This window comes from Xiphophorus couchianus, chromosome 11, assembly GCF_001444195.1.
Source record: "Xiphophorus couchianus chromosome 11, X_couchianus-1.0, whole genome shotgun sequence".
Taxonomy (NCBI): domain Eukaryota; kingdom Metazoa; phylum Chordata; class Actinopteri; order Cyprinodontiformes; family Poeciliidae; genus Xiphophorus; species Xiphophorus couchianus.
This window is the reverse complement of record NC_040238.1, coordinates 19,596,609-19,824,585: the sequence shown is the minus strand read 5'-3', so window position 1 is coordinate 19,824,585 and position 227,977 is coordinate 19,596,609. Positions and strand designations below refer to the sequence as shown.

Below are 227,977 nucleotides of genomic sequence, written 5' to 3'. Positions count from 1 at the left end.
CCTTTCAAACCCGGTGGTTGGGAGCTTGGCAGTCATTCATCCTGTGGACTGGTGTTTTTGAGTTAAGCATTTTTTAAAGTTGACTGAAAATTAGAAAATATCACTTGATAATTATGTGTTATTGGACGATTAATACCTGAACACCGACTATAATGCAAACATTATAAAAAGACAAATAAATAAACAATATTTAGTCTGGTGGGGCACAAGTAAAGCCTGGTGGCCCGCCAGGCTTATAATGCAATGGGAGAAATCCTGTACATCTCAGAGAAAATTGATCCATCCTCTTTTTGCAAAGGTTTTATGTATTTTATTTTAAAGCTTTAAAAAAATTTATATCTTTAAAATTTAAACTGTCTATAGTAGATATTAACCAAAAGATTCTAAGTTGTTTTTCTTCAAAAAGTCATGTAAAATTTGCAGCTCTCAAGTTTTATTTTACACCGCAACTTTTAACAGTTGTGGTGTCATTTGCACTTGCTTTCAACTTGGTTCTGATTGCAGTGAAGGCAAAAACAGCTCTTTGGTTTGTAAAGGTTGCACAGTCCTGGGCTAAATATTAATTTTGGCTGTCATTTTCAAAGGTCAAAGCCCTAAACATTTTGTTTTAGAGCTAAACTCTTCAAATCAAAGATCATCAGGTCTGTATTACACATCTCAAACAACAAATCAATCAGTACCCTATAATAATTGTCACATGACAATGATTGTGTATAATGTATGAACCGCACGTTTGCAGGGTTTCCACTGAATCACCGTGCGTAACAACATAGAGTCAACCGTAAGTCTCACACAATAGAAAACTGTTGACCTCAAGCAACATAAATGTCCAAAACTGTGAGGAAATCCCCCGACACTGTGTGGGTGGAGGGGAAGTGTGTACAGCTATATAACGGGATCCCTAGTTGCATATACTGCAGACGGTAGATGCTTACTGGACAGATCAATATGAAGCTGCAATCTGCTATCAAAGGTAATTGTGCATATTGATGAAAATACATTGTATTTTTATTTGTGGTTCCATTTTTGTGATCATTTTGTGGTCTGTGCAACAGCTTTTGGATGTCTGTACCTGGTGTTGGCTCATGGATTTCCAGGTAAGGAGCAATTAAATATGACAGGTTTATACGTATGTTATTATATTGGCTCATTTCAGCTGTTCAGTTTCAGAGTATGACTCTCCAAAGATTATCGGGCCTCTACACAGCCAAATAAAGGTGGATCCAGGTAACTCATGTGTTATCCTTTTATTTGTATCCCAACATTCATGTCCAACAGGATCTGTTGTTTGCTGTTTAAAATTCTTAACGCTGCTTTCAAGTAACGTCTACTGAAAGCAACATTTCAACCCTGGATTGTGGATCTTTCCCTCCAGGTGAGCATCTGATTCTCCACTGTGACGCATTACCGAACTGCGACGAGGACGAGGCTCTCATCTACTGGCTCGTCAACGGCACTTTCCCCGAAGAATCACCCAGCCATGACAGAATAATCGAATCAAACGAGTAAGGATCACTTCAACATTTTAATAGACGTTACACCATAACATTTAAATCATTTGCATTTCTGCTTTCAACTTGGTTCTGATTGCAAACAAATCTTGTTTTAGATCATCTTTAATGGAGGGATTGGTCCTACAGAAGAATTTGCTCCTGAAAAACGTCGCATTGGAGGACTTTAGTTCCAACTTTAGCTGTGTTGTAATAAATGCAGTAGGAATGGCACAGAAGTTTATAAAGTTGGCAGACACTGATTGTAGTGGGAAACAATAGAGGCACTCAAGGCACCTGCTGAGCAAAGTTCATTTTACAATATGCACTTTTAACATGAACTGTATGTCGTTCTGGTAGAAGAGTTTCTTTACCTACAGAAGTAGTGTGGAGAAGAGAAAAAAGGTACAATGCAAAACACTGGCTGGAGGCTGAGAGAAATATCTAGAGGACTTTGAAAGGTAAACAAGCGCTCATCTAAATGCAGCACTGAGGCACTTTACATTGACTTCTGTGTAAAAACAAAATATTACAAAAATAAATCACTAAGCTTTTCACTCTTCTGTTTTGTTTGCTGATATTATGCTTTTTTAAAAATTTAAATAAAACCTTAAATATGTGTGAGATGGAGACTTGGGTAATGTAAAACATGCTTTTGTCTCCCACAAGTTATTTCTTTATTGCATTTAAGCGGACATTTTTGCAATGCTTGCGCATAATTAGGCCAGAGTAGTCAGGTACATGTACCAAAAAGAGTAAGAAATGGTTGTAAAGACATGTGTTTACTCTTCATTTTATTTCCTCTAAAGTGTATATATTTATACTTTTATGTTTGTATGCTGTGAGTGCTTTAAACCAAAGTCAAATTCTTTGTTCACACAATCTTCAATAAATTCTGATTCTGGGTATTTTGTCTTGTCTGTTATTTTACAACAAATACATGCTATATGTATTTTTGTCACTAAATGTGCCACAGATTATATGAAATTTAGATATTTATCATAAATTTAAAATAGAAAGTTTTATAGTCTTATTTTATCAAACACACGATGGGACAAAGAATAAAGACTTGAGATAAAGATTTCTTTTCAGTAGCATTGCTTTCATACAAACACACACACACACACACATATATATATACACAACAACACAAACTTTCAGACAGCAAAGGATACACACATGTAATGTACATACATGTAATAATGAGTGTTGAATCAGTTTCCTAATGGAACATTTTATTACTTAATGCAAAGAGGAAGGGAGGAGGCTAAAAGACAAAATTACCCTAAAACACCAGATTCCACTTTAGTTTTAAAACGTTTTCAAAATAATTACATGCCATGAGCTCCTCCTTCAAGGTCAATCTTTAATCTAACAGATAATTATGTTATTACAAAAAATAAATTAAATAATGAATCAAAACTTAGAGACTGTCCAGATCAAGTTTTCTGAAAATTTAAGTACCGTTTTGCCTGAAGGACTAAACTCTTACATATTCTGATCTTTAATTTAACAGCATGCTTTCAGATGTATTCTAAGACTCGTGTCCAAAATCCATTCCTGTGTGACTCAAGCTGTTTACCATTTTTATAATTACTCCCTATGTGATCTTGCAGAGCTAGCAAAAAACTAAAGCGTCTGAAAACCTATAAATGGCAGCAAGAGACATTGGATGCACAACTCTGCCACAGCCTTTAGAAGAGAAAACTCACAGTGATAGAGGGCTGCCTTTTCCAGACCTTTCATTTGGACTGGAAATTTCTGCTCAGTAATATTCGGGGTTTCTGCAGATTAATCAAACATAGCACCTTGCAAAAATGTTTTATTTCACCTTCAACTTGATCACATTTTGTCACACTGCAACCTGAATGCATTTTATTGGGATTTTGTGTGACAGACACTAAGCACAACATAACTGTGAAGCTAAAGTATTAAAAAAAATAAATAAATATTGAAAGTGTGTGTTTGCATTCAGCCCACCTCCAGAAATTCCCTGGTTAGAAAGTGACGTTATTTTTTTTATATACATAAAAACGGTGCTATGATGGGATGACTTGGTTTATATCATATTAATGAAGGGTAATGGCTCAAAGTCCAACCCTAAATGAAATTGGGAGTTTTAAATCATTTCTAAAAGAAAAGGTCAACAATGATTAATCAATTTCCTTTCCTCAAAACTGTTACTCCTGTTTGGTTGTTGTGTGTAACAAAATCCCAACAAAAAGCACTGGGGTTTGGGGTTATGACATGTTAACATGTCGGAAAAATCATGAAGCTACTGAAACCACTGAAGATGGGAGAAAACATGAAGATCTGATAACTTAGACAATATCCTGATAGTGTTTCGCATAAATTAGCAGCTTTTCCTCATATGCTCCTAAACTATATGAATAGGCTTCCCACTCAAACATAAATTGCCAGTGGGCCTTACCCATGCATGCAACTTTTCTCGGATACTAAAGTGCACTACTTTGTTTTCTTGCGTAGTGATCGGCCATTTTATTTACTTTGACTTGGAGCCAAGTCAAAGGCTCACATCTCCAACTCCTTCAGGCAACACTGCAAGTTCTTACTCCGATCTGGATGCTGAGATCCTTGGTTCTTTTTGATGAGAGAGGCACAGTCTTTAGCTAAGTCTAGGATCTTCGCAGGGGGCTTGTGAAACGGCAGGAGAAGTTCTTGGTTGGTTTTGCATCCCATCCCAAAGAGGAAACGCAAGAACATGTCCAGTTTGCCATCTGGGCATTGCAGGCTTTTCTCCACTGCTGCCTTGTACAGCTCCATTATTTTGTGTCCCTTGGTGCTCAATCTGAATTTGGATTTTATCGGTTGATCAAAAATGTTCTTGTCGTGGTTCCTAAAGGAGAGGTATGCATAGAGAGCAGCCATGTACTCCTGCATGGTGGGGTGGAGAAAGCACACCACGTCCTCATGGCACAGGACGAATGGAGTTGTCATGTACTGCGTGCAAATGCCACTTCTGTTCACTGCCTCTATGTGAGAGATCTCAGGACATTTCGTCCTCTTGATATGAAACTGACCCTTTTCCAGCAAGGTAAAGGCAAATTTCCCAAGATCCATGAGCAACTTCAGCTCTTCCTCTGGACTGAAATCCGGAGCTCTTGTTCTACGAATGTGAACAAGCTTCAGCAGGAGCTTTGTGTACATGTACGTAATGTTCGTGGGGAGTTTTTCTTCCGTTCTCGACTCTCTGAAGACGAGTTGGCACTCGTCTGCCAACAACGTGCAGAACAAGGGCAGGCAGCACATGATATGGAGAGTTTTCACCGACTTGACGTGCTCGATGACACGGGTTGCCTGAGTTGGGTCCTTAAACCTCTTCCTGAAATACTCGTCTTTGTTTTCGTCGGAGAAACTGCCCATTTCGATCTCGTCATAATGCCCATCCCACGGGGCGCAGCGATCGGCATGAGGCCGGGACGTTATCATGAACCGGGAGCGGCTGAGAAACCGGCCTCTGAGGAGGTTAGTCAGGAGAACCCTCATGGTCATGGGACAAGTGGCATCAGAGTGAATCTCTGTTCGATTAAAGTTAAACTCCTCAGGGTACTCGTCAAGACCGTCAAAGATAAATAAAGCTTCATTGTTTTCATACCTCAAGCCCTCTGTTTTTATCCTCTGTGCCATTGGGTACAGTTTGTTCACTATATCCATCAGAGAGACCTTAGTTTCTAAATACTCGTTCATCTCTCTGATTGCTATGACATAGACAAAGGAGAAATTCTGGTGTGATCGCCCTCGAGCCCAGTCAAGGGCAAGCTTTTTGACAAACATGGACTTCCCCGATCCTGCCAGTCCATAGAGATACACCTGCCTTGCATGAGACTTGGTTACCCATTCCTGAGAGACTGTTTCTGCCAACGACTGCCGTTTGCCTGGGTTCTTCTTGGTGTACGGCTTGGCTATTTGCATGACCTCATGTTCAATATTTGGGCCATTGTCAAAACATGACAAAGTAGAGACGTCTACATAGATGTCATCCAGTGGCATTGTTTGTCCTTCAGTGATCGACACTTCGCTATACTTCTGTATCATCAATTCACATAATTCATGACGTATTTGATCTGGAAGAGAAAAAAAAAATCAGGTTAAGATCAAAACATGATCTGTAGAGCTGCGAAAAAAGTATTTGCATCCTTCAAGACTTCTTGTCAATTTTTAATAGAGGAATATGTTCTGTTCTTGGATTTGTTTAGATTTTCTCAGATGTGTTGCTTTTTGCGCATTTCATGCTGTCAGATTCATTTTGTTAAAATTATTCAAGAAACCTGTTTTTGGCTAATAAAACTGACCCAAAAATAATGTGGTCATCATTTGAAAACTGTTCACTGCGTTTGTTCAGGTTATCTGATATTAACATTTGTTTCATCTAAGAAAAGAAGAAATCTGAAAAGCATCAAATTCTTTTTCACAGCGATGAATCATTCGCGTTACTTCTAAATGGAAATGAACATGGTGAACGCTCTCACTTTTGATGTACAACATCCGCAGGTGTTCAGCAACATTTTTTTTACTGACGCTGACGAGAATGGTTCTGGTGATCTGCACAGACATTTCACAGGTGAAGCTCTCCAGCAGTCGGTCCACAAGGTCCACGATGTCCATGCTTTGAGAGGCGCTGAAAGGCTGCGGGTAATGACTCCACAGCTTCCACTTGAACATCCTGAAATCATTTTCCTGCAGCTTCTTCAGGGTCTCACACAAAGCCTAAGAGGAAAAAGAGCAAATAAATGGATCACTTCCAGCTTGAGCTGGTTTTGAAGGCCTGGTGAAGGTGAATGCCACATAAACACACCTTAAAAGTGAATTGTAGGGTCAAAGATGGATGCTTGATTTCCTCTGGCTCTTGGATTAATTCGAGCTGGTTCGAGGGCTCTGTGACTTCCTCTTTGTTTTTTTTCCTGGTCAAAGTCCAACACACAGGTTTCATTACATCTTAGGGCCACGTATCAAACACCCGCATGCGTTAAAATCTAATACTGTGGTCACATGTCTTACTTAGGAATCGTCTTTTCACAGTCATTGCTGTCAACGGAGTAGCAGCTGGAAAATGAATCCACTCTTTCCAGCCGGACGCTAAAACCAGGAAGACAATGACGCTTTAACATTACAGTGAGGTAATGAAGATGGAAATATTGTTCTATCAGCATAACGCTCCGATATGAATGTGAGCACCTAAAGTGATCATCATGCTTAAGCTTTTTGTGAGTCTTTAATGCTGCTTCTACCTTGTATAGGGGGGCTCCTCCTCGACTGCCACGCCTTCTGGTTCCTCTTCACTAGTCAATTTTTCATAGCTCTGAGCCGGAGTCAAGGCCTGATCCACAAAATACCTGAAGGGAGCAGAGTTAGAGTTTTTAGATGAAGTGATGCACAAATCAGTCATCCAATAGTTGAAAAAAGAATTTGGTCGTTGGTTAGCCATTGGTGGGTGATCACCAGGAAAAACAGAATAGAAATCTGGAGCCAGAAATCAAGCAGTTTCTAACTTCAGCTGCCCAGAGTGTTGACCAGCCAGCTGAGAGATGTGGGTAGATGACCCAAAAGTAAGAATTGTACTACTTCAGCATCAAAACCTCACAGGACAATCTGAAGGTGTTACAGCAGTGTGACATTGCCTCTAATGGCAGCAGGAATATATATTTTAGAAACTATAATTTATAGTTCTTCAAACTGGAATCAATAGAATGATCCTTCATAAAAAGCAGAGATTAAAAAATAGAATATACTATAAATTTGGTTTTATTCCTGAGAAAGAAAATCTTAATTAGTAGGTCAGAGAAAACTAGAAATCTGCGTTTATCAATAAAAGCTCATCTGTGCATCTCGAGTTAGTTGCTTGGTTTTCACAGAGCAATACGCACAAGATCAGCAGTTCAGTCTGACCTCAATGAACTCCTGCACCTAGCATCAAGTCAGGCATTTTAACTGAAATGCCTTAAAGTTGATAGACGAGTACAAATTTGAGCTCCATGTGAGAATTTTTCTTTTTGTGGGGAACTTGCACTAACTCTACTTTCCTCCAGGAGGCATATTTTTGTTACATTTAAACATCTGTAATGACATTTATATAGCCTAATAACAAATGTAATTACAAAAAAAATCTTTTTCTTACAGATTTTTGTGTGCATTCTGCTAAAGTTATGCACAATGCTTTAGTAATTAAATTGCATTCAAGTGTAAGTTATAAGTTGCAAGGTTATGAAACTTTGTCTTAAAGCAGACAACAATAATCCTAAAAGCTCTCATGCTTTATTTTGTCCACAAGTACAGGCTGCTTTCATTACATTTTAAGTTAGACTAATTTAGGTGAAGAGAAACCTTAGAATGTACAGTGATGACCTTTGCCCTTCTCCACCAACGGCACACATTTTTTCCATCTCTGTGTTATTCAAAGTGATTGCATTGTATGAATCTTTAGCTCGTTTGGAAAGGCTAAAAAGTCATAGATCTTAACGTACCATTGACTGGTGTCCATAGGAGACGGTCCAAGGTCAAGAGATGGTCTCCTCTCAGGAATGTAGTAAAGACCCTCATCCTCAATGGATTCAACATCTTCTCTACTAGACACTGCATCCCCAATGGAAGAGTTGTCTGACAACATGGTGCTCGATTCAGCCATTATATCACGCAGAAGTGTACTCAGCGACCGACTCGGCAAAAACTACCAGTGAACGTTTTTTCCGCCCAGCGTGAACACAGGGTAATCTGCCTGAACCTGCACAACAGCAATTAAAAAAAAGAAGAAGAAATACCTGTGAGGACCAGATATTCAGGTTTTTTCAGAGCCATTCTGCTCCAGCGCATATCATGTTGCCTTCTTAACAAAAAAGCTTGAGCATTCAAAAGAAATTAAGTAATTAGAGATAAAGTGAATTTAGGTAAAAAGGCGAAGCAATTGTAGAAAAGACCTTAAAGGGCAAAAATATATTAATACCTGGTTTTAACTTTAAATACTTATGTGTGACTTGCATTTCTGGATGGACAAATGATGATCAGATGAGTATGGAGTACTCATCTGATCATCATCATCTCCTTAGTTATGGGGTGGTGTAATGGAAATAATTTTTCCGATAATCTATTTTGCATTTCAATAGTCATCCAGATCTGAAAAAAATGATGCAATTCCAAACTTTTCCACACCGTCAGCGGTGGGACATAACAGCACATAAGGTGTAAATTCACACGCCACGTCATGAATCTAACTTATTATCTGAGAGGTTTATATGTTTAGGACACTCAATTCTAAATGTGGACAAAGCGGCATGTTGGAAAACACTAGTTTTAAAAACCGCTTCTTTTTTTTCCCATAAATTGAGAGTTTCTGTCTATCTAGAGCAAAATCATGGCTTATCATATTACGTCGTTTATGTGATATACAATTAAACGCCATGTGTTTGCAGCTTGACTTCACTGTTCTACATACCAGAGATAAAGAACGTGTTCTCCTTTCACTGAAGCTAAATTAGGTGTGAGCGTTTAGCTAACTTTCTCGGTGTCCCAAAGACAACATTAATAAATCCAGTGTTGTCAGAACTTTCACTAATATGTTCATAAACCATGTAACCATGTAAATGAGTTGGCTCGGATATAAAATGTCATTGTTAAGAAATAATTACGGCTCTTTTGACAGAATAGTTACCTTACCTCAGGAAATCTTTGCTATCAGGAAGTTTATTTTCTTGTTCGCTGTCAAACTGTAATGGAGGATTGATAAACTCGACTGCCCCCTAGAGGATGAAGTCATTAACAGCACACTCCCGTCAGCTACTGAACGTTGGTTATTAGGTCATTTAATCTCAAACCTGCTTATTTCTGTCATTCCTTGGAAGAACAGCTAAAATATCTTATTGCTCTTTTAATGTTAAAAACAGTTAGCACTTGAAACCCCTCACCCCACTATGTTTAAAATAATAAATTAATTCAGGCACATGTAAAGTTTCCAAAATGCTTTCTGTCTGATAAAAAAAAAAGCTATTCTTGTAGACTAAAATTTATAGATAATTTTAATGTTACATTATAGATGTTCCCAATTGCATTTAGGGTGTATTTTTGTCTGTATGCATAAAGATAATAAGTTGTTTCAACATATTTTACTCCACCGCCATGAAGAAAGGCTTTCATGGCTAACACACATTTTAATGGTTTAGTAAGACTTAATTCACAGCACATTTTGAGCTTCCTTATGAAAAGATAAATCATTCAGTTTTAGTCTATATCATGATGCTGCTGTTATGTAAGACTGGAACTGAATGTCAATCCCCTGCATCAGAGTTTTTCTTGGACTGAAAAGTATGATTCACAGAGATAAAAAAAGAATCATGATTTATAGATGCTGTATCAAGTCACATTCTCACATTTCCCACTGTTCCTCTCTTTGTATTTATGATTATTGATCTTTTTGACGGTCACTGCTAACAGACTTGGGTTTCGTTGTGCTGCACTGGCTTTTATGTAGATGATTGTGAATAAACATTTAAAGACCAATGAGTGTGAAAAAAATCTATTCCTCTTTTTCCCGTTATTTCATTTTATTGAACACTATTGTTCCAGCATACCGTGGAACTCGGCTGAAAAATTAAATTATGTGACAGTGAAAAAAAGGATGATAAAATTTATTATAGTCTTATTTCTTATTATTAGTAAGGCCAGTATTATTGACCCTTTATTACTAGATGCTATAAGTTTTCTTGACATGTTTCGGACCATTTCTGCCATTTCAGCTCTGTTTCTGTTTGATTCATGCACATTACATTATCTTCCTTCCTCTTCATATAAGCTCACCAGTAACTTTTTTTTTAAATTATCAAGTATTTTTTTAAAGCTCAGTTTCACATTGATGTGCTCTGTTCATGCAATTTCTAGCCTTTATAATCTGCATTAGGAATAAATTTATTGTATGACTGTTTCTAAATGCAAATTCATCACATGAAATCAAAAACGGACCAATTTCCTGCTTGACTAAAGAGCAAAACAGGAATGCAGCATCCCGCACCTGGCCACAAAGCAGCTTTTAAGTTAATACTCAATTACATCTCTTGAAAAATGGTTTCAATGTATATGTAAGTAATATAGTCCTGATTCCAATACTCTTTTGACAATTTTGGATGTAAAGTCCTGTAAGACAAAGCTGAATGTTTGCAATTAAAGCCCAACTCATCATTATTTGTAAAATCATTATTTTTTTAAATGCCTTTGAGAAAAGGCCTCTTCACTACAACTTAAAAATAAAATAAATTCAAATTTAGTTATAAGGTGATTTAAAGCCCCTCAAATGTAGCATTTATTTACTTAATTACAGTGTATTTTAAATATGGCTTAATACTGAGCCATGAAGGAATACGAAAAGGTTTAAACCCTGAAGCTGTTTAGTGGTATATATAAAGATCATGACATGTCAGCATCCTCTTTTCCTTGGTGACCACTGTTCCACTACAGTGCGCTTTGTGTGATGGAGGCGAGCAGCGACAAAGACAGCAGGAGAAAACAGTGGCCAGTATGGAGGGCGATCAGTGCCCGCAGGCTTAGAGAAGATGTAGAGGAATTAGCATCAGAATACACCACACTTTCTGTTTCTATTTATTGGAAACACGTTCAAAGTCTAATTTCATATAGTTTCTTTTAACCACATGTCAAAAGATCTTTGTTATTTTGTGTCAGAACAAAGATCACAAACAGCGATCTTTGTTTTAGCAGCATGTGTGTGTCATCATTTGTGTAGTCCATGCATATAAACACACACAATAGGGACGGAGGTGATTAAACAGGCAGGTAAACAAAGACTCATTCATGATTGTATTGTCTCCTACCTGCTATTCATTTGTTGTTGTTTTTTCCACTGGCAATGAATAAGTTAATTTTAAATCAAATAATGATCATGTTTTTTCAGTCACTGAACACAGATGTAATTCGTAGTTGTTAGATTACACACTTTGGATTACTGTACAGTACAGTTGGCAGATTTAGATTTAATCCTAATTTTGTTCAACCTGGGTCGTTTTTCATAACGAAGTAGGCGTCTCTCAAATTTTTAGATTTTAATCAAGTTGACTTGGCAGTGGCTAGGCTAGCCTCTCTATCTTAAAAAGGGCTTGAAATAAAGCTCAGAGATTTAAAAAAGGAACATGCTAAGAGATCCAGTTAAAAATATTAATGCCTTATAAAGTTTAATCGAATTCCACGTCAAATATCCCGAGTCAAACTTTAAAAAAAGAATTTCTCAAGAAATATTAAGCTTGAAAGCACTGTCTTAAATTCCTTCAAGGGAAAAAAAAGAGCCTATTCACAGACAAATGACCAGCAAACATAACAATACTACACGCTGAGTCTTCGCGGTTGTCGCTCCTGCGGCATTAATCACCCGTCATACAGAAAGACCTCGCCTGCTGAAGGCAGCGAGGGCTGTGACTCCATGTCTGGGGAAGGGGAGGGAGGATGCTTAGAGCCAATGCTACCTCTCCAGACGGCAGGATGAAGTAAACAGTCTGCGTGTTGTTCGCCGCTCTGGACGGTACCAGGATGTATTTAGGCAGAAGAGCCGGGCAGCAGAGACCCAGCAGCATCACCGCCTCTGAGCCTGACATGAATGATAATTGAAAGACCTCATTCAAAGGACTGAGCAGCGCTGGAATCTGCAGAAGCCTGCCGGGCTTTACTCAGTCTCCGCTCCACAAAAAAAAAAAAAAAAAAAAAAAAAATAGACATCTTGGACCAATACCTACCTCCATTGACGTTTAAAGGCAGTTAAAGCCATTGGGCGTCTTTTCTTGGAAGAGGAATTTTGAATAGATTTTGCGTGCTTATTTATTTATTTATTTTTTTCTAATTTTGAGAAGGGAGTTGGTTGAGTTGGGTGTGTTTTTCTTTTGTGAAGCTTGAGGACAAACTTCTACCATGGCACTGATTATGGAGCCTGTGAGCAAGTGGAGCCCAAGTCAAGTGGTAGACTGGATGAAAGGTGGGTTTTTATTGCCTGATAAATGTAACATTTTCACAAAACTGCTCAAGTGAGTCAAGTGTTGCGCAGCGATTCAACACATTCCGACACAAACTGATCCGAGGTGTCGGAAAGAAAGCAAAACACCTGCTGATCCTCGCCTTTCCACGTCGTAGTTTGGGTTTATGCAAACCCGATTTATTATCATTGATTTTTTTTTTTTTTGGAACAATAGCGACGTGAATGGGGATGTTCTCCAGAAGAGAGCGCATCCAAAGATCTCCAAGCGCTTTGAAACCCATTGTGTCCATTGTTAAATTAGAGCTTCCTCCTTGAGGAGGCTGGGGAAACAGCAGAGATTTAGTAATTATGCCCAGATGACACGGGCTCATGGGGTCAGAATCTGCGTTCAGATGAAAACGGGGAAAGTTATCTTGGGAAGTGTGTGTGTGTGCATAGCAATCATTGCAGCATCATCTGCTAAATGTTCATCCACAGATGTTTGGAAGGACTCTCCGAGTAAGCTGACAGAGAGGGACACCAAGACCGACAGGAGTTAAAGCTTAAAGCTTTTCCTCATTACTTTTCAGTAAAATCAACGTACTTTAAATATAGTTTGTTTTATATATACTGTATATGACAACGTATTTCGGTCAGTTTTTCTATTTGTTTTTGTATTTATTTGCTATGATGGAAGCGAAAAAAAAAAAAAAAAAACCAATAACGAGCTTGAGATGCTCATACTTCCTAATGACATCACAAAAGGCACAGCTGATCAGTGCTCTTGCAAAATCCATTCCTATTTCCCCTTTTATTCACATGTTTTACTTTCCTTTGAATAAATTTACTTGGATTCTGTGAGCACACAGCAAGGAGTTCAGGAAAACTTGGACATAAGGAACAAAGAAGTGGTTAGTGAAGATGAGTAGATGAGTCAAAGTAAGTTATAAAAAAAATGCTCTAATCTCTGTGTTCATTTCCTCCATCACCTGTGACATCCAACCAAAACAAACAAAAAATAATTGTTCTATTCCTTCCTCTTGTGTTGTGTTAACAGAAATCCACATGCAGCAAAAATGATTAGTGTTTACTTCATTCTGTTTTTGTGAAATCTTCTTCTTCTTTACCCTACTGTGTTTTTACTGTTAGTGTTTAGCAGAAGTTAACACATAGAAAGAGATAAATTTCAGACAAGTAGTAGATCCCTCCTGAGGCCATTTTCCATCTAAGAAATGTTTATGCTTAAACTAATCTGACGTGCCATTACTAAAAGCCTGGAAACTCAGAAATGTTGAAGTTGTTGTGATTAATTTGTCTCTCTCTACCCAGCTTTGGTCGCTGTGTCAGATTAGTGTTTGCTTTGATCTAGAGATCTGTAAATGTCCCCAAACAGCTGCTGTTGTTTTTTTTGTTTTTTTTACATCCTCGGCCCATTCCCACTCTCTTCACAGATTCCTCATAAGCTATGCTTATTTTTGTCTGTTTGCATTACAAAGATATTCCAGAATTCAAATGTGATAGGAATGTAAGTGGAAACATTCGTTTAAACTTGGAGGGAATTCTCTGCCTGTCCAGATTTGTCTTTTTCTCCCCAGTTCTTTAAATAGTAATTGTCTCAGTAATGTGTTGCTTTGTGCTCACGTGTCAGACCAGGGGCCTTCACATCCACATCCATACATCTGTACCGCTTCAGTACACATTGTAAATATAGCATTGTAATTCGCAGCCTGTTGGTCGCTGCTGCTGCTACATGGAGCTGCGTGAGATGCTCATCGTATTATAAACATTGCTGTTCAATGTCTATTAAAAACAAAATTGCGAAACATTGTACAATTACGTTGACATTTGGAATTCAAAAACTATATTTCAATTATCACAGTTGAAGTATTTGACCCTCTCAAAGATGAATTCTGTTTTGGGCTTTGTGTCACATTGAAATGTTTCACATCATCCAATATTGACACAAGACAAATACATAAAAAATACATGAAGCAGTTTTCAAAACAATTTTTCATTGATTAAGGGGGAGAAAACTATCCAAGCCAACTGGCACTATGTGGAAAAAGTAATTGCACCCTAGTAATTGCTTGTGCCAGTCTTGGCAGCAGAGACGGACATCAGGGTTTTGTGATAACTGGCAATCGGTCTGTTAAATCCTCGTGGAGGAATTTTGTTCCCTTCTTGTTGCAGAAGTGTTTTAATTCTGCCTCATTTTGAAGGTTTGGGACATGAATGGCCTGTTTAAGGTCAAACATTGGCTTTCAGTTGCAGGTGGCTCTTCGTCTGATGTTGATGAGCTGACATATTTACGTGAACAAAAAATAAAAAAGAAGAAGAAATCCCCAGGGGGGTCATTTCTTACCAACATTTAAGTTCTATTTTTGTGGGATATTTTGATTTGATACACAAAAATTTGGAATAAAAATCATCCAGTAAATAACATATTGAAGTAAACATTTTATTTACGACTGTGTAAGTAAATAAAATGCAGGAGGTTAGCTTTCCTTCAGCCAGCTGACTGGCAGTGTGGAGCATACATATGAAGGATGAGGAACGTTATTTTAATCTATGATTGATATGATCATAAAAAACTACTTTGGTATTGTATGTTAGCCGTCTTTCATTCAACTTATGGCACTTGGTGATGTAGCTTAGCTTTTTATCCAGCCACCCACAGGTGGAGAAGGGGGAGTTCTGGGTTTATTGTAATGTCCAGACAGCTGGACGAATCTCTTTTCAGTTCGTCGCTTTCTTTGTTATCGGATGCTAGCGTTTTTATGCAAGGTGACTGGCAGCACACAGCAACCTGCGGGGGAGGGGGACTGCTCAGTTACTTCATTGTTCTTTTGCTGGCGTCTCATTAAAATGAGTTTAAAGCAAATGAACTTTATGATGGAAAACTGCAGCCACTGGAAACATTATAAAGCCTTAGGTTGCCTTGGTATCGGTCAGCAGCCTGTGGTAACGACAAGGGCCCCCTTGAAAATGAGATGAAACATCTCAATGGGTTATCCTTGAAACAAACAAATAAATAAATGATCAAATCTCTACTAGTATGAGTGGTATAACTAGCTGCACTTGAGTCTATTGAATATGTGTTTGCAGATTCGTTGAAGAATCAAATTGGAGAAATAGGAGCTTTAAATGTAAGCAAAAAAAAGATGCAGAACCAGGCAGAAAGGCGGCGAGGCTGGCTGTTCAACTTTAAGTCTGTGAAAAGACTTAAAGAACAAATGAGAAAAGTAGGAAGAACGACTGTATTGGACTCCTCTGTGTCCCATATCTGACAAGTGGAGCAAAGAGCATTTCTGTGGCCAGCGCTCCGTAGTGGTAATGTGAAGTGAGGGACAAAAGTGACTTTGAGAGACACTGAGGAAGAAGAAACGGCTGCAGGGGGTGGGGAGTCCTGTTAAATATCCATCCTCGAGCCCTAGCGACTGGCACTGTTCTGTTTTCAGGATTCCCAGGTTCCTTTATTTCTTTGTGCCCCGTGATGTCACAGGAGGCCAGAGAAGGGGGGGACCCCGTGACCTTCCCACAGCCCCACTCCCGTCTGCCGTCAGCTTTGTTTGAGCGAGGCGCTTTGTTCCCAGCTGTGATGGAGCTGTTTAAACACTCAACGTTAAAGAGAAACGATACACAAAACGATTCCCTCCAAGTTTGTTCTCAATGTGAGCAGCATCTTCTGCAGCCTTTTTTTAATGCTGGAGACCAAATTCAAGCTCACAGTCTGAACATTGTCAAACCTTCCCTATTAACAAAGGGAACCACTTTGATTTTCCTCCTCTTGTGTTCCCCCTCACCCAATTGTCTGACTCAGCCACTCAAATTGTCATATATCTGTTTCGAATTGCTTTTCCCCCCGGTCATTAAAAGTGGATTATCCATAACGGAGATCAGCGCATGTCGGCACTGTGCTTTTAATTTCTCCTCTAGGTGCTTAATAATCTGACCCATACATGTAATGGGCAGGAAAACCGATGTGGCGGAAACTATCATGTGCATTCAATGAATGGTGTCCTGTTTAAATGTGGACTAAATGCCAAACAGAATAGGAAAAATATCTGTGTTTAATATGTAGCGACTAATCAGGATTTCAGTGTCTGTGACAAATTAAATCTAAAAATCAAATAAGTTGGATCACTTTCAGCTGAAGATGACCTTTTCAGAGAGTTTAAATAAAACTTCAAAGGAAGAAGAAGAGATTGCTTAATTTTTTTTAGAGATTTCTTTTCAAATGAATGCAGGAACTATAAGTTTAGAAGATTAAAGGGGGAAATATCACACCTAAAACCAATGGAAAAAAAAAAGTTATCTATATTTCAAACTATTTTTCATGTGGGCCAAAATTGTCAAATCAAAAGGAGTCGCAGGTCCTTGTATAAAAACACACATTTTATTTATTTTCACTTGTATGTTCAAAATTAAAGCATGCAACTCATAAAAATGGATGTGTAAGTTATTCCAAAACTTAAAAAGGGTTTACAGCATGCAGGAGCTCAGCGTATAAACAAAATGATACAAGAACCGTTTGAAACTGCCAGAAGACTTCATTATTTTGAGAGATTAGCTTAACATTTAGACAGACGATTTGTTTGACTGGCATAGATGCCCACACACATAAATCTAGCAGGTCATTTGAAGTGGGCAAGAAAGCCAAAAGTCAAAGTTCAAAGGTTGGTTCATGCTACATTTGATTGTCATTATTAGCCTCCTACACCCACCAACATAGTTCTACGCCAAGCTATCAAATATTTAGCATAATTTATTTAATAGGAGAATACAGAGAGATTGGTTGCATATTTCACCGTCACAGTTATAGAGATTGATTAGTAAAGCCTTAAAGTGTTGAGCTCTCTATAGCCTTTCCCTCACACACCACACACACACACACACACACACACACACACACACACAATTAGCTGCTAGCTGAACCCATCTTGAACGCTTGATCAAGTCTGCTCCAAGTCCCATGTGAATGATTCGTCCACCACAGCAGAGAGATGAGATGGGGGGGGAGTTGCACGTGTATGGGGGAGGGAAAATAAGAGAAAGTCGCTACATAAGCTATACAAAAGCTGACTTCCCTGTCTGGACTGCTAAAAACGAAAGCCAATGAGGTAGAAAGCAGACACTCTCTAGTCCCACACAGTATTGGTAAAGGCTGCGTGAAAAGCATTCAAGTGAAAAGCAATAGAATAAATTAACATTTCCTTCCTGTAGAACAATCTTACAATGAATCTTTCTTGGACTTTTTAAACGGTTTTAGTGTTAATCTAACTGTACATTGGGGAAATTTACTTCAAGCCAGACATATGATCAACATTGTCCTTACTTGAATGTTTATGTTCTTCTGTCTCTCCCCTTCTGAAGAATGACTCCTGTGTCACATTATAGTTACACCCGAAGGAAACGGGGTCACTAGATATTCCCAGACAATATGATCCATAGATATAGAACAATAGACACTCCATTGGCTCCGTTGCAGAGTAGAAATGAGACGTTAGCATGCCAAAATATTGTGAGTGGTACTTTGAAATATAAAACACGTATCCTAGTAAGCTGGGGTTTTTATGCTCTTCAATATGAGCTAATTTGTGTGCTAGTAATAGAAAAAAAACCCCACACAATATACAGCTATGATAAAACACAAGGCATTCAAATGCTTGGATCATTATTTATCCCCATGCCAAAGGATTATATTAAGTTTCATTTATTTGCATTATTTGATCTGCAGTATTTTAGCTACATTTTAAACTAAAAGGTATTGCTGAAGAGAAACATGTGGAGCTCTTTATTAATCTACTACAACATAATTCTTATTACAAATATAAAAAAGCAGGGATTAAAAAAATAAGAATCAGATTATTAAATGTCCTTCAAATAAATAAATTATCTTATGATTAAGAAATTGACTCAATTTCTCAGAAGAGTAACTAAGGAAGAAAAACAAAATCTATTTCAAAAGGTAATTTATTTTGAGCTCTATAAACATTTATGCATCCAAATACTTACATAGAAATGAAGGTTATGACGCTATGCCTTATTTAAGACATAAACTAAATAAAAGTGTCTCGATCTGTTCTGCTTAAAATAAAAAAGCTGCTTTAGTCGAAAATCCAATTCACAGGAAAAAGAGGGAATATAGTCAAAACCAAAATAATTTACAGGGCAAATAACAACTGCCTTTGATTCTTTTCAAGAAAGTCCAGTGAATTTGGTTGCTTTAGATTTTGCATTTTTATAGCAGCGTGAGCCATAAAACTGCAGTCAAAGCCTAAGCGCTCCATAAGTGTCCCATCAGAATGCAATTGTGTTGACTTCTGCGCCAGAGATTCTTAATCTTGCCTGAGAAACGATTTTGAAGGTTTTCTGTGATGCAATAGCAATAGATTGAGTTCCTTATCAACCTGTTTATTGCGTGAACAAAATAGAAGGATGAATTCTTTGCAATTTCAGATGTAAAGCACAAGCCGTCGGTACAAATGAGTGTTCAGTTTCTTTTAGTTTGCTGCCTTTCATCAAGTATTTCTTCCACAAGGATTTCACACCTGCTGCGGTGCTAAAACATGTAAAACAAGTCGCGCGCAAACTCATAACCCTGTTAAATTAAACGCTTCTTTTCAGGCTCGGAGCTGAAAATGTAGCTGGAATAATGTTGTGGAGGGGGAAATGTGTCACGTTTCTTGTGTCACACAGACTGTTATCATGCTTGAATGCGGCAGAACGCGACCTGTGTTCACACGAATAACAGATTCACATTGCATATTCTGGAATATGGAAGGCAACGTCGAGCCCACTTAGCATGTAGAAAGTAAAAGCAGATTTCGCAAGAATTCACAAAATCGGACTCAACTGTGTTTTGTCGTCTCAGGCCTGGACGACTGCCTGCAGCAGTACATCAAGACTTTTGAGAAGGAGAAAGTAGGGGGAGACCAGCTGCTACGCATCACCCACCAGGAGCTGGAGGATCTGGGCGTGTCCAGGATCGGCCACCAGGAGCTCATACTGGAAGCTGTGGACTTACTGTGTGCACTGGTGAGTCCAAGGCTTCACTGCTGCTGCCTTTGAGTCACAGATTGAGCTTTCAAACAAATAATGTGTGTCTCTGTGAATCACGAAATAGGAAAACTAGTTTATTTGTTGTAAGATCAATAGAAACATAAGAAAATATTGTGTCCTGCAAAAGCTTTTCTACGCTTTGAACTTTTCCACATTGTTTAGTAACTCTTATGAAGGCCGCTGGGAACTCCACATACTCTGGCCTTTATGGAACAGAGGCAATTAGAAGCCATTGTTGATCCAATATGTCCTACTTTATGCTTGCTATTTATGTATAGAGGACACTGTAAACTTGGGAAGCAGCTGGTCTGGTCAAGTGAGATCAGGTTAACTTCTTGACCTACCTGCAAAATGCTTTATTGGGTGGAAAACACTGAATATCCTCCCTAAGCATAACATCCCTGGCTTGAAACACAGTGGTGGCAGCATCAACTGAAAGGACTAATAAAAGGGAAAGCTTTACTTTTGGTTCAAAAAGTCCCTTAACTCTGTTAATCCTTCTGAGAAGAAGTCACATCTTATTTCACATTGGTCCAAAACGTGTGGCCATTACAGTCTGGCTTTGTTATCTCCATATTCTTAAATGGGCTAAATTTACTTTTGTGTCTTACAGGATTGCTCAGGTGGAGGTTGTTGTATTTACTGGATGCAACTCCAGTAAATACACTTCCTTGTATCCATTTGTGCACTGAGGGTAAAGCTAGTGCTGCAGGTATTAGAATTTGATTTGACCAATCAAAGCAGCTGAATTGCCACTTTAAGTCCTAAGATGTTAGAAATGTGAAACCGCTTTGGGTTCCAGTTTAAAAATGTCCCATGAGATAAAGTTATCAATCCAAACAGAATGTTTTCTTAAAGCAGGTAGATATTTCTGTTGTCATCAGTGCTGTCATCCTTTACTGGCTCATTTTGAAGTAGTTTATGCACTTACTTACTGTCAGAGATACAGACGTTTGTTGTGTGTCAGCATGAAACACCGTCGCTCTGCTGATTTGACTAATGAGCTGCTATAGTGTGAGAATGTATCCGACTCATAACCCTAACTCCTTCCTTGAGCTTTCTTTGTTACTGTTTAAATGATACTGGTGGGATTACATCAGTAATAACAAGAAATAAAATCATAAAACAGTATTCTGCTCAGAAGAGGAGCAACAAATTAAATGAGGACCATAAATGTAGCATTTTGTGCAGTAAAATTAGTTTGTAAACACGCACTGTTTGGTTCAGGCTGGAATGATTATACAACAGGCAACTTCAGTGAATTTTAAATACTAGAACTAGCTGAGATTGTTTGAATTTATGGAGGATTTTCTCAAAAACTGTGTAAATTATGTGCACACACCCCCTAGTGACAGTTGGAAAAATGTCACATAACCAAGTCATGGAGAAGCCACACACATTGTGCAGCCATCAACAAGCTTAGACTGAATATTTGACCTCATTAAAACTGGTTGGTTTCCAGGCATGGTTTTAACCTTTTAGTGAAGTCTGTTCATTTTCTGAAGATGAAAGTTGGGCTTTCGGGAGGCCATTGAACCACTTCTATGTTTTTTGTGCCTTTGTCCTGTTGGAACATCCATTTGTGTCCAAGTTTCAACCATTTAGCTGTTGATTTGAGATTGAAATGAAACAATTAGAGGTCGCCCTCACTCTTGTTCTGAAACATCCCGACCAGCTTCCTGTTCACCAGTTTGGGTCAGATGCTTCAAACTCCCAAACACACATCAGAACAGATTTTAGATGGACAGATTTTAGACTAACTTTAAGCTTCTGGACTGGCCCTTATCCCAACCCTAAAGAAGATTTTACCAGTATGTTTAAAAGCAAGATCTACGCCCGGAAGTTACTTTTAAGGAGCTTATTATTGATGAAAACATTTTGGCAGAGCGGAAAAGGTTTGTGTTAGCGAATCAGCCATCAGACATGACTCAGTTACAGCAGACCTGTCAGAAGGAATGGGCCAAACGTCCTGCAAACCTCTATGAGAAGCTTGGAGAGAGATATCCAAAACACTGTACATAAATAAACTTTATTATGTAATTTTATCAGTTAGGAAATGTATGTTAACTTCCCAAATTGAAGAATGTTTTAAAAATATTTATATTTTGTCATTATTCTGGTATTTAGCAAATAGACGTCATATTGGTAACCCCAACTGACGTAAACAGGAAATGTCTAATTTAATATTAAACAGTGAGGAAAGGTCATATGTATATATCTGCTTTCAAAAGTATATGTTTGTAAATTTGCATTTTAAAGTACTAAGAAATATGAAAACTGTAATTACTCCAAGCAGTGCATTTCCATTTTCTTTCTTTTGCAAATTCTGCAGGATAAAACACACATTTATTGATGAGATGACATATGAATTATGAATTTGGCTGTTGGGTAGAGTAAAAGAAATGCACATCGGTGTGAGATAATCCCAGAGATCAGTGGAGAAACTGGATGCAGATTTAGTGGGCTGAGGTCGTAGATGCTATCAGAATGTGAACTCCTCTCATCCTTCATCCCTGCCGGGAGGGGGGCACGCATCGGCTCCAAAGCCCCTTACGTAACTGGGATTTAGTTTTAAGTCTGTCAGGCTCTCCTGTATTAAATATGATTAGCAGCCCTCCTGCTGTCCCCTCTCATCCTAAGAAACCCTGACAGGAGAGACTCCACAGTTCTTGCACGTGCAATTTGCACCAAAAATGAGCTGTACACAATCAAAGCGACAGCTGGGTTAGATTGCTTTTTCATTTCTGCAGCGTTATTCTTGGGGACCCGCTCCCCCTATGGCTTTTATAGAGTTGTGTCAGGGTGACAATAAGTTTGAGTCTGATGTGTGAAAAAAATATTGCCGGAATGCGTCATCATCGGTGAAACAAACTCTGACAAACTGGTCAAACACAGAGATTTTACCCACCCCTCTCTCCTCTAGAATTACGGTTTGGAGACCGAGAACTTGAAGACGCTTTCTCACAAGCTCAGCGCGTCTGCGAAAAACCTGCAGAACTTCATCACGGGCCGGCGGCGCAGCGGCCATTACGATGGCAGAGCCACTCACAAGCTGCCCAACGACTTCCTCACCTCTGTGGTGGACCTGATCGCTGCTGCCAAGAGCCTGCTGGCATGGCTGGACAGGTGAGGTTTGCAAAATGATGCTGCTGGATAAAGTTATCCATCCATCCATCCACCCACCCACCCACTGTGAAACATAAGATCTGTACTGATATTTAAAGACATTATGCTTTTGCTAAACGTAAAAGACAAGATTTAGAAAGCAAAACTACAGTCAGGTGTTTCTGCACATTTAGATTCTCCTAAAATTATTCAACCCCAATTGCAAATTACATTTACTGGCACAATAAACAGTCTATAGCAGCTACTGTTTTAAATAAATGCGCCAACAATAATTGAAATAATTTAGCACAATTAAGATTACAAGTATTCTCTAAAAACCAAACCAGCCTTTATATTGACAACTGAAGTCTGTACATTATTCACCCAAACCCTGACAAGCATTCTTAGCATTTCCGCTAAGCAAGCCCCCTTTTGCTTTTATGACCTGCTGCATACGTGACTGCATACCCAACTTTTGGCATCATTCTTCAGAAATCTTGGCCAACCCCTCATGGGGAAATGCCTTCAGTTCCTTACTTAATATTTCTGGGTTTTGTTTGCTGCAAGCCTTTACTCCAGCCAAAGTCCAAACCTCAGGGACGTTTTTGTGTCTGACAACTTTTAGATCTGGTTCTGCTGCAACACACCTGAATCAAATAATCAGGTCATTAGCAGGAGAATTTGTCTACATGCTGAGGAGATAATTCAGCGACTTGATTCAGGTGTGTTGGACCCGCAGCACTTCTAAGAATAGCATCCCCAGGGCATCATCAAGCTACCACCATGCTTTACTGTAGGCATGTTGTTCTTTTCAGCAGCTGCTTCATTCTCAGGGTCTTATCTAAAATAATATATTTCTTTATGTTCGCATAAAAAATGTGAACAGTTTCTACATATTTGCTTGTATTGTCCAATATAAACAGCTCTTGTTATTTAGAAATTGCTTGTTATTTGTAACAAGCAATGAAACCATCTACAGTACAAGTATTTAAGATCCAATACGTGGGTCTCAGGTCACCTGATTTGGAAATGTGTGCTCTTATGGAGAACTCTGTTTCGAGGTGCGAATAACTTTTAGACTGCAGAAGTCATTGAAAGTAGGATTTTAATTTGAAGAAAAACATTTTTTATATCAGTTTTATTTTACTAATTAAATTATTCTTGAGTCGTTTGGGTGTTTTAACTCTAACACCTGGGCCATTTTTGAACCTTTTTGTGAAAGGGATTGAATTATTTTTTTTGTAAATGTTGTTCTATCATATCCATGACATATCAGCTGACAGGAAGATCTGACATTAGTCAATTCAGCCAGCAGGTTGACACAAAAAAACCTGAACAACTCTGTTTTTATGTGGCTTCATGTCTTGTTTCTCCATGTGCACATGCATAATTGTGGACAAAATTAGACAGAATAAATGCAGAAAACTGATTTAGCTTTCAAATCCTATGCAAATGTTTTGGTCTAAAAGCATAGAAACTGGAGAATTTCTATATATTTACTCATTTTGTGGATATTTGTTGATAGCAAGGCCGTTTCTTCCACCGTTGTGAGCATCGTTGAGTCTCCACCATATTAGCAGTGATTCAATCTGTGATGAAGAACGGTCTAATGGTTCATTTCAGGTGCTCTTTCTTTTTCAGGTCACCGTTTGCTGCAGTGGCGGATTACTCTGTGACCAGAAACAATGTGATCCAGCTATGTCTCGAACTCACCACGATTGTGCAGCAGGTGAATAAACTGTGCAGCATCACATCATGATGTACGTCTCATGCCCTCGGCGCAACTTGACCCACATATTACACTTCGAGCGAAATGAAGCCGTAGGACCTATTCCTGCCTTTTTTAGTGTATTTAGCTATTTATTATGTCCAATATACAAAGTTGAAAACAATTATCCTATCTTTTTGAAAAAGCGGTGTAGTTAAGCAGGGGTAAAAGCTCAATATAAACAATTTACTGCTTTTAGACTTTTAATTTAAATTATAAAAAGAAGACCCAAAGATTTAAGATCTTTATTTATTGTCAGAGACTTACTAATACTGTACTATCAACTTTATTCAGGTACTGATTATATAGGAAAATACATTGTCCAGGCAAGTATAAAAGCCTGATTACTGTCATGTTTTTTCTCAAATGTCAATAATTGTGTACAATGACTTTTTGTTCAGACGTCCTGTTTGCTGTTGGGACAAAGCAAGTATGCAGAAGAAGCAGCTCTGACCGTATAAGACAGAAAGTGACAGAGCCAGTTAGGCATGAGGATACAGTGTTAGTTTGTTTTTTAAGGGGGTTTATTTCCCCAAAATAACAAACTCAAACAATTAATACAGAGCACCTAAATATGTCAAAAGAAGAAACTAAACTCAAGTCATAATTGGGATTTAAAATAAATCAAGTTTACTGTTAAAACAAAAATAGACCGACTTAGCACACAACAACAAAAAAAGGGACTTAAATACTTGCTGATCACAGCAGACACTTGGGAGGGGAGAAGCAGAGCATCTACTTAAAAATGTAACTAACAAAAAGGTACTAAACACATAATTTGTTGAAGGATGTCCTTAAATAACTATTAGCTAAATATAAAGTTAACCAAATTAGCAAATCACAAAAGAACTTATACAAAACTTTAATAACTGACTCAATGGTTCTCCCTCTCGGTGGAGCTCTGTATGGCATCACCCAATCAGCACCGTAGTCCATCTTTTTGTCCTCCATGGTTTCAGCCCTCAGTCTAAGGAACTCCCCTCCACAGCAGAACAAGAAACACACACAGACCAGGGTTTCCCCCAGTGTTTTATAAGCCTGGTGGGCAACCAGGCTTTACTTGTACCCCCACCAGGCTAATCATTGCTTACTTATTTAAGTCTATGTAAAATGTTTGCATTTTTTAAGGCTTTATAGTTGGTGTTCAGGTATTCATTTTCCAATCTTTCAATAACACTTGATATTATCACTGTGATAATATCAAGTGTTATTTCAAATTTCAATAACACTTGATATTATCACAGTGATAATATCAAGTGATATTTTCAAATTTCCTGTCAACTTAAAACCTTTTTTACTCGACGGGCCGCTGGACGAATGACTGCTCTAGTACCCAACCACCGGGCTTAGCAAGTTTTCTGGGGGAAGCTTTGCACACACACCCCCACACACGCACCACATTTAGAGCTAATGTATTTCAATGTTTCCAAATGAATGATAATATCCAAACAAGCATTGTGTTAGAGTGAATAATGTATATAAAGAAAACTCCAATTATAAAGGTGGTTTTGGGTTACTGACTGTGTGTGGCTGCTCATCACCTTGAACACACAGTGAAACATGGTGGTGGCTGTATTATTCTGTGCCATCACTATGGGCAGGAAAGGTACTTAGAGGTGATAGATGTAGATGTACAATACAGACCAAACGTTTGGACACAACTGTGTGTCTAAACCTTTGGTCTGTACTGTATATGAGGCGATACTTGAAGAAAATCTGCATAAAACTTGAGACTGAAGTGAAGGTCCACCTTCCAGTTGGGCAAGAAAATGGTTTCCAAACATATGTAAATGTAGAATAGCCAAAAGTTTAAACCAAATAATGTGTGACAAAGCTTTAGATAGGTGCTTCTAAAGCTACCTGATCCCTACCTGATCTGCCTGACTTAGAGCTGTTTTGCTAAAGACTGTAAAGATCCAAGTTGGTTCTACAACATCTTAAGTTGGTGCTGAATAAAAAACGCACATCATACTTTTCACATTTTCAGGAATGTTGAAGGCATTTTTCCTCCACTTTATGTACTTATTTGTGTTGATGTATCACAAGAAAACACATCTAGGTTTGTAGCTCCAATGTCATATTATTGGAAAGGGTTCACAGAGAGGAAATAAATTTGAAGGCTCTACATTCGGTTATTTCTGTCACTGCTTCTGCTCACGGATGGTGAAAGATGGCCGTCACTCATCTCTGTCTTGGTGACTAATGAGAGAAGTGACAGTTAATGGCTTTTAACGTTGTCTCTGTGGAGGATTATGTTTATCTGGAGAAAAATTAAAGCGATAGAACAAATTGAAAGGAGGGGCGAAGGGAGTTAAAGAGGCCAAATTAGATGGAGCCGAAGACTGATAGAGAGGAAGGCTAGCAGAGAGCAAGAGAGAGACCTGCCTCCGCATTGGTGACTCATTTGTTTGGTGTTTGTGCATGCCTGTGTGGGAGGGTTGGTTGGGGAGGGGGGTTATGGTGTAGGTGCCAAGCTGCTCAATTTCTTCTTATATCCACCTACAGCAGAAAGGCCAATAACTCCATTTTAGTCTAATTCTCTTGAGGTAACAGATTTTTTTTCTTCTCTGAATATTCCCCAGGACTGCTCTGTGTACGAAACTGAAAACAAGATCCTGCATGTGGTGAGTTTCTAACTTTGTCCCGCTGCACTGAACGTGAAGTCACCTTACGTGGATTTAAAGAATGCGTCCGTCCCTCATCTGTCGCCCTCAGTGTAAAACACTGTCCGAAGTGTGTGACCAGATTATCTCCCTGTCCTCGGACCCCATGGTGTCTCAGTCCGCACACTTGGAGGTGGTGCAGCTGGCCAACATAAAGTCCACCGAAGGCTTGGTAAGACTCACCTGGAAAACACATAAAACTGCATGTAATGTTATATTTCCACACCAACTTCAACCTTTCATGCTTTGAATTTATCAAGGTTTAAAAAAAACTAGGCTGAGGTTGTAACAAGCAGTGCAAGAGCATTTTTACCAATGTTTGCGAAATACCCTCGGTTTTCTGAAGAACCCTTCTAGAGGCTAGTAATCATCTTCTGTGCTGTCATGTTAAATATAGAAATGAACCAATGTGACCAAAAGGATCCAGATGTCAGTCATGTCCACTCTACCCTGTCTACTGATTCGTCTGGCTTCAGGGATTTTTTTCGAATAAACAGCGAGCGCCACAGAAGGACTAACAATTAGCCGGTCAGCAGACTAATGCCGCTGTCAAGCTGCGTTCAAGTGGATGCATTTGTTTTAAATGATTAGTGGAGGGGTACTGAATCCCCTCCCCCACTGAAATGAATTGTGGGGGGGTTCACTAGCAAACATAAGTCATGCAGTGAGGCAGAGTGGGTTGATTTCAGCTTCGGTACTCTTACAGCAAGTTAATACGCAAGCTTTTTTTTTGTTTGTTTGTTTTTTGCAACTTACCTCTGCAGAAGTGCAGCTTGCAGACAGCAGCAACTGTCTTAACAGTCTGCAAATAGGAAGGTTACGCAAAATAAACTGCATAGCTCAGAAACAGGCAAAAATCAAGGTTAGCACCTTGAGCTCTGAGTCTGTGAATTTGTTCTTGTGGTCACAACCAAGGAGACACACACATCCCAAATCATGAAACAATCCGTAAATATATACGCCAGGTTTTTCACCATGCATCTGCTCAAACATTATTCCATCAGCTTGTATGGAAATAGACATGGATTGAGCTTTAGAGGATAATTTAACATTTCTGTTCTGGTTTGTTAAAAGGTTTTTTAGATGTTCATATTTGACCTGCAGTAGATAACTCCTTCTTTTAGTATCCAGATTATCTCGTCAGAGTGACGGGGTGGGCATTATGGGGTTGAGGGTTCAATACCAGAGCAGACTGCTGTCATCCTAAAACAGCTCCAGACTCAAAAACACCATAGTTGTTTATGTTAAGGTTGTTTTATATAGCTTACATTAGACAGTTATTTAAAAATAAATATATGGCTTTGAATAGGAAATTATAGATAGGAGTCAGTGCATCAAAAATAAACATGCCTGGCTAAATAACCACCTAGAGCAAATGTGACAGCAGTTTAAACATAAGGAAAGTTTGCAGAAACCGCAATGATTGTGTTGAGATTTAAATTGTTTTAAGAGTGTAGGAAGCTGCTGTGGTCCTAGTTTTTCTTGGAGATTCTTCACCTTATGGGACCAACTAGTCTGGATTTAAACTAAATGAAGACACCAAGAGTGTTATCTACTGTACTGCGGGTAAGATAATAACTACTATACAATAAATGCTTTGACATAATAATCCCTTTAATATGTAAAGTTGTGTTGAATTGTTTTCTAGGTTGGTGTAACAGACTCAGGAAAAGACTTCAAAACAATGTAAAGTACAACAAACAGACTACAATCAATGCTGGATGATCATATTTACTAATTATAAATATAGTAACAGCTTGACTCTCAGCAATATCTTTTTGCTTTGATTCAAATTTAGCATGATTGTCTTTCAGTGTGTATCTGACTCAGTGAAGGTATTCCCTTTCTGAACAACAGTACTAACTCTATCTTATTTCTTTATTACCCTTTTATGTAAAAACCAAAAATAATACATAGACATTACTGAATACAAAAAAACAAGCTAGTTATTCTTTATTAGCTATTCTCAAGCAAAGAAATGTCTCAATCTGTTGGTTATTTCCTCCAAAAAGGGAAGAGACATTTTTAAATTTGTAAAATAAATTTGTTTTTGAAATTTAAACATATCTTCTAGTTGGTTTGAATCATGGAAACCATTTTTTAAACTTGCAGAAACGTAGCTTTACTGGTTTGCTTGTTCCTCTGCAGCCTGGGGTTTCAGACAGGAGAAAAGTGTAGGTTGAAATATTGAGGTCAGTTAGAAACGCTTTACTGTCCAGTGTCCGATGCTGCTCACTGTAGTGGCTCCAAAACTGGGTTTTGCTCCGCTGATGGGCACGTGAATAATCTGTTAATATGAAACAAAAACAAAACCCAGCATGTTGGGCGCTTTTAAATTACACAGCTACAGTGTGTGTACTGCAGCTGCAACACTTGGCAAACATGTTTGTCTTTATTGTGGGTAATTATTTAGCAAAACAGTAAAAAAAAAAAAAAAAAAAGAAAAAAAAAATCCGTTCTTCCACTGCGTAGCCATGAGCAGTTTGTTGGACTTTATCTTTGCATTGACCTACACTCAGACACAAGCTCCCTGCTCGGGGCCACAATAAAAGCCCTGCCCCCCACACAAATGCCGGGACTGGGCATGAAAGTTCTCTCATCCATTCAGTGAACCCTGAACACAACAGCGGGCCAAGTGGCCTAAAAAACAAATCTCTTCCACTCATCTTGAAGCCTGGCATGCTGCTTCTCTGCGCCTATGTTTGTTTCTTAATCTGTTCTTGCCACTTTCCTTCGTAAAAGCTTGGAGTTTCAGCACTTTTGCAAACAGTATTTTTGCAGATTGATAATCTTTCGTGTTTGTCTTTGCACATCAGGCAGATTATTTCAAATTCACAAGTACAAATTGCTCCACTGTTATGCAGATATCCGTGAGGCTACACATTATTTTGAGTTGCTATGGTTTTCATATGTCCATTAATCCATATTGGTCCATTAATCCATATTGGTGCTATATTCTTTCAGGGTATGTACATCAAATCAACATATGACGGCTTACACGTGATCACCGGGACGACAGAAGGAGTGAGTACTCGCCTCTTTGTTTTTACCTTTGTCCATTTCATTGTTGGTACACATGTAGTGGATGTGCAGACTTAAATGTGCCTTTTTTAACTCCGCCTTCTCCGGATAAGAATTGCTCTTCTGAAATCGAGTCAGGTTGGAGGCGGAGCCTGATTTGACCAAAATGGTTGTAGTTTTTTGTGATTTGTCTTTGCAGTAGTTTTGATTATTATGAAGCTGTTATTACTTCCCTGATTGGCATTTCTGACAAAGAATATGATCCGTAATTGGTCGAGTAAAGTAAACATTTTCTGCTGTTATGAACTAATAGTGAAGGATTTTATTTTGTTGTTATTTTAAATAAGTCGTGTGTGGTTCTGCATACAGCAACAATGACCTCTGTCTCCTCATCAGTCTCTGGCTGATCGTTGTAAGAAGATCCATGCTGGAGACGAAGTCATTCAGGTCAATCATCAGACAGTTGTAAGTCCTGGCTGGTTTATATTATTTTCCTGTCTCCTGTTTGAATTTGCAGAATTTTCTTTTTCAATCTGAATTTTTCTTGCATATAATCAGTATGGAGGACTGATTATATTAAAAAATATATTATTTTTTCAATCTGCACACCATTTATGAGTTGAACCATAAAGCAATCATCTCTGCTGGCTGTGTCTTTACAGTCCTTCTATTAACGACTTTGTATCCATAGGGGTTGAAGCGCTGCTATCAAGTCATTTGATGATTATTGGGTCTTTTGTAATTAGACTTTGAGGGCATTCACAAGTGAACTGCTTGGATTTGTTTTGCTTGCTACATTGCCCATTACAGATTACTTTGCAATATCCAATAGACAACACTTTACAAGAGCATTCATAGACCTTGAACTTTTCCATATTCTAATATATATATATATATATATATATATATATATATATATATATATATATATTTTACCCCTCCAGGGGGTCTTTTGTGGGCTCTAGTGTCCTTTATATGACAGTGGGCTGACAGGAAACGGGGAAGGAGAGGAGGGAAGACATGCGGCAAATGTCGTTGGGTCCGGGAGTCAAACCCGCGACGGCCGCATCAAGGACTCAAGGCCTCAAGGCCTCCAAATACGGGTCGCGCTAACTGCTACGCCACCACGGCACGCCCCATTTTAATATATATTATTAGGAATTCATGTGATATAGCACTTAACTGTCTGAGCTGGTGGGTAACTTTAAAGTTACAAATCAAGCTCTTTAGGGTTTTATGGAAAGATTGAACTGCAAACGGGGCAATCGTGGACTAATACGTATAAAATACTAAATGACCTTTATAACCTCTCACATACAGAAACCCATGTGTCATTTTCACACTTTTCTTTGGTCTGTCCCATAAAATTGCAATAAAACACAGTAAGGTGGAAAAATCCAGTGTTCAAGCCAACGTGCTTAGTGGTGTTTCTTCTTAAGCAACTCTCAGTCCGCCCACGCAACTAATTTACATAACAGTGAAATGTCTCGGCTTACTTGTGATACACCTTAGAGTGATGACATAAACTGCACCCCCTCCCCCTTTGCTGCACGCAACCGTGCAAAGTAAAAGACAAACACAGGAAGGAGAACAACATGCTTTAGAAATGTTCTTTCCTGGATTCGACATAGGAGAAACACTGAGTTCTCTGGCATCTGAGTCATTTCCTGAGGAAAACATAGAATTATACATTACTTGGTCAGAAGAGGATATGTAGAAGTTGAATTTATTATATTAAAAATGACAGAGTTAATCAAGGTTTTATGAATTACTCAGGTAATTAGAGAAACTGAGCCGTTACAAGTAAAAATGCCTTGTTCGTCCTCTTGCTGTAACTTTGCCTAATCTTTTCTGAATGTGTCCTTTGACATGACTGTAAGAAGTGCCTCGTGATGAAGTGTACCAGGTTTATTTGTGAATGAAAAAGCCCTCCTGCAGTGCAGAGTTTAAATATAGCCCCTTTCGTGAAAAAAATAATTGCTGCCTGTGTGTGCAACAGCAAGATATGTAATAATTCCACAGCTGCTCATTTCAGTCAGCTCATCCACTGAATACAGTGGATGAGCTGACAATAATATTCTTATTAAGAACGTGGAGAGAAGCAGCACCGATTTGGGTGTCAGGACTCTTTTATGTCACTGAGGCATACAGACATTCAAAGCATCTAAAGGTTCAGAAGAGAGAGGTGTTAGATCCTCATTACCATCAAGAATCAACAGAAGTATCCAAACAATATTTAGTTTTTTAACCTGTCAGTGTTTTTAGCTGTTAGCTTCATGCCAACTGATAATCTATTAAAACAGAAAAACATCTAAGATTGTCATGAATAGTGGTTGTAGAGTGGTGAGGCAGACGCAGTGGGCCCAGGTAGTGATGAGAAATTATGAACTTAATGATGAATCAGTACAATGATCCAGGCAGCACAAATGAGCAGAAGGCTATTAGTTCAAAACTGGTAGCAATCACATAGACTACGGACTTTACAGCAGACAAGACAAAGACCAGACAAGGCACACAGGTGGGATTAAGTGCACAGTGGGTAATCAGGGAAACGAGACACAGCTGGGAACAATCAAGGGGTAGACAGGACAACAAGAAGACTCAATAGACACAGAAACTAGATTTGAAGATGTATAAAAAATAATTTCTCAAGTTAAATCTCCGTCCAGTTGATGGCGGTAATGCGCAAAGTGTGTAAACTGCCATAAAACGCAACATAAGAAGAAGAAGACACAGGAAACCTAAATAAACACAAAGAAAACTCAAATTCTCACAAAGGTAGGTTGTATAGATTACAGTTTCCAAATTGTAACAATGTTTTACAAACATTTCTAAATTGGCATCACAAAATCTGTAATTTTGATTAAAAAAAAACCCACCAAAGCAATCACAAAATCCTAGAGGAACAGCTATCTATTGATATTTTGACAATTTAATTGGTTTTATCAATACATTCTGGCACAACTGGCTGATATAAATGAATATTAAAATAAACTTTATAACAACAGAATTATGAGGAATGTCTGAGAAATCTGTTCAGAGGGAAGCTGATATTTTCTAAAATTCAAACCACAGAATCAAGCCTGGAAACATGAGAAAAGCAATACAACCAAAATATAGCATTTAAAGAAGATTCTCACAGTGGATAATAAAAACACTGTCAAGGAATCGAACCAAACAAACCCCCCCAAATTATAGTCTAATTTCTTTAGAGGTATAACAAAACAAACAGTAGAAGTAAAAGAAGTCTGCTTTACTTATGCTTTATAATGCACTCTCTGGAACAAATGTCGAGATAAAAAATGACTTTCAGAGAAACACAGTGATCTCCAGGTCAGAGCCTGAAAATTGTTTGGTATCTCAGGCTAGTTTGAAATATAGATTTAGCGCAGGCATCCAGCAGGTGAAGATTTCTCTCCCCAAACTGGACCTGGCATATTTAGTTCAGCAGCAGGGAGTGTTTGTCTGGGCAGGGTCTTTCAGTTGTACTAAATATTATTAGGTACCGCTTAAAGACGACTTGCAACTAGGCATGCAGCTGCTAGCATCACACAGCAGGAGACAAAACCACTGTAGAGGACAAGGCGGACTGGTTAGGTCTTTAATTTCCGTTTTGACATCAAAATCTACATGGAGCTTAAAGATTACTACGTCCTTCTGCATGTCTTAAGCATAAGAACCCAAAAAGTACTATTAAAAATACAGAAGCATGTAAAACAAAATGGCTTCCTTCCAAGTCAATGGATTAGACTTTCAAACATGAAAACGTTTTCACACCTGTTAACTTTACCACATTTTACTACATATTTCAGCTACTTTGGTGAGATTTAATGTTACAGACAAAGTACCATACTTTCAAAGTGGAAGGAAAATGAAATATACATTTTTCACTGTTTGGTAAAAATCATCATTTGTTTTCAGTAATTGCCTAATTACAAAATTGTCTAATGGTAAGTTAGCATGGATCTGTTTATGATCCATTCATTGAATCAATTCTTTGGAGACTCGCTTTCTTCCTCATGTTGAGATGATGGAAGAAGTAAAAGTACAGGGCAATCCTTGAGGAAAAAAGGTTAGAGGCCGCAAAAGACTTGAAAGAATGACAGTGAAATTGTGTGGATCAAAATATAGTCTTCTGCTAATACGGCCTAGTCAAAGTACTGACATAAATCCATTTGAGAATGTCAGATTCTGAGATTTTTTCTGTCTGGATCTTAAAAGCTGGTAGAGACATACCACAAAAAACAGTTGCATTTGTCATTGCAGATAAAGTATTTAGTCAATGTACAAATTTAAATTGATGACTATATAAAAATAATCCGTAATTTTCCTTACACTTCACAAGTATGTTACTTTGTGTTGATCTGTCACCATGAAGTCCATCTAAAATAGGCAGAAGTTTGTGTCAAGCGTTATGAGTACTTCTTCAAGGCATTTTAACATCTTTAAACTGAATTAAATCCCTTCCACTAATTGGCTGACTAGATTCAAATATGGATAAATCTGACACACGCCGATGCCGGTGCGTTTCAAGGCTATTCTTGTTTGCTAGGTGGGCTGGCAGCTGAAGAACCTGGTGAACCTGCTGCGTGGGGACCCTGCAGGTGTCACCCTAACACTGAAGAAACGCCCACAGAGCACGCTCACATCCACTCCGGCTCTGCTCAAAAACATGAGATGGAAACCATTAGCTCTGCAGGTACAACGACGGCTTTGACTCAGTCCTGTGAGATTATCTCTGTCGTTTATGTGTGCTTATTTCTGTGCATCCATCTTATTTGTCCTTAAAATAAGAGTTACCTCTAAAAGGCACAAATTAGAAAACAAGGAGGGGATTATGGGAACAGGAGAGACAAAAGTCGTGCAGGAAAACCCCATAGTGTTTGCCTTGGGGATCATTTTAGATATTAGAATTGCACTCTTTCATACAGGTATGTGCTATATTTAACACTCACAAAGCATGAACAAAACCGATTGTTGTTGCTAAATTTATACTTGTGACTAATTAGTTGAGTGCTGCGGCATCACTCATTTAGATGTCATCATTTCATCCCTAAGTGGCATCTGTTGTCCTACTTCAGCCAATCTAGTTAGATTATTAGGACAGTGTGCCAGCACCAGAATGGGTGGAAAAGAGAGGAATGAGCATTAAAGTGGTCCAGGCTTTCTTTGTGTCGCTTTCCAGAGAAAATGTTTTCTCTCCCCTGAGGCCACAAAGTACAGCCGTTCTCTGCCTCCTCCCTCTTAATGTCCTCTCTCCTCTTTTCCTCCAAAATTGATTTTTTTCTCCTCCTGCTGGCAGCATTAAAGACAGAAGTGAGAAAAAAATAAAGTCTGTCAGAGATTAAACAGGACTAAAGTGTAGAAGTTAATCGGCTGGGTTTCCTTCTATTGCAAAAACAGAAATTTTTATCTCAGCTTTATAACAGAACAGATCATTAATGATAGATTAAGATGCATACCATGGTAGCTCAGTTTGAGCAATGGGATATCTTCTTTTTTTAAAAATAGTTAAATAAAAAGGATATGTTGTTTGGAAGTGACAAAAAATGTATTTTGTAGCTTTAGTAAAAAGATGTATCATATTCAAAATCAAATATATTCATATATACATCTGAATTCATGTGAAAACGAAACATTTTGACTCCTTATTTTTGAGGAGTTGATCCAGAAAGTTGGACTGAAGGTACCACTATTAATACTGAAGTTGCACACCAACACCAAAAACCACAGCAGAATTACAGTAGTTTTACAGAAAAAGTTTTGTTTGCTTTTTTTATGGGAGAACTTAAAATTAGGATTGTTAGAAAGACAAAAGAAACAACTTTATTCTCATTAAAAATCTTTTAAACACTCTAACAGTCTGCAAATTTTAATACTAATCTACCAAAAACTCATTTGTTCAGAACTAGATGTTTTTTTTCTTGCAAAACTGAAATTGAAACACTAAAATCTTAATACTTTTTTAGCTGAATTCGTCTTGATTCTGAATTCTTCTTCTTGGGAGCAGGAACGATACACAACTAAAAAGGGGCTCAATAAAGAACACCGCTGTTTATTTTGTTAACTTAAATTACAATATTTTGCTCACTTCCAATACTTCTAGATGTGGTTGTATGTTTGGAAGTCTATTTTAGTAACTGTGCAGAATTTATGCTCTTTAAGTTAACCAATCTGCAGATTGTTTTATCGCATTGATAAAAAAAAATAAAGGTATAGTAACAAAAACAAACTAAAAAAATAGATATGGTCTATTAATTTAAAGTTCAGTAACAGTACTAACCAGACTGTTTAACCTGTAGCCATGAGAGCGATGACTAGGCTGCTCTCCAAACTGCCTCTTTCGGTGAACCAGTTTAAAGTGGAGCTCTGCAAACATCCTCTGCTCATTTCACAGCTGAGCTCCCCCGCCTCACTGTCTGACTAAAGTGAACAGTCACAGACTTACTCAGCTGTTGTGAGGTCCACATTTTCATTGTGTCATTTTCTGTAACTGTCTCTGTCTGTTTTTCCTCTCTGTCCGCCTGTCTCTCTGTCTTTTGCACATATTTAAACACGTCCTCTCTCTCTCACACACCCACGCCCACACACGCCCACACAATCACACACACACACACCCCCTCTCACACACAGCCTATCTTCCCTCAGAGTCCCAGCAGCAGCGTCGCTACGCCCACCAGCACATTAAGCACTCCCTCCAGGCGAAGTAGCTGCGCCCTGCAGGATCTGTACATCCCGCCTCCTCCAGCGGAGCCTTACACCCCCAGGTAAGCATGCGAAAGAATCAATCAATTACTGCACTGGCCGTACAAAATTCAAGGTTCAGTGTTTCCGAGTCAAACATTGTGGTGTTGATTTTAATTTGTAGTAACACAAACACAGCTTTCCTCCCTGCCCCTCGCTGACAATTTTTTTTTGTTAAAGTAACAAAGAAATCACAACAGGCGGAAAAAATTGGAAGAAAAGCAGCACAGAACTTTACTACAGTGCAAACAATAACAAACAAAACAGGAAAACATGAGGAGGAATACAGATTTCTGTTGCGATCCTTTTCAGCGAGGCATAAGAAAATTCATATCCACAGACAGATTTAAATTAAAAGCTGTTTTCTCATGTTTTGCCAAAATGTTTCTCCTGACTGGAAGTAATCTGAATATTTTTAAACAGTCCAGTAAGAATCTGGTCAGTATTTGGTTGCTGTACAGCCAAGAAACGGTTTTCCAGATATTAATGAGAAAGGTAAAAACTGTTTTTGACATGCTTTTTTTTTTTAATTCAACTATAAGTTAAAAATATATTTGAGGAAACATCTGATTAATTTTTTATCAGAATAAACTTCTTGGTTGAATTAAATAAAATGTGTATGAATATCTTTAATAAGAACTCTACAGAGTATTTGAGGTCTCTAATTTGCAACCAAAGCCAATAAAAGAACTAAATAATTGTTATTTCTGTTTAGTAGCTGGTTAATAAAGCCAAACGCCTGTGGGAATGGCAAGAAAAAAAGAAACCGAATGAGAAAAGAACCTGAAAAACCCATCACCTTGTTACATCTTTACAGAAAAAGTTTTGTGATGCTTCATCTTAAAGGAGTCGGTTTAATCTTTGCACACAAGAATCATTAAGAATGTAAACATTTTCACTTTCTTTGAGATGCTCTGACCATTTTCACCTTTTGCCACTTTGAAAATTTGCATTTTGATTGTTTTCTGAACCAAAAGAAATCTGTCTGCCACCGGATGTTTTTGCATAAATTTCTGCCCACCTTGGGGACATTTTGTTCCCGCTGTGACAACTGATCGTTTAAAATTTGCCGTAGTGAAATGCAGTTATGAAATACTTGCCACCGGTATGAGGGAGGGTGCTTCCGATGAGAGCGTCCAATTACTAAAGCACAAACAGAATTAACGAGCAGTCAAAGCCCGGTGGCTCCCCTGGGCAAATACTTGTGAAAATAAAATATAAATACATCTGTGAGTCACAGCTGGAGACTTGTTCCTTTTTTCCCCCTGCTGAATATTAAGACGTCCCTGTTTCTAATTAAAACCCACAATAAACATCGACTTAGGTCCACCTGTTTGCTCTACCTGGAAGCTTATTTGACCTTCTCTGAAGTTTTGCTTTCTTTAAAAGAGACGAAAAGGAAAATCTGACTGACGAGGAACCTCAGTCGGACGCCCAAGCCGCAGAGCGATCCGAGTCGCCCAACTCCTACCTGGACCAGGAGTGTCAGCGGCGATTCCCTCTGGTGGAGGAAGACTCCATACTCTACTGCTACGAGTACGACCAGAACCAGGAGGCCTCGTCGGTCCGCAGGGGGAGCACTCCCACCTACGGTAGGAAATCGTGACCAATAGCAGCTTCATGTCATGGAAATAAGCGGCGTGTGGGTTTCTGGGTGGGTTTTTTTTTTTTTTTGAGACATCTGCAGCTGTTTGATGTCTATGTGTGTGGACAGCTGTGTAATATTGACATCCCCCCCCCTGCACCTACTTGCTGCAGGCAGGCTCAGGCCCATCTCAATGCCTGTGGAATACAACTGGGTGGGAGATGACGAAGACCTGGCGAAGCTGAGGAGAGAGAGCAGGAGAGGTGAGTGGGAGGCAGTGGGAGAGAGAGAGAGAAGGACAGAGGGAAGCTGGGGCGAGGGGGTGGAAATCTTATAATACCCGCACCCTCTCAGATCTCTGAGCCAAGAAGTTGAAGCATGAGCTGGCCTGTCAACACCGATAACATGCTGGATATCTGCTCCTTCCTCTTTCTCCTCCATATGTTCAGAATCTATAGCTGCTCCGTTTTTTTTTTTTCCTCCTTCATCCCCGTCTCTCTCGGCCCTGCTGTTCTCTGTTTGAATATAAAAAGTACACTGTTGCTCTGGCAACGGTATAAATATATTTTCTTGAGGTGCTCACATTTCATTGGTGGCTGCTAAGTTAGGTGGTAAATGTGCCGGGAGGGGGCCGCGTTTCCTTTAAAATTTGACCCAAGAAAGGCTTGAGTGATGTGTTTGTGTCCTCTGGGAGGGATGCTTGCTTCTCTAGGCTTTTCAAAAAAAAAAAAAGAAAGAAAATTATGGGTCTATATTTATCTGCTTGAGACCTTTCATGGATGTTTGGAGGCTTTTCTTTTTCTTGACAATTGCTTCCTCTGTAGATTGTATAATGATTTTTCAGACATTGCAGTGGATTTTTTGTTGCACAGACAGCGTGCTGCTGTGGATTTGATAACGTCGCCGTGCCTCACTAATCTACTTGTTACAGGTTGTTTGAAGTAAACTTTGTTTTATTCTTTTGTAATCGGGCATCACTCGTCCAATCATGGTTAAAGGCTGAGGAATAACAGGGATTTTCACATTTTGTGGCATTATAGCCACAAACTTCAACATATGTTTATTGTATTTTATTCCATAAAACTACATAAAATAATTGGAAAGTGGAAGGAATCTGATATATGTTTCTTTTTTTTTTTTTTTTAAATAAAACTTAAGACGTTTTGTGTGCATATTTACCTTTTGGAGTGACTTTTTCTTTTGGCTCATTAATTTGAACATCTGGATGCTGACTTTGACTGGACCATACTGAAATTCGGTTTTATTTTTAAGGACATTGTTGAAGGTGAACCTCCGCTCTGGTCTGAATTTTTTAGCAGGCTAATAATTGCCCTGTTCGTAGAAAGGAGACAGACACTGAAAAAAACTGGATCGTCATACATACAAAGACTTTTAACAGGTGAATCAGTAACATATCAGCTGAACTGCAGCTGTATATAGAGTGTTAACTATCTTTGTGTCCTGGATCTGTGCTGTAAATCACAAGGCCTGCTTTATATTGCGTTTGCCCTTGTCCTCTACTGTGTGTTCTTGTATAAAAATAAACTTAAGTATGTAAAGAAATGCCCTGGTTTTAGCTCCGTCATCCACCTTCTCATCAGATCTGACCGGCTTCCTTGTCCCTGCTGACGACAAGCATTCCCACAGCATTATGCTGCTTTTAATATGCTTCATCATGGGGATGCAGTGTTCAGGGTGTTGGCTCTTTGTGTTAATCATTAATGTTCAACATCGATCCTATCACCTTCTTTCATGTGTTTGTTGTATCATCTACATGATTTCAAGTCAATTTAATTTAATTTAATTTAATTTTACTGATTCCAAATCAAAAGTTTTGTGGCAAACCAAAGAACTGAGGACTCAACAATTACTTACTTCCTGCCAGTAAGTGAGAATGGGCGACATTTCCAGTCCCTAGATGTGCACAGCTTGTAGAGGAACCCTCTGCAGGACGTGTAGCTCTAATTGCGGAAACATGTGGTTCTACAAGGTACTGACTCAGAGGAGCTGAAACCAAATGCATGCGACACCTGTAAGGAAAATGATGGTGGATTTTTCTCCCGCTTCGCAGTTGTGTTGCTCTGTCCTTTAAAAGGAAAATGATATGCACACAACTTGTTAAAAAAAAGGTAAAGTCATGAATACTTTGGCAGGACATTTTTTCAGGATAAATAATAATTGGGAAGTGGCGTGGATGCAGCTTCTGTTTATCACCCTAATAAGCAAGCCTCAGCTTCATGTCCCACTGAGACCAGCTGAGACGGAGTCTGTGAAATGGATCTGTCACTGCAGCTGCAGTAACATCTAAAACCTGTCTGCAGCTGACTGTGGACTGCTTAAAATCTGTGTACCTTCATTCACAACAGGACTGCTCAAAGTCTGCCTGGTAGATTGTGTCATTTTATCCCCACACAAATAAATTATACCCCAAAATGGAGCCTACTGGGTATTTCCAAAGGTAAATTAGAAAACTGTGACTTCATTTAACCATATTCCTTGCAGGCAGACATCCATCATTTTCTTTCAGAGAGACGTGTAGGTAAAATGGACCCCAAACTTTTAATTATTCATTCCTGAAGCGTATAGTAAATTCAGGTGTGTTCAGTCCTGAGTTGGCTTCTTTCTTGTCCCTGCAGAAAACTCCCTCCTGCGTTTCCCCAGTGAGGACAAACCCTCTGGGGAGAACTTCTTACTGGGCCGCAGTCTGAGTCAGAACAGAAGGAGGATGGAGCGAGGAAGCAGCCCCACCCACTACACGCTTGTTCCCGCCTTGGAAGTCGCCATGTCCACGTCCAGCTCAGACTCTGCATCGCTTTACCACGTCAGTCCCTCCAAGAAGCAAAAAGTAGCAATAGGAACATACTGTATATTACAACTAAAATCTGTTGCTGTTATTATTCATTTCTTCTTTTTTTAATTTTCAGGTGTTTGAGCGCTCCTCAATGCTGTCTAGATCTAAGAAGAAAAAGCAAGGTAGACGCACTTGCTTTGCCTCATTTTTATGCACGTGTACGCAAACATGAGCAAGTGCTTTTTTTTTTTTCATGAGCTGTTTTCTTCTTTTCTGCCAACTGCAGCTGCAAGCCCCATGTCCTCCATCAGTAAACGAAGGATTTCCTGCCGGGACCTGGGTCAGGGCGACTGCCAGGGCTGGCTGTGGAAGAAGAAAGATGCTAAAACCTATTTTTCGCAGAAGTGGAAGAAATACTGGTTTATCCTGAAAGACACATGTCTTTACTGGTACATGAATGAAGAGGTGAATAGGATTTTGATTTTTTTTTAACGTAGACAGTACTTAGAAATTCCTTGGATGTAACTTTACTTTTTCTTGTGTCAGGATGAGAAGGCAGAGGGCTTTGTGAGTCTCCCAGAATTCAGGATTGATCGTGCCACTGAATGCAGAAGAAAATAGTGAGTATAAATTTATATTGCTGCTCTGAGATTTGAAGATTTAAAAAAAATATATATTATAAAGTAAAGCAGATATACTCAGACATATCAGGTATCCTAAAATATTTAAACAAAAGTCAGACATTACCAATATACAATAAAAGTGTCTCAAAAAAGTATACATACTTACATGTACATATAAATATGTAATTTTTTAATTACCTTTGAAAATGATTGGAAGCAGTAGCACAAATATGTCAAATTTGCGATAAAAAACAAACAAACTGCATGTAACGCACATTGTCCGACAACATTGTGACCAAAGTCTCCAGCAGTTGTGTTTTTATTTGAACAGAGATTTTAGATGACGGAGGGGAGCTGAATAATTTAGGACTCAAGTCTGTCTCCAGAGTAAAGCTTTCTTCAACAGGTCTCTGTATTCCTATTGGCTGCGCGACTTCACGTCACGGCACGCTTTGGCCCAAACTGAGCGGATTGTGGTGCAGAGGTGGAAGCGAAGCAGAACAAAGAAGAGTTTGAATTAATAATTCATAATTCAGTGTGTTTTTTTAAATTATTAAACAGATCATTGTAGCAATACTTACAGGACATGTGCGACCTCAAACCACTTTTATAGCAATAAATATTTATATGAGATCAAAGTTCAAAGTGTAGGAAGTTACTGTAAAGATTTGGCCTACATGTGGTTTAAAGTTGTGTTCACCAATACTCTCACAATCATCATATATATATATATATATATATATATATATATATATATATATATAAATTTATTTTGAGTTATTAGCCAGTACATATAAAACAAATAATAAAAACAAAAATGTGAAAAAGTCAGTTTAAACTTCTTTAAATGCAGCCATGAATAATAACAAAATAAAATAAATAAATAAAATAAAATATTCAGCTCCGCCACATACATATTTTAAAAAATAAATGTAGCCAGGATTTAGTCTTGTATTCATATGTTAATCTCCGCTATACTGCTTGGCCTTGTTTGTACTCTCACATATAATTAAACTTCTTCTCTTTCAGTGCTTTCAAGGCTTGCCATCCCAAGATAAAGACCTTCTACTTTGCTGCGGAAAATGTAGATGACATGTCCCGGTGAGTATCCGAGGTTTTGATAGTCGTGCTGCAAACTCCTCCAGTGCTGCATTTCAAACCGTCTATTGTCCAAGAGCTGAACTGCCTTATTAAACCTCCCACTCTCTTCAAAACTGGGTAGTTTTGCAACGTAATTGGTCAAAGAGAGAAATATAAGCTTTCAAAAAAAAAAAAAAACGAAAAAAACATTACAAAATCATTAACGTTATGCGTCATCAGTGTTATTCTCCCCCACAGGTGGCTGAGTCGACTCAGTATGGCTGTTGCAGGCTACTCTGAGCAGGAGAAAATGCGCCAGGAACAAGGTGAGATTAGTCACAGAGCCTTTTCACGAAGCTGTAAAAAAAAAGATGCCAGCTAGGGGTCAAAAGCTGCTAAATGGCACAGTGGGACATCGGGTTGTGATGATCTGAACCTCCTTCGAGAATCATAGATGAAGTCTGTGTTCTTTAAACTTTATTCACATCGTTCAGTACCAAGTGATGTTGTCTTCGCACGTAAAGACGTCAAAGACTTTAAATTAACTCGCTGGTGCTGTTGCAAAATGTTCTCTGCTACGTGGATATCACATCTAGTAAAGCTGTGCACTCCAGGGATATGTCTAGTTTGGTTGTTATGGTAACTTAGTGACCCCCCAAGTTGTCAGTTTCTTCTGCAGGTTTCCCTAACAGTGTCACGGTTCCAGCTGGTTTAAAATGCTGAAGTATAGCTCTGATTAGGGATGTAATAAGATAAACATTTAGTATGATGGCTATTGTTTTAAAAAACTATAAGCCTTACCGTGGTTTTACAAGAGTGGGTCAGATATGTTTGCTACAAAGTATTATTGCATGTGGAGGGTATTGTTTCTGCACCATAAATGTTGTCAAGACTAAGGGTTAGCATGCTATCGTAATTATTTTTAATAATATTATGTTTATTAATTGTTTATTTTACATGATTTCACACAGATGCTTTTATCAGAACACTGACTGTGTTTCTGTTTTTATATTTTGGCTTAAGTATGAGACTTTGTGTATACAAACAAAGCTTAAGTTTTAAATATAAATCAGTAATATAGATAATATCCCAATGATTAATAATGCAATACTATAAAAGGATAAACATATAGAGTTGTAGAATGTTTATACTGTTGTTTTAAGATAGTGTATGATTCAATTGAAATTAAGCATGCCTAACACAAGAGAGATTAGTTCAGAAGACAGCATGTTTACTGCAGCGAATTAATGTGCAATTGAGTGATTAATGACAGCCAAAGTGTACAACATTAAGATTTTCTGTAGTGTTTTTACAAGCTGTGATTAATTAAATTAACAGTCATACACAAATTAGGTCTGCGACCTGTGTTGTGCTTTTACGAGTGGAGATGATGCTCCAAGCAATTTTAATTAGGTTATCCCAGAGCCAGAGGGAACAAAGGGCCCTGGGGTATCACTAGGCCACTGCCATGCTTCATTGTAGGCAGCAGGATCTTTTCAGTGTTTATGTCACTCTTCCTCCTCCGTACATGCTCCCGATCCAACTAATTAGCATTCGCTGCTAAGCAGCTAGTGACAGCCAGAGGCCGAGTAAAACTCGCGTACTTCACTTCCGCATGGAGTGAGGACTCCAACATGTTCGAAAAGCCTTCTGTGCACAGTTATGAAGTCCAAAATGCGGCTATATTTAACTCTTGAGGTTCTCTGTGGGTTGAAATATCCCAGCTTTACTTTCAGTGCCTCTGCTTGTATCTGGGGAAAACTGACAAACTGTATTTGATGGAGAATCTGGAGTTTTATAAAGTGTGCTAATCAAATATTTAAATGGCTTTTTCAGTTTTGGAACAACACCAACCAAGGGAAATTTGATCATAGCAACTAAAAACATTGGTAATTGTTTTCTGCCTTTAAAAAGAAAAAAAGAGCAAACCTTTCCCTAAATTCTGAAGATTAACACACGTTGAGTGGACGGCTGTCATGTCTTTCTTATTCTGAAGAAGAAATTAAATTAGCTTCTGTGTCAGAAAAAAACGAGGTAAAAAAATGAATCCACTCAATAAAAATAATTAAATATAATGTTGAACCCCTCTGTTTGGTTTTCTAATTGTACAACCAATTTGGGGAACACTCTAGCTTTTGTACCTAAAGTAAAATATTTATATCATTACACTTGTAGAAGAGCTGCCTTAGTTTTGCTTTAGTATAGTAACTTTTATGTTTTATACTTTTGGAAAAAGTCCAGAGTTCTTTACAGGTAAATTAAGACTGAAATAAGATGCACAATATATTGGCATTTAGAACGATATCAGCAGATGTTCTTTTGCATATTGTTATCGATCCCATAAGTAAAATTTGCTCTAGATTAACGACCAATGTTTTTTCCTTCTTGTTGCCATTTGGGTGGCTTTGGAGAGGGAGGGCAGTGGGCTGGCTATGCGGTATTTGCTGTGGCATGTAATATAATTGCAGAGCAAGATTATGAAGTGTTAAACTGAAGCAAAGACACTTTCCCTACACTGTCAACACATTGAATATACTTAATATATAAATGTTTACTGAAATATAAATAATATCAGTAAACATTGGCCATAACAGCAAGATTGAAATCCTATCTTGATTCCTAGTTTATCAAATTCATTCCTTGCAACAAGGTCCTTAGGCTTGAAATCAGATATTTCAAGTGTAAGGAAAAATAATTATTCACAGTGTGTTTACTTTTATCAAATAGTTTATTAAGCCATTTACAGGATTTTTCCCACTTATCACAAGCCTATCTGAAATATCTGATAGGCTTGATATGGCCCATCATAAATTCTTCAGTACTAACTATGACACTAGTTAAATAAATGTGTGCATAGTTTAAAAATAAACTGATAGGAACATAAAGATGGACTTATCTGATTTAATTAACATCAACGTTCTCTGCTTTTCTGAGTTAATTTGGGAAAATAAGATCACATTTATACGTTTCAGTTAAGACATTTTTGATTTCTTGGCCAGCAGCTGGCGCATTAGGTTTTTCCTTCCAGCAGAGTATTTTTTCTCCAAACCGAGGCAGGCTGGATATTTTTGTTATTCATATAGCTTAATGTTCTTTGGCTTCTAACAAACTGACAGGAAGTAATGCAACTAACCCTTCTGCTATTTGGAGGTGCCTACGTACAAACCCTGCCAAGGTGGGTGTGTGAGAACAATTTTATCTTTGGAGAGGGTTTTTTTTTTCATTATAGCCAAGTTTTGTTTTTTTTATTAGCTCCATAACACCTCCAGAAGATTTCACAGGAAGTTCTCACACCTTATATCTGTCCATCTTAATATTCAACTTCAACCCGATACAGCCAGAGCACTTTTTCACGACTACGGCTTTCTGGTGTATGAATATCTTGCGTAGCTTTCCTTGAATTTTATTGATATAAATGTGTGATTTATTGCAGATTACTGGAGCGAGAGTGATCACGAGGACATGGAGATGCCCCCCGGACCCAAACGGGACAGTCCACCGCCCCCTTATGACACCTATCCCAGAGCAGCCTCAGTGAGTTTTCACACAGTTAGCCTAAAAGATGCAGCAGGTATCATTTTGCGGCCCTGTTTTCTAGCTATAGCTGTCTGCTTTTATGTAGGTAAGTCCCTACCTGGAGCCAAAGCATAGCCACCTCTCCTCTTCGGACACATTCCAGTCCCGTTCCTCACACGAGGAGTTCCACTCGGAGCCTCAGGAAAGCAGCAGCAACAACAGCGTCTCCCCAGGGCAGAAGGCGAGCGGCCACCGAAACTCGTGGCAGGACCAGATGGAAGGCAAATCCAGGATGCACTACCTGCAGACGTATCCCGTGGAAGAATCCATGCAGTCTGAGGACAGGGATCAGCTGGCCATGGAGTACCGCAGGCAGTCCACTCTGCCTGCACAGCGCAGCCTGCTGCAAGAGCAGTACAGGGCGCTGCCGCTGCCCCTCAGGGCAAGCATAGATTCTGACGCAGGAGGAAAACCTCGCAGCTTTACGCTTCCAAGAGACAGCGGGCTCCATGCTATCCTGGCGGCCACTGCTGCATCGGACCAGAGAGAGACCCAGCACTACCAGCTGGACCGGGCCAGAGACACAGGTCAGACTCAGAGAGCCTAAACAATACATTTTACATACATATATACTGCTGAGGAAGCTGCTTCTTTGTTGCATCTGCTACACTTTGATCAATTTTCTTATCTTCCTCTTATTTTTCACGAGATTTCTTAATTAAACCGTTTCACAAAATCTGCTGAAAGCTGTTGTTCTTGACAAAAAGAAAAGAGAAAAGTTAGTTCTACTTGGGACTGATTGCTTGAAGAGAACAGGCAATTTAAAGATGACTGAACAGTTAATATAGACTTTTGTTTTACTCAAATTAGTCTCAGAAAAGATATTCAGAGTAGAAAGATGTGTCTTTAGAAACTACATAAAAGAGTGCAAAACATACAGCTCTGTAATGCACACATAATTTATTTTTTGTGTGCTTTACCTTTAACGTGGAAACATCTGGGGTTTATTATTTTTGCTCAGTAAACAACCAAAGTCACAACTGATGACACTGGGGCAGAAATTCAGTTTCTGTCACAGGGGTGTGAAACTCAGTTTCATTTTGGACCATATCAAAATAATGAATGTCCCCAAAAGGCTGGTTGTGGCAAGATGTAATAATAAAACTACCCATTAGCAAACCGGTGAAATATTAATAAATAGCTGTATCTGCATTTAATGAGAATTTCTTGACATTTAACATCTTTTCACATTGGTATAATTTGACAGTATCCATCCATTTTCTTACACCCTTGTCCCTAGTGGGTCGGGAGGTAGGGTACAACCTGGACAGGTCGCCAGTCTTTCACAGAGACAGACGGGACAAACAACCATGCACACACACTCACACCTAGGGAGAATTTAGAGAGACCAATTAACCTGGCAGTCATGTTTTTGGACTGTGGGAGGAAGCCGGAGTACCTGGAGAGAACCCACGCATGCACAGGGAGAACATGCAAATTCCATGCAGAAAGACTCCGGGCCGGGAATCGAACCCAGGACCTTCTTGCTGCAAGGCAACAGCTCTACCAACTGCGCCACTGTGCAGTTTTACTAATTTGATAGTATACAGAAAAAACAGCATAGCCTTGATTGCTATAATAATATTTAAGCATATAATTGCCAATTTGAAGGTTATTTTTATGTGACCCTCTGCAGTCTATAGGGTCACATAAAAAGTTATGGCGACCCTGATTTGGCCCCCGAGCCTTAAGTTTGAAACATGTACTCCAGCAGGACAGCAAGCCTAAACACACAGACAGAGCTACAGGGTTGTCAGCCACCGCAAAGTACGACTTTTATAAGTCCCTGCTCCAGAACAATTAAACAATTGTTTGACAGATCAATTAAAATGGCTAAATTAACTCTGCAGTCTGTCATCAAGTTTTGCAGGAACCAGCTAGTGGCCCATACATTTGGTGTGAGTGTATTTTACAAAAAAAACATCTAAAACATGCAGGACAGTGGCTCTTGAGGACTGACTTTGGACACCATCTGGTTCGATCAAAGCATATCCCTATGGTAGAATGGCCCATTTAAAGTCCAGGCCTAAATTTACCTAAGCTAAGGCATGACAAAACCACCTACATAATTTAATAAGACGAACTACTGTCCTTTCATTCTGTGTACACAAAAGAACAAACGTGTTGCAGTTTTCATCAAACACCAGCACCACCTTGTGACGTAATCAGAATAAATCGTGTGCGATTTCAGCGAAGAAATGTTGGAGTCATTGTTGATTCCTGAACAATATGGCTTAAAAAAAAGGGTTTGTAGTCCTTCAGTAGAACCAGCTTCATCTACAAAACTGGAGATAAATTACTCAAGTCTTCGCTGAAATCGCTCACAACTTCCTTCGCTTCTGTATGCTCACCCTAGATCAGGGGTTTCAAACTCCAGTCCTCGAGGACCGCAGTCCTGCAACTTTTAGATGTGCTGCACCACACCTGAATAGAATAATTAGGTCATTAGCAAGGCTGGGAGAACTGATCTACACAAGGAGGAGGTAATTAAGCCATTTCATTCCAGCGTTTTTGTACCTGTGGCACATCTAAAAACCCTAATGCTGCCCTAGATGCTTCTGGTTTGATTTACCCTGATTACGTCACAAGATGCCGGTAGCGCTTGACCCAGTTACCACAGACAAAAACATTGACACTACATTTATATTATTCTCTGAGAAATATTTATTATTAAAAGCTTTCACAGAATGAGCACATTCTGTGAAAGCACAGTAGTTCATCTTTTTAAATCACATAAGTGGTTTTATTGTGTCAGTGCCACTTAAAATAACACAGAACTGACAGACAATCCAAAGATTTATATTTATAGCATATTTGATCCCTGTGGTATCATTGCATTGGTTCTAGGGAGCAAAAAGCATCGACGTCGACGTCAGGGAACTACACAATAGATGTTGATGAAAATGTCTTCTCATTTTAACAGCAATGAAGTCTTTCATCTGGATTGGAGCACACAACTGCCCCTATTTGTCATCAGGGATGTTTTTAAATCCCAAATATTCAGTCAGAGCCAGCAAATGTCAAAGGTTTAATGCTCACTGTTGTTTCTTTACAGGGTTAGATTGGAAGTCGGCCTATTTGTCATACCCCCCTAAACCCTGAGGGCGTTTGTGTGTGGAAGATCAAATTCTGTTTCCTGTTTGATACTGATTGATTTCGGCTCTTCTTTTTCTGACTCTTTCTCCCCTCTATTATTTTGATTTCTCTCATGCTCAATCCAGATGCCACTGTAGCCTCTCGGCTCTGTTTGCACAGAAAAGCACAGAGTAATCCTTTCAGTCAATATTAATATTTTATTTTGGACAAAATAAAGAAACACCCCAGAGGGAGCCTGTCTTCATTTATCTTTTGCATTTCCCACGAAGATAAGAGGAGCACTAAACAGGTGTAAAAGTGATATGCATTTCAAAGCCCAGGCAGCCCCAAGATGCTACTTTCCAAATACAAAACAGGCATTTCACAGGATAGACCTTAATGTAGTGTGCCTCTCCTACCAGAAGGGGGTGCTGTATGTTAATAGAAGGTAAATAAACTTCTCCCGTTTATTTCTACCCCTAGCCATGGCCTATCACACATTATGTGTTCCCTTTTCACACATAAAAAGCAAATACAACTTAACATGTGTTTAAATTGTGTTTCAACAAATAAGTGTACTTATTACTTAGTAAAAGCACTATTTCTACATATTTTTAATGAATTAAATGTAAAAATGAGCTATTTCAGAAATTACTTAAGCCAAATTGGCACACAATGGAACAAAGGTTGTCTACAAACAGGTAAAAGTAGCAATACTTTATATTACTGAAGTAAAAGTAAAATGTATGGTGTTGTAAAAATTCTTCTACAAGTTTTTCTTCCAAATGTTACTCAAATAACAGAGTAAATGTAACTAGATACTATCCAACTCTGCAAATAAATATTACTAAAACATGGTTGCTCTGGTTTATAGCAAAATAAATATTGGATTTTTGTTCCATCATTTACGTTGCATCTGCTCAGCCATCCAACTTTAAATGCTAGCTCACACAGAGCATCCACATAATGGTGCATAATTATTAAGTTGAAGGAAAATCTGAATAGATTACAAACCCCTTTGCAGAACAACTGGATTTATACTGACTTTAAATTACAAACAGTTGGACTCAGATTACTAATAAAGTGACTTCTGAAGGCATTGGGTTCCATTGAATTTTATTTATGGGATCAGAGTAATGCCACACTTAGATTTTTATTTCTAAGAATTATTTTTAAAAAACTTGCTTAATTTTCTTTTCACTTTGTAACTACGCACCAGTTTGTTCTAGTCTATGAAATCAAATTTCTAATAAAACACATATACGGAGATTCATACAGGTGTGTGAACTCATTGCCCCGCAGATTTCAGATTTTATTGAGATGTAAACATTCTGCTTTTATTTGCTGATCTGTTTACTGAGGTCGTGGACGCGACTGTCGAATGCAGACGGACTCACTGGTGGATTTGTACCGGGCCCTGGAGCAGACCAGTCTGTCCACCTCCGCTGACCACAGATCAGCCGGTCGCCTCGAGTACAAACGCTCCTTTGTCCGCAGAGTTAACGACCCCCTCCTAAACGACAAGCTCCACCGCCTGCGGATTCTTCACAGCTCACTGAAGGTATAGAAACAACTTCCAAGAACCAATTTGTTTCCATCTGTGCCTCGTTTTGCTGATCAGTAATCAGTACTTTTGTTTTCTGGCAGAATGTTCCTCTTCAAGACACAAACCTGTCGCTGGGGTTTTTAGATTAGCCCCGCTGAGCGTCACCCCCCACAGCTTGGCTTCTGCTTGTGCCTCACATTTGGAGTCAAAGGCACCAAAACGCATCTTTTACCTCCTCAGCCATCCATCCATCCATCTATCCATCCTTTTATTTATTTCTGCTGCTTCTCTCAAAAGCAGAAACAAAAACTACTGATGTCACTTTTTGCCTCATCTCATTCTCAAGCAGGGTAGGGATCCAAACAAAGATTGGATTAATAAAGTAACTGAAAGCACTTTGTGTCCATTTCAAAGATTCATCTGAAAGCTTTTAAAAATCATCCCTTTCATGCATGGCAGCCTCCCCCGCTCTTCTGTTGAATTGTTTTTATACCTTTACGCTGGAGTCGTGTACAGCTGCTCTTTAAAAAGCATCTTTTTGGTTGTACCCCACTTTTCATTGTGCATGTACATTCGATCCATGGGTATGTTTGTTTTGTGACTGTACAGGGTGTTAAACATATTAACATATGTTGTATATTTAATATTACATTCCTACAACAGTGACCACACCACGTTTCTTTTTTTTTTTTGGCTACCTATTTAATCTGTACATCAAGTGCTGTGCCTCAGTGATAGTGAATGTACATTGTACCTTTTTAAAAAGAGAGAAAAGAGAAGATTTAGAGAGAAAGCTATTTCCTCAGAGCAGAGGCATAAAAATGTAACGCCTGGCAATAATGAACTAATGTATATTACAATGGAGCGATAAGAATAGTTGTCTATTTTTGTATGCATGCTGTCTACCTGATTGTTTGTACGGCAGTTTTGTAATTCTAAGTGCATTTGGTTCAGAGGATACTGGTGTTATCGCTCCCACCCTTCCACCCACATCTCATGCACACACCAGCACAGCGTGTTTTCTGTACTTATTATAGAAATTTGATTTTTTTTTTTTTCTCTTAATGTTAACCATAAAAAAAATTGTATTTAGTAAGTGTTTAATGGAGAAGCATGCTCTGTGAGACTAAAGTACATTACCATGCCATTTGAAGCTGACTCATATTGCACACCTGTGCCATATTGTAGCTACATATTTTTTTTTCTATTGATTAAAATATGGTACAGGCATAAACAAGGCTTGTTGTTTTATCTCATTCAGGTCAAAGAGAAACTGACAAAAGTCATGTTGTTTAACAGATGCAGAATAAAATATTAATTAATAACCTAGAATGAGAAAAATACACAGTATTATAAAAATACATTTTATTCTTAGTATCCCAATATTGACCCTTAAATTTCAAATAAATGATTATATTATAGTTAGTTATCACAGTTAGGCCAGCACAATATTGACAAACCTTGCAATTGCAGTAATATTGGTAAATATTGTGACGATAACATTAGCCTGTTTTCTTCTTTCCTCTTTTTCTAATCTGAGCTTCCTACTCTGTGACCTTTATCATTTTCGATAATGTCAGGACTCTTAAGGGAACACATTTTCTAACTTGGAGGACAGAAAATCTAATTTTAAGACTGAATAAACTTGAAACAGACTTTAGTTTTGAGAGAGATAGTCAGATTTCTCTGGAAAATAAAGTACCCTGTAGTTTTTAATTATATCAGACTTTGCTAATTAGTAAAGCATTTTTTTTAACAGGTTGTAGATGGTTCTGTGATAATAATATCTATAAAAAGTCAAAAGGAGCAGGGCAGAAACTAAAATATCACTTCAAGCATGGAAAAAATTCAACTTTATTGTTAAATAAACCCAGAAAATATTTTGCAAACTTAAACATAAGCATTGTGTTATTTTGATACAAGCTTCGTGAGATAAAATCACAAAATCCTTGTTCTATGTAGAGCTCAAAGCAGCAAAAATTGTGAATAGGATGTACAAATTTGGCTAAATATCAGAGGGGATAGTGTGTTTTTAAAAGCATTTGTGCATCTACTGAAATAAAACTAAACTGTGGATAAACATTTAAAAACCTGCAAGATTAACAGGACTCAAAGATAAACAAACAACATTATTTAACATGAATTCAGACTGCTGTAAATGTACAGTAAGTCCGACAATAAAGCCACATTTTGAGGACTTCTGAACACCATGCTGGATGCATATTTAATGAACCCAAATCTAAAATATCTTGACTACGTCACTTGCACTTGGTGAAAAGCTTGATGAGTCGGACTCTTATTATCTGTGTGCCCAAGCCGTATATTAGTGCATTTAGGAGCGGTGGGAATATCAAAAAGTACAGTGACAAAAACAGCTTAGTGTGATAAGACATGTGCCTGTTGTCGAGACGACCTTGTGCCAGCTCAAAAAAGCACCCAGTGGCGTAGTTGATTACAGCCAGTAGATGGGGAACGCACGTACGGAGGGCCTTGAATTTGGATTTGCCGAACGACATTATGCAAATCTTCAGGATGTGTCCGTATGAGTAAAAGATCATGATCAGCTGAGGAGCCGTGTATAGAGCTGCAGACAGCAGACCGATGGTGTTAACTATAAATGTATTTGTGCATGCAAGCTGCACAAGCAAGTAGTTGAGGCAGTAAAGCTTCTCTATGGTCCGGCCACAATATGGCAGCTGAAGAGTAAAAACAAAAACCACGCTCAGTGCCAGCAGGGGGTAAAGCCACATAAAAACAGTCAGCTTCACTATCCTCTGAGACATGATCACCTGGTAGGACAGTGGATGACAAATGGCTAGGTATCTGTCGTAGCTCATCACCGCGAGAATAGTGAATTCGGTGATGGCATATGTGTGTATAACAAAGACCTGCGTCTGGCAAAAAGAAATAGAAACCTCGTGTGTGTGAGAGAGAATGTTGATCAGCGTCGCCGGCAGCAAGGCGGTGCTTCCTACCAGCTCATTCACGGCCAAATTACACAAAAGCACATACATTGGCTGACGCAGGGATTTTTCACAATAAACCACCCTGATCAGCAAGACATTCTCGGTGATGATGGTGAGGTATACGATGAAGAAAATGCAGAAATACATGGATTTGAGCTCTTCCATTCCATAGTAAGCAGACAGATAAATCGATGTAACAAGAGAGAAATTCATGTTGAAACAACTTTATCTGAGTTGGTGACCTAAATGTGTTTACATGAATGGGTCTGAATGGCATTTAAGTGCACTGAGCAGTAAAACCGCAGCTTTATATTTGTTCTGCTGTGAGATAGAGTCACATCCTCTTCACCTGTGCACCAATAACTTCCCAGCACGTAAGCACTAGTTTTGTTCCTCCGAGACCAAAACATAAAACATTACATCATCTTTGTACAAGTAATTTATTCTTTTATCGAACTGGCTACCCTAAACTGAGACTCAATAATTATCTACACGTTATACATGAGCTACAATTAATGCATCAAAATGACAAATTTGTTATTTTTGTGAAGCATGCTGGTATTGTTTTTAAAACAAGAGTTGTATAAAAATCAAAGCAATGATGACAAAAGAAAGAAGAAGAATCTATTTTTTATTTGACTATTTAAATATAATAAAATTATACATTTTTGTGTGAAATCAAGACCAATTTATTTATAGACGTTTTACACACCTTTGCCTGGAGTGCCACACAATTTGACTGATTTAAATTTTGGGTTTTGCTTTCATTTGGTGATAGATTAAGGTGCTGTTCCCTGTATGCTCTACCAGCCCTTTCTCCTGTTTCCTCAGTTCAACTTTGGGTTCTTCCTTCCCTCACAGCTGCACCCAGTTTCTAATCAGCCACCTGCTCATTGTTTTGTAATCAATTCTCCTTATCTTAAAAGCTAAGGTTGTTAACTTTTGGTCTGACCATTCTGTTATTACCATAATTCTGGCTCCTTCTGAGGTCTTCTTGTGGATTATTATTTTGGAACCCTTGGTGGACATTAGTTTTTGTTATTTCTTAAGTAAAATTGTTTATTTTCACCTGCCAGGTTCCTTGCTGCATTTGAGTTCTTCACTATTATGTGACATTTACTAAAAAAATAAAAAAAAGGTTGCAGCTTTTTGGGAATCAACATGCTGGGGTATTGTATGCAGGGTTTCTCCCAGAGGATTATAAGCCTGGCAGGCTACCAGGCTTTACTTGTATGTAAAGCCTTACTTTAAACCCTTGTATGTATTTCTTTTTTTTTTTTTTTTTTGCTAAATTGTTCCAGGCTGGGAAATGGAATATAATAGACTTTATCATCCCAGTGTAAAATCTGTCGTGGTCAAAATGCTGCACAGTTGCCAATGAAAACTGTAAACAACACACAACGATAAAACTCTGGTTCAAAGCATTCAACAATGCAACAAATTGAGGGTATAATATGTGGAGTGAAAGTTTTTACTGGAACTCCGCAGTCTGATTGAGGCTTAAACAAATGACAGTCAGTTGGTCCTACACTGTGGCACCCTCACTCTCCATCCTAATGACCCCACTGCTCATATTCAGAGAGCAGTAGGGGTCTATAGTCAGGGGATATGATTTCTGCTGTTCTTATCATTGCTTGTTCATATGTAGCTTGCATCGGTTCGTAATCTCCTAAGCTGATTATTTTCAGAGCTGCTGCATAAATGTGGGCCAGCTTGTTCCTGAGTTGGACAGTTAGGCTTTGATTCTGTATTGTTTAATGCTTTCCAGTGCTTTTAATTAGTATATAATATTAAACAAAACACACTTAACACATTCACTTAAGTTGCCTTTATTGTGGTCATTTATAATTATCCAATCCGTAAAAGAGAGACATTTTCAAAAATCAAGATTATACAGAATCCACTAATCTAATTGATCATGTGATCAAAATCAATTTCTATGTTGTTTCTTTCATTTAAAGATCCAGGTTTTGGTCAAAACATTACGACCACATCAGATTGAACGTTCAATAAAAACTGGTTCAGCCTTTTGTGGCCCTTGACTTTTTATTGCAGGAAAATTTGATTAATATAGCTCTATTGTTAATGACTTGTATTGCAGCAACTGGATTTAAAAAAATCTCTGAAACTTTCCAATTGTCAGCTGTTTGTCAGGATGAATTTGTACTTTTCCACCAGAAACCCTCCAGTGGAATGAGTTAATGACCAATTAGTCACTGCATGTCTTTGTTCCTCTTGAAAGTAATTAAGACAACTGATTTACAACAAGGGACGCTTGTTTGGACAGCACCTGGAGAATAGAAATAAAGTCAGGAGACAACCATTAATGACTTCCCTTTGGAAAAATACTGATGCAACACTGATGAAACTGTCCAACGCGCTTGACCCTTCGGTGATGTCGGTCATCGCAGTATTGTTTTTGTTATTCTTATCAAGCTGGATTTGACAAATTAGACTGTTTGGCAACACCTTTGTAACCAGTCTCCAGTCTCTTAAAGTATCAAAAATCAATCTGAAGCAACTCTTTATATAAAAATACCACAAAACGTAAAAGTACCATGTTTGGTCTAATATGGACTGTTTAACTTTTGTGGATCCAGTCTGGGATAGATGGATTAAACTGACCCTAAACACTTCAGTCACATTAAGACTGGAGGTCATCCAGTGGTGACCTCTTCTGACTTTGGATGCCCAAAGGAGTGCTTTTAGATCATTACAGAATCAAATAAACAATATTTAAGGGAAATAATCCTCTTGATCAGTTTACTGGGTCAAGCTGATGGAGTCTTTATGGATTGTACAGAGGAAAAACACAAGGTCCTGCAGGAATTGTAAACAAAAATCCGTAACATGTGATGCAAGCAAAAATGCATGTAACACAACTGGATTTCTTCTTAAATTCAGCTTCTTGGAAACATTCACTTCCATGATTAGTGTTGACGTGTAGAACTAATCAGCCAATCAGAAGCAAACATAGGGTGACATAAAGAGACTAAATTCATTTGACACCTTTGTAGTCCAACTTACAACTTGACTTATTTATGTGGAAGCTTTAATTGAGCCCACAAATTTGGAACCCCCATTCAGTAAGTCAGAACTGTCACATTTGACAGATTTAAAGAAAAAAATTATATCAAGAGTCTATTAGTATAGCCATTGCAAGTTATCTTACGCTTTTATTAACAGTCTGACATGCTGATAAAGAAAAAGAAAATCAATAGAATTTGGATATTAGGACAATTTTAGAAACAAATGCATATGTGCTCTCCTTCTTTGAAACGTAAGGTCCAGTGACAGTTTTGGAGGCCGCGTTCATTTATCACAAAGAAGGCAACCTCGTATCCTCCAGGGAGTGAGAGCCAGGAAGAATGTGCAAAATCTGATTTAAAACTGGCTATTCTTCTTTTGGAAGATTTCAGTGACTTGTCCCATGACAACACTTGGATCACGGGTTAAAAACGCTGAATTTGTTTTCATGATGTAATTAGGAAAGGCATGTTCTCTTAAGGCTTCTAGTGCCGAGTCAATATTAACGTCTGGTGACCAGCCTGCTGCTTCATATTAACCTCACTCCACCTTGCTGACCAAAACTACGCAGATCCACACCAAACCATCACTTTGGAGCGTCACTGTCAGGCTCAACCATGTTTTCATATCGTACAGCAGCTTTCCTCATCTTAATGCTCTTACTTCTCCATGGTGAGTCTTGCTTTTCAAGTTCTACATGGTTTTCTGCAAATGGTAGGACTTAAAGATACTTTTCCACTCCATTGCTGTTGTTTTTCAGTTGTTGAAAATGAAGCCGTATCGTTTCCTTGGTCCTGCCCCACCCTCAGTGGAGTGTGCAGGAAGGTTTGCCTTCCAACAGAAATGTTCTTTGGACCTCTCGGCTGCGGCAAAGGCTTCCTGTGAGTAGAATTATGAAAATGCTTAATCTGAACACATTGAGCATGAATGGTAGCAAAGGAAATTCAGTAGCTTTTTCATTCTTAGGTGCTGCGTTTCTCATTTCCTATGAGGTGGACATATCTGATCAGTATCTGCAGAAATCCAGTCATGCTAGGAGACGCTCCATTCATCAACGATAAAGAGAAGCAGACATCGTGTTTGGCTTTTGTAACAGTATGTACCTTGTGACATTTTAACTGCTCACATCTTTATTCTTGCTTGATCATTTTAAAATGGCATAAATGTTTTGAATAAAAAATACAAATTATGTTTTCTTTTATTACTTCTTAAATTTTTTTATATATATATTTTTTTTTAAATTTAAGTTCAGATTTTGTTTTTGTTTTTTTTCTTTGCTCAATGGCAAAACAGTGTTTGTTGTTATCTGGTAATAAATATCCAAAAGTTAATTTTCCAAATCCTGTAATTAGGGATTTGGTCTGGTGTTCTGTGTCCAGCAATCATTGAGCATAGGCTGCACTCTAAAGGTCGCCGGTCCATTACAAAGGATCACAGAGATGCACAACTACACATTTCTGTTCTGGTAGGACGGCCCAGATAAAAATGAAGACTCACAGAAAAACCCCAGTCAAGATTTAACCTTTCAGACTTTCTTGCTGTGAGGTAATAGTGTGTAACAACTGCCCCATGGTGCAGCCCAGTTCTAAATATGCACATATATGAGTAGAAATTGTTCCAAAAGACAGTTTGTGTTTTATAAAGATCATATCTGACAAAAAAAAACATGCCTTCAAAATTGAAACTTTGTTTATTATGAGTTTCAAAAAAAGCAATGAAATATAAAAAGGTTTATTTCTTATTTAAGGATTATGGTACTTCCATAAAATGCAGCTGGGAAATTACAAAAAACATAATAGCTAATAATAGAAACTTATTGATTTAAGGATCCTCCTTCATTTTCTCAGGAAATAATTTCTGAAGTCAAACTTCAGAAGTGAAGGAACAAATACTTTTCACTTTTTTTTCCAGATTGAGGATATGGGACATATTAAATGAATATCTTAAATAGAAAAAGAAATTATGAGATTACAAGAACTGAAACATTGCCAGCTATGTTCATAGGCATGGACACAGGTACATATTGTTATAGACAGTATGTAGGAAACAGACAAAATGGTGCCAGAGACTCTGATAGAGAACTTATCTGAAATCAGGAAGAAGTGAATGGTTTTGTCGGCATAAAGCTCACAGAAGCTTGTTTCTGTCATCACAGTGCCAACTCATTATCAATTTATGAATGTCAAAAAACTCCATTCATTTAAGGCACCGTTATTTTCACAGTGACAGGGAAAAAAAGAAAATGCTACATCTACGTCTTAAACAATTACACTTTGTGACTGATATTCTCAGAACTATTTTTCTTTGTTTGCATTGCACCTACAGCTCTTGGTCTAACAATGAAGCTGAAGTTCAGCTTGAACAGGCTGTCAGATATACATCTAATTGTTGCATTAAGTTACCTCTGAAGTGTTTTAAATGTAAATTTCACAAATGTGCAGCCAATTCCTGAAGGCAAAGAAGAATGAACTGGTTTGTTTTTCTTTATCATAATGACCTTCAGCCTCGACTGGTAACTCAGTTTTTACAAAGACAGTAAACATGGCATCTTCAGGAGGAAGTAACGATAAGCCTCATGCAGGAATAACGACTTCTGTTCACACATACTTTATTGGACATAGATCATATCTGTAACTTTCTTCCTTCCTATTATTTTTCCATTAGCTACATTTATAGATTTGGATGTCGTGTATAACACTGAGAAAACATGCAGAATTTTCTATTAAACATTTTTTTTCATCCCCAATTCTAAGAGGGGGACACTGTCCCACCTGAACGTCCATTCTTTGATTTCTAAATAAAGAAGAAATGTTGTCATAAAGTTGTGGAAACAAATACTGCTGGTGACTTGGTGATAAATATGAGAATAACACCTCCAACAGGTCGATGATCTAAAATGTTTTATATGATTAAACCTCCAATTGGATCATGCCTCCAATTATCTCAAACCTATAAGACGTTTTTAAAGTCGTGACATCATTATCTGGGCTTGCCCTCATTGTTTAAAGAGATAGCAGTCTATATGTAAACTTCTGATTTTGAAGACATTTATAAATAAATATCTGATATATCCTTTCTCTCATTATTATGGCATTTAGTAAATCAAAATATCTTTGGTCTTTCTAACTGAAGTAAAACAAACATGCTAAACTATTAACTCAAACCTGTCAAAAATATTATGTTTTTTATGCATTTATTTCTGATTCTTTTCTAATAATGTCTCCCAATGTACAGTTCTTTCAGTTTATTTGATGTCTTTCTCAAAACAATTAGTACAAACTAATCTAGAAACTTTTTCCAGTGCACGAAAGTCAGATCACAATAACAGTTCCTGAAAATGCTCAAGACAACTCTATGCTTTATTAGCACAGCCATTTGAAATCTACAGTTACAGTAAGTTTTGTTTCACTGTTTTTAGTGAGGTAGATGAGTGCCAGACACATACATATGCAACACTTTTTTACTGCATACAATCTTTGCAATTCTAAGTTGTTCATAGTATCGTGCAAAGGTAAACTTATTTAAAACAAACTTAAGCAACACCCTTTGGGTAAAGCTGAGCACAACTGTAAATAGGGTAGATTCAGATTTTTCAGGAAAGAATGGAAAAGAAATGCATAAGACTGACAGACCTTTAGAACTAGTTCAACATTTTTGGATTGCCTCAAGCAATGAAATGAAGGCCATTTGTTTTATAGGAAATGACTATTCAGCCTTCATAAGTATACACTGACATGACATAAGCAAACGATGTTATAAAACAGCAGAGAATTGCATGGAAGCAATTGATGCACGTCCAAAAGCATGCAATTTGTTCGAAGGAATTGGAAACTGCTACTACAAGGCACTAATCTCGTTGATGATGGCCTAATATACACCAGAGAAATACACTAATACAATTGAGGAAAAAACTGTATTTTACGTAGGTCTAACGCCAGAGGGCACTGTGGTGTTAGACCACAGTGAACTGATTGTTGAGTTCAGCATTTGGGTATTTGACAAAAAGTGCTTTATTATTTAAAGGGTTTTTTTCCCTGCAAAAAGGGTGAGTTTTTTCACACGCCATGCCTGTATAAGTCGAAAAAGATAAATGTCTGAAACGCCTCATCACCACTGAATGCAGTGAAACTAGTCTTTCTGCCCGTGCTTGTTGAAACCTTCATTCCCTCCGCATTTGCTCTGACGTTCACTGTTTATCTTAATTACAACACGGAATTACTGTTATGCTGGTCTATTCATGCCTACTTCTTTTAGAATAAATATGAATTTCATGCTGGCACCTGTAATTGAAAGTGCCAGCATGGTTTATTTACTCATATCTTTTTGTAGGTGTGATAGAAAAAATAGGCAGATAATCAGTTGTCAGCTCCCAGGCTTTTCTTTGGTAGTGAGTACTTTTCGTAAGCAAGACCGAGGATTTATTTGTTTACTAGAACTCGGGGAAAAAAACCCCTCAAAATAATGCATTCTCAATTCATACCAACTAGTGGCGGTAGTGAGCATTTTTAAGTTGGCAGACAACTAAACAAACGCAAGAAAGACCACGAAGAAAAAGACAGAAACAGTAGCAAACAAACCTTAGCAGTAAGCGGCTAATGTACCTTGTGGAAATTTTAGGTTTTAGTTTCGTCGGTTTTACGTTGGATAGATCAGTTGTTTTTGTTAATCTGACTCGGTATAAACTATGTGTACGGGCTCCGGAAGGGAGACGAAAGTGGAACCTGTTATCTAACATTTGCTAACTCTAGCCAAACATCGGCAAACCTCAAGTTAATCCTTTCCGTTTGTGGTGTTTTCTGCCGGAAATATACACTGGTGGCGATAACGCAGCTTAAATTGTCCAGGAAGAACAGCCTGGCTCATTTAAGGATTTTTTTGTTAGACGGTTTGAGTTTCGATTACACCCCTCGGTGTGGAGGCATAAACAAGGAAATACGGTGAGTGCCTTATTAAAATATGACATGAACTGTGTTGCTTTTGAAATCTTAGTTATGTACTTTTGTCTCATTCAGCGATTCTCTGATTTCTTTTTGCAGGGGAAGCAGCTCAGGTTGATTCAAAAATATTTATTTCCCTAGGTAGCATTATTACCTAAAATACTTGGTCTATTAAAACATCCATCCATCCATCCATTTTCTGTTCACCCTTGTCCCTAATGGGGTCGGGAGGGTTGCAGGTGCCTATCTCCAGCTACGTTCCAGGCGAGAGGCGGGGTTCACCCTGGACAGGTCGCCAGTCTGTCGCAGGGCCTATTAAAACATATCTGTTAATTTGTAAGTAACTTTATGCATAAGTCGTACCTTTGTGCAGGTCAACATATCCATACTAACCTGTAGCTAGGCTATTTTTGCTAACAAAAATGCTTGTAAAGTGGAATGAAAATGCTATACTTTGAGAGCCACAATTTGAGCAGCTACTGCTACGTACCAGTATGTCTCTGTCAGCCTTGTACATCTATTTAAATCAAGCTTTGCTCATTTTTATTTAATTAAACCAACATGTCGTTATAATTGTATGTAACTCAGTGCATTATAGATCTGGCTGCTGTATGTTTAGTGTTATTTTCCTGCTGGAAGGCGAACTTCCGGTTTTCTTTCGGTAGGGTGTGTATGCATGTAGCAGTTTCCATTTTCTGTTCAGACCAACTTTCCTGTTTCTGCAAGCTCACACATCCCCATAGCATGATGCTCCATATAACTGTGTATTCAGGGAGATGTGCAGTAGAAGTTCACATTCTGGTTACAATGAGCACCTTGATCCATGTTTTGCTGTTCGTCTTGCGTAGTTTTTGGTCAAGTTAATTTGACTGCTTATGGTTTCCTTTAACAATGGCTTTTTTCCCACCACCACTCTTCCATAAAGGTTTAGGTTTATCATCACTCTGAAACTAGTTGTGGATTTTATTTGGTGTTGTCAATGTAAAGAGGGCTAAATGTGCACACCACTCAGATATAGTATTTGTAAAGCGCTCTAAATGCCCTGCCACTAATATGGACTATTTTCTATAAAATAGTTTTAGGTGGGCATGTTTGAAAAGTGTAATGTAGTAAGTTGTTTCCATGAGTCGTCCTTAAGATATAAATACCTGATCTCACGGCAACAATCATCACAGAAGTGGGTTTTTTTGTGTAAAACAGTCATTTGTCATTTAATTTGAAACAAGACGTCTAGAGAATATATTTACATACTGAAAAGCAGAATGTCAATACTGTCTAAATGACAATTGGTTCAAACTAAAGCCTGCTGTCCACCCACTTCACAGTTCATTGTTTGCATATCTGTGTTTATTTCCATTACTAAAAGACCTGAATTGTCTGTTTGCCTTCAAATGTTAATGTTGAGTGTAAGCACTTCAGTCTCCTACCTTCCAGCAGAAGAATCCTTAAAAGTTTTTATCCTGTGTTGGATTTTGTTTTAGATTTGATAGAATAATTTTTTTTTTTACCCCTCCAGGGGTCTTTTGTGGGCTCTAGTGACCCTTATATGATAGCAGGCTGACATGAAACGGGGAAGGAGAGGGGGGAAGACATGCGGCAAATGTCGTCGGGTCCGGGAGTCGAACCCGCGACGGCCGCGTCGAGGACTCAAGGCCTCCAAATACGGGTCGCTCTAACCACTATGCCACCACGGCACGCCCAGAATAATTTTAATCTATGTCAGAGCTTGTACAAGTGAAAAATAAATGTACAAAAAGAAGACGATCTCTTGGCAGTAAATATCTTGACAGTATGAATCTCACGCTGCCTTAAATTCTGTAAACAAAATCCACTCTTGGTTTTCTAGACAAGCACCTTTGACCTAAGCAAACAAGCTGCTTTCTACAAATGAATACATTCTCCTTTGTGCTTGTTAAGAACAAGACTTATGCTTTCAGCTGAAATTAAATTATTCGTCCACGTTACGAGCAAAAGATACAAATCGGAATAAACATGAACATTGTAAATGCCTTTATGGAACTAATATTACAAATGATTTATCCAAACAAAAGGCCAACTTTAATGATTACTGTAGTCTTAAAACTTTTCAACCCCCGTGAAACCAGTTTTTGACAACGTTCCTGCGGGATCTTTGCCTAATTTATCCCATCATGGATAAACACCTTCTGTTCATTGATATTCTTTGCTCTGCATGCTGCTTCTGCATTTTTCAACTTTCATCAGAGATTTTTAAAACTGTGTGACTATAGAGATCTCTAGTATCTTCCAGCATGTATTCTGGAGCCAAGACTTTTGAAACTTTGAGATGTGCTTTTGTTTATTGTTCAGTGTGAAGATGCAACAGCTTCTTGTTTAGCCACTGTTTACTTTGAACTTGCAAACTTTATAAACTCTACCTCCAAATGTATGGCTAGGAACACATGGCGACTTTGCTAAGTTTTTGTATCATTTTGCCTGTTGTGTTAGGAAATTCTCTCATCGTTGAAAATGTCGGATAATTCTCTGGACTTAGTATTTTCTAACACTTATTGAAATGTCAGTCAGCTGAACATGTATTTGAGGATTTCCATCTCAAACAACTAACAGAAAAGCTTGGATTGATTGCATCAGACTACACCTAATTTGCAATTAACATTCAAATTGAGACTGCAGTAGTTATAGAAAGTAGGATTTCTTGTTGAATTTGCCTACAATTATGTAACTGCTGTGTAATTTGTTATCATAATGGACATTTCAGGAACTTGTAGCATCTTTCCTGTTCTTGCTATTCACTTAAAATGAAGGCTCAAGTTATTTGATGCCAGATATTTTATTCCGTTCTCTTTTACTTAGTAAATATTTGTTTATGATTCTGTTGTTTTTTCTTGCAGTGCCACTGAAAACAACCGAGGATGGCCCACCTTGCTGTGTGGTGGAAGCGCACTCAGCTGAGTGTCTTTTTACTCGCTTTCAGCTGCATGTATTTCCCCTCACCAACACATGCATATATATTTGTTGTAAGTAAAATTAAAGCTTTACATTTCACTTCCTGCAATCATGTATTTCTATTCCACTCATGTTGTGCGTTCGCTTGGCAGCGTTATAAAAACCAGACCGACCTAATGTTTGAGGACCTACCTGCTTTGTTTGGACCTTCTCTTCCAAAGCAGGGATTGATGGTGAGGAGAGAGATTTTATTTATTACTGCTCCCAGATTAATATTGTTGATGTTTTTTTTGTTTTTTTCCTGACTTCCTGTTCCTTTCATTCTAAAAAGGGAGTTTTGGTAGTCTCCCATCCACTCAATGGTTGTACAACAATGGATCCTCCTCCTCCACTGACAACAAACTATGATGCCAACACCACTAAATTTATTGCTCTCATCAGGCGCTTTGATTGCAATTTTGACATAAAGGTGAGCCACATTCGACAAAGAACGATTAGTAATGTTTGTGATGGAGTCTGATCCTACGTATTTGTGATATTGTTCCAGGTTTTAAATGCACAGCAGGCTGGATACAGCGCAGCAATCGTTCACAACTTGAACTCTAACCTTCTTCTCAACATGAACTTTAGCAATGGTAAGTGTTTATCTCGCTGTGCTCCCCCTCACCCTGGAAGCTGAAACCTGGATAGGATAACAGTTGATTTCTATGACTTGTTTGCATTTAAATGCTAAAGGAACATGCTAACAAATGGATCTTAAATCAGTCATTTTGCGTGACTGATTTAATGATAAGCAAGGAAACAAATGTTTAATTTCAAGTCAAGCTGATTCTCTGACTACATTTAAAAATATGTGCAATCACAAATTTACCACACTTGCATTATTCTAAGTGGTTAAATGTTTTTTTTTTTTTTCCTTTTCAGAGACTATTGCAGATCAGATTGAAATTCCCTCTGTGTTCACCAGCTCCTATGCTGCAAGAAGGCTTAAGGAGGAAGTAATTCCAGAACACGGGTGAGGAAAAAAATAAAACCTTTAAAATGTTTTCTAGATAATCAGAAAAATGCCAAAGCAGATGTATAAAAGCCAGCAATAGATTTAGACATGATAACAATTACAGACTGTGGTCATGTTGTTGTATTTAACAGATGATTTTTCTCTGTTTCTCAAAAGGGCCTATGTGATACTCAAGCCGGATTTAGTTTTTCCACTTTCGTACTACCTTATTCCATTCACTGGGGTACTAGGGATGATTATTATTGTGATGTGTGTAATCCTAGTAAGTATGCACGGTTCTTTCTTTGAAATAGGTTATCTTACTGATCTTAAAGCATGTTTCTCTTATGCTTCCCTGAACCTTTATACCCCAAACTTATCTACAGGGGAGCCTCATTCATCCTAGTCTTGGCTGTTTGTTGAACAGTTTGGCTGTTGGTGTTGTTTATGTGAAATGCATCTCATACCCGTTTCTCCACCCACTGCTTACTGACGAATAATGTTCAGTGTCTGAGGCATAAAAGAAACACTTCCCTCGTAAAAGCAGAAGGAGTTTTCAGCAATAACGCTGTGACTGATTAATCTTTCACAACATTTTCTCTCTGAAAGTCATGTTCAGTTACATCAAGCTTTGCTATTTATTGACAAAGGTTTCATGTTTCAGGGCTCGACAATAAATCAATAACACGATAGGCATTTGATCAATATCAATGAAATATGCATCTGATACACTTTTCAATAATTTTCCTGAATTACTGCATTAATAGATGTTTGGTAAATCAGGCCAGATGCTGCAGACTGGCATCTTGTTTCTTTAAGCTAAAAAATTTACTCAAAATAACAAAATTTTTTTTTTTTTTTTGCTTTCTTAATAAGCTTTTGTGAAAGAGGTACGAGTTCAGTGTAAGTCGGGTAACCGTTAGGTTGTTAAATTTTAGTGTGTGTAATGTCTCCTGTCTGTGTTGCTCAGGTTATACGGTGTGTGCAGTACAGAAAACGTCTGAGGAAAAATCGTTTGACCAAGGATCAACTGAAGCGCATTCCAACTCACAAGTTCAGGAAAGGTAACACTGCTGTAGTCTTTGTACCGTCACTGAGATGCATTGATTTGTTCTGTATTATTTACATTTTGTGCAACTTTACTATAAGGAATTTTATCATTTGGGCCTTCTTAAAGATGTTATATTTTAATTTTTTAAGTCTGACAAAACAATTTAATTAGACTTTGTCAGTACTGTTTAATAAAAGTTACAGTTCTATCTCAAATAGCTACTTTTTCATTAATATTTTCTTTGAGAAAAGTTCTTAAGATCAGTGACGTTATTAATTTCTTCTTTTCAAGGCATAAGTGCATTTATCAGCTCCTTGCTTTCCTTTAATTACAGGAGATGACTATGATTTGTGTGCCATCTGTCTTGATGAGTATGAAGAAGGAGACAAGCTGAGAGTTTTACCTTGCTCACATGGTAAATAATTTGTGGGATGTTATGTTAACCTTCATGTTGTTTAAGAGATTACCAAGAAATCCTCTTAAAGTGTTTTTGTTAATAGCTTAAAAAATTTAGTCACCATATTGTTTTCTTTCTTGAATCTTCCCTTTTTTTTTTAGCATATCATTGCAAGTGCGTCGACCCGTGGCTCACCCTGACCAAGAAGACCTGTCCTGTGTGCAAACAACGCGTGACCCGAAACAACCCGGAGCATTCCGAGTCCGACTCTGAGGAGGAAGCCGGAGGCCGGGGAGAGGAGGAAGCAGCACAGGGCGAAGGAGACTCTGAGCGCACCCCTCTGCTGCGCCCGTCCAACCCCGGGTCTCCGTCTAGGAACCCGTCGGCCTACTCAGCCACCACCACCACTACTGCCCAGTGCCTCGTCTCTCCAACACAACGCGACTCCCCCGTCCTGGGCTATGATGGCTACTACTCCCCACAGGAGGACACTGACTCAGAAAGTGGTGACGGAGGAGCGGATGAGCACCACAGCGAGGACGACACAGCTCGGCTCATTGGTAGGAACGGTGGTCTGAACTTACCTGCCAGATTATTGGCCTAATTTTAAACCCAAAAGACGAAAAGCGAACGGGGAGGAAAGGTTTGCCTAAGCATTTTGCTTAGTCAGCTGCAAGATTTATAGTCGGCTAAAACTTTAGTATTATTTCCACATTTGTCGATTTCCAACAAATCTTTTATCCAGATGTTGACAGGAAACTTTTTAAGTGTCATAGCACAAATCTGTTTCACCAAAGTCAAATGTTAGGAGTCACTCCCCTTCGATGCACACAATAACTCTCGCTGAACTACTGCTTGTCTTATGTTGTATTCTGTGACTTTATCACACAAGACCTAAACTCTGGTGTAGCCACAGTGTAACATAAATCTGTGTGGTGAAAGTTACTGTGGTTGAAGTGGTTTATGAAGGAAAGTTCCCTGTTTTAAATCACCTCCTTTAGATGGTTGCACTACTTGCAGGTGGGTGTAGAGGATTGTTTATCTCTTTAATTTGACTTGTTTTTTTCAGAGGGAGGACTGGATTTTTCTGTTTTGATGATGGATTATAATATAATATAACATTGGAAACACTTTAATATCTCTCTGCTGCTTTTACATTGTTGTTCACATAGCTATGTGGGCGGTTAAGATTTTTAGCTTTATCCCATTTATTCAGTTGAGTGAACTCAGGTTTTTTTTTTTTTTCACAATTAAAGGTCAGTTGGGTTTGTAAGTGAAAAAGCAAGTGCAAAAAAAAAAAAATACAATTGGGTTTGGTTATGTAAATGTTAGGTTTTTGCTTCACTTTTAAGCTTTGAAAAATAAACCCTGAACCAATTAACTTTAGTTGAAAAGCGTTTTAGGGGAAAAGTGCGTTGCCTTACATCGGCCTTGATGTTCATGTGTGTTTAATGTTTTTAATCCGAGTGGTCGAGATAGACACTTCTTTCTCAGTTTTTATTTTATTCTTGTGTCTTGTTCTGTAATCTAATATGTTGTTCCCTGCCTTTGTGTATCTTTAGCATGGTTATGCTTTTACCTGTAGCCCAACATCAGGACAGGTCTAATCAAATTAAAGTTGGTGAAAGACGGCCTTTTTGGGGTTTTTACTGCTCATTTATGTAAAACGCCTCACAAGTGGAAGTCTTCAGTGTTTTTGGCCATAGTGTTTTTATTCCTAAAATAAAAAAAATAAATCATGAATTTTAGCTCTAAAGTTAAAACTATTCAGTACTGCTTGCTATATGTTGTTCTGTATGACTCTAAAAACATGTAAACAGGGTTTTTGTGATCAATTTTGCTTTATTTCTAACATAGTTGCACAAATATGCTTTACAAGTTTTGATTTTCTATAGAGAATTAGTGCAGTTATTGTATCATTTGATAATGCAAGTCCATCAATCTTAAGGCAGAGGAAACGCTACATATGATGGACATAAATTGTGGGGATTAGCTTTCAGTGGGCAGAGCATGAAGGTGCAACAACAGAACTGTGGATTATTAACATATCTTCACATTGTCCTGCCCAATGATCCCGCACTGTTAAGGATTGACTTGGATCTGTTTTAAGAATCACAATATGCTTCAAATTTTCTTTTGTACTGTACGTTTTTTCTGTCTGTTAATGGAAACAAATGGAAATGGCTGATCTTCAAATGTTAATTATTACACTAATACACTTTTTTTAATTTTAGAATGTGCCTAGGTTATCAGACTGTACATGCAGTGTACAAAATAAGAATGAGAATCCATAAATTGTCTAAAGGTCTGTGAGAAGCAACATTAAATGTTTATGACAGAGTAGAAAGAATAGAGATGGGACTGCTGCCATAATTTTATTGTAATAAGGAAGGTTGAGTACTTTCTCTTTACAAATGCTCATGACAAATGACACAATTCTTGATAATAAAGCCACTTTGAAAAATAATTCTTTGGAGAGTGTTGTTATTCAGGGAGTGGAGCTCAAAAGCCTATAAGCTAGCTCGCTGGCCGGGAGAGCCAAAGTACAGCTTTAGTAGTCTTGAACTTTTTCACTTCTTGTTTCCTGCCTCAAAAGCATTTCTCCATCTTCTACATTTGCTACCTTTTAGCTGCTGCTGATTGGCAACAAGTAAAAGTCCCTACAGTGGATAACCAAGAAACTTTAAGCAGCAAAACAGGAGTCACAGATCGACAAACCAGCCTGACACCATGAGAAACGGTAATGAGTAACAGTAGCATGCATTAACTCGACACCGTGCTGCAAATTAAAACATATTCATTATCCTCATTATCCTTGTGCAGGTCTGAGTCAGCTGAACCTGAATGAGTCACAGGTAGTTTCAAGAAAAGTAATAAAATGCTAAAGCTTTGTAAAGCACAGCTCACCTAAGAGAATATTCCAATTCATGGCCTTTGAGAGGAACTAATTAGAGCTTGGCACCTAGCTGAATGAAGCATGCTCCAAGTTATGAAACACCGGACAAACAGAAACAATATCAAACTATGAAAGCTAAAAATATGGTGTGTGAGTGAAAAACATATTGTACTGACATATAAACATGTTCTTGAATTTGTTATATTGTGATTACACGTAATTTACATATTTATTGGGTTTTAAAACTACTATGCAATAATTGACTGAACATCAGGTTTAATGCTGTGGTTTTTGCAAATAGTTCAGTGTATTTTTCTGGGATCTAACAAGAGCAACACTTAGTTGTACTTTTTTTCTAAAGAAAGGGCTCCCCTCCCCACCAGGCTAGCCTGTAAGCTAGCTCTCCGCCTAGCTTACAAGCTAGGCAAAGAGCTTTATTCAGAAAAGCAGTAATGAGAAACAGAATTATGATAATTTTGAAAAGCTTCAAATATTCCATGGCGAGGTTACTTCAGGTCACAGACATTAGCAATGGATGTCAGATACCAGGACCCAGCTAATCACGTGACGCAACCGTCATATTGAAGAAGTACCAGCATCACCGAGGCTGGCGACCATGGAGGCGAATGAAAACCCAATGGTGAGTTTAATGTTTTTATATTTCTATAGTATATTTTATTTTGCGCATGAAGTTTGATACATTATCTTAAAGCTTGATTTAAAACACGGGTTTGGGCCGTTGTTAATCTTACACCATGTAATTATGGCATATTACTTCTCGCTACCTCCTAGTCCCCCCAACCCCTCCCCGCTGTCCCACACCCAATTTACCCCGTTTTATTTTAAAAAGAAATACCACTTGCGCCAAGTCTAGAATCTTTAAAGAGAACTGATGGGTGGCGACTTTCTGGGTTGTTTGATGTTGTCTTAGGTGAGACTGAGACAGGCAGTCTTAGTAAAGTGTAATTTTTCAGGAGATGCTACCGCTAATGTACTAAGCTAATATATAGCTAATCTAAAACTCACTTGTCTCTCTCTTCTTTTTCAGTTTGAGAATGCTTAGGTAAATGAACGTGACTCTTCTATAAATGCATAAATGCAGAATTTCGTAAGCTATGAAATTGACTGTTACATTTTTGCTGTGTTGTGCAGATAATGTATCTTGGTACAGCTCCCAACAACCTGGCATCTACCACACTGGCTTTCTTTCAAGGTTCAGTGGAGAAGTTTTGGTTTCCCCCTCAGGTAAAGGTTTACAGTTCATCTTAATCCTTTTAAGCCAAGGAAGAAAGATTAAAAGTCAGCATCAACTAACTTTCCTCCAAAATATAGGAACTTGTTTTACATCAATAGGTTTTGAGTAATGATGAAAAAGTGAAACCTTACCATAGAACAAGACATTTTCCAATATTATAACTTAGAATTTTGGAATAACATCTACTGTAGTTCCACTGTCAGAGTATGTCGCTTATAACTATTACTTTTTCATCAATATTAAGAACTTATAGACTTAAAAGGAGCTTGCTGAAAAGTTATTTATAAGTTAGTTTTGTCTTGTGTCAAGTGTCCTAAGACATTTGCGCTAAAAACTATTCCAGATACTCAGTAAGATTTTTCACTTTTTACTGTGAAAGTCCCTGTAGCTGCAGTTGGTTCTTATACTTTAGATTAGTACACTGGCTTGCTTTCTGTTATAGAACAAATTTTGAAATGTTGCTGTTCAATAAATCTCTTAAGATGTATAGGGCAAAAATACATTTCTGAATCTACTAGAACTCTGTAATCAGAGTTAGAACCAAAAGGCAACAGCTTTCATCCATTATGCTTGTAATCTGGAATATACTCCATGAATTTAAACTTTAAGTAATGATTAAAACCCTATGTACTGTTGCATTTTAGTAACTTACCACTAGGTACTGCATTTTAATGCATCTGTTTTGTCATGTAAAACAATTTAAAATGTTCTGTATATGAAATATGCTATACAAAAAAAAAGTCCGTGTCTAAGAAGAAATATTTTCTAAATTTACATAGGAGGTGATCAAAGTTTTTGTTTTAGTATATGCAATATTGGATATACTGTACATAAAATTTAAACAGAAATTTTTATAAATTGTACCTGAGTCTTCAATGTTCATCTACTGAAGACTCAGGTACAATAATCCACACTATTTTGTATCTTGAAAATATATTTTTGGTTACAAAGAATGTTTGAGCTATGCTAAAATTTGTCGTTAATGTTGTAATTATAGGCAAATTATGAATACGTTACACACTTATTTTAGGGTACGTGCTGATCAAGGGGTGGAAAATGTGGACGTGACACGACTTATGTTTATGATTCGTGGAACAGGAAGAAGCAGTTTTATATCTGGGAAGAGTGTGTACAATCAAAGGTTTGTACAAATGACAAGTTTCAATATGTGATGCTTTTCAATGTCTATAGTAACATTAGCTTTGTGTGGTCTTCAATATGACAAGATTTGAAGGGCAGTTTTTAACCGTTTATTACTCCATAATTGAAGGATTGAGTGACTATGGAGAGATCTGTGGACAGCTGTAACGTGCATTTATTATGATGTGCTACGCTACCTTGAAAAAGAGGGATACCTGGACATTTCAAATGAAGCACACCTCTTCTGTTGCCATTATGTCTTCCTGCCACGTCTGCAGGATGATCTGGATACTTTCCGCAGTGGCTGGGACAATCACCCACTTCGAACTGAAAGCAACATGACTCTTAACCAGCTCTGGGTTCTTGGTCGTACACATCATCCAATTCCTGAACCCCACGGTGCCTTGACAGAGGCACATTTTAATTGGGACAATTTAATGTGTAGCATGTGTACTACCATTCACTTAATTTGTAAAATAGTAATCTACAATATCTTACTAAGTCAATTTTGAGTTCTCTTGATCCCTTCTTTGTGTTTTCCAGGGTGTACAGATTCCCAAAATTGAATGGGAGGACAGCGGGCTTCCTCTTCATGAAGAGTCAAATGTCACAGTACCAAACTCTAATTTGCAACTGACTGACGAACAAATGGCAGCCTTAAGAAATGCAGTAAACCCAAAAGCCACATCAGTGTCTTCTGGATGTTACATTTATATTGCTGCAGTTCAGTTTTGCAAGCAGTTTTTTACTATGTGAAAGTTATACAGTTTACGGAAGCGTATTGCTATCACGCAGGGAAAAAGATTCAAGAGCTATCACGTTGAGACGTGATAGTTGTCTTGTTAAAACGTGATACGTATCTTATATAAATGTGATAATTTTATGTCCAGGAAGTGGCGGTATTATGCTAGGCTAGTACAGTGGCTAACAGGAGTTGGTCAAGTTTCCCTTCATGTTTAGTCTAAAACACGGAGAGATACGGATGCTGCTTTGCACTGTGGTTGAAACCATTAATGGCATGCACACTCTGAGCAGGATCCTAAACAGAACGGGACTGCACAGAAGGAAACGTCAGTCCGATCCTCTAGCTGTGGCGGCTTTCCTAACTGACTCTGGATTGAAGCTGAAGTTGGCTTCCGATTGTAACTTCTGATTCGGGAAATGGCTAAAGGGCGATTATAACGGAGATGTATTTGCTGAACATTTTATGTTCAGATTTTTATTGAACAATACAATAGCTGAATAACGGCAAACGGCTGTTTGGAAAGGGGGGGAAGATTACACAAGGAGAAATAACCAAAATACAAACACAAAGGAGTAAGTAGACTAAAGGAACCTAATTAGAACAAAGGAAAATAACTAGAAACAAGAAATAAACATAATTAGAAACACCAATGAAGAATGTGGAAAACAAGGCAAAATGAAATGGAAACAACTTAGGAACACCAAAAGAATCTGAGGAGGACTCTGGCGGAACAGCAGCCTTGGGGGACACCGGCGGCGGAGCAGAAACCTAGGAGGATGCTGGGGATGTGTCCCATCCTGGCTGATCTCCTAAGCCTTGTCGCTGGTCCTGTTGACCTTCCAGCCAAACTCCTGAGCCTGGCTAGGAGATCGATGGGACCTGCGACAAGGGCAGCGGAGCAAGTACCTACCGGCGGCAGAGCAGGAACCAGGAGGGTAATGGGACCCGCAACAAAGCCCTGGAGGCAGGTCGGGAGACCAACAGTACTCAATACAAAGCCCTAGAGGTCAGCCTGGAGACCAACGGGACTCGCTACAAAGCCATGGAAGCAGGCCAGGAGACCAACAGGACTCGCTACAAATCCCTGGAGGCAGGCCGGGAGACCGACGGGACTCGCTACGAAGCCCTGGAGACCAGTACGGAGACCAATGGGACTCGGTACAAAGCCCTGGAGGCCAGTACGGAGACCAACGGGACTCGCTATGAAGCCCTGGAGGCAGCCCAGGAGACCGACAGGACTCAATACGAAGCCCTGGAGGTCGGCCAGGAGACCAACTTCACTTGCTACGAAGCCCTGGAAGTCAGCCCAGAGACTAATGAGACTCGCTATGAAGCACTGAAGGCAGCCCGGGAGACCGACAGGACTCAATACGAAGCCCTGGAGGTCGGCCAGGAGACCAACTTCACTTGCTACGAAGCCCTGGAAGTCAGCCTGGAGACCAACGGGACTCGCTACGAAGCCCTTGAGGCCAGCACAGAGACGGACGAGACTTGCTATGAAGCCATGAAGGTCAGCCCGGAGACCAACGGGACTCACTGTGAAGCCCTGGAGGTCAGCACGGAGACCAACAGGACTCGCTATGAAGCCCTGGACGTCAGGCCGGAGACCAACGGGACTCGCTTTGAAGCCCTGGAGGTCAGCCCGGAGACCGACAGGACTCGCTTTGAAGCCCTGGAGGCAGGCTGAGAGACCATCAGGACTCGCTACAAAGCCCTGGAGGTTAGCCCGGAGACCCACGGGACTCACTATGAAGCCCTGGAGGTCAGTACAGAGACCGACAGGACTCGCTACGAAGCCCTGGAGGTCAGCACGGAGACCAACGGAACTCGCTTTGAAGCCATGGAGGCAGGCCGGGAGACCATCAGGACTCGCTACAAAGCCCTGGAGGTCAGCACGGAGACCAACGGGATTCCCTGCAAAGCCCTGGAGGTCAGCACGGAGACGGACAGGACTCGCTACGAAGCCCTTTAGGTCAGCACGGAGACCAACAGGACTCACTACGAAGCCCTGGAGGCAGGCCGAGAGACCGACGGGAGGCTATTCTCCTGCTTCAGAGCACTGTTCTCCTGCTTCAGTGTGCTGTTCACCTGCTCCTGGGAGGCATTTATCAGCTCCAAATTCTTGTTTTTTTGCTCCAAGTAGGTTATTCTCTGCTGCAGGGTGATACTTTTTTGCTCCAGAGCGGTGTTTTCTTCCTCCAGAGCGGTCTTTTCCTTCTCCAAAGCGGTCTTTTCATCCTCCAGGGCAGTGTTTTTCTGCTCCAGGGCAGTGCATTTCACCTCCAGAGCAGTGATAGTTAGCATCTGGGAGGTTTTGTCCTGCTCGTGTTGCCCTCTTCTCAAATTCAGAACGTGATGCAGGTCTCTGTTCTCGTGCTCATAAACAAAGTTTTGCCGTTCCAAAAGCCTTGTTCTGTGCTCCAGGATGCCATTTACGCGCACTGTACGAGAGAATCTCTCCCTCTGAGCGGTGTTTTCCTCGTCTAATGTGGAAATTCTCTCCCTCTGATCGGTGTTTTCCTGTTCTAATGTGGAAATTCTCTGCTCCAGGTTGCTGATTTGAATGGTGTATTTCTGCTCCAAGGCAGTCTTTTCTTTTTCCAGGACCTTACTTTTCTGCTCGAAGAAGGTGTTTTCCTCCTCCAAGACGGTATTTACCTGTTTTAAAATGCTGTTTTCCTGATGTAGGGTATTTTTTTCCTTCTCCAGGGCAGTGTTTTTCTGCTCCAGCTTGTTTTTGTCCTCTTCCAAGGCGGTGGTTTTTTGCCCCAGTGTAGTGTTTTCCTGCTTCAATGCGGTGTTATCGTCCTTTAAAGTTCTGTTTACAACCAACAGCTTTTTTAATTCCTTGTCTTTTGCAAGTGCAGCTTTTTCTGTGTCTAGAACTTTAATCTTCAGCTCCTCATTTGCTTTGATCAGCGACTGTCTCTCAATGGACATCATGTTGACTTCTTCCAAGATGCCATTTAGCTTCTCTGACTCTCTAGCCAAGATCTGTTGTATTTCTTCATTCCCAGAATCAGAAGATGAAGCCTTATTGCGCTGACTCACTTTTGATCCTTCTTGTCTGAACAAATCCAAAATCTGCCCCATGTTTTCCTTTATTTGATTGTGAGGATTTTCCTTTTTATCTTGACAAACTTTCCTTTTCAATCTCTTGATAGGACACAATCCTTGTACTTGCTCTCTCTCTCTCTTCTGCAATGGTTATGACAGTAGAATTCAAGAGTGCAGCTTTTTGTGACTAGCTCTTTGTGACATCAATATGCGTGATGTCACAAGTTGATGACACTATCTCAGCAGAACAACTAGAAAACTGCTGAAGTTTGGGAAGGCAAGAACAACCGTGGCAAGCATCGGTTGAGTTTACCCGGAGAGCGGGAGTTAGCTCAGATCTTTTTTGGTCAAAAGCAGCACAACAAAACTTAATACGCCATTATTAAATGGACCCGGGTCCAGCGGTGCAGTGCAAAAGGGACTTAGTGTCCGTCTCTAGGCAACCGTGACATCATCATTGGTCAGAAGCATTCTGGGGTCCTTACTAGCTCCTGCCACAATTTAGCTGACCTTAACAAATCTTGTGTTTGAGTTTCATAATTATTGTTACACTAAATGTTTATATGTGTTATAGGCGTTACTGTCGGACGTACAGAAATACGGAACAAATCGCTTCCTGTATACGGGGCGATTCCGTATTTTAGGAAAAGGATGGCAATCCTACTGTGCTCTTCTCCCATTAAAATTGTAGAAACTATATCAAACACAAGTAAATCTACAGTTTGGTAGGTAACTGGTATTTTGGATGATGTTGTAATGACAATAAATTTCTTAATTAAGTCATAAATGAAGTCACCTGAACAATACAGTAGCTGAACAGAATGGGATTGTGGTTATAATTAATGTCGGAAGTGTTCACAGGCCCTCTTTGAAGCATATAAGGCAGCCATATTAGCTTACTACATTAGTGGTAGCATCTCCTGAAAAATTACGACTTTACTAAGACTGCCTGTCTCAGTCTCACCTAAGACAACATACAAACAGCCCAGAAAGTCGCCACCCATCAGTTCTCTTTCAAGATTCTAGACTTGGGATTTGTTCTTGAAATAAAACAGGGGAAATTGGGTGTGGGACAGGGGGTCGGGGGGGGACTAGGAGGTAGCGAGAAGTAATATGCCATAACTACATGGTGTAAGATTAACAACGGCCCAAACCCGTGTTTTAAATCATGTATAAATGTATAAAACTTCATGCACAAAATAAAACATACTATAGAAATATGAAAACATTAAACTCACCGTTGGGTTTTCATTTGCCTCCATGGTCGCCAGCCTGGGTGATGCTGGTATTTCTTCAATATGAGGGTTGCGTCACGTGATTAGCTGAGTGTTGGAATCTGACATCCATTGCTAATGTCTGTGACCTGAAGTAATCTTACCATTTTTACAGCAAATTTTTAGACGCTGAATTTGGGCAAGTTGAATTGGAGGACACTGAAAATATTGCATTTGAATGTTGAAAAGTTGAATTTTTTTATATGCTGAATTTTTTAACACTGAAAATTTAAACTGAAAAAAATATGTATATTGAAAATTTGATCACTTTGAAATAGGAATGTGAATTTTTTTAATAAATGAAAATTGCAACCATGTACAAATAATGACACTGAAATTTTTTTCATGTACAAATAATGATGCTGAATTTTTTTTAGGTTAAAAATATATTCTGAATTTATTTTAACATTGAAAAAGTAAGCACTAATATACAACATTCAAATTTCAGAGGCATTTTTTATTCAAATCCTGATGGCATATATTTACTTCCATAGAAGACCAATCCAATCTGAATTAGCTTGAACTATTTTGCAAAGAATAACAAGATGGATTTCAGTCACTTTTTAGATTTCCACTAGTAAAGATTACTAATTGAATCTTTACTAATGGAAAGCTCACTACTTTGTGTTTGCCTTTAAATCTCAGCAAAATACATTGAAGTTCATGGTTGTGGCATGACAAAATGTGAAAAGGTTCAATGCTTTTGCAAAAAAAACTATTTTGTGAATAAATTTTAATTTATTAAAATTAATTATATTAATTTTAAAATATAAATCCCAGCTATATTTTGGTATTAAAGCTGACTGTTATTAAAATATTTTGCTGTAAAGAGCTATACATAGCTTCATGTTTTATAGAAATTGTAATTCATCAAGACTTTCTGCACTGAAGAACCGACTCATTTTAATCCTTTTTCATTTTAACATTTTCTGCACCTTTAATGACCTCCTGTTGTGTTGAAGAAAATATAATTCATATTAAATCTGAATAAATGTGTTAATACTTCACATATCAAGCAGCTAAGTATAGCATTCTGGCTTCATGAACCCCAGGTTGGTTTTTCTGAGTTTTGTTCCATGCGAACTTAGAAACAAAAGCACAGCAGCACAGTGGACTGTGTCGTCATGCTACTAAACCTTAAAAGCCTATAAAGTAACAATTTGAGAGGACATCTCACAATTGTATTTTTGAATTTTCTCCTGTTAACACCAGATGCAATGTCTTCATATTCAACCTTCTCGATGAGATTTTTCTGTCTGCTCTTTACTGTAATGTCATTTCTGCCGCAAGATTCAAGAGCAATTTTTCTACAACATAACAAGGTAAATAATGGGATTTTTTTTTATTGATTTGGTTTAAGTGTTTGTGTTCTTTCTGCCTTGCTTTAATTACAATTTGTAAGATAAAGTGAACATCTCAATCTGGCATTGATTTAGCATAAATTACAGTTTTGCCTGTTTATTGTTTTGACATTTCTTCAAATGTACAACCATGCAACTCAGTTAAAAACATAATTTCCATCACCAAAAGATAAATGACAAGATATGAACTACTGCTGCACTTCACCATTGATGTGTTGCACTTTTACAGGGTTATTTGGATAGTGCTGACCCTAAGCAAATGAGCTCCACTCCCTGGGACGTTAATCTGGCAGTCGGAGACGACTCCACATTTGGCTCGAAAGATGGGCAGGAATTTCCAGACATGAAACCTGAATTCTTCCTGGACGATGACGCGCAGGCTACCCGAGTTTGGCCGCGCACTTTGCTGGACCACATGAGGCAGAAGCTGAGGTTCCGAGGAAGGACAAAGAAACAGGATATTTAGCACTTGAATGTATAATGAACGTGATGTGGTTAGAAATTATTACCCATTAAATTGTTGCTTGACAAAATGGCTACTTCTGGCTTTTTTGATCCTTATTTGAAAACAAATTGATGGTTGACTGCAAAGGGTCAGTAAAGATATGTGTTACAGTGTCAGCCAGTGTCAGTATTTGGGTGGTTTACTCCATTTTAATAATTTATTTCACAACAAATTTGCTTAGTGTTTGTTGCCAAAAGTCTGAAGTTTAGCCTCATTTGATCAGATTACAGTATATGGTTCCAGTTAACATCCCTGTACATTTTAGTTGACTTTGTAAGTTTATCTTTTTTGTGATTTGACAGAAACTATTTTTTCCTAACCCTAAAATGCCACTTCTTGCTACAGTTCTCTAATAGTGAACTTTTCCTTACCATACTGGCCACTCACCCGAGCGTTAAACATGGGTCTTTGTCCAGTGATGAATGGCTGTGTAATGTCATATTTATACCCCAGGGTAAGAGAAAATCATTGATTGCCACATAGATGTTACCAGAAACTCTGAGAAATAATTATAATATTTTATTATTATTATTAATAATAATATTATTAAATTAAATAAAATTAAAAACGTCCACAGTTACTTTCATTTTTAAGTGATTTGTTATGAGAACTAAAGATTATTCATTTATCTACTTCCCTGCCTATAGCATTTATCTCTTAAAGGCTGGGGTGTATAATTGTGGATGTTATTAATTACTCAGATAAGACAACAGGAAGCTAAAATTTTCAAGAACTTTTGATTGTAGTCCACCATTCTTAGTGAAGCAAAACATTTAATTTACACAAATCTCATACCATAAAAGATATTTTTAAAAAGGCATATTTATCAACAATGTTAAGATGCAAGATGGAAAAGCATCATCATCAAAATCTAAAAATAAATCTAAAAAATATATTGTGATATGTTTTTTTTTTATAATTTCAGTTTTATCACACATAGAGTGGAATATTTCAAGCTTTTATGTCTTGTAATTTTGATGATGATGTCTTATGGATACTGAAAACTCAAATTATTAATAACAAAAATTCAAAGAAGTAAAGACTCGAAATATTCCACTTTGTGCTTTGAATCTGTAACATACAAATTTCACGTTCTGAAATATGTGACAGAAAATACTGAACTTTTTCATGATACTAAAACGTTTGGAGATGTGTCTGTGCAGCCTTTAAAGTTGTACTATAAATTACATGAACTTGCGCTTATTGAAGCAAAATTAACTTTAGACATTTCAACTTCAGTTTTCACTTATTTATTTACTAAAAACTAAAATGTGTCAGCTAAGCTTTATCATTTTGTCTATAATAAATAGAAACATAATTTTTGACATGTATAAAAAAATCTGTACAGATTGATTTGGGCGGTATTGGAAAATAGTTAACGAACTGAATGAAAGTAAGAAATGTAAAAAAAACAAGAGGAAGAAAAAAAACAGTAGCACTCCAAAACACTAGATGGCGATATTTTTACTGGTATTGTCGAAAGTGATTTCCTGTTGCACAAGACTGCGAGACCGAGCAGGAAAAAGAGGTGAATATCATTCAAACATATGCATTGCAATATATTATTCTGTTTTGGTGTGTTTTATTATATTTACGAATTTTGTAATGATGGTTAGACAGCAAGCTATCTGTCTATTCAATTGAAAAAATAGCTAAGGTATTTGTATAGCTAAGTTTGAGCATGTTAGCATTTTAAGCTAAAGTAGCCTGGATAGCGTTAGCCTCAAGAAATTACTATTTACCTAGTTTTTAATTTTTAGGATGTTGGCTACATTTTTCTGTTATTCTGCGTCATATTATTATCCAGAATTATCTGTGGGGTTTTCAACTTATACGCTTGTATTTATTCAAGGAGAACTTTGCGCCAGTTTGGCTTTAGCTGTCGGCTTTGTGTAACCAGCTTCCTTTGCACCAGTTAGACTCGAGATCAGAGAGAGAAGCACGAGTTTGTTTAGTGTTTGCTTCGCAAATCTCTTTTGTAATTTGAGGCCCTGGTTAATAAATGATAGAGCTGGATAAGCTTGTGTGCGCTCCTAACGTTAGAGCTTATTGTCAGAAATGTCATTCATTCCCTCCGCTGTGTATGTTGAGAGGAGAGGTTAATTTGTACTCCTTTCCTATGAGATGGGAGACAGCGACGATGAATACGATCGCAGGAGAAGAGACAAATTCAGACGGGAGAGAAGTGATTATGATCGCTCCAGAGAAAGAGAGGAACGACGCAGAGATGACTGGAACGACAGGTATGACAGTGATGAAGAATAACATCGTGCTCAATAGTGTGTTGGCCCCACTTTTGCTACAAAAGCAGCTTTGACCTGCATCATGCTATGAGAAGCACTTTGTTTTTGGACGCCTTTAAAAACCAGTGCTACCTTCTCATATTTCCCTTCTCAATATGTCAGGGAGTGGGACAGGGGCAGGGAGCGTCGGAGCCGCGGTGAATACAGAGATTATGACCGTGGTCGCAGGGAGAGATTTAGCCCGCCCAGGCACGACATGAGCCCCCAGCAGAAACGCATGAGAAGAGACTGGTAAGACTGAACATTGACGTGTTGATAGTATAACATCTTTGTTACCATTTATTTAGGATGCTTACTGTGAGCTTGCAGGGATGATCATGGAGGTGATCCTTACCGTGGGGGATATGATTTGGGCTACGGCGGTGGAGGAGGGCCAAGCTATGGGCCACCGCAGCACTGGGGCCATCCTGATCTGCACCTGATGCAGCCTCATCAGGGCATCCCCATCCAGGCTAGGTAAGAGAAAATCAGGAAATGTCTTAAGAGTTTAATTTTGTTTATTGCTGCGTATTTGAACTATTTGGGTTTATGTCAGAGGAAAGTCTGACTGTAACTTTGATTTTCCAAAATTAGCTTTATGCAAGGTGCCATTTTGAGGTTTATACTAAAAACAAGCAAACGGCTTTAACAATAGTTTCTTCATTGACCTACAGTACAGACCAAACGTTTGGACACACCTTTCTAATTCAATGGGTTTTCTTTATTTTCATGACTATTTATAAGGCAAGAAATCCCACTTATTAACCTGACAGGGCACGTTGACCTATGAAGTGAAAACCATTTCAGGTGACTACCTCTTGAAGCTCATCAAGAAAATGCAGAGTGTGTGCAAAGCAGTAATCACAGCAAAAGGTTGCTACTTTGAAGAAACTAGAATATTAGGGGTATTTTCAGTTGTTTTACATTTTTGTTTAGTGCATATTTCCACATGTGTTATTCATAGTTTTGATGCCTTCAGTGTGAATCTACAATGTCAATAGTCATGAAAATAAAGGAAACTCATTGAATTAAAAGGTGTGTCCAAACCTTTGGTCTGTACTGTAACAAACGCTCCACCAAACTGCTTTCTTCCAATAGACTCGGGAACATCCATGACATGGATTTGGGTCCACCTCCTCCGATAATGAAAAACTTTAAAGAGTTCCTGCTGTCCCTGGACGACTCAGTGGACGAGACTGAAGCTGTCAAACGCTACAATGAGTACAAGATCGACTTCCGTCGGCAGCAGATGCAGGACTTCTTTTTGGCTCATAAAGATGAGGAGTGGTACGACCTGAGTTTACCTAATGATTGATGTCTAGTTTAACTAATCATTATGTAGACTTGCATTTGACCATTGACATGAAATGTTATAAAATTTAGCTTCACATTCAATCTATAATCAGTAGAATTTGATGGCACCTCTTGTAAAGATGTGGAGAACATTTTACATATTTTATTTCTCTAGCATAATCTCAAACTTGGATAAAACCAATCACATTCAACCCTGAAAAACAAAATCTGATATTAGGAAATAATAGAATGTTTTTAGATAATCCAGTCCTACATAAAAAAGTCACCCAATAGGTTTTCATAAAATTTAGATCTGCAGCCTGAGATGACTATGGAAAATTGTTGATTTTTGTGTCTTATAAACCATTTCTGTGTGTTCTAATTCACTCACAGGCCACTTACTGTCAGCACCAAATGTGCTGGTAGGACAGAAGAACACTCCCAAACAGTCAGTTGAATGTTGATGGTGGCTAACGTTTGATATGGAGTCTCAGTGAGGCCAAAATTACAAAAGTCTGTAACAGTTAGCTTGGAGACTTTTTTTGTTCCACTTATAATCCTGTTCATTGTTGATGGTGGGCAGGTGAATCCGGTACTGATCCTCGTCCAAACTGAAAGAAATAGGCTACTATGTGTCATCATATTTATACACCAAGAAAACAGAAAATCGAGAATTTGAAGTTCCTTGAAATTTTGATCAAGTCTAAAAAAAAAACAAAGTATGCTTTATTTTAAATAGGTGGTTTTGGATTATTCTTCCACTACATTTTTTTAGTGTGAGTTTGTGCTACTGCCATAAAACATGCATTTAAGATTTTACACATCTTCACCCAGGTTGCCATCAAATTTGTATTTTCATCTATATGAAGCATGTATTAAGGATTTTACCTGTCTTTGTCCTATGATTTTCTTATTTAATGTCATATTTGTTAATGCTTACTTCACAGGTATGATGCAAAAATTGTTCTGTTTTGACCTAACCCGTTCTTCTTCCCTTCACTTCTACTGCCAAGTTGACGACGATTTGTTTTCTCTCCCCTACAAGAAAACTGCGGGATTCCTCCGCCAGAGTCGGTCTTAGATAGCGAGGGCAAGCACTGCGCACAATGCAGATGCTCTTAGACACACAGTACCAGGGATTTTAGGTAGACAGCCAATCAGTCCTCCACACAAGGAGGATTTTTTTTTCTTTTTTTTTCTTCTGTTTTTGGCACCATTTTCTTTTTATATTTGGATCAAATCGAATCCCAAAACCGAGTTTGTGTGTGTACAGACACACCACTGGGGTGAAGTGGAGCACATTTTGACAGAAGAGGCCCCCTTCTCCCCCTCTGTAAATATTTGTTATTATACTGGCAGAGCAAAAGGTAACTGTGGATCACTCAATGATAAACTTTTTATGTGACATTCTGATTCTGTGATTGATTTTTCATAATCTGTTGTTTTTTTCCTAACATTTTTGGTGAGTTAATTCCATGTTTTTTCCTGCTTTTGCAATTCTAAAAATCATTTCCAGTCAACATCTGGGCTTAAATTAGCAGAATATGTGTAAGTGTATGTGCAATTTAGATTTTGTGTTGCTAAATTTGGCTTTTTACCTCGTCCACCAAAAAGCCTCACAGTCTGAAATTAAACTGTTCTTAAGAACGATCCTTTTAAACTCATCTATGCTTTTTGAAATATTTCTGACCTTTCAGCGAGGGATTAGATTTATAATATCTATTTTTTTCTGTAACTCTGCCAACCTGTTCATCCCATTCCCCATCATTCCCCCCTCTTTGGTGGACCCACACTCTGGACGCAGGTTCAGATCCAAATACCACCCGGACGAGGCCAGCCGGCTGAAGGCAGAGGCTCAGAGAGCTCTCTGCAATCGTCTGAACGTCTTTATGTTCCTGATGGAGAACGGCTGGTTTGAGAACGTTTCCCTGGACATTGAGCAGACTCCTGCTATCATCAAGGTGCTGGACGCAGGTGAGGCTTCAGAGGGAAACTTACTGAATTTTTATCCAGAAACTTTCTGATTTTATGGGTGAAACCATTACAACAAATTCACAATTCAGTTTGCTTGTATGTTTTTAATTTTGATGACCTTTTTACCTCTTTTTTTCTAAAATGTTAAAAGAAACCTGAATCAGCATTTGATGATCTCCAGTTATAGATTTTATTGTATTAGTAGTTCCCAAGAAAATCTCATATGATCATGGAAAATGTTGAAGGAATGTTTGGCTTTAGTTATATTTCCTTCTTTCCTTCCTTACTTACTGACTTACATTCTATTCTTCCATCCCTTCTTTCTAAATAAATATTCATCAAATCATGGTGAACTGTAGTATTTTACATTTTAAATGACTGAAACACAGTCAATTATGGAATTTAACCATATTTTTCTTGCTGCCATCTTGCAGAGACCAACAGTACAAAACTGTGATGTGCATTAAGTCAACATTACGGCCATTTATGAGCTCTCCCATCCGTGCTCAGACGAAATGCTCAAATGTTGTTGTTTTTTTTCCCCTTCAGCTGTGATAAAGATGGAAGGAGGGACTGACCACGACCTCCGCATTTTGGACATGCCGCCAGAAGAAGAGGAAGAAAGGGAAAAGTCCTCGTCTGTTTTAGCTGGAGGAGAGGCTCAGAGGAGGGAAGAGCTGAAAACAGCCGACAGAGAGCACAAGCCCTCGGGGGAGAAAAACAAAACTGAGAAGGTGTGTGAAGTTTTCTGTTAGCAAGCGATAGTGATCGCTTAGACCCGCGGTAATGACAGAGAACTGTGCTGCAGGAGGACAGCGACTTTCCCAGCGGAGACCGAGACGCCGCCGCAGACGGACAGGACAGGAAGCAGGAGGCAGAGAAAGAATCTGTCAGAGAAGAAATGCCTGAACCTAAGAAGGTTATTTTGACTTCAGTGGCTTAAAATATATATTTATATAAAAATATATTTATTTTAAACACAACTAAATCAGATGAACATCTCTGACTTTCTTTTTTTTTAATTGTCAGGCAAGAAGAAAGAGGAAGCGTAGCGGGGACAGCGACGACGAAGCGAGCGCCTCTGAGAGCGAGTCTGACTCCGACTCCGACTCCAATTCCGACTGCTCTGACAAACCAGAGAAGAAGGAGGAAGTGCAAGACAAGGATGACGAAGAAGAGGAGGGAGAAGGTGATGAATCGAAATCGCAGCATGCGGCTTTGAGTTTCAGAATGCCCGAAATCATCCAATGTTTGCCTCCGATGTCTGCAGGAGACAAACCGAAGGAAACCTCGGAGGAGGAGAAGAAGGAAGAGAAAAAACCCAAAGACGACTCGCCTAGACCACGACCGCTGCACAAGACTTTCTCCCTGTTCATGAGGAGCATCGCTCCCTCCATCTCCAAGGCTGAGATTATTGCTGTAAGTCAGAACAGCACAGACATTGTTTGTTGTCTGAGCCTTGAATATTGATTGTTGTATGATCTCAGGATCTGCATTGTTTTTACTTTTACCCCACAGCTTTGCCGGCGATATCCTGGGTTTCTGCGCGTTTGCCTTTCTGACCCTCATCCAGAGCGCAGGTTGATTTAAAGAACTATTCCTTCCTAATTTGTTAATCCTACTTAGTTTTGCACACATATTTATACACCTTAAGCTTTTCCACATTTGTTCATTTACACACATTTATTGTATTTTCATGTGATTTTAAGCATTGAACCAACACAAAGTAGCACTTACTTTTACAGTGGATGGAAAATGACATGTTTTTTGGATTTTTTTATGATAAATCAAAATCTGAAAAGTGTGGTGTGCATTTACTTGGATACCTCTATATCAGGGGTGCCCAAAGTCAGTCATGGAGGGCTGGCATCCTGCATGTTTTAGTGCTCTCTCTCTGGTTTAACGCAGCTGGATCAAATGATGGCTCGTTAGAAGGCCTAAGAAGAACACTGACATGCTGAAAAGGTTGTTACTACCACCAGGGAGAAAATTAAAACATGCAGGGTGCTGGCCCTCCAGGACCGACTTAGGACACCCCTGCTCTATATGAACAGAAGTCAAATACTAAATGGAGTCCTCCTTTGTGTAACACGGTATAAATAAAGAAGAGAGAACTGGAGGTTCAATCCTGTGCCACCAGGACAACGACTGTAAACAGCCAGCTGGATACAATGGAATAGTTTACATCATAGGAAATTCATGTGTTAGAATGGTCCAGTCAAAGCAAATGTCACAGAAAGGATCAAATCTGTGGTGAGACTTGATAATAGATATTCACAGATGCTCTTCATCGAGTCAGATCTTGGGCTGTTTTGCAGAGAAATATACATTGAAATTCCTCTGTAGATGTTTCGCTTTTTTACTTTGTAATTATTCACGCCTTTGTGTTGATTTGTCATATAAAGTCTCAGTATAAAACATCTGGATAAACTTCCTGTTGCATGGCACTTTATGAAGAAATAAAATGGACACAATTATGCTTGATGTTTAAATAGGCCTGTCGCGATAAACAAATCAATTAATCGCACGATAAATTAAAACTATCAACCTCATTTTAATTATCGGCTTTATTGTTTTTTCCGACCTTTTTGTCTTTCTGTTGATGACACTGAATAGAAAAAGGATAAACTCTGTGCTCTCCACTGACTTCTCCCTTCCTCATTTCCTTAGTTTCCATTCCATTCATTTCCATTCAGTGAGTTTTGCCCCCACAGCGTGGAATCAGTTGCAGTCTGAACTTAAGATGTCGGAAATGATTTCACTGGACTTATTTCGAGCGGTTCTTAAAGATAGGCAACAAGATTCTATGAAACAGTGTCATTGTTTTTAAATTGTTTTTATTGTTTTATACTTGTGCATATGTATTAATTGTTTTTATCTTGTAACCAGGTTGCTATGTATTGCAAATTTTTGCTCAGGTCCCTCTTGAAAATGAGATTTAGATCTCAACGGGGTTTACCTGATTAAGTAAAGGAATATATTAGTGTAATGCCTAGCTCACACTACACGATCTTAGAGCTGTCGGCCGATTGTCGGCCCATTTTCAAAACCTGACAGACCAAACATTAGCCGACAGAAATCCTAGGTATAACGGTTCGATCGGGTTCGTTCCTGCCGTGTGGTGTCCAACAATGGGCACAAAATAAAGGCTACAAGTCCAGTTAACTAATTATCAAACCAGGTATTAATCAATGCTTTACTACAATCTACCTGCAATGCATGTGGCTAGTGTCAGCGTAAAGTCCTGACTGAATGAAAATTATTAGAACCTATTTATGTCATGTTAACGAAGAACAGCTGAAAAGTTACCGGGTTTATCAACTGCGGTAGCAATTTTGCTCCAACTCCTCCTCTTGTCATTTCTATATTTTTTGCACAAAATGTTGAATAAACATTAATGTTGTTTCCACATATCATCTCCAATGTTGCTGGACTTCGGATGCCCTGTGTCAGCTGTTTGGGATTCCCTGCTGTAATTTCCCCTCAGAAAGCACTGAGAGGAATCGGTGCTTTCTGATTGGCTACCTGTCACATTCAACAGGCTGCATTCTCGCTCCCAGTCAGGGAAAATCCCTGATTTAGATCTGAGCGGCCAAGATGATCTACCATAACATACCACACACTACAGGGTGATCGGTTACGAAATCGCAAGCGACAATCTTAGAAGGCCCAACGTTCTAAGATTGTTGTAAGGGAAAAATCGTGGCAAAAAAACTATTGCATCAGGTAGTCAATGTGCCCATTTTCTCTATTTAAATCTAATTATTACTGAAGGGCAACATAATATACAGACTTCATAATCTGGACTCTTTTGGTTGAATGCAGTATTTATTTACACTTTGGCTTTATGTTGTTTAGTTTTTATTCAAGTGCGTTTTTTGTTAATGGAGACTAAGAATCCATTTTAGTTTTGTTTTTGGTTGTTTTGTTTATTTTGTTTATCAGTTCCAATGTTAAATGTTCTTTTGAAATTAAAGTGTATCTATCTTTGGCAAGAAATCACATGCATTATTACATAATTTCCATTAAATCAGTGTAAAAAGGTCTTCAAACAATATTATCGTTTATCGCAATAATTTTTTAAACAATTAATCGCGCAGCAAAATTTGTTATCGTGACAGGCCTATGTTTAAATCATATTTGTGTTTTTCAGGTTTTTCAGGCGTTGCTGGGTGACCTTTGATCGCAGTGTCAACATCAAGGAAATCTGTTGGAACCTCCAGAATATACGCGTGGGTGTTGCCTTAATTTATTCAGATCATTTTGTGTTACAAAATGACTGTATAAAATGACAGATTAGTTATTTTTATATCCTTCTCAATGACATATACGTCAGGGCCGGCTGTTTTGGTTGTTTTACTCCTTTACCCAAAAGCTTTCACTGCTTCTCTAAGGTTGGCTCCACTCTTCTTTCTTAAAAGCTCAGAGACTGCGAACTGGCACCAGGCGTGAACAGGGATCTGGCTCGGAGGGTCCGCAACGTGAACGGCATCACTCAGCACAAACAGGTGCTCCGCAACGACATCAAGCTGGCTGCCAAGCTTATCCACGCTTTGGACGAAAAGGGCGATCTGTGGAGCAGCAAAACTCAGGGCGCTCAAAGCACCGAGGTTCCTGTTGCAAAGATTCAAATTTCTTTTCATATGCGAGCGGAGTTCAATACATAATCTTCCCTCTGATGAGCTATTTGTGTGTTTGGATCTTTATTTTTTTACTTGAAGTTGCAGGCTCAGAACCCCATCTTGAAGAATATCACTGATTACCTGATTGAGGAGGTGAGCGCTGAGGAAGAGGAGCTCCTGGGGTCTAGCAGTGGAATGGATCCAGACGAGGGAGCTAAGGAGGGAAATCCTGCCGAGATAACTGTGGAGAAGGATGATAAATTAGCCAAGGTTTGCTTTTTTTCTGTCTTACACATTCTATGGTAAAAAAAAAAGAAGATCTAAACTGATGTTTATTGAGCATACCGAGCTCAAACGGTCAAAGTTAGTAAGTTAAAGCTTTACATGGATTACATTTTTCTTTTTATCTCCAGGTTTTGGACCGTTTGCTCTTATATCTGCGGATTGTGCACTCAGTTGATTACTACAACACCTGTGAATACCCCAGTGAGGACGAAATGCCTAATCGCTGTGGGATGGTCCATGTTCGCGGCCCAGTTCCTCCTAACCGCATAACGCATGGAGAAGGTCAGTGTGTCTGCTTGTCGCTGCTCAAGTGAGAGCAGCGACATGGAGCCACGTTGTTTGTGAAACTGTGAGATCACCTGAAAATGTTATGAACATGAAACAGCACACTGACATTATTTTAGTCTTGCTTCGCTGTTTTGAAAAATATTGAATTTGCTATTGTCTGCCACAATAAATTTTTCTAGACAATAAATTGTTCCAGTATTTATTGGGATAAATGATAATGTTGTTTTGAGACCATTTTCAAGTAAAATATTGATAATGGTATAATGATGCAAGTTCTCCCTCCCAAAGACCAATAAATGTTAGTTTTGTAAGAAAGAAAACAAAGGTTTTCTGTTTAACTGGAAGATATTTGAAATATCCAAACAAAAACAACAAATAAATGGAAATAACTGTAATCAAAACAAATTCTAACCTTCAAAAAATATTAACCATCAGAGTGAAAATTAAGTTTAATTTAATTCATCTTTGATTATTACTTATTGCCTATATGGAATTTCACTGTTTTCCTATTCTGAACGCATAGAGAAAACAGTGAGGTATAATTATACTTTCAGACTTTCCATTCTTTTAAAAATTATCTACAATTATCAAAATTACATGTGTTCCTGACAGATTACGCCTCAAAATATTACCTTTTTTAATTTCGAACATGAAAGAAGTATAAAATCACACATGAACAAGGAAGGCAAAAGTCATATTTTTGTACCACAATAATCTCAACATGCTTGGAAAGGAGTAGGAAGAAGTAAGAAACTTATGAACTCCAACCCCATAAACTCGTATCATATTTTCAGATGGACCCTCATTAATAAATCAAATAAAATAAATAAACATAGGTGAATTCATTTTCTATTTTATCTGGGTTTACATATGTCTAAATATATGCATCCATACATCGTTACCCACACTCATTCATAGCCTCAATTTACATATACACATTTGTACTAACTCTCATCCATCTTGTGAAAATGACCTTCTTATATTTCCTTTTAAATTGCATTAAATTTTGACCTTGTTTTAACTCCTCATTTAACTTGTTCCATAATTTTACACCATGAATTGAAATACAAAAGCTCTTTCTTTTGTATATTATGAATCCTGAAGTTTGAGTAACCCCTTAAGTTATATCCCCCTTCTCTTTCAAAAAACATTTTTCTTTATGTGCTCAGGTAACAGTTTATTAAACATAACTTGAGCCATTTGAAATTCCACCAGACCTTTCCCGTCGATGTGGTTACGTCTCGGCTGTTTCCTAATCTTGAGTTGAACTTTTTAGGCGCAATTATCCTGAAGTTTACAGTGGATGGACCTGAAAATGTTGAGGTGTTGGAGTAAAACAAGGAGCAAATTTGTATTTCATTTAGACCATGATCCCAGGAATGCAGTATTCATTTGTCTAAGTTCCATAACTCCACTCTGGCTTTTAAAGGCACTTGTATTTTTACATTTTTAAGCCTGCTAACTGTAAAATATTAGGTGTTTTGTGAATTTTTGTATTTATTCATATAAATGGGCTGAAAATTAACAAAGATATCTGAACATTTTGACTCTGGAATGGTGTGAAATTTTTAAATCAGTGGAAACTAGGATCAATTGGAGTGCATGTATGATTGAACTGAAATGATTCTTTTGTAAAGAGCCTTGAGATGACATCTGTAAATCGGCGCTAAATAAATAAACAGAAATTAATTGAAATAAATGTTCAGGAACTACTTTTTATAACTGATGTGGTGTTTAACCACTAGATGTCGCCACATTCCTCACTGACGAGCTTTAAAAGCCACAATTAATGTTTTCAGTGCAAAACAGTTCAAATTGCTCTAACTAAGCTCATATTTCTGCTTTGTCTGGTTATTTCCTTAAACAGTGCAACAGTGGGAAAAAGTGACGGAGGAAAAGTTGATGCCTTTATTTAGTTTAAAGGAAATCCTCTCTGAGGAAGAGGCAGCGAAGATGGGTCGTAAGGATCCTGACGATGAGGTGGAGAAATTTATATCTGCAAACACTCAGGAGCTGGGAAAGGACAAATGGCTCTGCCCTCTTAGTGGCAAGAAATTCAAGGTGAATGCTTGGAAGATTTAGTAAATGGCTTAAATGTTGCAATTTGATGTTTTTTCACAACACTAATTAGTGTAACCACATGAGTTTATGACATTTGTTTATCGCAAACTGTGTCTCAGGGTCCGGAGTTTGTACGGAAGCACATCCTGAACAAACACGGGGAGAAAATTGAAGAAGTTAAAAAGGAGGTTGTGTTTTTCAACAATTTCCTCATGGATGCTAAAAGACCGTCACTGCCAGAGATTAAACTTCCACCTCTTCCTGTCCCTGGCCAAGGTTGGCATACATCTTGTTAACCCTTCATACAGGACAACTTCCCCAACACAACTACAGTTAGAAAATTGGTCCATTTCGGTTTAAATATGAAAAATGAGTTCAAGTTCTAATTTCGTTCTGGTTTTGGTGAACAGGCTTGCTTTCTCCCACGCTGCCATTTCCTCCTCAAGGCCCTCAGGGTCCAATGGGCTTTGGTCAGCCTCGTCCGCCTCTGATGGGCTATGGTGGTATGTCGTTACGTCTTCTGGCACTAGAAACGACCCGTCAGGGTAAAATTCTGATTAATCTTTTAATTTTTTGTGGCGGACAGGTGCTCCACCTTACCCACCTAATCAGTTTGGAGGAGGCAGAGGAAACTATGACAACTTCCGTGGACAAGGTGGCTACCTGGGTAAGCCGCGAAACATCAGGTAAGACCACGACAGAGCTGGTGTGTATTTTGTTTTCAGAAAACTGAGGAATTTCCAAACTTTTGATTTAAGATTATGTAATATTTTTTCACAGAATGTCCCGGGGAGATCCACGAAATATAATTGAGTATCGTGACCTAGACGCACCAGATGATATGGACTTCTTTTAGAAGGTTAAACTGTTTTTTTTTTCCCCCTAGCTTTTTACTTGTGTTCTGTTCAGCCTGTTTTTTCTTTCCTTTTTTTGTAGGAATTACAGTATTTACTTTCTTAAATATTTCATTTTGTGATCATTGTGCAACAATATGAAACTCCTGTAAACTGATCATCAATAAAATTGTGTTCAAAAAAACATTTCTACGTGTTATAAGTAAATTATTACATCTAATGAGCCTGGAAAGGACGCAAACTCTGTCCTTTGAATCAGAATTACGACGATAACCATCCAGAAGGGCATAGTTATATTTTGTAAATCAGAAATGTACAAACTTCAGTTATAAAAAATAAAAATTTTCACTATAACAAAATAGTGAAAACAAAGTAGTTTTCACTATAACAAGTGAAGAATATTCACTTGTTATAGTGAAACGGGAATAATACAAATTATTTTGTATTTGTATTTTTGGAAAATACAAATTATTTTTTTCTATTTTCCAAAAAACAATTTTTAAAAATTGTATTAATTGCTTGAATTTTGGTGCATAAAAGCATCCACACAGCACACTGCTACTTCATACATTTTGATTTAGTGTAACTGTTAAATCAAAATCACCCTTTCTATTACTGAGCTTAAATTTGCTTTTATCTGCAAATACAAATGAAAAATGAGGCACAAACCAAAAAGAATTTAAAGAAAATTTGAACCTTGTGGCTCTTTTTATTCCAGCTATGTAGGTCAGGAGTAAATATAAGAAGCACAAATGTCAAATTATGTTGTAAATGTCATGCCCTATGCAACATTTTGGTAGATCTCTGTGGTTTACAATCTTTTAAAAAAAGATTTTATTCATTTAAAACATTATGCTTTATTCAGATCAAATACAAAAGAAGATGGATTTTTCGTGAACCTTCCTCGTTGCCTTTGAGGTAGATTTATGCATAATGTAAGGCAACTGTTTACATCACATCAATGCTGAATTATTCTCCACATTAAAACCAAAACTAGTTTTAATGTACATGTTTGATTATTGGAACAGCAGGCTGCACATAGAGGGCAGTGTTTAATAAGAACAAAATATTGTAATCATGAGCATAATGCTAAATAAATTGTACCCAGTTCTTTTTCCAAGTATGCATCTTCTAGTTGTGCATCAACACGAAAAAAAAAATAAGGCTGATTACACTTCCACTTTGTTACTCTTAAAAGCGCCCTTTCTCTCATTTTCTGGTAATTAGTTTCTGAAGTATTCGTGGTCTCAGCCCAGATCTGATCTCCACACTCCTTTCTCAGTAAAGCAATGCAATCAAAGATGTTTTAGAGAGGAAAGTTTAAATGATTTCAAGCTTGTGGCTCTCAGAAAGTCCACAGCTGACTTTGTGTTCATGAAATAACTTGGCCAAGGCCTCCATGTAGAGCGTGTGATAGTGATCAACCTGCTCCTCAGTCGGTGTGACACACTTGGGCACCGAGATTGGACTCCCAACTAAACAGAGACGGAACAAAAAGGGTTCAGATTGTTTTGCCATTAGTGCTTATTTTGGAGACGGGTGAAACACTCACCGACAGTAGTGACCGGTTTCCTGAAGGGCAGCAGAGCGAAGCGCTCGCCGACAAATAGACACGGAGCAAAACCCATGATGCTTTTAAACAAGTCCTGCAGCCGGCGGCCCAGGCTGTCGTCTGAGAAAATCACCTGCTGAAAGAGTTCGTTCTCCCCGAACGAGTAAACAGGAACCAGATCTGCTCTGTGGAGAGTCATCAGATATTACAGATGGTTTTCCACTAGAGAAGTTGTGTTTTCACAGGTCCTTTTTTTTTTTTTCCCCCTGTGTTTTCTCACCCATGCTCAAGAGCCGTCCTCACGAATCCTTTCCTCTGCTTCATGACCACTCTGTTGATTCCAGGAGAAGATGCTAAAGACTCTGCAGCTCCTCCAACCACAATCACCACGGCATTTCCTTTACCACTTTTGGAGAGGAGGTGGACAAGGCTTGGCTTGCTGACTGGACACAGGCCTTCAGACACAAACAAAGCGAGGCCATCAGCAAGGCACCTAATAGCAGCAAATGATTCAAGGTAAAGTTGAACAGCATATTTTTCTTCCACAGTGATTCAAAAATCTACCAGGTTCTTGAAGGACTTTTAGCTTCTTGGACATTTTGTACCATAAGATTAAAAATAAGAATTTTATTGATATTTTGTGTGACAGAAAAACAAGTTAGTCCGTATTTGTGCAGGGTAGGAAAGTGGAAAATCTGAAAAGTGTGGTGTGCATTTGTAACGAGACAATATGTTGTAAACCTACCTTTCTTACGATTGCTGCAATTCTCTTTAGCTGTGTAAATCTGGAGATTGTTTTTTGTGCCATGCATTATTGACGTTCAAGCAACAATTTGAACATCAATTTGAAAGTGTTGCTACAGATTTCCAATTTACTTTGACTTGGCCATTTAACGCATGAATATGTTTGGATCCGAGCCACTCCTTTGTAACTCTGGCTGCATGTGTAGGGTTGACGGAGAAGGAGGTGGAAAGGTGAATAATGTTTCCTGATCAAGTAAAATTTAATCATCAAACTCCATCCTGGGAAAGAAAAAAAATCCCACAGCATGATGCTGCCATCTCCATGGCATGCTGCCGGTTGCTGTGTAACAGATGTAGATACCTGCTGTCATCAGGTACTCTCTGAAGAGTGGTATCTTGAACAGGCCTGCCAGTATTGCCAGGGTGCTCTTCACTCCAGGAAATGTCTCGGCGAAGCCGCAGCTCACCGTGCTGAAGCAGGCAAAGGCTCCAAAACACATGATGCCGTGTGGATGGCTGCCGAGGATGTAGTTTTTATTCGGACTCAGGTCTGCTGTCTTTACCAGCTGAAAACCAAAAAAAAAAAAAAAAACGTTTTTTTTGTTTTTCTGTAAGAGCAAACTCACTTGAGTTGTATGTCTGACTGCATGGAGATTAGGGGAAATGTTTCAAGCCAACTGGAGAGATTTCGCTGTGAGAGTTAATGAAAGTATTATGATTCATGGCCACTGGGATGAATGCTCATTATAGGGGCTTTTATCTGATAAATGTATCGTCATATCTGCTGCGATAGAGAAGCAGATAATAGCAAGACTGGAGCTTTGTTATCATAATTAATATGTGCAGATTTCTCATCACATAAAGGGGATTTTTGAGGGAACTTCTCTGAAAGAACTAGCAGTTTGTTAAACAGGAGCAAACCAACATGATAAAAATCTGGGGTGCATTTTTTCCAAGTAAAAACAAATGTGATTCTTTTAATTTTGGCTCGTCTAATCTGAAGATATTTTCTTCTAAATACTTTATTTTGTGGGGATTTTTATCAAATAATACCAAAAGAGAAAATTTTTGAAACAAACTGTTTCATTTAATTTATCATCCATTCAGAGAAAATAACAATTTTTTGAGATTTTATTTATAATTCTTTGAAGAAATATCCCTCAGAGATTCCTGTTTCCTGTCATGTTGAAATTCATTCAAAAACTGAAGATTTTGTGCGTATAGAGTAATTTGCTCACTCAGATGTTGTACTATAAATTTTAAATAAAAATGTGATGGGAATAATCAAGTGTAAGATGTGGAGGCAAAGGAAAAACCCCAAATGAATTGACAACCTTTGAACGTGAGGTGTTGAAAGAAGACGTAGAAACAAGGTAAAAGCTTTGGAGTCTCGACTCTGTTTGAAATATTTTACACATTTTGAATGCAGACAAGCGTCAACCAAAAATATTCGGTTGGGAAAAACTATCTGGATCATGTGCTGAACGTATTAAACACGGCAGTGCTGAATTAAACTTACCTTAATTGGAAAATACTCTCTGAACTGAAACCAAACCTTCCACTTCCTCACAAATGCTGTTCTTCTGCCCCCTGGTGGACAGATGAAAAGTTGTTAAAAGACAGGACCAACTTTATTGAGAAATTAGAAGTCTAGTAGTTTCTCATTATGTAATTTTAGTAATTTATAGTGAGCATACAGGCGCAAAGGTAAAAAATAAATAAATCTGGTCTGTCAGTTTAGGTGGGCAGCCATGTTTTCAAATGTTTGTTGTTGTATCTTACTCTATTTTCACACCCTTGGTGGCTTTTATTAACAATAATCTGGCGAAAAGTTATTTTTGACCACAGGAGAAAAAACACAAGACTTATGAAAAAATTATAAATTCCACAAACTTATGTCTTTGATTTTACCTCTTTCTGGAGTTTTCCAGTCATTCACCATCCATATGAAGTAAAGAGTGGGCAGCGGCCACAGAGACGTAAACATAAGATACACCATCAAGATAATGCAAGCCAGTCCTGCAGAAGCACAATAATCCCGCCATGTTAGCTCCAGTTGTTGGGCATTCTTCATGAATGTCTTCATAAAGAGTCAGTATCACGGTGGTGCTGCTGCTAGATGCAACAAAGAGTTAAAAAATAAAGATTGATTAAGAGGGCCTTACCTAAGAAGAGAAAGCTTAGCACCCACTGCAGGACGCTTATAGCCTCTAAAAACTTCTTCAGCTGGGTTTTTTCTTTCGTCATCGTTGCGACCTAAAGGGTCAGAGCAATAATTTTCACCAATCAATAACATTTTAAACTTGGCATAAATTCAATAAGGTTTATGGGTCTTACAACACCATATTTATGCTTGTAGGAATTAATTCAAGTTAATAGAATCTATAACAGATCTCTTTATTATCGAAAACAAATTTTTTTATTTATTTTTTTGGTAATCAGCAGCACAGCTTTTGTACCCAGCCCTCCTCGAGGGCCGAAATAAACTCCTGAATGGGTATGGCATTCAGCAGCCTGATCAAATGACTCGCTCATGAATGAGCTAACAGGCAAACTCGCGCACGATTATTCATTTGCTCACAAATAAAGCTTTTACGAGTCGGGCTGGTAGGACCACATAGGAGCCTTGGCTAGGTGCCAGCGTGGCAACGTAAAATATCTTTTATGAGCATTCTGCTTATAGCATAAAAGCCAGTACCTTACCTTACTGGAGTTTATTCCGAGGATAATTTAAATGGATGAGTGTACGCTGCTTCCAACCACAGTTCACCACAGTGCACTTTGACCAGATCACCTACTGTGAGGCTGCTGATAACAAATCCACTCCCCCCGATACTTTGACATGCACGCTGTTTCTGAGATAGAGACATTGCAGAGATTTATAGTTGGGTACTTTGCATTTTGGATCCATAGAGCATCATCAGAGGCATGCACTGATTTTATGATTAGATTAGTGGTACTGTACTCTGTTTTTTCTCTCTGGCGATCAAAAAGATTACATGGTAACCTATTCAATCTAAAAGAATCCCTGTCACTGTCGACATGCTGTTTTTCTCTAATCTCTGCTCTTATTTTAGTATTAGTCTTTACTAACATATTACAAGTAAGGCTTGTTCAGTGTTTCTTTCTTGTGTTTCTGGTTGCTTCTACCTGATTTTTCTGACATAGGTATAATGAAACTCAGACCGTCCAGCTGGTGTGTTCACAAATCAGGAATTACAGGAAGTGAAAGTTTTCCACCTACTGAAAGAGATTTCAAATTGAATGGAAGACAACAGCACGAAAACAAAATACAAATAAAACTACGCCAGCATTATAAACAGACTAATAATGTTCCAATAAGATTTATTCTTCAGACCCGTGAATGTAGAAAATTGCAAGTGTATGCAAATTGTTCACATTTCCTAATATTTGTTCTTCATGTGAAGTTCATAAATAAGTACTTCCTGTTATCATTACTACTTAGTATGATCTAAGGAAATCCAAAAATGCCCTTATTCTCCAGCTTTTATCAAATATATTTCATTGAGTTGTGTTCTTTGTTTTTCATTGCACTCTAAGTAAAGTCGAAATGTTCTTCTGTTCTGCTGCTGAATATCTCATTATCACTTTGTTCTCTAAAGAAGGGTGCGATTATTTGAAGGCTGTGATTATTTTTGCAGAAAATTCCTCTAGTTCCTCCTCTGGGCTTTTCTTTAATGTTCTACCTCATTTTACCTTTCAATGTGTGCAATAATTTTTATTTAACTTTGGTGTTCAACTGAAGAATGCTGTGATCATGAGTTTGTCTTGTGACCTATTCCCGATATTTGACAATTTCTCAATAACGCCAACGCTGTAAACTCTACCTTAAGATGACTTCTAAGAGTAGAAAGTTGCTGTAAATTTATATAAATGCTTTACAATCCATTATTAATCATATTCTTATGTATCATGCTGGACAATATTAAACAGGCTGCTGTAAAGGGACAAACAGATGTCCTTTTATTTATGAGTGACTGCTCTCACCAGGTGGGACATGGGGTCCAGGCACAGATTTTATGCATAATCTCTTTCTGGCAGTTCACTTGCTCAAAAGTGTACGTTTTTATTTACCTCCATCCATACGTTGTGTTCTGGCTAAATATCCCGTCATTATTCATACAAGAAATAGCAGAAATTATTTCTGTTGGCTAGATCCAGCTGTTAACTATATTCCAGACATTTTCAATGAAATTGGGGTGGGGCTTTGGTGAGGCCAGTCAGGAAGTCATCGTTATTTACAATGATTTAACATCCTGTTGTGTTCAAGGTTCAACCATCAGCATCTCCTACCTGGAAACAGCCAGAAGTATGCCTGAGGCTTGTTGATGGCTGGTGCAGTTCAGCTGGCTAAGGGTCAATTAGTTGGGGTGTATGTATAATTTTGACCCCATATTTTTTTGTTTTTAGAAGTTGTTCCATCCTGAACAGATGATGACAGCCTGGAAACCACTGACTGACACTGTAAGATTGATTTATCTCATTGATTGGTTTGTATTTCAGGAAAAGCTTATCGACATACAGTTTGACATTTTATCATGTTACAACCACAAAGTTCAACACATTTCAATCTTATTTCATAAATCAATGTAGACTGGTGCATGGGTCATGTGCAGTTTTATTGTTAAAGCCAAAACTTTTAATTGGAGTCTCGTCTGATCACAGCACTTTTTTGCACTGCCTCCCATAGCTTGTGGTGAACTGCAAGCAGGACTTTCTTTGACTTTTTTTTTTAACAGTGGGTTTGTAGCGACTAATAGTTGTGAGTTAGCATGAACTTCTGGCTACTTCTCACATCGTGGTTCTCCTTGCCCAGACCACAGACTGTCAGGTCTTGGTAGGTTTGTACGTGTGCCATAACTTTTCCATTACCAGGTTATAGATTGAGAAGAACTCGTATTCAACGATTAGGATGTTGTTTTGCCGTCTTCATCTATTATTTGCACTGAAGTTTGTTTAAAAATATCAGAGTAAATGGGTCTGAATACCACTCAAATCGACTTACTTGGCGGTATATACATTTTCATTCAAATCTTCATTTCTGATTTTCATTGAAATAAGGGTTTAGTCCACCTTGTAGCACCCTTCTTGCTTTTATGGCAAGATTTCAGCTCTGAAAAAAATGAATGGTCCACTGCACTGAACCCCATTGAAAACCTTTTCCACCAAATATTGATTTCTGAGCTCTTCGTGAGTTAAAACATTAGTTTTGTTGTTTCTAAATTAATATGAACTTGTTTTCTTTGCATTACTTGATGTCTGAAAGCACTGCATCTTTTTTTGTTATTTTGACCATTTCTCGTTTAAATACTACATTTTTGCTTGGAATTTCGGAAGCATGTCAGTAGTTGGTAAAGTAAAAGAACAATGTTCCTTTCACTCAAACATAAACCTATAAAGAGTGAAATCAGAGAAACGGACCATTTTAAGTGGTCTCTTACTTTTGTCCAGAGCTGTATATTTAACCATTATTTTCATACCACGTGACATCACAGTGATGGTCCACCAAAATTATAATTAGCTTTATTAACAATATTGCTTTATTATTTTTATTTTATTTTTTACACAAAGCAACCCGCAGAGTTTAATATAAGTGCAGGTACACGTCGGACGAATCCGCTGCTATTATTAGTAGAAACACAGCAGCATCTCCCCACAGCTGGACCCAGCGCCCCCTCTGACGCTTCCCCCCCCTCCTTCCGAAAACACAAGCAGTCGTCTCCTCTGAGGAAGTAGCCCCGCTGTATGAATATTAATATAAATGCAAATGCACGGTGAGGATGCCCAGCGCCTCAGCCAACGCAGCGCGCTGATGTCTGCGCATTTTTGTTTTGACGTTTTTATTTACCCCTCTCATCTTCCTCCTCCTCCTTTTCCTCTTTCTCCTCTTCCTCTCTGAACCGTCTGAACTGAGCTGGAAGCATGGCTCCTTTTCCCTCGGAGTTGTCGGACCCTCGCCGAGGATCTGTTTGTGTACCTTCGTACTGAAGCAGCGTCATAGGCTGCGCGCAGACCGCACACCGGCCAGCCTCCGCCGCGCCTCTGCTTTAGTGGAAGACACACAGCGCGCTGTTTGTTATGAAAATGGAAGAGGTTTCGCGTCAGGAAAAGGCGTCACTCCGGTGATCTGCGTCTGAATTTCGGATTTTTCATCCCCGCGTCAATTGACACATCCGAGATTGGATTTTCTCCCTTCTTCCTCCTGTCGCTTCTGTCTGCCAAGACAGCTGTGTCATCAACAACCGGCGTGGTTTTGTTGTTGTCTGATTTTTTTCTTCTTCTTTTACTCCCCACTCTTACGAGTCTGGGCAACTGGCTAGAGTCTCTGCGCCAACCAGATCCTGTCCTCTCCCAGGTATGTATCACACCATTATTATACTACCGAGGCCCGTGTTTTGCTCCGTAAATCACCGCATGAGTCGCTTGCATCGCCTAACCCACATAGCCAGCTGTCAGCGTCCAAATGCGCCGTCCGTGTGTGTATGTTAAGCGGAGGAGAATTTGTGGCTGGATGGCGCAGAGACGTCCTGCCTAATTGGTGTGTTTTTTGGGGGGCCGGGGGGGTTTACGCGTAAATTTGAGCCCCGGGCTGACAGCGAGCCCGATGTGTGCTCACAAGCCGGATTTTTCAACCTTCAGGACTCGCAGCCTCTGACGGTAAAGATACGGGGCCTTTATTTCTTGACAACAGAGGGAAGATGTGCCAGCATGATCCCCGCGCAGCGCTTTTTCTGGGGGGGAGTAAGGGAGGGGGGGGGGGGGGGGGGGGGGGGGGGGCTTCAGTCGTGACAAGCCCTTATTAATATTTCACCATAAAACAAGCCACCAACCATCATCAGCTGGCTGGATATTTATGAACACGCTCTGCTTTGGGTTTTTTTTTTTTTTTTTTTTCATTTTAATTTTAAAGTCGAACCAAAATAGTGACAGTGATCTGTTTTTGGAAACCATTTCCATCGCGCGATGGAGGAAGGGGAGAAAAAAAAAAAGCATCTGCATGTTTGCGCTTATAGCAAGAGGAGTGGGGCTGTAAATACAGCAAGGTTGAATGTGTGTGCGGGGTAAATGGGCGGTATTTCTGCGATTGTGGAAAATACGAGTGACGTTGTGATGTGTATGCGCGTAAAGTGTGTGTGTGCGCAGCCAGGTGAGGACGTGTTGGCGCGTCTTGGGAGGTGCAGGTGTCTGGACATCTTTTGGTGATTTTTCTTTCCCCTTCAGCAAAAAAGAAAAGAAAAAAAGCCATTCGGTGATTATTGCTCCGTTAAATGCCGCAGTAAACCACGGTGGACCTTTAACATTAAAGCACGTTGATCAGTTGTGAAATACACACAGAATTTAGACGACTCAGCACCGTTTCAACCCGCTAATTTTTCCACGGGCGTGACTGTCACTCAGAATGAAAAAGCACACGTACAGAGAGATTTCTCTCTGCGTTCACACCCTGCACCGATCAAACGGATTGAATTTAACCCCTTTTTTGAAAGCAATTGTCTGTTTTCAAAAGCCTTTGATTTTATTGACCCTTACATTGTTGCCCTATTAAATCTGTCTATGTTAGAGGCTGCTGTTGAACCAACACTGGAAAAACCCCACCTCAGCTATAAAAGGGCAAAGGTATTTGCTTCTTTACTGATTTGTTGTTAACATCAAACAAATCAAAACATATCTAAAATGTGGTTTTAATTTGATAATGTCATTTATATTTGAAAAAAAAAACCTATTCAAAGAAAGTTGATCCAACTAATTGTCATCTTTGTTAACTCACAAGTCAACCACATTTTTCTTAAAAAAAAAAGTTGAATTCAGTATTACTAGCCACACCCTGACTACTACCAGCATTAAATATCACTTAAAAGGAACAACAAGAAGTGGGCTAAAGAATACCAAACCAGACAAGAGCCATTATTATCCACAAATGGAAGAAAAATGACTCAAAGACTGCATCAATCTCACCAAAAACAAGAAAAACTCTAAGGAACTGCAGGCCTCATTTGCCTCAGGAAAGGTCGGGTTTCATAATTCAACTGCAGGAATAGAAAAAGGGAAAAAACATTTGCATCCATGGGAGAGTTTTAAGGGGAAAAGCACTGCTGATTTAGGAGGACACTGAGAACTGTCGGGAGGTTTTGGACTGGCTTGAATCGGATTGCGAAGCTGTGGTGTGACCTTAAGCAGGCCGTTTATTCTCTAAAATCCTCTAAAATGGTAAAATGAAAGCAATTCAGCCATTCTTTGTATCTCCTTTTTTGTTTTATCAAGGTGACTTGTCGAGCCTTTCCCTAACAACAGCTAACACGCATCGATCATTTGAAAAGACCGGCTAAGCTCAGCTTGTTTCAAGTTAGTTTTCATTTTTTAACTTGTCAAAGCACAAAATGTTACTTAAATAACGATAAGATTCAAATCTATTTTGACGAGGTGATGAACCTTGTAAGTAGCTAAGATGTAACCCGTTACTAGCAAAGGCTGCCTCAAGGTTACAAAGTTAAACTTGCTACCACGCTAGCAAGTTTAACTTTGTAACTGCAAGTATAGTTTAGAAGTCTGGCTTGGTGGCAAGTTTGAGTTTTGCATTAGCAATTTCACTAAATTAAACGTTATTGCATAAAATGTTATTGTAATAATAATATTAAAACATTAAATCCAAGAGACATATAATCATTTTTTTCTGACACTGCTGTATAATTGTCAATGAGCCCCTTAAAGGTTAATGAACTTATTCTGAAAGTATTAATTTAACCTTTTAGCTAAAGCAAAGCATAAAATGATACTAAAATAAAAATGTTTTTAATTTACCCCACTAAACCTCCCAAATTCTCTTTACAGTGTAAAACATAGAGGTTAAAAATGTAGGTATATTCATTAGCTAGACTTCTTTCAAAGTGGTCACATTTGCGCGTCAGCTTTATATTGTCATTCGAAACATTCAAAAGCCTCGTGGTTTTCAAGGAAAATCCTAAATTCAGCCTACAAATCCAAAGCTAAGCAGTCATGTGACTCATTATCTGTTACCAAATGGAGAATTAAAAGCACATTTCATCCTGTTTGAATGTTAAAAGAGACATGAAGACATATCTTTACCGGTTTTGCATGTTCAGAGCTTGAATTTAGGTGAACTACCAGCAGGTCTGCTTTGACCTTGGATATGCAGATTTTAGAGAAGAAAAAAAAATCCTCCTATCCACGCCTTTTTATAATTCTTAAGCTAACACATGTTCAGGAGCAGGATGTGTCTCTGCGTGCAGTTTGGTTAAACCAGCGGAGCAGGGGTGGGTGAGAGCAGCTGTGAATCTGGGGTCACTGAGTGCGTGTGTTGAGATATACACGCTAAGCAGTGTGTCTTCAGCGCAGAGGGAGGAGGGGACGGGGACTGAAGCCTGCACCACCTGTCATTGTCTGTTGTGCTCACCTGGTGATCCTAAAATTCACTCCGGAGATTTGATTAAATCTGAGAACAGCAGCTCTGAGTTTGCATTTCAGTCGATTTTGTGTTTTTGTTTAAACCCCTTCGGTCCGCTGAAAAGAGCAGATAACGCAGACTGGGTGAGAGTGAACGGGCAGGTTGGAGCAGATCTGCAAATTGTCTTTATTATTCAGTTCTTGTGATTGCAGTGGATCCTTTTTAATTTGAAAAGAAGCATGATGATTACTGTTTGGAAAAAACGAGAGCGCTCTGATTGGACGGGAGGACGGGGATGATGCAGACATTTTAAGCCCAGGATAGCCATGCCTGGTGAGCATTAGAGGATTTCTTCTCTTTTTTTTTCCTGTGGATTTCCTAAAACACCCAAACAGACTGTGCCCTTGGAATTTGAGCAGCAGCAGGGCATTAGGTTAGTAATACTAAGGCACATATCTCCTGTTGACCATTGGTGCACTTTAAAAAGAAGACAGCTGCAGTCAGGATCCACTGGCTATAGTCTACATTGTATTTTTTCTTTTTAGGAGACTTCATTCTTCTTTTGTTGTGATTCTAAAACGACCTATATTTAAACGTTTTCACATCCGATGTGATTTATTTGAAATGATTTGTGAATATTTATATGCCCAGAAATTGTTGTAGTAAATCTCACCAACACGTTTGGCTTCGCTTTCACCAACATGCTGTACAGATTGAGAAGCGAGAGAAGACTTGATTAACTGATTTGATGTTTAAGTTAACCCGTTTTTAAAATGGGATCTTTCTCTTTTAATCATTGCTAGTGGAAACTTGTGAAACTGAACTTTTTATCCCAACCTTGTCAGTGCAAGTAAATGAAGGTCAAACAATTATTTGAAGATAAAACATGAGAACCTGATTAGTAAGTTTTGTAATTTCTTTTTATGTGTCATTTTAAGCTATTTTTGCAGCCTGCTCTCTATAAGGACATTATATAGTTTGGAAATGGAATCGGGCTTTTTACTTTTAACCCACCTGTTTACATCTTTATACATGAATTGTTTTGTTAATCTAACTAAACCTTGCATTTTTAAACATAAGAAAGGTAGAAAGGTTGATTTTCTCCTTTTCTGTTAGAGAGCTTAATAAACAGTTATTGGTCTGTTCTCAATAATATTCTAGGTTCTAAAGAATTGGGCTCCGGTCATTTTGCAGCTGTTTCATTTTCTAGTTTTGCAGTTTTTGTGGCTCCTAACACAACTTTCCCAGGCTAAAAACAAAGAAGCAGTTCATGATTGGACGATTAGTTTTAACACTGATCTGGATTATATTTTGCGTCATTTTCAACCCTCATTTGCAACCAATTATTTAAAGTAGAATGCCCTGGAATCTATTAATAGTTTACTTTAGAATGTAAAATGTGGTTATGTGACTCAAAGACATTTTGGAAACCAGCTTGAGTTACATATGTAGTGACATCTAAGTTGAAATAGAAAGTCTTCAGAAATCCAATACATGAAATATGTGGCCTCTTATGATCATTTGACATTAATTTGTCATAAAACACAACAGAAAGAAGAAATAAATGGATGTTTAGGTACACTGACATGAAATGTTTTGTTGATACAAAGAAAAGATTAGAAGTAGGAATAAAATGGCAACAAAAAGGTACAAAATTGGGGTACAAAAGAGCAAAATGGAGAATTACCTAATAAGCCTAATAATAGAGGATGAATCTGAACTGACAGCTACAAGTTCCTCAACCAGGAATATTCAATGTTGTGTTTAAAGTAACAAACAATTTATTTCTATTTCGTACTCATCAAAGAGTAAATAATGAAAGGAAAATGCATTATTGATGATGTCCAGTTGCTAATGGTAAAACAAATAGAATAGTGTGGATGTGTTTAATATGCATGCCTTTATGTTTTTAATGACGATGTTTCCTAGTGCTGAGCCAAAAAATTATTCATATTTAATATTAATTTTAATGTGTTCTATCAGCTTATCTTGAAGCAAATACAGTTTTTTTTATGTCAGTGATATTCACTAGTATAACAGCCCCAGTTTTAATCAAGTTCTCTGTAAGACTGCATTTTGTAGATTACTACTGCTACCTTTTCAGTGTCTCACATCGGTCACACCGCTCATTATAAATAGGTGTAAAGGTAAAGGTTCTTCCTGATGGTGCCTTGATTAAAGGGCACGCCATTTAACCAGCCATGTCCTGGTTACAAATGCTGCCTCAGACATCTGTAGATACTTTCCTCATTTGTCTGCTGTCTTCACTGGCTCTTCGCTTTGTACCTGCGCTCCCTAACACAAAACTCTGACTTGCATGCGCGATAAAAACATGGAGACTGTTTCAAAACCACAACAATTTTCTTTCTTTCTTTCTACAAGAACAAACAAATAGTTTATTTGACGGTGTGTGCATAAGACTGACATGACATGATTATAAACATGGCGTAACACATGTTGTGAACATGAAAGAGTCTTTATGAATGTTTATGACTTGTCATGAAGTGTCATTTGGTAAATAATGACACTTTTAATACAAAGTTGCTTTAAAACTTGTATTAAGTCCATCAAAATGGTCAACTTTGCATTAAAAGTGTCGTTAAACACCAAATGACACTTCATGTCAACAGTCATAAACAGTCATAAAGACTCTTTCATGTTTATGTCAGTCTTATTCACACCCCAAATAATGGCAACACTCAAATAAAGTGTTGCCATAGCTTCTAGTATTACTTTAATATACATATGACGTATGCAACATAATTTTTGTTGTGTTGTTTCTGATGCACTGGATGCATGATCTGATGGATGAAAAAAAAAGCATGGCATTTTGTGCAGAGGTCTCCTGCACAAAATGAGGATGAGGATGAAGGGGCTTCGTTTAGCTTTACAAATAGCCACTTACTTCTTTTGCTTCATCTGGGAGCTCCCTCTGCAGTCACATTATTGAATGTTTTTCTTTTTTTTTCTCCCAGAGTGCTCCGGCTTTTAAAAGCTCATACATGTCTGCTCTACGTCTGAGCTGAAGATGACTGGGATGCATGCGGACAAATTAACCAATGGGATTTCAAATTAAATGCTCCTTTTAAAGGCCCTTCTTTCTGGATAGTAAGCGTCTTATGGTATCCAGTTTTCACTGCAGAGTGTAGTCAAGGGTAATGATGTGTGGTAATGGTTTCCTTGAGGCAACTCATCTTTGTTCATTTCCCTCTGTTTTCCTCTCATTAAACCTTTCAAAGTCATTTGCATGGTACTATGCAAAATAAATAAAGTTGGGCACCAGCAGCTCTTCCCCTCTTGTTGGCACTGAGAGCCCAGTCTGAAGCCATTTTAACTACTTTGTGTTTGCTGTTTTTACAGGAGTATTCAATAAGATAAGGTACAGCAATTATTATTTTATTTTTTTTGTATATCTAAACTAAGCTTTTAGCCCTAAAGTACTTGTATAATTTTAATGTACTTGCTTAGAAATGCAAACTGCTTGGCCCAGCTTAGTGTGTTAATGTGGTTGCTCTCATTAATGTTCTACATTTATGCTAAGACCTTCAGAAGACCTTGAATGTTTTTCAGAAAACTTAGAAGAGGTGGAAACTTCTTCCTGGTGGCTGGCAGATGCTACAAACAGTGAAGAATATGTTGCCCGATCCTTCCTCCACTAAGATGTCACTATATTAAAACGTATCTGAAACTGATGGGGAGCAGAAGGCGCTCAGAAATCTCTTATAGACGTAATTTATTGTCTGCTAGTTTGCTAAAGGTCAGAGTGAAGCAGCGAAAGAACTCAACACAACAGGAGCAGTCTGTGAAGGAGGCGCCGGCACGCAGCAACTTAAAGAAATGCAAATCTGAACTGTAGTATATCTTCAGCATGCTTTGTAAATGTCAGAGCAATCGTGCCTCACACTGAAATGTATCCCACATGCTTGGCTACCTGTCAGCGAAATAAACTCTCCACTTGATTCTGAAAACAAGAATGTTTTAGATTTCAAATTTCACAGACCCTACAGGAGTTGCTGGGCCTTCAAAAGGTATTTATAGCTCTTTCACTTTTTTACCACAAACGTCAGTGGATTTTGGGGTATTTTTTCGTGACAGACCAGCATGAGGTGGCGCATGTTTTTATCTAAACTTGTAGCTGTGACATTAAGCGCATGATTTTGGCCAACTGCAAGCCGGACTTCTTATGGTCTTTTTGCCTCATTCATCAGAGACAGATTCGAGAAGTCTCTTAATGTTGTTGTTTTTTTTGTTTTGTTTTTTACCAGCAATACATTGCAAATAACACAGAGACGTTTCACTCTCGTACAACAGCCTGTTCACAAGACAAATGTGTTTTTAGAAGAAGACATTGCACAGAAGTTGTCTCACCGTTGAAGATCACATGGATTCATGCGTCTGATGACAATTCAGTCACATTTTTTGTCTGCCAGGTGTCCAATCCCACAATTATAGTAAAATTAGCTAAACACTGACACCTTTGGGTACTTTAATGTCTGTAATCTGTGATCACCTGACATTTGCCCCTTTTTTAAAATTTCTGTCAGTTGCCTGAACAATCTAATGACAAAAAAACAAATTGCCCGATTGAGGCCCTGGGCTGAGAACCTCTCAGTCACTCATGTAGAGCCAATAAAGCAGATGATTGACATTAACTTGTCTGATACTTTAAAAGCTTTTACAAGGCAGTCCAAACAGCAGAAGACACACAATGCAATGTAAAGTATTTACACTAATTTAAACTTGCCATATTTTCCAGACTGCAGTTCAAACCTCAGTCTGTTTTATTGGCATTTATTGCAAAATCACATATATTCAGCATATACACATGAAATGGAAGGATCAAAAACTTTAAAATACCATCCCCACTGTGAAGCATGGTGTTGGCAGTATCATGCTGTGGGGGAGAGTCTGTTAGGGTGTGCAAAAACAACAATCACTTTTCAGTGAGAAAACAACCCTAAGGATGCAGCCAGAGCTGCAATAAAAATCTTTATTTCAAACTATATTGATGTACGTATTGGAATGGCCCAAAATAAATCTAAGTGAGAATCTGTGGCAAGAGCTGAAAATTGATGTTTATATGCCGTCTATCCAGTGTGGTTGAGCTTGTCTTGGTTCTCAAAAAGAAAGAGAAAAAAATGTCCGTCTGCCTGGTTGTGTCATATCCCCAGCGATGCGTATCTCTGGTCGCAGTGAAAGGTGATCCTACAAACACAATCACATTTTTCAGACGTTTGGTTGTAAAAAAAAAAAAAAAAAGAAAATCATTTCCTGCTTTTTGCGTTATCTTGTGTTGGACTATCGCATAATGGGTTTTCTGTAGCATGACAAAATTTGAAAAAGTTCGAGCGGTGTGAAAGGCACTTCAAGTGACGCTGTAGTGAGTCTGGTGACTTTGTCCCATAGTCACGCTTTCATTTCACGTTCTGCACGGTCCCGTCTTTAAATTTAAAGTGAGCCACTTATAATCTACTACTAAAATGCTGGTGAATAGTGTTGGGCTGAAATAACCGGACCAGGAGAAAGAAAAGAATGAGGTGGGAGAGTGGTGTGTGGGTATGCGTTTGCTTATCCTAGACAGCCTACGCTGTGACCCGCTTAGCGGGGGATTTTTGAGCTGAAAGGAGGAGGTTGATTCAAACGTTGAACGACCACTCGTGGCCTACCTGGCTTTGCTAATCACACCAACGCTGCTGTGACATCACCAGCCAGTTAAAAGAAAAGCCATTCGACAAGGGGGCATAAAACTGAGCAGAAATGAGGTGAGTTCATGCCATGTGATTGTCTGATTCACTCTGTTTTTACAAGCGATTGGATGGATGTACTTAATAAATTGGTGGGTAGAGTGTGCTTGTTGCGCTGAATTAATGAAAAAATGATGATCAAACTCAAACGGCTTAATAAATATGATTAACTCTAGAAAATCGATCAGCTTTTGAGCTTGACTAACCCAGTTAAAGTGAGAACCAGTAACTGCACATTTGATTATTTCAACCAAACCCATAGACTGAAACCCAGATAAGTGTGGTTATATTGGTTGATTGTATATTTAAAAAAAGCTAATTTATTTATTTACTTATTAATTTGTTACGTGTCAGGGTTATCCACTAAGAACAATCATTCAACAGACTTAAAAACATTAGATTTTTGTTACGTCTAATTTCCTTTAGGTCAACAAAATAGCGCCTTGCTGGTTTTTCCTGTGTATTTTATCCTTTTCAAACACTGACAGCTGATTATTCCCCCTCAAATAAAGCTTTCTAAGGCTTGTTATGTTTTGTTTTGCTTGTGCCATCATCTCTGGGAAGATGTGAGTCAAGCCCATAAAGAACAGCTGTGAGGCAAATCGTATGTAAAGTGCACTGTGATGTTCATCCGATTCCTGTTTCGCTTTGGGCTATTGGACTTTGCCTAATTGTTGCTGAATAGTTTATGAGGTTTGTCATGTTGTGGCAGGGACAGCCTGGTGCTACAGGATATAGAGCGTTAGGCTTCTTATAGATGTATAAAAAAAATCTTTACATCATGTTGGTTCATAAGGAGTTGTTTCTGCATGGGTTGCTTTAATTAAAGATTTATAATGTTATAGAAAAAAACTCACGGATTTGTTCAGTTTTTGCTTTTTTGTCACACTTTTAATATTACAGATCATCAAACAACTTTAAAATTAGAGGACAGTGAAACAAATGGGCACAAAATGTACTTCTTAAATAATAAAATTCAATTATAAGAGGAAGAAGCATTCCAAACCAGTCTGAGCCTGTGTGAAAATTTAATTGCCACTTGTGAATTTATGATATAATTTTCTATTTAGAAAGCTGAATTCACTTCCACAGCTCACACCCTGATGAAATTACTGCCTGACCTGCAGAATCAAGAAATAACTTAACAGAACAAAGAGCAACATCTAAATTAGTGCAGACGTCACTTTCCTTGGTTAAGATCAGTGTTCATAATTTGACGATAAAAAAGAGTGATTGACTAAAATTGTATCAATGTGAGAGTTGCTAGGCACAGAACTCAATGATCTGCAAGACATTTGGCAAAAAATACTGCGGACTTGCATAAAACTAACAGACTTTGTATATATATATATATATGTAGGGGTGTGTGTGTGTGTAGAAACACAGAGGTGGTAGAGTGATGATGTGGGACTCCCTGTTGCTGAAAACAGTGGAGGTACAAATCCTGCTGTCCACTAGAATATCATCAAAGAGAATATCGAGCCATCAATTTTCGACAACGCTGAAATCCACTTCGGTTTTTCAACAGGACAATTATCCAAAGCACAAGGTCTAGTCAAAGTCCTGACCTAACTCATGATAAGACCTTAAATGGGCTATTATTGCTGTAAAAGTCTCCAAAGTGGCTGAATTACAAAGTTCTGTAAAGAAGACCAGGTCAAAAATTTTCCACAGTGATTTACAACAACTACGTTTGAGTGTTGTTGTAGTAAAATCAGTTATTTGGTTTATGAGACAATTACTTTTTCACATCAGGCCAGGTTTGTTTAGCTTTTTTTCCCTGTTAATAAATGAAATCCTTATTTGAAAGCTGCATTTTAAATCTATTCAGGTAATCTTTGCTTCATTAAAATTTGTTCAGTCAGCTAGTAAGTTTTACAGACCAGCAAAAACAGAAGGAGACCTTTTTCATGGCATTGTAAAGGTAAATGTTAATCTTTAAAGTAAAACCTGAAACTGGACAAAGAGAAACAGGAAGCACTGAAGGGTTGTTCACCCCCCCACACCCCCACCCCCAAAAAGAAAAAATCCGATCTTGGTCAGGAGAAGGATGCTGGCTCAGTGAAGCGTGTGCAGCTGCAGAGAGGAGCTTTTCTCCTCATGCACAAACGTGAGCATTAAGGAGTTTTTCAGCCTCGCTCTTTTCCCTGCAGCGCCATATACGATGCTGCTGTGTCTGGGTTTCAGCTAGCAGATGGAAAAAACACCCAACAAACACAAAGATGGACCATGGTTTTGTGTATCACGTGACATCTCGGTTATGTTTTTTTACTCTTTCGTCTGGAAATGTTGGTCGTTGTTGTTGTCCAGAGACAGAGCGGACGCTGCTCACACGCTGAACATGTTTCTTTTTCCAGCTTTATTGTTCTGGGTTTACTCCTTTTACTGTTTTCTGCTCGCATGTCATTCGCAAGCCTGCTTCTTTTCTCTTATATGATGAACGGCAGAATAAGAAGAAGAGGTTCGACATCTTTAAGCTGCTCTGAGCTCATATATGCTAAGTGCAGTAGGTCACCTTGGTTGCTGCAGATCCCAGCAGAAGGGGACAGAGGTGAGAGCAAGCCAAGGTGGGAAATGGAGATTGGGAGGTCACTGACACGCCTGTCTCTTTTGACCAGAGACAGAGATTACACATTCATCTCTTTCATTTCAAGAACTCGTTAGATTTTTTTTTTTTTTTTATAGCAGCTTCCTGCAACTCTCCATGTTATACACTATTCATGATCCACACTCGGTACAGGTGTTGACTTATGCACATACACGGTGGAAGTAATATGTGCATGCGTGCGACAAATACTGAGCATTTCAGAGAGTTTTTAAGTCTTTATCCTGGTCACACGGGGCCAAGCACGATTAGGGAAAGCTTTTTGGAGGATATTTCTGGTCGCGGTTCGTGAAAAATTTAGAGAGCACTCAATTTGTACAACGCTGAGGGAGGAAAATCTAAATACATGTATATGTGAGCGAATGTCTTTGGGGCTTCCTTTTGTTTCATGTTGTTAAACAAAACACAAGTCATTTCGGGGGTTTTTTTAAATTTATTTTTTAAACAGAAATAGCTTCTCAACTCATTCATCACATATAAAATGAAACAAATTCACTTGGTGATGATGATATTGCCCTTATATTATATCTAAGGAATATTTTTTTAAGCATAGGTGGGGCTGGATAGAATTAGTGGACAAAACTGTTTTGGTAAATTTGATGCAGCATAAATTATCCCACTGACCAAATGTTAAGAACAACAATTTCTCATTGCAAGTTTAGCTGCTGTAAACAGAAAGCGTGAGAAATCTGCCCATTAATATTTTGCAAACTTTTATGTACTTGCAAAAAGCAAAATAAACTTGTGTCACCATATAACTAGTGGTTTGTTAGGTTAGTTTTTTTGGTGAGTAAACTCTCCTCAGCAACTAGAAGGATGCATCCCCAAGTGGAGGTGAGATTTTTGTGTTTCTCTCAAATTCCCCGTTGGCCAAAACTAAACTGCATAGTTTGATTGGCATTGAATTGGTTTCCTTTGATGAGAACCTTCTTTTCTTTCTTCCCTGCTTCTGCATATGAGCCAAATCTCCGGAACATAAAGTCAAAACAGCAAGATATACAGCCAGACAAAGTGTGGGAAATCCTCGCAGTTTTTGCGACAAGGCTGTCAGGGCTGGCTAGAAACCATAACAAACTGAAGGGAGGCAGAACACCAAGTCATAGCAAAAGTAATTAAACTCTTATTTTTGTGAATGCTGGCATGAATAGACTCAGGTGATCCCAGTCTCCCCTAAGTCAGTGGATCCTGTGACATCCAAACCAGCACTCAAGGAGGGTGTGGTTGCTACAAGGCATAAAGGCATAAAAAAAGCTGGTATTCCCTGTTTGTCTAGCAAGCAATTTTTTTGTTGCAAAAAGGAGCAAAATATGTATTCCCTTTGAGAGCACCATCTGAACCGGTAGATAGTAACTCCTAAGTTACCATATGTGTGACTTTATTCCTAATAAAAGAGATCAACGTTGGTACTGCTACACAATAATGAACTTTAAAGTCAGCATAGTATGACTCAGTGCAGGTTTAAGAAGCCTGTGTGCTGTCTGGCCAGCAGAAGACTGCTCACTGCTGAAAGAGTGAATTTTGACTAAAATGATTCGTATAAGTTGTAGTGGTTTCTGGTAATATCAAGAACAAATAGCATGTACTCTAAGGTAGTGTCAGTTGTCAGAAAAAAATGTGGAGGAAAAAATGTTTTCGGTCATATTTTTACAATGTTATTAATCACTTATAAATGTCACAGTTTCAAACTAAATATTCACTTCTTTAAACTATTTAACTTGCTAACTCAATATTTAGTTTACAAATATTGAGTTAGCCAGCTAAATATTACCTTGCTAATTAAGAATTTAGTTTGAAATTGCCACCTATAAATACATATTTTGATGAAAATCTGTCTTTAAAAAAAATAAACCCCCATTTTTCTCTAATGTCAAGCTAAATAACCCAAATTATTGCTGTTAATTAATTTGAAAAGAGGGAGGCATCATAGACAAAGAGCATTTTCATAGATGTGACAGGACTTATGTCTTCATTTCTTCCTTTTTAAATCCACAATCAATAAGCACTTCACATCAGGACTCTCGTTCCAGTGACTAAAAGTTACTGAATAGTTGGTAATCCTTCATATCTTTATAAATATAGAGCTGAGGTGAGGTCAGGGGAATCACGTTGACTTTCCAGTAATCCAGATTTCAGATGGATCAAGGCGCTAAGAAACATTTTTATAACCATCTATTGCTGAGATATTTCTGCATGTTTAAAACCTATATGCCGTGTGAAGGTCGGAGCGTCATCGCTGTTTGCATCACTGCGGCTGATGAACGCAGATACTTTCATCACTCCAGAGTTGCGCACGCCATCGATGATGGAGGACGCGGTGCGACTGACGCTCCTGCAAAGTTTCACCCAGGTATCGAGCCGCACGGCGAGCCTGACGTCCTGCGTCGCACATTCAGCGGCGGAGGAAGAAATGCGAGTGTTGCTAGGAGACCACACACAATGTGAGCGGGTTGGTTTCACCTCCCTACCCCCATTCTCAGTCTGACTGCCTTTCAGTATTTCTTTATCCTCTCTTCCTCATGGCTCCCTCTGTTTTATTAGTCTCCGACTCAGGTACGCCTCGGAGTCAGTCTGGATGTGACACGGTTTTCACCAGAGTATATTAATCTTATTCTTGCTCTCCGTTTGTCGGCTTCCCCCATTTTTAATTTTTTTTTTTTTTACCAAACGCCCCTCCCGTCGCTGTGGCACTGCCTCAGTATCCCCTGCTCTCTGGCTGTCTCATTCTTCTCCTCAGTGTTTAGCGCTATTTTCTCCTTGTTTTTTTCTCACTTTATGACAAACTACACTTTTGACTGACAGGTTGAATTGCTGGAAATCGCTTTACATGAACTGTTGTGATATTTGAGCACGGCTAAATAAGCGCTGCCATATATGTTTGATTTTTTAAAAATTGTTTTTACGCTCACTGCAGCTTTTTATCACTTAATAATTTCCAAATTTAAATTGCAATAATTAATAATGTAAGCAACGACAAAATGCGAACCCAGCTGACTCTTTGAGAAGCTTGTCGCTCCTGGTACAATATGTCCTGTGCTGTTTGCTAGCCCTTTAAAGCCAACTGCTGTGTGAATAGGGAAAGTCTCATTTTAATTGCGCCATTTAAAGTTCAATTTCCACAAATACACAATGCAGCCCAGTGGAAATAAGTGGTTATTTTGAATGTGGTGTGACCTATTCAAGGTCAGGATGGTGCTATGATGTGTCCGTCTGCACAGTGGTGTTACTGTGCCACTCACAGCTTGGTGCTGCAGCTCTACTTGGACCTACAGCTGTGATGACTGCTGGAGGGCAGAGGTCCGCACCACAAAACCTTACCAAAGTGTTAAGTTCATTACTAGTGAAAGAAGAAGGCTAATATCATAACTGCATGAACATATTCTCTGCCTCCTGACGCTTTTCTCAACATAGAAAATGAACCTCCGGTCAAAAGTGCTACATTTCTCCACAAATCGTGTCCAGTTGTGAATGCAAACTTCACAAAGTCATGGATAATTGTGAAATGGAAGCAATACATGTTTTTTGTTGCTGTTTTTTTCCACACAAACTGAAATGTGATTCATATGAATTCCCCTATAATCTGATGCCCTTAAATTAAATGTATTTTGCCCAATTTCCCTCTGAATTTTGATTATTGAGAAATCTGATCATAATTAAAACTGTGCTGAAAACGAAGCAAACACAAAACATCTTGAAGACCAAGGAGCACAACAGACATGTCAGGGATAAAGCTGTGCCACACTTTTCAGATTATAGTGGCGTGACGAGTTAAATAAGTATTTTTACAAGGCACTCTTGATATTTTGTTCTCTGTTTTCTCTGTTAACATGAACTAACATTTGAATCAGATGCAGTGGATCTGCTGTTGTTGCTTCACACCACATGTAGATGTGTGTGTTTGGCATGTGAGGGGGCTTGTGGGGCGTAGTAGGTATGTGTATGCATTTGCTTATGTTCATGAATGAGTAGAATGCAGCATTGCATGCAGATTGAATTGCGTGAATCATGACTCCATCTGCCTTCTGGTCCTAACAAGGAATTCATGCGACTCCTGACCCTGCAGATGCCCCTGAAACCACTTGCTAAATGCTCCGAGTTCAGTTGTTTCATGAAGCGCAGCCTGTATTTTGGAGGTTTGTCTTAATACGGACATGTCTAATAAGGAATATGGAGTGTTGCATGTTCCGTCTGACTGGTTAATTGTAAACCAATCCCCCCCAGTGCATAATGCAACAATTGTGGGCCTGTCGGCTCAGCTGCCAGATCCCAGAAACCAAAATCAAAGCCACACTTAGCGAAAGCCCCACCTCCAGTCGCTGCTCTCTAACCTAATTAACATTGAGTCAGCAAGCATGGAAGCAGCAGTGGTCGAGGTTGTGGTCAGGGCTGTGGGATACAGGAATAGCAGAAGCAACGCTGTCACACTGGATGACACACTGTGGCCACGACAAAAAAAATCACACACAGATCAGCACTCTGCCTGGCCCCGTCGACGATGCCTGATGCTTGCACTGTTTAGCTTCTGTCTTTATGGAAAGTCACGGTTGACAGTTTATGTGTTTTTAAGATGGCATAGTAATGGTTAATATAAGTTAAACGGTCGTGATGATCTACAGAATCAAGAGGGTTGTCATTTAAGTTTTACGGTCTCTAAATGTTGTTTAAATATATCCTCAAAGGAGCATGATGTTATAATTCAGCCACTGGTTTAGCACAGAGTGCCTTGCAAAAACATTCACACACTGATTTTATAACTTTATAACAGACAAGTTTAAAATAAAGCCATAGCAAGAAGAATCTTTAAATTATTTTTACAAAAATGTAAAAAAAAAAAAAAAAAATTGCTTAAAGAAATCCGTGTTCACCCCCTTTACTCTGATATGAAAAATACCATTTAGCACAGCCAACTCTCTTAAAAAAAACACCTAGCTGGTAAATTGTTTTTGGCTGTGTGTAATTTAAATTGGTATAATTACAGATGGTCCACAAAGCCCTCAACAATAATGAGTAATGGAGACAGGTCAGAGTAAGCCTGTGCGAAAGTTTAAAACAGATGTGAAATATTTTATTGCATTGTTAAATGGCCTAGTCAAAGTAAAGACCTACATTTATTAGATAATCTGTGACAAGATTTTAAAATTCATCCGTCCAGTCTGACTGATTTTGAGCTATTTTGCAAAGTACTGAATGGACATTGCAGCTACAACAGCATCAAGGGTTGACTCAGGACAGCATCAATGTATGCCACACTTTTCAGATTTTTATTACAAAAAAAAAAATCTGAAAACCATGTACAATTTTTCTTCAACTCCACAATTTTACATCACAGAGTGTATCTTGCCGCATATAATCCCTAAAGTATACTTTGTAGTTGCTATGATATGAAAGGATTTGAAAAAAGTATCTTTTTTTTGTAGCTCTGCAGCTTACAAACTTTTATTTTCAGTTTCTCAAATGGAGAGTTTCAAATGTTCAGTAAAAGTTTTATCTGTCTGCGTGAGGAAAAAAAAAAACTTTTTTGCATCACTAAATCTTCTAATCACACAAGCTTCCACATCCGGTAACATATTCAGATTGACTTGTCAAAAGATTCTGCACAGCTCGAGTGGAACCAGCGAAAACACCTCGGCGTTCTCCACTAAGACACATGTGAACTCTGTTTCTGATGGAAAAACACTGGCATCATGCTGCATCAGCTGACAGCTGTTCCTTTCTTCACCAACTGCGCTGCAAACTCACATCCTCTGACATGAATACACTGTTGGACTCTCAAATATCTGCCCCACAACAAGCCTGTTTTCTCATAGGGTTAACGTGAATGGGAAGCTGTGCGTGCGCTACATATGACAAACCACATTACTGTCTGCTTAGCAGGCGAGCTTAGATAGGCCATCACAGGGCCTGCAGCCAAAGCTGCTCTGCAGCTGAGTTACCCTGCTTACTGAAATATTCATAACTGGATAATGAAAGTATAAATACACTTGTAGTCAGGGTAAACAAAACAGCAACTTTCATCATGCATGCATCGCTGTCTCCCCGCTGTGACGGCTGTCAGTTGCAGTAATGGACAGGATGGTTTAATATAACCCAATAAGCATTGTAATGAACTGCCTCTCTTCACGTGCTGCTAATTATTTGGTTTCACTTGGGTTTCATTTGTTGTTTCCACACACTGTGTGTAACAGCTGTCAGTCTTGTCGGCTTCAATCAGCCTGAGAAGCTACTAGACGAAGTTCTTTCGATGATTCATGCTCATACACATTGTTCTTGTTTCCTTCTCTTTTAGAGGGGAGCCGCCTTTGGCATACATCTGCTCCTCCAGAGTCTTCTCCTGTACCATGAGCTCTGGCTCTGCCCAGAATGTGGCAGTCGAACATTTCTTGCGTGACATAGAGAGGCGAAGCAAGCGGCTACACTGCACTGTGATAGGCTGCGAGGAGGAGCGATCCTGCAGCGACATGAACCTGCTGTATCGTAAGAGTCGCTTGGACTGGAGGCAGAAAGAGCAAGAGGGAAGTAAGAAAAGGTGAGTGGCTGAGCGCACAGGAGCGCCGCATGTTCGGGATTACAGCAAGGCTCCGCTTGGAGGAAACTTAAACCTCTTAGTGAGAGTGAAAGAGGTTAATTTTAAAATCCTTATTCCAAGTGCAGTTCATAAAGTCAAAGAGGTTTCATGTGAATTTACACCTTAGTTCACGCAGAAGTTAAAAGTGTACCGCAAGGTGAGAAATACTGTGTATAGTTCGAGATGAGATAGAACGGAGTCCAAACCAATGAAAAGCTCTATTATATAAGTAGATATGAAATTGCTGTTTTAACAAAAACATTAATATCCCTTTAAATTTTTACAAATTCTGTCATACAGCCACACACTTCAAAGTATTCTGCTGAGTGTATTTAGCAGAAGCAGAGTAAAGGAGGGAGGTGGTTGTAAGATCATGTATCATTTTCCTTTTGCTTTACAGTTATATGCTTTTTTTGTGTTGGTCTGTTTCATAAAATCACTATAAAATAAAACATTGAAAGATTTTGTAGCTATAAGCTTAGGACACATGTGTCAAACTCAAGGCCTGCAGCTAAATCTGGCCTGCAAGAAGTTTTGACATGATCCTCTAGACCACCCGTGTCAAACTCAAGGCCCGGGGGCCAAATCTGGCCCACCGTAGCTTCTTATGTGGCCCTCTAGACTCCAAATTACATCAATAAGTCCTTCCAGTTTTTTACAAATCTGCAAAATTCACACAAAATCAACCAATCTCCACATTTCTTTTTTGATTTATAATCCAAATTTTCTCAAAATTGGTCAAAAACATTGAATTTGAGTGACTGCTGCTTCAGCCTTACTGGATGTCAAATTATAATCCACAATTGATATGATATAAAAGGTCACATTTGACATCACACAGCAAAAATATCACAAAAATTCCTTATAAACATTTCTAAATTGGCACCACAAAATCTACAATTCTGATAGCAAAAAAACAAACAAACACTAAAACAAAAACAAGGAACAGTTTAATTGGTTTTATTAGTATATTCTGACACAACCGACCCTTTAAAGAGCGTGGCTCAGGGTATCTTTAGGTCACTTTTGTTCATCTAGGCAAGAAATGACTTGCCGCTTTATCAATGGCAAGCTTTTGTTCAATATCAGAATTAAGAGGGCTTAAAGTTTCACTCTTCTACCTTTGGTTTTATTGAGTCAGACGTTAGCTGATAACACGCCAGCAAATGCCCTGACACAAACACAAACAAGTGAAGTCTAGCGTCCTGCAGAGGGTGTTAACACTCTGTCATCACACTCACATGACAGTATTGTGTTGAACAGCGAATGCATCGCAGCGAATGAGTGTATCTTGTTTATCTGCGCGTCAGAGGAGAGACGTGACGTTCAAATGTGAGTCACCTACAGCTCAGCAGAGCGCACTCTGTGTTCACGGCTTGTTTGTGGAGGGGAATGAAGAAGAAGTCCCATCGAGTGGTTTGTGACCCCGAACGGGGAGGTAGAAGTCCACATGTCAGCAGCAGAGATCAGCGTTGTGGTCGGATCGGAATCAGCTGAGGAACAGGGCAGCGAGTGGGACGATTGGGACGCGATGAATGATTGTGGGATGTGAAGCCACAGGGACAGAAAGTGGGAATAACAGATGCAGGAGGCGTGGATGGAGAAAGGCAACATCCTGAAGGAGAGACGAGGACAGTGCAAAGTCTGACATCCTTAGGGCCTCCGGAGAGAAATCACATTATACGGCAGAGAGCTGCAGGATGGTAAAAAGGTGAGTTTCAGTATGGGTTTTAAAAATAGAGTCGATTTCTTATGCCGCTAATACAGGCAGACAGACTATTCCCAGTTGTGACGACTGGTGGGAGAAAACCTTGCTATCAGCCAAAGCTTTATTAATCCCAGCACAGAAATATGACCAAGAGTAGCAAATGTCTCTTCACTTTAAAGGATTCTAAGCAGACAACATACATATAAAATATCCTTAAAAAACACTTAGCCATATGACCAGAACAAATCAGTAAATAAAATAACATTTGTGAAGCAAGTTTGATGTTTGAAGTGACAGAATTGTATCCTCTTTGGTAACTTCAATAAATGACTCTCTTTGTGGTTACTCATTCATGAATGAGAAAGTTTATTTTTTGCTTTTTGTTGCTTCCGGATGTGTCTTCAGCTGAGGGTCACATGCTGGTAAACGCTACTCCAGCAGTGCAAGAGGAAACAGAGGGTGAAAGTTTTACTGTAAATAAAACAACCACAGCAGCAACAAAGAACGGGGATGGAAATAGAGTAAAACCCATAAAGGCATCGTGCACTGTGTCAGTAAGGCCTAACAGAATGAGGACAGCTGCAGACTTGATGTCACTGTTCACCCTCAGCTTTACACAGGAGTCAATGAAACTGTCGCAATTTGACCGGAAACCGTTTCCTTTTTTAAATTTTTTTTTAGATTTAACTGCTTAAACACACTTAAACTTTGACCCAGAAAAGTAAATTAGAAATGGGAACTTAGCAGCTACAGGCTGAATCATTTAAACTGGAATTAATATCATCAGAAAACTCTGCAAAGTCTGTATTTTTCACTCAAAAGAAAAGGTAGCATTCAGTATACTACATCTTTCAGTGAAAGAGTTTTAAACTGTAATTGTTTCATGTTGACAGTAGAGGTCATATGCTTTGACTAGGACAGGAGTGTTCAACTTGTGGCTGGTTTGACTTTCCACATTTCCTCCATGCAATGTAACTCTACAGAACTGAACTCTAGTAGTCTTAATATTTTTATCTGCACAGAATTTTTAAAAAACAGAATGGCAGAAAAAACAACAAATGTTTTGGGACATTAGGGCGAATAATAGATTATTTCTCTGACTGATTTTCTACAACAACGATAAAATGTTTTGTTTTTAAAGTTCATGTTTCTCTTTGTTCCGAAGATGAACAATTATGAGTTTAATAAAGTACATGTATTTGTACTAAAAATATCTACAAGAACACATGAAGTATGCTATATGATTAACTGAGCATGCAATTCAGCATTGTGTAGCACAACTTTAAAAAGCGACACCAAAAAACACTAAACTGTTGTGTTAGTAAGGATCTAGTTTCTGGTCTGTGAAAAACTGTAATTATTTTTTAGGGCCAATTATTAATAAAACTAGTAATTTAGATCAATATTACAAAGTTGAGGAAGCCAAGTAGTTCAGTCTCAGTTATTGGTCATACATTAAAATAATAGAGGAAGTCATAAGCAGCAAGATGCTACCGCTGTGTGTATAAATGCAGACAACTTCTCTTTTATATAGAAGTTTATTAACAAAATAATTCAACCTTACAGCTAGATAGTTTATTCAACAAACTCGCTAAGCTAGTAACACACAACTAATACCACTAAAAGTAAACACAGTAAAAAGCTCAACAAAGATAAAAATGGAACCATCAAAATGATGCAACTGTACTTGTATAGCAAGGAGGAATTTAGAAGCTCAGCACAAAGTTTATTTAGTAGATGTGAGGCTAGAAATTACTGATAATTAAATAGATAAAATCAAGTGCAACCAGTCACATAAAAACACAATGACGTTTGCACAATCAAGATGAAACAGCGTGGAGAAGTTTGAGGGAGTTGTGTTTGTTTCCAAATCCAAGGTTCTTGAGTTTCCTGTTAGATATTTGGACTTTATTAAAACGTCTCTTTTATTGGTTTTGATTTATCTGTTCTAGTCTTGTTTTCAAACTGGTTTCCACATAACAGTCAGACCACAGTAACCAAAGATCACCACTATGTTCCTCCAAACAATCCAATTCATTGTCAAGAAGATATTTCCAGTTGGAGTATGATTAAGATAAAGAGCCATGTGAAAAGCCCTCCAATCCCAATCTCTGTTTTCAGTATGTACGTCAGTTTATTCTTCTTGCCTTCTGGCTTTTATTTTATTATTGAAAAACACATATGAGGAAGCTATTGATCTTCTGATTTATCTCTACCTTAGCTACAGCAAATTATGCCGCAATAAAAGGAGGGCAAATAAAAAGGCATGAGCCCTGAAACTCTTTGAAGAGCCGCCCTTTGGTCTTGTTTTGAAGCTCCTGCCATTAAAAGAAACAAGGGGAGGAGGAAAAAAAAAAGAGCTCTTCAAGCAGCGAGAAGGCAGATGCTCAGCCTCTGTCCTGAGCTAAATTTGGCCTTTGAGTATCTATGTCGATTGCAAGGAGTCACTAGAACATCTCCACAGGCATTCAAGGGCACAAACATTCTTGAAGAGATGCAAATGAACTCTGGCGCTTCAGCACACATATTAGAACGCATGCATATGCACAAACTGTCTCCCACAGGAGGGGAAGATAAGAGCCGGTGTATTCCCTTGGAGATGAGCAGCCTCAACGCTCCTTCTGTTGATGCTCATGAAGTTTAATACCAACAGTAAGCTCCCATTGCCCGGCACTCTGGTCCTGTGAGGGCACTATATGTCTTCTCTTTCTTAAAATGTGTAATTTTATATAAAGTAGTTAGAAATGTAAAAATAATGCATGTTTTTTGGTTGTAGAACCAAGTGTTTTGGGTTACCTGCACTAGCCATCGAGAGATTGAAAGTGTTCCACATTCTTCTTTGCAAATTAGCTCTAGCTCAGTCTGTATCTCTGAAATACAATTTTCAAGTCTTTCAAAAGATTCTTTCTTGAAATTAGTTGTGCTCTTTGGACCACTCCAACGCACGAATTTGATTTGATGGAAACAATTACAGTGTAGCTCTGAAGCTTAACCCTTGCCCCACGTTTGCAGGATATTATTTAGCACTGTCCACATTTCTGTTAATTTGGACCAGATTTCCTGTCTCTACTGCAGAAAAGCTTCCCCACAGCATGACGATGGCACCACTCTGGCTCACTGTGTGGGCGTTGTTTACAAGGTGATTTTCAGTGTTAGTTTTTCACCTCACAAACCCTGGTCTCATTTTAGCAGAGCAACTTTTTTTTCACGCGTTTGCCGTTTTCCCGACAAACTGCAAAGTAGATTTTTTTCAGCGTTTTTCTCCCAACAAAAAAATGCATAAAAGACATTAGAGCTATATTTCTGGAATGAGCAGCTAATAGTTATTATTCTATTAGCAAAGTTTTCCATCGGTCACAGCAGGTGGAGGTTTCTTCCTGTTAAAAGGGAGAATTTTCTCTCTACTGTCGCTGGATGCATTCTCAGTAAGAGGGATTGCTGCAAGTCAGTGAGTTGATAGAAAACCTTATAAACCAGTTTGAATAACAAACTGAACTTGACTGCTCTGTTCGATAGCTGTGGTCAACTGGAATGTATGATTGGATTGTAATGAAATTTTTTTGTAAGGTGATTTGTCATGAACTGGCATTATATAAGTAAACTGAATTGAATTGAGCTGTGGATTTATGCGGCTCCTCCAGAGTAAATTATGGGACACTTGGTGTTTCTGTTGTTACTTTAGGTGAATGATCGTGCCTTGGTAGTTTTTAAGTGGCCCATTTTAACATGAGATGATCAGAATCTGGAATATTGCTTCATGACCAATATTTGCTTTAAGCTTCTCCTCAACTGCCATGTTATTTAATCTTCTTGATAGTGTTTGTTTTCCAATGTTCTCGAAGAAACCTCTGACGCCTTCATAGGACCGCTGGATTAAACTCCACACTGGTGGAGTCTACTTAATAAGTAGGTTTCTTCCAAGGCATTGATCACACAGGATTTTCTTTAGAGGTGTCATTTTTTAACATTTTTTAAGATTTCTTCTCTGTGAAAAAATAAAATTGGTTTCCACTTCCTACTTGTGTACCTTTTTGTGTTTTTCTATCACTTAAAATGCCAATAAAACACATTAAAGTTTGAGGTTGCAGCAAGACAAAATGTGAAAAACCTTCATGGTTGTTAACCCTTCTGCAAAGCATTGTATGTGAGCAACTCCAAAAAACAGAAAGGCTCTCACTCTCTCGAGCCCTGAATATTCACAGTAACCCTGTCGATAATGACCACAGGGACTTGTCTCATGCTGATGAGGGGTGAAGCAGTGTAACACCCCCTCTGAACAGCACAATACTCAACAGTAGTGGCAGTTTATGAAGCAAAGAAGCAAGCAGAAGCTTGTCAGAACACATTTATAAACCTTTGGTTAGCTCAGCGGGGCACCAATCCTCACAGTTTTGCTTTCACAGTTTGAACCACTGACCTGACAAGCTAATCTGAAATCCCTCCTCTCTATCCATAATCATTTTGTGTTTTATTTTAGTCTGTTTTGCTTTTTCTAAACCAAAATCCAAACTGAAAACCTTATTGTAAGCAAGTGGTAATATGTATGTCAACTTATTAAAGGTCCGATTATTGCTTTACTACAGCAGACAAATAAATAAATCTACAGTCTGCTTTATTTATGGCTGTCTGACATTGATTGTTTCAAAGACTGAAGTATCAAATGCAAGAATCACGGCTGTTACCACGGTAACAGATGAAATGATTCGGGAGATCCTCTGCTCAGGCGACAGGTCTGTGTTCTGGACGTAAACATGTAAAAAAACAGGTGGGTTCTAAGAGTAGTGTACATTTCCAAATTACTTTAGACAAGGGAATCGAATTTGTAACTTGGTGTGTTTTGAGTTCAATCAAAAGGAAAAGCATTTGAGAGGCACAGCTTTCCTTTTGCAGAGAAACCCCTGTGGGCATTTTTTCCAATGTAAAGAGAATTTTTGAAGAGCAATGAGAGAGAGAGAGCAACATAAGAGACAAGTCAGTACAAATGAAAAAAACATGTTTTTTACTTAACTTTGATTTTCCCTTGATTCAGTTTCTTTTTTTTTTTTGTTATCCTCCATACCCTATTCTGTAGCTCCACTCAGAACGATCCGTCGGCTACCGTGGGAAAAGTTCGGGACTTGGCTTCATTCCGACGGCACTTCCGGATGGGCTTCATGACCATGCCGGCCTCCCAGGACCTGTCCCCTCACACCTGTGCCTCGGCCATGGCGCCCCGCTCGCAGTCCTGCCACGCTGTTGGTGCGGGGGATACGAGCCTCGAGAACGGAGATTACTCTGACACCCAGTCGCAGCACGGCGGTCGCTGCCCCCCGGCCAAACCCAAACGCCATCCGAGTACCCGCCTGAGCTCCTCGTCCGCTGACAGCAGAGGACCTCCTGAGACCCCGCCACCCTCTTCAAGCTCCCACTCACAGGGAAAACACTCAGAGAAGAAAAATTGTAAACATAAGTGTGTTTTGGACACATTCTCTGTTGAAAATTGCTCATATTTTAACAAGACTTGTTATGTCTTGCAGCAATGAAGAAGTCCGACTCTGGAGAGATTGGAGCAAAGAAGGTGCCTCCTTTGAAACCCAAAAGGAGTCCCAGTACCCAGCTCACCTTTGACCCCCTTCCTCCACGTGTGCCTCCTTCTGCCACTCCCTTGCCCTTCCAGGCAGCAGACTCTCAAATTCAGACAGGAGATGGAGAGGATGAGCCGGTCTATATAGAAATGGTGGGCCAAGTGTTCACCAGAGAGAGCCAGACAGCCACGCCCCACCCCGTCACTCCCGTGGCCACCACGCCCGACTCTGACTCAGACCAGAGTGAGGCAATCTACGAGGAGATGAAATATCCGCATCAGGAGGACAGAGAGTCCCAGAGGCATCTCCTGCCGAAGCATGAGAAGCTTAAAGCCTCAAAGCACTATCACGTCACCACCTCGTCCTCCAGTAGTTCTTCTTCTCTCCCTCGCCCTTCATCTTCTTCTCCGTCCTACTCCAAACCCAAAGCTACAGTGTCCATCTCCCATTCTTCTCCGCTGCCTTCCTCTGCATCGTCCACTCCTGTTCCACAGGTCTTGTCCACCAGTCCCCACACTCCACGAGCTCCAACTCCTTATCTGTTGCAAGGAGGTAAATGCGAATCTGAGTCCAACACAAAGATCCCGGCACCGTTCCCCAATCTCCTGCAGCACCGGCCCCCACTGCTTGCCTTTCCTCAGCCTGCAGCTGCCTCCAGCGGGGTTGGGGTTCAAAACAAGACGTCCGCCTCTGCTAAAACTCAAACATCCACTGCAACAGCTCAAGCCAGCACCTTCTCCTCGGGTTCTTCTAATGTTTCCACCTCCCTGTCAGGGTCCAAGGAATCATCAGGTGGCACATCACAGCAGGATAAATACAGCCGAGACTCCCAATTAGGCCCTGCTCCCGGATTGAGAGCCAGGAGTCACTCCACACCACTACCTCCCTCCTCCAAATCCACTTCCCCTTTCTCCCATCATCACCACCATCCTCACCATCGCCCCTCACACTATCATCACTACCGCAAGCCAGACAGAGGAGATTCCCCTGCCCCGACCAAGAGCAGCTCTCAGTCATCCAACCAGGCAACAGTCCAGACGCAAACATCAAGTACAGGCAAGGAGGGAAAGAGTGTGAGCTTCCTCCTAAAGTCTGACAAAGGAGAGCGGGATAAAGACCGGGACAGAGGTAGAGACAGGGACAAGGAGCGAGATAGAGACAAGGACAAGGACAGGGATAGAGACAGGGATAAGGACAGAGAACGAGACCGAGACAGAGATAGAGATAGAGATAGAGATAGAGATCGGGAAGGAGGGCCACACTCATTACCGATAGAGAGCATCACCACCACTAGCAGCCAAACACCTCAAAGCAGCACCAGCTCCACTCCTACGCCACTATCCTCTTCCCAGCGTCCTCATTCTCGCCCACACCTCCGCTCTCACACACCCCACGGTCTGCCAGCATACAAGCCGCCCTCCTCAGACAGCCCGCTGCTGTGGACCTACCCGTCCAGTGGCTTCCGGAGACCGCCGGCCTATGAGAGCTTGAGAGCCAGCTCTCAGACACCATCTCTACAACAGCCTTTGAGTCTTACTGGTCTGGGCGAAGGGGTGTCCAAGAGCAACAGCGGGTCCTCATCGCAGTCAAAAGTTGGCTTCATGCCTTGGGACAGCAGCGCCAGCTTAGCTGCGGATGAGGCTTCTTACTGGCCCATGCAGAGGAAGCTGTCCTTTAGCCATGGGAGCAGAGAGGCAGAGAGTAAGTCATCAATTTGAATCAATAAGGCTTGAATTTTTGACGTGAGGTTTTGTGCAAAGTTACCATGCAGGAGATTTGTTATTGATGACTCTCTTAGCTAATACAGATTATCTTAGTTTTGTGGTCTGAGACAGACCAAGACCAAAGACTTCTACCATCTTTTAACAACTCCATCTTCAAAAATGGCGATTCTAAGAAATGTTTTCATATAAAGCAACATCCTGTAAAAACAATCAAAAGAAACAAAATAAAGTTTCACAGCAATTTAATTTAATGCTATGCTAAATTGTTGCACTGCTTTCTGCACGTTACATGCTGCATTCTCAGTACATGTTTCAAGCAGGAGGATTATTGGTGATACACCCACTCTCACTGCCATTTCCTGTACAAATAATAGACTCTTTAAAAAAAAAAACATAATACAATACATACGTATATTTTAATGTCTACAGACTTCCCAAATATTATTGCACAAACTGTTACAGGGACATTAAATGTTTTAAGTTGAATGAAGTCCACTTTAGCTTTGGCCCCTCTGACACTAAATCAACTAATCTAGTTTTAGTCTAAATTAAGACAAAACAACAATTACCTTCTACAGCATATTATCTGCTTATAACCTTTATAAGAATCTTTTGAACAATCACTCTAAGTTACTGGAAAAGAATAGAAGAAGAATACAGTGATTCTATATGTGTTTCATTTTTATTTACTTATGCTCCTTTCCCTGACTCAGAGGATGAAGGGCGGGCCTGGAATGGCAGTGCTGATGCACTGTTGAGGATGGACAAGGAGGATCTCGGTTTGGGCTCTCGAGGCGGCCAGTCAGGCATCCCAGTTCACTTTAGTGGCGCCACCAGCAGGGCTCTGGGTCACTGCGAGTCTTTAGCTGGTGTGGACTGCAGCCCGGGATTCAGAGCGCTGCCCAGAGGAGGACTTCCTCTTCCCTGCCAGACCTTCCCTGCCTGTCGTAACGGAGGTAAGCACATCTAATATGTTCTATCTTCTAGTTACAGTACTTTGTTTAGAAGGAATCCCCGATAATAGATGAGCGGTGACTTGCAGTTGTATTAGCATCCCTTGAAAATTACTAGATCAAATTAGAGGATCAAATATCTGCATATTTTTGGGGGCAGACTTAAAAAAAAAACAACTCTTTGCTTTCTTTCAACAATTGCTTTTCGTCCTGCCACACTTACATGAAGGATTGCAATTGTGCTGCATTCTTTCCTTTTTCAGACAATATCTTAAGAGTGTCAGACTAAAGATAATTTAATTCTAATATGTGACACACTCTTCAAATATCTACTGATAAAAAGTTATGAAAAGCATCTATTGTTTTCCTTCTGGTTGACAAGTCCTAGTTGATATCATGAAATCATAAATGAATGCATTCAAATGTTGTAACATTGCAAGGAGTATGAATACTTTTGAACGACGCTGTACAGTAGTTATTCTCTCCTGTTTCAGTTGTTGCATGAAACATGCTTAGAAACATTATCTCAGTTACTTTAAAATTTACTGTTGGACTTTGTGTGGGACATGAATCACCTAAGATTGTGGGAAATATATTTATTAATCACACAAGTGCATCTTCATTTCTTATCATTTCACAATTAATTAATTTACTTTGAACACTTCAAATGTAAAAGTGTTTATGTTCTATTTTTGGTTAAACGTTCATGGTTAAATCTTTTGCTTGGGTTAAAAATTAAATAATGTACAAGAAGTAAAAGAAATATAACACATATTGAGGGCACTGTCATTTCCTTCTAATATTCTGATAAGTTGGCATGCACTGTAACGTTTGTTTCCTTGCAGAAGTGGGGCGGCTGGGCCGCTCCTCCTCTGCTGCTGGAGTCAGACAGGTGGGTGGAGGAGATGTCCACAGACAGAGCAGTCTACCAGTACGAGAAGCCCTAAATCAGGTGAATATACATCACATCTGGCCCTACAGCTGCAGACGCTAGTAAATTTCAAACACAGTTTATTTTGAAGTCAACGTTAATATTGCTCCCATTACGACTTCCCCCTTCTGCTGGAGACACTGCTCCTCCAGATCTATTTATAGCTCGTAGTTATGCCCACTGAGCAGAATAAGGGTCTGGTTTGTCTGTGAAGGGAAAAGAGGGTATGTGACGACAGGACAAAAATGGAAGCAGTCAGGAAGGAATACATTGCGGATGTGAAAACACACTCAGCTGTATCAGGAGTGTGAACTGCAGTCTCCTAGCATCACATTTTTGCCCAGTTTCTGGCTCTATTGCAAGTGCTGACGCAGTTTGACTGTGCTGCAGAGGCTATCTGCATGCGTTTGAGCGTCAAACTGTTAAACATGCAGCCACAGCACATCCTGGTGGCTGTCTGTGGGAAGTGAACCTTTTTTTAACACTTGCAAAGATTCTATCCATTTATTAATGCACTGTGATGACATTAAAACCATAGAAAGTCATGTGCTGACGAACACCAATACCTTCTGCTTCACATGTAGCTGCACGGTGTGACCCCGGCTCAGGCTCCTTGCAGCCCCAGCGTGTCCCGGCAGCAGCTGCAGCTCCACCAGCAGCAGCTGCAGCTCCAGCAGCAGCTCCAGCAGCAGCTCCAGCAGCTTCAGCAACAGCACCACCTACAGTTGCAGTTCCAGCAGCTTGCCCAGCTGGCACAGGGACAGCCTCCCGCTGGCGGGGGCACCATGTCGTCTACGTCGCAGACGCAGAGGGACGGCAAGCTGCTTGAAGTCATCGAGCGTAAGCGCTGCCTGTGCAAGGAGATTAAGGCACACAGACGACCCGACAAAAGCTTGTGCAAGCAGGACAGCATGCCCATCCTCCCTAGCTGGAGACGGACACCTGAGCCTCGTAAGACTGGCACACCACCCTGTCAGAGGCCGCAGGCCGTCGTGTGGGACACGGCTATCTGACCCTAGGAGAAGCGGATTACATAATATCATCTTTCAAACGGTCTGGGGAGAGAATTTACTTAAGGAAGACGGATTGCATATTAAATGCAAACTTTGCTATTATTGTAATAGGGACTGGTTAGTTGAACTTTGACTACAAAAAGAGGTGAAGAAATGTAGTTATTACAATCAGACTAAGTTAATTTCTTACTCAGCTGATTTGTATTTTCTCTGTACTACGTACTGCACTGATGTGTTCTGATTGCCAACAAGTTATTTTTTGCCACTAAACACCACTTATTATTGCTAATACAGAGTGGGTTGTTTTCCTAGATTGGTGTTGCCAAATATCCTCCTGACTACTTGAGACACAAGGGAATCATGTACTTTCTTCAACAAAGCATCGAAACTACTCTGCAGAGGAGAGCAGACGAGACTCGTAGATAAGATATCGAAGTGTTTCTTGAAAATCGTGAATGTATATGAGATGTCTTGGTATCAATAGATTGTCATTGTGGATGCAAATAATCATCACTGAGAAGTAAAAGCTACCTACTGTGTCCGTTTGCATATTTGTAATGTAAATCTATTTACTTTCTCGGCCTTTCTGCAATTTTACAGCAATACGCTCTGAAAAAAACAACAACTCTCGAGCAACATATTTAAAAAAAATAATATATCTTGTGTCAGCTAGCCTAACATACATATCTGAGACTTGAAGAACTCATATTTACTGTGTCATACTCTGCATGTCACCAATATACATGCAGTGCTGTAACCGTAAGACAAAAAAAAAAAGAAGAGAGAAAACAAGGATCCTGTCCGACGGATCTTAACTACACGGTCCCGTGTGGTCGTAGGAAATAGATGAATCTACTGCGTAGGATGAGTCTGGGGCTGGGTTAGTCCAGCCGAGTATAGTCAGATACAGATCAGCGGTACACAAAACTCCAGTCATCGCTCATGCTTTTTACGCAGTTGCACATTAGCGCCCGTTCCACCGAGCACTGACACCCATCAGCTCAAAGACTGCGCAACACGGTGCAGCTGATGAGACTGTGAGCATCGATCACCTCAACCCGAATGCTGGAACAATCTGCACAAAGCATTGCTTAGAGGAGAAATTCAGAACCCTGATGTACTGTAAATAGACGTGTACAAGTGTATTGAAAATGTAGCAATTATCTCCATTTTCATACTTGTAATCAATACATATTATGTAGCATAGACTGTATAAACATAACTTTGTTCACTTTTTTTTTTCTTTTTTTTTTTACTAAGAGAATTAAGTACCTGATGCAGACAGCCCATGCATTACTTATTGTTCGACTTATAAACAATGAGCCCTCTGGAGAAAAAGACAAAACAAAAACAAACAGTTGTTTATATAATTTTATGCAAGGTTCCCTTTAAGCTCTGTTATTTATTCGATCCCCTTTTTCTACATTCACATTTATTTATGTACAGATTTTAACAGCTTTTTCGTCTTAACATTTTTAATACTTTGCTGCTATTTCAATACCCGTGTTGTTCAATGGACTACATAGTGTTGCCATGATAAACATTATTAATATGATGCTTATTGTTACATATTTTTTTTCTGGGGTTGGGGGTTTCCAGAAAGCCACGTGGAATGAAGTTTGTACCTTGAAGAGTCAGCTCTCCTGTAATAGTATTAAGGCGCTTGAATGTCTCTTGGTTGATGTTTTTTTTTTTTTTAAATAATAGTTATAGTACCAAACTGTACAGTGCAGTACATCCAGTGAAAAAAGACCTATTTAAAAATGTTTAAGACTCACTCTTTGGCCTTTTCCTTTTGTTTATGTCCATCTGCTCGTGTTGGACGTTTTCTTTTTCTTGTTTATTTCTTTCTTTTTCTAAGCCTTTTGAGTCCATTTTCATAAAAAATAAAAATAAAAAACACAGGCCAAGTTGGAGGAAATGGGCAAGTGCAATGCATGCAGAGATTCCTTACACTGAAATGCTCCAAATGATACTTCCTATTGTGCCCAGTTTGATTTTAAATACCAAGTAATCACCTTCTTGTCACGGACTGATGCGATACCCGAGGTACAGGCTAAAATTTCCAGAATAGTTTACAGAGGCTGTTGGTTTTGTGTGTCTTCTGAAACTGTGGCCATTATACGAGTGCCATATACTCTATTGATATGGTAAGATACGGTGTACCTTGGAAATCACTGTAGTGCTATATTTGCATTGATATTGTCATTGGAAATAAATTTTATATAATGAACTTTACACTACAAACAAAAGTGGTCCCTGTTCTTGTATGCATGCAGTGACCCTGCATGGATGAGCATGGATGGATGAACGAATACCTGGAAAAATCGATGGATCCTACACGCATTCTTGAAACAGTTTGGAATTTGATGTGATATTTTCCACAGTGGATGAGAAAAGTGAGAAATGCGTGAGAAGGAGAGAATGCCCTAGTCTTTGATTTGTGACGTTACGGCAGATCCTACTCCATTCATCCCACAGATAAACACAAATTCCTACAAAAATGAAATAAGGGCCATTGAGCGTTTTCTTTCGCCCAGTATGTCCTGTTGTTTCAGAGTTTTAAACTGGATCCACGTTTCTTGAATTATAGGCTCTTTCTTAGACTTCACCGGTGGTGGAGTTTGATCTGGGAATGCTTGAAACAATAATAATAAATATTAATCTACTCCATATTTTGTATGTCCGTTTAATGGGAAATAAAGTTTGTTTTGTTTAGTGTAAACTCTGCATACAAACTGTTGCTCTACTTTGCAGCTTGTGAATCAGAACATTTTATTGCAGCTTCAGATTTAGCTTAATTTAAAGGTCTGTTTCTTTATTTTTAAAGGAATCTTAACACATTTTTGTGCTCTAGATTTGTCACAAATCAGGTTTCAGTTCAGTGGTGATGCATGCAAAACAAATCTTGTTATGCTTGATATTGAAGATGATACAAGTGAATCAGTGCATCCAGATTGCTGACTTTAACTTCTATATGAAATATTTTTTTGTTTTTGCCAAAGAACTGACTTCACCAAGATTCGTTTGTATCAATTTTTATAGAAACAAGAAACAGAAAAAGGTGCATTCTGTTGGATATTTCTAATTCTTATGCCAGAGCAGAATTTCTTTAAGGACAAACAAGAAAAAAGTGTTTTTTATTTACTTTTCCTGTATGCCCATAAATCATAGAGTAAATTTGATTCACGCAGTACGTTTTTTGGTTATTGAGTGGTTGACATCGCTTTCCTGCTGTGTCATGATAATAACCTACAAATTTGATCATTATTACGAAACTGAATATTGGTTGAGCTGTGATGCCTAATTGTAGTTGGGAAACCCCCCGAATCAACTTGAGGTCCCGTGAAAACTTTGGACCAGCTCTTGGAAAACGTTTTTATGCAACATGCATTACACTGCAGCAGCTGCAGCAAAGGGGAGGAGCGGGACACCGTGTTCCTTCCGCACTCCTGTAGTACGTACTATTTCCAAATGAGGGCGCTATATTCACTCCTCATCTCACCCTTTGCGGGTCTGCGCAAAGCACCACATTCAATGGCCCCATCGGGTGACAGAAGTTTTAACTTAACATAGTTTTTTTTCTTTCTGTTTTCTTTGACATAATGTCTTAAGTTCCATCACGCAACAGGGCTTGAAAAGTTGTATATAAGTCACTGTAATGTACTGTAAAAACACAACCTCATTTAATACTCTATATTTAATTTGTAACCATAATGATTATCTAATTTAACTTAACTAAACTAGTAGACAGAATCTGATTGGGTATTTTAAAGTAGATCCCTTAGGGATCCCTGTGGGACTATCGGGTGATGTTATTTGTTGATTGTCGTGCGGATACGTGATGCTTCTGGCTTCGGATCCAATAATAATAATAAAAAAAAGGACCCCGGCTGGCCAAGCAATTTGCTTTTAGGCTTGTCTCTCATGACTCGGGACAGCGAGGAGTGAGGATGGAGAACAGATGATTGGCTAAGCCTGCAGATGGAGGGAGGGAGGATGAGACTCAGTGTGTGTGTGTGTGTGTGTGTGTGTGTGTGTGTGTGTGTGTGTGTGTGTGTGTGTGTGTGTGTGTGTGTGTGTGTGTGAAGCGTACAGAGAGGCGGAGGGAGTGCTTTACCGCAGTATCACTACATTTCTGCACCACTCATCAAAACTCTGCGGCATGCAGACTAGAGCTCGGGGGGAGGGCACTTATTATTAGGTCTGTCCTGCTGCTCTCTCATCAGACAGGCCACTGTACAGTTTTTCACTTTCATTTCTAACCAACTGTTTTGCACTGAGCGTTCGGGTCCATCACTTCTTTGTTTTTGTTTTTTTTTAAATATATATATTCTTTATTTTTCTTACCGGTGTTGCGGGCAGTTGTTGCAACCTTTCCCGTAGAACAGTTTTGTCGCAAACTTCTAGAGGCGAGAAAAACACCAATACATTTAGGACAAGATGGCAAAGGATGGAGAAAAAAGCGAATGGAAAGAGTTTCTGTGGAACCCGAGGACCCGGGAGTTTCTGGGCAGAACGGCGAGCAGCTGGGGTGAGTAAGTCCGTCCAGCTTACGGCAATGCAGCAAACAAGCTCCCCGGGCTCTGTAACGGGTCGTTCTTACGGAGTATAGCTACCCCTCAGGCGACGCGGAGTGCTTTTAAATCCCCTAAAAATATGCGTGACAGCGTTAGGATTGTAGCTTTGTAGAAGTTTATTCGTGCGAGTATTCGGGCAACGAGAAGACAGCCGCTGTCCAAATACCGTGGTGCTGAAATCTGACTGCGGCACAGCTCTGGCAGAAGCCGGCACATTATTCCCCTCATGGCGGGTTATTAGTAATATAGGACAGAGCTTTTCCTGGCTCATACGGGTGAAGTCATGCTCTGTCCTCCCTTTTGCATATGATTTGTCCAGATTAAAGCAGCTCTGCTTTGTCATTGCTTTACTTTGAACCCTGCTGCAGATAAGCCCTTTTTCTGGGAATTGAAACTCCTTTTCATACATGTATGTTCGTCAGATGTGGGTACACCATGATGCAACGTGATATGTGTTTTGTCAGACTTCTTCCTCAACTTAATTTAATGCCATTTAGACATGGGCGCTGCCAACGTCGGGGCCATGGCCCCTCCTATGAACTTGCTGCCCCCTGTCAGGAAGTCTTATATCTCTAGTTTTATTTATGAACATGAATTTAAAAGAGAAGAAATTAAGGTGCAAAACTGCTCGTTTTGATTTCTAACTTGACTTTTTTCCAAAATGGAGCCTTCTGAGGTGGGTCATTTGTTAGTTTGTACATATTCACAGATGTTTCATTGCTGCTTTTGGTAATCTATAAATGATTTAAATGTATACTAAATATATACTTATATTTAAATATATATTGTATATATTAATTGCAGTTTCCTCTAAGCAAACATCTACAAACTCCATTACTCAGGAAGTCACTTGAGTTATTTGCTTTGATTTGTGTCATATTTCATTAGAGCAAGTTGGTCCAAATGAGGTTTCACAACTGAAATCAATGAAATATGGTGTAATATCAAACTTATTTTCAGTTCAACTAACTTATACAAGATATTGAGGCATCTTTATAAAGACTTGTCTCTGTAATTGCTAAAAAAGAAAAAAATAATTCAACATTAGGAAAAATACACATATATGCACAAAATTGTTTCTTTGGTATAAAATGAAAGCAGTAAGAGAAATATTTTATATTTTGTTCATGATCTGCTGCATAAGATTTGGGGGGATTTAACTCCTCCAGGAGGAGTTATTTTGGTTTGGTAAAGTTTTGTGATCTATCATGTCGAACAAGAATCCATTTGACCAAACAGGTTCAGTCCCACAGCAAATGAAAACATGGCGTCTTCCATTGACTGACATGTTTTATCTGCAGATTATATCAATCAAAAAAAAAAACCCAATAATAAAAATTCTCTATAAGCTATTAAAAATATTTAACCATCAAGTCAAATAAACTGATATGCAACGATGTACAAATGGTGCAAAATTGTTTGTTTGGAGGTAAAAAGTATGTAGGACACTGTGACTGAGCTGTAGAGACATTTATTTATACATACATATGTCAGTTTTTACTCTTGTACAGTCAGCCAGTGTTGCATGCACCGCCCCCTCCCCCCACAGCCTATGAACAGCAACAAGATAAAAATCCTTGAAATTCTCTGGCTTTCGTTTTTGTAGTCGGCTAACATGAGATTATGAGTGTTGCCCCAACACCCTTCCCCTCATCCCCTCTATCGCCCCTAAAACTTTCCAAAAGCATCCCAGCGTACAGAGACCTTGCAACTATTTTAAAGATTCATGAAACGGCAGGACACATATGGCTGTGTTCTAATGACACTGGGGGCATTTTAATCTGGGTAAAGCCGAGGACCAAATGCTATTTGTATCACCCTCAACCCGGCCCCTCCTGACCTGTGTAATTCAGCAGAGAGATTTAATCCTAATCTAATGACTTCATTGGCTGATGAAGAAGGTATCAATTCAGGATGTTCTGGCAAAGCAAAGGACTTTAAAGAACAATTTAAATTTTTGATCTTGTGACTTCAAAGTCTCTGTATTGCCCATGCGTTTATATCCTACTACTTACACACAGGTTATAAAAGGTATATTTATATATCTGATGTCCAAAACAATAAATAAATAATATGTTAACTACATGTTTATATGTGTGATAATTCAAATAAATGTGGAAAATATGTACTTCTAACATGTTTGTTAGATATAAATAAAGATAAATTCTTTGAACGTATGAGTTCAAGTTTCAGCTGCTCCTTTTTACATTTGATCATATAGTCATGGGTTTGATGTATTATATAGAAAAATACCATATATATTTGGTTTTTCAAGCATATTTTTCCTATTTGATCAAAATTGCCAACTAAACGAATATTTATTCAACAGCATGTTCATGGCACTTTTGACTTGATACTACCAGAGCAGAGTAGAGAGTCGGTCATCATTGCCTTCTTTTGTTGGGAGTCATAATTTATTCATTGATTAATTTGCTCTTATGTAGCAGGAAGGACTGCAACACAGACACATGCAGGCAAACTGATGACACTCGCAAGACTAAATCATGATTTTGATAACTTTTCTTCTATATCATGACAGCTAGTATATTTTGAGTCTGACATACACATTTAATAGAATTTCAGATGCTAATATTTTATTTTAATTTTTATTCATTTATAAAACTATGAAGCAAAAAAAGTAGGCTTCTTCAGTGATTGGTCCCAGGCTGCCCCTGGTGGTCTGGACGCCTCCAGGAGCTGCTAAGTTTGCATGTGCCTTGGGCCGGCTCTGTCTCCCACAGAGCAAACTTAATCCAGCTCAGTTTGTTCCCGTTGCTCCAAGGTCTGATGGCCTTTTTAATCTGCGCTCTCTAAGACTTGGTAATTAGTCTATTTCCGTTGTGAGTTATTATAGGCTGGCTTCACTTGACATTTCACAGAACTACACTGGGAATAAAGTCACACCATTATGATTGCAAAATTGTATATATTCTATTGTATTCTTAGTTGCATGATTGTAAACAGTTGGTGGAAAGCATATTCTTTATTTCCGCTTAGTTCAAAATAAGTTAATTGAACGTGTTGTTGTTGAATTTGTTCCTCATCTTGTGTCGGCTCATGAAGCTGGGTAACGTTGCTTCAGAACACTGGATCAAAGCCTCCTTTCAGGATTAAACATGAAACAAGCTTCTGCATGTTTCGCTTTGTGTGCAGGGCTGAGGAGAAATGAAAACAGCCTTTATGAAGATCCACCAGCTGATGATGAGACAGGCTTGAGCCTGGGCTTAAAACAGGACCAATTTGGTTTTCTGCGCATCCCATTTCTGAAATTAAAAAAAAAGAAGGTAGAACTCTTACTGCGACATCAGAGAGGCAAATTTTTAACGCTCTCATTGTGAGACTGGAGAACATTAAAACCAATAAACCCTGATTTAATTTTCTAATGTCTTTCCTTTAGCCTTTTGAATCAGAAGACAGTTTTATATCAAGTTACAATGCAATTACCCAGCATGAGTTGGGCACAGACTGCATTCATTTGCTGTTTGCAAATGGCTGAAAGAGAGATGTTTGACTGTCTGTCATCAGTGCGTACTCAGAGGACATGTTGTGAACCTAACACCCTCTTTACGTTAGTGAGGGTTGCCTGTGTGCCGTTGTGCACGTCCAGTCTCCCCTGGGTGGTGTCACATGACTATGTGCTGACTAGCACAACCTGCCCCTGGAGAGACAAAGGACAATGCTCTGTCACCTCTTCGTCCAAATGTCTCTTATTCTGCTCACTGACTTGTCGGCTAATATCGTCTTCTTCAACAAGCAAGTCGTCTGCAATTTTACTTTGATTTTATGTAGCAATGAGCTGAATATTTCTGAAAACAACTGGATGAAAAGCACGCCCACATGGGCTTTGAATCATTAAGGAACTCTTCGGTAATTGCCCTCCCTTGGATCAGCTTCCCCTTGACATTTTGCTATGGATTACCGGCAGTGTTGCTTTGTGCAGGGAGGCAGACGCCACACCGCTGCTGACGGAGGGCTTCGCTGGGGGGCTTCCAGCTGAAGCACAGGGTCAGGGCGCTCAGCTGCTTCCCAGTGTTGGCCTCAGGTGTTAGTGCGTCACAGAAAACGCTATTTTTGCTGCCTGGGTCTCTGCAAGGACAGGGAAAGACTTTAAAAGAGCTCTTTAAAACTATCAATTTGAACCACAGGGAAACTCTTTTTTTTTTTTTTTTTTTGAGTTAGACTTTTGCTCTAAAGACTCAAAGTAAATTAAACTGTAGATCTAAGTATGCAGTCATATCAGCAATATTTTCCTGAGTATGTAAACCATGTGATTGGTTTTCTTTGTCTTCTGCTCAGAACGAAAACAAAAGTATTTTAAACTTAACCTTCAACACTCTCCCACTGTTGATCTGTCATTACCAGGACACTTCCTGCTTTGCAAAAATAAAAGCACTTCCTGTTCCATTAATTCAAAAGTTCACCATTCTCTCTCACTCTGCTGATATCTACTTTTCCTAATTGACAATAAATGTTTTAGACGTACATTTCCTAGTATTGCTAAAATTTCCCTTACCCAATGAGAGGAGAGCAAAATCCTTCAAATCCTATTATGCAAAATATATTGAAGTGGATACTACCAACAAAAAGCAGGTGATAATCCTATCATAACAAAGATAAAATAAAATGTGTTTGATTTTCAGTATTGATCTTGTTTCTTTTCTTTTCTGTAAATGCAGTGTTGTATTTTTGCTGCTTTAGTGTTAAGCCTTTTATGATAGTAATAATTTAAAGCATCTCAGAACGGTTTTTGCAAGTTAAAAAAATAATTATAAATGCTTGTGTTTGGGTTACACCGTAACCTAAACAATCTGAAATTGTAGCTTTGGCCATTTGACCATGTTGTGACCCAGACTGACTAGATGGCATTAAAATAAAGGATATGGTCATTAGGTCACATGAAATGCCAAACTAAATGGAAGGAAAGCAAAGCACAACAGGAGCAAAAAGACCCAAATGTTCTGCGTAAAATTAATAAAGTATGGGGCGTGCCGTGGTGGCGTAGTGGTTAGCGCGACCCACATTTGGAGGCCTTGAGTCCTCGACGCGGCTGTCGCGGGTTCGACTCCCCGATCCGTTTGTTACATGTCTTCCCCCCTTTCCTGTCAGCCTACTTCATAAAAAAAAAGAATCATAAAGTATGAAAAACTTAAAAACTGTACAGTAATGATATAGACATAAGCAGTTTTTAGTACAAGAATTGAAGGAACTTGTCTGTATCATTTTATGGGTAAAAATTAAGAGTTAATGCACAGGCTTTACGTTGAAACTACAAAATCTATTAAAGTATATCATATAAATCATATATTTATTGTTTTAGGGTTTAGATTTGACAGAGAGACTCTTGCTGAGGCCAAGGTTTTTTCTGACTCTGATGGAAAATAGCTTATATATAATGAGACAATATTTTCTTTCTGCTTTTTCAGGTCTCATCATTCTGTTCTACATAATTTTCTACCTCTTCCTGGGGGGCCTGTTTGCTCTTACCATGTACATCATGCTGCAGACCCTGGATGACCACAAACCCACTTGGCAGGACCGCCTTTCCACACCAGGTGCCAGATAGTGCAAGTTCAAACAGCTTGGATGCAGAACCCACTCTTGTGTGAGTCGTCATGACCCTGCTGCTGCCTCTTTGTCTCTCACAGGTTTAGTGATTAGACCCCGTCAGGACGAAACCTTCGAGATAGTTTACACCATCCAGAACACCGAGAGCTGGGATATGTACGCTCAGGCCCTGGACAAGTTCCTGTCACGTAAGTCTGACTCCCGTCCTCTGCTGGTCCCACTCAGATGACTTACAGCTGTGGATTATCCAATTGCGCTTTTCTAATACTGGATCATTCCTTTACCATCAGTGAGTGGGAGGCTGCCTTGTGGCAGAGTTTCAGTTGAGTCATGAGGCTTCACAAACCGAGTAACCCTCACCCTCATGCTCCTCTCCCCCACCCTCCCCTTACCTCCCGCAGCTTACAACGACACCATCCAGGCCCAGAAGAACCACGCGTGCACTCCGGACCAGTATTTCCTGCAGGAGGACAGCGGCGATGTGAAGAACAACCCCAAGCGCTCCTGTCAGTTCAACCGAACCATTCTGAGAGAATGCTCTGGACTCAATGACCGTTACTATGGATACCAGGATGGCAAGCCGTGCATCATCATCAAGCTGAATCGGGTATGAAAAAGAAGAGAAAAAGAAGGGAAGGGAAATGGATGTTGTTGCTAGGAGACATTTAGGAAACATAAAAAAAGCAGACTGGGAGAAAAAAAATACCCTGCAGAGGAGAAAAGTCTGGGTTAAGAGCGCAGTGGCTCTTATCCATTGTGCTTCATAACACAATGTGAAAGACCGTTTTTGTTTTCCCTGTGGTTTGACAATAAAATATGAATTGCATTTCTTTCTTTTCTGCCACGCCAGGTGATTGGATTGATGCCAGGAAAGGACGGACAGGCTCCGTCTGTCACCTGTGGCGCAAAGGTAATCCCTTTTTGTCCTTCACAATGAAAGGATTACCATGGCAAATTGGAGTCCAGCCCATTCATAGCTCCTCTCATTTGCAGCATGCCTATCTTCTGCTATCCCCTATATTTTCCTCCTAATTTTTGCATTGTTTCAGCAATATTTGTGTTCATTTGTAAATTTCCTGGTGTCCTTTTGTGCTCCTATTATACTCCGTAAAACTATTCCCTCTCAGAAATACAGAGTTGGCAAAGATGAATGGGTAAGATCAACAGACAAGTTGCACATAGTGAAATGTTGATGCTTAGAAGTGGATTAGAAAGTAGAGATTAACTACAGTACTTGTTAAAAAATATACATACCTCTCAAACTTTTTCTACATTTTGTCCTATTGCATAGCTGTGAAGTGGAATGAGAATAATACATAGTTTTGAAAATCTTTACAAATAAAAATCTGAACAGTGTGACATGCATGTGTAACCATCCCCTTTACTCTGAAACACTTAAATAAAATCCAGTCCGGTTGCCATTAGTGGTGCCCACATGCAGTTCTGTGAATGCCTCAGAGGTTTCTTAGAGAACATTAGTGAACAAAGAGCATCACGAAGACCAGGGAACCCAGCAGACAGGCTGCGGAGAAAGTTTAAAGCAAAGTGATGTCAATTTTCCAAGCTTTCGACATCTCACATATCACTGTTCAATCTATCTACTAAAACTGTAAAATGTGGCACAAGCAAAATCTACCAATATAGGAGACTAAGTAGAAAAGCAGCTAAGAGGCCAATGGTAACAGCTCAGCTGGGAGAACCTAACAACCATTCATTAAACAAATCTAGTTTCATGGAAAATTATCAAGAAAAAATGTCACAAGGAAAAAGAGACTCTTGTCAGGTGAGACTAAAGTTTTGGCCTGCATGCTAAATGCTACGTGTGATGGAAAACGTTCACTGCACCAACAACAGATGGTGTCATCCAGGACATGTTACTGTGACGTGTCGCCTCTGAAGCACAGATATCAAACTCTTCAGTTCACCACTGTTATTTTGGGAACCACTTCCATTATACGCTAAGCTGTTTCCAACGATGCATGTGATGTCATCAGTTCAATTGTTGCGAACCTACAGACACAACGTCCTCAATTTTTTAGAAGAAAGAAAATCTTCTACTGGAGATCCTTCCTGCCCACAGCAACTCTTTAAAGAACCTTGGATAATATGAGTTAAAACAACAACATTTAATTTCACATTGGGATTAAGAGACTGTTTTTTAAATTGAATTTGAAACAAAAATGTAAAATATTTCAGTCTGCTGGAAAGTGAAGCTGGCAAAAAACAAAACACGTAACTTTAATTGACACAAAAGGTACAACATCTTGATTCGGCAGAGTTAAATGCAAATGCATGGCACATTTTTTGAAAGGCTATTTGTAAAGAATTTAGAAAACTGTAGTTTACAATTTCATATTAAATAGACCTGAAGTAGGTAGTTGGTATGTGCTTTAAACACAGTTCAGAATAAAGAAGATGATAACTTATGTATTTTTATAACTGATAGAGCTGTTTCTCCCTTTTAGAGAGATGACTCTGACAAAATTGGAGAGATGATTTACTTCCCTTCAAATGGCACTTTTGATCTAATGTACTACCCTTACTATGGCAAGAAAGCTCAGGTAGGAGAGTACTTTCAATCTATGGACAGTCTAAATTCTGAAATGTTTTCAGATTTGTCTGTATTTTTAGAAAGTTTGCCTTTGGTCTGGTATTGCAGGTGAACTACTCTCAGCCTTTGGTCGCTGTCAAGTTCCTTAACATCACCGTCAATCAAGACGTCAACATCGAGTGCAAGATCCACTCCAACAACATTCCCACTGGAAGTGAAAGAGACAAGTTTGCTGGTAGAGTGTCTTTCAAGCTGAGGATCAACTCCCAAAACTAGCCTGACCCCAACTGAAAACTTTTCTCCCCTTTCCCCCTTTCCCCCTCCCCCCATCTTCTGCACCACTGCACATACACAGAAAAATAAACCCGCAGTATTCACATCTTTCATGTGATTCGATTGCACCCTGCTCCAGTTTTCTTTCTTTATTTTTTTTTTCTTTTTTTTAGGGGGAAAGGGGATTGTGCGACAGGGTAAATTGAGCACGAGAGGGTGATAATGCTGTCCTTGTTTCTGCCGGTGAGCGTTCAGACAAATAATTTTCTGTAAATTAGTTTGAGGTGACCTCTATTTATACTGCATGATAAACTAGGAGATATAAAACAGGATGTGTTTTCAAAATCTGCAAGCAACCTTACCACGTTTACAGTGTTGCTGCTCACCTCCCGCTGCCTCCTTCGAGAGTATTCCTACTATATATCTGAATATACACAGACTACAATACAAAAGGTGTATATCTACAGTATTTATACGGCATCATAACCTTATTTAGCTCTGTCTGTTCTGTTGCACTTAAAAGCGTACTCCAACAAACCTGCATTTTTCTTAATAGATGGATGCAGAGATGAAGCCATTTGCATGTGTGTGCTGTCTTAAGTGTGCTTTGAAGGCACACTGTTCCCACCGCTCCATTCTAGTCAACTAAGGACAGGTTAAGTAACTGACCACCAGGAGGGACCACAATACAAGCTTTAACCCTCATGCACTCCGAGTGTGTGTGTTTTTGGAAGCATATCTTCAAAAAAAATGCTTGAATGGATGTTTTTTTTGTTGTGTATGAGTGTGTGCATTTCATTTACAGATCCCATTTCTAATTGTAGGTCGGGAAGTTGCATGCAATGTGCAATATTCATTAAGTGGCATACATTATGAATGCTCGCATCCATTCATCAGATGGCTCCTGCTATAGATCATTCACACTGGATATTTAAACTTTGAACTCAGAGCAGCTGCTTACAACGCAAACAGGAACAATATCTGGTGTGGTTTTAACACTGAGTTAATTATGAAAAGACAAATCTCTGGAAAACACTTTTTTAAGGTAGTAGACTTGTCCAAAAGATAATCAGAGTTAGCTTATTAAAGGTTGTTTTTTTTTCTTGCCAACTCACTGAGATGGATTTTACTCGTTTCCAGCATATATTCAGTTTTTAACATTACTTCACTTCCTGTCACTGTACAGTTGCATTTTAAAGATGAATCCAAAGCTTTATGTCTGGTGTAATTTATTTATTCAAACCTAAATATTTAGTTTTCTGTCTCTTTTTGTTGTTGTTGAGTGTTTTGCATCTATTTCCTTAATACCAGGAATAGATGTCATTGTCAATTTTTTTTATTGTTTTGCACTGGAAGTGTGCTTTTTATTTCTTCTTTTGTGAAGCTGAGTTGATTTAATAAAAGCACTTGCAGTTTTTGGAGGAGGAGGAGGGTGCAGACAGCTTGTTTTTTTTTGTTCCCTTCTACCTTTTCCACACTCATCATCACTATTCAGGATATTGAGCTTCTGTGAGAAAATACTCAATAAGCTTTTAGATGTAGAGTGACCACATGTTGATTTATTAGTTTGTTTTGTTGTTCTTGTTTTATTCTCTGCTGTACGAGAGAAAAATCATCATGATGAATATCTAACCAGTATCACCTTCATTAAAAGTCATTTATCATGCCTGAGTTTTGGTGCACATCCACTGTGCTGTGCCGTCCCACAAATCTGCCTAAAAGATTAATTATTATTCTGACAAATCTGTAAAAACTGAACTGTAATATTGTCCAGCCATGTACAGCACCCTAAACAATTGTCGACCCTTAGAAAAGGAGATGTTGCTACAGAGACTTGGTGACCATATGATTCTGACTCTGCTTGTCTATATTATTGTTCTCTGTGCGTCTGAATCTCACAGAGGTCCAAACAGAACCTTTTATCTGAGCCTAGAGGGACAAGTACATTGGACCATTAATCATCTAATTTTTATCTAAGATCCTAATTCAAAAAGATGTGCTTTAACATGCTCTTCTCTTTTAGCTTTTTGGGACTTCACTGACGGATTCAGATGTACTCTTCTTCTGGCCTGCTTTCAGCTCTTACTTAATTTCATTGTAATCTCTTAATCTGGTCAACTAATCCAAAGCAGGCACGCTGAACTTCTTTACCCTACTTTGTCGTTCATGCACCGAGCATCAAATGCCCAGTTCACGGCTTTAAAACTGCACTCTTATTCTAGCTTTTCCATACTTTTAAACACACATCCAGTCATTACTGCAAACCATCTAGTCAAATGTTTGGTTTCATCTGTCGATTTCACTCTTTTTTTCTTGTCATGCATACTTGAACATTACTCCTTCTGCCAAAGATATTAATGACAATTTACACACCATCTATTTTTGCAGTTCGGATAGATGCTCATTTGCTGGTCTGAGCAAAAATCTCACCCACAGAATCATAAAGGCCTCTTGTCATACAATAATAGACATGCGCACAAGTGGAAAAAGTTTCCCTGCAGCAAAACAGTGCCTCCTGGTGGACAGACATCTTTGTCCTCCAGTTACACAGAATGTTCTTTCCTGCTATCTCAATTTATCCCTTTATTTTTTCTTGTGCTAATTTGGAGATGTTATCAAAGAGCAATATATATTTATCTCCTGTGCAAATGTGTGCTTGTTTAGAGCAAAGGCAACATTCGGTACATTCAAGAGCAAGAGGGAAAGAAGGACCACGTTTGTGCGCATATGCAGCCAATATAAAAAAAAGTGAATAATAAAATGCTTCGTGAATGAACGAGTATTTTTGCTGTAACGAGACGAGAATGTAAGGTTTGAACTGTATTGTGTAATGAAAGCTACATGAAGAGGTTTCATAATTTAGTTCAGCAAAAGGCAAGATGCCAGAAATTTGTTTAGACTTGCATTATGGTTTAATGTTTTTACCATCGTTTGAGTCTGTCTTTTTCTGTTTAATTAATATTTTTTAAAAATAATAGCTTTTAAAGCTTGCAATCAAAGTTCTAACAGGACTTTAACCCTCAAAGCACTTTCAGAAACTGCAAAGCTGCACAGTGTGAAGTGTTAAAGAGAAATTCCTGATTCAAACAGTGAATCAAATAAATACGAGAAATATCATCACCCACACCTACCTTCTTAAAGTTGCACTGTTGCTATGATTGTGGTTCAAAGAATTGTCCTAAAATATACATTTATGAAAAAATAAATAAATAAATAATCCTGGATCCATATTTTTGGCTTTTACCTTATGTCTATTTTTGCTCATGTTTAAGTCAAGACAAAAAATAAATAAATGTAATTTAAGGGAACTCGGACTTGGTTTTGCTTCTTGCATCTTAGCTTCATGTGTACGAAAGTGTTTGGATTATTTTGTGGCATAATCCGATGATTGTGATATTGTAACAACATATTATACTTTCAAGAGAAAAAGAAGGAGTCAGGAAGTGTCACATGTGTCTTTTTGTAAATATATTCTGTAATCTCACTCAAAATAATCTCAGTGGTCCATAGCAAATCCACACAAATGTGACAAGTATAAAGTTTCAAAAAGTGTTTGCATAAACTGCTGTCATTTTTTAGATTAGAGTTGTTTTGAAGTAGTAGTTCACAATTTTTCATGTGACAGTCAAATTGTCGATTCATGCTAACTAGTCCTACTCTTCATTTAGTTTATTTTCAGATTAGTTTACACTGGACACTGAGTGCAACACCAAGTTTGAGAGTGATCAGAACCAAAAACATCATAGTAGTTGCACCTTTATTCAGTCCTCATGTTTACATTAGGTATTATTGACACAGAAATTGATGTTTGCTTTGAAAGGAAATAAAGGTAGGAGGCAGAAGTTTACCTAAACCTGAAATATTCCGCTTTACTTTTAAATCAGCCAATAACGATCCACAATGCCCCACATGTATCTTTCTTAATATATGTTTGTTTCCTACAGGAAGATTATTAGTGATGCACCGACTCTTACCTCCTTTTCTAGTGTAAATAAATATCAAGTTTTATGTAAATAACTATCCAATTCAAACATAGCAACAGTTTAAAGGTTTATAAAAGGACCTTAAAAGGAAAAAACTGGGACATTTCTAAGATTACAGTTGTTTTAAGTCTTTGGTCTTGGCTGCTCTTGGACTAGCTAGCCGTTAGCTTCCGCTTGTTGCTCCAACCAATCTGGATCTATGCTAAGCTAAAGATACCAAGAGGACAATAAACTGCAGATAAGATATGGACTGCCTAAAATATTTTAACAGAACCCCCCTTTAAAAAATTCAAAACGATCGCCTGAAATTTGGAGCTAATCATAAATAGTAGGAGTTTTGTTTCCGCCTTTTGATGCTATGAAATAGAATGAGTGGTAGTAGGGGGGGATACACTTTTTAAACTAAGTTATTGTGAAAGTCAAAATTCACTCTTTGGTGGTATTTTTTTAACAAAAAACTGCTTAAACGTAGACATATAATCTGATATAGAATCATAATAAAAACAGCTAACACATTTTTTTATGTAAAAGCTGTTATAAAGAATGGCTTCAGCTCTCTTCCACGGTTTCAAGCTATATCTTTATCCCTCCTTTCTTTTCTCTCCTCCTAAGAAAGAGAGTAATGCAAGGAAAAGCAGGTGGCCAGGATTATGAAGCATTATAGGGTTTTAACACAGTAGGACGTAAACCAGTGAATGTTAGTTGCAAGACATTTTCTTTAAGAAAGCTGAATGCATAAAGCCTATTTTTTTTATTTATTTATTTTTTCTCTGGTCTATACCAGGATCTTATTTTGTAAAAGTCTGTCAGTGGATTTTAGCCGCAAAGCTGTTGGAATAGAAAGATTACTCCAGAGTAGAGCACTGGAGCCTCTGCTGGATGAATGATCACATAACAACGGTGATCAGCATGTCGAGGTAAAAATGTCATACTTTTCCAGACTCTGATGACAATGTTCCTACATTTAACACGTTGTAACCTCTTCTAACCTGAAAGGGCAAAAAACATACAGGAAAGAAGAAAGGAATGAATGAAGGAAAACATTTCTTTCCAGACCTGGATTAATATATACAGTTGCATATTTTGTCTTCTTGCAGCATTTTTTTTTTTTTAAACTGCCAAGTACGTTTTTCTTGTCTAACTAAATCTTATTTTTTCTAAATATGACAGAAAATATTTTTATTGTCTGTCATGTTGGCACATTTACTCTGAAATGCAGCATGCCACCCCTTGTTCAGCACGTATAGTTTCACATGAGACCTCGCATCATGGGAGGCTGGTGCTGCGGTAATTTGTTGGCATCTGCATACAAAATCAATGAGCATGAAATTCTTCACACTTAATCAGGCAGTTATTATCTAATCCATAGAAAAGTGCCACAACAGGCAAAGGAAAATACAAAAACAAGAGCCATTAATCTGTCACAAAACACTGCTTCCTTTGGGAAATGCGTTACGCAGATGCTTTTATAATGACGTTTTCACCCGGTTAAATGAGTCGAATTATCTCTAAGGTAATTCGATGATAAGCTCAGACTGTTTATTTTTTGACTTCAGTAATAGTCTGCCCTGCTGGTTTTGAAAGGTTTACTTCTTTCTTGATTGAAATTGAAAGTTTAATAGCGATTTCAAAGACAAAAAGATGATTCACATCGTCAAGGTAAGTCCAGCATGCCATTTTCCTCCAGTGCCTTCTGTGTCCTGTCATAGATTTCTCCAATGGCATTAACTACTCTGGTTAACACCACGCTCAGCTCCTCCTGGTTGTGCACACACACCAGCCTGAAGAAAAATCCTCGCTCCGGCAGGGCGATGAAGGCCAACTCAGCCGCCCTCCGGACAAACCAAGTGTGGTGGTGAGAGAGGGTGTTCTGGTACGCCTCCCGACACAGATCAGAGGGACTCCTGAGCCGTCCGGCCGTCGGCGTCTCTGCAAGCTTCTGCAGGAAGAGTTTCAACCAGAGCAGAGCTCGATGGAGTCGCAGAAGGGTCCGGCATCCTGAGTCTGTCTGGTGGTGGAAATCAACTGTGCCTCGATTCAGCTCAGTCCAAATCATTGAGCGCACGGAGTGGTAGGCCCCCTGCGAATCCCCAGCAAACTTTTTCACCACAGTTTGTGAGTTTGCAGCATTTCCTGAGTGCATGTCTGGGACAAGCTCTGCTTCTGGGCTCTTCTCAGAAAGCAGGGCCAGTTGGCGGATTATAGCAGTTTTAGTCTCTATCTCCTGTGATATTAAACTAACCATAGGGCCCAGAGACTCCATGAACCTGGGACAGAGACAAAGAACAGAAATAATCCTCTTCCAGTGCCGGAAGTGGGTTCATATGTACAGCACCTTATTGATGTTATCTAGTTAATGCTTTATGTCCCTAAAAACCAAACATTTCTAAGCATTTTTTATTAGTATTTTAGTTAAAAGACAGACAAAGCAGTTGCACAGTTATGTCTGGTCTAAAATTGTTAAAAATTAAAGTAAAAGTTAGAATGATGTAAGTGTTTGTTACTGTATCATAAAATCCCATTAAAATAGACTGAAGTTTGAGGTTGTAACATGACTAATTGTGAAAATTTCAAGAGATATGAGTACTTTTCAAGCTAATTTATTTGTGTCTGTGATAAAGCTTTAATTGATGCTCTTACTTTACAAGCTCGTCCCAGCTGGACAGATATGGCTGCAGCAGCACATCCGAGGTGTAAGCCCGAGCAGCCAGCAGGTGGGAGACCAACACTGACACCTGGAAGTTCTGGCCAGGGCACAGAGCGAGAACAGGCGGGCCCTGTGTCTCATCTGCCTCGCTGCTGTTGGACAGCTGGTGAGGCTGATTCTGCAGTGGGGGCTGGGGGTGTGTGGTGAGGTCAAGGGTTAATCAACAGGGGACAAAGAAAGAAAAAGCTCATGTGATTTTTGATTCACTGCTAGTGTGATAGTGTGAATCACACACTGGGTAGTGTTTCCCAACACAAACCCAGGTTTGGTTAGCAGTTGAGTCATTTCTGCACAGCCTTTGTGTAATTTTACCTTGTTAACCTGATTGTAACCTTTTAAACAGGAATCCCAGTGATAGTCCAAACCTCCCTCTGTGGTGAGACATTAGAAAAACATGAACATGTCATACAATATTGGCCATGATCTCTTCAAAATTGACAGTTGTGATGGTGTAGTATTTTGTCAATGTTTGAAGAAGCATTCAAACATTGAAGGCTTCTTGTTTGAAGCCTTCAATGAGCAAAATAAAAAGCACAATAGCTGCTTTTGTTTTGATAATTTTATGATTGTTTTTTTAAGGATTAGTTCATCCAAAAAAAAAAAAAAAGCTGCATGCTACAGGTAAGATCAACAAAAAGAGAGAGTCTAGAGTGTGCTAAGGGGGCGAAAAGCTGATCAATGGGCAGTGCTATAATTTATTAAATCCTGCCGCTGTGGTAATACCTCTAATTGCCTTCAATTGCTTGATGTTAGCCTACTTTTGTTCTCATGTGCTGCAGTTTTGCCGATCGGTAATCCTATTACCAGGAAACAGATTAAGGAACAAACATTAAGCTTTCAAACATTTCTGATGATTTAAAGTTAGACAAGGATTTACCAAACAGTGTGCAAAAATGAGCTTTCTAATCACATACAGTGCATTGCAAATGCATCAAAGACTCTTAAACATTTTAATTATTTTGTCCCAGAGCATTTTCAATTTATTCTATGGGGATTTTATATGATAGTCCAAAGTGCAGCATGGTTGTGATGAAAGAGAAAATTGTGGTGTGTCCATCCATCCATCCATTTTCTAACACCCTTGTCCCTAAATAACAGGGGTCAGGAGGGCTGCTGGTGTCTATCTCCAGCTAACGTTCTGGGCTAGAGGCAGGGTCACCCTGGACAGGTCGCCAGTCTGTCACAGGGCAACACAGAGACAGACAGGACACACAACCATGCACACACACACCTAGAGAGAATTTAGAGAGACCAATTTACCTAACAGTCATGTTTTTGGACTGTGGGAGGAAGCCGGAGTACCCAGAGAGAACCCATGCATGCACAGGGACAACCTGCAAACTCCATGCAGAAAGACGCCGGGCCGGGAACAGTGCTACCAACTGCGCCCCTGTGCAGCCCCCAGGGTGTATTTGTGTTAATTCACCTTATTGACACCTATAAATAATGCAATCAATTGCCTTTCAAAGCCAAGGAGAAATTCAAAAGATGAACTGGTGAGGTAGGAAAATCTGTCAACTGTACAAATATTAGTTGTTACTCATCAATCCAGACTTTGAAGAAGATTGGCAAGAACAAAGTCACAATAAGTCCTACTTTCAATTTGTCACAATCAGTGTAGGGGACACAGCAAAGACGTGAAGGAAGATTCTCTGGTCAACTCAGACCAGCATTTACATTTTTGGATGATATGCAAAATTGTGTAAATGGAGGGAAGGAAACACTCCCGGTGACCCTGTACATATCGTCATGCAGCATCACGATGACAGGATGCTTTTCTTCACCAGGAAAGTTGGTTAGAGTCGAATTGTAGCTGTGTTGGTGGATAGAGGTAAACCAAAGCATTCCTGGTTTTGGAGGCTGCACAAGACTCTGACAAGACTGCGGTAGCAGTTAAATATGACACCAGATATTTATGTGTTCGAATTCTATTGAGAATCTGTGGAAGGACTTAAAAAATTATGCCTAACGACTCTCCATCCAATGACCAAAGCAGAATAGAGAAAAACTGTTTGTCAATACATATACAAAACTAATAAAGACATAGTTCAAAAGACATGCATCTGCAGTTGCATCAAATAGTTTTTCTAAAAGGTTTTGACTTAAAACACTTGATAATTGTATAAATTGAAATTTTTAAAAAAAGGAGTTTCCAGATATGACAAACAGAAATCTGTGATTTTCCACTCAAACAGAACTTTATTAATTCTCACAAGAATCAAATTCTGCTCAGTTTGATCTGTTTTAATCAGACAGAGAGTCACTGCCGTCTCTACTTGGGTTATCACAGAGTTTCTCACAGGGAGTATGGGAACCAGCGTTTCTGGCTCAGCGTTTGGATGTTAGCAAAGACATTCGAAACCCTGAAAATGGAGGAGCGCTTCATTCTTATCTAAACCACAAGCTCCAGTAGGGTGAAAATACAATAGGCCTCACATAAATGTTACTGTTGCTGCAAAAGAAGGTTAATAGTTTTCCCCAGATTATACAAAGTATTCAAAGAAGCTATTCTCTAAACAAAAGGCTACAAGTTTTAGATTTTATTTGCAATAGATATTCAAATGTGAACTATGAAATGGTTTAAAGGCTATGAATATTTTTATAATGTACTCTGGATTTAACCCAGTGAGCTTACCTGATGTCTCTTGCATTCATGCTGCTTGTTGAATTAAGTCATAAATTTAATATTCTTTACATCCTGAAATATGGGGTAGCAAAATCTGCCACAGAATAATATTCATGAGATATACTGAAATTAGGATATTATATAATAGGACATATATTACTTATATATATTCAGTTGGTCTGCTATATAAATTTTGAGTCTGATGTCTCCAAGCACAGTTATCAGTATGATTCAGTTTAAGTGAAAGACGTGCTCATAGGACATGAAAACCTTTCAAAGTAAATAAAAAAGAAAAATTTTTAGGTCATTTTTGGACCGCAGAACCTTTTTAGTTGGGGTAAGATGAAAGTGCTTTCAGCTCCATCTAAAAACCAGGATCAGCTCTCAATCCGTACTGGAGCAGATATCACATGGTCTCAGTTTAGACCTTCCTGGAGTTATTACACCACACATTTGTTATCTGCTCGTTATTTTTCTTTTATATTAGAAACATCTTAAGAAGGTTTCTAATAAAAAAGAAACCTTTTGTAGTGGTAAAAGAAAAACATTCTTCTGTAAGTTAGAAATCTGACAGTTTATGAAAGTCCAACACCTCAGAATTAAGCTTAAAGGTACATATCTTACTGATCCATATTCATGAAATATGACCAGTGTTCCTGAGTCTGCAGCATGTGATTCAGTCTGAGGCAAATGCATTCCAAACAGAGCGGAGAAAATAAAACTAATCGTAGCCGACTAGCACTGCACACTCAGAGAAATACTCACGCAGCCACAGTGATCCAAGACACAGCAGCAGGACCACGATAGCAGCGGCCGCCTTGCGCTTCACACCCATCCTGACGTTCAGTCTGCAGCCCGCCAGTCTGCCTCTGTTGCTTTTTCTCTGCCCTTTACCTTTCAATTCCTCCGTGTTTCACATGAGGACTTGGGCCCTTTCACTGGCTGTCACCGGACCCCGTCCTCTGACCCCCCTCCTGTCCTCTGAAACCTATCATGCTCTTCCTCAAAACTTCAAAAGAAAACATTTCTCAGTCATTGCATTTCCAAAACCTGTATCCATGTTGCTGTTAGTTATTCCTGCATCTTTAAGCTGCTGTTTTCCCTTCTGTTGTTTTCCCTTTTTTATCATTATTCAGCTTGCCAGTCTCCTGGTGAGTTGCTCAATCTGAGAGTCCAGAGATCAGCCGGGAGCAGCCTGTAGCTGATAAAGTACAGCCAACTCAGCTTATCCGACAGTGACCTCTCTCTTCCGGATTCATCTTCTCTGTATGCGCTATATTCCTGGTGAGCAGAGAAATGCTTGCTCCTTCACTTCTCCTCCCACCACTACGCTCCCTCCCCCTTTCTCCCTCTCCTCCACTCCTTTTTCTCCCTTGCCACATCAAAACTAATTTACACACGCCACAGGGAGGGCCACAATGACCCTAACACACACAAGCAAAGCTCCAAAGCCTCTTAGTTTATGCAAATACAAGATGAATAGTTAAATTATGTATTAAGGTCATGTCAGCGTAGGTTACAAAAGTGCATAAAACTGCTCAAATTTTAAAAATAAAGCTCCACAAAACACAGAAGGAATAACGCACTTATCTTAAATTTGTTTTAAATTAAAGTTTGACCTTTGTACCACAATGCAATTTCCTTTAGCTAAAGTCTAAGATTTATAAATCATGTCCGTAAACTGACTAATGTGGCTCATAAATTGCCTGATTATTGCCTCCAATGGTTCAGTCAGTGCTGTCCAAAGGGAGCTAAACAGACATTGAACTCCACACTCAAGCTGCAGCACGTGTCCTCTCATGAAGAAGGGCTTAACAATGGCCTTTTCCAGCAAAGGAGCGGGAAAAAAAAAAAAGTGAAAGCAGGGCCATCCATTATGAGACTGTTGGAGTGGGGGCCGCTGGACACAGGCCTTTCATTCAGTTGAGCCAGTGGATGATCTGATCTGAAATAGGCACTATCTGATAAAAAGGGGATGAAGGGACTCATTCACCAGCTGCAGGTATTTGGCTTCACATCATTACTTCACCACCATTGTGATGCCTCTGCAAGTGTAAACTTAAACCGAAGAGGCTCTTTTGAAGAGGTTGGTGAGCAGAACCTTCACTGGTGTGTTCACTGACACATTATAAAAAAATGAATAGATCCAAATATTTACAACTGAGGTCTGCCTATCTGTTCTTCTCTTTGCAATAAAGCCCTTATCTAACACGTGAAGCTACAAATTACCCTCAGTAGCCACATAACTACTTTAGTTAGGTCATGCATGCATAGAGTTGGAAACTATTACATGTTGTCTTGAAACAATTATTATTCTCACTAAAAAAAAGTGTTCACGTTTGACTCATTTCAAAACGTTAATGTATTTTATTTGGATTTATTGGTGAGGAAATAAATGCTGGGCAGTTAACACTGTTGCCTTTGTAGCAATATAGTTCCTTGTTTGACTCTCGCCTATGGCGGCCGTTCTGCATGTTTTCTCTGTACATTTGTGGGTTCTCCAGGGTATCGTAGCTTCCTCCAACAGTCAAATAAAAGAAAATATGAATGTTAGGTTAACTGGCTTCTCTGAATTGTCCTTAGGAGGGAGTATGTGTGTGGGCATGGTTGTTTCTGGTGTTATCCATCTGTGTTGCCCTGTTAGACACCGCTGAATTGTAGGGTTAGGGTTGCATGCAATATGACTGACCTTTAGGTGTCTTACAAAGAGGAATGGGCAAAATATGGGGGCTGTAGATGTTCAAAGCTTGTAGAGACATGCTGTAGCTTGTAGAGAGGTGGTTCTGCAAATCTTGACTCAGTGCAGCCTTTTATAATTCAGAGCATATTCCCTGACGTATCGGGTTTCGTGTTTAACAACCTTAAATAAACAACAGCACCATTTCACAGACTGCAAATCGTTGTTTATCTAACAAAAGCTGGGTTGGAAGTGAAGAAACAAAGTGAGAAAAACTAGTCTGATTAGTGTGTAGTTTTCACTGGAATTGGAAAGGAAAGTAGCCACCAAATTGTGACTTATTTTCAAGTGAGCGGCTTGCAAAATTGTTTAATAGGCACAACATTTTAATGGCCCTTCAATTCTGGGTTTTCCTCTACAATCTTTGACGCACTGATAGGGAAAAAGAGGCTGCTGCCACCTGTACCGTGTACTTTACTTTATTTGCTAGCTCTTGTGGGAGAAATGTGCAGAGATCAGCTGCAAAATTACTAATTTATTGAAAGTAACAAAATATGAAAACCAAAATGTTGTTTGAATTTTGATTCTGTATCTGAATCAGTGTCTCATTATTCTTTTGTAGATTTATTTCTCTAAAGTGTTTATACTAAAGCGTTGAGTAATTTTTGTCATTTCCTTTTTGTCCTAAAAATATGCAACCCTTTTTTTGTTGTATAATGGGGTTTTTTCCTGTCTGTGTGTCATACCTCAGTGGTTTTATTGGCTTCTAAACCCCTTTGTGTGGTTTATGAAAGGCAGTTCAGTAAGAGATATACACGGCTTTAGTCGAAGACCCTCACTGAAAACTTATTTTGTACTTTTTTGATATTTTCCTGGATGTAAACATAAGTGTTTTCTAAACTTGAAGTTGGACTGCTCTAGACCTGCGTCTGAGTTGTAAGTGAGACACTGACACCCTCTCTAAATTCTAGTTACTGTAAAGAAGCCCATCTCTGTTTTCCTTGCTGTATATTTAGAAGTACGTCACATTCTGAGCAACTCACATGGCACATTCCAGATTCCCACTGTCACCCTTCGCCCTGAATAAAGACATAATCTTTGTTACTCACAGCAAAAATTATAACAGTAAAGTATGTCAGTTATATTTTGACTGCCATCTTGAAGTGAGCTGCAGAAAACATAAAAGTTAGCTGACTTATCTTGATGCAGATCAGAGACTCGGTCCCCGGTGTTTTATTGATTTTTCTATGCAGTGTCTCCTATTAATACTGGTAATCCACAGTCTCTGTCTTGCTGCAGGACTCCTGCAGTGGAAGCGGTATGAGTCTGCAGTATGTATTAATACCCAGCATTCATAGCAGAGGGGGGTCGACGGGAGGGGGCCAGGCCCACACATCCAGTCACCTGTTCTCCTTGCGACCCCAATGGGGGTCTGTGGATCCGTGCCTTTTCGTTAGTTCCACTCAAAAACAGCTAAAAACAAATCCACGCCGCCAATAAAATTGGACATATGCATATCGACAGGAAGCAGTTTCAGAAACTAAACCACACAGGATGGACGGGTTGCATTGCTGTAGTTGTTAAATGATCTTGATGATGATTATTGTGGATGACTGGAGTGTGACTTGAAGTCCTGGTTTAGTGCCTCCAGCTGCTGTGAAACCCGAGCCTCGGATAGACCGACAGCGGGGCTGGACAACAGTCAGGGTGTTTGATAGGGGGGATTTAAGGCTCTTCCCCTTCGGTCTTTACTCTCACAGTCTTTCTCCTCCTCACACTTTATATTTAAACATAGTCAAGTGGAATGCATTAGAGGGCTCCGGGGGACATAATGGCTCTGCGCTGTTTAGGGATATTTTTCGTATTTCTAACTGCTCTAGGGACTCTAACGAGCCTGGGTAAGTGGTGTGTTTGCAAACTTTTGGTTGATCTTCAGTGACTGGCATGCTGTGCACTTATGATGCTATATGTGGACAGACGATCAGTGTTCAAGGATGAGCAACTCTAAAGGTCTTCCGTTTAGCGATTCATTATGTGTAGAAAATGTTCTGTGGTCAAGAAGTAAGTCATGTTAACCATTTACAACCCATAAGACGAAACAAAATGAGATGGAATTTGGTAAGAATGCAGTTTTTGTTACGCTTACTAGGACTTTTACCGGTTTTTGTTTTTAAAACTGAATTTAATCTCCAAAGGGTCTTTTTAAGTATAATTTTTAATTTGTTTATACAGTTTAAATGAAAAACATGATAGTAGGAATAATGTGAGAGTAGGGAAAGGGGAAAGAGATACACCTGTAATAGATGTGTGGGAACATTACCAAAATGAAGGATTGTTATTATTCTTTATTTTTGAACAATCCTGATATTGAATTAAGACATGTAAAGCGTGTGGGGCCAGTGGTGAGGTGGTTGTGCAGGATCTTTGATCCTACTGACAGCAACACACAACTTATCGTGCTGAAAACAGTCAAGGCCTCAACATACAGGATCCCAACATAGGTTATGATTCAAAGGGATGTTTTTCATTGAATTATGCTTTGTGGGTTTTTTTTTTTACCTTGTACAAATAGGAATGTTAGAATTGTTGATCTGTCAGTTTTTTTATTTTTATAAATTATGGTCAGACGATAACTAGGGCAAATACAAAAGCAGTTTTAAAATTCTACTTTTAGTTAAAGGTTAATAATTACCTGAGTTATCCTGGCCCCTTGTGAAAAGTTTGAGTCTTCTTGTTAAATAGTGAATTTACTGCGGTTAACCACATTATGTTTTTTAAAGCTTGGCTAATTTTCACAAGTAAGTATTGTCTGATGTAAAGTTTCTAGTCAAAAAAAATTAAAAGAATTTCTTTGGCAACATGAAATAGGCTAAAAGAAAACAACACATCATGTCAAAATCTAAAGTCTGTCCGTCTGGAAGAGTTATTAAACCATGTTCAAATCTACAATGAGAGCCACAAATGGAAATTATGGATCAAAATCTTCCTGGAAGTGTCCAGCCTATCAGAATTACATACTACAACTCATCCAGGAGGTTATAAAAGAACCCAGAACGACATCTGAAGCATCTCCGACCTCACTTGTGTCAGTTAAGGTCAGAGTTCATCAATAAGAAATATGGACAAAAACTGCATCCATGGGAAAACTTAAAAGAAAACAAATGCTGACCAAAAAAACACAAATACTTCACTTGTGTTTGCTAAACATTTTTTTTTTATTATTTTAAAGATGTTTTGGAAAAGAGTATTTGGATTGACAGGATAAAAGGGAAACTTTTTCAAAATTTCATTTTGCATCAGATGCAAAACTAAAAGCACTTCAGGAAAAGGACATTATAATGACAGATCAACATGGTGGAGTTATTGTGACGATGGTTTGTTATAATTGATGGAAACATGAATTCTGCTCTTTGGAAGAAAATCCTACAGTTTAACACTGATATCTGGTAAAGATATAATAACTGTAACCTGGGAAACTATTTATGGTTGGTTTGGATTTTTTCTCTTAATCAAAGAAATCATTATTGAGCCTGCTTTTTCTGTTTACTTATCTATTTAAAATGTCTGGGTGTGACAAAACAGCAGAAACATTATACATCAAACTATCTGAATATACAGTTTCATAATCCACTAGATTTTTTTCTGACGCTCTTTATTAATTTTTTAAATACAACAAGAACTGTCTGTATAATTTTCAGATTTGGATTTACTTATCACTAAGATGAGTCCTTTTCAGTTGAGGAATATATGAAAACTAACATAGAACTAATTGTTAATGTAATAAATTATAAGTTTTATTTTAAATCACAGTAAGGCCTACTTAAAATGATCTGAAACACAAGATAAAATGAGGATGATAATATAGATTTTGTAAACTGTAAGTAATGTTTTATTAATACATTTTAAAAAGCATCATATTCGCAAAATAATTAAAGATAATTAAAGTTCACTTTATCAAACATTTACTGACCACAGATATCTGTTTTAAATATTAAATTGCCACTGTTTTAAAATTAGTATTGTCACAACTACTGCCCTTTGTTGTCAAATTGTTGCCATTTCTATATTTTGAATGCCTATTTCTGTTATTTCTGTTTTCTGGTCGTGTCTTACCTGACGTGTGCTGCTGCATTCTTGCCCAGGTCAACCTTGTGAAAGAGTTCTTTATCTCAGTGGATTTTATTTTTCTAAATACAGATTAATAAAACAAAAACAAATGGTCTTTCAGAAGTCTACAGAAAGGATTTCTCATGCTTTATTTCTATTCCATATTTGACACTCATAAATATAAAAAGCAAAACAAAACAGAAATACAGCCCAATGATGTTATATCAAAACCAGCTGCATCTGGATGCTGGTCAGTGCTACTGGACACAGCAGCCAGCTTTTGAACCTGTTATATTCTTCATAATGTTCTTTATAATACTTCATGAGACTGGAGTCCAGAAATCTGTCCTGTCTCTGTATCCCTTCACTTCAGCATGACCCAGTCAATATGTATTAAACACATTATTTGATTAGCATTAACTGAAGAAATGCACTATTGCACTCCGGATGTATTTCCTGCATAAGACATGATGTTCTGTTGGGGGAAGTTTAGTAAGAAAGAAATCTGAATCAGTGAACAGCCTTTTGAGCTATCAGCTCTTTTGTTAGACCTTGGGAAGAAAGCAGTTTTCATGTGAAAGGTCACATCTGGTGTGTTCATGCGCACTAGAGTTTAAAGAATGGATTTTCTGAAATATGTCCCAAATATTTTAGAAAACTGGTTGAGATTTTGGAACTGCTCTAAAAAGTTGCACATCAGAGGTGAAGCCAGCAATGTCACACATCTAAATATATCTTTACTGAAATAATAAATAACTCCTTTAATCTTTTAAAGATATACTCCTAAATGAGGATGACAAATCAAAGCAGGGAAGATACAGATAAGAATGAGCAATTCATTTTTTTGTTTGTTTTGTATTTCCGAATTTTGGGTTGCACTTTTTAACCTGATGAGAGTTGCATCATGCGTTGTAAATACATTTTTATACATTGTCATTGACCTGAATGTATGTTTTTGTGCTATTTGCCAGTGATCAGCTCGGCACAAGTCAGTTATTTACAAAGCTGAAACAGCGATGTTGTAATATTTACCTGTACGGTCATGTTGCTCTGACACAAGATGCTGTCGGCCTTCGTGTCACACGGTATAATAGATCCTATTGCAAGGTTTTGTTTGTCAAAGTTTTGATGCACCCTTCTGCCATCCTCTGTACGATTTCTTTTCTCTACGCTTGTCTTCACGATGATTTAGGTATCAGCTGCAGGAAGTGAAGAGAGGTCAATGCGCTGACATTAAATACTGACTAAACCTTGTATGCACTTGAGTTGATTGAGTGAGCTGTATTTAGAAGATAAGTACATACTGTTCGGCTCAAATAGCCCTGCACTGAAGTCAACAGCATTGTTTCAAACAGATATGCAGTGCAATGTTATTTTTATTACTGCAGATCAAACCGAATTCACAGATTTCTGTTCTTTAACTTGTTTTTTTATTTTTATTTAGAGGAGCTCAAAGACTGTTGCACTTAGATATTCATATTTTCACACTTTGATTTTGTTTGTCTCTGAATGCGTCTTATATGAAGCTCAACTGTATTTAATGATTAAAATAAAAATTAAACAGCTGTCAACGCTGTCATTACAGAGCGGCAGCTATGCAAACTGTCCCAGGGGTAGATTAAATATTTGCACCTGGCAGGACCAGCCAGGCTGCCGGCTCATAAGGGAGAACATGATTCCATGTTTTGTAGTGTGTAACTTTGACCTTTTATTGCAGAACGTGAAAACTAATTCTGGTGTTTATGAGCCAAGCCTGATTTAAAGTGAAGATTTAGGGCTGCTTGGTATAGTAGAAATTATATGTTTGTGCATATGGCATCAAACACTTGGAAGACAGATGTACAGTAAGGCTAAAGTTCTAAATTAAATTTAGCAGATTGATTTTATGTTTATTAAATATGTGGTGATCGTTGCAGAAAATTCTCCTGGTGTCTCTCTTACATCCTGTGTTTCATTCCCACAGTGATGTGTAATGAGGAGTCCGAGCTGATCTACGACTTGTTCAAAAACTACAACAAGAACATTCGTCCAGCCGTTGAACCTAAGGAGAAAGTGCAGGTTACGATCAAGCTGACGCTGACGAACCTTATCTCACTGGTAAGAGCTGCAAGCTGTCATTTGTTGAAAAAAGAAAAACAACACAAATAAAAGATAAGAGCAAACTCCATTGCAAAAAGACTTCCACTTTCCAGCCACAGACCTCAATGTACTTGAATGAAGTTTTATGTGAAAGATCAACATAAGGTTAGATTTTTGTAAAAGAAATCTAAAAAGTGTGCTTTCATATTCACATAAAATCAAGTCAACTGCTTCGCCAGGACAACAAATACTCCTGTTCTCGTGAAGTTTCTTGGAAAACATTAGTGAGCAAACAACTTCGTGAACATTTTGGGAGTATGTTTGGTCATGTTTTTGCCCAGTCAAAGTTCAGATCTAAATTCTGTTGAAAATTTGTTGCAAGCCTTGAAATTGTGTCCACAAATGCTCTCCATCTAATTTGACTGAGCTTTTGACATTTAGCAATGCCTGTTAGAAACCATTTGTCGCTGCAGCAAGACGGGGACTTTACAGGAAACTAAAAGAGTTAAAACCTTCAGTGTGTCTTTCCTGTATTCACTACTTCGTGTTGTTCCAAAATCAAGCTAAGACATAACAAATTGTGAAAGCAAATAGTTTTACAAGATTTACCTCTCTGATTAGCTTCTTAGCACAGTATTGGTCCTATTTAAAGACAACAGATGTTCAATGCTTTTCTTTTTCTGCTCCCCCGAATTTTCAGAATGAAAAGGAAGAGACTCTAACAACCAATGTATGGATTGAAATTGTAAGTTTATTCTCTTTTCATTTGTAGTTTGAGTTACCGGAAGCAATATGTCTCTCATTTTTTCTTGTTTAACTCCAGCCATGTCTGTATTTTAACGTCATTGGTGACCTTTCTCTCAAATGTCATCATCAGCAATGGTCTGATTATCGCCTTGCCTGGAACCAGAGCAATTATCACGGCATTCAAGTTATCCGGGTCCCATACAACACGGTTTGGCTTCCTGACATAGTCCTTGAAAACAAGTGAGGGCTTCACAAAAATGTGTCAAATACTGCATATTTTTTCCTGCTCCAGAGCAAGAATGCAGCCTCAGGTCAGCATTGTTTCCAATTTCTCTTCTTCTTGTGCAGCATTGATGGCCAGTTTGATGTGGCTTACTACGCAAATGTCCTGATCACCCATGATGGGTCGATGTATTGGTTGCCTCCTGCTATCTATCGTAGCACCTGTGCAATTGAAATTACTTACTTCCCATTTGACTATCAAAACTGCACACTGGTATTCAGGTAATAAAATAAAACAAAATAAAACACAGTATGCAGGTCTCCCGCTGCATCATAACTGTCTTTCTTCTCTTTTCTCTTGTCGAAAACCCAAACAAGATCCCAAACTTACAGTTACAACGAGCTGGACTTGATCTTGGCTACTGAAGAGGATAAAATAGTTGAATGGGTGCATATTGACCCAGCTGCTTTTACAGGTACACAAAATCCATTCTGTCACTATTCTAATAGTGACAGAATTGAAGAGTTTACTGTCAAGCACGAATAAACTCTTCAGGTTTACGCCGACTGTTTATGTGTCCCCGTAACAGAGAACGGTGAGTGGGCCATTGTCCACCGACCTGCCAGGAAGATGATCAACTCGAGGTATTCCCCCGACGACCTGGAATATCAGGAGATTGTGTTCAACCTGGTCATTCAGAGGAAGCCCCTGTTCTATATCATCAACATCATCCTGCCCTGCTCTCTCATCTCCTCGCTGGTTGTACTGGCCTACTTCCTTCCTGCTCAAGGCCAGTGCAAATTCCTATTATTGACAGCCCTTAGAAACAATAAAAGAACAGAAAATTGGCGGGTCGTATGGGTAGTTGTCCAGGGCAGCATTAGAAAGGGGGTGCATGAGAATCATATCAAAAATAGAACTCATTCATCTAATTTAGTTTTTTGTTGTTTTAATAGATGTGGACATATTTAATGTTGTAAATATGGAGATTGTATTATGTTTGATGCTAATCTCATTATGCCTAAATTAAGTGACACAAAAGTTATTCTACATTACCTTCTTTTCTTAGCTGGAGTGGCTGATTATATAGTATTATATTATATTAATTAATCGTTTGTGAGTTTTAGTGTTCTCCATATTAATTTGACAGCAAAATAATAAAAATTCCAAAATGTTGCTTCCCTCTCTATGTGTTGCTATTATTGTCCAGTGATTATATTTTTAGACGGGTTTTTTTGCCATTTCCTTCCAGCTGGAGGACAAAAATTGACTGTCTCCATTTCTGTGCTGCTGGCTCAGACTGTCTTCCTGTTTCTGATTGCTCAAAAGGTCCCTGAGACATCGCTCTCTGTCCCTCTGATTGGAAAGTGAGTCATCTGTAGTCTCCCTCTGACTCCAGCTGCTTATGTTTTACACTCTAATCCAAAACAGATCATCTCTAATGTCCGTCTCAGGTACCTCATTTTTGTCATGAGTGTCACAACTCTCATCGCAACCAATCAGATTGTGGTGCTGAACTACTCTCTCCGCAGCCCCAGCACTCACATCATGTCCCACACTGTCAAGCACGTAAGCCCACAGCGGGAAATGACATGCTTTGAAAAACAGACATAGTTTTTGTGAGCTAACAAAGATTGTCCAAATTGTCTCCTGTAGCTGTTCTTGGAAATGGTGCCTCGTTTCTTAGGCATGTCCCCGCTGGTGGACGACAGTGAGGCGACAGCAGAGATGAACGGGTTGAAGGAGAGGCGGCGCAGCTCTTTCGGCCTCATGCAGAGAGCAGAGGAATATGTGTTGAAACAACCTCGGAGTGAAATGATGTTCGACAAACAAAGAGAGAGACATGGCCTCACTCGATCAATTGGTGAGAGTGATTTTCATTTGATAAAGTTTCATAAAGTTTGCCATATACTCCAATTAGAAGAATCCCTCCTCCTGTGCTGATGCTGTTGACCCCAAAGTATTATTTGCTTCTGTTAGTGGAGTTACTCTGCTCCTATCTGTTATTCTCTCAATCTTTGTAGTAAATAATATAGATGTCAGCAGCACAGCAAACTTGTACAAGAGTCTAGCGCAGGCGGCACCTGAGATTAAGCAGTGTGTGGACGCCTGCAACTTCATTGCTGAAAGCAAAAGGCAGCAGAATGACATTGGATCTGTGAGTATTGCATTTTAAGTTTGCAGATTAATTTTGTTCTGTTTTAAACAAATATGATGTGCCTTCCAAAAGTTTATTTACTTCTTAAGCTATCTTTGTCATCTTATAACCTTCAATGTATTTTAGTGGAATTTTCTGGTTTCAACATACAGATGAAACCAACTGTGCGTTGGTCTAAACTCATTTTATCTTGGTGGGATCTGTAGTCGCAGAAATGTTACCTCTAACCTTTCTGCTGAGTTTCTTGGTCTTCATTATGCTTCTTTTTTTTCTCTGGTTTTCTCTAACAAACTCTCACACAGGAGAACTCTACTTACCAATCGTGGATTGGATTTTATTCATGGGTGTCAAAGTAATGGAGGCTGAATATAAATAGTCATGTTTTCTATAAACTTTTTTAAACAAAGTTCCTTTTTCCTTCTACTTTACAACGTCACAGTTTTGTCCTACTTTGTGTTAGTGCATTAAAAAAACAATTCTAATAAAACCCATTAAGGTTGTTGCTGTGTTATGCTGTTAAACTTGAATTTCCCTTCTGGGACAATAAATACTGTTTCTATTCTATTCTATTCTATTCACAGGAAATTGAAAGCTGGGTTCTGATAGGAAAGATGATCGACAAGGTGTGTTTCTGGGCTGCCATTTTCCTCTTCACTGTAGGCACTGTGGGGATCTTCCTTACTGGGCACTTCAACCAAGCTCCAGAATTTCCATTTCCTGGAGAGAACAAGAAATATGTTCCAGTTGCTTAAAAAACCCCCAAAAACCCCCATTATTGCTGCTCTTGGAGCATTTATTTACAAGGTTCTCTTTTCCTCATGCTGTAAGTTAGCAGCACAGCTTGTGAAGTCCGAGCCTTTTAGGGTTTGGTCAGGTTGGATAGATCTGTGTCAAAAATCACACTGATCATCTGCAAAGCAGCTGAGGGTTTAATTTACTTTTAAATTTTGGCATGTTCTTTTGGTGATTCAATAAATCTATGTTCTAAATCATAACAATGCTCAGGAAAATCCTTCAAAATATGGTTTGTGTTTTCTTTATTACTTTTGAGTCTATGAGAAAGACGTGACATTTCAAAACTGAGAAAGTTTAGGCTTTAGGCATTTCAGGAGAAAAGTCTAAAGCTTTTGACTAAGCAAATTTAATTTTACTGGAGGAAAGACGTATGTAAAAGGAGACTCCCTCTGAGGTTTAGCTGCTTTGTTTATATGTGAGGAGCAAAAGTTGCCTAATTATTCACTGTCTTAAGAAAACCCAGAGCAACCATCATAAAACACTTATTTGCCTTCTTGTTTTAATGACCTTTTGTAGGGCAGATGGATTAAATGATAATATTATGTGTTTATTGGTCATTTTTTTGTCAATATTTTTATATGTAACACTGAACTAAAGAAAGTAACTTTTATTGTTGCCATACATGTCAAATAAAGCACATTGAGGCTTGTTTGATTTATATCATTTGGGTGGTTGAACCAGAGATTCTGTAGCAATTCCCAGACTTGGGTTTTGTACTATTATTTGTAATTGTGTATTTAATAAATGATTCCAAAATAAAGTGTTTTGATTCTAAGTACCTATTTGTAACCTATTTTTTTGCGCTTTTTACTTAGGATAAGCCTTTAAAGTCCGAGCGACATTGTTAAAACTCGAATGGGATAAAACGCCATCTTGTGGCGAGAAATTGTACTACATTAAGATAAATGGATACAGGACAAATGTCACAATACTGAGAGGAAGAATCGGTCAGAGATGTATTTATTATTCAGTGGAATTGTCTTTTAAACTCCTTGACCTTAAAGCATCTGAAAATTGTTACCAAGGATGAACCAGACTTGAGCAGCTCTACAAGTCTCTGCCTTATGTCTTGGGTGATTTCTTTGTGTCGATAGTTCACCTACTATTTGAAGTTTTTTTCTTTAACTATTGTCATTTAACATAAAGATATATCCATCTACCCAACATCTATATCATTTTATCCTTGCAGGATCACAAGGGGGCAGCCTATCTCCAGTGATCACTGCAGCAAGTACCGGGTTACAGCCTGGACACATTCCCAGTTCATCACAGGGCAACGCGAGCAATAAAGTACACCCACACTCATCTTAGAGTGATTAAAATAGTCATTTTTTGGACTTTGGGAAAAAGTCGGAGCACATGGAAAGAACCCAAACATGCACTAGGAAATCATGCAAATTTCATGCAGACAAACTCTAGGCTGCAACTTGAACCAAGGACATTCTTGCTGCAAGGTAATAGTGGTAGCCAAAGTGATATCCTTCAGCTCACTTAAAGGTATATATATAGCCAAAAATCATTTTTCATCCATCTGTCCCCTCTTTACCTTGTGATAAGGAGAAATAGGGGTTTTTGTATCATGTGCGAGACAGTAAAATGTAAACCCTTTCTAACCCCAAATTTTTGGTTTGTACCTTTAATAGCAAAGTTGACCTTAATTACTGCTAATCCACATTATCTTTCTGTATTATCAAAAATGTCCAGAATTTACTTTGAATGTTCCACCAAAAAAATGACATGTTTAGCTTATAAGCAAAACCTCATCAAAATACTTTTTGAACTGAAAGAAGGCAGCTAAAATGACTATTTATGCTAATTTAGGACCCACATAGATAATCTGGATGTTAAGATTTTAAAGACAAATTATTACGTTTAAAACTTTCTATGACTTTGAGGAATCTCTGAGTCATATTTTACCATGACATGCCCTTAAAGTCCCATATGAAACCAAAATAGATCCCCACTTTTGCCTGTGTTGTAATACTGTCAAAATTAGGAACATCCTTTCCCAGGATGACAGGAAAACCTTCACAATGAGACCAGAAGTATTTGTTACGTCAAGGCTGGACAATTGTAATTATTTTACAGGAAACTAAAAAAAAATAAACTTCACCTTATGAAAAGTGAGGATAAATTAGTTGTCTCTATAATCGGATTGATCTGATCTGATTATGTAATTTTGTATATTTGCCTTAAGTCTAGATGCCATTTGTTCTGAACTGCAGTTGAATCAATGTGAAGAAAAAAAACAAACTATATGTATTTTTGAACTTAATTTTGAAAGAGCCCGTACCGGAAGTCACGTGTTTATTCGTATGACGTGGTTGCTCTAGTATGTGCACTGCCACACATTCTTGCATGTGTTTTCAATGCTTGCGGGCTGTCCTGGACTCGCTCTCTGCACTATATGAGTGTGATATTGTCACGGGAGGAAAGTGAAACTCCCCCATTCCTATTTTGTTTCCACTTGCAAGAATGCCAAACATCCCGAGTAACTGATCTCTAACAGCGTTAGTTTCGTTTTAGTGAACAAGCAGACAAGCCCACCCTAAAGCAGCTCTTTAAAGATTTACGCAGAGGGCTCTCATCACATTTCCACCCCTCTATGCTGTCCCATGTTCGGCCGATGGGAGGGACTAAACGAGTGCATCACCTCAACTACAGGGTGACATTTTCACACTGGTTGGAAAACGATGAAATAATGGTGTGAATGCGCAGACTTTGGCACAAATGTTTGCAGCGTGGAAGTGGACTGGGCTGTAATTAAAACACGAGTAAGTATATCCTTAGGCATCGGCGTATTTCACTTCGTTACGTTTGTCGCAGTGACGTGACGACAGGTCCAACAGCAGATTTTTACACCCTGGGGTATGACAACAAAACAGTTTTCTAAATGCTCGTCTGTTGAAAGCCGTGACATTTTTTTTTTTTTTTTTTTTTTTACGCGTCCTTGTAGACGGATGTGAAGTTTATGGCGGACTCAGACGCGGTAAGAAGCCGAGGGATGGGTGGAGACGAGAGAAAGTTAGATCACATCCTTTCTGTGCCAGAATAACCTTGATATGAACGTCTAAATCAGCTCTCAGCTAATTTTATTCTACTTATTGAATCGTTCAAGCAGATTTGTGTGCACTTTACAAAACTCTCTGACGGATTCCAAAACTTCAATCACTTCTTGTCAGAAACGAAAAGGTTTTTCCCCTACGTGCTTTTGTGATGTTTTAAAGTTACAGTGACATAAGTTACAAAAAACGGCGACGTGTATTTAAAACTGATTCCTGGTAGGATCTGACTGTGTGTTGTTGTTTTAGTCATGAAGGGATTTATGATAAATGTTTATTAGCTTCCCCACCAGGTGGCATTTATTTCCCTCAATTTATTGATAGAGAAGTCCGGACTTAAAAGTACAAATTTGCCACCATTCCCTTAAAATATTCCAGCATATCAGACATTATGTATGTTTGAAATGTTTGATTGGAAGGTGAAACATGCAACGAAATATAATCTTGTATGTGTCTAAAGCTTTATTTCAGATTTAACCATCAAGCTTTGAAACCTGATAGAGTCTTGATTCCTGTGTTGTCAGTTTCACCTGAGACCACACCCAGTTTTTATGTTGCAAGACGCGCCAGCCTTTGCATTGGTTGGTGGTAGAAACCAGATTTTCTGCTGTTTTGGTGCATCAGAAAGGTCACTCTTAAAATGTCAACATGTTGCTTCGTTTTTTAGCTTGCAAGTGCGTTCATCTGAATTAGCAAGGTTACCTTTTCTGATGTTATAAAGAAAAATATTTCCACAAGCATGCAGAACAATCAGATCTGGCATTCAGCCTGTGAAATTCCCTCTAGACTGATCGAAAAACAGACAAGATCATCCCATGTGTGTCTGATGAGGATAAAACTCGCTCTCACTGTTTAGGGCCGAACCTTTATGCACTTCCATTATTAACAATAAATAATCATGGCTATTGTTAACTTTCTTGATGTAACGTTTTTACCAGAAGACAACACCTGCTGGAACTTTTCCACATATTATCACAATCACAAACCTTTATGGGTTTTTAAATTTATTATTATCAATATTTAATGTGCTCAACAAGCACAGAGCAGTACAAAACTATAAAGTGGTATATAAAAAAGATACATATTTTTGTAAAACGATATACAATCATGAATCTTAAAAGTGTGGCTTGTATTCATCCATCTGTACTGGCAGATCAATAAATAAAATATAATCTGTGTGAACATTAGTGAACAAACATCATTATTCAGGGTTGGCCTTCAGTGTCTCTCAGTGCTGGCCCAAGTGGAAACCTACCATGGCATGGTCGTCCTACTAAAGAGACAGGTGAGGCGAGGACAGCATTAGTCAGAAAAGCAGCCAAGAGGTCCATGATACCTCTGAAGAAACTGGAGAATTACAAAAATGTGGCTCTGTAGTTCAAATAGAGTAATGCTGCCTCAACATTGTGCTTCCAGGCGGTTAAACTGACACTTTTCTTTTTCTTTTTTATCCATTTTTGGGTTTGAGGTTGGGGTGATGGTTTTAGGAGTTTGTCCTGTAGCTGTTGGGTTGCAGCCGTTTGTCTCGGCCGTTGTGTTCTCGCGCAGGACATTTTGCCTGCCCTCCCTGGTGGTGGTGGTCAGAGGCTCCGACGGGGCCCGGTCAGACTGCCGCAGGGCTACTATGAAGCTTAACACCATCAGGATGTGAATAACTAAAGTTTGAAGTGCTTTGGAGTCTGCAATTTACCGTTGACCATTCGGAAGAACAGGAGATGAATGCTTAACTTATAAGTTAGCTATTCTGTACTTAAATAATGACATTATTATTACATGTTTATTAGATTTTACATTTAGTTTGAAAGAAGCTAGTGAGATAACTCTTTCTGGTTAATAGATTATTAAAACCTCAAAATCTTTTCATTTTCTTATTCATTTAATATATAATTGGAAAACAAATTCTAATCAAACATGCAGCTTTTTTCAAGCACTGTCCCATCTGTGAAACATTGGATTACATCAGCTGGGTGAGATGAGGGTCTTGTGATTATCTTACACAAGAGTGGAAGTGATCATTTGAAAAAAAATAAAATCTGATCTGTTCATGTTGTAGCTCTTCAGATCTTGTAAACGCTTCACACAATCACAGATGGTGTTCCCACTGTCACTTCTTGTCTGCCATCCAGCCTCTTGTGTGTTTGTTTTTTCTCACATGTAATATTTAACCTCGTTTCACGTGGAAGAGCTGTGACATAGTCACACATTTCCTGGAAAAGTGTTTGGATTTACTGCAGATGTGATTCCGCTATATCTCAACCGCAATTCTCAGTACCTCTTTTATTGTCTCAGATATTTATATACACACACACACACGGATGCACACACACCCGCCTTTCCAGTTGCCCTGTTTCCCAGGAAACAGCCATTCAAAGACTTCTACCCACACACCACATACAAGGCCCCACACACTCCCTTATTTTCTTACTGGTAGCTGCGTCCTTCATGTCTCATGCCGTATTGTTGCTCACTACGTAGACGTATGAAGAGCTTCACATTTTTTGGCTTTCAAAATTAAGTCCCTCCCATTTCAATTATCATGATACAGATTAGTTTTGTTTTTCTTGAGTTATTTTTACTTTTGCTTACTGCTTGTCTCCTTCCTCTGTGATTATATGCGCTTTGTGGTCCTGTTTGCAGATAATTAACCCAATTATTCGGACATTACCACTGCGTCACTCGGTTGTGTTGCATCTTGTTTGGCAACAGAAAGTGTTAATTCTGTGCTTGCTTGGAAATCTTGTGCTGGGGTCTGATTGTTGCCTAAGGGAGAACAGAAACAGCTAGCGAAGCCTCCAAATTGTGATATGAGCCAGGCCTCAGAAATTGCCAGCCTAAGGACCTCACAATTTCTGAGAGTGAAAACGGTTTTTTTTTTTTTTTAGTTGTTTTTTTTTTGATGAAAAATACAATCTTTGTTTTTTATTTTATTTAGTCAATTTTGGGAAGACACGGCTTCTTTGTCTGAGGAGTGCAAACATTACACAGCACGGTCATCCAATTGTTTTTGGAAACTCTGCAAGACGAGAAATATAAGAGAACATGTCTTTCAAAAAGACAAGATGTTTGTTGATAATAGCTGCAAGAAAACGTTCTTTCTTATGAAGCATAAAAAAACTGAAATTGTGATAAATTAGTTTATGTTACTGTCATTGGACAGATATCAGTGAGGAGCATTTGAAAGGAGGCAAAAAAAAAGTTTAATTGTGATATTATTCACCCAGAAGATAAAGAGGAATTTATTTTTTATTTTTTTCTACTAGACATTGGCCTATCTGAGATTCCCCAGTTGGAAAAACATGAGCAGAAATAGCAGTTTCATGGTTTCACTGTAATTAAAATAAAAGTTGTACAGCACAGTTGTTCCAGTTTATTATATTTATTACATCAAACTCACAACTATCCCTACCTAAAAAGAGCTTCACCTTAATAAAAATGATGGGTTGCTGTCAGGTCTAAATACCTATTAAAGGCACATTAAACAAACACAGGAAAGACAAGAGAGTTAGATTCTTTGTTCTCGCGAGGAGAGCAGACAGAGATGTGCTTTCAGTTACAAATCTCCAACAGCTCTGAAAACACATCTCTCGCTCCTCTGTTTTATTGATTTTAGGAACCCTCTCACACTGGGCGCTGCAACTCTCAAAGGGTGGGGAAAACAATTCATCACATAGTTGCAGCGCTAATGACATTCACTATCTAGACACATGTTATCTACACTCTAGATCCTTCTGCTCCAGGCACGTTGTATATCTTCAAAGTAACGAAGAACAAAGCAGAGTTTATTGCAGGACTGTAAAACTCTGCTGGGAGCAACTAACACCTCCATCTCCCAGGGAGTCCTGCAGGGTAACAAATACTGAGAATATCTGTCACCTCTCTCTCCCAAGGAGGCCTTAGGAAGGAATCAAAGTTATTTAACACACAGAAACATTACTTAAAATAGAAGAAGAAAAGAAAAGGCATATAATTAAACATTATCTAAATGTAACTACAAGGCTACATGATACAACGAATATTTGATAATTACTAAAAATACAATTTATCCAACAGTTGCGATTTTTGTTTTTTCTACAGCATTGACCAGAAATATTAGTTGAATTATTGCACAATGTGGTTCCCACGACATTTACATACAAGTGTGGGCAATTTTGCTGAAAAGTTTGCTGTTTTAAATTGTTAGTGAGTAACAATCTTGTTTGCCTGCACATAATACATAGTAATAAGGAAAACAAAAATAAAACCAATAAACATATCAGTAATAATAGCAGTTCTAACAATAGCACTCATCTAATTAGAATAATAATAATCTTGTTTTTTATAATACAAAAGTAAAATTGATGTAAACTGTATTTCATGATGACTAATATTAATGAGAACAATAGTAATGGTGGTGAAAATTCAATAGCAATACTCTAACAATATTGCTAATAATGGTAAAATGAATAAAAATGGTGTCTGGCTGAAACAGCTGATAATTGGAAGGTTGTGCTTAGCAACAGGTTTGGGAGGGGCTGCACTGTGTTATTCTATCCACTTAGCTTGAAAAACTGTGGCTACGTTTCAACTTTTTGCACAGCTTTACTATGACCATTTTTATTCTTTTGATCAAAACTGACATCAATTTTATTATAAATTTGCTGCATTTAATACCAGAAACTTTGACCTCCAAGATTTAACCAGCATAAAGAGTCTGATCTTGTTTTGGTCTTTCTTTTTAATCTGCGATGTCAAATTTTTTGGATAGTATTTATTTTCTTTCTCGTAGGGCAGCTTGACCTTTCTACGTAAGCGCCATGGCCAGTCCAGATGATGAGATCGAGCCTGCAGCTGTGAGCTCAGCTGTACCGCACCTCAACAAGAGGCGCTTCTCGCACGACCGCTATGACCTGAAACTAGATGAACTAGACAGCCTCCTAAAAAACACCGGTATGTAAAAATATTACTGAAAAAAGATTCAATGTATAAGCTGGCTTGTTGCTTGACGGCAACCCTTTTAGTAACTTTTTTCTTCCAATTATCTATATTCCAGAGGGCCGACCTTTTACAATAATTCATCGTCTGACTGAAATTAAAGAAATGGATCTACCTTACTTAATGCCTGGTACACCTATTACATGCAATGTGAGCAACACAGAGAAACACACTAGTCGATCAAAGGTAAATATATTAAGATATGTTTTTTTTGTGTATCCAGCTAATAAATATTTTCTTTGGTAAAATGCAACACATTTTTCTATCGTGTTGGTTTCAACACGATAGAAAAATGGTGCAGAGAAAACCTTGAAATAAAAAATGTCTTTTGAATGTTGTATGTTATTTAAAAGTACATTCATATGATACAAAAGCATATGGTTCTTAAGAAATTATGTATCCAAAATAGAAAAGCTTTGTCTAAAAAAAAAAAGTAAACTGCATGATTAAATGTGTAGGTGAAGAACCTGTTGCACCAATAACTAGAAGTTTTCAGGATGATACTTCCCCTCATTGTCGTGTCAAGTAATGCAAACCTTACTTTCTGCATAAGTATTTTGTCCTCTTACACTGAAGGGGTTTGAACTTTGACTTGACCATTTCAATGTATTCTGTACTTTTTGAGCCATTCTGTTGTTGAGTTGTGGCTGTGTTGGAGATCACTGTCCTGTTAATGTTTTGATTTTAACAAAGCTTTGGCTGTTAGACAAATTTGGCTTAAAAATGTTTTGATAACACAAATTTATTGTTGATTCAGTCGCTTGAAAGTTTTCTTCCTAAGCTCATAAGACATGGTGTGTTAAAAGAATGCGCATGATTTTACTATGAGAAATGTATGCATTGCATGTACAGTATATGTTTTGTTTACATGTTGAAGTGTAAACAGTAGCTAACAGTTTAAGCTCTTATGAAAATGCATATCAGAAATGCTAAACAATTGAATACAAATTAATATTATTTGATACAAGCCTTACTTTAAATGTGAAATGATTTGAACATTCAGTGTCCTCTCTTTTTTTGGTCCCTTCTTTGGTATTTAATGTTTGTTATTTTATGGCTAATTAATCTGGTTTACATCATTTGAATAATCTGCCCCCAGGTGCGTGTACGAAACCTGTACACTGTGAAGTTAACTCATGGACCCTTTCACTGGGTAGTAAAGCGGAAGTACAAACACTTTCAGGAGCTTCACAGAGACCTTTACAAACACAAGATGATGCTTCACTTTATGCCCATTAGAAGGTCGGTGTCTCGACTGACATGCAAATCAGCCTCTTACTCAGGGTGACGAGTGTTTGAAATCTGAGTGATGTACTGCTTTGAGATTTTAATATTGGATCTCTCAAGCACAGATTACTTTGAATATTCAAACTCTGTTTTTTTTTTTTTTTCAAAGGCCTGAGAAGGAAAGGCAGCTGCTGAGGGTAATGTCAGAGGAAATGCCCAGCCTACAGGGGACAGAACGCGCCAGAGGAGCCTCAAGCAAAACGGTATCCAGGATTCAGGATCCTCTAAAGGCTTCTTGATTTAACTTTAGTCCCTTGCAAAAAACACCTAGAAAAAAGATTCTTTTAGTCCCATTTTTTAGATTAGATGACACACAAGTTGACACTGTTTTGATAAAGTGGATTATAAAGGCAAGAGGTTGCACTGGAATTCATTTTTAAACATACAAGAGAAAATTGGTCTGATTAAAAAAACAGGAAAACTGTGCTTCCTTTTCTTTTTACTGAAGAATTTTGTGTAGTTCTTACATGAAATTTAAATATAACTCACTGAGGATGGTGGTTGTAACATGACAAAATATTAAAAAAATGATTCAAATTGGCTATAAATTGCAAGGTGATGTCATTCTCATACACTCTTACAAAAAAATATTCTTGGAAGAAATAATCTGATCACATGTCAACTGGTATTAATTAACTCTCTTTTCAACGCAGAAATACCTTGAAGAGTACCTGAATGATCTGCTGGAGAACGGATTCTGTAGAAATGACCGCAGCATGGTAAATTTCTAAAACATCTTTTTTCTTAAAGGTTTTGTCGGCTCAAATAGACTTTCTTTGACGATTGTCAGACAGGAAAACAGGTCGCCCCATTGCCGTGCCAAAGCATCTTTTTTTTATGTATTCAGTGGATGTTACACAGCCTACAGTCAAATTTCATGATTACATTTCTGTTGTCTTTTTCAGCTTGAATTCCTCTCCGTCGGTGCCCTCTCCTTTGTCAATGATCTGGGACCAAAAGGCCTGTAAGTAAAGAAAATGTTTGAATGAAACAGAGACTCTTAGGGAGATGACAGGACGATAAAGGTTTATTGTGATGTGCGTGTGGATTTGTTTCAGGGAAGGACCGATCATTAAGAGGTCGGGTGGTCATCGTGTTCTGGGTCTGAACTGCATCGGCCACCATCGGGTGTGTTTTCGCTGGTCGCACCGTTGGCTGGTGGTCAAAGACTCCTTCCTTTTGTATATGAGCCGAGACAACAATGAAATCAACTTTGTGCTGCTTTTTGACCCTGAGTTTGAGGTGAAAGTAGGTAGTGCCGAGACTGGAACAGAATATGGAGTCTGCATTAAGAACTTCACACGGTGTGTGTGCTTTTCTTTTTTATTATTATTATTATGTTTAGATCTTATTGTATTTTTGCTCATTTTACTACACTTCTGGGTGTTTTTAACCAGGGATTTGATCATCAAGTGCAGAAGCTACAGACAAAGCCAATGGTGGACTCATGAAATCAACCGGCTGGCTCACTCTTGTGACTTTCTGAAGGTCCACCGTTTCCAAGGCTTTGCTCCACCGCGAGAAGACACTCTTACTAAATGGTCAGATCCCTGATCCACACATGACTCTAACAGTCGCAGTCAACTTCAGTCGTTCCTTTCAATTATTTATTATAGTTCATTGGCTTTCATTTAAGGTATGTGAATGGGAAAGATTACTTTGCAGACCTGGCTGATGCCCTTGAACAAGCAAAGCAGGAGATTTTCATCACAGATTGGTGGTAAGAGAATTAACAGATTTATATACTCCATCAACCTGTGCAAAATTGACCATTTTTAAAACCACAAACTTTCTTTTGTTTTATTGGGATTTGGTGTTGTGGACTAACCCAACATAGTACATAACTGTGAAGCGGACAGAAAGTGATAGATGGCTTTTTTTTCTTCAATATTTTGTGATAAAGTAAAAATCTTCTCTCTATACTCTGATAACCCTAAGTAAAGTTAATTGCATTGCTAGTTAGTAAACAAAGTCTTGACCAGGGCTCTTTCTGCATGTCTGCTCACTCCATGGACTCTGATATTTTCCCACTGTTAAGGTACTGATTAGGACAAATTGCCCTTTGGTATGAGTGTGTTCAGCCCCAGCAAAAAAAAATAAAAAGCAGCATGAAAAAGCAGGTTAAGCATCTGTCATCAGACAAAATGAGAAAATAAGAATAAATAAAATACGGCGCAGCTTCTAATTTATTGGCACCTCCACCCTAAGCTGACAGGCCAGGCATGGAGAGTATTATTTAAAGAGGCACCCATGTGACCTATGATAACTATCCATCTAAAATGACTGTAAGGGCAGAATAAATGTAGGAGATGCAAATATTTACAACTCAGGTGGAAAAATTTGTTGACAAGACAACTATTAGTTTTGCCATAAATCAAACCTTTTTGTAATAGAGTACAGAGAAGAAACCTATTGCTGAAAGAAAACCATTACAGGTTCTGCTGGCAGTTTGCCACTTGCCATGTAGTGAAGAAGGTTCTTCAGTCATATAAGAATAAAACTTACACTGCTCACCACCCTAAACAAACTCGCTCTAGGGTGAAACATGGAAGTGGCAGGAACAGGGAATGTGTTGATGGAATGATGAATGGAGCTCAAAACAGGCCAGTTCAGAGACAAAACCTCCTAGAGGCTATAAAAGACTTGAGCCTGGTGCAGAAGTTCACCTTCCTAAGGTGGTTTAGATTAAAATCATGTGTAAGAGTGATCAAGTCAGTCAAGAGTCTAAACCTAGATTTATTTCTAAATCTGTGACAACAGCTGAAACTTTATGTGCATGAGTAAGGTTATGAAATGTTGAAAATCAACAGAGAAAGGTCTTTGGATGTGAAACATTGGTACCAACATACCCCTAGATACTTATAGCTACAGTTTAGCATCAAAATGTGGACCCACAAAGATACTGACTCAGGTGTTGGAGTCATAAATAAGAAATATTAAGATCATATATTTTGTGCAATGCCTTCTGTCTTTAATATTTTGTCATTCTCAGTAAGGTTAATGTCAGTTTAGGTTAGTTTTATTGTGAAATTCAGGTTTTATTTTGAAAGTGTTACTTCCTGTTGAGCCAGCAGAAGGACTGCAGAATCTGCTGATGTTATGGCTACCCTGTTGCCATAACATCAGCGTAGCTATGTACTGACACCACACTTTTTTAATATATTTTTTTTAATATACAAAACCAGACTCTTTTACTTTGCAGTTAAGCACAGCCTCAAGTGGTTTTCCGCTTAAACATTTCCAGTAAAATACCTTAAGGCCTTCAGTTGTCACATGACAAAAAAAAGAAAAGTTGAAAGTGCTTTTGGAAGGCACTGTATTATAAAAGTTACATTTCCAAGGTCATTAGCATACAGAATGATTTTTCTGATTTTTAATCTCTATTAGGCTGAGCCCGGAAATTTTCCTAAAGAGACCTGCCACTGATAACCACTGGAGACTGGATGAGATACTAAAACGGAAAGCAGTAGGGATTCGTTCTCTTTCAATGAAAACTGAATTGTTTTTTTTTATTTTAAACTCAGTTGTGTTCGTTTCCAAACCATATTGCCTCGTTTACCTGTAGGGAGAAGGAGTCAAGGTTTGTATCCTGCTTTACAAGGAGGTGGAGATGGCACTTGGCATCAATAGCGACTACAGCAAACGGACTCTGATGAACATGCACCCGAACATCAAGGTCTGTGATCTTCTGGGGTCAAACTGCTTTGCAGAGTTACATTTGTTTGTTGCGCTCAACTAACACTTAGATCTCCTGTAATCCATCAGGTGATGCGACATCCAGACCACGTTTCATCTGCGGTGGTCTTGTGGGCTCACCATGAGAAGATGGTTGCCATTGACCAGACAGTGGCGTTTGTTGGGGGACTTGACCTGGCATTTGGGAGATGGGATGACAGAGAGTATCGACTGGCCGACCTGGGTCAGGCAGAGATGTTAAACGGGGGCGTGGAGGAACATCCAAACAAAGATGCAACTGTAAGGATGTGCCCTGTTGGGGTTGTTAATTGGTGTGCCTTGCATTTGTTTACTGTAATTTATGAATCAGTGTGTAGCCAGAGTCCTAAAACAGTGACTCTGTTAAACAGGACAATGGTGTGGCTGATGGCCAGAATGCACATAACCAAACAAAATGGGATCCAACTAATCTGGCTGGTAACACTAAACTGTGGCTTGGCAAGGACTATAGCAACTTCATCAAGAAAGATTGGACCCTACTGGACAGGCCATTTGAAGGTATTGAAAACCTCTTTCGGTATATGTGGGAGGTTAGATCTAAAAGAGTTTATTCAATTTATTAATTTCTCTTGTGATGAATTTAAGATGAATGTAAGAAGACCCTTTTTCCACTGTTAATGTGGCAAAAATAAATTAATAATGGTAAAAAAGAAATTAAATTGCAGACACCCTCTTAAGTTAAAACTTTGTTAAAGCACCTTACACATGAGAGGTAGAGCGGTGAAGGTACCAGAAAGACCGACATAAAGGAGAGAGATTCTCCTTAAAATGTATAGAGCTCAGCTGTGCTCCTGTGTCCTGTTTGGATTTTCTGTTCTTCTCCATTTTAGGTTGATCATTTCTCCAGATTAGACACCACAAATTGCTGACAAGTGAGCGTCCACATTAAAATCAAATAGGTGGCTTAGTAAAACGACCAGCATGGCGAGAAGCTGTGACGAATTACAATAATGATGAAGATGTAAACAAGGTGCAATCAAACATGTTGAGGCTGTTTGGCAATTAATTCAGTTGTGCATAGGGTGCATCATCATGACACACTTTGCTTAATCCAGTCTAGATCCAATTATCAGTTCATTTCTATCAACTGATTACTTGGTGAAATATTTGCTTTTCCTTGTGTGTATGTGTCTTATTTTGTTTCGCGTTATCAACCAATGAAACTAGACTTTATTGATATTTTGCAGGAAGACTTAGGAAGTGAAAGCTACCAGGTCTTATTCTACTTTTTTTAAGAGGGAGCAATTTGTAAGGTAGGATTTGAGAGGTCAGTTTGGGCGACATTTGGTTTATGCTATTTACCAGTTGATGGCGGTGATGCTACATTAAGCTGCCATTAAATAAGAAGAAGGAGAACCAATCGCAGTCCCTAGAAGATAGCGTCTCACATGAGCGTGTAGAGTTTTACTTCCTTAAAGCTTCAGTATGTAACTTTTACAAAAATATGTTTGTCGTATTTGTGATTGTGTAATATGAGACAGATCATTTGTGAAAAGATTGAGCTCCTCCACCTCCTCTCAGTGCTACTACTGTCGTCTGAACAAATCCACCACTCCTGGTCAAAAACAACTAACCAGAGCCAGGAGGAGTGTCTTAGCGCTGTCTATAAATCTTGTGTATGCACTGCTAAATGTGCTAATGGCGGAGAAACAACTTGCCATTTATCCTCTGTGATCAGTGGCCATGCTAACTAGCCTGAGTGTTTATGGCAGCCTCTGTTGTGGTGAACCAGCTGTATCGTAGCAGTGAGAATGGAGGAGGATGAGAGCAGCACATACACATGGGTGACTGACAGTGCTAAAACCCTCCTCCTGGCTCTGATTGGTTGTTTCTGATGGAGCAGTGTATTTGTTCAGATGACAGCAGCTCCATAGGGAGAAGGCAAAGGAGCTTGATTTCTTTTCCACAGACTTTCTGTCTCACACTCTCACAACATGGTGACAGTTTTAACAAACATGTAAAACACCTATTATTATTATTATTTTATTATAAAAGTCACATACTGCTGCTCTAACTCTCAGACCCATGATTAGGGTAGGGTTAGTCATGCAAACCAGTTGCATGACTGACCATGAGGATGCTGGTGTCATCATGACAGTTAAGAAGTTAAGTCCACTCTAAAAATGCAAAGCGCATTTGAGCTAGAGGATGACACTAATACCTTTTTTTTTTTTTCAGACAACATTGACCGCACTAAAGTTCCTCGCATGCCTTGGCGTGACCTGACTACAGCTATGCATGGCAAAACTGCCAGGGACGCTGCCAGGCACTTCATCCAGCGCTGGAACTTTACTAAGGTAAGGTTTTAATGCTTATATTATTAACGTTTTGAGTTTTATGAACATGTTGAGAGTGCAAAATTCCTACTATTACAGATATTTAAGAGGAAGGGCATATAAAAGATGCTTTTGGGCACTGCAGTCATGTTATGACTGGGCTTTCACTGTTAAAGTATGTTTTTATTTTTTAGATAAAAAGAGCAAAAGTAATTTTCTAAGTAAACTTTACTGTGTAATTCTTCTCTGATTTTGAATCCATGCATTCAATTGTTTTGTCTTCCTCAGATCTTCAAGGTCAAGTACAAGGATAACTTCTACCCCTACCTTCTCCCCAAGTCTCACACTGGGGCAGACTTGTTGCCATTTATTGTTCCTGGATCCCAGAAAGCCAAAGTTCAGGTAGTTGATTACATACACTCACACACGCTTGCACACCCTGTATGGCTTTCTATTTTCACAGGAACTTTGCATTGACTTCCATACATTTTCATTCATTTCTATGGACTAACCCTAAACCCACATGCCTAACCCTACATCTAACCTAAACTCAATTCACCCTTAGTCTTAAACCTAAATCCTAACCCACGAGCAGCACTAACTGCCCGGGCTTCGGGTCCCTTAATGATCAGTCAGTCCCCACAGTTTCACTTTGTTGTTTTCGCTGCTTTGACAGTTCAATAAAAAATCCTGAAAACATGTTTGAATTGACATTCAGTGGAAGATGGCTTCTTTTCATACCAGATAAAGTAATGTATGTATGGAATTACCAAAACTGCAGCAATATCAAGGAATGAAATGACCAACACCTGCTACAGCCTTGCTCTCTTTTGCTGCATACCTCTGCACCTCCTCTGACTTCAGTTTTAAATACCTCATTCATATCAAAAAAGGCTAACTAGGAGAGTTCTTTCCAAAGTAACAACTTTTACACCAACGTTGTGGCCTGTATGACTTATAAACACCTAAATATAATCGGGTCAGTAACATGAAAAACATCTTCAGACCACCAATCAGGGTTGGTGATTTCACAGCTTTTATGCAAACATTGAGTAAACTAAATAAAGACTGCTCTGTTGTCATGTCCTAATAAATCTCTGAATTTAGTTGTGGATTGAATTTCTCATTCAAAATTATAGCAGCAAAACAAATGCTTCAGTAATTAGACAGTACCAAAGATGGGCCTGACATAAACCAGACTCTCTTGGTCCAATACAACAAAGAAAAATCCCAGAGGCTTTACTTCAGACGGTACAGTAGAATCTCTCTGAATGCTAGAAAGCGATACCACATTACAGAGGATGTAAACGGTGTTACCGTTCTTCCTAAATTATAATTTAGGAAGATTGGTGATGTTGGTGTGATGTGAGACAGGCCATTGGAACTGAGCTTGAATGTCCCTCTTGACATTGTCTCCAGATTAGATTTACACAGGAAATCAGACGGATAACCTTCCAACAAAGAGACACTGTTCTGGCTTCTGAAACACAGCGTTTCAGTGTTCACGGTTCTTACGCTGTGACAGATGGTGGAACAAAAGTAAAGCCTGTAGAGCGAAATTACTTCCAGCATTTTTGTACTCGTCTGCAAAGCCAGAGAAAACACTATCAAAGAGTGGGAAAGAGAGTAGAAGCATCTTATTTCCAACAGGAATCTTTAAACCTGCAGTTTAGATTGGAGAAGAGGATTGAACATTTCCGAATTAACAATAATGCTAGAAGTGCAAAGCAATCATGACAACATTGGTGTGGAAGCAAGCTGACTGGCACAGACCTGCTGTATTAAATGGCTTGTTTAAAATTGTTTAAATATTGAGCATTGGGCATATATGTTCAAAAAGCATTAGCTGCTGATGTGTTTACGTTCTTTTATTCCAGTGTGGGCGGTGGTCTGTAACTGTAACCCTTGTGGCCCCATTATGTTGTTGTTTTCCTGCTTGCTATTGTGGCTGCGTTATTCAGGTTTCAAGGCTCTCTGGTTACATTTGATGTTGCTGCCGGCGCAGGTGGGCCGCTGTTCACTCCGCAAGCCAAGCATCCTTAAAATTAGTGGAAGTAATATTGGATTATGTTTGTTAGATTTAGGTTTGCTTTATTTGCAAAAACAAAACATTCATCTATTGGAAGTGTTCATCTGCTTTTGTAGTAAACCAAAGTGAAAGTATGAGTTTGATTCTGAACATTTCCTTCCCTCCCACTCTGTTTTTTGCATGTATTTTATATCATAGACATTCACTATGACCGGTTGTCTTGATAAATTGTCCTGGAAGAATTGAGAACTCTGGGAATTTGTGTGTGTTATTTCCTCAGGTGCTGCGCTCTTCTGAACGTTGGTCAACGGGAAGCTGTGAGAACTCGATCCTTCAGGCTTACATACACACCATTGAGAACAGCGAGCACTACATCTACATTGAGGTAAAACGGCAGCACTTATTTATTTATCCCTGCATATTGGCAGCGTTGGCAAAAGTTACCTTTCAAAATCATTGCATCTTTAAAAAGACCTGGCCTTGCTTCAGATTTTTATTTATTTTTATTTGACATTGCTCATGCTGAATTTCTTTAAGGTGATCACACATAAATTAATGTTATCATCATTTCTATTTGTGGAGTTACATATAGGGTGCTTTATGAGATATCTGTCTAAAACACATTTATTTCACTTCTCTGACAGATTTGGTGCCTAATTAAGGTTTCGTGAATGCTCTTTGCCAGCTTCCTATCTGCTTTTGCCCTCGCCTCATACTGAGTCACCATCTGCCTTTTCTCTGCCCTTAGAACCAGTTCTTCATCAGCTGTGCGGAGGACAAGGTCGTCCACAATAAGATCGGGGATGCAATCGTAGATCGAATCCTGCGAGCACACAGGTGGGTTTTCTCTGACAAGAGAGACGTAAACTATGATTTATTCATGTTTTATTGGCACATTTATGTAGAGCCAATTTCTAAAAGTTTGGGTTAATTAAACTTGTGCTTCAGCTAATAGAAGATTTGATGTAAGAGTTTTGTTTATCACTTATTCAGCTTCTCACTGAAATAATCCAAAAATAAAATTGCCATTATGAAGATATATTAAACGTACTAGCCAGATTTTTCTGTGCAGTCAGTCAGTCCAGATGTAGATTTCCATCTATAGAACAACAAGTCAGTGCAAGTGTTTTTCTGTTTGGCTTGTAATTTGATTTTAAACATTATTTATTCAAGACTAACTCTACCTGTTAAACCAGTTCTTTGTGTGTTGAAGCCTCTGGTTACACATCTCATAAGAGATGAGGCAATTTTTAGAGTTCTTTTGAATACGTCCCGTTTACATTTTTTTTATTAAATTCCACTTTTAAAAAGTGTTTATGTGGCTGCAAAACATTTGAGTTGCATATAAGGAGACCTGCAGGTTTTATTTAAATTATAACAACAATGGAACCTGAAGATGGTGCAAAGTTTTGAAGAAGACCATTGCTAGTCACACTTCATGTCAGAATGCATCATAGCCATTATAGTCATACTCTGTGTGAAATACTTATAATTAAAACCTTTTAAATTTAAATTCAACTTGAATGCTTCAGGATCTACTGTATGTCAAAATCTGTCAAAAGTCACTCATTTGTCCTACTTTTTTCTATATCCACCTGATTGATCCTTTGGCCTCTTGCAATCGACCCAAATGTATTAAAGCAGTGTTTTGTTTTTTTTGTACACTTTAAAAAGAAAAAAAAAACACCCACCACTGGATGTTAGTACCTTTAAAGTACAATCTGTGCAACTGGAACCAATCAGCCATTGTTTTTCCCTGCAGAGAGCAGAAGAAGTACAGGGTGTTTGTGGTGATTCCTTTGCTTCCTGGCTTCGAGGGAGACATTACCACTGGAGGTGGAAATGCAATTCAAGCCATTATGCACTTCACTTACAGGTGAGATCCTTCTCCTCGCATTATCATTCTACTCTCAGCCCACAGCACAGAAATAGCACAGGAAATGCACTTTTTACATCCTGTGGATCAGCATTGAGAGACATTGAGACATATTTTCTTTCATGATAAAGTTAAGCAACATATAACTGTATAGATTTATTTATCTTACTAACCCAATTATATTTATTATGTTTGTTTGTGTAAGGACTATGTGCCGCGGAGATCACTCGATTCTGTCAAGGCTCAGTGAGGGTAAGTTTTTGATTGCCCATCTGTTTGGTTTATCATTTAAAATTTGATCTACTGACCTCCTGTTAAAACTCGATCTTCTGCTTGTCCTTCTGTTCCTTTACTTGTCTCTGCACATCATTGTTCTTACATTTTTCTTGATTTCGTTTTACTTTAATTTTGTAAGGAGCTCTCGTGTCTGTTTGAGTTGTTTCTAAATCTTCCCAGTAATATTTTCTACAGTAAATAATGTGACTGTGATTGGTCCCCCAGTGAAGGACCAGTGGACTGAGTACATCACATTTTGTGGCCTGAGGACGCATTCCCGGCTCTCCGAGAAACTGGTCACAGAGCTGATTTATGTTCACAGCAAGGCACTCGTTGCTGATGACCGCTGCTATATAATTGGTGAGACACTGACAGCAAACTCATTCAAGGAATCCAGTCAGTTGTTAGAGAAATTATGTAAACGGCAAGTTTTTTGTATTTTATTTTTTTTATTCCCTTATTTTCCATAAACCTGTATAAAGAAAAACTGGCATTCATGATATCTAATCTTTTATTATTATATCTTGTCGGACCAGAGAGAAGGGAAGTAGCAAACTGCTGTGTTAGCCAAAAGAAAACAAAAAGGATGTGCCAGATTTAATGTTCCATTGAAATTGTTTATGTTTTTGCATATTAGAATTTGCCAGCCTTAAATAGAAAAATGTGTGTAAAGGTACCTGTTAATCATGACTGAACACAAGAAAAGTAAAAAAAAAATACACTGAACCAGTATTATTGCTTTTAAACAAATGCTTTAAACTATGTCAGTTAAATTAACCTCTTGTTTCTACGTGTGGTTCAGGATCAGCCAACATCAACGATCGCAGCATGCTGGGCAGCCGAGACAGTGAGCTGGCAGTGCTTGTGGAAGATCAAGAGAGGGTCCCATCCGTCATGGGAGGACAGGAATACGAGGCAGGACCGCTTGCGCTTGCTCTGCGCAAAGAGTGCTTCAGGTCAGGACAGAACATTGTTACTGAGATAACACCCTAGTAAGGATCATGGCTTTTTGTTCTTTTGGAGTCTCAAGCTAACAAAACTGTCAAACATTTAATATGCAGCGCCACACAGAAAAGTATCAATACCTACGCTAGGATGAGTTTCCCAAGATCTTGCTGGGACATTATTCCTCTAATAATATGCTCTGACTTAATCACAAAACCCAGATTTTTGGCCTGATCAGCAGTTTCTCGCTGGAGCTGGGTGCTGACTCTTGATTGTTCCTCTTTCTGTCAAAAAAGAATTACTTTAGTTTCTGTTCAGCTGAAGAAGGTTATGGCACAACCACGCAAAGATTTGTTTTAAGCATCTGCTCAGTGCCGGAATGGGTTCATAGTCACGTAGGACCTCATAAATGAACAATGTGTACACAAAAAATTCTGCAGCACAATATGCATGGCAGCAATGCAAACTTTTTCAGCTGACCACAGCAAACCACAAAACCCCAAACCATCCCTAAATACACTGAAATATGAACCCATTCAGTGTTATTTAACTCTGAATGGATGGAAGAGTCAAACCCAATGTTATGGTGGCGCAGGCAGTACAATAAAGCCCTATGGATTTTATTGTAATTCATAGGGGGCCCCAGAAAATATTTGGGAACCATTGTTGTAATGTAAGATGACATGAAAATGTTCAAGGCTTACAAATACTTTTGCAAAAAGAAAAAAAAAAAGCTTTGTACAGTGCCTTGAAAACTTTCTTTGATTAGCATTTTGTATTGTTCAAATGCACTCTGATGAACTTGCAAACAGCATTTAAGATCTGTGCTGCAACAGGGTTCTGACTGGAGGAACTTCAGACCCCAGCATCAACATTGACGACCCAATCAGCGACGACTTCTTTTTCCTCATATGGAATGAAACTGCTAAACGTAACGCTATCATTTACGACAAGGTATGATTGAACGCAAACGACGCATTGCTACTGTTTGCCACCACTTTGCTATGTTCACACTGCAGCCTGAAGTAAAATTCCGATTTTATTTGTCAAATGCGACTTGTATGTGTTCTCCAGTGTGCCAGTAGAGAGTGCAATAATGTCACACATAGAGAGCGGGCTCAGTGTTTTGCCAACTGCCATGAAGAAGTACTCAATGTTTGTGGAAGTAAACGTAGATGCTAATGGTGGAGCTAATGGTGTCACTGTAATAACATAATCTTCTAGTTATTAAAAAACAATAAAATCTTCCAGTCCGCCATGGTTGTTGTATCAGGATGTAGAATAGAGTCTCAACAACGTTCAGGTCCAATGAATGAGGCTTGGATGTTAGGTCACATTTGAAAAGATAGGTCGAATACGTATATCCAAGTGGCCTGGGTCGCATTTGAAAAAAATCTGACCTATGTTCTTCAGACTGTCATGAAAAGATCAGATACAGATTGCATTACGTCAAAAATATCGGAACTGGGTCACTTTGGGCTGCAGTGTGAACGCAGCCTTAGTTTTGGGTTTCTTACCTCTACGTTCTCTCAATCAGGTTTTCAGGTGCCTTCCCTGTAACAGTGTTCACAACTTGCCTCTGCTGAAGAACTACAGCTCTCAAGAACGCCTCTGCGACACAGACCCCGAGCAGGCGGCAGAGGAGCTGAAGGCCATCCGAGGGCTGCTGGTTCACTTTCCGTTGAAATTCTTGTGTGAGGAAAACCTGCAGCCTCCTCTGAACAGTAAAGAAGGGATGGCTCCTACAGACCTTTGGACGTAACCACATGTCTGCCTAGATCAGGCCACTACAACACTGATACAATCGTTGCTAACCTGTACCTAAATCCCAGCGCACAAAACTAATTGTAACACCAGCTCCCACATTAAAACAGTTTATGGGTCAATCCTAAATCTAGTCTGGCTCAAATTACTTAAAAGTTTTATCATCTGTTGGAATAATAGACACACCTGTACTGGCCAGTTTATTCATGATGTCTGTCACGTAACTGCTACGAACCAACAGTAGACGCTATTGTAAACTCATATAAATGAATGTGTGTGACTCATTGGAGGACTGCAAGGTTGGACTGGAAATCAACAATCTCCCATGATCTGGGAACATAGTGTACATTTATGGGTGCAAGATTTGTATATATATATATATATATTTATTTTTTTTTTGGTGGGTTGCTCTGTCTCTCTCTCTCCCGCGCTCTCACTCTGTCCCTCTCCCTCTCCCTCCGAGGCTTCACCTCTCACTGCAGAGCCAGAAAACCTGTCAGAACATTTGTGGTTGTTATGGTGACGGATATAAAGAGATGACTGGATCGCAGCTGAAATAAAGGCTTGATGGGGCAGAAAAGGAGAGCGCTGATAGGACGGATGGCTTACTAAATCAGGATGGTGCGCCAGGGAAAAAAAAGAAAGCGATATTGCTGATCGGGACGAGTTACTTCTGTGTCATTTTTATATTTAAATGTGAGAGAGAAAATATATTTAGCTTGTGCGTCGTTTAAATCTTGTTAAATTTTACCTTTTTTCTTTTTTTTTAACTGTTACATCCAAATGGACTGCCTGGAGTCCAGCACACAACATTCCACCCTCTGTTGGCATTCTGCAGCTACTTCCATGTCGTGTCTAGGAGCCATGAAGAGTCTTGTGTGTCTACCTTATGTTATATTTGCTCACAGGCATGAGGCATTTGTTGAGGTTCAGCTGAGAAGTTACATAATGTGTCTGACACACTTCTTTCTCCCCGAATGCTCAGATTGATCACTTGTTGACCAACATGCAAATCTCTTGCACTGGACTTTTTAAAAATATATATTTTGTTTCCTCATTTGGGGGAAACCAATACTTACTGCACTACGCCTTGCAAAAATATTCATAACCCCTGAAGTTTGTCACATTGCTACATAGGATATTACATAATATTATGATTTTATGTGGTTTGTCAACACAAAGTTGAGGTTCTTTCATGAAAAGTAAGAACATTTTTATTGTTTAAACATGTTTAGTCACTAAAAATGTGAAAGAACCCCCTTTACTGATATCCCTAAATAAAACTGAGTGCACTGACAACTAGCTTCAAAAATGAGCTGATTTGTAAATTTGAATATTTTTGCAAGGCACCATGCATTAACTGAATGACAGAAAACATAGATGTGTTTGGAAAAAATCTGTTCTTCCCCTTTAAATGTGTTCCTAATTAGAAGCACACTTTTAAGACTGGAAGCTCATCAGGTTTTTAAATAAGACATTAGTGTGTTATATCCCTAACGGTGTAAAAAAGTCTGCATTGTATTTGGTTTTGTGCATGTGTGTCCAAAGGGGGTAAACAGGATTCACTAATGTTAACAACACCATGTTGTTTTTCAAGTTAAATTGTACTAAACTGTCAGATAAGCCTAGGTTAAGTGCACTACTACTTGGTTTCAAACTGGTGTGATAAATATGACTGACAGATGCCTCGTGTAAACTCATTCTACACAAAACTTTTATACAGGAGCCAGAAAAAAAACCATTTATGTTTAGACACAGAACTCTCCTGGTCTCAAAAATAGTCACACTGTGAAGAAAAGAAAAACCACTCTGAATCTTTGCACAGTAGATGCTGGCATTTTTACTGGTTATTTTGCATTAAAAAAAATTTTTTTTTAAAGTGCTACACTTTGTGATGGGAAAGCAGAGATGCCTTTAGCTGACCAACAAGTGATCTTATAATCATTCTGTTTCTATTAATCTAGGAACCAGCCTTAGGAACTCGTTTTATGAATGTAATACTTGAGAAATATTTTTCATTGCTTATTATCAAAATCTATATTTACATTTTTAAAACCATTTTATATATAGATCAGTAGATACAATAAATGAGGCACTAACACTCAGGGTAGATATAATTTTAAAATTGTCTTCCTTACTAACTTTTTTTACTATAACCGGTGCTGTTTTTCTTATTTCTTCATACTTGTTTTTAATTAAAGCTGGATCGATGTCTGCTCTCGTATTGTTTTGTAATCACTATAATCTTTTAAACCTTTGTAATCTGAGATTTCATGTTTATTTTAACTTGCAATAAAAAAAACATGTTGAAAAAACACTAATAATTGCTTGTTCACATTTATTAGTGTACGATTTTAATTTTTTTATTTTTTTAGATTGCAGTTTCTTCAAATTGAAAGAAGTCTGGTAAGTAGTTGTTTGCTTCAGTTTCTGTGACCAGTTTTATTTGAAAGTTATACCTAGGAAAGATGAGTTACCTACTGCAAATATTCACTGATGACCTCTAACGTTTAACAGAACATCACTATTATGATTCTGAACTATAAATAAGTAAGGGATACACTGGGAAATATTCCTGTGACATGAAGCTGCTTAAGAAGCACCTTGTACAGATGTAGAAAGGCAGACCTTACTGACACAACTGTGTGTTCAGTTTCCCAACTTGTTAAAATTAATAATTTTATGTAGAAACTAATGAAAAGCTACCAACAGGTTTTACTTGCTAATTCCATTTTTGAGCTTCTCTGTGAATGGCGACATAGTACAAAATACAGGTTACAGCTATAGAGTCTCAATTATGCATGCACCAGACTGTTCTCCTGAACTTTCTAAAGGTGAATCATGCATTATTTAAAAGAATGATGATCTGTTGAAAACAACGGAGGCAAATGTAGCAATCATAATCTGGGTCAATGACGTCACAATAGGAACATGAAAACAGCTGGTATTAGTAAGATTTTTCGACAGATTGTGACAGATTTCCTGTGCAACTCCACTCGAAGAAATTCTGCAATAGTGCAGAGCAAGGGGCTGGTTTTCACCAGGTTAGGACAAACTCTAAGGTGTTCAAATTGTGTTTGAGTTGCAAGAAATTTAACCTTCCATTTTTTGAGCCAGTGGCAATTGTACTTGATGTTTACTGGTGATTGATAATGGCAGTAATTGTTCAGAACGCTTAAGTGGTACAGGTTTTTCTGTATTCCTGTTTAGTTTTTACCATTTAGTGCATATTCTCTGCTCATCACATAAGTAAAGACTTATAAGTAAACAAGTTACTTTACTTATTTAAAAGTGGCTAAAAATTTACTTATTTACTTATAAATAAGTACATTTCCTTTACTTATTTACAATTAAATAAGTAAAGAAATTGTTTCCTTTTGGAAATCATTTGTTAGTCCAGTACAGTGGCTTTACGCTACTTGACTTTTCCATCGTTCTTATTGTTGAACGATGGAAATTTTTTCTTACTGTTCAGATACAAAATTGGCATAGTTTTTATTTGTGTAATATTTACTTAATTGTTTTATTAACAAATTTTTCTTTGCGGTGAAGAACAACATGTGGGACAACACTTGAGATGTACAGAAGAAGGCCCATGTAGTTATACTGTGCTTATACTCCTACACCTGCCTTATGTGACGTCACCAGAAACCTGTAAGTGTGGAAAGCTATTTTTAGGACAGTAGATTTTATTATTCTCAAATTATTTCCAACTAAACAAATAGAACAACTAGGGCATGGTGTTCTAAGTGACAAATCGAAAGTCAGTTTAACTGAATTGCAAAGAAGTCTGGTATGTTGCTTTAAATTGGTAGAGTTGTGTGAGTTCATCCCACTTTACTTACTAATTGCCAAACACGAATAGCATATTAACTTTTTAGGGTGTGTTCGGGTGAGTTTGAATGAATGACTCCGACATGGCAGCTCAGAGCAGACATATCTGAGGTTAAGGTCCACTCTTACTTTTTTTTTTTTCATACGAATTTGTCCCTGCTGCAGCTCCGTAGTCCCTTTCTGGAGCAGAAAACACTTGAGGAGTGCAGTGTGCAGCCAATCGACGTTACATTAAAGGCTGGAAGTAGGAGGCTGGACTTAGGAGTCAAAACATGGCGAAATAACAAGTTTCGCAGGTAGAAGCTACGCCGTGTGCCTGGCACCGTTGGACTGCAGTTTCGACAGAGCTGGACGCTGGAGGTTTAGCATTAAGTTTAGCGGACGGATGGCTGCGGTCTTTTGAGTGTTACGGACGTAGAGCCTGGCTGTGTTTTCCCCCGGAAGGTTGGCAGTGCTAGGCGCGACTGTCAACAGAAAAAATATGGACTGAGAGGGAAAGTTTATCCTGGGAAAACGCTTGCTAGCTCGGCTACGTTAGCTGCGGGTTGATTAAAGGCGCACACCTGAGCCAGTACTCTGATTACTTTGCGGTCGGCTTGAAAAAGTGGGGATTTATTATTATTATTATTTATTATTTTTTTTGGTCGTCGTGTAAAGTTTGACTCGAAGAAGCATTGGGAGCTGCGTTTTTTGTTTTTTTTTATAAAGTCTTTTAAATCAAATTGTTCGGCTTGGATTTAACTGCAGTATTCCGTCCATGTAAGGCAGCCAGTGCCAGTTTGACGTTCGGTTCTGGTGCGGACGGACCCGGACGCCATCACATCACAGGCGTTGCGTTCTTCTTAAAAACAACCACTGCGTTGAACAAGCCCGCATGTTTTTTTTTTTAATATTAATTGTCAGCACAATTAAATAGTGCTCCTCTGTCAAAATCGGGTAGGAGTTTTTTTTTAAATTATTATCATTTTCTGTGCTTGCATAATTTTATCCGATATATTATTACTAGGGATGTTTTACAGCAGCATCTTGTCAAAATGAACGCAGCAAGGTGTTCAACAACACTGGAGGTGCGCTGCGTTTAAAACCAGCCAGTTATTAGCTCGGTTCTAATGGCCGGCTGAATTGGAACGGTGCCATTTTGTTTAAAAAAAAAAAAAAAAAAATCTTATTTTACGTTCGTTGTGTTTCAGTCAGAATTTCTAGCTGACATTTTTTCTAAATCAGCTGCGGAAAACATCACAGCTCTCGGCCAGAGTTGACGTGAGCTAGCCTGCTGGGTGCGTCTGATGCAGCCCCTGGGATGGACTTGCTATATTAAAGGGCTCCGCATTGATATAGAAAATCAGTTTTCCTGTATGATATCGATAGAGTAGGCTCGTGGGCAGCCATTTATTTTTTTCCTGTCAAAGTTCTTCTTGTGTAATAAGTGGCTAACTTGTTAGCTAACGTCATAAGTTTGGCCAGCTATGTCTGAAAACGCCCCCACACGAAGCCTGGATGACATAGACCTCGCAGCTCTCAGGGTGAGTATTATTACTATCATTATTGCAATTATTGCGAGGTTCAGTAATTTAGTCTTGTTACAGTCGCAGACAATGGTCCCTGTAGATGTTATGTCATTTTTGAGTTTTCCTCTGACACAATCACAGTCATGTTGCACCCACGCAACAAACTTGAAGTCAAACCAACACCCCCCCAACCCTCCCCGGGGCTGTGTGTGCTGTGGGCAGCTGGGATGTTTACAACCACAAATCACAGCAAAACGTACCTTCTGATTTATCGAAATCTTATACTCTTTTATTCCATGCCTGCTTCCTAATACTTTAAAACATTTTTTTATCAGTTTTTAAAGGGATGTTTTCTCAATAATCATCCAATTAAACCATATTGTCAAGGACATTGTAAGGATTTCAATTGATTTGAGAATGAGACTTTTTTTTTTTAAGTTGTATTTTTAGGCACTTTTCTTGTCCTGTTCTGGGCAGACTTTTAGTGACAAATGCCATAAGTACACCACATCCTTCTTTTCATTATAAACAACAAGGTTCTGTGGCTTGATATTTGACTGCTGGCAGGGTTTGTTTAGTGACTTTACTAGCTTTTAGTTACCTTTCTTTACTTTGCTTAATTTATGCATCTTTGTTAGGTTTGTGATTGAAACAAATCATTATGAAAGTTTAATGCTAGCCTACTTTATCCATTCAAAAACTCGTTTGATGTTCTCCTGAAACACTCAGTTGTGTTCAAGCATCAGCCATCAAGCTAGCAGTTAATTTGAGTTGAAGTTAAATAATTTGGAGGTAGTAGTTTATTTCATTACTCCATCCACTTTGTGCCATGCATCAACATCAAAACATACTCTAAAAATGATGCTATCCCCACCATCTCTGGCATTTGATGCAGTGTTCTGAGATTTGAATGCCTCATCTTCTTTTGTCGACTTGGACTGTTTCATTGAAACCAATTTTCAATGTTCAAAATAGGTGAACGTTAAGCTTTTGGAAAAGTAATTGCCATATTTAAAATGTATGTAATGGGCTTAGAATTCATGTTCATGCAAAAAAAAAAAAAACTGATTTAAATGCGGTTTAGTTATTCTGATGAAGAGAAGTTAGGAATGCCCATACCTTGTTGTTCGCTACAAAAATAATATAGCTTTGCTACATTTTGCATAGACGTATATGTTTATTTTTGTATGTAAAATGAGTCTAGAGGCAGATACACCGATATTGGCTTTAGGACACCAGCTGCAAATGTATGGACATTAGACAAAATGTAGAGAATTACCAAATTTGATACAGATCCTATTTGACCTTCCTCTTTATTACTTTTCGGTGTTGTAGATCAAAATCTGCATCCCCACATGCTTTTGTGGGAACGAAAGAGATTTGTTTTAACATCCCTGCATGTCCATCAGAGTGATGCTGTTCTTCAAAACAAATCCATTTAAAATGGGAAGTCAACCTCTTCCACTAACTGGTGCAAAGGCATCAAGTGACACTATATTCCACAAGATGCTAGCTAAACACACAACTGGAAAAAAAAGAAGGTTCTTTCCCTCTGCTTCTTAGATCTAGAAATTAATTTCCTTTTATATATTACTATTGATAGACGATGTTTAGGTCCACTTACTGCTTCAGTCGCTAAAGTACTGCTTGAACTTTATCTGTTCTCTTTGCTTCCATTTTTATTGTAAGGTTTTATCACCAAAATCTACTTGGCCAGCAGCACCCACCAGAGACAAGTGTGAAAATGTTCTTGTGATTTTGGAAATTGACCATGTAAAAGTGCCATGTAGAGTTGAATTAGAAACAAAGTTAGGCAGCCTTCATGTTCATCATCTTGTTTTCTAACCTTCCGTTGTATTTGTTGGTGCTTGGCTGTGTTCCAACAGGTGATGGCAACAGGTGTTGATTAATGGAATACCATGCAATCACATGTGGCTACGTACTGCATTGTCTTCGAGCCAGTCGGTTCTGCTCTCCAACATGATTACAGTTACTATTACAGTGGAGGAACATAGTTAAAATATTTCAAATATCAACAAACGTCTCAGTGACTCGATCATAATATTTAAAAATATGAAATATTTTTATGTAAAGACTTGCAGCAGACATTTCTTAACAATTAATTTGAACAGGATTATTTATTTGATTTTACAATATTAATTTATCTAGAGATTGGTGTCTCCAGGTGACATTGTTGGTTACATTTTGAGGACTAGGACCTTGTGATCTAATCTGAATTGGAACATAAATTTGATTAATTTTGTTGCTAGATGTCTAGAAATACATTCCTTTGTTCTAGATTTAAGCTGAAATTTTGACAATGTAATAATGACTAATCACAAAAGGAAAAAAAAATCACACCAAGCCTCAGAGAATTAAGCTTTATAAAAATTAAAATATTTTATGCATTTGTTGTAATTAAGCACTTTGTGTTCAGCCTTTGTGTTCGAATCTAATGACTGGAGAGTAGCTGTAACATTCTAAAATAAATTTAGAAAAAATAAATAATTTGACTGTTTTAGTCTTTATTTTTCTGGATGATCTGTAAAGATTTTCTGTTTTTCATTTCTTTTCCTGAATGTCGGCTAAATGATCACCTTACAGGAAATTTGATATTTACTTCCTTTAGGAGCTTCATTCCTCTTCCAAATAGTGTTTTTTCTACTGCTAGCTTGTCAAAGCTTTATGTTACAGCAGAATAAGCAACTTCATTTATCTCCATTATTTTAACAATAAGTAAACGTATTATGTACCAGGGATAATTAGCATTTATCTGTAGCCACCCTAGCTGAACACATTTCCCTCCTTTTTTCTTGTTGTTGCTTCATTCTTCTTTTTTTCAAAGCTGATTTGCTTATGCTAATGTTTGAATATAAGTGTACCCTTCCCCTTCTTTCGGCTCATTCGTCTCATCCCACTCTCTGTGGCGGATGTGGGTGAAGCAACCACCTCTGCCTCATCGCCCACTCTGTCATTACATTATTCCTTTCCATACCATCATTCTCTTCCCTCCCGTTTTACGCCACATCTCTTCCTCTTTTATGTTAAACACATTCAAGATGTGTTTAATGTTAAACACTCTCTTCCTCAGAGTGTTTAACATTAGACGAGCTATCACCTTTAACACCCAGTTCATGTTTTGTTTTTTTTCCTGGATGTTTCTCAAAACTATGATTTTGTTTTTTTCACATCCATCTCTGACCATGAAGTGAAAATCTTCATTTTGAAGGTAGAAGGACCAGGATTGGAGATAGATGAAAGCAGGATAGGTCATGGTGTACATTTTAAACCCAAGGCAGCAGTCTCACCACCCACACATCTTCTTAAAGCCATATTGAAATTACATGAAAGTGGAACTGCTTGTCATTTTCCCTCGTCTCTAAGGGGAGGGGGTTGCATAATTTAGTCAAAGCAGCCTACTCGTTATTAGTGTCAGTGAGATCTGTGTGCACAATGCAGAAATTTACATGGATCAAATCCAGAAAAGGAAGGAAAATTCAGATTTAGATATGCGTCTCATGTACTATAAAAAGTTGAATGCACTGTGATTCTTTTCTTTATATTTAAAAAAATTAATTTTCCTAATTCAAGGTTTGTTGGTGGGAACGGAAAGGTTAGAGGATCTCTTTGCCGATGAATGTTTAATTTTAATTGGCTTGAGAGCACAGAGCAGATATCATTCCAGTTTATGCTATTAAAAGAGCTACATGGTTAAGTGACAAATATACATCAAAGTTTATGGTAATATTCATACTCGCAGATTAGAAAATCCATGAAATGTACTTATTAGTGGACACTTTTATGACTTCATGACTGCATCTATATTGAAGCATTTCTAAGAACAGGTGGAGTTTCTTTGTTTGAGGATGACGTTTTATTTACTGAAGAAACCTTAGGCGTAACAAGGTAGCACACAACCTGTCAATTAATGTATACATGTGGAGGACCTCTTAAAAAACTAAATAAGCATAGTTTGCTCCAAGTTTATCTGTTTTAATTGAATATTTTCTCTAGCAGGTGAAACAAAAAGAGCAAACTCAGTTGGCATTATTCGTACAGCGAGACATTTTAATAATCTTTTTGTATTATGATGTTTTTCTAATCCCAATGTGTTGTTCTTCCAAAGGATCCAGCAGGAATCTTTGAGCTGGTCGAGGTTGTCGGCAATGGGACGTATGGGCAAGTGTACAAGGTGAGCCATTGTGCATATGTACATAAACAAATTCACAGGCACATCTGGTGTGAAAAGAGAAATAATCAGAGAAAGTACAAATATTGGTACTCTTAATGGTCTTTCTAAAATAAATGTATTTGGAGCCTTGTTTAACAAAAACTTTACTTGTTTAGGCTGATCAGAGAGTTCTAGGAACTTAAATTGGCAATCTATGACTTTCTGTTTTTCTGGAGTATAAATAAGACAGAGACCCATATTGTTTTACCCATTGATCATTAAGGTTAGAGGAGAATCTACAATCTACAGTAAATGAGATGGTATGAAATGTTAAAAAAGATCTCCAATTCTCGCTGTTGAAGTAAAACAGGAAAGAGTAGCATTTTGGGGTTGCCAAATGCTACAACTATCGGACATTATCTACATGCCAGGCAGTTGACCTGGAGCCATGTCAGGGAAATGTCATTTTTGTGTTGCCATTAAAAGTTGAAATGTGAAGTTTTGATTTGCTCTACTTGGACTTTAACTGGAACTGGATGCTTTTAACAAATAAGACAAAGATGTAGTTTGTTGGGAACAAAAACTCCTAAGTGAATCTGATTTTTAGCAAATGATGAGGGGGGAAAAAAACACTTACCTGTCCACTATTAGTCATGATGGAGGATCTGTGTGAGTTTCTTTCTCTTCCAAAGTTTGTGGTCATTCATATTAGAGATGAATGAGGATTTTTAACAAATTCTTTTTTTATTTTTATAACCGATCCCTGATACATACTGCCGATGTTTTTAAAACTGATTCTTGAAGTTGATATTACTAATTTACACGACAAAAATGATGCATTGATAACAAATGTTAAACAAGTTTCAATTTAAACAAAAAAGAAATATTTACAAAACAAAGGATAGCAAATGATGAAGAACAGGCACCATTGTTCCCTCTTGCGCACAGTGAGACAGAAACAGACTTTTAAACTGCAGATGCTAAATTAGACAGTAAAAAATTCAATAAAGATTGAAAACGTACCTTTTATCCCCGTTGTTGTTGAAATTCAGTATTATAACATTATCAGCCTCTTTCTGCTGTGGAAGGAGAGGTAATGCAAGCTGTCAGGTGATCTAAAGTAGTGATAAATTGGCCTCAATTACCTTAATTTTGGAAGGTTGGTGATCAGCTAATACTTAAATGTGAAGCCAGTCTTATCCAGTGATCTTATCTACCTCGGCAACAGTCTAAAAATCCCCCTCTGTTTTCTTTTGCTCTGCCATGAGGGAGGTTTGACTCTCAGACCGACTCACCAGGTCATGTCTGCACGTCTGCTGTTAACAATCGTAACCCCACATTGCTAGTTACCAACCTAGCAACTTTTTTGCTAAATTTAGTAACATTTCAGTCAAAACAATTGGCCAAAATCAGAATGGGCAGGTTAGACTTTTTAAAGATTGGCGATCGGTCAGAAAAATGCAACTGGTGCACCCCTGAGCTCAAGGCACGACTGCAGAATGCGCTAAAGGATCCAAATTGTTCCTTAACCAGGGCCGTCACGTGAAGACAGGCCAACTGGCCGCCATCAAAGTGATGGATGTTACGGAGGAGGAAGAGGAAGAGATCAAAGCAGAGATCAACATGCTGAAGAAATACAGCCACCACCGCAACATAGCCACGTACTATGGTGCCTTTGTGAAGAAGAGCCCGCCAGGACACGATGATCAACTTTGGGTCTGTTTACATTTGTATCTGGTCCAATGACATTATGAGAGCTTTTGTCATTAATCGTGCTCTCGTTAAGCGTGTTTGCCTTTGAACAGCTGGTGATGGAGTTCTGTGGAGCCGGATCAGTGACTGACTTGGTGAAGAACACTAAAGGCAGCTCTCTGAAGGAGGACTGGATCGCTTACATCTGCAGAGAGATCTTAAGGGTGAGAAACTGTAGTTTTGACTGTTGGATCAGTTATCCAGCAACCTTTTCCTCTCACTGACCGTGATTGACTTCTTTGTTTGCAAACAGGGCCTTTCTCACCTCCATGCCCATAAAGTTATCCACAGAGACATCAAAGGCCAGAACGTGCTGCTAACGGAGAATGCGGAGGTCAAGCTAGGTATGCTGAAATAAAAATACTGAGTTTGTTTTGCTTTAGTATGTCTCACTGTACTGGTCTCAACCCTCTCAATGCAGTTGATTTTGGGGTGAGTGCTCAGCTGGACAGGACTGTGGGGCGGAGGAACACCTTCATCGGTACTCCTTACTGGATGGCGCCTGAGGTCATTGCCTGTGACGAGAATCCGGACTCCACTTACGACTTTAGGGTAACCTCAGAAAGGCTGTATTTATTATCAGTGCTCCTTTGCTGTAAAAATAAAACATTAACCAGAGACACTATATGCCATTTATTTTACAGAGTGATATTTGGTCTTTGGGGATAACAGCCATCGAGATGGCAGAGGGAGCTCCTCGTAAGTGAATCTTCTTCATTGACTATAATTTTTTTCATTCTACTTGTATCTATTCAGCATTTGATCATTTTTCATAATTTTTAAAGCCAGCTCTAAAGACCTCATGAATGAGTGTGTGTTGTGCTTGCAGCCTTGTTGTCTGTGTCTTCAGATGGACAGCTGACTCACTGTAATTAAGGTAGTGGAGTTGTGAGCTGGCAGTTGGCCTGTGGAGGCTGATGGCACAGATCTCCATGGTTGATGAGGAGATTTCTCTGCTGGAAATCTGGTGCAGAACCAAAGATTGAGAGAATAGTGAAGTGAGGCTAATACGCTTGGTGAAGAAGTGTTTTTTTATTTTTTATTTTTATCTGGGCTTAAAGGGTTAACTGTTGGGTTTTGATTTTGTTTTGAAATGGAACAACTAATCTGCAAATCATAATAAATCTAACAAAGACTGCTGTGGAAATCCGGGCCTGTCCGTTCCCATGCCAGGAATGGAATGTGTTGTGCATGGGCTGCTCTGATGAGCTGATGGAGTGATAACCCTCAGCAAGACCCACTGTTGTTTTGGCTCAGTTATGGTTCTGAAACAGTGGCTTTAAATTGTATCGCGCTATTAAATTATCACCACTAGGAAAGTTTCTCTGATTCAGTTTTTTACGTCCGAGAGTAGAAAACACTTGAGAGTGTTGAGTGAGATTTTAGTTTTATGCCCCCAAAATATTTATCTACAAAATAGTAGAAAACTTTTACATAGAATAAACACCTGCTACAGTTAAAGGTATACTTATAATTACTATGTAAAACCTTATTTCTGCTGACGTTTGGATTAGTTGCCTCAGTAGACTGTTTATTAGACCTGGACCAGCAGCTGCAGTTTGTTGCTGACATTTAGTTAATGTTACTTTTGAGTTTTCTTATTATACTGTTGAAAAATGTCTATAAATTGTACTTCGCTTCTTTTGCCCAGGGCGTTAGAGGGAGTCGCCTCCATTAGCACAGCTGTCTGACAGTTTGCACCAACAGATCATAGAGGGAGTTGTGTATATATTTGGAGAATGGCAGCAGAAAAACCAGCATCATTATCGTTTGATGTTAAGATTCTTCTTTTATAGTATTGGACATTGTCTTGACAGTGATAAAATATATATTATATTTTCACACCTTAAATCTTATTATCATTGGGATTGCTACTTTATTTTTTTCCCACTGTTGGTTCCATAAAATCAGCATTTAATATTCTCCATACAGTAAGTATCTGAGCTGTATTTGTGAGTTTTTGACTGTATGCTGTCTGAGGAATACCATTTCTTTCCTAAAAAAAGACCTGGTTTCTCTCATTACTTTGTTTTTGATATTCTTATTTATGAGAAGTTTAGTCGGTGATACCAGTGTTAACTGAGCAGTACTCCACCTATAGGCCAATCTCACAAAACGTTTTTCTTTATGATTTCATTATAAGCATGTGGAATATTAGTAATGAAAAAGTTATTATGAGTTTATTGAATCTTAAATCCAAATTAAAGCTAGTTATTTATGAGAAACTATGAATGTTTCTATGGTTTATTTTCTCGTCGCTGATGGAGACATACGGCTCTGACAGACTGCTGCTATGAGTGACATGTAGCAGGGTATACAGGCCAACTGTCGAGCTGGTTTTGGTGTACAATTATAAATTATGCAGCATGTACTTACGCCATCACTCCAGTGACTGAAGTAGGTTAGAATGGTCCCTTCTATGAAATTCTTTTTTAATTATAGGTGCTGAAGCCATTTCCCAGCTACTCACTTCGTGCTTCAGTGTAAAACGTTAGGCATTTGATCTGTTAAGTTCTCTTGCAAATATCTTTTGTTTTTTGTGTTTGTGCTTGTAAACTTGAGTAAGCATAAATTTTCCTTTTCTAAAGATGGTGCATTGTTTCTTTTTTGTTGTTTTGATGGCAGCGGTATATTGCTGTAATTTAAGTCACATTATTGTGAAAGGTTTTGCTGATCCCACAAAGTAATATACAAAATTATACTCAGTGAGCCTAGAGCTTACTGAAGATGCATTATCATAGCATTTCTCTATGATACTTATGCTGGGCATGCATTTTCTGTCCATTTTCAGCCAATTCGACCGACTCTCAGCCTAATTGTGTAGTGCTTGGTGTAGTATAATATACAGTAACAACAAGTGTATGGTTGCACAATAATCAAACCTGTTTGGTCGCCCCTTGTGATTGTATTGCACCGTTAAAGCAGCAACAGAGGCCAGGCTGACCTGCACCTCTCAACCTGTCACTCAAGAAAAGAATGTAATCTAATGTAATAAGTATGACAAGTAATATGATATTAGAATTCAAAGAAGACATGTACATAATTTAAATACTGGAGTTTATAAACTTAAGATGGCTTCCAAGCAGTTTGAGCTGGAGCTGAATATGACTGAGAATATTGCACCGCATATTTCCACTCTTACTTGGAGAGGAAAATGCAGAAATGACTGTGGAAGCACAGTTTACAGCTACTTGCAAAAGTATTCATAACCCACATATTTGTTGTTATTGACATATTGCAACCACAGACTTTAATATATTTTATTAGGATTTTTCCAATGAGCTTAATGCTTAATTGGCCATAGTTTACCCAACTCTGCCTTAAGCTCTCCTATGCACAGGATTCTGTTAATTGTTAGTGACCTCAGAAGGCAATGAACCTTACCAAGCTCCGCCCACAACCGACCCACGTGACCGCAAGTCTCACAAACAAAGCCTCGCGGCGCGTTGTTTCTATGTAAACATGACTCCATTAGTGCATCATTTCTACCGGATTTTCACAATATATCAGCTACTACAATGGACAGAGGAACTCACAAGTTCATGTCATCATCTGGGAGGAGGTTACTGGTTTCTCAGTCACAAGCCGGTTGCAAACCTGAGGCCAGCAGGTGTCAGTCAGTTATGGTAGATCTGAAATTTGGTTTGATGACGTCAATATGAGAAGCTACAGACTGATAGGAGGAACCAAAGAGCTCTGTAAAGGTAAAGGCAAATCTTCTGAAGTTGGGATATAATTAATTTCACATAATTACCACGGTAGAAGCCATTTGTTTGTTAAAGTTTTATGAAATATATTTGTTCTATTTGATGTTTGTTGTGAATGACGTAAACTCAAACGAACGAGGAAATTAGTCCAACGTTTAGAAACTACAGCAGCTGTAATGCGCCACAGCAAAGGTAAACAAAGGTAAAATAACCCGAACAGGTGATCAACTCAAAACCACTCCTACCTTTTTACTCTCTCTCTCTTTGTAGTTTAAGCACACCTGTTACTGTGGCAATCGCCTGTGCCCCGCAAGACGAGCAAAGATTACATTACATAGAAACAATGCACCGCGAGGCTTTGTTTGTGAGACTTGTGGTCACGTGGGTCGGTTATGGGCGGAGCTTGGTAAGGTCCATTGGTTGCAGTAGATTTATTTAGGGCTATCAGAGTAAAGGGAGTTAAATGCAATAAAGTGTCATATGTTACTTTAGATTTTCATTTGCATATAAAATATGGAAAACCGTGTTTCATTTTTTTTCAACTTTACATGATATGATATTCTGTATTGGTTTATTGCATAAAATAAATGGAATGTTTTGCTTTTGTGATTAAAAAGCTCGCTAGATTTTGGTAATGTTAATACTAGTTGTTTTTTAAACTGTTTTAGACACAACTTTTTTGCCCCTAAAGTTGTCAATAAGATAAATGTAATTTTGTTTTAGAAATACTTAAATTTTGAGCTTTTAAGTTGTAAATTGTTTGAGCAGAAAGTGGCCAAAAGGTCCTAAAAAAATTAGAATTTCTCTCATGGTATGTATTAAAACTCCTTCAATACTTGGATCCTTTCCACTGACAGGAAGTTGCTGTTAGCATACAGCCAGTGGGTGATCCATCCTTAAAAATTACATCTGAAGTTAGCTGGGATTCTTCTGGATTATTGTGGCCCTTCAAAAACTGAAAGGGGGAAAAAATCTGATTGCCTTTGACTGTGTCGGTCACGTTGCTCGTTACCGAAAGACTGCATAATAGAAGCCTATTTACTGTGAAACTGAAGCTAACCAGTCAGGTTTAGCTGCCTACCTACACTGGGAACACAGTGACTCACAGTCCTTGCTCTTACATTCAGTGTAACAATAAGCCTGAGGCACCAGGAAAGATTGGGTAACAACAGTTGTAACCTTGTTTCAGCGTAGAAAAAGCACATATAACGGTGTTTTAAGGTTATTTGCAAACTATGCGTTATTTGCAAATGCAGAAGAAAATGTATTTTGTTCTCTTTTGTTCCTTAGCTCTCAGCATGGTTAACAGGGATTTAAGTCTTATAATCTTCTTTTTCTGTAGCTTTGTGTGACATGCACCCAATGAGGGCCCTCTTTCTGATTCCAAGGAACTCCCCTCCAAAGCTTAAGTCCAAGAAATGGTGAGTGTAAATTGCGCTTCTTTTTCAGATTCTGTAGTGGACTGCTTCTCCTTGCAAATGTAACTGAGTGTTCAGATCTGCTTAGACAAAGTTGTGGTGGCATTACTGCGCGTAGTGGTTTCAGATTTCTTCACTGTGGAGTTATTTGTTTCAATTCTTTGAACTGAAATTAATCCAACAAATAAAGTAAATTGTAATGATGGAAAAGCGAAGACAGTGGTATAGAATGACAATATAATAAAAGGCAGTCCTGCCTTGTAATCACTTAGCAACGCAGCAGTAATTGGCTAAAACTCATTAGAAGAGAAGGACATTAAATGTAAATGATGCTGAGTTGTACAACAAATGGCTGGATAATTTGCAGAATGCCTTTCGAGACAAAGGGGCATGAGAAGGTACAGAGACATTTAAGATTTAATTTCTCATTGTTTGTCCAGTCCTGTGTGTTTGCCTCTCCTATTTCTCTCTTTCTTCTCAGCAAGTGAATAATGTTCCCACAAGAGCCAGACTCTTGTGTTTCCTCTTCTGTTCTGATCATCAAAAACATATTAGGATGCGGTGGCTATTGGGTTATGAATATTTCAGAGTATTTGTTTGATTAGTCCCACCAAATGTAAAACAGGACTGCTAATTGTTTGGCAAATTGGTCCGTAGCAAGAAACAAAAAGCGTCAAGTATTTAAATACCCAAACAGAACCCCAAAGTGTACATTTCTCACCTGATATGTCACATTTTCATCCTATAATGCCTACATCCAACATGTGAAAAGACTAATTACATAAACACGGTATGTATAAATGGAAGTAGTGCAAACGCATAGAGAAGTTTCTATGAACTTTTCGGTCACAATCTATGAATACTGGTATTTTTACCAGGTTGCAGCTCTTAGTTATTTTTTTCATATTGGCAACATTTTCACCTTGAGTTGTAAATTACAACCACTTGATCTCTTGTATGTTTAAAGGTCATATGCCATTTTTCAACCTTTCTCAGTTGTGCTCAGGCTTGTACTTCAGAGTAATTAAACAGTTCCAGTTTCAGTAAGGAGGAGCAAATCATAAGAAATCTTTCTGATCAGTACTTTGGAGAGATGACAAACAGAGAAATTTGAAAGAAGTTTGGCATGAGCCCAGGTTCCCTGTTATTCAGAACCATCTGGTAGCATGCTACATTCTGGTAGCATTCACATACATAATTTCGTCTCTGGTTTTATTATTGTTGGCTAATGAGCACAGTCATAGGTCCACATGTTTCCACCTGAATAACCTACTCAATGTAAACTGTAAATGTATACATTAGGAAATAATACACTGGTTGTGTAAATTAACTTTTCTCCACTTGATGTCTTACTCCAGAGGGGTTAGGTGCATTATATGACTTTGTGACTGACTTTGTGTTTTGGCCTTAAAAGTAACATCAAGTTGATAACTACAGATGTAATGGATGGAAATTAAGCTAAAGAAGCACTATATAATCAGACTGCACAATCTGTCAGACGCAATCTCCATAACTTGGATCAGATGTGCCATGCTTCATAGAAAATGATGAAGCTACATTTAATTATCAAGGCTAAATTTGCAGTCGAAGTGGTTATTAGCTTAATGGGAGTTACAGACTTCAGTAGATTCTCTGTACTGAAAGTGGACAAAAAGTAAAACTATACAGTAAAAGAAAACATTTTCTTCACTGATATGTGTAATGCTAACATAAATTAGCTCTGGTTGCCTTGGTGGTCTGGCTGTTAACTCCCTGCGTCATCTTTCCTAACATCTACATGTTAGGAAAAGTATTTTTTTCAATCAAAGTCTGAGTCCTACTTAAAAAAGTCATGGATTAGACTTTACAGATCCAAATGATACATCATTCATATGTGGCACAAATTTTCCATTTTTAAGAGAAGCATGGCTATGTTTTTTAAAATTATCTATTTGGATGGAAGACTGTGCTTGATTTAAATTTTAAACTTTCAATATTTGTTTAATGGATCTAAGATATATTTGCCCCTTTAGTGTTCTTCTTCAAAGCAAAAATAAAATTGATTTTACTTTTGCAAAAAGAGCCTCCAGAGCTTGCACAAATTCCCAGACGATCCAACAGGGTCCTTAGAGTCCTCTCCCAGTTCAAAGAGCAGTATTCTGGTTATTCTATGCCTTCCTTGTTCCCAGAAGGATCGTCATTCTTTGATCTTACTTTTCCTCCCAGGTCAAAGAAGTTTATCGACTTTATAGAAGGCTGTCTCGTCAAGACGTATCACAGCCGGCCCAGCACAGAGCAACTGCTCAAGCATTCGTTCATCAGAGACCAGCCCACAGAACGTCAGGTCCGAATTCAGCTCAAAGACCACATTGACCGCACACGCAAAAAGAGGGGAGAGAAAGGTAAAGAGAAGAGACTGAAGGATCTTAAAGTGCATCTTAGATTGCTTTGAAGAAGCAATTTTTGCATCAGATTAATGTTTTCTTTATTGTTGATCACCCTGCAGAAGAGACAGAGTATGAGTACAGTGGTAGTGACGAGGACGATGAAAATCGTGGAGACGATAGAGAATCAAGGTAATTGATTTGATCATTTCTGTTCAGTCTGCCAGTCTTAAGTTTTGCAAATGTTCTCCATCCATAATTTTAATTTTGATCATCAGTTCCATCCTCAACGTGCCTGGTGAGTCTACTCTGAGGCGGGACTTCCAGCGGCTGCAGCAGGAGAACAAGGAGCGCACGGAGGCCCTCAAGAGGCAGCAAGCCCAACTGGCCGCCCAGCGCCGAGATCCTGAGGAGCACAAGAGGCAGCTGCTGCACGACCGACAGAAACGCATCGAAGAGCAGAAGGAACAACGGCGCCGACTCGAAGAGGTACTGCTCAACTTTTTATCTTTAGTGTTTCACTAAATCGTATCTTCTGTTCTTTGATAATTCCTGTGGCTTTATACTTTGAACCCACCTGTTTATAGAGTTGTCTTTGATTAGTTGATCAACATACAAGGTGTATTTGCTTGTAATGTCTATTACGTGCTTCATAATTGTATGATGTTTTGTGATGTAAAACACTTTGAACTGCCTTGTTGCTGAAAATGTGCAATACAGATAAACTTTGACCTTTGTAAGCAAAACGATCAGAATATTTCTGTGCAGTACTGAGATTTGAGAAAATATACTTTGATTGTAGACAAATCTAATCAGGCACTTATTCAAACGGTCTCTGTGTGCTAAAGTTAATTTTGCAAAAATGTTCTCAACATTAATAACACGAGGTTCAACAATATATTTGCATTTGCTGTATTTACTAATTTATTTTCTTGGCTTTTTATCAGCACTTACCAAGACATCAGCATCGTTTGCCAACACTTTCTTTTTTTTCTTTATATACGTTTGCCATTAATAATTTACTGTCAGTAGTAACATTTACTATGTTACATTTAACAGCTAGAAACAAATGCCAGTATGAATAACATCACTGGTAAAGCTGAAGACACTTTAACTAATCTAGATTTTAAAAGTTACTAAAGCCTCCGTGATTAAATTACTGGCCAAGTATAACTTTGTTTTAAAATTTTGACATGTTGTAACCACCAATGAAAGTTTTTGTGATAGAGCAGCACAGTTATTCATAATCCATAAAGAGCTCTGATCAAGTATTATAGTTTATCTAATATTCTAACTTCAGGAGAAATTGAATTTTGTGTTTTTATTATCTGTAAGTTATAATAAAGATGAGAAACAAATGCTTTAAATGCATAATTTTTTAATTTATCAGGAGATTATTCATTTATTCACATTACTTACATTTTGTAAAACTTACATCATTTCTCAGAATTTTTTTTTTATAAACATAAATCACCATGCAGACATAACAGAAAAAGAGAAAAAAATGTATATAGATAAATAAATACAATAAAAATAATAAAATAAAAAATATATATAATAAATGGGTGGTCACATGATGGATGCATCATTTTTTAATGAATGCTGATTCACATTTTAAATTATTCAAATAAAATATATTCTAAGCTATTGTGATGCAGCAAGGAGGCATGTAAAAGGTCTTCACAGCGCAATAAAGAACAAATCATGTGGTTTTACTAAAAGATGTTTGTAAAGGAGAGTCAGTTCTTTTATTCATTTTTCTCCAACTCTTTACAGTACGTTTTTTCCCCCCCTAAGCAGTCTAATTCATCTGTGCAAGCATAACCCTTCTGCTCATTTCTCTCCTTCCTGTCACCTCTCTCCCAGCAACAGAGAAAAGAGCGAGAGATGGTGAGGCAGCAAGAAAAAGGCCCCCATCGGAGACTCGACGATATGAGACGGGAGGAAGACAGGAGGATGGCAGAGAGGGAGCAGGTAACCAACCGCGGCAGAAGCAGAGCTGCGCCCGGCCAATCAGGAGAGGGGTGGGCGTGTCCGCCAGCAGCGCTGTGCTAGTTGTGCTGGTGGTGAAATTCCGTGAGAGGGTTGCCATAGCAGCAGGGATCTAAATTAGTGTATTTACCCAGAGATGAGATTTCTGTGGGTGAGCTCTCTGCTTCTCCATTTCCAGTCTATCCTCGGCGGCATCAGAGTCTGGCATCAGAGCAAGATCATCCTTTAGTGTTGCAAACTTCACCAAATTCACACTGACCTCCTAAATATCTGAATGATTTAATGCCTTGTAGCTTATCACATTCTCTGTATAGTGCTCACAATGTCATATTTGATATAATCTGTATCTTTTATCCACAAAGGCTCAGCAGCAGCAGCTTTCCTGCTAAAATAATCAGCAGAATCTTTGACTTTTATCAAATCGTCTCTTGCTTTTGCTTGCTGGAATGATATTGCGTAACCTTCTATCTGTGTTTATCTTCCATGCCTCTCCCACATCATTTCCTTCTCTTGTGCCACCACCTTTCCTCTGTGCCCTCCTGCCTCGCTGCAGGAGTTTATCAGGCACAAGTTAGAAGAAGAGCAGCGGCAGCTAGAAATCCTTCAGCAGCAATTGCTTCAGGAGCAGGCGCTGCTTATGGTAACTAGTCCTTACCAATGCTTAATCACTTCCTCATTTGCTTTGCAGACATTTTCTTCCATATTATTTCGAGTTATTAAAACTGAAATAAACTTATGTGTTAGTGTGGGTTGCTTCCATTTATGTCAAATCTGCTGTCTATCTCAAAAAGACTTAAAATAACCCAAATTTTCTGAAAAGGTTTGTCCATTTTTGGTTATGAAGTGTCTTTTGCTTCATTTAGAAGTGCTGCCATCTCTGCATCTTTGTCTTCAGATTGCTACTGTGGTGCGTAGGAGTTGCCGTCATTAAAAATGAATCTTTGTTTCACTTTAGAAAGAACATTAGTCAAAAGCGATTGTACGCATGAGGCTGTTGCATATCAAGTTGTACCTGAAATTATTGAATCCTCCACTACAAAACAAGTTTATTGGCAATAATCTAAAAATGTCCGGTGCTTTTGCAGTAAATAGATCACAGAAGAACAACTTAGTCAGTAAAATACCAGAATTTAATCTACATTCAACACTGTGTACTATCTCCAATGAGCCCTGCAGTCCCACAATGATTCACTCTCTGGAACAGACATCAGCTGTGTGTTTAGGCACAGCCTCACGGTGGCTCAGTGATGCTGTGGGACAGCTTTGCTACATTCGGCACAGGAATTAGTCTAGAAACGTTATCTACTCTGTAAAGGAGTCCAACGTTTAGCTGTCATTAGACCTTCCAATGGTAGAATAATGTAAATATTATCTCAAAAGTTCACTAATGTTTGTCCTCAAAAGAACAGCAGTTATTAAAATTGGCCTTTTGTGTTACATTTTGAAAGAAAAGGAAAACAAGATGGGAGTACTGGACACTTTAGATCTGTGACTGAGGTGTTAAGGCTGCCATAACACAGATTAATAAATGCTTCTTAAATTAGATTTGTTGGTGCTTTTTCTGAAGTCTATTTATTGAAATATATGATACTCATGCTGAAATAATCAATTGAAAACAAGACGCACACTTCACAAAAGTAAAGTGAATACATGAATATTATAATTCACAAAATAAGTCTGTGCATACTACCTTGTGTAAGAATATAAACGTGTCCTGTATGTTTATAGTTTCTTGATGAGAGAAAAAAAAGTACTTGGAGAATTTCAATGTCTTCAAAGCATTGCTCATTTTCACCCAAAGCTCTGGAGCTTTTATGTTTCTGTTGTTGCTTTTAACTATCAAAAATGCTTCCAACTCATGATAAGTTAATGGACTCACAGACATTATCAGCAGATACTGTAACTCGTATAGCAAAATGGGAGTTATCACATTCCTGATTTGTAAAACGTTAGCCTTTGTTTTTTCAGTTTGGTGAAAGCTCATGGTTTGCATGTATGTAGTTAGAAGTATGCCTCGTCTTCACTACTGTGCCTTGTCTTCCTCAGGAGTATAAGCGAAAGCAGCTGGAGGAGCAGCGGCAGTCGGAGCGGCTGCAGAGGCAGCTGCAGCAGGAGCATGCCTACCTGGTGTCTCTGCAGCAGCAGCAGGAAAAGAAACCCCAGCTTTATCACTATAACAAAAACCTAGAGCCCAACAACAAACCCACCTGGGCCCGAGAGGTTGGAGTGTCTGTTTTCGAAAGTGTTAGCATGCCACCGGAAAAGACTCTGTTCTCCAAATCAAATCTCTTGTTTTCTTTACTGCAGGTGGAGGAACGAAGTAAACTAAACAGACAAGGGTCACCGAAAATCTGCACCACCGTGTCTGACACTGCCATCCAGTCGCGCTCAGACTCCATCAGTCAGTCGGGAATGGTCCAGTCTGCACAAACGCCTCCAATGCAGAGGCCAGTTGAACCCCAAGGTGGTCAAGGAAAGGTGTGTGGTTTAATAAAAAAATTGCAGAAACACTAATATTTCTCAGTCTTGACTGTCTTACAGTTGATATCTGGGCTGCTTTATTCATGCTTTTCTATCTTTACTCTCTTTTCTCTTTACATCTTTCTGTTTTCCCATTAAAACTGATACTTTCTACCAACCCCATCTATGCATTTCTCTTCACTTTGACCTACATCTTGGACTATCTTGCATTTGGCTGCTGCTCCCGCCTGGCGGTCTGCTGCTCCTGCCCTCTGCAGTTCCAGATGGCTCACTTGGTTCCACTGAAGCCTTACGCGGCCCCTGTCCCTCGCTCTCAGTCCCTCTGTGACCAGCCAACTAAGAACATGTCCGCCTTCCCCACCCAGGACCCCTCCCTCGCCCCCACACCCCGGCCCATCCACTCCAGAGAGCTTGTACGTCAGAACTCGGATCCCACTTCTGAAACCCCCGGACCTCAGTTGCATCAGATCAGGGAGGATCGCGGCCCCTGGATCCGGCTGCCAGATGTAGAGCTCCCACCCAAGGTAAAGTCCAATACCTCAACTTCATCTAGCATTTGTAGAATCAAACAGAATATATTAAAAACTCCAATGGACTCTTTTTAACCTTTTTTTTTTTTGTGGGAAACTAAAAACACATCTTGCTGTTGCTGTCAGATTCCTCAGAGAACTGCATCCATTGCCACAGCTCTTAACACCAACCTTACCTCTGGCATTAGGCATCCTGTAAGAGCCAGGTACTGATGACAATATATATATTTTTTTGCAAATTAGATCATTGTAAGGTACGGTAAGAGTTATTAACTTTAGATTACCTTCATGGCAGCAATCCAGATCTCAGCCGCAATGATCGCTGGGAGAGAGGAGACGGTATGAGCATCATATCTGGTCTGCCCCAAACTGGCTCTCTAGAGAGGCATCGCATCCTCAGTGAGTCCCTTCCTCTCCAGTGCTGCAAACGTGGTCGGCCACGCTTGCAATAAGTTTTATCACATAAAATCTTAATAAAATACATTGGAGTTTTGCATGAGAAAATATCAAACTGTTTAAGTTGCATGGATTTGCATGGAAGGTTTGCGAGGGACCCTGACGCCTCTATATTCCTCGTCAGGTACCTCCAAAATGGATTCACCAATTCTCTCCCATGAAAGTCGCCATAAGCCGGGGGAATCCCGTACATCCTCTCGTCCTGGGCGACCTGCTGTACGTCTTTTTCTTTTTGTTTTGTTTTCTCTTCAGCTGCATCATATTAACCATTTTTCAAACGACTTGTTTATGAAACTGTGTTGATTGGAGGCACAACTGTGTTTAAATTAGGGTTGTAACGGCACACGGTAACAACACGGTTAGCTTCAAGCAAGGGAAGCAAAAAGTGGCCTCTACAACTGATTGGAAATTTGTTTTTAGAGCTGGTAGCTTGAGAAGATTAATGTTTATATGTTCTTTAATAAAACTCCTGAAGGAATTAAAATACTTTTTTATTCTTGAATATAATAGCTGAAAGAGCTCAGCTGATCAGACATTACCTCTGGTCAGAGGCCCAGTCAGGACAGTAGCAGTGTGTTGTTGCTGCTGTGCAGCCAGCATTTGGGACTGGTTGGTTGCTACAGGCAGCTGGATTTGATCTTTAGCAGATTTTTTTTATGTTTCAGTGAAATTTACCTTCAGATGAGTACCGTAATTTATTGAAGTGCAGAACGAGCGATGTGTCTTATTCCTGTTGAAAAATGCGGACCCTGACTAACTTTTGCTCTGGTTTATTTTTCTCTCTCCGTTGAACTTCATGAGAAACCTTAACGTTACCAAATGATAGTGCTTAGTGATAGCTGGAAGCCCTCTGTTCAATGTTGGTGTCACTTTTTATACAACAATGCACTGCGTGCTTAGTTCACCTCAAACATTCTGCATGTGTCGAGGTATAAAGCAGCGCTGTCTTTGTTTGGTAAGCGTGTGCTGTACCTGATATTTCCGGTAGAAATACCCGCATCGTTGCACTCTTAATGTTAATGCAACTGAAAGACCGCTGCCATTGACAAGCAGTAACAACACAGATAACACAAATTTACAGACATTTTACTTGTATTGGAAATTCACCAGTTGCTTAAAGTAAGTCTAAGGGAAATTACAGAAAGCTTATTCACAATTAAAAATGCCCTTTCAGGCACAAACTGATTGCCATTAATTGAACCCCAGTGCTAGTCTTAAATGCTTGCTAATGTTTTGATGTAACATTTAAATCTAGGAATATCTGTACACTCGTGTTTTGGCAAAAGTTAAAATATTAAGCATCTCTTCCAACTTTTCTCCTGCATGGTTTTCTCAAGTTCATCTTATGCTGCATCTGACAAGCTGCAGTTTGTGCTACATAAATATAAAACTAAACACATGTACATTGAAATATAGCTTTTATTTCTGGAAATCCAGCTATACACTTTACATGCAGTGCAACATTCCTGTTTGGTGGAAGAACATGCTTTGAAGAACAGTATTACAGAAAGTACTTTGTGTAATACTGTCTGAATGGATCAATGCTTAGCATTCTCAGACTGATGAAGCCATCAGTGCTGCCATGATCCATGTATGAGAGAAAGAAGTGCTTACTTTTACACAGTGGGCATCTTTACTGTCACGGCTCACGTTTCTCATCTTCTTAACTCTCTTGTTTGTTGACTTCGAATGTGCAGAGCTACAAGAGGGCTATAGGGGAGGTTAGTAGCACTGTGTCTGTGTGTTGAGCAAGGCTTTGAAATTATGCATGCATTTGTTTTCCTTCACTTTTTAATGTTCATGCAGATTTGATTAAAAGGCCGACGTTTTTCTTCATCAACTGTAATATTACGATCCTAATGGCATGTTCTGTTACTGATTTATTTTCTCAACTTTGTTTTTGTTGTTGATGATCCTGTAATGTCCGTTTTCTTTTCACACATTGGTCACTGTTGTGTGAGCATGTGTGTGTTGTTTGCTTGTTTCTTGCTAGAATATTCTGTTTTAAGTGCCTTTTGTAAGTTAATTGTGACGTCTGTGTGTGCAGGACCATGGGCTCTACGCTAAGGAGCGTACTGAGGAGCCACCGCGTCCCCCTGTCAAGGCCAATGATTACTCCTCATCTTCAGAAAGCAGTGAGAGTAGTGAAGAAAGCGAAAGCGGCGAGGGACCAGAGGAGGAGGAGAGCCCGACTGATCGGTATTGAAAGTGTTAACACAAATATTCCTGATTATTCAAGATGCAACAAACTGCTAGGAATGATCCTATCTCTTCTAAGGTAACATCTCTGGGTGTTGCGCAAAGTTACTTTTTTTTAATTATCTGTTTTGAAGTCCTTTACTAAACTTAATACCAGATACACCAGTAGAGCTACTAGTTGTGACTTTTAGTAGGTCTAAACCTCTCTGTGAACACGGCTTCCAAAGCTGGCCTTGCACGATTTGTTGATGAAAAATTTTTGGTTTTCCTTGAGAATCTAACTATTTTTCACCTTTTACGATGACTTTGAAAGTATAGTTGCACAATTCCAGTCTGTTTGTGTCATGTGTCTGCTGTGCAAGCTGCATTTCAATTTCCACAGACAGTTGTTGCTGTAGAAAAGACCTATGCAGAAAATGAAATGGAAACAACTGTTATTGTCCCACAAAGGAGCAGTTCAGGTGTAACGGCAGCATCAGGTGTAAAGGTTCACACAGAAAATTTTTAGTGTTAAAAAGCAAGATTAACAATAACATTTAATAATGTTTAAAGATAGTAAAGATAATGTTAATACTATAAAAGAGTAACAAAACAGAAAACACTGTGCAGTTATTGGAAATAAAAATATTTAACTTGCTGTCCAAAGGATGTGCAGCTGAGTCGGATCACTTTCTGTGTATAATGTGCATTCAGTGTATTGAAAACAGAAAAAGACGGACTATTTACAAAACATTAAATTGTTAATGCAGAAAGGCAGATCAATCAATCAATCAGATTTTATTTGTATAGCACATCTCAGCAGCAAGGCATTTCAAAGTGCTTTACATCATATCAAACACAGAAACACAAAGTCATCAAGTGGAGGGTTCTTGCTTTTGCATCCATAAAGGGTTTACTGGTTACACTCCTACTGTGTTATATGGAACAAAATACCTATTGGTATTTTTATTCCCACTCACGCTCACAATCACGCAGTTTAAAACAGCCTTTCAACGGGCTTCTGGCGCGAGTCTCCGTACACCTCTTTCACGGAATTTCGCTCTGGGACTCTGTCGTCCCTCACAGATTTTTGTGCAGTTGTAACATAGAATCAACAATCAAAACATGACATTAAGTCAAGTTCCATCATTAAATTTGTAATTGATTACGTCTCAAATACAATCCTAAACAGGTGAGTTTTTAGTCGGGATTTAAAGGAAGTCAGTGTTTCAGCTGTTTTACAGTTTTCTGGAAGTTTGCTCCAAATTTGTGGTGCATAGTTGCTGAATGTTGCTTCTCCTCTTTTGGTTCTGGGGATGCAGAGCAGACCAGAATCGGAAGACCTGAGAGGTCTGGAAGGTTGATACAAGAACAGCAGATCTTTAATGTACAATAACAGCGGAAATATTCTTTAAAAATGAGTAAAAACGGAGCAGCTAATTGTGCAAACGCCAGCATGTATGTGAATACTTATTTTGTTGAACTGCCTATTTTTTTTTCTTTCTTTCTTTTTTTTAAACTTTTGACACTAGTGTTGAATTTATGGAGCAACCTTTTCTGCACGTTTTGGTCTGCACATAACAAGCTGAAAAATTCAGTCATGTCAAACCAGAGAAAAAAACATCCTAATGGCAGCTCAACACCTCAGTGAAATCCTCCAGGTAAAAAACTGTCTTTAGCAGAAGCAAGACGCGAGTTCATTGAAGACTGGAGATGTGTATTCAAAGCCGATGTATCATCAGAAACAAAAGGGACAGCCTTGCATGTTTAGAATGACGACTTGCTAGCAGAGTTGATGCTGTGTTGGATGCAGCACATTTTCACTCTCCTGCAGAAAGTCTGGTTGGGACAAAATAATTGTCAAAAAAAAATGAAGAAAAGGGATTTCAGCATAGTAATGTAAGCCATATTGGACTGGCATGTTAATCAGCAATTCAGTAATTCTTAAATTATCTAAACAGGACGGAGGATGGCGCATCCTGTTCAAGACATGTCCATTTTATGGTAATTATATTCACTTAGCTTCCTGCATCATATCTTCCTGATCATGTTTTCTCCTTTATCCAGCCACAGAGATGCAGACAGTGATTCAGTCAACACCATGGTGGTTCATGAAGATGAGGGTGAGGTGGGAGAGGGAGAGCAAGCTGGAGGATATGGGGATCAGACCATGCTGGTTCAGAGAGTGAGTCACCTCTACATGCAATGGTGTTTAAAATGCATCTTTGTGTTTCTTTTTCACCAGTGCAAAACCGATGATATTTAGAAACTGTAAAAAAAATTACTGGATTTGTTTTGCTGTCATTTCTTTCTAAACAGGCATTTTAAACTTTTGTCAAACTCCTCCATATCGCCCTAAGCTCCCCTCTGGCCAAGCACTGTTACGTTGTCAGCTGAAGCATTGTTGAGATATCTGTGGAGACAACCATGACAGGAGACATCTTCCAGATGACTCCTAATGAGATGAATACTATGAAGTGCATTTGTATTCATGTCTGTCTGGTGTTATTTGCACCAAGTTGCATTGATAATTGGAAAGTAAGGAGTTCTATTGTTAAGTGCAATGGCCTCGCTCTACAGGTTTTATATGATTTAGGTTTAGGGATTTGTGTTGATTTGGTTTTATGTTTTGCAATATTATCTCTGAAATACTCAATGACAGCACATTTTCAGCTTACAAGAAGAGTTCACAATGTTTTCTTTTTTAACATCCTGGTGTTTGAAAGAGCTCATGAGTGCTTGCACTCAGTCAGGGCTCCCAGGCGTTTTAAAATAGAAACAGGCCCGCAGCATTTGTTACCATAGTTAAGACTTGGTCTCATCTGTCTGAAGCACACTGGTTTATTTATTTCCAGCTGAACATGTCATACTTGGTTGCAGCACATTAGTCCAGATTCAAATCTGTGGCGTCATCATTACATAACGAGTTGTGTGTTTGTTTTACCTGGAAGACCCCAGAGAAGAGGAGCCATAACGGATACACTAACTTGCCAGATGTGGTGCAGCCCTCCCACTCTCCCACCGATTCAGCCTCTCACTCCTCCCCAGGGAAGGACTCTGTTTACGATGCAAGTTTCACTGATTCTAAGTATATCAGTCCTCAATCCGTGGGTTATTTTTATGTCTGCTATGTATGCCATCATGTCAGGCATGAAATATTCATCAAACGTTGTTCAATACATGACTATTAGTTGTCTTTGTACAGTGATATAGGTAGTAAAATTACATATATACTGTGTGTATAAAATATTCAAAATTTAATTTCTGTTGCTTTAATATGGAAATAACGACAACATTTTCAATCCAGTATCAATCCAGGGGTTTGGTGAAGGCATCTGGCAAGTCGTCCTTCACCACCTTTGTGGATCTTGGCATGTATCAGTCACCAGGTGGTACCGGGGACAATATGTCCATCAGCGGTGAGTCACAAGCTTTTCAAACGTCCCAGAGTATCTGCTTAGTGTAAATATTGACCCATTAACATTGCAGCCACACTGGTTTGTTTATTTTTTGTCAAACCTGACTTTTTCAAAACATTTATAAATTGTAAAATTAGTTTTAGCATATGTTTAGTCTGTATACATTTGATCTGTCATATTTGCAAAAGTATTCAACCCTAATCTGTTGTGCAGCAAAAATATTCTGAGGGGAATCACATATACAGTTCTGCTGTTTTGGTTTTATGCAAATGTCATTTGAAAAAAAATTATATATTGAAAATTATCATTAGTGAAAACAATCCACGTTTTTGCTCTCTAGGCTCCAGATTTGAGCAGCTGAAGATGGAAGTGAGGAAGGGATCCATGGTGAATGTCAATCCTACCAACACGCGCCCTCCTAATGACACACCTGAGATCCGCAAGTACAAGAAAAGGTTCAACTCTGAGATCCTATGTGCTGCACTTTGGGGTGAGGATAAAAATCACACTGTTCTGTTATAAAAACAGCTAAATATCAGATTAAAGAAAATACAAAAAGGAAAATGCATTTAATTAAATTATAAGCATAGTTAAACACATAAGCCTGCTCCTATAGAGTTTTTGTTTCAAAGGTGACCAATTTACAGTTTGTTTTTGCAGTAAAGAAGAAAAGTAAATAGAAAAACATGAATTCTACTGTGTTATTTTTAGTTGTGGCTACAAGAATGATAGTATTAGAATGTTTTTCACATCCAGTCTTAGATATTTATGTGTCCATGTGTTTGTCTGTAGGTGTGAACCTGTTGGTGGGCACAGAGAATGGCTTAAAGCTGCTGGACCGCAGTGGTCAAGGAAAAGTTTACCCACTCATCAACTCCCGTAGGTTCCAACAAATGGATGTTCTGGAGGGCCTCAACTTGCTCATCACAATATCAGGTACACTAACTTTAGCTGGCATTCTTTTGGGGTTTTAATAATTAACTTTGGGAGCAAAACACTCATAGTTTTCAATTAGAATAGGAAAATGCTAATAAAATGGTGCATAATGCAAGTTTTCTGTGGTTTGATGTTGCTCTTCAAAAGAAAAAACTATTTTTTAAAATATCACTTGAAAATTATGTGTTATTGCAAGATTAATATTTGTACACCAACTATAAAGTCTTAAAAAAATGCAAACATTAAAAAAGCCCTTAAATAAATAAGCAATGCTAAGCCTGGTGGGGGCACAAGTAAAGTCTGGTGGCCCGCCAGGCTCATAATACACTGATTGAAACCCTGATGTAAATTTGTTTCTTGAGCTAATCACAACATTTGACATCTTTTTGATCAAGTTCTCCTTGTTGTTTAAGGCAAGAAGAACAAGGTGCGTGTGTATTACCTGGCATGGCTGAGGAATAAGATCCTTCACAACGACCCGGAGGTGGAAAAGAAGCAAGGCTGGACCACTGTGGGAGAAATGGAGGGCTGTGTACACTACAAAGTGGGTAAGTTTCATCCATGTCAGCCATCTTTTCTCCTTCTGAGAAATGATGGTGACTATAGGTGGCAACAAGTGGTTAACCTGGTGAAATGAAGGCTAACTAAAATAAATAAGAGTGAATTATTAATTATTGACAAAGGGCCTTACTGTTGTTCTGTCCAGTGAAATACGAGAGGATAAAGTTTCTGGTGATTGCTTTGAAGAATGCGGTGGAGGTTTATGCGTGGGCGCCCAAACCTTATCACAAATTCATGGCCTTCAAGGTAGAGCTCTCCTTTCCCATCACATTACATTCTGAGATCAATCTAGCTAATTATTTTCCTAAAAAAAATCCCACATGCCCTTTGGCCTTTTAAACCAGTCTTTTGCAGACTTGCCACACAGGCCTGTACTGGTTGACTTGACTGTAGAAGAGGGCCAGAGGTTGAAGGTCATCTACGGTTCTTGTGCTGGGTTCCACGCCATCGATGTAGACTCTGGAAATAACTATGACATTTACATCCCTGTTCATGTGAGTTGTAAAGCTTTCAGTCTGCAGTATTTTGGTAGAAGTGAAATCTTTGGGGAAGCATTGACGTTGCTCCTTCATTGCAAGCAGATCCAAAGCCAAGTGACTCCACACGCAATTGTGTTCCTGCCCAACTCTGACGGCATGGAGATGCTGCTTTGCTACGAGGACGAAGGTGTTTACGTCAACACCTACGGACGGATCATTAAAGATGTCGTCCTGCAGTGGGGCGAGATGCCCACATCCGTTGGTACGACTCAAACCCAGCGAACTTTAAAACTGTGTGGTTATGTAAGGTGGAGTTGCACTGGTCATTGCTAATGTTTCTGTGGTTTGCAGCTCATATCTGCTCCAACCAGATTATGGGATGGGGTGAAAAGGCCATCGAGATCCGCTCTGTGGAGACCGGTCACTTGGATGGGGTCTTCATGCACAAGAGAGCTCAGAGACTGAAGTTCCTTTGTGAAAGAAATGATAAGGTAAGAGAGAAATGCTTAACGAAAAGAAATGAAGCAAATAAATACCAAAAACTAGATTAAAATAATCTTTTCTGAACTTGAAATAAAAAATTCTTTAAAATAGTTGTTAAGTTTCATATATAGGTGGTATTAGATTTATATCTGTAAATATAATAGAATAGAATTACTTTATTCATCCCAGCAGGGAAATTATTTCGCAGTTACAGCAGCATAGAGACATGTACAGCAAGTGTGCCACAGTGCAGTTGTACACTGTGGCACATCAATTTCCAAAATTTTTCATTGTTTCTCATCTTGACTTAGGTGTCATTTTTTTGGATTAAAACATATTAATTTATTAAAATTATCTGTGTGATTGTATGTTTTGAATCTTTGTTCTGTTGAAAGGAGAACATTCACATCTAGTCTCTGTCCTTTTTTCCTCTAAAAATGTTTCTTCCTGTAGAAACCAGGAAGTTTCAGAATGGTTTGTCCAGTGACAAATGTAGTTTTACTTTTCCACACTTAATGTTTTTGCTTACTGGCCAAAATGTTGCGTTTTGGTATAATTTGAGAACAGCATCTTGTGTTGTACTCTTGCTGTGTTCCCTCTCTGGCTTGTGGAAAATTGCAAAATTGACTTTGCATGGCTTTGTTTTAATAATGACTTAGTTTTTCCCACTCTTCCAAAACGGCCGATCTTCTAGGAATCCCAAGGCCAACAGCTGTTTTTTTTGTCAATGCCCTCTTGCTAGGATTGTTAGTTAAGGTTTTCAGCCATGTCTTACTATGTTTGCAGTTGTCATACTTTTTGTTTTCAAATAATTTCAGACTTTCAAAGCTTGAAATATACAAAATACTAAAACACCAATTTAGTTTTTAGTTGTAGTGACAGTGCAGTGAACTTCAAGTGGTAAAAGTTGCAAAATAATGACTTTCTATAAGTTTTGTTTCTAACTCATTAAGACTTGTGTTAAAAAGGGAAGTGACCTTTTTTTCAGAATAATGGTGTATATGCTAATAATTGCTATAACACTTGCATGCCCTTTGTGTCTGTGCTGCTCCCCAGGTGTTTTTTGCTTCCGTGCGTTCAGGAGGCAGCAGCCAGGTGTACTTCATGACCCTGAACAGAAACTGCATCATGAACTGGTGAAGCGGCAGCTGCTTTGGTCAGTGCGTAGAACCCAGCAGAGCCGACATTCTTGCTAACGCATGCACACAATTTACAAACACTACTCTCTTTTACCCTGAAGCTCCTACATACTTGCGTGCTTCCACCGCAAACGCAAAGACATCCAGAACTCACACAGAAAAACAGAAAACAAACAAAAAAAAAACACCACAGAACCAAACTCTACATTCATTCCAGCCTAAACTGCTTAAGGTACAGCTCACCCCCTGCTGGCAGTCTGCCGGGAATCATCATGAAAAATCGCAGATGAGATTCAAATGTCAATATCCGCAATTAATTTAGACTCTGTATATATAACCTAGCTTGATTCTGTTCTGTTTGTGAAGCTGTCTTCTTTAGTTTGATCTATTTAGTTTCTACTTGTGACGTACGTTAACATTCCTATATTTGACGAAGGCATTATTTTTCAAGTACTGTGTTCAAAATCAATAGTATATCGCCTGAGACTTGGACGAGAATCCGTTTCAAACTTGAAATGCTGAAGAGTCCATGTGCTGTGGTGCACAGACCTTATTTGTTCAGAAGTTTGCCGTTTTGAAATGAAGTTGTTCCATATCAAGGTTAACCACAAACATTTGATGTAATACAAAAAGATGAGCAAAACCTAGGTGAAGCGGCTTGTTTAAATACTTCAGTTATTTGTAAACCCTGTTTGTTTGTTTTTTTGCTGTCACAGCAATCAGGCCTTGAATCGTTTAAATGTACATTAAATTTCAGTTCATTATTAATAAATGATAAATCTAGTTCAAAGTCTTTTTTTATAAGGTAAATAGAGTCAGAACAGAACAACTTCCTGCTTTAGTTTCTTCTTGGGTTTGTGTAAAAACCAACTCCATTCAACTTGTATCCATCTTTCATAGGTTTACAAAGTACGCAAATTTACTATTTGTATGTAGTGGTTCTGTAATAGTTCTAGGCTACTGATTTTCTTAATTTCTACTGTACTTCTAATGCCATATTATTGCAATATATTCTACTGTTGTGGAGTCTTTTTAAGAGGGGAGTTTGTATGTGAGGCAGCATGATGAGAGCTTCAGGAGGAGGATGGGTGTGGAGGGACAATCGCTGATCAACTCTGCTGTATCATATTTTAGTCCTTAAATTGTTTTTTTGGTTTTTTTTGCGTGACTATGTGTGTGAGGAGTGTTTGCGCAGGAGAACAGCTCTTTGTGGTCTTCAGCCAGCAGAACAATTTATCTTCAGGGAGACGCTGCAGTTCGGCAGAGTACTCCAGCTTTTTGGGCACTTTGAAGAGCATGAGTGGAACAACTCATGAAACATAATATATTTTATAGATTTACATTCTGCCAAAGTTCACAGTGCATGTTGGGATAACTGGGTGAGTCGAGGCCAAAGAAAGCAGAAACTAAATGGAAGCTGTGAATAGAGGCGAAAACAACTCACAGATCACTGACCAAGGCTTTCCTCCTGTAATGTATAAATAGTTGGTTTATATATATATATAATATACAGTGTTGATCGAAGGTTTAGATACACAGATAACCTCAACTGACCTTTTTTTTGTCGATGTATAATCAAGGTTTCCCCCAGAAAACTTGCTAAGCCCAGTGGTTGGGTGCTAGTGCAGTCATTCATCCAGCGGCCCGTCGTGTTTTTGAGTTAAAAAATGTTTAAAGTTGACTAAAAATGTGAAAATATCACCTGATAATTTGTGTTATTGGAAGATTTTAAGATTAATATTTGAACACCAACTATAAAGTCTTAAAACATGCAAACATTGTAAAAAGACTTCAGTAAATAAGCAATGCTTAGCCTGGTGGGGGCACCACAAGTAAGGCCTGGTGGCCCGCCAGGCTTTTAATACACTGGGGGAAACCCTGATAACGATAACATGAAATACAACAACGCAGCCACATGTATTTTTTCTGTATACACCAACCATCTTGTGAGTGAATATTTGACTACTCTTCTTTTCAGAATTTGTAGTTAACTTAAACTGATTGGATTCCCAACAAAGAACTGAATTTTAATCATTTAAACCTAAATTTTAATGTAAGTTGAGTCCAGGACATCCCAGAAGGTCCAATCAACAATTGTTTAATTGTCCAACTTCATCTCCATTTAGCTGGTTAATCCAAGTGATTGAGCTTTTATGGTTCCTGCAGTCTCAAACTTCTAAACCACTTTAGTTTCATCTGAGCGCTTGAGTCAGATGGTTTCAAACTGAAGAGAGATCCCGAATGCACATTAAAATCAAAACGTTCAGCTTAAGTCTACTATTTCTAAAGAAGAGTGTGTAAAAATATTCAACCAAATTTCTGTCTGATCAGAAACCAAACTAATTGAGGAAATGATGAAGGAACCTTTGATTAGTGATCAGTGGGAAACTCTGCTAAAGCTTGCCCTTCAGGATAAGATGTACCGTCATAAAGCTATAAAGATTGCAGGACATGTTTGAGTCAAAGTTAAAATTATTATTCTATAGATAGATAGATGGTTTATTGTACAGGAATAAAATTTAAATGACATGGAGAACACTTTTCCTTCAGTTTACAAACCCTTACAGATGTATATCTAACACATACTTCAGTGTGCATTGAAACAGTTTGTATAGTACTGTATGAAACGTTTTTTTATTTCCCCTTGTTGAATATCTTTTATGTGCCATGGCCTACACTGCAGATTTACAATACACACAGAGCTTTGGCACTCGTTTTTCTTTTTTTCTTTTCAATCAGTCTGCCATCGTGTTTACAGATTAAGTAGTGCCTTGCAGTAGAGAAAGTTAGAAGCCTAAGGAATAGTTTTTTTTAGCCCCATCCCTTGTCTCTTACTTGAAACTCCAAAAAGACATTTAGGACTACCACTCAGTGCCGGTTAAGTGCACTTAAATAAAATAAGATGAAATCTAGAATATCCCCCAAGTTGAACGTGAGATGCATTTTCTTTGGCACCAAAATCAACTCCAAATGATTCATAGCGCGTCCAATCAGAAATAACAAATGGGTTATTATGCATTCATTGAGCTTAATGTAATGTGTAGTGGATCAGCTTACAGAGGGAACCAGCACAGAGAAAAGCCATGTGTATGAAACCAGTTTGGAGAAAACCCTCAAGTGAATATGTGTGTGTGTGTGTGTGTGTGTGTGTGTGTGTGTGTGTGTGTGTGTGTGTGTGTGTGTGTGTGTGTGTGTGAGAGAAGTGTCCTCAAAACGATGTTGGTAATTTAGGTTCATGTTACACAGATCAAATAATTGCTTATCCTTCAGTGATGTTGATTGTGTAACCTTGTAGTCGGGAGAGTAGCTTGTTATATTCTCAGAAGCCTATTTTATAAAGTTTGTAAATTAGTATTATTCAGAAATAAAGGTGAATGTACATCTATAAAACAGGTTTGTTTTTGTATAAAAGTGTAACACACTATTCTAAGCACAATGTATTTTAGGATGGATCAACTTAGCATAACGGAGACGGAGTCCTATACCCCACATTCTCTGTCGTCGGGTTTGTCAGCATGAAATCAGATAAAATGGCTGTTTAAAAATGAAACGGTTGTCGGCCGTTGCATCGTCCAGACAGACGTCCATCAGCTTTCACAGCGACGTCCATGTTGGTTGATGAGCCGCGCGGGGCTGACGGGCCGTTAATATTCTCAGGTGATCGACATAAAGGAAGTGCAGAATTTATCAATCAATTTATCAGAATGGTGATTTTAGCCTCTTATCAAGGGAACAGCGACCAGAGAGTCTGAAGTACATTTAAACAATTTGTCAGAATACCAGAGGTTTATGTTTGTTTTATCAAAATCAGTTTGTGAAACTGGAGAAATAAAGGATGTCAGCGATGGTTAAAACTGAGGACTGTAGTGTGAAAACATGGTAGGCACAACAAAAACTAAATAGGATCCAAAGCTAAGCCAGTTCGGCACCGTAGTTCTTAACTTTAAGAAGTAAGTTTTCATTGAAAGGACAACAATTATTCCAAAATTAGAGACTGCGCGTTTAGTTAGGATGTGTAAAATTTGCGGGAGATCTGAGGCAAAACACATCATATTTTAAAATCAAACTTCAGAATTTAATTGACTCATTTTTGAAAACATTCAAGATTTGTTACTGAGGCTTATAAAAGTAAGCCTCACTGTTAAAGAAGACATTAAAAGCATTAAGACTACACATTAAATTTAAGGCTAACATGATACTACTTTATAGCCAGAGTTGCACCAATCAGTTTTCTCCTGGCTAGTATAGATTAGCATTTTTTGTGCCTATTTTGATAAATTCTCCATATACATTTCTTTATTTAAAGGGATATAAAATGCAGTGAAAGTTTTTTGATAGAAGTCGTGGTTCTGAATCACTAAATGAAGGAATTCAAAGCATTTGTCATTACACATTGCGTTTTTTTACTAAATAGATCAAAGTACATGCTGGTAATTTAATTTTAGCTTTCATGCATTTAAGAAATGCTTAAATATCTTTTCGGATTTGTTCTTCTGATTACCCAGCAGAGACTATCAAGGAAAACTAACCAGTTCCAACCTTTGGCATGTTGGTTCGTGTATCTCTAATTACAATAAAGCATCCTTTTAAAAAATACTAAGCCCTAAACGGTTTTAAAATAAAAAAGCACCTTAACATGTGAAAGTTCTGTTCAAGTTTGCACTAAGCACCAATTGAAACCTAAACAGATACACTTTGAAGAAGGTCGGCGTTACTTTAGGGTTTATCAGTTGGATCAGCTGAAGGCATCGTCTGAAACTGATAGAAGAACCGTGGCGAGACGGTGACGCTTCTGTTAAATAAGCAATATCTGAACCAATCAAAACCCTGGCTGTCCACCTCAGTGTGGCTCGCAGGTGGTGATTCTTCAGTGGCCTTTGGCAGAATAAATGTAGGCTGGGTTGTTTGTTACAAAACCATTTTCTTCTTACGTCTATAAGTGCTCAAAACGACAGCTCCTTCTCTGTCAGCTTAATACAATCACCTGGGAAACTAAAGACAATGAAATGTCAGAAACCGCCTTAATGGCAATGATAAATAGAAAACCTAGTAATAATCTATTATGGCACTTCTGTTGTTTTTGGTGTGGTGTGTGTGAATGGTATTGGCAAATCATAATCACCAGGATGTTTAGACAGAGCTATAATATCCATCTTTCTTTTCCAATAACTTGATTTTTTACATTTTTGCAACGGTTTAATGTGCCCACATCTGTGTTACTTGTGAGAGGTTAACTTCCGATTGTATTTCATAAACCTATAAACTTTAAACTTTCAGAAGATTGTGCTGAATGAATTTATGTCTTAATACAGGTTGTTTGAAAAATAAAATCTTGATCTCACTTTGGTTTGTTGGTGCTGTTTTTTCTGTTGATGGTTACATCTGCAATGAAAGGAAAACGGGATGAAGACAAAAGACTACTTTTTTTGTTTTTGTTTCATGTTATATTTTGTACTCCAAGGAAGCAGTCTCAGAA

The 227,977-nt window shown here is 38.6% G+C and overlaps 14 protein-coding genes across 31 annotated transcripts; 9 read left to right on the top strand and 5 right to left on the bottom strand.

Moving 5' to 3' along the window:
* Window positions 1–1,512: 1,512 nt before the first annotated feature.
* nlrc3l1 (NLR family, CARD domain containing 3-like 1) lies at window positions 1,513–9,264 on the bottom strand. The gene is made up of 7 exons (XM_028031092.1): window positions 9,159–9,264; window positions 7,973–8,229; window positions 6,740–6,844; window positions 6,510–6,587; window positions 6,307–6,412; window positions 5,981–6,218; window positions 1,513–5,575 (listed from the first exon to the last, which is right to left on the bottom strand). Exons 2-7 carry the CDS (start codon window positions 8,131–8,133, stop codon window positions 4,023–4,025), a joined length of 2,241 nt encoding a protein of 746 aa, XP_027886893.1. The 5' UTR covers window positions 8,134–8,229; window positions 9,159–9,264; the 3' UTR covers window positions 1,513–4,022.
* A 2,647-nt stretch (window positions 9,265–11,911) lies between these two features.
* Window positions 11,912–52,316, top strand: LOC114153558 (connector enhancer of kinase suppressor of ras 2-like). Of its 4 annotated transcripts, none has more exons than XM_028032179.1 (22): window positions 11,912–12,468; window positions 19,322–19,485; window positions 22,433–22,635; window positions 24,256–24,343; window positions 26,965–27,006; window positions 27,098–27,217; window positions 30,010–30,069; window positions 30,463–30,531; window positions 34,619–34,765; window positions 36,700–36,833; window positions 38,200–38,402; window positions 38,569–38,658; window positions 41,032–41,216; window positions 41,320–41,368; window positions 41,473–41,651; window positions 41,733–41,806; window positions 42,839–42,910; window positions 43,148–43,215; window positions 46,323–46,423; window positions 46,512–46,992; window positions 50,902–51,101; window positions 51,188–52,316. In XM_028032179.1, the coding sequence occupies exons 1-22, from the start codon at window positions 12,405–12,407 to the stop codon at window positions 51,233–51,235; spliced, it is 2,841 nt and encodes a 946-aa protein (XP_027887980.1). In that variant the 5' UTR covers window positions 11,912–12,404; the 3' UTR covers window positions 51,236–52,316. The 4 variants fall into 4 exon arrangements, with proteins under 4 accessions (XP_027887980.1, XP_027887978.1, XP_027887981.1 ...); XM_028032177.1 differs by having other exon boundaries at window positions 24,238–24,343; XM_028032180.1 differs by having other exon boundaries at window positions 11,913–12,468; window positions 36,715–36,833.
* On the bottom strand, window positions 51,767–54,605 carry LOC114153559 (olfactory receptor 52D1-like). The gene has a single exon (XM_028032181.1). The coding sequence runs from the start codon at window positions 54,263–54,265 to the stop codon at window positions 53,345–53,347; it is 921 nt and encodes a 306-aa protein (XP_027887982.1). The 5' UTR covers window positions 54,266–54,605; the 3' UTR covers window positions 51,767–53,344.
* A 6,985-nt stretch (window positions 54,606–61,590) lies between these two features.
* On the top strand, window positions 61,591–69,853 carry rnf167 (ring finger protein 167). The gene is made up of 10 exons (XM_028031726.1): window positions 61,591–62,016; window positions 64,887–65,012; window positions 65,094–65,174; window positions 65,273–65,410; window positions 65,489–65,576; window positions 65,866–65,956; window positions 66,116–66,221; window positions 66,909–67,002; window positions 67,324–67,404; window positions 67,548–69,853. Exons 2-10 carry the CDS (start codon window positions 64,908–64,910, stop codon window positions 67,988–67,990), a joined length of 1,227 nt encoding a protein of 408 aa, XP_027887527.1. The 5' UTR covers window positions 61,591–62,016; window positions 64,887–64,907; the 3' UTR covers window positions 67,991–69,853.
* Window positions 69,854–72,420: 2,567 nt separating this feature from the next.
* On the top strand, window positions 72,421–75,394 carry LOC114153258 (uncharacterized). Its single transcript, XM_028031656.1, has 4 exons — window positions 72,421–72,435; window positions 72,568–72,678; window positions 72,808–74,932; window positions 75,227–75,394. The coding sequence occupies exons 3-4, from the start codon at window positions 74,465–74,467 to the stop codon at window positions 75,392–75,394; spliced, it is 636 nt and encodes a 211-aa protein (XP_027887457.1). The 5' UTR covers window positions 72,421–72,435; window positions 72,568–72,678; window positions 72,808–74,464.
* On the bottom strand, window positions 75,003–77,984 carry LOC114152627 (girdin-like). The gene has a single exon (XM_028030564.1). It carries the CDS (start codon window positions 76,513–76,515, stop codon window positions 75,421–75,423), a length of 1,095 nt encoding a protein of 364 aa, XP_027886365.1. The 5' UTR covers window positions 76,516–77,984; the 3' UTR covers window positions 75,003–75,420.
* A 3,080-nt stretch (window positions 77,985–81,064) lies between these two features.
* Window positions 81,065–93,464, top strand: srrt (serrate RNA effector molecule homolog (Arabidopsis)). Of its 4 annotated transcripts, none has more exons than XM_028031508.1 (20): window positions 81,065–81,147; window positions 81,744–81,862; window positions 82,025–82,153; window positions 82,232–82,378; window positions 83,000–83,188; window positions 84,999–85,168; window positions 85,718–85,902; window positions 85,977–86,087; window positions 86,198–86,357; window positions 86,439–86,587; window positions 86,687–86,748; window positions 89,322–89,400; window positions 89,590–89,778; window positions 89,896–90,060; window positions 90,204–90,357; window positions 92,231–92,424; window positions 92,544–92,700; window positions 92,835–92,927; window positions 93,011–93,110; window positions 93,205–93,280. In XM_028031508.1, exons 2-20 carry the CDS (start codon window positions 81,744–81,746, stop codon window positions 93,278–93,280), a joined length of 2,628 nt encoding a protein of 875 aa, XP_027887309.1. In that variant the 5' UTR covers window positions 81,065–81,147. The 4 variants fall into 4 exon arrangements, with proteins under 4 accessions (XP_027887309.1, XP_027887308.1, XP_027887307.1 ...); XM_028031507.1 differs by having other exon boundaries at window positions 89,890–90,060; XM_028031506.1 differs by lacking the exon at window positions 81,065–81,147 and having other exon boundaries at window positions 89,890–90,060; window positions 93,205–93,464.
* Window positions 93,465–93,956: 492 nt separating this feature from the next.
* On the bottom strand, window positions 93,957–98,387 carry mogat3b (monoacylglycerol O-acyltransferase 3b). Its single transcript, XM_028030609.1, has 8 exons — window positions 98,278–98,387; window positions 97,740–97,830; window positions 97,486–97,593; window positions 97,094–97,164; window positions 95,936–96,140; window positions 95,111–95,285; window positions 94,831–95,015; window positions 93,957–94,753 (listed from the first exon to the last, which is right to left on the bottom strand). Exons 2-8 carry the CDS (start codon window positions 97,819–97,821, stop codon window positions 94,599–94,601), a joined length of 981 nt encoding a protein of 326 aa, XP_027886410.1. The 5' UTR covers window positions 97,822–97,830; window positions 98,278–98,387; the 3' UTR covers window positions 93,957–94,598.
* A 2,917-nt stretch (window positions 98,388–101,304) lies between these two features.
* nyap1 (neuronal tyrosine phosphorylated phosphoinositide-3-kinase adaptor 1) lies at window positions 101,305–134,040 on the top strand. Of its 2 annotated transcripts, XM_028030605.1 has the most exons (7): window positions 101,305–101,950; window positions 119,631–119,870; window positions 126,689–127,056; window positions 127,134–128,882; window positions 129,619–129,861; window positions 130,704–130,810; window positions 131,374–134,040. In XM_028030605.1, the coding sequence occupies exons 2-7, from the start codon at window positions 119,683–119,685 to the stop codon at window positions 131,800–131,802; spliced, it is 3,084 nt and encodes a 1,027-aa protein (XP_027886406.1). In that variant the 5' UTR covers window positions 101,305–101,950; window positions 119,631–119,682; the 3' UTR covers window positions 131,803–134,040. The 2 variants fall into 2 exon arrangements, with proteins under 2 accessions (XP_027886406.1, XP_027886407.1); XM_028030606.1 differs by lacking the exons at window positions 101,305–101,950; window positions 119,631–119,870 and adding an exon at window positions 120,637–121,620.
* A 1,893-nt stretch (window positions 134,041–135,933) lies between these two features.
* On the top strand, window positions 135,934–147,995 carry atp1b2b (ATPase Na+/K+ transporting subunit beta 2b). The gene is made up of 7 exons (XM_028030611.1): window positions 135,934–136,336; window positions 141,806–141,934; window positions 142,028–142,135; window positions 142,349–142,554; window positions 142,798–142,857; window positions 144,413–144,508; window positions 144,607–147,995. The coding sequence occupies exons 1-7, from the start codon at window positions 136,246–136,248 to the stop codon at window positions 144,772–144,774; spliced, it is 858 nt and encodes a 285-aa protein (XP_027886412.1). The 5' UTR covers window positions 135,934–136,245; the 3' UTR covers window positions 144,775–147,995.
* On the bottom strand, window positions 147,740–155,387 carry gltpd2b (glycolipid transfer protein domain containing 2b). The gene is made up of 4 exons (XM_028030610.1): window positions 154,853–155,387; window positions 151,774–151,832; window positions 151,395–151,591; window positions 147,740–151,021 (listed from the first exon to the last, which is right to left on the bottom strand). The coding sequence occupies exons 1-4, from the start codon at window positions 154,920–154,922 to the stop codon at window positions 150,409–150,411; spliced, it is 939 nt and encodes a 312-aa protein (XP_027886411.1). The 5' UTR covers window positions 154,923–155,387; the 3' UTR covers window positions 147,740–150,408.
* Window positions 155,388–158,498: 3,111 nt separating this feature from the next.
* On the top strand, window positions 158,499–167,651 carry chrne (cholinergic receptor, nicotinic, epsilon). 2 transcript variants are annotated; one of them, XM_028030607.1, is made up of 12 exons: window positions 158,500–158,662; window positions 162,835–162,968; window positions 163,651–163,695; window positions 163,828–163,937; window positions 164,046–164,201; window positions 164,298–164,395; window positions 164,510–164,710; window positions 165,173–165,287; window positions 165,375–165,489; window positions 165,577–165,784; window positions 165,945–166,078; window positions 166,660–167,651. In XM_028030607.1, the coding sequence occupies exons 1-12, from the start codon at window positions 158,596–158,598 to the stop codon at window positions 166,828–166,830; spliced, it is 1,554 nt and encodes a 517-aa protein (XP_027886408.1). In that variant the 5' UTR covers window positions 158,500–158,595; the 3' UTR covers window positions 166,831–167,651. The 2 variants fall into 2 exon arrangements, with proteins under 2 accessions (XP_027886409.1, XP_027886408.1); XM_028030608.1 differs by lacking the exon at window positions 165,945–166,078 and having other exon boundaries at window positions 158,499–158,662; window positions 166,660–166,777.
* Window positions 167,652–169,317: 1,666 nt separating this feature from the next.
* On the top strand, window positions 169,318–190,743 carry pld2 (phospholipase D2). 3 transcript variants are annotated; one of them, XM_028031533.1, is made up of 24 exons: window positions 169,318–169,647; window positions 174,706–174,861; window positions 174,965–175,092; window positions 176,006–176,148; window positions 176,303–176,396; window positions 176,847–176,912; window positions 177,099–177,157; window positions 177,252–177,497; window positions 177,591–177,734; window positions 177,830–177,913; window positions 179,581–179,659; window positions 179,759–179,869; window positions 179,959–180,168; window positions 180,279–180,426; window positions 182,107–182,225; window positions 182,493–182,606; window positions 184,514–184,618; window positions 184,982–185,070; window positions 185,996–186,109; window positions 186,315–186,361; window positions 186,611–186,745; window positions 187,188–187,341; window positions 188,167–188,284; window positions 188,868–189,092. In XM_028031533.1, exons 2-24 carry the CDS (start codon window positions 174,729–174,731, stop codon window positions 189,090–189,092), a joined length of 2,865 nt encoding a protein of 954 aa, XP_027887334.1. In that variant the 5' UTR covers window positions 169,318–169,647; window positions 174,706–174,728. The 3 variants fall into 3 exon arrangements, with proteins under 3 accessions (XP_027887334.1, XP_027887333.1, XP_027887335.1); XM_028031532.1 differs by having other exon boundaries at window positions 169,321–169,647; window positions 174,701–174,861; window positions 188,868–190,743; XM_028031534.1 differs by lacking the exon at window positions 169,318–169,647 and adding an exon at window positions 169,694–169,862.
* Window positions 190,744–193,097: 2,354 nt separating this feature from the next.
* Window positions 193,098–223,284, top strand: mink1 (misshapen-like kinase 1). 8 transcript variants are annotated; one of them, XM_028031772.1, is made up of 32 exons: window positions 194,395–194,451; window positions 198,563–198,628; window positions 200,141–200,323; window positions 200,413–200,523; window positions 200,613–200,703; window positions 200,781–200,911; window positions 201,004–201,058; window positions 205,409–205,487; window positions 207,690–207,865; window positions 207,970–208,039; window positions 208,126–208,336; window positions 209,714–209,821; window positions 210,393–210,479; window positions 211,886–212,059; window positions 212,147–212,317; window positions 212,578–212,844; window positions 212,977–213,056; window positions 213,146–213,249; window positions 213,431–213,522; window positions 215,004–215,027; window positions 215,354–215,505; window positions 217,552–217,669; window positions 218,436–218,552; window positions 218,792–218,903; window positions 219,244–219,393; window positions 219,696–219,839; window positions 220,253–220,387; window positions 220,546–220,646; window positions 220,745–220,894; window positions 220,982–221,141; window positions 221,231–221,370; window positions 222,419–222,502. In XM_028031772.1, exons 1-32 carry the CDS (start codon window positions 194,395–194,397, stop codon window positions 222,500–222,502), a joined length of 3,900 nt encoding a protein of 1,299 aa, XP_027887573.1. The 8 variants fall into 8 exon arrangements, with proteins under 8 accessions (XP_027887572.1, XP_027887574.1, XP_027887576.1 ...); XM_028031771.1 differs by having other exon boundaries at window positions 193,098–194,451; window positions 220,745–221,141; window positions 222,419–223,284; XM_028031774.1 differs by having other exon boundaries at window positions 193,099–194,451; window positions 212,686–212,844; window positions 220,745–221,141; window positions 222,419–223,284.
* Window positions 223,285–227,977: the final 4,693 nt, after the last annotated feature.

What these genes read in the sequence shown, in the direction of transcription:
- nlrc3l1 (XM_028031092.1), bottom strand. Translation starts at nt 8,133, where the DNA reads ATGGCTGAATCGAGCACCATGTTGTCAGACAACTCTTCCATTGGGGAT. An exon ending in GAGGAGCCCCCCTATACAAG is followed by an intron (nt 6,588 to 6,739) that starts GTAGAAGCAGCA and finishes TCCTGGTTTTAG; the next exon opens with CGTCCGGCTGGAAAGAGTGG. An exon ending in GCGGATGTTGTACATCAAAA is followed by an intron (nt 5,576 to 5,980) that starts GTGAGAGCGTTC and finishes TTTCTCTTCCAG; the next exon opens with ATCAAATACGTCATGAATTA.
- LOC114153558 (XM_028032177.1), top strand. Translation starts at nt 12,405, where the DNA reads ATGGCACTGATTATGGAGCCTGTGAGCAAGTGGAGCCCAAGTCAAGTG. An exon ending in GCGGAGCCTTACACCCCCAG is followed by an intron (nt 36,834 to 38,199) that starts GTAAGCATGCGA and finishes TTTCTTTAAAAG; the next exon opens with AGACGAAAAGGAAAATCTGA. An exon ending in TTCTTCACAGCTCACTGAAG is followed by an intron (nt 51,102 to 51,187) that starts GTATAGAAACAA and finishes GTTTTCTGGCAG; the next exon opens with AATGTTCCTCTTCAAGACAC.
- LOC114153559 (XM_028032181.1), bottom strand. Translation starts at nt 54,265, where the DNA reads ATGAATTTCTCTCTTGTTACATCGATTTATCTGTCTGCTTACTATGGA.
- rnf167 (XM_028031726.1), top strand. Translation starts at nt 64,908, where the DNA reads ATGGCCCACCTTGCTGTGTGGTGGAAGCGCACTCAGCTGAGTGTCTTT. An exon ending in TTCCAAAGCAGGGATTGATG is followed by an intron (nt 65,175 to 65,272) that starts GTGAGGAGAGAG and finishes CATTCTAAAAAG; the next exon opens with GGAGTTTTGGTAGTCTCCCA. An exon ending in ATTGCAATTTTGACATAAAG is followed by an intron (nt 65,411 to 65,488) that starts GTGAGCCACATT and finishes ATATTGTTCCAG; the next exon opens with GTTTTAAATGCACAGCAGGC.
- LOC114153258 (XM_028031656.1), top strand. Translation starts at nt 74,465, where the DNA reads ATGGAAGCAGGCCAGGAGACCAACAGGACTCGCTACAAATCCCTGGAG. An exon ending in CTTGCTATGAAGCCATGAAG is followed by an intron (nt 74,933 to 75,226) that starts GTCAGCCCGGAG and finishes GAAGCCCTGGAG; the next exon opens with GTCAGCACGGAGACCAACGG.
- LOC114152627 (XM_028030564.1), bottom strand. Translation starts at nt 76,515, where the DNA reads ATGGGGCAGATTTTGGATTTGTTCAGACAAGAAGGATCAAAAGTGAGT.
- srrt (XM_028031506.1), top strand. Translation starts at nt 81,744, where the DNA reads ATGGGAGACAGCGACGATGAATACGATCGCAGGAGAAGAGACAAATTC. An exon ending in GCTCATAAAGATGAGGAGTG is followed by an intron (nt 83,189 to 84,998) that starts GTACGACCTGAG and finishes CTCTGGACGCAG; the next exon opens with GTTCAGATCCAAATACCACC. An exon ending in GCCTCTGATGGGCTATGGTG is followed by an intron (nt 92,928 to 93,010) that starts GTATGTCGTTAC and finishes TGTGGCGGACAG; the next exon opens with GTGCTCCACCTTACCCACCT.
- mogat3b (XM_028030609.1), bottom strand. Translation starts at nt 97,821, where the DNA reads ATGACGAAAGAAAAAACCCAGCTGAAGAAGTTTTTAGAGGCTATAAGC. An exon ending in CTGGAAAACTCCAGAAAGAG is followed by an intron (nt 97,165 to 97,485) that starts GTAAAATCAAAG and finishes TCTGTCCACCAG; the next exon opens with GGGGCAGAAGAACAGCATTT. An exon ending in GAGAGTATTTTCCAATTAAG is followed by an intron (nt 96,141 to 97,093) that starts GTAAGTTTAATT and finishes TTTGGTTTTCAG; the next exon opens with CTGGTAAAGACAGCAGACCT.
- nyap1 (XM_028030605.1), top strand. Translation starts at nt 119,683, where the DNA reads ATGAGCTCTGGCTCTGCCCAGAATGTGGCAGTCGAACATTTCTTGCGT. An exon ending in CCCTGCCTGTCGTAACGGAG is followed by an intron (nt 129,862 to 130,703) that starts GTAAGCACATCT and finishes GTTTCCTTGCAG; the next exon opens with AAGTGGGGCGGCTGGGCCGC. An exon ending in TACGAGAAGCCCTAAATCAG is followed by an intron (nt 130,811 to 131,373) that starts GTGAATATACAT and finishes CTTCACATGTAG; the next exon opens with CTGCACGGTGTGACCCCGGC.
- atp1b2b (XM_028030611.1), top strand. Translation starts at nt 136,246, where the DNA reads ATGGCAAAGGATGGAGAAAAAAGCGAATGGAAAGAGTTTCTGTGGAAC. An exon ending in CAGAACGGCGAGCAGCTGGG is followed by an intron (nt 136,337 to 141,805) that starts GTGAGTAAGTCC and finishes CTGCTTTTTCAG; the next exon opens with GTCTCATCATTCTGTTCTAC. An exon ending in CCTGGACAAGTTCCTGTCAC is followed by an intron (nt 142,136 to 142,348) that starts GTAAGTCTGACT and finishes TACCTCCCGCAG; the next exon opens with CTTACAACGACACCATCCAG.
- gltpd2b (XM_028030610.1), bottom strand. Translation starts at nt 154,922, where the DNA reads ATGGGTGTGAAGCGCAAGGCGGCCGCTGCTATCGTGGTCCTGCTGCTG. An exon ending in GTTACAATCAGGTTAACAAG is followed by an intron (nt 151,592 to 151,773) that starts GTAAAATTACAC and finishes ACACACCCCCAG; the next exon opens with CCCCCACTGCAGAATCAGCC. An exon ending in AGCTGGGACGAGCTTGTAAA is followed by an intron (nt 151,022 to 151,394) that starts GTAAGAGCATCA and finishes TCTCTGTCCCAG; the next exon opens with GTTCATGGAGTCTCTGGGCC.
- chrne (XM_028030607.1), top strand. Translation starts at nt 158,596, where the DNA reads ATGGCTCTGCGCTGTTTAGGGATATTTTTCGTATTTCTAACTGCTCTA. An exon ending in AGGGACTCTAACGAGCCTGG is followed by an intron (nt 158,663 to 162,834) that starts GTAAGTGGTGTG and finishes TCATTCCCACAG; the next exon opens with TGATGTGTAATGAGGAGTCC. An exon ending in AACTGCACACTGGTATTCAG is followed by an intron (nt 164,202 to 164,297) that starts GTAATAAAATAA and finishes AACCCAAACAAG; the next exon opens with ATCCCAAACTTACAGTTACA.
- pld2 (XM_028031532.1), top strand. Translation starts at nt 174,729, where the DNA reads ATGGCCAGTCCAGATGATGAGATCGAGCCTGCAGCTGTGAGCTCAGCT. An exon ending in CTGCGCAAAGAGTGCTTCAG is followed by an intron (nt 187,342 to 188,166) that starts GTCAGGACAGAA and finishes GTGCTGCAACAG; the next exon opens with GGTTCTGACTGGAGGAACTT. An exon ending in ACGCTATCATTTACGACAAG is followed by an intron (nt 188,285 to 188,867) that starts GTATGATTGAAC and finishes TCTCTCAATCAG; the next exon opens with GTTTTCAGGTGCCTTCCCTG.
- mink1 (XM_028031771.1), top strand. Translation starts at nt 194,395, where the DNA reads ATGTCTGAAAACGCCCCCACACGAAGCCTGGATGACATAGACCTCGCA. An exon ending in CTCGTCCTGGGCGACCTGCT is followed by an intron (nt 213,523 to 215,003) that starts GTACGTCTTTTT and finishes TCGAATGTGCAG; the next exon opens with AGCTACAAGAGGGCTATAGG. An exon ending in ACAAGAGGGCTATAGGGGAG is followed by an intron (nt 215,028 to 215,353) that starts GTTAGTAGCACT and finishes CTGTGTGTGCAG; the next exon opens with GACCATGGGCTCTACGCTAA.